At 42.6% G+C, this 234,337-nt stretch overlaps 2 protein-coding genes, 1 long non-coding RNA gene and 2 pseudogenes across 14 annotated transcripts; 3 read left to right on the top strand and 2 right to left on the bottom strand.

The window, feature by feature from the left end:
* Positions 1-5,066: 5,066 nt before the first annotated feature.
* TRIM2 (tripartite motif containing 2) lies at positions 5,067-191,120 on the bottom strand. 11 transcript variants are annotated; one of them, XM_054485298.2, is made up of 12 exons: positions 190,902-191,120; positions 72,443-72,627; positions 66,850-67,087; positions 49,862-50,013; positions 48,500-48,680; positions 46,945-47,668; positions 28,566-28,669; positions 28,155-28,322; positions 21,656-21,824; positions 20,313-20,383; positions 15,792-15,932; positions 5,067-9,596 (listed from the first exon to the last, which is right to left on the bottom strand). In XM_054485298.2, the coding sequence occupies exons 2-12, from the start codon at positions 72,574-72,576 to the stop codon at positions 9,444-9,446; spliced, it is 2,235 nt and encodes a 744-aa protein (XP_054341273.1). In that variant the 5' UTR covers positions 72,577-72,627; positions 190,902-191,120; the 3' UTR covers positions 5,067-9,443. The 11 variants fall into 11 exon arrangements, with proteins under 11 accessions (XP_054341273.1, XP_063520281.1, XP_063520279.1 ...); XM_063664211.1 differs by having other exon boundaries at positions 72,443-72,624; XM_063664209.1 differs by lacking the exon at positions 190,902-191,120 and adding an exon at positions 190,244-190,419.
* On the top strand, positions 34,170-35,239 carry LOC129035140 (annexin A2-like; annotated as a pseudogene).
* Positions 77,212-77,306, top strand: LOC129035936 (U6 spliceosomal RNA; annotated as a pseudogene).
* LOC129035141 (uncharacterized) lies at positions 94,392-115,720 on the top strand. 2 transcript variants are annotated; one of them, XR_008502123.1, is made up of 4 exons: positions 94,396-94,492; positions 95,866-96,100; positions 97,780-98,045; positions 115,178-115,720. It is a non-coding gene; the product is annotated as an uncharacterized LOC129035141 (long non-coding RNA). The 2 variants fall into 2 exon arrangements; XR_008502124.1 differs by lacking the exon at positions 97,780-98,045 and having other exon boundaries at positions 94,392-94,492.
* Positions 189,677-215,948, bottom strand: LOC129034616 (basic proline-rich protein-like; the record flags this gene model as incomplete). The annotated part of the gene is given in 8 exon segments (XM_063664408.1): positions 189,677-189,949; positions 190,143-190,282; positions 190,387-190,667; positions 190,765-191,010; positions 191,195-191,316; positions 206,360-206,464; positions 209,364-209,460; positions 214,081-215,948. Coding segments are annotated over 8 exon segments (3,132 nt in total), but the record flags the coding sequence as incomplete, so codon positions are not given.
* Positions 215,949-234,337: the final 18,389 nt, after the last annotated feature.

Below are 234,337 nucleotides of genomic sequence, written 5' to 3'. Positions count from 1 at the left end.
TATGGCCTAAGTTTGGATGTAAAAAATAGAGGCGTTTAGGCTGTTGAGGAAGGAAACGCTGCCTCCATCCTTCCGGATTTGTCCTGTCTGGGGCGTACTGGATTCCTTTCTCGTCTTCTAATCTGACCCCTCATCTTCTCCCCAGCCGCTACCCACTGCTTTCCAGCTTTTCAAATCCTGTGTATGTCTGTTTGTTTTTCCCTTAGGTTTTAAAAAAGAAGGAAACAACGGAATGAATTTCAAATCAAAATGGTCAAAAATACGCTACTTCATGGCTTGAGAATAGATGCAGATTCATAGCAAAACCTCAGGCCCCTGAAAGTGCTGAAAAAATTTAACTGAGAATTCAGTTATTTTGAAAATTATTATATGGTGTTTTGAACCACTTTTAAGTGTAAGAAGTACGGCCGGGCGCGGTGGCTCGCACCTGTAATCCTAGCAATTTGGGAGGCCGAGGCGGGCAGATCACTTGAGGTAAGGAGTTTGAGACCAGCCTGGCCAACATGGTGAAATCCCATCTCTAATAAAAATACAAAAATTAGCTCTGCCTGTACAATCCCAGCTACTCGGGAGGTTGAGGCAGGAAAATCGCTTGGACCCAGGAGGCAGAGGTTGCAGTGAGCCAAGACCCCACCACTGCACTCCAGCCTGGGCTACAGAGTGAGACCCTGTAACACACACACACACACACACACACACACACACACACACACACACACACAGTATAGTAAGTCGTGTAGATGCTATAAGAGGAGCATCTAAAATCGGAATTTATGTCCCCTGTTGCTTCTGCTGGAGGCAGAGGAAGGGGTACATTGAATTGCAGAGTTCCATTAATTTGGTTTTTCCTGTAAGAGTTATACCATGTAATTGATGGTACAAAAGGTAATTTTAAAATGATAAATGAGTACATTAAGTAACTACAATAGTGGTATATAAATTTGTGCTATTTGGGGAAAGCCTTGTCTTAATTGGCTCTCAGGCTTGTTGCAGTTGAGTGGTGACTATCTGAGGCCAGTGGCGCTGCGGCAAAAAAATTTACCAAGACAGTTGTAAGTAAAGAAAGGCAGAATCATTAGAGAAAGCATGAAAATACGTTGCAAGGGAGCAATGGGCAGAATCAGCAGAAAAGGAGCTGACTGCAAGGAAACAAAGGCTTGCTGGGGATTTTATAGAATAGTGCTTATGCTGTATACAGAAGAGGGCTTTGTGCAGTACTGATGTTACAGTCCCAAGTTTTCCTCCGCCCCTGCCTCTAAAGCGACACAGTGCAAAAGCCTGCCCTGGGACAGTAACAAATTGACCCAAACAGGTCTTCTCTTGGGAAAAATGAGTGCTAAATGGATATTAAAAAGGGTTGGTCACTTAAGCTGCATCTGTATCCTAAGTGTCACTGAGAGCTGCTGTGACAGTTCTCTGAGATTCCTGGTGTGCACTGCAGTCTTGATCAACCAGACCTGGGAATGACCACCACCTAGGAAAGGAGACACATTCTACTGCCTCTGGTTCCTTTGCATTTTCAGTACAAATACCTCAAACTTTAGATAACCTTCTGATGCCCCTTCCTTGACATTCTGAAAAGCATGACCTATAGGAGCAGCTTATTTATTTATTTAGAGTTGGAGTTTTGCTCTTTTGCCCAGCCTGGAGTGAAGTGGCATGATCTTGGCTCACTGCAACCTCCAACCCCCAGGTTCAAGCGATTCTCTTGCCTCAGGCTCCTGAGTAGCTGGGATTATAGGCGCCCGCCACCATGCCTGGCTAATTTTTGTATTTTTAGTAGAGATGGGGTTTTACCATGTTCACCAGGCTAGTCTCAATCTCCCGATCTCAGGCGACCCACCTGCCTTGGCCTCCTAAAGTGCTAGGATTACAGGCATGAGCCACCATGCCTGGCAGGAGGAGCTTATAAAGGAAATAGGGAAACAAAGTCAAGTCACTTGGAAGAGACTGAGGAAAAAGTCTACAATGTAGGAAAAGAAGTAGGAGAATGCAAAACCAAGAGAGGAGAAAATTTTAAAAGAAAAACTTTAGACAAATTAAATGAGTTCCACTCTGCAACTTGGCCAAGGAGGTTTTTTTTTGTTGTTGTTTGTTTTGTTTTTTTTGAGACAGGGTTTCACTCTGTCACCCAGGCTGGAGTGCAGTGGCACAATCATGGTTCACTGCAATCTAGAACTCCAGGGCTCGAGGGATTCTCCTGCCTTGCCCTTCCAAGTAGTTGAGACTACAGATGTGCATAACTATGCCTGGCTAATTTTTTAAAAATTTTCCATAGAGATGGTGTCTCCCTATGTTGCCTAGGCTGCTCTAGAACTCCTGGATTCAAGCAATCTTCCTGCCTTAGCCTCCCAAAGTATTGGGATTACAGGTGTGAGTCATGCCTAGCCAACAGGAAGTTTTTATAGACAGAAAAGGGAAGTGAGTTACAGAAATAGCTTGACTGATTACAGCTCCTTGTTTGAATTATTTGGCTACTGTCAGCAGCCTGTGGGCTGAAGCTCAGCTACTTGTGATTGGCTGAGAATTGGGGATTTGTTATACACCATGCTTGGTTTTCAGTTTGTGTACCACGTTAGGTTGCAGTTCCTTACAATTCCTTAGGTAGGAACTCAAAGCGTGGAGACAGCTTCAAGCCAATGGCCGCCTGCTTATTTAACAAAATTTTAAGGAAGAAATAGTAAACATTATCAACCTGTCAGTCACAATACAGCTTCTGAGTTAGAAATGACAATGCAATCATGTCATTTGTGTAGGGCGTCATTCTCAATGGGATGACATCAAAACGGATTCCCGGGAGACAAAAAGATCTTAGATGGTTTGTGCTCCAGTGGTTTGTGGCTCTCAGTACATAAACAGATGTACAGTATATCTCTGGTATTAAAATTTCATGAGACCGGGGATGGCATTGTGAACAGGGAAAAAACATCTAAAAAGGTTCTTTTTGGGAATGGTAATGAGAAAAAAGGTTGAGACAGACTGGTGTCTAGTGAATATATAATTTATCATCCAAACCGAGACACTTCTGAGAACAGAAGGGAATGCTATTCCTATTTACGCTAGGACACAGGCATAAAGAGGATTGTCCCCATCAACTATGTGATAACTTGGAACTTCCATTACACTTTATTAACCCTTCTCCGTGGCTGTGGAATTTTCCCTGTTTTATAGTTATTCTTTTAATCTTTCCATCTGGAACGTAAACTCCTTAAGAACAGGCACAGTAACATACTCTTTATAACTGTACCTCATCAGTAATTTCTCCTTGTGAAATTCTGTCGTCTTGCCATATCAGACTATTTGTTATTCCCTGAACAACTCATGCTCTGGTGCCCTCTTTTAGCACAAGCCTGGGGGCAGTCTGAGTTCCAGGGTGACTGCAGGTGCCTGTGAGGGTCCACACTCACCCAGCAAGTATCCCTATGGCCAAGAGAGTATAACATTAAGTAGCAAATAAAAAACACTGTGACTGGTGGAGACACCACAGAAGAAAGGAAAATGTGTTTTTCATACTTCTTGAACAAGGGGCCTTGCATTTTCATTTTGCACCAGGCTCTATAAATTATGTAGCTAGCTCTATATGTATTCACTTATTTGTCTCATCCCAGTAAAATAAAAGTCTGTGAGAAGAGGAGCTTTTTTTGTTTACTGCTATTCCCTAGTGAGACTAGCATAGTACCTGAACATTCTATACTCAGTAAATATTTGCTAATGAATAAAGCAGTTTATGGTACTGTAAGTATCTGGTCTGTTTCTCAAAGCAGGCTGTAAGCTCTGTGAGGGTACAGGCTTCAGTATTCATCTTGGTATCCCGTCCACCTAGCCAAAAGGCTGGTGTACCAAAGGTGCTTAGACGTTTGTTTGGTCAGTGACTTTAACAATGAAACACAGACAGAAGAGTGAGTAGAACGTCAAATGTCCACTTGCCCTTCCAGTCTCCTTAGGCAAAACTGAACTCGTTCCCTCCTCTGGAAAGGGATGCATCTGGCTTCATGTGACATGTGCTCCTGGAGGACAATCTCAGATATGCTCAACTAAAACACAGGGAAAGTGGCTTATGGAGGGACCCACCCTCTCTCTGATTCTGAAAACCTTCAAGGAGCCCAGGATGGTGGCCTGCTTGGGTAAAAGAAAAAACAAATGAAGAATGGAAGTAGAATTCAATAATATTAATATTTACAGTTCATCGTCAGCAGTGTCACATTTGGTCTTTTTTTAAAGAGACAGTCTGTTAACTATGTTGCCCAGACTGGTCTTGAACTTCTGGGCTCAAGTGATCCTCCCACCTCAGCCTCCCAAGCAGCTGCGACTCCAGGCGCTGCCGCCATGCCTAGCTCCATGTTAGGTCTTTCTAATTTCTGTTGTTTCATCTCTCCTTCCAAGACTGACTTATGTAACCTCTTTCAGAGTTTCCATCTTTGCTGGATTTTTTTTAACCCTCAAGAAAAACAAATTTTTATTGTGTTCCGTCATTGTTCACAATCACGCCTGTAATCCCAGCGCTTTGGGAAGCCCAGGCGGGGGATTGCTTGAGCCCAGGAGTTCAGACCATCCTGGGCAAAGTAGTGACCGCATCTCTTAGAAAAAAATTAAAAAATTAGCCAGGCACGTTGGTGAGTGCCTGTAGTCCCAGCTACTTGGGAAGCTGAGGTGGAAGGACTGCTTGAGCCAGGGAGGTCGAGGCTGCAGGAAGCCATGATCACACCACTGCACTCTAGCCTGGGCAACAGAGCCAGACCCTGTCTCAAAAAAAAAAAAAAAAAAAAAAAGATAGTAAGGTTGTTCTGCTTCTATAACTTTCTAAATGTACATGTTCTACATATGTATCAGGATTTTCCAAATTCCTACTTAAGATACGTCCTAAATACTAATGGATTATTAATGTCATAGCCAACAAAAATTTTCTTGAGCTTTTCCTCACTAGTATAAATAGTCTGGTTGCAGAATTGCTATCTTCCACAGATTCCAGGACGTTCCTCAATTTCCCTTCAGGTAGAGAATATATTAAATAAATATTCACTCTGCAAATGGAGAAATATTAAATAAATAAATATTCACTCTGCAAATGGAGAAAACAAGCTTTATTATAATGATTTGAGATTTTGTGCATGGTAAAGAGATACACATGAATCCTGTTTCTCCTATGTTTCAAGACAGAATTAATTGAAAGTTTCATTGTAGACTAAAGCATCCAAAATACTGTGGTACGTATGTAGCTACGAACATACAAACACTTTGATGCACAGCGTTCATTCTTTTCTTTAAATAGGCAGTCAACATTTTGATTCATAAAAGAACAAATGACGAGAATATGTCAGTATCAATGTCAGAGAGTGCAAGACTTAGTGTTCTATACATAAAACATATGAAACAGACCTATAAAGATGGAATGTACAAAATCTAAAAAGAAAATAAAGCAAAAAAAAAACCCTTCATATTCATACATAGGCTTGAAAGTCTATAGAATTGAGAATGATATAAAGAATTCTATTACAAGAATACACTCCATTGATGACAGAACATTCCCATGTCATAAAGCAAAAGCATTGAGTTTAAGGCTGTGTTGCTTTCAAAAGTTAATGGAAGTGCTGTACATTCATTGGAACAACATAGCCAATTTATTAATCTATTCTAGAATATTAATAGCTTTCATACATTCTCCACAAACAGACCACACAATCACTGCCACACAATTCATCTTTAGAAAGTTTTTAAGCATCATGATTTGTAGCTTACTGCCATTGAAAACAAAACAAATAATTCTTTATTTATACCAAACAAATCTTTGATGGGCACTTAGTTTCCTTTATGGCGATACTAGATTTCTAGTTATCAAAAATATTAAAGTAATTATAAAGTTTAAAACCCTGCAACATTTACAGAAACCAACAGTATTACCACTTTCACTTTTAAGCTAAATTAGATAATGTTTGCATGAAATAGCTTTCATTTTTTCCTACCTGGAGATGTCTTGTTTTTAAATTATTAAATTATCAAACTAAAAATACTCCTCCCTTTTCAGAAGCTAGTGAATAGAGAGGGTACTATAGAGTCTACAAAAAGATTTTTCCCATTTGAAATAATCTGCAGATTACCTAATGTTTATTTACTACTTCCTCCAATTAACTAAGTAGATATTACCAAAGCATTTCTGTTAACCCTTCAGTGCTAAGGATTCACAGACACTTGCTAGTGTACTGCTATTCCAGTTAACTCCATGTTAGGACATACCCTGTATATTTAGTAGTGGAAGCAAGTGTGTTCTAGTGCATGAATCTGGAGTATTTATTTGCCTCAAATCTAGTCACAGTAAATTAAAATAAGGAAACTTAGGGACTTGTTTACTTCTGGAGACTAAAGTTTGATCAAAATACTAAGTACCAATAAAAAAAAATGGCAAACAGTCATAAAGGACTCGTAGTCATGTATTTCTGGATGGTCAAATGACTCTCTGCCTCCCCATGTCCAGCAAGGGGGGCTGGGGGTCTGTACTGGGAGGAAATGCGTCGTCACTGACCTTGAAATCCCAACCAGCAATATTTTGACTTACATGCCCAGGGGAAATTTGAATGAGTAATTTTTCAGTGCTACTTATCATGAATGTATGACAGGTTCTATACACTTGACAAAGAGAAATCAAACAATAATGGTAGCCCAGAAAAAAGCCACTTATTTTAATATCCTTCTCAGTTTACCAGAAACCATTTTCCATAGAATGTGACAAAATTTCATTTAAATTTTGTCTACTTGTATCATATCAGCAGCACTTTCCCCCAAAAATATGCTTACCAAGAAATACAGTAAATGCACATATGTATCCAAGTGTGAAATGTTATCTATACTTTAACATATATAATCACATAGTTTTTGGAAAAAATATAGTGTTTCCTGGAGTGCCCATAGCATGTGTTTTAGCAACACATAGTGGAGCAGGTCTGAATCAAACTATTCTTTCATTCCAGTTTGTGCCAATATTGACATGTAAAAAAAATTAGCTTTGTATTCAGTCTACTATTGAGATATCTAGCCTGATAGGATATGATATGATGGCTGGTTAGATTGTAAGTTAATTTCTAAGTTCACAAATATAATTTAAATGTTGTGCAAAAAACCTCTTTAAATCAACTAGTTTTAAGATCAACAGCCTGGGACAGAAAGAATCTAAATAGAAAGCCATTTTTACTTGTGAAAATAAACTAAAATTAATGTAACCAATTTAAAAAGTTTCTTTTAAACAATCTAGACAAGAGTCTAGCCTGTCTTTTGTGCAGAGTGTTAGTACATGGCAAAATGAAATTCCCACCCCAGAATGTCAGCTCTGAGGGGGCAGCGATTTTTACCTGTTTTGTCCATCACTGTATTTCCAGTGCCTAAAAGAGTAATTGGTACCTAGTAGGTACTCAGTAAATATGAATGTTTAAATTCAAAGATGTATCTCACTGATGTTAGGAAACAGTGTCTTCATTTAACATCCTAAAAAGTTGTTGAATTTTATAGCTTTATCACAGACAGGCTCAAATATTTTTTAAAACTCTACCTAACTAAAAAAAATATTAAACCTAAATGTAAATCTTCCTGGAAAAACCTTTTTTCAGAGGTTGATTTGGGCATAATAAATTTAATAGACAATTTGAAGTAGCTAGATTTCCCTTCTAAATTTTAAGAAGTCCTATGTAGAGAATGACTGAATTATAAATTAATAAGCAATAAACATCACATTCATATAATTATACATAGGGGAAATGTTTTCTTATAGTACAGTTCTAAGGTGCTTTCAGTGAAGAAGACCCCAAAGTCACTATCGAAAATGTCAAACATGACATCCTATTTGGTAGAACTGAGTAGAAAATTAAACAGTGTAAATAGACCACAGCTTATTTTACAGTACCAATGACAGATGAACGATTGACTAAATTGTTCTTAACATTTCTCAAGATGCATTTATATTTAAATTAAATGTAACTCAAGTTCAACTTTTATTTTGACCTGTTGGGTTTTTGTGTGTGTGTGTGTGTGTGTGTGTGTGTGTGTGTGTGTGTGTGTGTTTTTGAAAGCACAGAAGGCCATTTTCTGACTAAAAGTCAGCCACCACCGTCATTCTTGGAAAATGGCAAAAATTAAATCTGCTTTAGGGCTTGCTCCACTAGGACGGCTTTAAACTGCTTAGTAAAGGAATGTGCTGAAGAATGGCTGGACGAAGCTTCTGTCTTTCAGAGTGCTGCCTATTTCAATACACCAAAGATTCAGCTATATATATGTGTGTGTGTATATATATATATAATACATTCTATCTTACCCTAATCATGTATACATAGTCCCTTGACACCTCTACTATTCATTAAACAATGATAAATAACCATAACATGCCCTTACCTGTAATGCTTTCAAGATAACACAACTTTGGTTAACACTTGCTTTCTAAGGGGAAATCATTAATCAATCACATGCCTTTGGTTGACACCATCAGTCCTCCAAAGGGCTACTTATGGCTCTCTGTCCTAGGATACTGGTGTCCTACTACATGTGCTGACATTTGCAGGAGGTAAAGCTTTCGCTTTCATGAAGTCGAAGAGAAGAGACACGTGTGAAAACATGGTACATAAAACATGACTAACTTTTTCTTGATTACATTCCAGTGCAATGATCTGGAATTAATGGGGCAGTTTGTTTCCCAAAAGGTAGCATTACTTTTGTAATATGCTTTTCAAAGCATTAGAAATTTCAGGTTTCCCTGAAGAAGTACTTTGTTTTCTGATACAAAGTGAGCCAAAGGGGTGGTGAAAAGAACACACAAAAAAGGATCTTTGTCTAACCCAGAAAGGTTGAGAAATTTGCACTGATTCTTAAGTTCTGAACTCCAGAGGCCTGCTAATCAGAGCTGGGATCATTTTGCAAGACAGCCTTACTTTTTCTAAAGTAATTTATATGTAGTTGTTGATAACCAAAAAAAGTCACAAGAGTAATACCTACTGTAAAAGTGAGGTTAGAAGATTCCCTGGGTCTTGTGACCTAGGTTAAATGAAGTATATAACTACAATAGATTTTGTTTTTGTTTTGCTTTTGGAAGTTCTGTGCAAAAGCTACCATTCACAGGATTAACAAATACCTTTACATATGCTAGTTTTTTTAAGTGTCTGTTTGATTTGTAAAATTAGTTTAGCTACATAAATCCTGTCCCTTAAGCCATAGTTCACAGATGTAAAACTGCAGTTTTTATAGATTCAGTAGAAGAGTTTTTTTTTTTTTTTTTTAACCCTAAAGGTGAAATACAGAAATTGGATAAGCAATTTTTAAGGAAATTGTTACATTCAGAAATAACCTTGGAAAGTTCACCAATGATTCCTTCTGGCATAAAAACTCTAGTCATAATCTGGTCCCGCGTTAAGAAATCCATTCCAGTTTATAGTGCAAGACCTTGGAAGCGGGTATCCAGCTGCCCACCATTACTGTAAGTATCGATAGACTTTGAAACAGTGATTTCCAGAGTCTGCAACCACAACATGACCATCTGAAGTTAGGGCCAGGCCTTGGGGGCCATAGAGTGGGTCAGCAGATGTGTTAATGTAGGACAAAAATGATCCACTCCCATCAAAAACCTGTAAACAAATAGGAAGTGAGAATGTCATAGGAGAAGTTATAGTAATATGCTGAACATGAGTTAGAAAACTCTTGATGCTAATGTTTTTCTGTTTCTTTTTCTTTCTTTCTTTCTTTTTGACAGGGTCTCACTCTGTCACCCAGGCTGGCATGCAGTGGTGTGAAGACAGCTTACTGTAACCTCTAATTTGTAGGCTCAAGAGATTCTCCTGATTCAGCCTCCCAAAGTGCTAAGATTATAGCCATGAGCCACCATGCCCAGTATATACGCTTTTATATTTAAAACATTAGCATAAGCCAGGTGCAGTGGCTTATACCTGTAATGCCAGCACTTTGGTAGGTGAAGGTGGGAGGATCCCTTGAGGCCAGGAGTTTAAGAACAGCCTGAGCAAAATAGCGAGACTCTGTCTCTTAAAAAAAAAGCAGAAAAAAAAAAAAAAAGCAAAACAAAAAAGCACTTAGGTAATCATCTATCCATCTGTGGATATGTCTTTGTTTATGTCACTATCATATCTGTAATCCTACTCTCCACTTACCTTGCTTTCTCTCCTCTCCCCATCTATTACCAGTTGGTGGAGTAGAATATGCCATTGGCTGCTAGCTTTCACTTGTATTCCTATAGTGGTCACAACAAATATTGGGTGGGAAGGGCCCTAGATGGTGCTTAGAAAATGAATGAACCTTATTGTTCATGTTAAATCTTCACTTATTCCACTTCCAGCCTCACATCCTTTTCCTACCCCCCCAATTATAAGGGGAAAAATTAGCAACTAGATGATGGAAGAATGTTCCTGAGTCATAATAGCAATGAGACAGTAGATATTATTTTTTCCTTTTTAGAAAAGAGTGGGTTGTAAGAAGTCAATGGTTCAACATGTAAAGCCATCCCCTGGTATCCCAGGAGATTGATACCAAAATCTTCAGATTCTCAAGTCCTTTATATAAAATAGCCTAGTATTTGCACCTAACCTGTGCACATCCCCCCATATATTTTAAATCATCTCTAGATTACTTCTAATACTTAGAGCAATGTAAATGCTATATAATGTAAATAATATTATGTATTTTTATAATTCGTATTATTTTTAATCATTGTATTTAACAAATTATTTTTCCTGAAATTTTCAATCTGTATTTGGTTGAATTCACAAATGTGGGATTTGGGGGTACGGGGGGAGCTGATCATATATTTGGATGTGAAATCACTTTCTTTTGGTCTATCGGTTTCTGCTTTGTTACTTTTGTTAAATTTTTATTTTGAAATAATTATAGATTCATAGGAAGTGGCAAAGATAGTAGAGAAAGGTCCTGTGTACTCTTCACTCAGTTTCCTCCAATGGTCACATCTTCTATAATTATGGTACCACGCAAAACCCAATACATTGACTTTGGGTTGTGTGTGTACAGTTTTATGTCATTTTATCGTGTGTGCAGATTTACCACTGCAACCAACGTACAGAATTATCCCATTAACATAAAGATCTCCCTCTTGCTACATCTTTATGGTCATACTTACTCCCCTTTCCTCACATCGCTAATCCTTGCCAACTACTAATCTGTTTTCCTTCTCTATAATTTTGTTATTTTTTTGAGAATGTTACACAAATAGAATCACATAGTATGTAACCTTCTGAAAATGGCTTTTTTTTTCCACTCCGCATCATGCCCTTGAGATGCATCTGAGTTGTTGAGTGTATCATTAGTCTGTTCCGTTTTAATGCCAAGTCATATTCCTTAGTATAGACATACCAGTTTGTTTAGTCATGAACCTATTGAAAGACATCTGGGTTATTTTCAGTTTTGGGCTATTACAAATAAACCTTCTATGAACAACAATGTACACGTTTTTGTGTGGACGTAAGTTTTCATTTCTCTGGGACAGACACTCAGGAGTATAATTTATGGGTTGTATGGTAAGTATATGTTTAGTTTTTAAAGAAACTGCCAAACTATTTTCAAGGATGACTGTGTAGTTTTGCATTTCTACCATCAATGCATGAGAGACCTGGTTTCTCTACATGCTCTCCAGTGTTTGGCATTATTAATATTTTTAATTTTAGCTATCCTTATAAGTGTGCAGTAATATCTCACCATGGTCTTAATTTGTACTTCCCTAATGTCTAGTGATATTGCACATCTTTTTATGTATACATCCTCTTTGGTAAAATTTCTCTTAATGCCTTTTCCTCATTTTTCTTTTCTTTTTTTTTTTTTTGAGACGAAATTTCACTCTTGTCACCCAGGCTGGAGTGCAATGGCGTGATCATGGCTCACTGCAACCTCCGCCTTCTGGGTTCAAGTGATTCTCCTGCCTCAGCCTCCCAAGTACTTGGTATTACAGGTACACACCACCATACCCAGCTAATTTTTGTATTTTCAGTAGAGATGCAGTTTCGCCATGTTGGCCAGGCTGGTCTCAAACTCCTGACCTCAGGTGATCCACCCACCTTGGCCTCCCAAAGTGCTGGGATTACAGTTGTGAGCCACAGCACCCAGCTGCCTTTTGCTCATTATTCTAATTGGATCGTTAAATTATTTTACTGCTGAGTCTTGAGAATCTTTACATATTCTAGGTATAATTCCTTTGTCAGAAATTCAGTTGGTAAATACTTTCTCTCAGTCTGTTGCCTATCTTTTTATCCCCTTAAAGGGATCTTTCACAGGGCAAAAGCTTTTATTTTTTATGAAATCCAATTTGTTAATTGTTTTTCTTTTATGGATTATAGTTTGGGTATTATATCTAAAAACTCTTCATGGAGCCCTAGGTCCCAAAGATTTTCTCTTAAATTATTCTAAAAGTTTATCTCCTCAAACATTATCTTTTAAAAATGTTATAGTTTTACCTTTTACAGTTAAATCTACAGTCCATTTTGAGCCAACTTTTTGTACAAATTAACATTCATTCTTTTTTTCCTCTGTGGTGGTCTTAGTTGTTCCAGTCCCATTTGTTGAAAAGGCCATCGTTCCTCCATTGAATTGCTTTTGTACCTTTGTCAAAGTGCAATAGGCTGTACAACTGTGGGAGTGATTTCTAGATTCACTATTCTGTCCCACTGAGGTATATGTTTATTCCTCCACCGTATTACATAGACTTGATTATGGTAACTATATAGTAAGTCATATAGCTTACTCTATGGGTTAGTAAGGGTAGAGTGATTCCTCTCAATTTATTCTTCTTTTTCAAAATTGTTTTAGCTATTTCCTTTGCCTTGCCATATAAATTTTAAAATAAGATTTATATCTGCAAAAAATCCTGCTGAGATTTTGTGTTAAACCTGTATATTAATTTGAAGACAACTGACATCATTGTTGAGTCTTGCAGTCCATGAACACAGTTGTTTCTCCACTTACTTAGACCTTCTTTGATTTCTTTTGCCAGCATTTTATAGTTTTCAGCATACAAACATTGAATATATTTTGTTATAATATATATATTATATATATTATAAGTATATATTTTTTCAGTGATTCTAAATGGTATTGTATTTTTAATTTTGGTTTTCACTGTTAGTTGCTAGTTTATAAAAATATAATTTTTTTTTGTTTTTTTCTTAAGAGACAGGGTCTTGCTCTGTCACCCAGGCTGGAGTGCAGTAGCACAATCATAGCTCACTGCAGTCTCCAACTCCCAGACTTAAGGAATCCTTCTGCCTCAGCCTCCTGAGTAGCTGAGCCTGTAGACATGTGCCACCATGTCTGGCTAATCTTTGTATTTTTTTGTAGAGATAGGGTCGTCCTGTGTTGCCCAGGCTAGTCTCAAACTCCTGGCCTCAAGCAGTCTTCCCACCTTGGCCTCCCAAAGTGCTGGCGTTGCATGCATGAGCCACTGTGCCCGACCATAATTGATTTTTGTATGTTGATCTTGTATTCTGCAATCTTGCTGAACTCACCTATTCTAGGAACTGTTTTTGTAGATTCTTTGGGATTTTCTATGTAAACATCATGTTATCTGCAAACAGGGAGAGTGGTTAATTTCTTTCACTCTAATTTGTAAGCTTTTTATTTCCTTTCTACCTTTTGTGCTGGCTAGAACTTCTAGTACTATACTGAACAAGAATGGTGAGACATCCTTGCTCTATAGGGAATGCATTCAGTCTTTTACTATGAAGTATGGTGTTAGCTATAGGTTTTCATAGATGTTGTTTATCAAGTTGAGAGAGTCTTAGTTTTCTGACAGTTTTGTCATGAATGGGTATTAAATTTTGTCAAATGATTTTTCAGTGTCAATTGATATGATCATATAGTTTTTCTTCTTTAGAATTTTAATATGGTGGATTATTACATTGACTGATTTTCTTTATTTTTATTTTTTAAAGGGCAGCCTCCCAAGCCAGAGTAGCTCAGAGACTCCCTGATTTTCTAATACTAAACCAGTCTTGCATTCCTGGAATAAACTCCACTTGGTCATGCAGTGATTTTTACATATTGCTGAATTATATTTGTTAATATATCTTTAAGAATTTTTACACACAGGAGGAATATGGGTCTGTAGCTTTCTTTTTTGTACCACCTTAGCCTGGTTTTGGTAACAGGACTTCAAAAGCTGATTGGAAAATGAGTTGGGAAGTATTCTCTTATCTTCTATTTTCTGGAAGAAATTGTATACAATTGTTACTAAATTCTTTAAACATTTGGAAGAATTCCATGGTGAAATCATCTCCGTCTAGACATTTCTTTTTGGTGTTTTAAAATTATGAATTCAATTTTCTTAATAGTTATAGGGCTATTCAAATTATTTCATACTAGAGTTGTGGAGTTGGTATTTTTTGAGGAGTTGTCTATTTCATCTAAGTTGTCAAACTTATGTATGTAGAGTTGTTCGCAGAATTCCCTTACTATCCTTTTGATGTCTACAGGACATGTATCAATATTAGTATTTTGTGTCTTTTCTCTTATTTCCTTTGTCAGTCTTGCTAGGGTTTTTTGGTTTTATTATCTTTTCAAAGAGCCAATTCGCTATTTCATGGATTTTCCCTACTGCTTTTCTGTTTTGAATTTCATTATTTCTTTTTTTTTTTTTAATTTTTTGAGACAGAGTCTCCTTCCATTGCCCAGGCTGGAGTGCAATGATGCGATCTTGGCTCAATGAAGCCTCTGCCTCCTGGGTTCAAGCGATTCTCCTGCTTCAGCCTCCTGAGTAGCTGGGCTTGCAGGCGCCTGCCACCACATCTGGCAAATTTTTTCTATTTTTAGTAGAGACGGGGTTCCACCATGTTGGCCAGGCTTGTCTTGAACTCCTGATCTCAAGTGATCTGCCTGCCTCGGCCTCCGAAAGTGCTGGGATTAAAGGCGTGAGCCACAGCGCCCGGCCTTCAATTTCAGCCTTGCTTCCTTCTGCTTGTTTGGGGTTTGCTCTTTTCTTTCTAGCTTCTTGAGATGGCAGCTTAGACCATTGATTTAAAATGTTTCCTCTTTTCTAATAGAAGCATTTAGCATATAAATTTCCCTCTCAGCATTGTTTTTCCTAAATTCCACAAATTTTGATATGTTCTATTTGCATTTTCATCCAGTCCAATATATTTTACAATTTTCCTTGAGACTTCCTCTTTGACTCGTGGGTCATTTAGCACAATAGTGTTTTTAAATTCATAAAACAAAACACATGGGATTGTGTTTAATCATATTAAAATATAGCTTTGAAATATTACTAAATTATGATAGAGCAATATGTGTGTGCTTCTAAAAATTAGCACATTAAATAATAAGAAATAGTAATGGGTCTAATAATTACTGTAATTTTGAAGTAGTGATGAGAATAAGTGACAATTCAAGATTTTTGCAACAATATGATATGAAAATTTCTGTGATTTTTCTTGGTGACAAAGTCATAGGCATTACTAAAATTACTATGATTGTTGCTTATATTCATGATTAAGGGAAATGATAATTTTCAGCCAGAGGTTCATGAATATAATAATGTAATATTTTTATTCAATGGCCCCCTTGAATTCTATCTTCAGACCCTTTGCAGGGGTCTGTGGGGTCCATGTTAAAACCCCAATTTAGAGGGTTTCACTCTGGTAACATTTTTTATACACCATTCTTGCTGAGTTTGGTCCTTCTGGTGAGAGTATCTATGGTCCTATGTCCTAACCAATGGAAAACAGAAAACATTCCAGTTTGGGGGACAGCAAATTCTTCACTTTTAACAAATACCAAACACTCTAACCATATACATTAGCACGTTGATCTACCTGGATCCTGCTGTTTCCCCAGTCGGCCACAATGATGTTTCCATTTGAATCCACTGCTACACCTGTTGGAGCATTAAACTGCCCATTTCCTTCTCCATTTGAGCCAAACTTCAACATGAATTCTCCTTCCTGATTAAATACCTGTATGAAATATTTTTAAATTATTTTGTTCACATCAAAATACTTGAACCAACTTTATGGATTTAAAAATATCTATTTGAGCAGGTTATTTATAACAAGACCTATGATTTAAGACATTCTAAAAAAAGAAAATAAAATCTACAAGACAGACTGCATATAATTGTGGTTCCCCAAATTACTGTATAAATCTGATTTATCATTTGTTAAATCATCACTTTTTTTGGCTTATATCTGGTTATTAAATCCTTATGTGAAAGATACCTTTATTATCAATTATAAAATACTATACAAGTTAGTATGAGTAAGAAGTGCTATAATTTTCAATAATATTATTCTTCCCACCTTTAAAGAAATTGCTAAATTTCAAGAATGGGCATTGTATTTATATTTCTAACAGGATGGATGACCATTAAAAGTTGGATCAGAGAGTAGGAGTTTTTTGTTATGCCAGATGCTCAGAATTTATCATTTTACTACATCAACATAACTAGAAAGAGTAGGCTGGACTCCATACTTAACAATGGGAAAAATTCATTGCATGTGTGTGTGCACATGTGTGGTAGCAGCAGGTGAGAAATAAGAAAAGGGCTTTTTTATTCATCCTCAGAAGATATTTTAGTTTGAGAGTTTATATGATCCTAAGGCTTTGATGAATATAAAAGTAGTTTCTATTACTCTATTTTCTATTACTCTTTTATCTCTCAATAGAGAGAAGGGAAGCTGTTAGAAGTAGGGGGCTAAACAGAACTCTTAAGCAAATTCTCTAACATCTGATATGGTCAAGCAGTGGAGTGCTCTGGTTAATTACATATACTTATTAACAGAGTGCTACTAAATATGTATCAATACAGATCACTGATTTTGAAAAAAGTAAATGTTAATGTTTAATGATAACACTAAAGTAAGCATAATTGTATCTTGATGATTCAGATGATACCTAATGGTTTTGAATGTCTCCAGGACATTATTTTTAACTTCCATTGTCATGATACCTAGATGCATAGAAATATTCATTGACAAATCTGAAAGTATTATGTACAAGGCACTTTGAGAGTAAGGTTTCCTCAAATGTAGAACTGAAAGAGCTCACTATATTTGAGTATAGATCTTCATTTGGGGATGATCTCAAGACCTTTTAGAGAGCCACCTGTTGTCATCTCTGATTACAAAAGATCAAAATGACCATTACTTTTAGGTAAGTACCTTGGGAAAGTAGGACACTTCCATCTCTACAGGCTAAACTCACATTACGATAAAAAAGAGTCATGGCTACTTCCTGAATTCATTACATACTTGCCAAGAAAGCAAGCCACCTCTGTGGTTCTTTAGAAAGGACCAAGGCAAGAACAACCAGCTTTTACTAAGATGCCATGTTTAAATTTTTTTTCTGACTCTTTTTTTCTCCTTTTACATAACACATTCTAGTTTTAAAGACCAGTGGGAACATGTTTATGCTGGACACAATTTATTATTCTCTATTTTTTTTCCCTTACTAAGTCCTACAAATAATCTTTTTGTTTATCTTTTTTTTTTTTTTTTTTTGAGATGGAGTCTTATTCTGTCACCCAGGCTGGAATGCAGTGGCGCAATCTTGGCTCACCACAACCTCCACTTCCCGGTTCAAGCAGTTCTCCTGCCTCAACCTCCTGAGTGGCTGGGATTACAGGCGCCCACCACCACTCCTGGCTAATTTTTGTATTTTTATTGGAGATGAGGTTTCGCCCTGTTGGCCAGGCTGGTCTCAAACTCCTGACCTCAGGTGAGCTGTCCGCCTTGGCGTCCCAAAGTGCTGGGATTACAGGTGTGAGCCACTGCACCCAGCCTTGTTTATCTTTCTGAGTCAATATGTTTTCCTGGGCATAATCCAAATGACTCAAGTAGTTTTGCTTCATTTTGTGATAATGAAGGATGCCAAATCTAGTCTTACTTGTTTTGTGATGAAAAGAAAATATATTCTGCAGATAGCTAAGGAGCTAACTAGACCCCTTGTTAGCACTGACCTATAGATATGCATTTTACACTTATCAACAGAGAAGTGACCTGAATTCAGAACTATTGCTAACTGCCCAGCATTACACGGGGAAGAAAAACCCAAGTATTCCATAAAACTTATTTGGCAATAGTTGTCAAAAAGAAGAGAAACAACAACGAAAGGCTATGGTTTTTTAAAACAAGAAGAAAATTGAGTTTAAATAAACAGCTAAAATAATCTACTTCTACCATACTGAAAACTTGAAGAGTTTTCAGAATCTCAAGAATTATAAATGTTTCATATTTTCTATTTTTCCCAACTAAAATGCCATTTAATTACTTAAAAATTATTCACATGAAAACAAATTAAGAGGCAGAAGTATGAGCTTAAATAGTTTTTACAGCTTTGCTTTTTACAATAAATATTTAAAGCAAGTTTTTTTTTTAAAAATCACCTTGATGATAGCCCTTTCCTGATTTCAAAATTCTGCTCATGTCAAATACCATCTCCACTTGGAAGTCTCCCCTGATCATCTTAATTAAGGAAATCTTCTCTTTTCTTTTGGAAAGTTAGGAAACTTTATATGTACCTATTTTATGAAACTATGTAGTGCTACCTGCCTTGCATTTTGGTTACTTACATATGTTTTAATTCTTTCTACAGTGTCAGCCAGGACTGGTAAATAGGAGCCGTCCCACATACCAATGCCAGTTGATTCTTAGAAGTTGCCTGGAGCACTGGACAGGAAAGGCTCTGAGATCACAGTTGCGCTTAGTAGAAAAGAGCAACTTGATTAATTATGACTGTCTTTCAGTTGGGAGTGGGCAGAACCTCTGCAAGCATTTGCTGGCCTTTGTACTATTAGGATCTCATATGGGTTTCCTTCTTGCTGAATGCCCTGTAGTTATACGAATGATTCCTCTACAAAGTGAGTGAGAGTAGGAAGTATGAGAACAACCTGTGTTATCCTTTGACAGTTGTGCTCATTCTCCAGCACTGTTATAACTCCCGGGGAGGCAGTCCGCAGCCCGGTTCCTGCTGCCTCTTTGCTCTCTACTTCTGTCCTTCTTTGGCTACCAACTTTTTCCACTATCCTATTCCTTTTACCAAGACACTTCCCATGGACAGTAGTGTCAGCAGAGAATGCAGATTATCTGCATTTGAGTGTAAGGGGGACCTATGCCACCATGTGAGCATCTCTGGAGAGACAATATGGCAGGGAGCAGTTTCAGAAAAAAGCAATGGCGGGCACCCTGTTCCCTTATCCTGACCCCATTTCCGCAGCCCACTGTGCGCTACTGTCTGCACAGGGACTTGGCATCCCTCAAAAAGATCCAAGCCTTCTCCATTTACTCAGGTTAGAGGCTTTCCAGGATGCGGAAAGGACATCACAGAGAGTACCTTTGGGTGTTAAAAATCCTACCCCTTATCTAGTTATCGCAGTCATTAGCACTGATAAGTCATTATTAATTTTGGTTGCTCAGTCTTGTTTCTAAGTGCAAACTTTACTCATTGGCATACCATCCTCTGCTGTTTCCTTATCATTTTTCCTTTAAAATGACTCACCTTTTAAAATTTAGATTAACGTATTTAAAAGAAAAACTTTATTATGTCTGTTAAGTGCAAAACAGCATCACTTGATGTAAACAAAAGGTAGCCCTAAAATAAATGCATAACTTAAAATAAAAATATCCACCAGTGTACTGCCTATGGCCACTGATCATACCTTCAGTGGAACATGCATCACACCTTGAGAAGCTTGATCTAGGATATTACTAAATATTTTCTCATCATTTCAGTGAGAGTAAGTGAGTAATTTGTTTTGAACCATTTTATTATTTCCTGATTTTCTCATAATAAAGTTCAAATCTCTCTCCCCGGTACCTAGTAAGAAAGATATACTATAGGTCACTGTTTTCTAAAGAACACCAAATGTGTGAAAGCATTCTAAGAAGTATAAAATATACTGTATGAATGTATGCTAGGATTATCCCCCTCCCCATGCTGTCTGTTGTTGTAACAGAGTCGAATATCTAATTTTTTTTTAACAAAAAGATGCGGAAAATTGAAAAAGTGATTTTAATTTATTGACTAGCCACAAAATATTAAGCTTCAGAAAGTTCTGCCTCTAAGTTCAATGAATTGCTTTTTAAAATTTAATTTTCAAGTCCTCTTCATTTGCACCAGTTTCAAATTAAGCAACTTATTGCCACCACATTTTGTTCAATTTCCTGACTTTCCAAGGTCTGTAAGTCCAAGTTAAAACCGGCATCTTTGAGCAGAAGCAAAGTCTACTCTTCTGGTTAACTCCCTTTGGTGCCATATGTAAGTATTGCATTATTTTCTCACAGACCAATTTCTCCATAAAAGCAGTTAAAAGTTAACAACAACCCATGTGCTTGTAGTACCTTGACAGAATGATTATGGAAATCTGTAATAATAATCTCATTATTGCTATTTACAGCTGCAAAATGGGGACCTGCAATAAAGATGGAAAAAAATATGTGATGACAACAACAAAAGTGATTACATATAGCAGTTACTGTAACAAACGAACTTAATATATTAACTTAGTTATTTAAGAAAGTACAAAGAATCATAGACTCAGTCTTTGAAAGATCATTCAGCCAGACCTCCAGTTCCAGATAACATGGATCGTATATTATTCTCTACTTGCGCCAGTCTATTCTGACTCTTTCCCAATCAGGCTGGGAGTTCTAGCAGCCCTAATGAAGTGGGAGGAGCAGTAAGCATCAGAATTCATTCTCTGTGCCACCATCTAAAAGTCACATCTGCCAGCTTCCCTGAGTATCTGTTAGTCATTTTAGAGCCCTCAGCTCCCACTGAGGAAAGACGTGGCAACTCAGCATTGGAAAAGAGACTCCAATATGTAATTTTTAAAAAATTGGTTAGCTGGGCATGGTGGCACACGCCTGTAGTCCCAGCTACTTGGAGGGCTGAGGCAGGAGGATCACTTGAACCCAGGAGGTCGAGGCTGCAGTGAGCTGAGATCACGCCACTGCACTCCAGCCTGGGTGACAGAGCGAGACCCTGTCTCCAAAACAAAACAAAACAAAACAAAATAAAACAAAAGAACAGAAAACCCACACTATAATTCTGGGTGACATTCAGAACCTTGGCAGAACTGGAGACAAAGCACAAACAAATATTATGCAAATTAATACTAAGTGCCAAAAGCATCCTTTCAAAAAGAAAATTAATAAGCTATTTTCAGCCTCTTCTTGCAAATGCAAAAACCTAAATAAGCTTGTGACTGCAAAGTGCTACACCAAAGAGACGTAAAACAGGCTGCCCTCCTTAAACTCAGCAAATATTCTAGACTCCTGTTCTCTTACAATAACCTAGAAAGGTGAAAAAAAATTCTCATTCAGTGGCTTTTTAAGCAAAGCTACAGCTAGGCTGAAACAGTAGTTATTCCTTGTTTTTCAAATATTTTTATTTTAAAATTTATACCTTATTTAATATGAATATTTCAACGCTAGACTTCTGAGTTGTGAACTGCCACCAATAAACACCACACATGGACTGCAGCTCAACTTACTGCCGGGTGGGTGGCGGTGACTAAGACTCAAGCAACGAACCATGCTTTTGCTTAGGTTTCATCCCCAGCATCTTTCCCAAAGCCAGCAAACACACTAGGGATGTGGTGTCTTCAACATGCTCCAACATCATGCAAATGTGAGCAGAAGAAGCATAAAAAAGGGGGTTTACATATTACCATCGAGTGTACCTGCAAACTGCCTGTCCCCATTTCCTCGGCTACCAAACCTGGTGACTATTTTCCCATTTGGCTGGAAGATAAACACGCAGCACGCCTTGTTGTCCACAACAATAATGTGCCCATTGCGGTCCACAGAAACTCCTTTGGGTCCCATCAGCTTTCCTGATCCAATTTTTGTCTGTTTGAAACAAGTACAGAAATACAAGTACAGTATAGAGTCAAAGTTTAAACCACTACAGAACATGAAGATAAACACTGTTTTGGTCAACATTTACCTGAAGGTTCAAACGGGTACACAGCTACTCATATATCACAATGAACTTCTGTCTTGGAAAACTGGCTTTGTCACATTCATTATTTGCTACTGATATCTATATAAATCCTTATTCTTTTATTTATTTATTTTTTTTGAGATGAAGTCTCATTCTGTTGTCCCAGCTGGAGTGCAGTGGTGCAATCTCGGCTCACTGCAACCTCCACCTCCTGGGTTCAAGCAATTCTCCTGCCTCAGCCTCCTGAGTAGCTGGGGCTACAGGTGTGCACCACCATACCTGGCTAATTTTTTTTGTATTTTTAGTAGAGACAGGGTTTCACTTTGTTGGCCAGGCTGGTCTTGAACTCCTGACCTCGTGATCCACCCACCTCAACCTCCCCAAGTGCTGGGATTACAGGCATGAGCCCCCATGCCCAGCCCTTAAAATCCTTATTCTTAAAAGAGATCACCACCAAAAGTAGTCTAGGATCCCCTAAACTGGGGTCACAGTTCCCCGTTGAAGAGGCGGTGTGATCTGGTGAAAGATCACTGGATTATGACTCAGAAGACTGACCTACTTCCATTGCTTGCTTTAAACACACCTGGAATAGCACAGTTGGATTTCATTTCCTTAAACTTCAGATTCCTTATACATAAAAAAATGTCCAAAAAATGACAACTCGACAACTCCCAATGGCATTTTTGGAAGATGTATTAAGTAAAATAAGGTAGGTAAAGGGTTTATGGTAGAGTGTAGCACACAGCAAGCAGTCACTGTAGGGAAGCCATCAGTGTCATTGTTATAGATCATATCAAAATTGCCTGGCATCTAGCATTGAACTTTACGAGAATTAAATTCTCCTTGGGCGGGAGTCACATCTGTTTTATTCACCGTTGTGTACTCAGGGGCAACACACTTCTTGGTGCATAATAAATATTCAATGAATATCTATTGAATACATTAATTTTAAAAGTCTAGCATTATTACAGGGCAATCATAATGATTAAATGGCTCCACTTTTTATCATATTTTAAAATAGGGGAAAAGCATTTGATTTCTATCAATCATATACCATATTTTAAATTTTATTCCTGTTCCTGAGTAGACTGTGGTGTGTATTTAAATGTCTATTTGCCATGAGATACAGGTCTTGTACCTTTACTCTTCTTTCTATAGCTTCATTTTCTAGACTACATATAAAGAAGTGCTTCACTCATTCACTTATTTATTTCCTAATTCTACAAACACTGCCCAAGCACCCACTATGTGCCTGACACGGTATTCTAGGCACGTGGCACACAAACACAAATAAGACGTAGCTCCTGCCCTCAAGTATGTCTCAGTCACATTGCAGGGACAAGCATGTCTACTGTATCTCTTTAAAGAGTCTGGTATTGAGTCTTCATTTTAATACACTTGGGAGAATTCAATTAGGCCATCTCAGAATGCATGTGAAGTGATAACTTGATGACGCCACAGGAGACAAGGAAGGCGAAGGAGCACCCCAGGTGAGGGAACAGCAGGAAGGAATGTATGTTAAGTCAGGGAAACTATAAGAACCACAGTTCTCCCTGGCACCCAGGCTTGACGTGTTGGAGGGAAGCAGATCAATGTGTTTTTATGAAAGAACTCTTCACCGGGCACAGTGGCTCACACCTGTAATCCCAGCACTTTGGGAGGCTGAGGTGGGTGGATAACTTGAGGTCAGGAGTTCAAGACCAGTGTGGCCAAGGTGGTGAAACCCCATCTCTACTAAAAATACAAAAATTAGCTGGGTGTGGTGGTGGGTGCCTGTAATCCCAGCTACTCAGGAGGCTGAGGCAGGAGAATCACTTGAACCCGGGAGATGAAGGTTGCAGTTAGCCGAGGTCGCACCACCTCACTCCAGCCTGGGTGACAGAGCGAGACCGTCTCAAAAACAACAACAACAACAAAAACTCTCGGACATACTATTAAACAAATTAAGGTAAGGAACAATGAGTGTAGTCTGAGTCCACATGTGTTATATGTGTGCATGTATGTACATAGACTTCTGGAAGGAAAAGTGAGAAATCAGCGTCTATATCTTAGAAAACACAAAAAGTTGTATTCTCATAGGTTATGCTTTAGCCTTCTTATTTTATCTCTCTATATTAATGCTGTCTGATAGAAATATAATGTGAACTACATATGTATTTTTAAATTTTCTAGTAGCAGGATGGGACTTTGCATGATGAGGACTTTAGACTTTATATGCTCCTTTTATTCTTCTAAGTTTATAAATGATGAAGATTCAGATTTCATCTCTTTAGAGCAAAGGAACACAATTACTTAGGAAAGAAACAGTGGTTTTCTTGGCAAGAGGAACTGCTGTGTAAATTTGATTCTGATTCTCCAATCTAGCCCAAAGATCAAAGAGGCTATAACACAATGGTGGGTAAAGAAATGGCATTTGTTGTTTCATGTCTAAATAGAGGGTAAGTCAGCAGAGATCAAAAGGGAGAGAAGGCACTTCGATGATTAAAACAAGAATATCATTGCTACCTAACATTATGAACACTTGTAGTTGCTTAGATGACTCAACCAAATAATATCAAATGGATAATTATCTAGAATAAAAAGAGAAAATAAAGGGTTACTTCCATTCTATCATGTAGTGACAACTAGGGCAGATCTAAAAGAATAACTTAAACATTGAACCAAAATTTCTTTCCACTTCCCTTCATCACTCCTAGTTTAGCTGCACTGGATTCAACCAAGTGAAAGGAAAGAATCCCTGCATTTCCCTGATTGTGTCAACCCCATCTTAAACAGAATAGTAAACAAACAAACAAAGAAACAAAAAATATATATATATTTTTTTGAGACAGAGTTTTACTCTTGTTGCCCAGGCTGGAGTGCAATGACGCGATCTCAGCTCATTGCAACCTCTGCCTCCCGGGTTCAAGTGATTCTCCTGCCTCAGCCTCCCAAGTAGCTGGGATTACAGGTGCCCATCACCATGCCCAGCTAATTTTTTGTGTTTTTAGTAGAGATGGGATTTCACCATGTTGGCCAGGCTGGTCTTGAACTCCTGACCTCAGGTGATCTGCCCGCCTCGGCCTCCCAAAGTGCTGGGATTACAGATGTGAGCCACTGTGCCCGGCCCAGCAAAAATATTTTAACCCTGCCTTTGGAATGGTTTAATCAGGGTATTTAACTCAACAAATAGTTCCTTAAATTGAACAGGAAAAAGATGAGATATTTTAGAGTAAGGTGGCCAGAGATGTCTCTATTTGTTTGGATAGAAAAGGTTTCTAGATGGGCTGGAAGATAGGAGGGAGTGGGGAAGATAGAATAAATTTAGAGGAGGCAGAGATAAATAAAAATTAGGGCTAATAAATTGGTGAATAAAAGAAAAGGAGATAAGATGTTACATCTCTGGAACTACTAGGAATAAATACAGAGTCTACACTGGTGTTAAACGTGTGTCTTTCTCAGCACTTGTTTAATTTTACTGAGTCCCACCAAGGAAGAAAAAGAAAATAAGTATCTCTGTCTACACCTGTGGATATTCCACTTGGATGAACTCCTGTGAGGGTCCTAAAGTGTTTTCATGTGCTATCCTTTTACCCTTTGGGTTTTGATCAACACCTATCATAGAAGAGGGTATTGCTGAAACTACACCACCTCCACTCCCCCTATCCTCTAGGGGGCATGAGTGTTCTTTAGAGTTTATTCTCATTATTACCTTTAATATTCCAACTCTAAGAACCCAGTTCTTCTAAGAGTGTCTATTACAGATAGACTATTGAATCACTGAACAAAAAATACTTAGAGAGCCCTTCTTCCTTAGACATAAAACTCTTGTCTCCGTAAGTGAACCTATTTTAGTATTAGCTTCTGAATTTACAAAGACAGATCACGGTTTTGCTAGAGTATCAAACATAAACAAATAGGTTGCCTCTAAACTATATAAATATTTTCAAGATATTCAAGATATAAATATTCACATTAAACTTGTCATATTTGGGTATGTCTTACCACATATACAATTATTAAAATGCAGAAAAGGGGGAAGAAATTAGAGCTACAGAAAGGCAGGAGATTTTTATGTATATGTGGTCATCATACAGAGCCATTAAATTTCTAGTGAAACCAAAAATTCAAGGGTGATTGAAGAATTGCATGCAATGTTGTGGAATAAAAAATGACAGTTTTTCAGTCTCCAAAATTGACAAGATGCTGCCTCACACAAAACAGAGGCTCAAATCTGAGAGTTTCACAATTACGTAACTCATTTCATTAAAACAATGAGGGGACTACAGCAATCTGAAGACTTTAAAAAGGAAAATAGAAATTCTTCCAATAAGAAACCAATGAGTACACTTTGAGTAATCTTTAGAATTCCAGAATGGATTATGAAAAGCAGCATCTCCGAACTCCTAGACAAAGTGATGACCACCAGGTACCTGCGTGAGGACATGAAGCCCAGATCATAGCTGACCAAACAAGACTTCATTTTTTGGACAGGGTTACTAGCGGCATGGAAAAGAACATTCATTTCTTAGATCCTTATTTTGTATGTGGCACATAAAATCTCATTTAGTCTTTGCTTAAATCCTGTGAGACAGGTCTTTTTTTTCTTTTGAGACAGGGTCTTACTCTGTCACCCAGGCTGCAGTGCACAGGTGTAGTCACGGGTGACTGCGGCCTCTAACTTCTGGGCTCAAGCAATCCTCCCACCTCAGCCTCTCAAGTGGCTGGGACTACAGGCCTGTGCAACCACACCTGGCCAATTTTATTTTTTGTAGAGGCAGGGTCTTGCCATGTTTCCCAGGCTGGTCTTGAACTCCTGGGCTCAAGCAATCCTCCTGCTTCAGCTTCCCAAAGTGCTGGGATTGCAGGCATGAGCCACCATGCCTAGGCAAGATAGATCTTTTTTTTTTTTTTTTTTTTTTGAGACAGAGTCTTGCTCTGTCGCCCAGGCTGGAGTGCAGTGGCACGATCTTGGCTCACTGCAAGCTCCGCCTCCCGGGGTTCACGCCATTCTGCTGTCTCAGCCTCCCCAGCAGCTGGGACTACAGGTGCACGCCACCACGGCCGGCTAATTTTTTTGTATTTTTAGTAGAGATGGGGTTTCACCGTGTTAGCCAGGATGGTGTCGATCTCCTGACCTTGTGATCTGCCCGCCTCGGCCTCCCAAAGTGCTGGGATTACAGGCTGAGCCACCACGCCTGGCCAAGATAGATCTTTTTTAAATCAAAATTTTAAAAACGAGGCTATTGAAGCTCAAGGAAGTTACGATTTGCCGATGGCCAAACAGTAATAAGCTGGGATGGCAATGTGTTGATCTGAGTTAAAACTCATGTTGTCAACAGAAATAGAAGCCTCTAGTAGGCTGGACAGGGAAATATACAAGGCATAGTGCAACTGGCCCTTACAAAGATCTTTGATGAGGTGTCTCACAATTTTCTTATGAACAAATGTAGAAAATGGGCGGGCTGATACAATTCTTTGATGACACTTCATAAGAGAGATTTCTGTTATCACCAGAGGGCTCTCTACTCTTTGGCAATTAGGTGAAGACATTGAGTTAAATTTTTATTTGCAAAAAGCTGATGCTGGGAATGACAGCAAATATATCAAACAATGGGATCCCTCAAAGTGTAGTTCCACTTGCATTTTCTCTGGAAATTCAGCCTTTTCTTTTTTTTTCCAAATCCCGTATTATGTACGTATGTTTTCAGATTGTATCAATGTATGACTCATTAGAGACTGACATAAATTGTTTTCTGTCATTTCTTGTGTATGAGTCTTTTTTCCAAAATGGGCCTGTACATTTTTAAAAGGTGGAAACTATTTTTTACAATTCTGTTTCTCCCATATCCTCTGTCACAGGCCTGAGAAAGTAAAAAGTACTTCCTAAGTGACAACATGTAGACTAATTTGAGAAATATATACTGCCTCTTAATAACTCTTTTCAAAACCTTGTTGTTTTTCATTGAATTGAGGTAACAGGACCAGTTTCCCTCTAAATCTATGGTTTTAAAGAAAAAAAGTGACTGAGCAACCTAATTGCTTTAAAGAACAAAGACACATTTAGGATATATACGAATAGATTTATGAAATTATCACTGTTACTCTCACTTCACAAACTTAGATGTCCAGATGTCTTTGTGTATGAAGAATTGTTGAATGTTGCACTGCATCTCAAAAAAGAAATACGCAATTTCATCTTGTATTTCCTATTCCTTCTCTCCATTGTTTAACGAACAATTAGTAGTTAATCTTACCTTAAATTTCCCATCGGAGGAGAAAATGCTGACCCATTTATTATCATAATCGGCAATGATTATGTCCCCACTGGGATGTACAGCCACTCCTGTGGGCCGCTGGAGCTGCCCCGGAGAGCGTCCCCGTATGCCAAAACGACTTTTGAACTGGCCATCATTGGAAAATATCTGTAAGATAAATTACATTCATTGGAATGTGAACTAGTACAGGCATCACTGAGGAAGGCATAGGCAAAAACATCTGCCATACATACAGAGATCAGAACACACAAACTCTGTTTGAAGAAAAGTCTACATAAACATAAGCTTTTTTCCTTACACCATGTATCTTAATTCTAAAGTAGGAATATATGTAACTATATCTATTTTTATTGATATAAGTAGTTAAAGGTATATAATTAGGGGCTATACCTGCACACATTGGTTGTTACTGTCTGCAATTAATATCTTTCCATTTGTAGATGCAGCTACCCCCTGAAGATTTGTAAACTCTCCTTTATTTCTTCCTTTGGTACCTAAAATAAATGATAAAACCATAAAAATTAAGCACTAAAGGATTAGATTTCTCTGTTTCAGCAAGAGAATAATTCAGATTTCCATAGGTACCTGAGAATGCATTGTTTTTAAATATACTTTAAAAAAAGGGCACCCTCCCTCCCCAATGACCTAATCCATATGCTATTAAACCTCTCTTCCTGACCAACAGTCTCTGCAAAATCACTTTTTTAAGTAAATGTCAATCTTCTCTTATTAATTTGTAGCTGCATATTAACATGTTTAAAATATTCTTAGATCCCACAAAGACATCATAATAAAAACTAATATGGCCTGCCTTTGTCTGACATGGCTTTCCCACTTTACCCTATGGCACTGCTATCTGCCAGGTCTGTGCTGCCTTGGGCATGGCAATAAACATTCTCAACCCTGGTCACTCTGCCTCTGTCTTCTATCTTTGTGGACCTGGTTTGCATTTGGGGTGTGTGGGGCATTTGGGATGGTTCAGACTCAGTTTGGGTCCTGCCATTCTGGGTTTTAGTGGGAGAGGGAAACCTGGCAAAGGGGCCCTGCCCTAAGGATATACAACAGGAGAGGGGCCTTATTTTACAGTTTTGCCAAAATTCTACCGTCTCACTCAGCAGCTCTCGGAAGAAATGTAGATGCTTGGCTTTCAGTACATTTGACAAACCGAAGGCCACAGATGTCATAAAAATAGTAGGCGATTTTCATATTATGGATTTACTTATAGATTATTTTCAAAGATTCAATATCTCACAGGCTGGATATTCTTCCTGAAATTATAAAAAGATATTCTCACAGGGTGCTTTGTAGATTAAATAAGAAAGGCAAAAGGAAATTCATTAATCCAAGAAAATATTTCCACCCATACTAGATTCTTTTTTTGATTTGTTTTGTTTTGTTTTGTTTGTTTGAGACAGGGTCTTGCAATATTGCCCAGGCTGGTCTCAAACTCCTGGGCCTAAGCGATTCTCCTTTGTCAGCCTCTCAAGTAGTTGGAACTATAGGTACATACCACAATAATCACCACACCTGGCCATACTAGACTCTCTTTTAAAAGAATAGATGAGGCAGAGAGAAAAACAGCAAATCATCTACAGGTTAACAGACATCTGGTTTTGTTTCAAAAGAAGTTTTTATGATTTATTTCAATAGGATGATGTAAATATTAATGAATGGAAACAATGAATTTTGCTCAAAAATGACCACGAAGAAAGCTAAATTTTTCATAGTTAGAGAGAGAGAACCATTCTTCAGGTTTATAATTTCATTTATATTCAAAAGAGCAATTTGGGCCGGGAACCACTAGTGGCTCATGCCTGTAATCCCAGCACTTTGTGAGGCCGAGATGGACAAATTACCTGAGGTCAGGAGTTCAAGACCAGCCTGGCCAACATGGTGAAACCCCATCTCTACTAAAAATACAAAAATTAACTGGGCATGGCAGTGTCTGCCTGTAATCCCAGCTACTTGGTAGGCTAAGGCAGGAGAATCGCTTAAACATGGGAGGTGGAAGTTGCAGTGAACTGAGATCACACCACTGCACTCTAGCCCAGATGACAGAGCAAGACTCTGTCTCAAAAAAAAAAAAAAGCCATTGCTATTTTGTTTTTCGACATCAATGCAGTGCCTTAGGAAAGGGTAGGCAAGGATGCACTGGTAATGGCTAATGTAAAACACCTGCTTAAGCATTGTTTGGGAATAGACTTGTCTGAAACAGATTTTTGGGTTTAGGAATTGAAATTGGTGATGGATTAAACTTTGAATAAAATCAACGACAAAATTCCTGGGCAGAATCATCATAGACAAGCTGGTTCTCACCAGACCCAGGTGGTGGTCAGTTCATTGAATCATGGACCCTATCAAGTTTACTCACTAACTCTGCATCTCATCTACTCGCACTAGTGTGAAAGAAAAATTTGAGATCCAGATACTGTCATATTTTAATCCAAATGTATCAGAAGAAAGGATCTTTGATACTTGATCCACATAGAATCCCCATAATATGCATGAATATGGAATCAGTGAACACTCGTGAAATGGTGAGTTGTTTCTGGTAGTGGGGAGCAGGAAAGGAGTGGTTGGCCCTTGAAGGATATGTGCCAACATGGTTTGAAGTTAAGGAGAGTTTGAGTCAGTTTCCCACATGTAAGTTAAAACACAAGGTCGGAGGAACATCTGTTTGTCTAACGTTCCTTATATATTTCTGAAAGAAGCTAGATGAAATGGGCACTGCCATTTTTATTTTATATTTGTTTTAAAACAAATATTATTTTTGGTCTTTCTCCTATGTCTGAATAATAGCTAGGTAACAGGTACAGCAAAACAGATGGGCTAGAAACAGAAACAATTCTAAAATGCTCAGCTTAGAAATAATTTTTCAAAGGTGGTATGGACAAGCCAGGGTCTCTTAAGAATAAAAACTTCATTTATCAAAAACATTTTTAAGGCCAGGCATCATAGCTTGCGCATGTAATCACAGCACTTTGGGAGGCTGAGGCAGGAGGATTGCTTGAGGCCAAGAGTTTGAGACAGATTGGGCAACACAGTAAGAACCCATCTCTACAAAAAAAAAAAAATTGATAAACACAAGCATGGAATTAAACAAGATGAGGAAATGAGGACCAATTAACTGAGAATGGACCATAAACCAAAGAAGTGACTCTATAAAACCCAGGCTGTTCTAGATTCTTGCTTATATAAAATTGAAACTGCACCCAGGGCTTAGAGGGCATACAAGTAAGGGAAAGAAATACTGAAAAACAAGAGAGAAGGGGCTAAAAAGCACCTGAACAGAATAGACGAACACTGATTTACTGTCCTTGCCGTCCCGGTAGGGACAAAAACTGCCAGCTGCTCTCCTTCCTCTAACCTTTTGTCTATCCTGCTAGAATGATGCCTATTCTATTCAGAAGACTATGCAGGCAGTAGCAGCTGATAAAAGGAAGAGAAAAAATAAAAACAGAGAAAATAGTGCTTTAGTACAAGTCAAGGAGGTGTCTTAGTCAAAAAGAGTCTGTTTTCCTTTTGAAAATATGGACATGATATTGGAGGAGGGAAAATATGAGGAAAAAATACTAACACTTTTTGTTCTTTACAGAAATAAACGCACATTTTTTCAGTGTGAGTAGAAATGGGCAATAGTTGCATTTTGGGGTACAATTTTAAAACTTGGGAAGATATTTAGTTGGATTCCATAGTAATACACCATTCGGAGCAAGGAGAAGGAAGACTCTATGCTTAGCTTGAAGTGAATGTGAGATGTTCCATACCTGCTAATACTAGGTCACAAGAGCAATGGACTGTGTTGCAAAAGACCACACTGCTGGAAAGAGGTTCCATGACCTCTGCTGAACTCAAGGGCAATGTGTTGGCCCAGCTCTTATTCTTGGTTTGAATTTAAGGAGAGCTCGAGTCTGTTGCCCACATGTAAATTAAATCACAAGGTTGGAGGAGCATCTATTTGTCTAACATTGCTTATATATTTTTGAAAGAAGCTAGACGAAACAGGCACTACCATTTTTATTTTGTAATATGTGTTTTAAAAAAATCTTTTCCTTAAGCTCCATGGCTCAGTTTCTGAATGGCTGGTTGGGATTCCTGGTAACATCTCCTGATTCTTATGGTACTCTTTTGTCATATTGGAGATTATTGATTATTATTATTTTTTAAACTCCATCTGAAAGCACAGCAGAATCAATGTGTTACTCCTGAAGATTAAAAGGACACCACTAGCATATACTTGGGAAGACAATTGATGCCGACTATTTTCACCAACAGTTAAACTAGAAATATCTTGATGGTGATGCAGCACTACAGCAGACTGTCATTATGCTGAAATGTTCAAGTGTTTGTAAAGTGTCTTAAGGCAATTCCAGAAGTTAGAAATAATTTGGGATCATGCCTTACTCTTCAAGCTTTTCAGTAAATTCTATTTCATTTGTAGAAAGTCTCTTCTCTCTCTCTAAAGTATTCTAAATATATAATAAAAACTAGTTCTTTCATAACAACTATAAATAACACAAAACACATATAATACTTATAAAATATTTTTCTATCTACTTTAATGTAAAATATTTCATTTGATGGTTACATATTAGCTAGTAAAATGAATAACAAGAATTTTTAAAGTAATTATAATCAATTTGACAATTATTCTATAATCCCATAATTAAATGATTTTGTTTTTCCAGATGCAAGTCTAGCCTATGAAGCACAAAATGAATTTTTAATTCAACAGCTTCTCACCCATATTCTTCCTGGTCACTTCCACCTACCCCTCCAGGAAGATTACATAAAGTGAACCCTTAGACTGAAATAGTGGATCAATAAATGCAGATTTCCTCTCACCACCCACTCCAACTTAATATGAAATTAATGCTGGCCAGGCACAATGGCTCACACCTGTAATCCCAGCACTTTGGGAGGCCAAGGTGGGTGGATCACTTGAGGTCAGGAATTTGAGACCAGCCTGGCCAACATAATGAAACCCCATCTCTACTACTAAAAATACAAAAAATTAGCTGAGCATGGTGGCGCACGCTTGTAATCCTAGCTACTCAGGAGGCCGAGGCAGGAGAATTGTTTGAACCCAAGAGGAAGTGGTTGCAGTGAGCTGAGATCATGCCACTGCACTTCAGCCTGCAAGACTCCATCTCAAAAAAAAAAAAAAAGGAAGTTGATGCTAAATAAATCTAGATGTTTTGAATGGAATCATGCAACAAGATGAAACTGAGCCAAGTGTAGGATCTAACACAGGATCTTCAATCAAGTAGGTGCTTAACAAATGTTTGCTGGATGAAAAAGTGCATGAATAAGTTATTAATGAGTGAGTAAATTACAACCCCCATTATATCACTGGAAAACAAAATGTTCAATCATATTTATGGCACTTTCATGTACATTTTCTCACATACCACTCCATGAGATAGCAGGACAAACATTATCATCCCCATTTTATAGATGAGAATGTTGAAGCTAGACACATTACAGGGATCGTCAGAGACAGGGGAAAGAATAAAACCTGGTTCTCCTGATCCTTTACATAACCCTTTTTTCCCCAATACACACATGGCTTCTTCTGGGTTTTGGGGGTGAAGATAATTACATTTTGGGCTCACATGAATCATGTTTTCTCTTTAAAATCCTTTACAAAACCCTATCCTTTAACACATGATACTTTATTTAACTGTCTGTATCCTTCACTATACTGTAAGCTGCTTGAGGGCAGGAGCAACATCTGTCCTGTTCACCATTGCACCCTATAACACAGCATAGTGCCTAGCACTTAGTCAATATTAGTTGCATCTTTTTCCACTTGAAATGCAAGAGTTCCCAAGGATGAGATTCTCAAGGATGGGGTGATGGTCCTATAATGACCTAAGATGCCAACTCAGCATGACCTCCCTCCTCATATACTTTAGGGAGGAAAGGCGGTAGTTTGCAGAGGTGAGGCAGGGGAGAGGGGCATAAAATAATACATTTTCAGCTCAGCATCTGGGGATGCTCTCAGCTCTCGGTGCCCAGCCCAGCTTCCTTCAAAATGTCTACTGTTCATGAAATCCTGTACAAGCTCAGCTTGGAGGGTGAACACTCTACACCCCCAAGTGCATATGGGTCAGTCAAAGCCTACACCAACTTTGATGCTGAGCAGGATGCTTTGAACATTGAAATGGCCATCAAGACCAAAGGTGTAGATGAGATCACCACTGTCAACATTTTGACTAACCACAGCAATGCACGGAGACAGGATATTGCCTTCACCTACCAGAGAAGGACCAAAAAGGAACTTGTATCAGCACTGAAGTCAGCCTTATCTGGCCACCTAGATAGTGGCTTTGGGCCTGTTAAAGACACCTGCTCAGTATGATGCTTCCGAGCTAAAAGCTTCCATGAAGGGGCTGGGAACCGATGAGGACTCCCCCATTGAGATCATCTGCTCAAGAACCAACCAGGAGCTGCAGGAAATTAACAGAGTCTACAAGGAAATGTACAAGACTGATCTGGAGAAGGACATTATTTCGGACATATCTGGTGACTTCTGCAAGCTGATGGTTGCCCTGGCAAAGGGTAGAAGAGCAGAGGATGGCTCTGTCATTGATTATGAACTGATTGACCAAGATGCCCAGGATCTCTATGACGTTGGGGTGAAGAGGAAAGGAACTGATGTTCCCACGTGGATCAGCATCATGACCGAGCAGAGCATGTTCCACTTCCAGAAAGTATTTGATAGGTACAAGAGCTACAGTCCTTATGACATGTTGGAGAGCATCAAGAAAGAGGTTAAAGGAGACCTGGAAAATGCTTTCCTGAACCTGGTCCAGTGTATTCAGAACAAGCCCCTGTATTTTGCTGACCGGCTGTACAACTCCATGAAGGGCAAGGGGACTCAAGATAAGGTCCTGATCAGAATCATGGTCTCCCACAATGAAGTGGACATGTTGAAAATTAGGTCTGAATTCAAGAGAAAGTATAGCAAGTCCCTGTACTATTACATCCAGCAAGACACTAAGGGTGCTGTACCTGTGTGGTGGAGATGGCTGAAGCCCGACACAGCATGAGCGTCCAGAAATGGTGCTCCCCATGCTTCCAGCTAACAGGTCTAGAAAACCAGCTTGTGACTAACAGTCCCTGTGGCTGTTCCTGTGAGGATGACGTTAGCCTTGCCACCAACCTCATTTTAGTTGCCTAAGCATTGCCTGGCTTTCCTGTGTAGTCTCTCCTGTAAGCCAAATAAATGAACATTCCAAGGAGTTGAAAGTGAAGTCTATGATGTGAAACACTTTGCTTCCTGTGTACTGTGTCATAAACAGATTAATAAACTGAACTTGTACTTTAGAAACAAGTAAAATATATACATATATATTTTTTCCTATAAAGTCTCTGAATTCATGCTGAGTGATTTTACACATCCATTTTAAATTACACTGTTCTAGAGTAAAATGAGTATTTCATTCAACTTCTCATCGACTCATTAAGGTATGGTGTATAATGAATTAAATAATTTGAGACTATTCACCTGTAATTCTTTCATTCCCTCCCACATCATCTGACTTCCCCTTTGTTCAATTACTCTTTTTAGTATAATAGCTAATAAAACCAGCTCATGGCTTCTAGTCAGCAAACTCTTTAACAGTCAAGGAAATATAATCCCTGTGTTTTAAATCATCATCAACAGATGCTCTAAGCTATTTCTCTAAACTCATTCAGGATTGTTTTCTAATACAATATTAGAGTAATGTAATAACTCACTCACAATGGGCATACAATTAAGTTTTCAAGTATTAGAAGCATCAAATATATCAACTTTGGAAAACCAAATAGTTAAAGGGCATTTTCAATGAAGAGGAATCACTGTGCAATTTAAAAGGCAGGGGCTTCACTTCTCTAAGCTTCCATTTCTTCAACAGTAAGGATAATTATATGTTGTCCTAGTAATTTGGCTCTTGACAGGGTAAGGACTGGGAGCCTGGGAGGCCAGGGGAGCTCTGATTTGTAGCATTTCCCATTTCTATAGTGTAAATGCTTTCATCAAGGCCAATTGCAAGCTACCAACATGAAGTCACTGAATAAGCCAGTATGGCCTGGCTGCAGCATAACAAATATGATACTGTAGGGTTATTGGGAATAGAAAGTATATTATATCCACTAAGAATTGTAAGTAGCAATTCTTGCCTGGCTCAGAGAATGCCTGTTCCTTTCTCCTGCTTCCATTCCCCATCTATTCCTTCTTGAACTACAATGCCTATCTTTGATATTTCACTGAAGCTCATGATTTAAAGTAACTTCTCTATACTTTTTGCTTCCAAATTGATGTCTCTAGCCCTGACTTCTTTGCTAAGCTCCAAACCTATACTGCAAACTGTCTACTATACACTTCAACCTGGAAGATCAAAACTGACACATATCTGCTCTTCATCTTGGCTTCCTTTTCTTGGTTAATAATGATAATGACAATAGTAGTCAATATTTATTGAGTCCTTAGCATGTGCCTGCACTGTTCTAAGCCTTTACATGCATTATTTTAATCCTCACCATATGTGGTATACATTAATATCATTCCCATTTTACAGATAAAGAAACTAAGGCACAGAGAGGTTAAATAATTTCCCCTAAGTCATATGGCTAATAATAGCAGGCTGGGATTCAAACTGAGCAATTAAACTTTTTTTTTTTTTTTTTGAGATGGAGTCTTGCTCTGTCACCCAGGCTGGAGTGCAATGGCATGATCTTGGCTCGCTGCAACCTCTACCTCCCGGGTTCGAGTGATTCTCCAGCCTCCTGAGTAGCTGGGATTACAGGCACCCGTCACCATGCCCGGCTAATTTTTGTGTTTTTAGTAGAGACGGGGTTTCACCATGTTGGTCAGGCTGGTCTCGAACTCCTGACCTTGTGATCTGCCCACCTCAGCCTCCCAAAGTGCTGGGATTACAGGTGTGAGCAATTAAACTTTTGATCTCTGCTATAGTTTGAATGGGTCCCCCCAAAAAGTTACTGTTATTAGAACCTTAATTCCCAATGTGGTAGTGTTGAGAGATGAGGCTTTTAAGGGGTTATTGTGTTGTGAGGGCAGAGCCCTCATGAATAGATCAATACCATTTTGGAGGGGTGAGTTCTCACAAGAATGAGTTGTTTTAAAAGGGAGCTGAGCTTGCTCTTGTGGTCTCTTTTGCATTTGCTCACTTATCCTTCAGCTTTTTCACCATATTATGATGCAGTACAAAAGCCCTAGCCAGAAGCTGCCACCATGCCTCTGGACTTCACAGCCTCCAGAACCATGAGCCAAATACACTTCTTTCCTTTATAAATTACCCAGTCTCAGGTATTCTGTTATAGCAACGGAAAACGGACTGAGACAAGCTCTTTATCTACCATATTTCTATTTATGTTAACTATTAGTTCTAGACTACAACTATGAATATGCTAACTAGTACTACCTACTTTGCCTCTCTAAAATGTGTTGGACACTATTTAATGCCAGGCATTGTTCCAAGCTTTTTTTGGTGTTAATTAATTTAATTCTCAAAACAAAGGAAACTTTGTAAATTTATAAAGGAAACCGAGGCACTGAGAGGCAAAGCAACTTACCAAAAATTGCACAGATAGAAAAGTAGCAGTGTTGGGGCAGTCTAGCTTCAGAGTTCACAGCCTTAACTATCTACTCTACTGCATCACTTCCCTACAGCACTCAAGTCTAACAGCTGGGAGTTTAAATTGTTCACCAAATTTCTCTCTCTCCTTCCAAAGCATTTTATAAACATGCTGTTTTCTCTCTACTCCGTCACATCACTCTTAATCCTGGCCTTTATAATAGCTCATGTGGACTACTGCAAAAGCTTCTTAATCATCTCCCTGCTTCCTAGGAAACATTTCCAATAGATCTCCTATAATGCCTCCAGGTTTGCTGGAAAGTAAATATCTTAGTAAGTCACTACACTACATTACACCATTCAAAGCCTTCTCACCACCTATATAATAACTATGGTTTCCAAACCTTAGTGTGCATAAGTAGCACTGGAGCTTGCAGAATGCAGATCCTTGGTCCATCTCAAGAGATTCTAGTTCTGTAAGTGCAGTTTGGAATTCAGAAATTTTAAATTATACCAGGCACCTCAAGGAATTCTCGTGCATGTGGTTTATGGACCACACTTTGAGGAACACAGGTTCAGAGAATAAAGTCCCAGCTCCTTATCAAGGAAACAACCTCTTCTCTGCTTGTATCTCATTTCATTTGATGCTCCAAGATAATGGAATCATTTACAGTTCCTCAAACTACTCAGTTTCTCACTTTCATGCCTTTGTACCTGCTTTCCCTTCCTCTAAAACACTCTTTTCCTCCTTCCATCTGATAAATTATTTCTCTTTCAAACCCACCTTAAATTTAAATGTCATCTCAGGGGCCAGGCATGGTGGCTCACGCCTGTAATCCCAGCACTTTAGGAGGTCAAGGCGGGCAGATCACTTGAGGCCAGGAGTTCAAGACGAGCCTGGCCAACATGGTGAAACCCCATCTCTACTGAAAATGCAAAAATTAGCCAGGTGTGGTGGTGCATGCCTGTAGCCCCAGCTACTTGGGAGGCTGAGGCAAGAGAATAACTTGAATCCAGGAGGTGGAGATTGAAGTGAGCTGAGATCATGCCACCTGCACTTCAGCCTGGGCAACAGAGTGAGACACTGTCTCAAAAAAAAAAAAAAAAAAAAGAAAAGAAAAGAAAAAAAAAGTCATCTCTAGGAACCTTCCTTAACTTCCTTCCACATGCCAGCCTCCTCCTCCCCCACCATCCTGACTTCTGTGCCTTGATTTATACTGAAGGCACTCCATCTTTTACATGTCTGCCCCCTTCTAAACTGTGGCCTCCTCTAGATCAGAGTAAACATCTCATCGTCTTTCATAAGGATGACCTAGCATAGAAGGTGCTAAAACAGCAGTCACATCCAACTAGAGGGCTGGATAATGAATGGGCAAAGATGAAAATCTGAGTTGAAATTACCCCAAAAAATATAAAGGTATTGCCCAGAAAATTATGAATGTCATGAATCTATAAAATTAATACATGTATTTAGGGTTGTTGTATAAACACCAATACATGTTTTATGAAATGATGTATCTTTAAGCATAAAATTAATGCTATAAAAAGCTTAGTAGGTATGTTATCAGCTGGAAAGCAGAATCACCGTTGCCATCTCACATGCGTATGTGATTGGCTTTGAATGCTTTCTGGATTACACATGGCAGGCTTCAATACATGCACAAAATGATTATTCAATTCATAAATGTTCTGTTATCACATACCTAACAGCACAAAGGCATAATTGTAGAAGAAAGTTGAACTCTTTTTTTTTTTTGAGATGGAGTCTCACTCTGTCACCCAGGCTGGAGTACAGTGGGAAGATCTTGGCTCACTGCAATCTCCGCCTCCTGGGTTCCAGCGATTCTCCTGCCTCAGCCTCCCAGGTAGCTGGGATTACAGGTGCGTGCCACCATGCCTGGCCGATTTTTATATATATTTTTTTTTAGTAGAGACAGGGCTTCACCATGTTGGCCAAGCTGGTCTCAAACTGCTGACCTCAGGTGGTCCGCCCGCCACAGCCTCCCAAAGTGCTAGGATTACAGGTGTGAGCCACTGCGTCCAGCCAAAAGTTGAACTCTTTTAATGATAACATAAACTCTACTGATTTGTAGTCAAAGGTACGGATGTTGAAAAGCCAAGTTCTTAGGCCAGTGCTGTTTGATATTGCCTAGCATAGTCCCATGTGTGTGAATATGAATGATTACCCCTGCAGCTGAATGCACTGTCACCTGAACTGTGTGTTCCTGGGCCTCCAAACTGGAGCGTGACAGTGGTGAGAGGGAAGTTAAATCATGAGGTAGTTCACAACTTATCCTATTCAAATGGGCAAAGTACTTATGCAAAGCATTCTTCTGGGTATGTTTTGGGAATTATAAATGATTAAAGACACCATCCTTGACCTCAAGGAATTTACCATCTTGGGTAATAAGACCCAGGCATAAGTAACAATAATCAAAGTGGATTCTGAAAGAGAAGGTGGTTTTCGAGGGAAGATAAAATTGGGAAAAGAATTCATGGACAAAGGTGTGTGAGAGCACAGAGGGAGTTCAAGTAGCCTCCACTGCTGATTTGTCCAACCTCATTACTTTTAATTCCTTTGACCTTTTCACCCTATATGGGATGTGTCTCCAAAATAACAATCATGTCCTCTCCTCTTCACCTTTCTGTACTTCTTCACACTGGTCCCTTTGCCTGGGACACCAATTCTGCCTGCCAACCTGGGTAAGTCCTACCCATAATTAAAGTCCCGGTTTAAATTCCTTCCCATTTCTACAGCTTACCATCACCTATCTCATGCTGTTAGTTGCTCATACATCTATCATCCCAAACTGTCAGCTGAAGAGGGTGACAGAGATGTCATTTCCTTCATCTCTGTATTCCCATCTCCTAGAATAATGTTGGCAGGCACTAGGTGCCCTAGAAATGTTTTTTGAGGTATATTATTGCATAGTGAGTGTTGTCTTTTGACTAGATACTGGATTTGAATGTAAAGTTAAAGAGGAATGCAAGAAAAAAAAAAGAAACTAACAACAACAACAACAATGTAGGGATGAATTTAACCAAGGAGGTAAAAGATCTGTACATAGAAAACTGTAAGACATTGATGAAAAAAACTAAAGACAATATAAATAAATAAAAAGATGGCTCATGTTCATGGATTGGAAGAATATTAATAAAATGCCCATAACCCCAAGTGATCTAAAATGCAACTGCTATCAAAATATCAATGACGTTTTTCACAGAAATAGAAAAAGCAATCCTAAAATTCATATGGAACCACAAAAACTCCCAAATAGCCAAAGAAATGTTGAGCCAAAAGAACAAAGCTGCAGGCATCACACCATCTTATTTCAAAATTGACTTCAAAGCTATAGTAATCAAAACAGCATGGTACTGGCATAAAAACATAGACCATTGGTACAGAATAGAGAGCTCAGAAATAAATCCATACATTTATAGTTGATTTTCAACAAAGATGCCAACAGCACACAATGAGGAAAGATCAGTCTCTTCAATAAATGGTGCTAGGAAAACTGCACGTCTGCATGCAGAACAGTGAAATCAGACTTTCATCTCACACCATATACAAAAATCAACTCAAACTGGATTAAAGACTTAAACATAACACCTGGAACTGTAAAACCACTAGCAGAAAACATAGGGAAAAAGCTCCATGACACTGTTCTGGACAATGATTTTTTGAATATGAATGCCAAAGCACAGGAAACAAAAGCAAAAATGGATACATGGAATTATATCGAACTAAAGAGCTGTACAGCAAAGGATCACCAGAGTGAAGAGACAACCTACAGAATGAGAGAATATTACATCTTGATAAGGGTTAATATCTAAAATACACAAGGAATTCAAACAACTCAATAGAATGAAAAAAATAGCCTGATTTTAAAATAGGCAAAGGTCAGCTGGGTGTGGTGGTGCATGCCTATAGTTCCAGCTACTCCAGAGGTTGAGATGGGAGAACTGCTTGAGCCTATTGAGCCCAGAGTTTGTATTCAGCCTGGGCAATAAGGTGAGACCCCATGTCTTTTTTTTTTTTTTTTTTTTTTGAGACAGAGTCTCGCTGTGTCACTCAGGCTGGAATGCAATGGCGTGATCTTGGCTCACTGCAGCCTCTGCCTCCTGGGTTCAAGCGATTCTCCTGCCTCAGAAACCCAAGTAGCTGGGACTACAGGCATTTGCCACCACACCTGGCTAATTTTTGTATTTTCAGTAGAGATGAGGTTTCATCATGTTGGCTAGGCTGGTCTCGAACTCCTGACCTCAGGTGATCCACCCACTTGGACCTCCCAAGGTGCTGGGATTACAGGCATCATCCACTATGCCCGGCTCCCATGTCTATTTTTAAAATAAAAATAAAATTTAAAAAAAAACAGGCAAAGAATCTGAATAGACATTTATCAAAAGAAGACACACAAATGGCCAATCAGTATATCAAAAATGTAATCTCAGCACTTTGGGAGGCCGAGGTGGGTGGATCACAAGGTCAAGAGATCAAGAACATCCTGGCCAACATGGTGAAACCCCGTCTCTACTAAAAATACAAAAATTAGCTGGGCGTGCTGGTGCGTGCCTGTAGTCTCAGCTACTTGGGAAGCTGAGGCAGGAGAATCACTTAAACCTGGGAGGTGGAGGTTACAGTAAGCTGAGATCATCCCACTGCACACCAGCCTGGTGACAGAGTGAAAATCTGTCTCAAAAAAAAAAAAAAAAATGTAGAACATCAGTAATCATCACAGATATGCAAATTAAAACCACAATGAGATAATACCTCATACCTGTTAGAATGGCTATTACCAAAAACACAAAAGAAAAAATTAGTCAGGTATGGTGGCACATGCCTGTGGTCCCAGCTACTTGGGAGGCTGAAGTGGGAGGATCTGGAGGTTGAGGCTGTAGTGAGCCATGACCTCGCCATTGTACTCCAGCCTGGGGAAACGAGCCATGATCTTGCCATTGTACTCCAGCCTGGGGAAACAGAGCAAGACTCTGTCTCAAAAAAAAAGACAAAAGATATCAAGTGTTGACAGAGATGTGGAGACAGTGAGCCCTGGCACAGGTTGGTGGGAATGTAAATTAGTATAGCCATTATGGAAAACAGTATAGAAGTTCTTCAAAAAATTAAAAATACAACTATCATATGAACCAGCAATCCCAGTACTGGGTATATATCTGTTAGAAACAAATTTTCCGTGCCACAAAGAAATAGCACTCAAACATAAATTTAATTTTCTCAGCAAGGCAATTTTTACTTCTATAGAAGAGTGCGACTTGCAAATGGAGTAATGGCGAGAGCACACTTGGACAAGGGAGGGGAAGGGGTTCTTATTCCTGACGCAGGTAGCTCCTACTGCTGTGTTGATCGCCTGTTGGCTAGGGTTGGACCACACAGTCTAAGCTAATTCTGATTGGCTATTTTAAAGAGAGTACAGGTATGAGCCAGAGTGGTGGGGTGAGTAGTTTGGTGGGAAGGACGGTTAGGAACAGGTAACTAAAGGTGACTTAGGTCAGAGCAGGTGACCAGGGGTGACTCAGGTCAAAGCAGGTGATCGGGATGAGTCAGGATGGAGCAGGTGACCAGGGGAACAAATGTGAACTACTGATTAAAACTGATAGAAAAAGTTGTTTACTGAAACTACAAGGAAGTTAAACTTTAAAATGGAGGACAAAGAACTGAACATACTGACTTACTGATTCTTTGAAAAGAAATCTAGAACTCACTGTATCTAACATATCTAAAGAAAATGAAGTCAGGATGTCAAAGAGATATCTGCATCCTCATGTTTCACTGCAGCACTGTTCACAATAGCCAAGATATGGAATCAACCTAAGTGTCCATCAATAAATGAATAAAGAAAACGTGGTATATATATATATACACATATATATATACACAATAGAATACTATTCAGCTTCAAAAATTGAGGAAATCCTGTCATTTGTGACAATATGGGTGAACCTGGAGGACATTATGCCAGGCACAGAAAGACAAATAATACATGATCTCACTTATATGAGGAATCTAAAAATGTTGAATTCATAGCAACAGACAGTAAAATGGTGGATACCAAAGGCTGGGGAGGGTGGGGGTAAAAGGACTGGAGAGATGTTGATCAAAAGACAGAAAAATTTAGTTAAATAAGAGGGATAAGTTCAAGAGAACTATTGTAAATCATGGTGACTGTAGTTAATATATTATGGCTAGGCATGGTGGCTCACGCAAGTAATCCCAGCACTTTGGGAGGCTGAAATGGGCAGATTGTTTGAGCCCAGGAGTTTGAGACCAGCCTGGGCAACATGGCGAGACCCAACCCCTAAAAAAAACAAAAACAAAAATTAGCTGGGCTTGGTGACATGCAACTGTGGTCCCTGCTACTTGGGAGGCTGAGGTGGGAGGATCACCTGAGCCCAGGAGGTAGAGGCTACAATGAGCCATGATCACGCTACTGTACTCCAGCCTGGCCAACAAAGCAATGCCCTGTTTCAATAACAAGAAAAAAATATATATTAGATACACTTGAAAGTTGCTGAAAGAGTGGATTGTAAGTCTTCTCACTATAAAAAAAAAGATAAATTGTGAGGTAATGCATATGTTAGCCTGATTTAGCCACTCAATAAGGTATACGTATATCAAAACATCAAGTTGTACACCATGAATATATACACATTTGGAGATTAGGTCTTTGAAGGGGTGATTAAATTAAAATGAGGCTGTTAAAGCAGGGCCCTAATTCAGTATGATTGGTGTTCTTGTAAGAAAAGGAAGAGACAGCAGGGGCTGAGCCACAAAGGGATGACTACGTGAGGACAAAAAGGCAAGAAGGTGGCCATCTGCAAGGACAGAGGCCTCAGAGGAAACCCACCCTCCCAGCACCTGGATTTTGGACTTCTAACTCTAAAACAGTTCCAGTTTTTCAGAACCGTGAGAAAATGAGTGTCCATCATTTAAGTCACTCAGACTGTGGAATTTTGTTATGGTAGCCTTAGCAAACTAAGACAGCATCTTTACTTCATTGATAAACTCAGACATCGTGCTGCATGCCAGGCACTGTTCTAAGTTCTTTACAAATGTTTACACATTTAAACCCCTGTCCAGCAGTGCCAATACAGCACTATGGCTGCATTTCTCAACAGGTAGGAGGGGAGAAGATATACCCCCTTATCCCTGGGGTGGGAGCTGGAGGCTCAAAACCAATAGTTTGAGCACAGGAAACCCCCGAAAGACATGTCTCTTTCCTCAAGTGGGTATCAGAGATGATGATGATGATGAATAACAAGAGTAAAATCTTAGCTACCATTAATTGAGCTCTTGCTGTACACAGGCACATGCCAGGCATATTACAAGAATTCTCTCATTTCACCCCCAACAGCAACCTTAAGATTTAGGTAATATTTCATTCCCTTTGTTTTACAGAGGAGAAAACACTGTTCAAAAAGGGTAAGTAAGCCAGTTGCCCACTGGTGAGAAGAATCAAGATTCCAACCCAGATCTGCCCAATTCCAGTTCTGAGTCTTTGACTGCACATGGCCTAGGGGAGTAGATCGGGGTCACTTGGTGGGAGGTGTGGGGATGGAGGTTTAAATAGGAAAATGAATTTGTTCGTAATGCAAGAGATCAGTGGGGAGCCAGCAAGTTTTTTTGAAAAGAAAAGTTAGTAGGGATCATCTAAAAGCCTTAACAATTATATGTACAAAAACAATAGCTCTCGTTCATTTAGCTCCTCCTACATGTCAGGCATTCAGCTTGGAACTTAGAATAGTTCTGATAAGCAGATATTTTTGCATTTTCATTTCATGGACGTATTAGTTGAAGTACAGGGAAGCTTATAGATTTGCCCAAGGCTCAAGTAAGCGGCTGAACCGGAGTGGCAGACCTGGGCGCCTCCCAGTCCTGCATCCACCCAAGCTCGTCTACTCTGCTCTGGTGGAGAATCAACAACCCCTGCACCCATATCGCACATCTGGCTGTGAATGTATGAGGGCTTCCATGCTCCGAACAGACAAGTTACATATCATATCACGGTCTTTGCGAAGATTCAGCCTGAAGCATTAACATTGAGCAGCTCTGCCCAAGTATGTTCCACAGAGCCTTCATTTCCCAAGATGTTCCATGGAAAAAGTTCTATGGTTGGAAGTTTGGATGTGCTGCCTGTTATCTATCCCTCTCCTGCCTCAGAGACCTACAATGCACATCAGCAGATTCTAAAAGTTTTAAGAAGTTCTGCAATTTAAAAAAGTCCACTTCCTTCATTTAGCCTAAGGTTTCCCCAATGTATTTGAACCACAGAATTGTTTTTCTACATGTGCCAGCTAATATACAGTGCAGCACCCTTTCAGAGATACTGCATTGTTAGATGAAAGAGGGAGGAAGAGAAGTCTGCTGGAGCTACTTTTTGAAGCTAACTAAAATGCAGAATTTTCTCCCCTTAAGAATTATCAAGCCCTTTGCTGTTTACATTTAGTTGCTTTCTACTAAGAACATTGAAAGTTTAAAAAGAGAGAGACCATAAATCAGATGAGGGAAGGGCTATTTGCATTCCTAACTCTCTTGGCTCATCCGACACCTTCTTGCTTCTACCCCAACCCCGCCCCAACCCCATTCTTTCTCCAAGTTTCCACCCCTCCTTCTCTCCTTGGGGCTGCTCTCCAGCTACACACAGCAGGAGGTGGTTGCAACTTGCAATACACACATCCCCTCCCTCCTGCAATGCAGAAGCAGTGACGGGGAGGCATCAGACACTCTGCCAACCGTACAGCCTCAGCTCTGGCACAAGAAGACCCTCCCAGGGAAGAGGGGCGTTGGTGGTGGGGGTTGGGGGTAGGATTGCCAATTTTTCCTTTAAGATTTTCAGATTACGGGTGCTATGATTTTTCTATTTCTCTTTTTGCTTATTTTCAGCTTGTAATTTCCTACAATGAATATGCAGCACTTGTGTCTTAAGGAAGAGGAAGAACAGAAAGGAGGGAGTAGGGAGGAGACTAGAGGCGGAGGAGAAGGAAATATCATCTCTGGAGAAGACTGCATAAGCTCGACTAACAAAATATATCAAATTTTATATCAGTACATCTCCCAACATCTGCAGGTAGAGTTCTGGGCTGCAGTGTTGCTATTTGCAATGACACGTGCCCAGTTACCCCTTAACCAGTGCCAGCTCAGGCGTCGGGCACAGAAGCCCTCTCCTTACCCACTCGAAAGATCAAATCGTCTTCGATGGGATTCTCTTTTCGTTTTCCAGTGCTGTACATGCTTGCGGGTCTTTTCACAGCTTTCTGCTTGACGTGGCCGCTCCCAGGGGACTTAACGCGCCTCTTCACGCCTTCGGTGGTGGGAGACACATCAGCCGATCGTATCACTTTCAGCTTAAACGGGCTGCCTCGGATGTGCTGGTCATAGAGTCTCAGAGACAGGGTAAAGTCCCCTTCCTTCTGGACAGTGTACAAAAACTCATAGGTGCCGTTCTTGTTGTCTAGGATCTCCCCGTCTGCCACGCTCCCGTCGGGGGTGCTCAGTTCGGCGGTGAGGTAGGCGTTGCCGGTTTTGCACAGCTCACCGTCTTTGTCCTTGGTGGTGATGGTGACGGACATGGGCTGCCCGATGATAGTCTGCCGCAGCCCCTCGCCCGTGGCCACCGTCTCTGAGGCAACGGCGTTGGTGGTTAAGATCGTCCCGAGGTTGTGGATGGACTTCTTCAGCCCCTCGGTTTCCACGATGAAATCCAGCTGGTCGTTCTCCCGCGGGTGCAAGGGGAAGTCCTGGTCGGCCAGCTCGTTCAGCTTCTCGCTCATCTGCTTCTTCACCAGTAGGACCTCGGTCTCCGTGCCATGGTTGAGGGCCTGCGCTGTGAAGTTGCTGCAGCTCTTAATGCTCTCCTGCCCCTGGAGCAGAGTATCCAGCTGCGACTGGAGGACCTGCGGGAAAACCGGAGGCCTGGTGAGCTCGTCCCACAGGGCGGGGCCTAGCCCGGGGCAGTGCCCTCCCACGGCGAGGAGGAGACTCTACACCTGCCCACGCAGGTGGCTCTGAGCAAGCGGTGTATGTCAACCCAGGGAACCCAGTGCTAACGCAAAGTCCTAAACCGCATTCCCAGTACCTTCTCGAGGTTTCCCTTCCGCCTCGCCCTCTCTTCCACACATGTATTTCTTGGCTCATGTGTGTTGAAGAGGGGAAAACAGAAAGGTCACTACCAAGAGCATAGCAAACTAATTGCTATGCCTGACATCTGAAATATTCATTATTCAGTATCTTTCCCCATGTCCAAAGCTGCCCCATCACCACCTAAAGGAACAGGAAGTAAACAAATGAAAACTCTCCACACCTGAACATCAGAGGTTTTTCATCCCTGTTTTGTGAACAGACATGCAGAGTTAAACAAAGGCTGCAGTCAGGGTTCATTTTGAAGCTGACTAACAGGTTGGTGTGGGTGAGAGAGCAATTAAGAAACTATTTCATGTTATAATTGAGGAATGAAAACAATCCAGTTTAACTCTAAATCCTAAAAGCATTACATTATATTCAAACTTGCCTCTTGTCAAATTATAAACTAGTACTTAAAGCCACTGAGTCATCAAATTTTGCTGAAAATAGGGAAAAAAAATAGCTGGATATTACATTTAGTGAAAACTACAGTTTACTATACAATGATGACATTTAAGGACCCCTTGTTGCTATTAGGAAACAATAAGCTAGTGCCCTTGGATATCATGTCTCTTCTAGGACATCTGTAATGATTCTGGTCTTACTTTGTGTTTGAGGCCATAGTTCACCTCCAATTCCATAAGCAGCACACTCTTGCGCACATTTAAAGTCTTCTGGAGCTCATCAAAGGTGGAATGAATGTCATCCACTATGCTGGCCTTTTGGTTGGTTAACTGATGAATGATTTCCGAGATGAACTGAAGAGCAGAATCTATTTCTGGGAGCCTGGTGGACAGTTGTTAAAGGTCGTTATTTAACCTCAACCCAGAAATATTCCAAAATCTATCTAAACACTACATTTTGTTTAAAAAAATTCTATGCCTTTCATCATCTTTAAAAAAACAATAACCAGAGAACAGAATAAGATATGACATAATTACTGCCTTAGAGAGAAGAGACCTTGTCTCTTCAGAGACAATCAAAATTGTCAATTTCAATCTACCGTCAATTGTCCAATTTTAATAATTAATTAAGTGTATAAAGACTTGAAGTTCTCTGAAAAGCCATTCTGGCCAGGTTAATTCTTTGTTGCAGGGGCCGTCTGGTGCACTGTAGGATGTTTAACAGCATCCTGTCCTCTACCAGATGCCAATAGCTGTCCCCGCCCTGTCTCCCTCTCCCCAACCCCCTGCCAAAACACACAGTTGTGACACCAAAAATGTCTCCAGGCATTGCCGAATGGCTGAGAACCACTATTCTACATAGCTGTATCTTTTCCCCTAGCCACATAAAACATTTATCCAAACTCAGTTTCTTGAGAACTTCTCGTAAGTTTCCAAGTTCTTTGAATTACTATAGAACAACCACACTTTTCTCACTACAGCTATCAGTGGAGAGATTTATTTTGTCTGCTTTTCTGCTGGCTTCTCATTTCCTCTCTTTGGTCTTTTTCATGCACCAATCAGCTACTCTGTTCCTTCATTTCTGTGCCAAAGAAGGAACTTGGAAGCAGGAAAACAAGGAAAATTAGCAATCACTGTTCAAGACCATTTTGCAGAGCTCAGACAGAAAGGAGCCAATCACAGCCAACAAAATGGCCTGTATGTGTGTCAGGAACAGCAGATAAGGAAGGCTCCTCAGAGAGCCTGGTTTCAGAGATGAATTTCAGAACTCTCCTGAGAGCGGTTTCTTTGAGTGTACTTTAATTCACGTAATCATACTTAGGTACTAAAACAAAAATGCCACTCATAACATAAGGAGGTTGGAGTTCTACCAACAGGCAGAAGACAACCTTCCTCACTCATTAGTTTATGACAACAAATCCATGATAAAAGAACTTATTACCCACAAAGCCTGATATCTCAAGGGAAATAAATATGAACCTACTGTTGTACCTAGACAAGAGGCCATGAGGCCAGGCCTCAAGTACAGGCAGCCAGTTGGGGGTTTGGGGAGGGGTCCCCCACCTTTTGTTGACAGCATCCAGCTGGACCTGGAGCGAGGCCTTGTGCTGTTCCACCACATCCTTGAGTGGAACTGTGGGGTGCTCCGCGTGCTCCCCCTCCGTGCACTCCCGACACATGGCAGTCTCACAGGACTGGCAGTAAAATTCCATTACCTGTGGATGACACAAGAAAAGTTCCTGGTTCTGGGCCATGGGTTGAGGGCTTACTCTACACTAAGCACTTGCCTTGCAGTCTCTCATAATTAAATGAGAGCCACCCCAGAATGTCAGCATTATTAAGTCCAGCTTCACAGGAGAAAAGGAAGGATACATTTTTATGTGACAGGTCTCAGAAATGGAGCTGACTTCTAAGCTGCTTCTATAACCATAAAACCAGCCGTTGGGTATCCACTGCCCTAAGGCAGAACAGTATAGGGCTGTGGTGCTCAAACATTTTTATATCAGGACCCCGTTATAATCTTTAAAAATTATTGAGGACTCCAAAAGAGCTTTTGTGTATGTGGGTTATATTTATAGATATTTCTTATATTAAAAATTGAAACCAGGCTGGGTGCAGTGGCTTATGCCTATAATCCCAGCACTTTGGGAGGCCAAGGCTGGAGGATTACTTGAGACCAGGAGTTTAAGACCAGCCTGGGAAACACAGCGAGACTCTGTCTCTACAAAAAATTTTTAAATTAGTATTTAATCAAATTTTTAAAAATTAGAACTGATAAAAATTTTAAAGTATTTAATTTATTAAAAGCAGTAATAAGTCCATTAAATGTTAATGTGAATAATATAATTTATGAAAGTAAATATATTGTGAAAAACAAAAAACTTTGTGGGAAGAATGGTATTGTTTTCCATTTTTGTAAATATCTGCAGCGTCTGGCTTAACAGAAGATGGCTAGAGACTTGTATCCGCTTCTGCATTGAGTCCATTGTGATAGCATACATCACATAGCCTGTGGAAAATTCCACTGTACACTCTTGAGAGAATGAGAGTGAAAAAAGCAAATCATGTCTTCCTATGATTATGAATATAGTATTGACCTTGAAGACTGCTTGAAAACGTTTTGGGACCCACAATGGTTCCTGGACCACACTTTGAGAACTGCTACTGTTTGGCTAAGAGACTTATCCAAATAAGAAGTCTGCACTGAGCAGTTTGTCTCCTGGCTTCACCACTTATTTAGCTGAATGATCTTGGACAAATTTTCAGCCTCACTGTGTCTCAACTTCTGCCTCTGTCAAATGGAGATAGCAACAGTAACCTACTTCACAGGGCTACTATGAAGAATAAGTAGGTTAGTATGCACGGAGAACTCAGATGGCACCTGGCTCTGGTACATAATAAGTTCTTAATATGTAGTAGCTGCTGTGGGGATAATAATGATGATGATGATGATGACATCATCTGCTTACCTGAAAATAAAAAAACTCACCCTGATAATGACGAACTATCAGTAACAATATAATATAAAGCCAGAAAGTTAGTTTCCTTGTAGAGGTATTACCCTGTTTTCTCAGCTGGAAATAATGTCTTCCAGTTTTCAATTCCCAAAGCACTTTTAGGAGGAACTTTTTCTTGACATATAACACAATACAGAAAAGGGCATAAATCTTGATGCAGCTTGATGGATTTTCACAAAGTGAAGGCAGTCACAAAATCACTTTTATTTATACCCAATTTATGAAATAAAAGATTTTAAATTCCTAAGCCCAGGAACTCTCCCACCCAGAGCCTAGATAATACCATACATTTAGTAGGTATTCAATAACACTACTGAATGAATAAATGAGAGGAGGCTCTTAGCCATGATTCAGGTGGCATGTGTAAGACCAACCAAGGGACACCTCCTTCCTCATTAAGACTCACTATGTTATATAGTGCTTTCTGGAGAAGATTCTCCTAGGAATAAAGCACTCAGCTTGCTCGTACTACATGTGTTTTGGAAAAAATCTTTTCTGGTGAACCAAATTCAGATAAAAGTCATTCAAACCATGTCCAAGATAATTTTAAATTTCAAATTTATCATAGTTTCAAGTAGGTACATAGTAAGTAAGAGGTTTAGAAAGACACTTTTTTTTTTGGTCATATAAAGATGTAATTTCATGTACTTTGCTCCTCTGCAGACCTTTTAGGAATAGGCTTGAAACATCAATTGGAAGTTTCTTTTATGCATTCTCTGCTCAAAAACATTTCTCAGCTGGGTGCAGTGGCTCATGCCTGTAATCCCAGCACTTTGGAAGGCCAAGGTGGGAAGATCACTTCAGGCCAGGGATTTGAGACCAGCCGGGGCACCACAGCAAAGCTCTGTCTCTACAAAAAAATTTAAAAAATTAACTGGACATGGTGGCACATGCCTGTAGTCCCAGCTACTTGGGAGGCTGAGGTGGGAGGATTGTTTGAGCTTGGGGCTTCAAGTTGCAGTGAGCCATGATTGTGCCACTGCACTCCAGCCTGGGTATCGGAGCAAGACCCTATTTCAAAAAGCAAAAAAGTATTCACACTTTTCATTAAAATATGTTTTAATAAACAAACTCAAATGAAAATTCAAATATCCCACAGAAAGACTATAATACTGGTCATTTGCACCTTATTTTGGTATAAGTCTGATACAATCCATCAGAAAGCACAGCTTATAGAAGCTGTTCAAGAATTATTTGCTGAGGGGCCATATGAGCTAAGGGGTACTTCCAAGGGATTTCCCCAGTGAGGGAAGACTATACTTTGGGTTGCATTTGTGTATTTTACCATATTGCTTGCCTTCGTGTGTTCAGGAAATAGAATGATCTAAAACTATATTCAGTATCAGCAAATGCTTGGTAACAATATATAAGCCCCATATCATACATATTTCACTTGTTATTAGAAAAAAATTCTTAATCCAAGAAGTTTCCTGTTTTTCAAAGGGCTGGCAGAAGGCAGGATAAATGGGCATTCCCCACTAAATTCTGAGATTTCCTTTGGAAAAATTTCATCCCCTGGGGTTTGTGAAACATAATTCCTATGAAGGCTGAGCTTCTTTATTACTTCATAGCTTCAGCCAGAGGTGGTTTACTTTTACCAGACATTTTATTTCTAGATTATATATAACTAGATTAGCATTTACTAATATTTCATCTTCATGGTCAGTGCTCAGGAGGTCTCTTTAAAGCAGGTTGTCACTGCCAGTCATATGTACTAGAGGACAGCCCAAAAATAGAATGTGAAAAGACTTCTTCCCTCAGGTTATTTAGGGTGTTGGGGCGAATATAAGTGTGTGGACTGAGAGAATATGCCACATTAACAGTGCTTAGTCAATCCAATGGCACTCTTCCCAAACCAATCTAGCCTGGGACTGAGTTCCCACATCTTCACTGGAAGAAGGGAACATGGCCTCATGTCTAGAATGGGTCTAGACCAAAGGCAAATTTTACTTGGGAATCAGTGTGAACATTGCATTTAGAAGTTGCAAATACTATACCATATTTGTTGCATTTTGTGGTCTGAGTTGAAGTTCCCCAGCAGTGTAAGAAGCGAGATGACAAAGAACACTCATTGGAAGAGAGAAAAGGATGCAAAATAATATAGAGTCACTAAAAATGTAAAAATCCTCAAGACCAGAGTTCATCATGTATGAAAAAAGATCAGCATCCATTACTATTATTATCCTTCTTTTTAATTCATATTTTTAAATGATTGCAGGGAAGTGATGTTACTGAAAACAGCAGCATAAGAAAATCTATATCATGTCACTGGTTGGTAGCTAATCTACTGGAGCAGACTTCATTAGCCACATATGACAAAACATACAAACTTTACAAAATTAGTTCCATTGGATAATAAAAGTGGGGAATGAAAAAATATAAAATAATTAGTTTAGAAAAGTCACCAAACAACAACAGCAAAAAACTGTAATAATCATCAACAAAAAACCCTAGGGAGAGGGGAGACTCTGATTTCCAGAGTTACCACAATATAGTACTTTAAATGTTCAGTTTCCGTTGGAAAAAAGTGAAGCACACAAAAAAGGGCAAAGTTCACAAAGAGGAATAAAAGAAATTAATAGGCACTCTCCCTAAAGAAGCCCAGATTGGACTTACTTGACTTTAACTCTTTCATATATGCTCACAGAGCTAATGGAAACCATATATAAAGAACTATGAGAATTATGTCTCACTAAATGGAGAATATTAAGAGAGATAAGAATTATTTTTTAAAGCCAAATAGAAATATTGTAGGGTTAAAAAATATAACTGCAATGAAAAATTCACTAGAAAAGTTCCACAGAAAATTCAAGCAGGAAGAAGAAGGTTAACTTGAAGATAGGGCTATTGAGATTATACAGTCTGTGAGGCAGAAAAAAAAAAAAAGGAAGAAAAAGTAACAAACCTAAGAGGCCCTGGGACACCATCAAGTGTACCAAATATACCTAATGTGAGCCCCAGAGGAAAGGAAGAGAGAAAGGGAAAGAAACAATATTTGCAAAACTAATGGCTGGAAACTTCCCAAATTTGATAAAAGACAGAAATCTACACATCCAAAAAACTTAATAAACTCCAAAGAGGAAACTCAAAGAGATCCAAACCAAGAAACAGTATAACCAAACCAAAAAAAGACAAAAACAAAGAGAGAATCTTGAAAGCAGCAAGAGAGAGGTGACTCATCTTGTATAAGAAATATTCCATAAGCAGATTTTTTTTTCTTTTTTCTGAGATGAGTCTCACTCTGTCACCCAGGCTGGAGTGCAGTGGCTCAATCTTGGCTCACGGCAACCTCCGGCTCCCAAGTTCAAGTGATTCTCCTGTCTCAGCCTCCTGAGTAGCTGGGATTACAGGTGTGTGCCACCATGCCTGGCTAATTTTTGTATTTTTACTAGAGACGAGGTTTCACCATGTTGGCCAGGCTGGTCTCGAACTCCTGACCTCAGGTGATCCACCTGCTTCAGCCTCCCAAAGTGTTGGGATTACAAGTGTGAGCCACCACGCCTGGCTGCAGATTTTTTAATAGCAGATATCTCATCAGAAACTATAGAGGCCAGAAATCAATGGGGTAACATATTCAAACTGCTGAAAAAAAAATAAACCTGACAACTAATAATTTTTTATCTGGCAAAACTATCCTTCAAACATGAAGGAAAAATTAACATATTACCAGAAATACAAAAACTGAGTGTCTGTTGTTAGTATATCTTCCCTACAAATCATGCCAAAGGGATTCCTGCAAGCTGACCTGATTTGAGACACTACAAAGTAACTTGGGTCCACATGAAAAAATAAGGAAAGCAGGTAAAGGTAACTACATAGATAAATATAAAGGTCAGTATTAATGTGTTTTAGGTTTCTAACTCCTACATGACATAAAATAAAACTGCATAAAACAGCATAATCTATAATTACAAACCTATGTAAATGAGCATACAACATATAAATATAAGCTGAAAGAAGCAAGGATTTTACATACTATTGAAATTATGTTGGTATTAATTTGACAGTTTAGCTTAACATTATAAGCTAAAATGTTAATTATAACCCTCAGGGCAAACAATAAAGAAAAATAAAAATATGTATAGTAAAAGAAATGAGAAGGGAATCAAAATGGTACACTAGAAAATATCTATTAAACATACAAGAAGGCAGTAATGAAGGAATAGAGGAACAAAAAGATATGCCATACAGAAAAAGAATAGTAAATGGCAAAAGGAAAGAAAGCCTTTATTTTCAGTAATTAAGTCAATTAATTTAAATGGATTAAACTCTCCAATCAAAGGGCTGATACTGGCAGATTAGATTGAAAACATAATCCAACTATATGCTCTCTATAAGAGACTAATTTTAGATCCAGAGACTCAAATAGGTTGAAAGTGACAGGATGGGCCAGATGTGGTGGCTCATGCCTGTAATCCTAGAACTTTGGGAGACAGAGGCAGGAGCACTGCTTGAGTCCGGGAGTTCAAGACCAGCTTGAAAAACATAGTGAGAGACCCTGTCTATTAAAAAAAACACAAAAATCAGCTGAGCATAGTGGCGTGTGCCTGTAGTCCTGGCTACTCAGGAGGCTGAGGCAGGAATATCAGTTGAACCCAAGATTATGAGGCTGCAGTGAGCTATGATCATGACACTGTACTCCAGCCTGGGAAACAGAGCAAGACCGTCTCTTAAAAAAAGAGAGAGAGAAAAAGGAAAAGAAAAAAAAAGAAAGTGAAAGAATGAAAAAAATATTTCATGCAAACTGTAACCAAAAGGGAGCTAGAGTGGCTATTCTAATATCAGACAAAAAAGACTTAAGACAAAAGTTGCATAGTATATAATTGACAGAAAGGGTATTATAAAATTGATAAAACTTTAGTTAGACCAACCAGAGAGAGAGAGAGTGAGGTGGCGGCAGGGGGGTGGGGGTGTGGCGGAGGGTGTGGCAGGGGTTGTGTGGGAGAAGAGAGAGAGAAGACTCAAATTACAAAAATCAGGAAGGAAAGTGGCGAGGAAATTACTACTGGCATCATAGAAATAAAAAGGATTATAACAGAATACTATGGATAGCTTTATGCCAACACACTGAATAACTTAAGACGAAATGGACAAATTCCTAAAAACACACAAACTACCAAAACTGACAAGAAGAAATACAAAGTCTGAATAGACCTATAATATGTAAGGAGATTGAATCAATAATCAGGAAACTTCCAACACAGAAAAGCCCAGGACTAGATGGCTTCACTGGTGAATTCGACCAAATATTTTAAGAAGAACTAACACCAATCTTTCTTAAACTCTTTAAAAAAAATAGAAGAGGTTGAGGGGTAATACTTCCTAACTCATTCTATTAGGCCAGTATTTCCCTGATACCAAAGCCAAAGATACCACAACAAAATTACAAACCAATAACCCTTATAAATATGGATGAAAAAATTCATAGTAAAATGCTAGCAAACTGAATCCAGCTGTATATTAAAGAGATTATACATCATGAGCAGGTGGGATTTATCCCAGGAATGCAAGGGTGGTTCACCTAGACAAACTACTGTATGTAATACATCACATTAATAGAATGAAAGAAAAAACTCATTATCATCTGAATTAATGTGGTAAAAGCATTTAACAAAATCCAACATCCTTTCATGCCAAACTAGAAACAGAAGGGAACTTCCTCCTCCTAATAAAGAGCATCTACAAAAAACCCACAGCTAACATCATACTTAATCAAGAACAAGAGGATATTCACTCTTATCACTTCTAGTCAACGGTGTACTGAAGGTGCTGACCAGGGCATTTAGGCAAGAAAAAGAAATAAAATGCATCCAAATTGGGAAGGAAGAATTAAGAATTTCTCTATACAGAGATGACATGATCTTATATACAGAAAATCCTAAAGAACACACACACACACACACACGCGCACAAACATTCACACAGTTAGAGCTAATAAATGAATTCAGCAAAGTTGCAGGATACAAGATTAACAAACAAAAATCAGTTGTATCTCTAAACACTAACAATGAATAATCCAAAAGTGAAATTAAGAAAACAATTCCAAGCTAGGCATGGTGGCTCATGCCTGTAATCCCAGGACTTTGGGAGGCTGAGGCAGGGGGATTGCTTGCCCCAAGACCAGGCTGGCCAAAATAGTGAGACCTATCTCTATTTTTTTAAAAAAATCCATTTACAATATTATCAAAAAGAATATAACATAGTTGGGAATAAATTTAACCAAGGAAGTGCAAGACTTGAATTCTGAAAACTACTAAATAGCCAAAACAATCCTGAAAAAGAACAAAATTGGAGGACTCATAGTTACCAATTTTAAAACTGACTATAATGCTACAGTAATCAAAACAATGTAGTACTGGCATAAGAATAGGCATATAGATCAATGGAATAAAATGGAAAGTACAGAAAAAAGCCCATACATCTATGGTCAATTGATTCTTGACAAGGGTGTCAACACAACTCAACGGGAAAAATAGCCTTTTCAACATATTATGCTGAGGTAACTGGAAATTCACATGTACAAGAATGAAATTAAACTCTTCCTTCAAACCACATACAAAAATTAACTCAAGATACATAAAAGACCTAAATGTAAGCTTAAACTATAAAAATCTTAGAAGGAAACAGGGGTGAATTTTCATGACCTTGAATCAGCAATGGATTCTTAGCCTATGACACCAACAGCACAAGCAATAAAAGAAAAAAATAGAGAAATTAAGCTTCATTAAATTAAAAGTATTTTTGAATCAAAGGACACTAATAAGAAAGTGAAAAGAAACCCCACAAAATGGGAGAAAACATTTGCTAGTCATATATCTGATAAGGGTATAATAATCCAGAACATATTAAAAATTCTACAACTCAACAACAAAAAGATAAACAACCCAATTCAAAAATGGGCAAAGGACTTGAATAGACTTTCTCCAAAGAAGATATACAAATGGTCAATTAGCACATGAAAATATGATCAGCATTGTTAATCATTTGGCAAATGCAAATCAAAACCACAACAAGATACCACTGCATACTCACTAGAATCAAAAGTCAGGATCAAAAAGTCAAATAATAATAAGGGTTAGTAAAGATGCTGAGAAATTAGAACCCTTATGCTTTGCTAGTGGAAATGTAAACTGGTGCAGCCACTATGAAAACAGTTGGTGGTTCCAGGCCAGGCATGGTGGCTCATGCCTGTAATCCCAGCACTTTGGGAGGCCAAGGCCGGCAGATCACTTGAGGCCAGGAATTCGAGACCAGCCTGGCCAACACGGCGGAAACCCCATCTCTACTAAAAATACAAAAAAATTAGCCGGGCATGGTGGTGGGCGCCTGTAATCCCAGCTACTCAGGAGGCTGAGGCAGGAGAATCACTTGAACCCAGTAGGCAGAGGTTGGAGTAAACTGAGATCACGTCACTGCACTCCAGCCTGGGCAACCAAGTGAGACTCTGTCTAAAAACAAAAAACAAAAAACAAAACAAAACAAAAAAACCCAGGCCAGGCGCAATGGCTTACACCTGTAATCCCAGCACTTTGGGAGGCTGAAGTGGGCGGACCACCTGAGGTCAGGAGTTTGAGACCTGCCTGGCCAACATGGTGAAACCCCATCTCTACTAAAAAAAAAAATACAAAAATTAGCTGGGCATGGTGACATGCACCTGTAATCCCAGCTACTCAGGAGGCTGAGGCAGGAGAATTGCTTGAACCCAGGAGGAGAGGCTGCAGTAAGCTGAGATCGCACCACTGCAATCCAGCCTGGGCAGCAGAGCAAGTCTCTCTCAAAAAAAAAAAAAAAAAAAAAAAAAAAATCAAGGCCATCCTGGCCAAGATGATGAAACCCCGTCTCTACTAAAAATACAAAAAATTCACGGGGCATGGTGGCATGCACCTGTAGTCCCAGCTACTTGGGAGGCTGAGGCAAGGGAATTGCTTGAACCTGGGAGGCAGAAGTTGCAGTGAGCCAAGTTTCTGCCACTGCACTTCAGCCTGGCAAAAGAGCAAGACTCTGTCTCAAAAAAAAAAAAAAAAAAACAGAAAAAAAAAACAAAACAAAACAGTTGACAGTTCCTTAAAAAGTTAAACATGGAATTACCATATGGTCCAGCAATTCCACTTTTAGGTACACACCCAGGACAACTGAAAGCATATGTCTACACAAAAACATGTACATAAATGTTCATAGCAGCATTATTCGTAACAGCCAAAAAGTGGAAACAACTCAAATGTCCATCAACTGATGAATGAATCAATAAATTGTGGTATATCTATATAATGGAATATTACTTAGCCATTAAAAAGAGTACTAATATACCATAACATGGATGAACCTTGAAAACATGCTAATTGATAGAAGCCAGACTCTAAAACTCACATATTGTATGATTCCATTTATATCAAATGTCCATAAGTTGCAAATCCAGAGACAGAATGCAGGCTGATGGCTGTCAGGGATTAGTGGGAGGAGGGAGTAGGAGGTGACTGCTTAATGGGCATGGAGTTCCTTTTTGGGGTGATGAATATGCTCTGGAATTTAGACAGTAGTGATGTTTGCACATCTTTGTGACTATACTAAAAACCACATTAGTTGTACTTTTCTAAATGGTTGAGACCTGGTGCAGTGGCTCACTCCTGTAATCCCAGCACTTTGGGAGGTCCAGGCAGGAGGATCCTTTGAGCCTAGGAGTTCGAGACCAGCCTGGGCAACATAGCAAAACCGTATCTCCTAAAAAAAAAATTAGCTAGGTTGGTGGCATGTGCCTATAGTCCCAGTTACTCAGGAGGCTGAAGTGGGAGAATCACTTGAGCCTGGGAGATTGAGGCTGCCATAAGCCATGATCATGCCACTGCACTCCAGCCTGGGTGACAGAGTGAGACTTTTTTGTCTCTAAAAAAAATTAAAAATAAAAAAAAAATCACTGGAAAAAAAAACAAACAGGCCAGGCTCAGTGTCTCACACCTGTAATCCCAGCACTCTGGGAAGCTGAGGCAGGCAGATTGCTTGAGCCCAGGAATTTGAGACCAGCCTGGGTGACAGAGTGAGATTCTGTCTCAACACAAACAAACAAACAAACAAACAAAATTGTTGAAATATTAAATTTTATGTGATGTGAATTTTATTTTTTATCGTGTATTTCTGTATTTATTTACTTTTGTAGAGAAAGGGTCTCACTTTGTTGCCCAGGCATGTCTCAAACTCCCGGCCTTAAGTGATCCTCCCACCTTGGCCTCCCACAGTGAGCCACCAAGCCCAGTCTGAATTTTACTTCAGAAACAAAAAAAAATTGATCACAGCTTTGAAGAGACAGCAGCAGACCTGGGTTATTATTCCTAGTTCAATATTTTAAGTGTGTCTTGGGAAGCCAAGGCCCTGAAATGATTTTGAAGTTATCAATAGTTAGTCATTTTCAAAGGCTTGTGCTTCGGTTCTGACAGCTTTGGTTTAAGCTGAGAGCTAATTGTGTGGGGCGTGTAATTCTGCTGAGCTCATCCATTTCATCCATCTCCAGTGAGATGATGCTGGTGCAGCCCGGGGTGGGTGTGCAGGCCAAAAGCCAGGATGAGCTTGTTGTTGATGGATAGTCACCGTTTACGTTCACCAGAAGAGATTGGCAGGATCCTATGCATTCCTAACATGCAAAAAAGATAGTCAGGGCCTTGCAGCCAACCCTGAGGCTTCTTAAGGGCACTGACAGTTGATCCAGACATGGAAGTGGAAACTTGTTAGTGGCAGGACAGTCTTAATGAGGACCTCTCCTTTACACCTTTGACACCCCTGATAGTCAGGTGCCTAAGCAACCAATAACAGGGTTTAATGATCATTTGTGTTCTGGGGACCATGAGGCATGAGCTCAAGTGTCTGCTTTAAGTGCAAAGAACCTGTTAGATCACTGACCATTATTCTTCTTTTTCTTTTGTATTTGAACAATGCCACCATGGCAGTTTAATTAGAAGACAGATAGTGTCACAGCACTTAAAGTTGATGACAGGCTTTCATCCACACATGCCAATCAGCATCAGACAGTGGGGATGGCAGCACCCTGCTTTATCGTTAATGAATTGATTTTATTAACCTTCAGATGCTTGGATTGTTTTTAAAAATCTACTCACAGCAACTAACTGCAGCAATTTATCTGGAACATTGCATGCATTTGGCTTGAATATGCAATGAAGACTTCTGTTTCAAAACAGCAGCAGTGAACTTCTACAATCTATAATCAAACAATAGAATGATTTAAGGCACATGCTGCTAATTTGCCAAGCATTCTTGCCCCCTAATGTTGCATATTTAGATTATTTCCAATTTTTGATCTTTATCTTCAGCTCTAGCTATTTCCTTAGAAATATTTCCACTGTGGAGTTACTGGATTAAAAGATGAGAGGTTGTGTAAAACACTCATTATATTTTGTCAAATTGACGTAAACTTTCTGAAGAGCAATTTACCCTTCCACCCACAGCATATGAAAATGTCTCACCATACATACCCTCAAGAGCGCTGATTACTACCTTTTAAAAAATTTTTAGTTAATTCGAGAAGAATTGATTATTTGTGAAGCTTGACATTTTTCCATATATGATTTTTAGGCATTTATATATCCTCTGTGGATTTTCTGAGTTATTTGCTCATTTTCTTTTATGATGGTCATATTTTTCTTAATTTGTAAGTGCTTTTACATATTAAGAATTTGCAGGCTGGGTGCGGTGGCTCACACCTGTAATCCCAGCACTTTGGGAGGCTGAGGCGGGCAGATCACGAGGTCAGGAGATCGAGACCATCCTGGCTAACACGGTGAAACCCCATCTCTACTAAAAATACAAAAAATTAGCCGAGTGTGGTGGCAGGCGTCTGTAGTCCCAGCTACTCGGAAGGCTGAGGCAGGAGAATGGCATGAACCTGGGAGGCGGAGCTTGTAGTCAGCCAAGATCGCGCCACTGCACTCCAGCCTGGGCAACAGAGCGAGACTCTGTCTCAAAAAAAAAAAAAAAAAAAAGAATTTGCTAGGGGGCTGGCTGGACATAGTGGCTCATGCCTGTAATCCTAGCACTTTGGGAGGTCCAGGTGGGAGGATCCCTTGAGGCCAGGAGTTTGCAACCAGCCTGGGCAACATAAGACCTTGTCTCAACAAAAACTTAAAGAATTAGCCAGGCACGGTAGCATGCTCCTGTAGTCCCAGCTACTCTGGAGGCTGAGGCAAGGGTATCACCTGAGCCCTGGAGTTGGAGGTTACAGTGAAACATGATAGACAGTGCCACTGCACTCTAGCCTTGGTGACAGAGTGAGACCCAGCAAAAAAAAAAAAAAAAAGGAATTTGCCGGGATATTTTAATTAATAATTTTACAGCCAATGTCATAAATTAAGCTACTAATGATTTTCTTTTTGTTCTATCTTCATTAGGTTTTGGTATCAGGGTTATAAGCGTATCACAAATGAAATGGGAGACCTTTCTAGCTTTTCCTACAATGCAGAAATATATATACTATGTATTTAATAAACATACTATACTATGTATAGATATTTCTGTTCTTTTCTTTCTTTATGTTCCATATGTTTATTTAATTACTCTTTTTCTAACTTGAGTTGAATTATTTTTTTGGTGGGGGGGTAGGGGCAGGGTCTCGCTTTGTCACCCAAGCAGGAGTACTTTGGCACGATCACAGCTCATTGCTGCCTCGACCTTCTGGGCTCAAGCAATCCTCCTGCTCCACCCCCAACCCTTTTTTTTTTTTTTTTGAGACAGAGTCTCACTCTGTTGCCCAAGCTGGAGTGCAGTGGCACGATCTTGGCTCACTGCAATCTCTGCTTCCCAGGTTCAAACAATTCTCCTGCCTCAGCCTCCCAAGTAGCTGTGACTACAGGCATGTGCCACCACACCTGGCTAGTTTTTGTATTTTTAATAGAGATGGAGTTTTACCATGTTGGCCAGGTTGGTCTCGAACTCCTGACCTCAGGTGATCCACCTGTCTTGGCCTCCCAAAGTGCTGAGATTACACGTATGAGCCACCGTGCTCCGCCTCATGTTTTGATTTTTTTGTAGAGATGAGGACTCACTATGTTGCCCAGGCTGGAATTCTTTTTAAATAAAGGAAAATACTTAAACCTATAAAGTTTCCTGGGTAGAGATTTGACCCTACACATTGGATAGAAAAAGTTTCTACTTCCAATATTTTGTAAATAGTCCAATTTTCTATTATTTCTATTATTTCTTTGATTAAATAATTATTAACTTTTAAAGGAGATTTGTTTTTTCCCCATAAACATGTGTTACTAATGTAATTTTAGTGCACTGTAGGGCAGGAACTTGGTTTACACAATGGGAAAATATAGTGGTATTTTCTTTGTGACCTAGCATAAGATTAATTTTAGTTGCTGAAGTTCTCATGATCTAATAGCTTAGCTTAACAGACTTTAGCACATGCCTTTTTATTTGTGGGAGGCAGATTCTTGAGTCAAAGAGTACTCTTTTCTCTGAAATTCACGCTGTCTTCCTCAGGCCCATTGAGGCTATTCTAGTTCCACCCCTTATCTCTCATTTGGACAATTCAGTAGACTCATAATTGGTTTCCCAGCCTTTAGTGTCTGCCACCCCATTCCTCCAAAATGTCAATAAAATACCTATCTCCTGTTTGGAAGGCTTTGATGCTTTTGCAATTTAAGAAATTAACATCAAACATGTTCTTAATGATATTCACAGCTCGTCCCAATCTCTCCCCATCTATCTTTTCAGGCCCACCTGTATCCCACCCTCACCTCTGCTGTCTCCATGTTCTAGCCGCTTCCTTGAGCTATAAGCTGTTGCCTGAATTGCATGACATTCTCACTTTACTTATGGAGGTAACGTTTATTTATTTTTTTCTTAATTTTTTTTTTTGTGAGACAGAGTCTTGCTCTGTCGCCCAGGTTGGAGCGCAGAGGCGCAATCATGGCTCACTGCAGCCTCAGCGTCTGGGCCCACAGGATCCTCCTACCTCAGCCTCTGAGTAGCTGGGACTACAGGTGCACCCCCATCATGCCCAGCTGATTTTTGTATTTTTGGTAGAGGTGGAGTTTTGCCATGTTGCCTAGTCAGGTCTCAAACTCCTGGGCTCAAGCGACTGGCTTGCCTCAGCCTCCCAAAGTGCTGGGATTACAGGCATGAGTCACCATGTCTGGCCCTTAGAAACATGAGGAGACCTACTATAGACACTGGTTCAAATTTGGGATATGAAGGGGCTGTCATGTAGAATGAGAAATAATGACAGTCAGAAATATTAGTTTGGCCGGGCACAGTGGCGCATACCTGTAATTTCAGCACTTGGGGAGGCCAAGGCAGGTGAATCACTTGAGCCCTGGTGTTTGAGACCAGTCTTGGCAACATAGTGAGACCCTGTCTCTACAGAAAATACAAAAATTAGTTGGGCGTGGTAGCATGCACCTGTAGTCCCAGATACTGCGGCAGAGGACGAGACTGAGGTGGAAAGATCACTTAAGCCAGGAGGTCGAGGCTTCAGTGAGCCATGATCGTGCCACTGCACTCCAGCCTAGATGACAGATTGAGGCTCTGTCTCAGAAACAAAAACAAAAACTAAAAAACCCATAAAAAACAAAACAACCTAATGTTTCCAAGACTTGATTCCTCTAGAATAAAGTCACGTCTCCAGACAGCCTCATTTTAAGGGGCACTCTTACACCTGATAGAAATACCTTCCCAGAACTAGTATTTAGAGTGCAAACTCCAGGCAAAGACAGCCTCAGCATTCACTAAGTGCCAGTGTGAGAAGTGGTCATGAGGAAGATACTCAAACTGCTTTCAAAGGCACCATTTAAAAGTTCTTTTTACAAAATTTACATGATCAATTTCCCTTGGCATAAAATGCATGGAAAACTGATAGCTATTAATAGCCTGGTGTGCTTTCAATTAAATTATTACAGATGTGTAAGCCATGGTATCCTTCTCTTGTTTTGGCTACCAGAAAGCTCAGGATGCTATTTCCTCCAGGGCTGGCTTTTACGATGTGCCCAGCAAGCTTTGTGACTTAAACTGTTCCAGCCTCAGTTTCTTCATCTATAAAGTGAAAGTAACCAACAACTACTTTGCAGAGGGGGGTTTAAGGAGCCAAATACAGCGTCTGGCAAATTTGTTCAACAAATAGGTATTGACTTCTATGTATAAGACACTGCCCTCAGTGCTAGGGGTCTAATGACAGGTCCTTGCCCTCCCAGAGCTCACATTCTAGAGGGAAAGCCAGGACTAATAAGTACACAAATACACAGCTGATGGCAAGCAGACCACAGTGAGCATCAGGGAGGAAAGAAAGCGGGGACGTGATGGAGGGTAACCGGCTGTAAGAGGCAACCTGTGTTAGATGGTACAGGTGGAGAAGACTGCTGTGTGCAGGAGAAATTTGCAGTGAGACTTCAAGGAAGAGAATAAGCTCGCCACATAAAGAGGGAACAAAGAGCAACCCAGGCAGAAGGAACAGAACAGCCAGGAACCGAGGAGGGAAACCATTTGGCAGGTTCTAGGAGGCTGGTGAGGCTCCAGTACAGTGTGCAGAGAGAATGCTGGGAAATGAGGTAAACAAACAGTAGTGTGGCTAATAAGAATTGCTTTGCTCTAATGATTGCTTGCTTGTCTTAGTGGTTTTGTTATACCTGGGCCTTTTGTTTTAAGCAGTTTCAAATACTTTTGAAGTGACCAATATACAAATGAGATGAATATAAAGTAATTAATTAAAAAATGTTAAAGCTGGCATTAATCAAGATCCTACATGATTTACATGACTTGAACATTTAATTCTTCCAATATTCTATATGGTAAATACTATTATTACTTTTTTTTAACTGATAAGGAAATGAGACGCAGATAGTTTAATAAACTTGCCAAAGCTGGCACAGGGAATAAGTTTAAGAGCAGGATTTGAATCAGGCAGCCTGACTCCCAAGTCAATGTCCTTAGATGCTACACAATGCTGCCTCTTCAGGTTACATAGCTATTGTGAATCAGTTACTTGATGGTACCCACAGGTCCTCCTGAGCTTCTAACAGTTATTGTACTCACTAGTAGCAAGAAATATGTTTGGAATTCATAATCTATAATCTACTATCGGGGATTCACATAGCTTCAAATTCTATCTATTAATAGGGAATAAGGTCTAATGTAGCATGAGAAAATTTCCCTCCCAAGAAAAATAAAGAACTCTAATTAACATTTTAATAATCATTCTCAACTTACAGAACTTATCCATTGTTAAATCTGTATCCATAATTTATTACAGATGTTTATGTAGGTCAGCTTGCAAATAGCTACTGGTTTGCTCTCCTGGGGTTACCAACAATATGCATGAAGGAGACACAGTGGAGATTGATTTTGTTATTTCAATAGTTCTGGTCAAAGAAAGTGAGCAGGTAAAGTAGTCTGAGGGCTGGTAAAAATCTTTTTTAATTACTCATTTTTCCAGATGGAGTTCTGTTTCAATGTGTAATCTCTGATGTGCCCAAAGCCTCCCCAAGGCCACAGTAGTCATGCTCCCGGGCAGTATCTGCCATCCGAGCCACTTACATTCCCATCGTGGTTTGGGCAAGAGAGAGGCTTTCCCGCAGCCACAGCAGTGACTGTCTCCAGGATGGAAGACTCCTCAACGTTGCTGCCTGGAGTTCGCTGCAGCACGTCCATCAGGTTTGTGATGAAGAAATTGTTCTGGAGCGCGGCCACCCCTTTCTCGGGCAGGATGGAGGTCTGGCGGCACACTGGGCAGGAGAGGGTTAAACTGTGGGCAGGAATGTAGTTCTGCAGGCACCTGTTGCAGAAGCAGAGGTGGAGAGCTTAGCACAGTGCAGAACCTCCACTTCTTGCAGGTACCATACATGTTCTCAGTGACTATACAAGGTATTTGGCAGAAACTCCCATCCCAGTCTCCTTTACTAGGAAAATAATATTTCAGAAACCAACAGGTAAGCTGTACTCACACTAATCAGGCAAATGATTATGCTCAAGGAAATAAAAAATGTCATTGACTTTCGTAGTGTTTTCTAGCGCCTTGGCACACAAAGTGTGGTCCATGGATGAGCAGCGTCAGCCTCCCTGGGGGGTGCATTTGGTAGAAATGCAGAATCTTAGACCATATCCAACACCTGCTGAGTCAGCTCCCCATGTGATTTGCATACATGTTAATGCTTGAGAAGCACTGGCCCACAATATCTAGCAGTGGGCTCACAAATGTGTGGACTTTGAAATTGAAAGAAACACATCAAATATTTTTGTTAGCAATAAAATTCTTCTTACGTACAAAATCATAATGAGATATGAAAAATACATCAAAGTGGAAATGTTTGCTTGAAGCAAGAATGGGACACCCAGAGTCAGAGCCACACCATCTCTTCTCCTTGTCTCTACTCAACAGGTATCAACTTAACTCATTTAAAGAAGTGTGTCACTAATAATGACTCACACATATGCTGCTCATTGAATTCAAAGTACTTCCAATGAGCCTATGAGATAGGTACTGTTATGATTCCTTGAGACACATGATGCAACAGACAGAGACAGGCCAGGGTACTTGTCCAAGATACTTAGCTGGTCAGGGGCAGAGTACAGAGTACAAATTCAAACACAGGCAGTTTGGCACCATAATCTAAACTCTCAATAATTAGACTATACAATTTTTTCCAGTACCTAGCCAAACAATTCAAAACACACCAACCTAGCCCCATTCCTCTTATTTTGCAGATGAATAGACCTGACATCAGAGACATTCATTGATCTTGTCTATGTCACAGAGGTAGCTAGCCCTGAACCAATACCAGACATGAAACAGCTTTTTGCTAAGGTCATTAATGACGTCTGAATCCAGCAGATGTTTTTCAATTTTATCTTACTAGACTTCTGGGAAGTATCATTAAGCTTGACTATTGCCCTGCTCACCTTCCTTTTTATTGAAAAATTTCTCTTCCCTTGACTTTATGACACCACACCCACATGGTTTTCCTGTCTGCTCTATCTTTTCTGAGTCAATACAGTTTTGAGTTAATCAAGGTTCCATTCATCATGAGACTTCTTCTCTTTCTGGAGTATTATATTCACATCCCATGTGTGGCTACAAGCATAAGGCTCCCAAAATTATATTTCTTCCCACAGATATCTCCTTTGAGCCTCATTAACTGACTTCTCGACGTCTTTTCTTAGATGTCTTGCAGGTCCTAAAACTCAACATGAACAAAACCAAACCCATGATCTGCTCCCAGACTGTATCCTCTTCCATTCTTGATGAATAGCAACTCCATCCATTATTTAAACAAACCAGAAACTAGGAATCATTCTTAAAATAGTAACTCCCTTACTGTCTTTCATTTCCCATATCCAACCCATTACCAAAGGCATGTCCAAATGCCTACATATCTTTCTAACCTCTCCGGTTCTCTTCATCCCCTGCTATATTACCATCCTTGTACCCTCTTACAATTCTCCACATTGCAACCAGAGTGACCTTCTCAAAACTCAAAGCTAGCCATTTAAATCTCCCTCCCACACCATCTGAGATGAAAGCCCTGCCATGGTTTCCACTTCCACTGCTCTTACAACAAAGACAAAAATCCATATATGGCAATATGGATTACACATCTCATATGGCCTAGCACCTACATACTTTCTGTCTCTTCCCCTCATTTGCTGCATACCAGCCACAGTGGGCTTATTTAAGTTCTTCCCCAGTGTTGAATAACCCTCTCACTGTAGCACCTCTCACTCACTATAGCAACCTCCCACTATAGCACCTTTGCACATACTTGAAATTCTATTCACTCCCCTTTGTTTAGTTAATTTTTACTCATCATTGGGGTTTCTGCATAATCATCACTTCTACAAGGAAGCCTTCCCTGATTACGGCAAATTCCTCTATTATATTGTTTCCTGTGTACTTCTAGTGTACAGCATTGTCACTGGTTTAATTTCACATTAGTCTGAGCAATTAGGGGGTTAGTGACTGGCTCCTCCACTAGGCTGTGAGTTCCAAGGGGACAGCAGCTGTGTCTGGCTTTGCTCTCCTTCAAGCCCTTCGATGCTGTTTTGGAAGATGTGGGATAAAAGTGACTGTAAGGGCCGGGCGCAGTGGCTCACGCCTGTAATCCCAGCACTCTGAGAGGCCAAGGCGGGTGGATCATGAGGGCAGGAGATCGAGACCATCCTGGCTAACACGGTGAAACCCCATCTCTACTAAAAATACAAAAAAAAAAAAAAAAAAATTAGCCGGGTGTGGTGGCGGGCGCCTGTAGTCCCAGCTCTTCGGGAGGCTGAGGCAGGAGAATGGTGTGAACCCGGAAGGTGGAGCTTGCAGTGAGCCGAGATAGCGCCACAGCAATCCAGCCTGGGCGATAGAGCGAGATTCTGTCTCAAAAAAAAAAAAAAAAAAAAAGGAGTGACTGTAAGGTGCTCACTGAGTATCCAGTATGAATGTCCAGCAGAGGCTGAACATGGGGGTCCTAGAGCTCACTCTCCTGACAGTGAGACAAGCTGTAAAGTTTTGTCTCTGCATAAACAAAAATTTCCCCACGGGGCACAGTGGCTTATGCCTGTAATCCCTGCACTTTGGGAGGCCGACGTGGGCAGATCACGAGGTCAAGAGATTGAGACCATCCTGGCCAACATGGTGAAACCCCGTCTCTACTAAAAATACAAAAATTAGCTGGGCATAGTGGTGCATGCCTGTAGTCCCAGCTACTCAGGAGGCTGAGGCAGGAGAATCACCTAACCCAGGAGGCGGAAGTTGCAGTGAGCCGAGATTGCGCCATTGCACTCCAGCCTGGCAACAGAACAAGACTCTGTCTCAAAAAAATACAAAAATCCCATTTTAAGGAAAGTTGCCAGCACCTTCAACACCTTGAAACAGAAATCTTCTCGGCTGGATGCAGTGGCTCACGCCTGTAAGCCCAACACTTTGGGAGGCCGAGGCAGTTGGATTGCTTGAGCTCAGGAGTTTGAGACCAGCCTGGGCAACATGGAGAAACCCTGTCTCTATAGTCAGGCATGGTGGTGTGCACCTGTGGTCCCAACTACTCAAGAAGTTGAGGTGGGAACATCTCTGGAGCCTGGGAAATTGAGGCTGCAGTGAACTGTGATTGTGCCACTGCACTCTAGACTGGGTGACAGAGTGAGATCCTGCCTCAAAATAAATAAATTAATAAATAATAAATAAAATAAAAAATAAAAGAAGAGGAAATCTGGCCAGGTGCAGTGGCTCACGCCTGTAATCCCAGCACTTTGGGAGGCTGAGGCGGGTGGATCACAAGGTCAGGAGATCAAGACCATCCTGGCTAACACAGTGAAACCTTGTCTCTACTAAAAACACAAAAAATTAGCCAGGCATGGTGGTGGGTGCCTGTAGTCCCAGCTACTCAGGAGGCTGAGGCAGGAGAATGGTGTGAACCCGGGAGGCAGAGCTTGCAGTGAGCTGAGATCGCGCCACTGCACTCCAGCCTGGGTGACACAGTGAGACTCCGTCTCAAAATAAAAAAAAATTAAATTAAATTAAAAAAGAAGAGGAAATCATCTCAACATGCATGAGGCTGGAACAATTTTAACACAGAGCATTGTGTAAGGACTTGCTGTAGCAGGATCTCACAAATCTCCACCACCAGCTATTGAGTGGGGAGTGGAAGTGGGTTGGGCTAGACCCCCAAAGAAGATAGCAGGGGCAGACCTAGGGCAGCCAGAGTGTTGCTTCTCACCTGTCAGAGTGGGGAAGTAGGACCCAAACAATAGATAGGCTGGACACTGAATACTGAGATATGGGGCAATTCTGCCAAGTTCAGACTGAGAGGCTCTGAATGCACTTCTATAGAGAGTGTCTGCCAAGCTATGCTGACTGCTGCACATCAGGTGACAATCTTACCATGCGTGCCCAGGGACACATGGACGATTAGCTGGTATTCATGTTTTAGGTGCACCCATTAAGGGGATGGAGGAATCACACTCTAATTATTTTGTAATATGAATTACCAAGCACTTAAGCCAAAGTATAAAATGAATAAAATAAAAAGTGCCCTATATACCACCACTAAAACAAACCAAAACCCATATACACAAGCACACGCACACATACAAAACCCCACAACAACCCAAAACAAACAAAAAAGCCACAACTACTAATAACAAATCTACCTTCTCCTTCCATCCATCACCACCATGAAGGATATGGTTATTCTTTTGCAATTGAACCTTGCGAAGTAAATCAACGCAAAAAATGGTCAATCAGATAATAAGGACATGTTAAATCAGATATTTGTGTAATCAGCATAGATTTGAAGCCATTTGAAATACTGATTTCCAGTTCTATCATAGGAAGTAAAGCATTTTAAGTATGTATATTAAATAATGATAAAAATGTACTTAACAAAATGCTATAAAACACAATTACCATATTTATTTTTAAGAAAGATACATAACTTTACTAGGGAAATATTTATAAGTAAGATAAACTAATTACTAACAAACTTATGCTTAATTGCTTACATGGTAAGTTAAACAATGGGGTAAAAGTATATTTTGATAACCGATTAATGCCCCTCTCCAAAAACAAATACTCTATCAAGAAGATAAATAAGGAAGTCTGTTTTCACATACAGCAAATTACAGTCAGGTAATTTATTTTATATATATATATTTTTTCTTTATCTAAAACATCATAGCATTCAAATGTGACATTAGTATGTGTCTGAAGAATCTTTGGAAGAGAAGCTATACCCTTTGAAATAACCACTCATGTATGCAGATGTTTTACCTGATTTGTTATAGGGGAGGAAATGACAGATTTTTTTAATTGACTCTCAAAGACCCTCTGTAGGGATCTGCTGTGGACAAAAATTGTTTCACGAAGAACAAAGGGAAGTTTTAAAAGATTTTTCAACTTAACCTTCTTACTTAATGCTCCATCTCTTGTGTAAATGAATCAGTAGTTACTGGATTGCTTTCTCCCGCTTATAATGATTTGAAATAAAGTAAATTATTTGCAACTCATGATTCTGTTTTTCAATGTCTGGCAGAAGCACAAGAGATTAGTTTTCTCTCAAAGGTAACTGTAGAATTCTGGGAAAGAATCCTGCAGTAGGTTGTAGGAGGTCAGCCTGTGAAACTCCCTTCTCCAAGCACAAAGAAGGCTTACCTCTCACAGAAAGTGTGCAGACAGGGGAGAACCTTGGGATTCTTGTACCGTTCCAGGCATATACTGCAAATCAGAAACTGCTTGTCAATCTGGCGCACCACAGGACTTGGGATGTTGGTGCCTTCACTGGCCATCCTAGACCACTGACATGGGGGGCCGGCTGTCTTTGACCCTGCACGCTGCTGCTGTCAGACAGAAAATCAAACAGAAAAACATATAATGATCTGTGGGTACAAGTCAATCACTGGCTCTTTCACCATAAGCATTGTGTTATAAATAAAGGTAGAAGTTGGCCAGGCATGGCGGCTCATGCCTGTAATCCCAGCACTTTGGGAGGCCGAGGTGGGCGGATCACGAGGTCAAGAGATCTAGACCATCCTGGCTAACACAGTGAAACCCCGTCTCTACTAAAAATACAAAAAACTAGCCGGGTATGGTGGCATGTGCCTGTTGTCTCAGCTACTCAGGAGGCTGAGGCAGGAGAATCGCCTGAACCCAGGAGGCGGAGGTTGCAGTGTGCTGAGATCGCACCACTGCACTCCAGCCTGGGTGAGTGCAGTGAGACTCCATCTCAAAAAAATAAAAATAAAAATAAATAAATAAATAAATAAAGGTGGAAGTCATTGTCAGTGACCTCAAAATGACCAATAAGCCAACCCTTATTGCTGTACAAGTACAGTGAGTTCCCTGTTGTTTGTTTTGTAAATGAATAAAATCCTCACATGTTCATCATGCAAACAAAACAAATTAAAGAGGGTATGTTGTACAAAGAGGTATGCTCGCTGGGTTTCAAAGCAGTGGTAACTAAGGGGATAAATACTTTATATAGCTGTTCTGCTTATGCCTTTAGCCATGACTATATTTAAACATATATTTACCTTTTATATTCTTATTGAAATTGAATATGTTTTTCCAACTATTGTAGTTGAAGAGGTTGGACTGTGTCACATCAAAATATGTCACTTTGATATAAGGATTATTTTGAGCTGAAAGCTATATAGAAAGAACAGACAGAAGAGGACCTCTCTGCCCTTCCCCATCTGCCTAAAAGCAGGGCATAAATTTCTCTTTTGTAAAGGAAATTTCCATTTGTAAAGGTGCCTCTCTCTCCCGAGCCAGGAAGAGAAGTCTCTTAAACACTGAAGACTGCATGGAGATGATCTTGCAAAATGATCTTACTAAACAAACCTTATCTACCATACATTTCCTACAATTTACTGCCCCAGGAGTCCAAACCCATCTTTCTGTCTAGGCAGTTCTCCACAATATATTGTCCTTTGTCAAAATGGTATATAAAACCCAAAGAGGAGGTTGTGAAGCCCTTGATAATGTAAAATTAAAAACAGTATTAAAAAAAGTGTATGCCTTTTTCTCCTTTTAATCTGTCTTTTGTCACTTTAATTTATAGACCCTAGGCACATACTCTAGGAGGGCAGAAGAAAAGTTTTTCCTCCCCTACATGCTATTAATATTCATGGGGGTGATAATTAGAATTTTAATTAAAAACTTTGTATACAGTTCAAACTGTTTTCTTCACGACTAAAGGTTTATAGATTTGAAACTAAAATATATTTGCTATGGGGCAGGGACAAAGGCTAGATGTATTTCCTATAATTTAAAAGAAATATCTGTTGTTATTCATGTCTGGGCATTTGAAAGACCTGGTGAAGTGAATAAATTCAGAGAAGGTTTCAAAATGTTAGGGATCATGCCAGGAAAGGAGAATTAGAAGAGGGCAACAGAGAAAGAGAAGACAGCAGAGAGTTTGAGAGCACAAGAGAGGAAAAAGTTACAACACAAAACACAGCTCATTTTACCACCTTAAAGAATTCCTGGCTTCTACACCAAAGGCATAAACCAAGGCTGAGCTAAAATTTACCTCTTCATTTTCTAAATATTTGGTAAGGTGTCCAGAGCCCTCTAATTCCCTATGGAAATACTCTTTATCAAAAAGAAAATAAAAGACAGACAGAAAGTGAAACTGCCTTTGCAAAAACTATAACTGAGAAAATTATGGCAGTGAAAGAGGTCAGACTTAACCGACTCCATCTTGTTTCTAACCTTTAAGCTGTCCTTGTTCATTCCCGGGCACAGGTTAAACTAACCTTGGGAAGGAATTAAGCTTATAGTTTGACTCTGAAACAAAATTGATAATAGCCCTTTTCCAAAAAGACCGCTTCTTGCCTGAGGACCAGTCTGCCTCTGTAGGACTAATAAATTAGCTACAAGATTAGAAATTAAGGTTTAGGGGCCATGCAGCCTCTGGCTGCAAGAGTCTGAACCTCCCTAAATTGCTCTTCGGGATAACAACACTATTGTAAAACCAAAGATCAGTGCTTGAGATGTTTTGCAGAGCCTGCACTCAGTGGATCAGCTGACACCACCCAGACCGGTAATCTGGCTCAACAAGCTCCGTGATCCCACCCAGGAACAGAAGACAGCAAGAAAACCCCACTTTGACTCCTCTATGATTCCATCTCCAACCTGACCAATCAGCACTCCCCATTTCCCCAGCCCCTACCTGCTAAATTATCTTTAAAAACTCCGATCTCGAATGCTCAGAGAGACTGGTTTGAGTAATAATAAAACTCTGGTTTCCTGCACAGCTGGCTCTGAGTGAATTACTCTTTCTCCATTGCAATCCCCTGTCTTGATAAATTGGCTCTATCTAGGCAGCAGGCAAGGTGAACCCGTTGGGTGGTTATGAAAGAAAGAAAGGGAAGAAAGAAAAGAAAGAAAAAAGGAAAGAAAAGAAAAAGAAAGAGAGAGAAGGAAGGAAGGAAGCAAGGAAGGAAGGAAGGAAATAAGCGGTTTAATATTTAATATGACCCTAGGCAGGAGGTCATACTATTATTCTTTATTCTTTATTATTACTATTATTTTTTGAGATGGAGTCTCACTTTGTCATCCAGGCTGGAGTGCAGTGGCGCGATCTCGGCTCACTGCGAGCTCCGCCTCCCGGATTCACGCCATTCTCCTGCCTCAGCCTCCCGAGTAGCTGGGACTACAGGCGCCCGCTACCACGCCCGGCTAATTTTTTGTATTTTTTTAGTAGAGACGGGGTTTCACCGTGTTAGCCAGGATGGTCTCGATCTCCTGACCTCATGATCCACCTGCCTCAGCCTCCCAAAGTGCTGGGATTACAGGCATGAGGGGTCATACTATTATTCTTATTCTACAGATTAGAAGAAACAAAACAGAGGCTCAGTCAAGAAGTTTACCAGAATGCAAACCCAAGGAGTATATGTCTCTAAAACCCATGGCCTTTTCACTACTTAAACCACAACACCGCCCTTGACCTTGTGTTTTAAAAAGGCTGCACTACAGAAGCTCGGTTTACATATGACACTTTAACGTGGCCTGGTGCCTGTTTTTAAAGCTTGGAAATACTCCATATTTACAGAAGCAACACTTCTATACTTTCTAAAGAAAACATTCTTTTCCAAATATAAATAGTTCTCCTTCCTACAAAGTCACCAAATTTTTAAAAAGCATATCAATTTTATTAGGAAACTCTGGCTGCTGGCTGGTCCAAGTGCAGTGGTGTTTAAAGGTAACTGATCACAACCAGTTACAGATTTTGTTGCTCCTTCTCCACTCCCACTGCTTCACTTGACTAGCCAAAAAAAAAAACCCAGAAAATTCTGCTATTTATATGTGAGTATAGTTACAAACATGACACACCTGTTTTCCAATTCTGTACCCTTTAGATAAGTTTATTAAAGATATGATTTTAAAAACAGGCTGGGTGCCATCTCTCACGCCTGTAATCCCAGCACTTTGGGAGTTCGAGTGAACAGATCACCTGAGCCCAGGAGTTCAAGATCAGCCTGGGCAACATGGTGAATCCCCATCTCTACAAAAAAATACAAAAAAACCCACAAAAGGTCGGGCACAGTGGCTCACACCTGTAATCCCAGCACTTTGGGAGGTTGAGGTGGGCAGATCACGAGGTCAAGAGATCCAGACCATCCTGGCCAACATGGTAAAACCCCATCTCTACCAAAATTATAAAAATTAGCTGGGTGTGGTGGTGCGCACCTGTAGTCCCAGCTACTCAGGAGGCTGAGGCAGGAGAATTGCTTGAACCTGGGAGACAGAGGTTGCAGTGAGCCGAGATCGCGCCACTGCACTCCAGCCTGGTGACAGAGCGAGACTCCGTCTCAAAAAAAAAAAAAAAGCCCCAAAATTAGCCAGGCATGGTGGCACACATACATAGTCCCAGCTGCTCAGGCGGCTGAGGTGGGAGGATTGCTTGAGCTTGGGAGTTCAAGGCTCAATGAGCCGTTAGCGTGCCCCTGCACTCCAGCCTGGGTGACAGAGTGAGACTCTGGCTCAAAATAAAATAATAAAATAACATATAGAACCTTGTGAAGCACCTGCTATACAAGAGTGTCACATTCAGACAGAACTCACTGCATAGTTAAACGGTATAGGTATGACATCCAATCAGCCACCATTATCTGCTAGACTTTCCATAGAGTGTCTCTCTAAAGTAGCTCATCTCTCAGGGGCTCAAAATGTGAGAGCCTGTCTGTTCTCTTAACCACATCCCTATGACATCAGACTAGGGGAGGAATGCACTTGTCTGTCTTAATCAAAACCAACGCTGAGGGTTTAAATGACTGGCCCAAGGTCATTCAGTAAAATCAGTGAACCAGAAAGGTCAGATTTCAAGTTTTCTGCCTTATCTGATAAATCGATGATGTAAGTTTAACACTTCACTAGAGTGTGTGTGTGTGTGTGTGTGTAACTTGTAAAAATGATGAGTGCTCACTTTTGCAGCACTAAAATTTGAATGATACAGAAAATATTGCCCCTGAGCAAGAATGGCATGCAAATTTGTGAAGTGTTCCATATTTTCTTTAAAAAAGATGTTAAACTGGCCAGGCACGGTGGCTCACGCTTGTAATCCTAGGACTTTGGGAGGCCGAGGTGGGTGGATCACGAGGTCAGGAGATCGAGACCATCCTGGCTAACACGGTGAAACCCTGTCTCTACTAAAAATACAAAAAATTAGCCAGGCGTGGCGGCAGCTGCTCCTGAGTAGCCCCAGCTACTCAGGAGGCTGAGGCAGGAGATTGGCGTGAACCCAGGAGGCGGAGCTTGCAGTGAGCCAAGACCCACCACTGCACTCTAGCCTGGGTGACAGAGCGAGACTTGGTCTTAAAAAAAAAAAAAAAAAAAAAAAACCTTTTCCATCGAAATCAGTTAAAAATTATTTTATTTGGAATAGCTTTTGAAATTTTTCATAGTACCCTTTGAAATAATCAGAGCCATCCTGGGTATTGAAAAAAGCAGAGAGAAAGCATCATATTGGACTTTATTCCTTTTTTTTTTAACCTTAGAATTTTGGATTTTTGGCAAGAAAAAAATTTGCTTTAATCAAATGATATATGTTGATGAAATGAAATTTCTTGAGCCAATATTTTATGCTCTAAAGCCAAAAATGAAAACACTTCATTCTAACTTTATGATCATTATTGTAGTGGGTGAGAGCAAGTCTCTATATTGTAGTATTGTTAATTTGCATGGTAAATTAATTGTTTACTCATTAACACTAATTTAAAATCATGATAGTATCACAGATCTCTCACAAGTGACCTGTTGAAGGCATCTGGATTTTTAGAACTTCAAGAATCAACACAAAAGGTTTCCAATCCCCAAAGATCCCCATATTTGCCAGGATAATGGTCCTTCCCTGGATACCCACACTAGGAAGAACATTTGACTACTCCTAATGGGACCATGTGCTCAGAAGAACTGAGGCACAGAATGAGCTAATAAGCACCGTGGGAAGTCTGAATAAGTCCGAATATGTCATGAGGAATACACTCAATATACAACAGCCTTCAATCAAAGCGTTGGGGCACTACCACAGTTTCTGGTCTCCTTGATTAAAAAAGCAACAAATGTTTTATATAGATGCTTTGCTGGTCTCCTTTCCCCATTTGTTTTCTAAATTGTCAGAGACCCTTCTTACCCACATAACCAGTGGAAGTCGGTGCACTATAATGAAAGAGATCAGAATATAGAACTGCTCTTCTATATGCTGGAGAGTTGCAAAACTAAGTTCTGAAGGGATCCGTGTGAAAACATGCCTGGGGTGGACTCTGCCTGTAAAGAAGCTTGAATGCTTTTGGATGTACGAACTAACATCAGACACATTGACAAAAAGCCAGTAGAAAGGAAATGGTAGCAAAGGCAGAAAGAACCACTTTAAAATAATACAAATGGTCAACATTAGTTTGATATTGACCTTAGCCAAAGAGAGTTTTCACTTGGAAGACTAGCTGAGGTTCCCTGTCTGTGGAAAACAAACAGCAAGACCTCTTACAAAGAAGCTCACTCCCCTTTGTCCAGCTCAGTGTCACCTGCTCAATCTGACCATTCTGTTCAAAATTGCATATTGCCACCAGTTACCTAGCACTGCTATCCCCAGTCCTTGCTAGGTTTTTCTCTGTAGCACGGGTCACCTCCTGTTATAGACTCCATGTCTGTGTCCCTCCCAAATTCATATGTTGAAGCCCTAACCCCCAATGTGATTTGGGAGGTGATTAGGTCATGAGGGTAGAGCCCTTATGATGGGATTAGTGACCCTGTAAGAGGAGATAAGAGGGAGACTGCTTTCCCACTCTGTCCACTCTCTGCCATGTGGGCCATCTGCCTATAAAGCCAGAAGAGGGCCTCACTAGAACCCACCATGCTGGCACCCTGATCTCAGATTTCCTAATCTCTATAACTGTGAGACGATACATTCTTCTTGTTTAAGTCATCCAATCTACGGCATTTTTGTTATAGCAGCTGGAACTAAGCCTTCCGACATACTACATAATTTATATATTTTGGATATAGTCTCCGCCCTCCCCCTAGAATGTAAGGCCCACAAGGGCACGGATTTGTGTCTGATTATTCACTGCAGTAGTTCCAGCACCTAGAAGTGTCCTGGTACATAGTAGACATTATCTTTTGAATGAATCAAACTAGCGAAATATAACATGGAAACGGACTTATTCACAGCAGCAGCAAAGAGCAGCACTTCCTGAATTCCATGATAAAGAATATGGTTGTTGCCGGTCATCTGAATGTTTGCACTTGACCTTGGACATTACCTGTTTCCCTATGTGATAGTCTTTTTTTTTTTCTTTTTGAGACAGGGTCTTTCTCTGTCACTCATGCTGCAGTGCAGTGACATGCTCACAGCTCACTGCAACCTCCACCCCCGAGGCTCAAGTGAGAGTCCCACCTCAGCCTCCCAAGTAGCTGCGACCACAAGTGGGCACCACCATGCCCAGCTAATTTTTGTATTTTTTCAGAGAAGGGGTCCCACTATGTTGCACAACTGGTTTCGGACTCTTGGGCTCAAGTGATCCTCTCGCTTCAGCCTCCCAAAGTGCTGGGATTACAGGCGTGAACCACCGTGCCCAGCCTCCCATGTGATAGTCTAATGCTTAGCAACATAAGCCATCATCCAAAGGGTAAACATTAGTGACATATTTTAACATGTTCATAGATGCAGAAAAAGAAACAGAACTATTGAGTACGTGAAAGGCCTTCACAAAAATTATGACAGTGAGAAAAATCTGGCATAGAAAAATTATGACAGTGAAAGGAATCTGACATAGGTGACTCCATCTTGCTTCTAACCTCCATGCTGTCCTTGTTTATTCCTAGATGCAGGCCGAACTAACTTTGGGAGCAATTTAGTTTATAGTTTAACTTTAAAACAGGAATGATAACAGCCCTTTCCTGAAACTAGCCCCTCCTTGCTCAGGATCAAAACCACCTTTATAAAACTAACAAATCAGCCACAAGGTTAGAATTATGGTTCCATAAGGAGCCATGTAGCCACAGGTCTCAAGATTCCTGCCCTCCCCAATTGCTCCTACAGATAACATCACTATTGTATTGTGCAGGGTCTGGATTTTATTGAATAAATAAATAAAATAAAAAATAAAAAACATCACTATTGTAAAACTTAAGATTGGTGTTCAAGATATTTTTCATACCCTGTATTCTGATGGACCAGCTGGCACCACCCAAACCAGTAAACTGGCTCCATGACTTTTGTAATTCCATCCAGGAAGTGAAGACAGCCAGAAGACAGCTTCGACCTCCTATGATTTCATCCCTGACCCAAGCAATCAACACTCCCCATTCCCTAGCCCCCTGCCCACCAAACTACCCTTGAAAAACCCTAGCCTTGGAATTTTGGGGGAGTCTGATTTGAGTAATAAAGTCCAGTCTTCCACTTAGCTGGCTCTGCATTTATTAAACTCTTTCTCTATTGCAATACTGTTCTCTTGGTAAATCAGCTGTATCTGTGCACTGGGCAAGAAGAACCACTGGGCAATTACAGACACATATGCATGGAAATAAAAAGCCTAAGAAGGTTGGCACATAAATCCCTTATTAATGGGGGCTTGCCAACTAAACAGAGCTTGTTGTGGGAAAAGCAATTCAATGATCACAAAACAAAATCCTTGGGCATAAAAAAATCCAGCTCCAGCGTTTCTTCCCTCATATCATCTCTGGTGTTTTTCCTGGCTCACTTTCTCAAATCTGCTACAATTTGGTGGAAATTAACCACCAAATGCAAAAGAACTTGATAGGAGAAGCTGAAATGAGAGAAAAATGCCTATGTCCACAATTCTAAGATTTAGACCACATTTCCCACCCCAAATTATACCATTTAGATCAGAAAACTATCCACACTCTTTATTGCGACACCACAGTGAGGAAGAGCAGGAAGAAAGAATGGCAGAGAAAAGCCAAAGTTAAATCGCTCTTCTGGAGAAGGGGAGGGAGCTGGCAAAATCTTGTCTGCCTGTTGTAGGGAATGTGGTGGGGTAACAGAGGCCAAGATTCTACTGAAAAATAAAATTTTAACATGTGATTTGTGGGTAAGAGGTCGCATATTTGATTATACATCATCCTAAAGGTACTCAATTACTTTCCTACAGTCTAATTTTATGGCATTCCTGCATTATTGCTTCTCTTTGGTGCCACTTTAGTTGGACTTAATTATTAAGATGCCTTTTTTTCTCTCTCCCTAAGACAGTCTCCCTCTGTCTCCCAGGCTGGAGTACAGTGGTGTGATCTCGGCTTACCACAACGTCCACCTCCCAGGTTCAAGTAATGCTCCTGCCTCAGCCTCCAGCATAGCTAGGATTACAGGTGTGCCCCACCACACCCGGCTAAATTTTTGTATTTTTAGTAGAGAGAGGGTGTCACCATATTGGCCAGGCTGGTCTCAAACTCCTGGGCTCAAGCAATCCACTGGCCTTGGCCTCTTAAAATCCTGGGATTACAGGCATGAGTCACCGTGCCCGGCCCAGCCCGTTTTTTATTGTTCTCATGCAGACATGCAAACATCTGCTTTCCAAGCAATTACAAATCTTCTGGTATATTTATAGAAAGGAAATCCTGAACCATTTGGATTATCTATAAATCACAGTATGCTACCCTGTACCTGCCAGAACATGTGGTATAAATTAAAACATGATGAAAAGGGTATTTTTAATTTTTAAAATTTGAGCCTATTATAATTTGCCTGCAATTGAATTGCATTGTTACTGAGGTCTCAATTAGAAGAAAAGAGGACAATCTTTAGTGAAATTAAAACAGGGTGACCCATTTCCAGTTAAATCAAGCCTCTATCCCAGACGGGCCATTTTGTAAATCAGAAGGCTAGATGCATTATCTTTCCTGATGATGATGATGATGATGATGATGATGATGATGTGTGTGTGTGTGTGTGTGTGTGCATGGGTGGGTGTGTGTGTTTTGGGGGGAAGGCATTCAGAAGCCATCCCCTTTAACTTTTGTCTTCAGGCAGGGTGTGTCCAAGCTCTCCAAGGTTCTTTTTCTCCTTATTTTCAGAGTCAGATGTATGACAGCTTCCTCAGATGAATCGGTTTTTACCAAATGGAAGCTGATTTTTAAGCTGAGCCCCTGACTTGTCTTTATGATATATCATAAAGACATTTCCCCTATCTCTTTCTTTAGTATATAAAGAAGGCCATTGCCTCACCTTTGGCAGCCAATTGTTAAGATTAGGCTGGGTCTGTGTGGTGGAATGTTAAGTGGTCAGGCTAATAGACATTCATCTCACAGCACTCTGGGACAGTCAAGATGCTTGGGGTCTCCTCTCTCCACATCCATCACTTTGCCAGGTCTCCTCCCTTGCTTTGCTTGGGGACTACACAAAGAGGCTAAGTATTCTGGGACCACAAAAAAGGTAGAGGTCAGCAAGGGGACTAGGTGCTGGTACCAATTCTAGGGGTTGGAAGAAACTAGCAAGAAGGGAAAGGAGAAAATTATTTCACAACAGAACTAAGAGACACAGCTCTACATAATAGGAACCTCCTGTTTGCTCCTGGTATATAGGAAGCACATTATTTAATTCTGTTGTTGATTAGAATAAGTACTTAAATTAATAATGTTTAAAAACAATAATAAAAAGCACTTAATGGAAAAATGGAGGCTGTCGAGAATGTGAAGACCGAAGAGGTAAAGTAGAAGGGAATAGAAAGATTTGCATACTAAAAGCAGAAATCTGTTTCCTGCAGTGATGCTATTTGAATACTTGGCTCATTATTTTCTCACTTTCTGGTCCAATCTAAAGCTCCAATTTCTATGAAGAAATCTAATCCATTGAATTCAGACCATCTGCACAATAAAAATATTCAGAAAACCCTAATAACCAACCCTATAATGGAGCAAATTCTACTCTGAACTAAAGTGTATAAGTAATAAAGGGACAGAGATGGCACCAGAGATTAAAGAAAAAGGCTATCACAGGTATGTGCAAATCATCATTTTGCCATAGTAAAAAGTAATTCAAGTCACATTTTTTGAAGAAAAAACTATGACAGTAAATAATTTGGCAGCAAATTTTTTAAAATTCAAAAGTATTTCTCTTCTACACACTTCAATAATACATAAAATATTTGGGTAGTTTTAGTTTTATAAGAGAAATAATTAAAAGAGACACAAGGGAGGCTTAAAAATTGCTACATATTTGGGATTTTCCCCTACCTAATAAAAAGAGATAAAGGAAAGGCCTAAGTATGGAGAAATTAACACCTAAGGATACTCAGATAAAGAACATTTTCATTTCTTAGTAAGACAAAGAATGAATGTTTTAACTTTATTTCACAAGCAACAAAATCCATGAAGCTTTTGTTATAATAAAAAAAAATTAAGTCATTGCAGGACTATAGTATTACCTATGGAAAAAAATGTGTAAAGATTTTAGTCTCCTTTTTAAAAATGTGTGGGTTATATATGCTGCATTCAGATATCTTGAAACAGCATGTTCTATCAGAGAAAATTTTTACATTCAGCTGTGTTTTAACCTTTCCAATGCAAATCACTTGTGTCTTCCTAGGAGAAAATTGGACAGAAACACTTGAAGGTTTAGGAAGGGTTACTACTCATGTCTCTGCATCCGAAAGCTGCTTTCTCATACCACAGCACACATGAAACTTCTCATTGTGTGCTGCTCGGGAGGGGCGTGCATTATTTAACATTATAGTGGGGTAGGAACAGTGGGGCTCAAGCCTCTGCCTGAAATAATGAAAGACACCAGAAAACAGATTCACACTAGGCAGAACTGAATCCTAACACTTAAGACGTCATTTGAAGAATTCTGCGTGAACAAATGGCTCTCCTTACATATATATTGGAGTTTAAAACCTTCTTTTAAAACAAATTTTCATAAGGAATAAAACTGCTGTAACATGATCTAAGCCAGAGAAACAATCTTTTAAACACCTCATTCTGAAAGCTATTACATTGAAACTATCTTTTCCTTAAGACAAAAATACCATTTTATCTTTTGGTTCAGAAATCCATTTATTAACATTCAATGTTTAATTTAAAACAAACAGCCTTGCTACTTGCTCTCCTATTCCCCCAAAAGAAGGAATAATGACAGGGTGGGGCATACTTGTAGAAAAAGCTCTGACACAAAAATAATCCCCACTGTTTCAGGAAGCAAACCTAAGGACCAACCCAAAACCCAAGGATTTTTTTTTTTTCCTGTGTAATGCTATCATTGAGCTCCACCCAGATTTGACTGTACTTCAAAGGCAGGAAAAAAAAATTGTCAGAAAAAAACAAACTATCTCCTACATGTTTGTTTGCTGGCCCTCAATGGCATTCAGAATTCAGAGGGTCGAGTCATGCATTATGAATGAATGGGTTTCCAATGGTAACTGCCAGCCATGGAACTCAACCCCAGGGTTCTCTAATAGAGGACAGAGTGGGGGGAGGGTCGCACGTTCTCCTCCACCCTGGGGCAGCGAGGAAGGAATCCTGCAAATTAAATATTTCATCTCCATGTTTGCACCCAACAGAGAGATGCAGGGGGCAAAATTCTTCTATTTAAAACAAGCCAAGATACCCACTAAAATAAAGACTGGTAAAAATACAAATCTAGTCAGATCACATTAGAACTTGATAAGAAAATCTTGCATGACTTTCTCCCCATACTTGTTAATTTGGTGCCTTTGTTTAAGCAAAGAATGGGTCTCTATTTTACAGCTACAGAGGATGCAGCATCGCCATGAGAGATGAAGGGAGAAAAAAGAACCGAGAGAGCAGGAGAAATCAGTTCTCCACCTGGCACAATACTAAGCAGTCTGAACATTTAGGACCTACCCATTTCTGAAGACAAACAGACTAACCAACGAGGCAAAGAATTAAATCCTCCCAAGTCTGTCGCTGCAGCTACGCGGCAATCCAAAAGAACAACGCAAGTTTCTGCTAACACCTCAAGTTGGGAAGCACCATGCAAAGAGACTGGTTAAAATTCCCTACCATGCAGTGCAGCCATCATCAGAAGCCCAGCATATCTTCTGCTCTAAGTAGTGATGTGTCAGTTCATGCACAGAACAGAGGAAGAGAAAAATGGAGGAAATGAGAGAAGGCTGGAAGTCGGCAGGAATGTTTCTGGGTCATTAACAAGTGGAAGACCCCCTTCAGTATTCACACCAATCGGTCTTGATCTTACAGGACATCTTTTTCTCACTGAGCGTCTGTTGAAAAGACTGCAGCAAACCAGGCAAGGGATTATGGGATAGGGATGCAGCAGCGAGCTGCAATGAGATTCGTGGGTGGCTTGCTTTCCCTCTGAGTCAGCAGTCAGCTGTTTCCATGCTCTCGTGCTGGGCCGCTGAGCTCCATCACCAGAAAGTGACTGCAGGATTAACCAGGGGAGAGGAGACCAGTGCAGTCTGCGCGCAACGCAGCCGGGGCAGGTACAGGGAGTGCTACAAATCAGACGGAGGGAGTGCTGGGACGCAAACGGTGAACGCAGTGAGAATAGATTCTAGATAGAAAATGGGCATATGGTACCTCAATATGAAAAGTTCACATTTAGAGAAGTGCTTTGCGTGAGTGTGAGAGCACACACTTGCTCGTTAGAAAGAGAGACGATTGATTTCCTTAGATGTCTCAAGTAGCTTGAAACACATAATTTTTTAAATGCAAAAAACAAACAAACAAACAGTCCAGTTCCACAAGCCCCTACTACTTTTCCTCTCTTGGTATTTACCCCAGGGCAGGGTCTATAAAATACGGTTCCACAAAGTCAAATCATACAATGACATTTCTCTGCTTTTTGTGGTTCTAATGATTCAGAGAAAAATCATATGGTACATTTTTTGATTCGGGGATAACCAGACCCTGTTCTTTTTCTGATCATGAAGTTTTCAGTTAAAAGTTGAGAAACTTGACAAATAACATAACTCATAACTTAATTTCCTGCCAAGTCATTAAACTTAGTTTTAAAAGGTATAAATAATGTAAAAATGATCAGCAAGTAGCTATATGATAGTGATTAGGTCTCCATATTACAAATAATAATTTAGAATAAAAAATCTTACATATCAGAGTAGAATTCACAACTGTTCCTTTTTCTACAACAATAAATGCAGGGAACAGTATTGCATCCTATTCTTTGGTTAGTTACTAGTTTCAAAGGGATTGCTAATAATGTTTATTTTAAAAAACTGGGCATCTGCATATTTGATTACATTAATATTTATCACATTCTTTCCATGCAGTCAAGCATTACAGTGAGCCGTCGAAGGGGCCTCAGCTCTGCAGAGCAGGGATGATTACCTTTGGTGGTAGTAGGAGGGGGGGATCACAGAGAATACAGCAAAATTGACAGACCCCAGAAATGCACATACATGCCAACTTTGGTGTGCCATTTTAGGTGATACGTAGTTCTCGAAATCCCAGTTAACACCCTATTTTAGAAGTTTTGTGGATTTTTTTAAAGCTTCATTGAATGGTAATTCACATACCATACAATTCACCCATTTAAAGTGTACAATTTAATGGCTTTTAGTATATTCATAGATGTGGGCAACTATTACCACAGCCAATTTTGGAACATTTTCATCATCTCAGACAAACAAACAAACAAACAAACACCCAACCCATACCGTTTAGCTATCACTCTCTTCCCTCCCACATCACATCCCCACAGTCCTAAGCAATCACTAATCTACTTTCTGTCGCTAAAGGTTTCCCTATTCTGGCCTGGAATCATATAATATGTGGTCTTGTGTGTCTTGCTCTTTTCACTTGGCAGAATGTTTTCCAAGTTCATCCATGTGGTAGCATGTGTCAGTATTTCGTTCCTTTGTATGGCTGAATGATATTCCATTGCGTGAATTTAGCACATTTTGTTCATCTGTTCATCAGTCGATGGACACTGGGTTGTTTCCACTTTTTGGCCATTATGAACAGTGCTGCTATAAACATTTGTCCACAAGGTTTTGTGTGGACATATGTTCTGCTTTAGAAGTTTACAGTTTAATTAGGACCCACTCCTAAAACTGGAAGCAGGCTACCCCCACTGAGTTTTACAATATCTTCTTCCTAAGACAGGCCATCAGACAGGTGTCTGACTTACTACAACAGGAGTCCTTTCTTCTTCTCATAGTGCTACTAAGCCTATCCCAAAGCCAAATTCATCAAATGCTGACCCCACCCCCCAGCACATTCTTTGTCCTGATTTCTCTCATTCTCTTCTTCCAGTCAACCCAGATTCTTGAGACCTATAACTAGACCAGGTCTCTGTTCCCTGAAGGTGGAGAAGTGGGAGAGATCTTTGGTCTTGTTGCTGGGCTTCCAGCCAGAGGATGTTAACTTACTCATTCAATCATTCATTCCAATGAACACTTTTGAGTGTCGTGTGTTCCAAGCACTGAGTAGGCACTGAGGATACACAGAAGAATTTAATATTTCTGAGCCCTCAGGGAGGTCACAGTCTAGTGTGGGAGATGGATTAGTAAGCAGGCAACTGCAATGCAGAGTGGTAAATGCTTGACAGCAAGAGGAAACGAATGCTCTGGGTGCCCATAGAAGGGATACACAGGGCCAGGGAGGCGTGCAGAGCATTTCAAGCACTGAGTGCAGCACAGTCAAAGGCATGAGATGGCTCATGGGACCTGAGAGTAATACCTAAGTATAGCTGAAGCCTGGGGTAAAGGTGGAACAAATGCAGGTGATATCTGTTTCTGATCTTTTACCTGGAATTGGGAATATTTTTTCCCTGGAAATAGCATTACATAGGATAGCTGGGTTTCAAACACCCCTCACCACAATGGCTTAACTACTATATGGGTTAAATGGGTTTTGGGGGCTCAGCTGTGAATCTAACAAACACACATAATATTGCTTATTATAGGAAAATGCAGCCTCATTTTTAGCATATGTCTTGGCAAATGAATCCAATTGTTTATAAGTTGGGGCTTGGGTAACCGTGGGAGGCCCCCAAGGAAGTGCCAAGCATCATCTCCTTGGCACTTCCTGAAAACAGGTAGGTAGATGGTGATAGTGGCTGCTGATTACGCTTCTGAGTTGGAGTTTTCCATATTGTGGCCTCAAGTGGCCGGACTCGGGGGTCTCAAGGGCAGAGAAGAGCCCGAGATTCTTGAGATTACAGCCACTGCACACCTTATTGACTTCTTGGAGCTGTCTTGCCTCTCCCCACTGTTTCCATCCAGCTGAATGGAGATTAGAGCTAAACTGTCATCAGCCAGTCTGACTATGATTTGTGCACTGGAGAAGTATACAGACAGTGCCTATGCATAAGAAGAGGATGTACCCTACTAAATTGGGATTGGCAGGAGCATGAGAGATAGCGATCCAGTATTTACTGACCCCGTATGATGTGCCAAGTTCAATTCAATGCACTTTACATACAGTCTGCCTATCCCGGCTCAAGAAAATTTATCCCAGAAAATAAACATCTTAGGATGGCATACAAAGTAATTTACAATCCGGCATCTGCTTCCTAATTATTTTCCACCTTCTGTCCTCCCTAGTCACACTCTGTTCATAAGACATTCTGTTACTGGAAAGCGGTCCCGATCCAGACCCCAAGAGAGGGTTCTTGGATCTCCTGCAAGAAGGAATTCAGGGCGAATCCACAGTGCAAAGTAAAAGCAAGTTTATAAATAAAGTAAAGGAATAAAAGAATGGCCACTCCATACACAGAGCAGCCCTGAGGGCTGCTGGTTGCCCATTTACATGGTTATTTCTTGATGATATGCTAAACAAGGGGTGGATTATTCATGCCTCCCCTTTCTCCAACATATAGGGTAACTTCCTGACGTTGCCATGGCATTTGTAAACTGTCACGGCGCTGGCGGGAGTGTAACAGTGAGGAGGACCAGACGTCACTCTCGTGGCCATCTTGGTTTTGGTGGGTTTGGGCCGGCTCCTTTACTACCACCTGTTTTATCAGCAAGGTCTGTATGTTGTGCCGACCTCCTATCTCATCCTATGACTTAGAATGCCTTAACCGTCTGGGAATGCAGCCCAGTAGGTTTCAGCCTCATTTTATCTGACTCCTATTCAAGATGGAGTTGCTCTGGTTCAAACACCTCTGACAATTCCACATGTATTTTTTTAGCAGTGGCTGTCAGCCAAGGAATGGTACCAACTCCTCCCATGGGGTAGTAGGGTGTGCATTTGGAAATGTGAAGGGACACTGTGGCTGTCATATCCAGTGTGTGTGGGGGTGGGTAACTACTAACATTTAGTGCCTATGTGTAGGGATGCCAAACCTGCTCCAATGCTTGGGAGAGTACCTTAAAAGTACATCTGTCCCCACAACACTAATGTCAGTAGCATCTCCTTTGAGAAACACTAATCTCTAGGCTCACCTACCACTTGTTCTGCCAGGAACACTCTCAGCCTCTCCTGACTCCTGCCCCTGGTTAACTTCTTGTACTCCTTTAGAACCCAGCAAAGCCACCACTCACTTTAGGAAGGATTCTCTGAGTCTTCCTCTGATGCCCAGATCCTCCCACCCACTGTCTGGATTGAGTACCACTCCTGTGTACTCCACAGCATTCTTGCTGGAAACTGTTGAAGGTTCCATCTTTTACCTTTAACGAACTAATCCTTAGTGCAGTGCCTGTCACATACTAGGTGCCCAATAAGTAGATAGGGAATGATGAAAATCCTATGAATGAACAAATAACATAATATGACATAAAGGTGAAAGTTCATCTCGGAATTGAAAAATTAGTTGGATCAGAGACCATTATGGACAGGCAATTCTTCATATCTAGTAGTTTATGATTTAGAAAGTACCTTCATAGGCCAGGAGTGGTGGCTTACGCCTGTAATCCCAGCACTTTGGGAGGCCGAAGTGGGTGGATCACAAGGTCAGGAGTTCAAGACCAGCCTGGCCAAGATGGTGAAACCCCGTCTCTAATAAAACTACAAAAATTAGCTGGGTGCAGTGGCAGGCGCCTGTAATCCCAGCTACTCAGGAGGCTGAGGCAGGAGAATCACTTGAACCTGGGCAGCAGAGGTTGCAGTGAGCCAAGATCATGCCACTGCACTCCAGCCTGGGTGACAGACTGAGACTCCATCTCAGAAAAAAGAAAGTACCTTCATAGAGTTTCTCTTTGATCCTCAAAACTAACCCAGAAATGGGTAGAGCAGGCATTATTATTTTAGTGGAAATTGAGATTTAGAAAGGTAAAGTGACCAGCCCAGGATGGAGTAGCCACAATGTAATAGAGGTGAACTAGAGTCCAGGTCTTGTGGCTGGCACCGTTCCTCTTTCAGTATGTCACCTACCCCAGGATATGCAAGAACAGGAACAGTAATCAGGCAACTCCAGAGTAGAACAAAGCCAGCTAAGTAGAGAGGTGATGTGTTTCAGTGTGAGATAAATATAACCAACTAGAAGAGGCAAACAAATCAGGAGCTTATAAACGCTGCCTAATGCAATCATTTCATTTTCTGTGTCTCTGATTTCAACAAGCTTTATTGGGGTTGGAGGAGGCACATGGGGGGGATTAGTCAACAGATATAAAGTTACAGTTGAATAAGTTCTGGTGTTCTATTGTACAGTAGAGTGACTACAGTTAACAATAATGCATTGTAGATTTCATTTTTTAATTCGTATTTTTTGAGACAGGGTGTCACTCTGTCGCCCAAGCTGGAGTGTAGTGGCGTGACCGCTGCTCGACCTCCTGGGCTCAAGCAATCCTCCCACCTTAGTCTCCCCAGTAGCTGGGACTACAGGCGTGTACCACCATGCTCAGTTAATTTTTTGTATTTTTTTGTGGAGACAGGGTTTTGCCATGCTGCCCAGGCTGGTCTAGAACTCCTGAGCTCAAGTGATATGCCTTTCTCAGCTTCCCAAAGTGTTGAAATTACAGGCATGAGCCACTGCACCTGGACTGTACATTTCAAAATAGCTAGAAGAGAGAATTTTGAATGTTCTCACTACAAAGAAATAATAAAGGTATGAGGTGATGCATATGCTAAGTATCCTGATTTAATTATTACACAATGTGCATCCATCTTGAAACATCACACCGTACCTCATTAACATGTCAAGTAGAAAAAAATTTTAAAGATATAAAGAAAACAAACAAACATAAACACTTTATGAAAAGTATTACCCAATGGTGTTATGAAAGAAGATGGTAAGAAGTAATTATTTCCAGCCTTCAGTTCAGGCATGAACAACTGGAGAGGAAGTATTGTTATGATGGATTTCACAGGTCAGCACTCCAGGTGTGGCCAAGCTCCTTCTGGACAGTCCAGACTCTCTCTAGTCAGTTTGATTGAGTGGTTTGGTTTGGACCCCAAGAGGCTGAGCCCCTTCCTCTCTACTGGCAGTAGCCCTGGTGAGGCCTCCTATGTTTAGAGGTTGGGATCATTCATTAGCGGCTGTGGGGGAGGTTTTAAGGACAAACAAGACTGTCAGGAAGTAATGGTGAATGAAGCAGAAAAGACTTTCTCTTAAGCATCCTTAAAAGAGAAAAGGTGCAAGTTGGCCTTAACCTATTGGGGTTATGTGAATAGGAGTAGATGAATCAGGAACCATCTGACCCAGTTCCAACCCAAGAATTCACACCAGAACTGGTCTGGGCCTTCAGATGACCCATTAATGTTATACATTAAATGTATACATTTAATGTTATACATTGCACAAATGAGTGTGTGCCAGGTGGTATACAAGGCACTGGTGACACAAAAATAAATGACATGAAGAGAACCTCTCAAAATCACTCCTGGGGACTGAGTTATCTGCCTCCAGCTCAGAGTCATGTTGACTGGGTCTCAAGGATCAGGATAGCCCTTTGCAGCCGGGCTGTATTTGCAGTAAAGGTGACCCAGGTCAAGCACCCCTGACTCCCTGCCCAGTATGTTTCCCACAGGGAGCTGCCCCAAACTGAAGACATATCCAGGTGGGATCTGCCCAGCACAGAGCAAAGCAAGACCATCACTTTGCTTGCTCCAGGCTCTATCCTTCTATTAATTACCTCTGAGGTCTTGGCACTTTTCTCATATTGACTCATATTGAACATAAATTCATGCCCAGCAACCCTATCCAACAAGGAATTTTGGTTGGTCTCTTATCATTTATTCTTATGGAACTCAGGATGCTTTTTTTTCTAGGTACTCACAAACCATCCCATTAATAATCCTTCTCTAGCATTATTCTTGATAGGGAGTTCTGCAGTTTTGTAGAAAAGACTGAAGTAGGCCTAGTGTAGTGGCTCACGCCTGTAATTCCAGCACTTTTGGAGGCCAAGGTGGACAGATCCCTTGAGGTCAGGCACTTGAGACCAGCCTGGTCAACATGGCAAAACCCAGTCACTACTAAAAATACATAAATTAGCAGGGCATGGTGGCGTGTGCCTGTAGTCCCAGCTACTTGGGAGGCTGAGGCAGGAGAATCACTTGAACCCAAGAGGCCGAGGTTGTAGTGAGCTGAGATGGAGTCACTGTACTCCAGTCTGGGTGACAGAGTGAGGCCCTGTCTTTGAAAAAAAAAAAAAAGAAAAGAAAAAAGACAAGCAAAACACAAGGCTCTGCCATGCACTGATTATTAAATGCCCAAGTAATAACATGTCTACCCCTTCATTATTCTTTGTCCTGCTCTGACTATAACAAAAAGCAAAAGCATGCAAACACAAAGCTCTTTTGTTTCGCCCATTGTTTGGCCTGGAGAATTCGAAGTTGACTCTATCTATCTTGAGTATACCTGGAATGTAATCTCCCGGTGCTAACTATGGGTTCCTGATTGCATCCGTGTCCACATCGATGTGCACATCGGTATCAAGTATTGTTTTTCTCTTAAGCGGAGCTCCATTACCACACTTCTCATTTTAACAATTAAATTCAAGGCGGTGCCAAGTTCCTGCTTGCCTCACCAGTTTACCTTGTTTAATTAATGCAGTGGTTTTGACTACAGGGCTGGGATTTAAGAGTCCGGGAGTCTCCGTGGGCGACTGAACTGGTTGAAGCTGAGCAGAGCCCCCCCAGGGCTGGGGCGGGAGCAGGGAGGTGGCCGAGGCGGGAGCAGGGAGGTGGCCGAGGCAGGCGCGCTGCTAATAATGCCTGCCTCTTCCACACATTCTTTCCTCTCGGTCCCAGACAGTGGATTACTTTTAGACCAACATGTAGTTCAGAGAGAACCTCACAAATGTTCCTCTCTGCTGACCAAATCACCTGACCTCTACGATTCCATCCTGCGGTCATAACCACAGATCTGGGGAAATCTCAGACAGCCCCGGCCACGCATGCCAGGCGGAGCCGGAGGGGCTTTCACCCCGCCGGCTCTGCAGGGCGCCCGGGCTCCATGGCAACAGGCCCCGCCCCGAGGCGGGAGCGGAGCTGCGCTCAGGCGGAAGAAAAGAAGGCGGGTCCCCTCCACCCAGATGGCGATTGCTCGCCGGTATTCCGAACCTCTGTCTTTCCCCCCACCCCTTCTAGGTTTCCTTTTCTAACCTGTTTGTCTCACCAGGAAACAGAACCACTTTGTAAAAGAACTGATTCAAGTGGTGGCGATGTGGGGAAGAGGAGGGAGTCAGGCCCGCGGTGACAGCATTAAAAGCTGGAAGCCCCGGGGATCGCCCCCGCCTGGCTTGAACCCCGCTCCAGCAATGCGGGTTCTCCCAACTGTGGCCTTTTCCCGTGTCCGGGGTCGACAGCTCTTTGCCTGCTAACCCTGGAGGGTTCTGAGCCGATGCGTCCATGCTGGGGGTGGGACTTTCTCTGAGTAACATGCCTGGGCTTTCATGCTTTGAAACCTGGAGGTGACACTGAAGTAGGAGTCTGGGCACCTTGGCAGAGGGAGCTAATCCGAGGACAGGGGAATCTGACACCATCCTCAGAAGGCTGCCCCTCCAACATGTTACCAGAAGAGTATTTTCCTAAGCAGCCTGCCTGGCACTACAACTCAGGGTCACTTTCATCCACGATTAGAATCCTATGATGAAAGTCAGAACGCATCTGCGATTAAGGCACGGGCTCTGGAGACATCTGGATTTGCTTTATCTGCAGGTTGCTCCTTGCCTCTCTGTAGCTCGTTTGTAAAATGCTACCTCCCAATGCCATTGTGATGATTAAATGATCCAGTGTTGTCAGTGTCAGCCCCATGCCTAACACACATAAGTCTCAGGAGTGGTAGTGGAGAAGGGGGTGGGCTCCAGAGCCAAGAATGGGTTTGGATCCTGGCTCTGCCACTTACAAGTTGTATAACCCTGGGTAAGTAATTTAACCTGTATTCCTCGATTACCTCAAGTGTACGGGGGATGACAAGGGTACTGACTATAGCGTTGTGAGGAGAAGGAAATGGTTTGTTTAGTCTATGTAAAGAACCTGATCCAGGCCGGGCGTGGTGGCTCACACCTGTAATCTCAGCACTTTGGGAGGCCGAGACAGGTGGATCACCTGAGGTCAGGAGTTCAAGACTAGCCTGGCCAACATGGTGAAACCCTGTCTCTACTAAAAGTACAAAAATTAGCCTGGCATGGTGGCAGGTGCCTGTAATCCCAGCTACTCAGGAGGCTGAAGCACAAGAATTGCTTGAATCCAGGAGGTGGATGCGCCGGTGAGCGGAGACTGTGTCACAGCACTCCAGCCTGGGGGACAGAGCAAGACTCCATCTCAAAAAAAACAAAAAACAAAAAACAACAACACATGATCCAATGCCTGATGCATCATAAGCAGTCAGAACATAAATTATTACTATCATTATTATGGCCACTACTAGATTTATGAGTTCCTTTAGAAATGACTGATAATTCACTTTTTTACTCCTGGAGCTGGGCTCATTTAAGGATTCAGTAAGCATTTGTGGTGTTTTTTTGGACATACGAATAGCTTAATAAAACACTACACCTCATCACCTTTTCATAAGCCAAATAAAATACATCAATAAATGATAGTGAGCAGAATCATGCAAAATCAGAAGAGATATGCCTATACAGTTTTTTTTTTTTTTTTTTTGAGACAGAGTCTCACTCTGTTTCCCAGGCTGGAGTGTGGTGGTGCTGTCTCAGCTCACAGCAACCTCAGCCTCCTGGGTTCAAGCAATTCTCCTGCCTCAGCCTCCCGAGTAGCTGGGATTACAGGCATGTGCCACCATGTCCAGCTAATTTTTTTGTATTTTTAGTAGAGACGGGGTTTTGGCATGTTGGCCAGGCTGATCTCAAACTCCTGACCTCAAATGATCTGCCTGCCTCGGCCTCCCGAAGTGCTGGGATTACAGGCGTGAGCGACCGCACCTGGTGCCTAGACACTTTTATCACACCAGGCTGGACACAGCCTCCCTCTGCATCCTCACCCACTTAGCACTGGTGTCTCCCTGCTGGTTTTGACACGGCTGAGAGGCTGCAGTGCTACTTTGTTACTCTTGCTGAGGTCTCACACTAACTCTAGTCCCAGGCTAGTCCCAGGAAGGAAGAGAGTCTGTTCATGCCTACCTGCCACTGGTTCTCATGAGAAAGAAACCTGGACTTTTGTGCTGGTCAGCGGCCTGTGGAAATGAGTCCTCATTGGCCAGCATCTCTCCCTTAGAGCCAGCAGCCTTCTTAAAAAGATCAGAAGAGAAATGATTCCTTTTGGTCCCCTTCCAGCATCAGTTTTGCCCTTTGACGTAAGTCATCGTCTCTGGACATGAGAACGGGAGGCCTCACTTCCACATCCTCCTCCAAATGAATGCACTCTAAACAAATACTGATGCGCCTCTCAAGGTTGGCATTGCATCTGGACCAGTGCCAGGAAGCCACAAGGCCACCAGAGGCAGAGCGGAAGAGCAAGGGCGGAAGAATAGAAGTCAAGCAGCAGCAGATGGAATGTGTGCACAGTCAGGTGAGGCCTGACCCGAGGGTGTTGTGCCTGGACCTGTGAGCCCTTGGTCAGGGTGAGCCCAGTGCCAAGCAGAGCCATCCATGACCTCAGGGCCAATGCTGGGCACCCTGACTCTTCCTTGATAATGTCTCTCATCCTTCATTCTTCCTCCCCGTTTCTCCCACCCTCTTTCCTACTCCCTATCCACTTCATTCAACAGTAGAAGCTTTTAACTTAGCTTCTACTATGTGCTAGGCACTGTGTTAGGAGCCACAGATAGTCACTATCCTTAAGGAATGTATACATTCTCATAAGAGAGACAGATACTAAATCTCAAATAATAAGCTAAATTAAATTACTTGAAATAAAAGTTAATTAAGCTTCAGACAATTAACAATTTTTATCTGTGGCCTCTACTTCAGACCCACCAAGGAAATACAGGCATGTTGGTGTTCTGTGGTGGATAAGAATCCAGGCTCTGGAATCAGACAAATGTGGGTAAAAATCCCAGCTCTGATACTGCCCAACTGTGTGATTTTGGCCAAATTACACCACCTCTCTTACCCTTCTTTTCTTCATCTGTAAAAAGTAAAAGAGATACTCTTTACTTTTTAAAAGAGATACTTTTTATAGGGTTGTTATGAGGATTAAACAATGCCCAAAAGATGCTTAGCACATTGCCTGGCACACAGGAAGTCTCAAAATATGTGAACTATTGTTGCTGTTTAATTATACAAGCAGAGGTCAGCAAACCTTTTCTGTAAAGGGCCAGTATAGCAAACACTTTATTGACTTGTGAGTCAATACAGTATCCATTGCAACTGCCCAATTTTATTGTAGTGTTAGAGCAGCCAACAGTAGGTAAAGGGGCTGGGTGTGGTGCCTCATGCCTGTAATCCTAGCACTTTCAGAGGCTGAGGCAGGCAGATTGCTTGAGCTCAGAAATTTGAGACCAGCCTGGGCAACATGGCAAAACCCTGTCTCTACAAAAAATACAAAGAAACTAGCCGTGTATGGTGGTGCACACCTGTAGTCCCAAATACTTGGGAGGCTGAGGTGGGAGGATCGCTTGAACCTGGGAGGAGAGGTTGCAGTGAGCTGTGATTGCACCATGCACTGCCATCCTGAGCAACAAAGACAGACCCTGTCTCAAAATAAATAAGTATATAAACAAATAGATAACAGTTGGTAAAGGAATGATTATAACTGTGTTCAATAAAATTGTATTTATAAACACTGAAATTTGAAATAATTTTCTCATGTCACAGAATATTATTTTTCTGTTGTTTTTTTCCAAATTATTTAAACACGTAAAAACCATCGTTAGCTCACTGGTTGTACAAAAACAGGCCTTGGGCCAGATTTGGCTCACAGGCCATAGTTTGCCCACCCCTGCTCAAGCCTAACAAAATGGCTGACACAACTTTTGTAGATTTTGCTTCAGAGGAAAATCCAGTTGGTGGGTCCGTAATACCCTAATTCACTGTCTGGACATTAAGACACAACCTGGTCTGACTAACAACATTATAAACCAACCCAAGGATGGCAAAAACCTCGTAAATGAAAAACAATACCTGCAGTTTACTTGTGCATAAGCCAAGATAAGTAAGTAAACAGAACTTACCATTGGCTTGTGCAGAAGATAAGAAATGGAAAAGACAGTCAGTTCCTTAGACGCATGATCACCCTGTGTTTTGCAGGTGGAGGCAAGCTGCTCCTGACAGGTGCAAGAACTGACTGTGTGTGTACTTTGCTTCTCAGTGCTGTGCACAGACACGTGCAGCAAAAACCATCTCAGAGGGTCACAAGCCCCCTAGATTTTACCCACAGAAGATGGGAGAAAAAAGAACGTGTGATGAATGAAGAAAGCTGGGGAAAATGAGGGAAGGCAGGAGGAACCTGCCAGAAACAGGCCAAGTCCCACCAACATGGAAATCAGATCACAAATGATTTAGCTGTAAAACAGGTATCCCAAGTTATGCCATGTAATTCCCAATTCCATTCTTTCCTTTCCTTCTCCCTTTCCCTCTTAAGTATCTGTGGATAGAAACAGGACATTATGTTTTACTTTCTTCTGCAATGTAGGAAGATGTTTATTCTCTAGTTCATATCAAATTATTTGCAGGCCAAAAATTCTTTCTCTAATAATATTAAAATATGTACATGTTCCAAAGACACTGCAATTAATAAACTTGTTTCCCTTGACCCAGAGGAAATGCAAAGCTTTCTTATAAATCCATTCCAAGAATCAAATTTGTTCTTGTACATCTTCAAAAAACTATGTGTTGCTAGGTGCAGTGGTACACACCTGTAATCTCAGCTACTTTGGAGACTGAGGCTGGAGGATTGCTTGAGCCCCGGAGTTCAAGATCAGCTTGGGGAACATAGTGAGACCTCATCTCTAATTTAAAAATGAAGAAGAAGAAGAAGAAGGAAGAAGAAGAAAAAGAAGGAAGAAGAGGAAGGAGAAGGAGGAGAAGCGGAAGGAGAAGATGAAGGAGAAGGAAAAGGAGAAGAAGAAGAAGACGGCGGCAGCACAGTAGCTCATGCGTGTAATCCCAACACTTTGGGAGGCTGAGGCAAGAGGATTGCTTGAGGCTAGGATTTCCAGACTAGCCTGGGCAACATGGGGAGACCCCATTTCTACAAAAAAATTTAGAAATTAGCAGGAAGTGGTGGCGCATGCCTGTGGTCCCAGCTACTTGGGAGGCTGAGGCAGGAGGGTCACTTAAGCCTGGGAGGTTGAGGCTGCAGCGAGCAGTGATTGTGCCACTGCTCTCTCTCCAGTCTGGGCAACAGAGTGAGAGACCCTGTCTCAAGGGGGAAAAAAAAAGAAGGAGGGGGAGGAGGAAGGAGAATAAGAAACCACATATTATCCATGCCCAGCCATTTTTACTAGATAAAGAATTTGCTTATTTAGCCTGATTGACATGTTGAACCATCCTCAAGGTCAGATGTCACAATAACACCCTCTTACTTAGTAAGGACTCTTCTCTGGGAAGAACATGGCCCAGGTACAGATGTCTCCATCCTTAATAGTTTGAGTCATAGATAACTAGCTGGCTGCCTATCAGGTTGCCACTTGATTTTAACTACTATCTGTTGAAGAAAGAAAGCAAGTCCATTACCTTAGACTTCTGTCAAAACGAAAAAGTGAGGATCTGGGTTCTAGCAAGGATGTAACTGCATCCAGTGCTCCCCTTCCCTACCCATGAAGAAGCAAAGCCCACAGTCAAGGAACCTGGCACTGCTCTTCATCTTTGCCCTGCCACATGGCACAGCACTGGTACTCTCTCAAGGAAAAGAGTCACCCCATCATATGGATCTTCAGTTTTAAACCCAACAACCTGAATCAAGGGCATAAACTCCATCACCTTCTCTATCACTTTCCAATTGTGTGGGGGGCTTCAGTTCAGTTTGGTGGTGCTGATAGGAAGCTTGGGGGCTCCACCCTAGCCTCAGGCCTACCTCCTAGTCCACTTCCCTCCTTGCCTTGGCAGGGCCTCTCCACCAGTAATGAAGCAGGAAGGCACAAGACTGTCATCCTTTCATAGAATCAGAGGCGTGTTTGAAGTTGGAAAGGACCTTGGAGGTGACAGAGTCCTGTGGTTTTAAAGCCATGAAATCCTTTCTCTAGAGAGCTGCCCGGGCCCTGGGGCCCCTGCCAACATGCTCACCTCCCACTCATGCTGCCTCCACCCCCGCCCATCTCTTCAGGACACCTGGTGCTCGGTGGACATATCCAGTTTGATCACCATTGTATAGACAAAGAAACACAGAGCTGGGGAGGTGATTTGATCCCAGCCCCCACCATGCCTTACAATCAGCAAGTGGCAAAGCCATTCACAGATCTGAGGCCTGCTGCTCTCCATCTGCCCCAGCGTCCTCTCTTTACAGGCAGGCCCAGGGAGCTGGAGGTCTGTGCAGGCTGCCTGAGTTTCTTTACAATTTCGGTAGTTCTGTCGAGCCTGTTCCACAACAGACACAACTGGAAATACAAGCAAAGGTCTTGCTAAGTGAGACTAGAAAACAATGCTGAGGAATATAGCAAATAGCTCTCATGCCGCAGCTGGTCTGCTTGAAGAGTTAATGGTTAAGAGTTTATAAATATGCAAACACCATGGTCGAACAGCAGGAGTTCCCAAGATAGCAGAGAAACAGGAACCTACCACAAAGGATTATGGTACTAAAAGGTTAAAAATCCGCCCATCCACATGGCAAAGGGCAGGGAATAAATAAACCACGACATCCTGTTAGAGGGGGATTCACAGAGAAGGCAGACTCCTGGGAATAGGAAAGAAAAAAAAAGATACAAGACAAAATAGACCAAGGCTGAGTACCAACTTTGTGTAGTTAAGAATCCGCATATCCTCGGAGTGACCTTGACAATAAAAATCCAACACTAAAATAAACATGTAAGAGTGGAGTTACATCATTAGCTGTTGTACAGACTGTTATGAAGCCTTTTAATCCAGTCAAATTGGTGAGCAGGGTGAAGTGATAAAAGCACACAGATTTATTCAAAGGACCCACGTGGTTGGCATCAGATGGCCAGCATGTTCCGCCACTTTGCCTGCCCCCTGTTCCATAATGGGCCTCAGTAGAATTCCCATTCTATTTTTAAAAAGCCATTAACACATGTTTGTTTGCCCCCAGAAATGGGAAAACCCAATCTTCATTTAAACTTAGACTATAAAAGTTATTCATTATAAAAACAGGTTTCATTTCTATTTTTCTGTTTACTCTAATGGCCAGTGCTCCCCTAGCAGCATCCTGGGACCTTTATCTGGCATACGTGTGGCCTCTCCTCCATTCTCCCTGTACTGTTTCTGGCTTTTCAAGAATCTGTGCACCCGTTTCCTCAGGTCCAAATTCTGAGATAAGTTCAGAAAAGGAGGCCGCCTTGTTTTAGTTCATGGCTAAATGAATGGATCTTCATGAGCAACGAGGTGCTCTTAATGCAAGGTTCCAGTCCTCCTAGCCCCGCTGTTGCTCCTGCTGCCTGGGTTCTCTGCTCCTGGGTTGTCCACTCAAATGCTCAAATGCTGCCTCCTCTCTGAGGCCTTCCTGACCCTCCTGACTTAAGTGGGTGTGCCCCTTTGTTATGTATCACTCTGCCCCATTTGAATCCTTCATGGCAGTTGTCACAGTTCATAAGGGAATATTTGTTTGTTTAGTTAGAGGTGTCTCGCCCGCAAACCTGTGACCTCCATCGGAGAGGGGGCAGGACCATCCCCCAACGATGGTGCAGCACAGATGCAGTCTTGGCACATGGCTTCCAACAGTGTGCGATGAGGAAGGACTGGGTGTCCAGCCTGCCTAGACATTAGCCAGAGCTGTGTGATCAGTGCTGCTCTGGAGAACACAGCCTCCTAGACCAGGTACTCACGTGAAACACCTCAGAACTACTTATTATGATCAGACATCAGCTAAAGATCCCTTTGAGCTCTTGTAGAAGGGATCTGTTAGGAAAATGGTGTAAGCAAGATCATCAGGACAGTGTAACCTACTTAAGAGTGACACATACTCTACAGGAAAAGGTTTTTTTGTTTGTTTGTTTTTCTGAGAGGGAGTCTCGCTCTGTCACTCAGGCTGGAGTGCAGTGGTGCAATCTCGGCTCAATGCCACCTCGGCCTCCCAGGTTCAAGCGATTCTCCTGCCTCAGCCTCCGGAGTAGCTGGGATTACAGCTGTGCGCCACCACGCCCAGCTAATTTTTGTATTTTTAGTAGACACCATGTTGATCAGGCTGGTCTCGAACTCCTGACCTTGTGATCTGCCCGCTTCGGCCTCCCAAAGTGCTGGGATTACAGGCGTGAGCCACCACGCCTGGCCGGGGAAATGATTTTAATATACTTACTGAAAATATTCTCCTCCAGTCATTGAGGTATGCTTTATAATACATTTATGTGGTTATATGTTTATTGGATACATGCAAATACTGGAAGTAATAAAATTAAAACAGCTGTTTAGATATTCTGTAGTTCGCTCTTGCTTTCTCATGTATTCTGAATTCATGAGCTGTTAAAATCTGGAGAGCCCTAGAAGCCTAGGTAGTAACCTTCTACTGATAATAGAAGCAGTGTAGGAAAAGAAAACCATTTACCCTAAACTAAGTCCTTTCACAGTGGCTGAAGGTAGTCTAATTACTAAACACTATTTGATTTTTGTTTTAAGTAGGAGAAAAATATTTACTGCTTATGCAAATATGTAGTATAAACTACGATACAAAACCTCTTCCTTCCAATTGGGAGTCTGAAAACAATATTGAAAAGAAAACACTACCAAATAAGATATTGTGTCTTACATTTATTGCCTGGCCTCAGGTATTTGCAGTATTATTAAAGGAAAACATTTTCAAACATAGTCTACTAATTCTTATGCACAGTTTGGCATCGATAATCTTTTGTATTTAAACCAAGTAAGGAATTGTGGGTATGAGTATGATATTCAGCCTTTATTAGGGATCCTACTTACTGCTGCGGAAAGTTAGGATGCTGGCCAGGCGTGGTGGCTCATGCCTGTAATCCCAGCATTTTGGGAGGCTGAGACGGGTGGATTGTTTGAGCCCAGGAGTACGAGACCAGCCTGGGCAATATGGTGAAACCCCCTCTCTACTAAAAATAGAAAAATTAGCTGGGCGTGTGGCGCGTGGATGCAGTCCCAACTACTCGGGAGGCTGAGACAGGAGAATTGCTTGAGCCTGCCTGCCTCCCAGGAGGCGGAGGTTGCGGATAACACCACTGCACTCCAGCCTGGGTGACAGAGCGAGACTCCATCTTACCGAAAAAAAAAAAAAAAGAAAGAAAGTTAGGATGCTGTCATGCATAGACACATTTCATATTGCTCGAAAATGTTTCTTATTAAGACAAAGATGAACAAAGGAGACCTGTATATACCTAATAAAAGATGTTATGTGTTGAAGAGAAAGGAGAACAAGAAAGGCAAGAGAGAAGAAGAGAGAGAACGAGAAGAAAACCTGGTACAGGCCACTTACTTCTAACATTCATGCATTCATTCATTTATTCCACTTTCATGCAATGATGATGCAACCGCTTACTAGACACAAGGCACTTTTACACTAAAGGGGATGTGAAGCAGTATCATGGTGATTGCATTCTTTAACACTTACAAATAAAGGATAACTTTCTCTCTTAGTGAGAAAGGAACAGAAAGAAAATAACAGAAAGACAAAGAGAGAGAGAGAGCACTATCTTTACGATAAAATCTCCAAAACAATTGTATCAAAGCCAGAGGTCTTTTTTTTTTTTTTTTTTTTTGAGACGGAGTCTCACTCTGTCTCCCAGGCTGGAGTGCAGTGGCACGATCTTGGCTCACTGCAAGCTCCACCTTCCGCGTTCACGCCATTCTCCTGCCTCAGCCTCCCGAGTAGCTGGGACTACAGGCGCCCGCCACCACGCCCGGCTAATTTTTTGTATTTTTAGTAGAGACGGGGTTTCACCGTGTTAGCCAGGATGGTCTCGATCTTCTGACCTCGTGATCCGCCTGCCTCGGCCTCCCAAAGTGCTGAGATTACAGGCGTGAGCCACGGTGCCCGGCCGCCAGAGTTATTTTCTAACTAAGGAGACTGAGTACTAATCCTGTCAAGAAGGCCTCAGCCACCTCTCATGATCTTATCTAACGCTAATCACCTTCCAAACGCTCCATCTCCAAATACCATCACAGGGGGGTTAAGGCTTCAATATATGATTTTGGGGGGATTCATGAACATTCAGTCCATAATAGAGAGCCCTTAGGTTTCTGTACAAGACAGTCTGTCTCTTCTGTCTCTGTGACCCCATCTCCTGGCATCTTGCAGTGACTTAAAGCATCCAAACCTCTTCAAGTACTGGACATGCTGCAATCCCATGACCCAATCACAGGACATTTAAGCACAGCAGGTCTAGTGCATGCGACGGGAGCTGGAATTGCTACATTTCTTGGCTCCAGGCTTGTTGCCTTCCAACAAGTCTTCTTTAAAAGATTTAAAATGCACTCATTCTATGCCTCCAGAGAATCCTGTGTTATTCCAGTTCTCTCTTTTTCTTAAGCCATTATACCTTTATACATGCTTTTCCTCTCCCTGGAGTCCAGTCCTTTCTTCCCTTGCCAGAGATTCATACGATGCTTCCCAGGGCCAACCTCAAAAGTACTTAGAAGTCAATTTTTGGTCATTGCCAATATATTCTACATGTCTCTCCTGTGTCCAGTAAAGGAATATGTGATTTTTCACAACTGCTAATTCATTACCTTTACCTCCATGAACTTTGCTTGGGTACAAATTGTGAAATGTGTGATGTCATGTGTCATGCTTTATTAATTTGGAGGTTAGTACTTAATGAAACATGTGAACAACTGAGAACTTGCAAATCTGCCCTAAAAATGATGTGTTAATTGGCTTATGGACTGGTTTCTAAGCATTGCTTGGAGGGTGGACTGACACACACAGAAGCCACTGTCACCATCACCTTCAGCTCACCCTTACCCAGGGGTTAGATAGGGAGAGGAGCAGAAGGACAAATAAACAAGAAGGCCCAACTTCCTGGGCCCTTTTTCTTGGAGGTAACAGGTTCAGGTTCGAAGATGAAAGAAACTGAGCTTTGGTTCACCTGGACTCAGAACTGGCTCCTGAGGTCATGCCACTGCCACTCCCCACAATGGCAGGTCACTTACCACACACTCCCACAGAAGCTTTTGAATGACTAGCGAAGGTGTAAGTCACAGAGGGAGGGAGCTGGAGAACATACTACCAATGGACCTTCTGTTTTTTTGAAAAAAAGATACAATTAAGTTTTAATATTTGTATGACCATTCATAGATGTCCTGATACTATGACTTTGATAAAGTAGAAAGTATGTATGTATGTATACAACTACCACTCATCAATGTGTTTATGTATTTACATTTTCACATTTCATGTATTTTGACTCTTTTTTTTTTGAGTCGGAGTCTCGCACTGTCGCCTGGGCTGAAATGCAATGGCGCAATCTCAGCTCACTGCAACTTCCGCCTCCTGAGTTCAAGTGATTCTCCTGCCTCAGCCTCCTGAGTAGTTGGGATTACAGGTGCCTGCCACCACCCTCAGCTAATTTTTTGTATTTTCAGTAGAGATGGGGTTTCACTATGTTGGCCAGGCTGGTCTCAAACTCCTGACCTCATGATCCACCCACCTTGGCCTCCCAAAGTGCTGGGATTATAGGCATGAGCCACCGCGCCTGGCCTCTTGACTCTTTTTTTATTAGTATGCACACTCCTAAGTAACTAAGAGCCATAAACAATAGCATTAAAGGTATATTAGTACTAAAATTAATATTAATAATCAATTAATCAAAAATGCCTACCACAATGTGGTTATAATATGGTACTAATGTTTACATGCCTAATTGCTAAATGTAGTAACTCCAGCTCCAATTGCATGTAGACGAAATATATTTAAGAGTCAAAAGACAAGTTAAACCTTAATTTCCCACACCCCAGCCCCCAAAAGTTAAATTAGCAAGCAGAAAGCACAACCAAATGTAGCTGATTTTCAATTCTATTTGTTTCCTCAAACACTTATGAGAAAAGACAAGCAATGTAACATCCTTGATACTGTAAGTTTACAAAGATGTTTAAGACATAATCCTCTGGCTGTGCGAGGTGGCTCGTGCATATTACATGAACACTTTGGGAGGCCGAGGCAGGAGGATTGCTTAAGCCCAAGAGTTCCAGACCAGGCCTAGGCAACATAGTGAGACCCCCATCTCTACCAAAAAATTTAAAAATTAGCCAGGTATGGTGGTACACACCTATAGTCCCAGCTACTGAGGAGGCTGAGGTGGGAGAATCTCTTGAACTCAGGAGGTCGAGGCTGCAGTGAGCTGTGATTGTACCACTGCACTCCAGCCAAGGTGACAAGAGTGAGACCCTGTCTCAAGAGAAAAGAAAAGAAAGTAAAAAAAGAAAAGAAAAGGAAAGAAAAAGACACAATCCTCAGACTCAAAGAACTTGCCATAAAAAAACAAGTATGTAAAGAAACTGCTATATAAAGGACAATCTTCTACACAAGAAAAATCCATAGTGTGTTGCTGTGGGATGCAAAGCAGAATTGAGGACAACTACTACTGTTTGTTTAAAAAGAGTAGATCAGCAAAGATTCTAGAATTGTCATGTGGTAGCATTTGAGAGGGCTTTAGTGGGTTTGTGGGGCTAAGCAGAAAGAGCCAGCATGAATAGGCATACAAGGAAATGAGGTAACGGGCATAGTGAGGGAGTAAGGAGCCTAGTTTTCCATGGTATGACGTACAAGATGAGGATAAGTAGAAGAAAAGGCTAGAACATGCAATAGAAGCCATGTTGGGGATGGCCTTAACTGTATCCATGCATTCCCATGCTGCTATGAAGAAATACCTGACACTGGGTAATTTATAAAGAAAAAAAGATTTAATTGACTCACAGTTCTGCGGGACTGGGGAGGCCTCAGTAAACTTACAATTATGGCAGAAGGCACCTCTTCACAGGGTGGCAGGAGGGAGAATGAGTGCAAGCAGGAGAAATGCGAGATGCTTATAAAACCATCATATCTCATGAGAACTCTCTCACAATCATGAGTACAGCATGGGGGAAACTGCCCCCATGATTTGATTACCTCCCACCGGATCCCTCCCACGACACATGGGGATTATGGGAACTATTAGGTTGGTGCAAAAGTAATTGCGGTTTCCACCATTACCTCCAGTGGCAAAAACTGCAATTACTTTTGCACAAACCTAACACAATTCAAGATGAGATTTGCGGGGGGACACAGCCAAACCATATCACTAACTGCCAATGTTAGCAGAGTACACTCATCAGAGCATTCTGAGAAGCACAAGCAAGTGACAAAACTCTGCTTTAAGAAGACTAATCTGGCTGCAATTAATAGGATAAATTTCCTGAAAGTGAGAAAGCAGGGTCACCAGGAAGGAAGTCATCACAACCATTTGCTCATTCACTTATTCATGCATGCATTATTTCATCAATATGTCAAGTACCTGCATGACTATATGTCAAGTACCTGCATGTACTGAGGGAGCTTTGGATACAGTGACAAACTGTATGTCACATGGAGCCCTCAGGAGACTTAGAATCTAGGGGGAAAGAAGGTATCATAGTTCAGGTGGCCAAGAATTCTGATGGAGGTGAGCACAGGATGTTGGCAGGGTCCCGGAGGAGGTGACACTTGGGTTGAGGCTTGAGGGAGGAGTAGGGCTTGGTCAAAGGAAGAAGTGTGGAAAAGGTAATCTCATCAGAAGGAATAGCTGGTGCAAAACTGCAAAGCTCTTCAATAACCTGACACATTCAGGCCTGTAAGAAGCTCTAGAAAGAGGTGAATTGGGCCTTCTTTAAAAATGAAAAAGAATCACAGCCATTTATTAACTACTTTGTATGTGCTGGGTACTATTCTATACACACAATAATTCATTTAATTCTCTTAACTTGGCGGGGCACCATGGCTCACACCTGTAATCCCAGCACTTTGGGAGGCTGAGGCAGGTGGATCACTTAAGTTGAGGAGTTTGAGACCAACCTGGGCAACATGGTGAAACCTCATCTCTATGAAAAATACAAAAAAGTAGGCAGGCATGGTTGTGCCTGCCTGTAGTCCCAGCTACTTGGGAGGCTGAAGCAGGAGAATTCCTTGAGCTCGGGAGGTCAAGGCTGTAGTGAGCCGTGATCATGCCACTGCACTCCAACCTGGGCAACAGAGCAAGACCTTGTCTCAAAAAAAAAAAAAATTATCTTAACTCTATGAAGCAGGCACAGCTTTTCCCATTTTACAGAGGCACAAACTGACTTTGAGTGCTTCAGAAATTTGCTTCTCAGAATCACACAGCTGTCACCAATGATTAGTGACTTCAAGCCTACATCTTTCTGACTGGAAAACCAATTTGTATTAAGCCCTGAAGGATGGGAAAGAGTGAGTCATACAACAAAAAAGTGGAACAAGCATTCAAGGCAGAGGAAACCTGAAGATATATGTGTGTTAGTGGAGGAAGACCAACTAGAAGCAGTTTGGAAGCACCACATATGAAGTACACAGCCGGGGGCAGCAGAGGGGTCTGTGTGCTCGAGGGTGGGACAGGGCACTGGGAGGGTTAAGAATTGGAGAGAGAAAGTGGCAATGAATTGAGTTCCATTTTGGACATGCTGAGTTGGAGATGCATGTAGAACAACTGCCTGGAGATGTCAAATAGCTGCTGAGTTATAGTTCTAGGCTCAGAAGAAAGGTCTGGGTATTGAACAAAAATTTGACCTATAGATCTAGGCAGGAAAACAAATCATCATCATAAGCATTGACTGTTTACCAGGCACAGCACCTAATGCTACCTATGCATTTTCTGTTTAACTCTCTCAACAGCCATACACAGTAGGTAACTTATGAGCCTCATTTTACAGACAATGACTCTAAGCCACAAGGACATTCAGTAGCCTGCCTAGGGTCATAAAGGATCTGCATACTTCTACATTCAGTTTCCAAACTTTTGTGACTGAGATCTGCAGCAGAAATGTATTTTACGTTGCGGTCCAGTAATAGATACATATATTTCACTGAAACAAAGATTGCATGAGATCACATTTAGCCCGATGTCCTCTGCTATTTCCTATTCTATTTCATTTTTCAGTAAACTGGCTGCAACTCACTAACTTGATTCACAACCCGCTCATGAAGCCCACAGTTTGGGAATTGCTATCCAACACCTTCTTTCCTCCCACCCCTGAATCACAGTGTGACTGCAAGGATGAGGGAGATGCAAGCAACATCATGGATGTCAAGGAGAAAACTGCACTTCTGTGTGGTTGTGAGTCTTGAGCATAAAATGATGAGAATTCAATCTCTTCTGCCAAATAATGCCCCAAGGACATGTCTGTGGAAGCTAGCTCTTCCGCAGTGACTCATTTACACCTGTCAGGAGTATTTATGGAGATCGAAGCCATTATTGCTGCCAAGCTTTCTCACTGTATGGTGCAGGAAAAGATGCAGATGCACTTAACTTTGAAGAATTTTAAAGTTGTTAGTTCTAAAATTGCTATGGTATTACATTGGAGCAGGATTTGGGCACATATCCCAAAGCAAAGCAGCCCGGTGCCTGTACTCCCCTTGCATGTAATTCCTGCAAACAGTGATTGCAACAGGAAATCATACCTCCGTGGCAGAAATTATGCAATGCAACATTTAACATCTCTCTCAGCAGGAAATGGTTTTGCTGGCAGTAGTTTTGGAATTAACCATAAAAAGATATCATAGACCCTGAATGTATGCATCCATCCTTCCTTCTACTTCATAGGAAGAGAGGAAATGTTCCTTCCCACCAAAATTGAAGCATTCTCAGTGGCCCACCTGCCTCCCCAGCACCTCCACGCCTCACTCCTTCAACCCTTTCCTCTTTAACACCATCATCTTCTCCTTTCCCATGGGCTTCTTCCTTTCTGACTTCAAATACACATTGGTTTCCTCTAAAAAAAACAAAAAAGCACCTCAGCAACAAAGAATTTTGGGGATGATATAATTGGTCCTATCTCAACAGTAGTCATGGTTACAGAACTATATTCATTTGTCAAAATTCACAGAATTGAACACCAGAAAGGGTGAATTTGATTGTAAGTAATCAATATCTCAAAAAGAAAACCCCACAACTTTCCAATAAAAGCCCCCACACCATTTTCTAAATCCTGCCACCCTGTAATTATCATCCAGCTTCCTTCCTTCCTTTCTTTGGCACTTTCTTTTCCCCATGTCCTCATTTTAGCTAAACCAAAGTCTTCTCCCAGTCGTCCCTCTTCTCCTCCCACCTTCTATTGGAAACTCTTTTTCTTTGGCTTTGGAGATAGAGAACTTTACCATTTCTCCTCTACTTTAAATGCTTCTTATCTCATTCTTAGCAATCTTCTAACTCCGGGAATTTGCCAAAACATCAAGCCACTGCTCTTCTCCTACATTCACTCACTCAGAGACCACACCCACTCTCGTGATTAGATGACTGCTGGAATGCATTTGACTTCCAAATCTATGTCTAGAGAGAGGGCAGCTGGCTTAGGTTTCCAGTGGCCCAGGGGACAGCTCCACCCGGCTCTGTCACCACCTCCAATTCAGCACCTGCAGCTCTGAGTCTCATCCTGCTGCCTTTGCCAGCCACTCTCACTGGAGTGGATGACCTCATCACTGGAGGTTCTCCCGGGGCCAGAAACCCTGAAGACACCACTCAGCCCCTAAGTCAGGTACAAAGGAGGCAGGAGACATGGGAATGTTCTGTAAACTGTTATGTTCTAGACTTACGACACATTACCATTGCCACTACTTAAATCTTTTCAACTCTTCCTTTGAAATGTTGATTTCAAAGGAAATCAACATTTTACCTACTTTTCTCCACCCCCGCCCCCACCTATGGCCTCTAGTTCTCTCCCTTCCCTCCAGCATATTCTGCACACTGGGGTCAGTCCACTCTCACTAAAACACCTCTTTCCCTCTCACTGTGCCGCTCACGACTCAATTTTTTTTATTTTTAAAAATTTATTATTTATTTATTGTTTTGAGATGCAGCCTCACTCTGTCACCAGGCTGGAGTGCAGTGGCATGATCTTGGCTCACTGCAACCTCTGCCTCCCAGGTTCAAACGATTCTTCTGCCTCAGCCTGCCGAGTAGCTGGGACTACAGGCGTGCACCACCACGCCCAGCTAATTTTTGTATTTTTAGTAGAGATGGGGTTTCACCACGTTGGCCAGGCTGGTCTCGATCCATCTGCCTGCCTCGGCCTCCAAAAGTGCTGGGATTACAGGAGTGAGCCACCTTGCCTGGCTACTCATGACTCTTTAAAGGTGGTTGTTAGAGTTGAATTGTGTCCCCATCCCTCCAAAAACATATATTGTTGTCTCCCAGTACCTCAGATTGTGACTGTATTTGGAAATACTACAAGTTGAGTATCTTTTATCCAAAATGCTTGGGGCCAGAAGTATTTTTGGATTTTGGATTTTTTTCCATATTTTGGAATATGTGCAGATACTGACTGGTTGAGCATCCCAAATCCAAAAGACTGAAATCCAAAATGCTCCAATGAGCATTTCCTTTGAGCATCATATCAGTATCCAAAATGTTTTGGACTTGGAGCATTTCAGATTTTTGGATTTGGGATGCTCAACCTGTACAGTGTAGGTCTTTAGGGAGGTAATCAAGTTAAAATGAAGTCATTAGAGTGGGCCCTAATCCAATATGACTGATGTCCTTACGAAAAGGGGGAATTTGGACACAGAGACAGGCATGGAGGGACGATTATGTGAAGACACAGAACACTATTTACAAGCCAAGGGAAGCGTGGGACAGCCAGACGCTAGGACAGAGGCATGAAGCAGATTCTCCCTCATGCCGCCACCCTTTAGAGCACCTAAGCATCAAGTCTGTATTTCTCCAATAGGCACTGAAGATCCTCTTTGATTCCACCTCCTTATTTCACCTCAAGGCCCACGACTTCCTTGCCTAGACCTGCTCAGTCCCTCCTCCCATCAGTTATGTCTGGCTCCTAATCCCTGTCTGGAAAACGACTCTCCACCTTTGCTTGGGATGTTCCCAATGCCCATTGTGCCCTTCCCACTTCCCTCTTCCATCTAAATCTTGCACATTCTTTAAGTTCTAACTTTAGTCCCTCTTCCTCAATTATTATATTGTCCTTGATTTGTTACCTTATTGTGTTCTCTCTCTTTTCTGAACCATCATTGTACTTAATGTCTGTATCATATGAGTTGACACTTGATTGTCTTGTTCACAGGATTCCCTAATGGTTTCTTATGTGATATTCTTGGGTCTAGAGTTAAATTTAAAGTAAACAATCTCTGTTGAAAACTACTTTTCCAGACACTTTCCTAGATTTGTTTTCTCAACATAACATCCTTTCTTCTAGAGCTTCCCACAATTCTTGTATCCATTTATCATATGTCAACCAATCAAGTAGACTTGAGCGTGTGTTTTAGTGAGAAAGACATCCTAGGTGTGAGTCCTGACTCCTCCTTTACTGGAAAAGTCACTTGACTTCTTGGAAACTTAGTTTCCTGGCTTCTAAGATGTTACCTCTCAGGGACATTGTAAAGATAAGATGGAATTATTTACGTGAAAGTGATTTTTAAACACTAAAGCCTTGCTCAAATGAGAGGTTAAATCATTATTATGATCTCAGTTCCAAGTGAGCTCAGCTAGTTACCTGCTATGCTGATGAAATTATAGGCTTGAACCAAGTAAGCTGGTTCTTCTAGATTTGTGCCACAGGGGCCAATAAATTTCATAACTAATAAAAATTGATAGGATGGATGGAGAAAACTACAAAGCATATCCTGGTGGGTCAACAGGGTTATCTTCATAAATAAAAGACAGATAGCATACTGTCACCTCAATCTGCCTTAAGGCATGCAGTATCCCAGGTTCTCAGGAGAAACTGGCAGTCCCCATATTTCCAGCTGTGGTACAATAAATCAACAAGGTAATATATTATGCCTAAGACAAGTGTTTGTTTGGTGTGTTTTTTATTTTTGTAACTGAATTCTAATGGTTTTAAGACTGAACATGGGCTGGGTGCAGTGGCTTATGCCTGTAATGCCAGCACTTTGGGGAGGTGGAGGCAGGCAGATTGCTTGAGCCCAGGAGTTGGAGACCAGCCTGGACAACATGTCAAAACCCTGTCCTGCAAAAAATATACAAAAAGTAGCCAGTCATGGTGGCGTGCACCTGCAGTTCCAGTTACTTGGGAGGCTGAGGATGGGAGGATCACTTGAGCCCTGGAGGCAAAGGTTGCAGTGAGCCATGATCATGCCGCTGCAGTGAGCCATGATCATGCCACTGCACTCCAGCCTGGACAGCAGAGCAAGACCTTGTCTCTTAAAAAAAAAATAGTGTGGATGGCAAACGTATTGAGACTGTAAGTACCGTAGCAGCCATCATGTGTAAAATTCAGAAAGCCAGAGCCTAGGCCCCTAGAGACTGAAAGACAGATCTAGGACATGGGCAGGAGGTGTGTGCCTTGCCTTCTTCTCTCGGGTTAGCCTGTGAACTCCTGTCCCCCCTCGGCCCCCATCAACAGATAGTAGCTGAATTAACTGGCTGAATAAGGAAGATTGAAGACTAAACTCCTCGCAAAGGTAGAAAGACCTGGCAGTACTTGGTGAATGCATTTATCCAAGGGATTTGAACGAGAGAAAATGCTTAGAAAAAAAATCTAAGGAAAGAAATGTATTTAGTTCTATTGAGATTTAGTTTTAGCATGGAGTATACTGTGTGCAATAAGCCCCAAAGATGCCAAGAATATTTTGTACCGCATTACAAATGAAAACCAGCTTCCGTGCAGATGGGATTCGGAATTTCATACCCCGGCAAATCTGTCTTCCTTCTATTACAGAAACTACTTCAACTATTCCAAGCAAATGCTTAATAATTATTTCCCCTTCTTGATGTTTAAAGGCTTTTTAACAAGAAAAATGAATTTGATTTCTAATAGATACTGTTTAAAAATTCAGAATCTGGCCAGGTGCGATGGCTCACGCCTGTAATCCCAGCACTTTGGGAGGCCGAGGCAGGCGGATCACCTGAGGTCAGGAGTTTGAGACGAGCCTGGGCAACATGGCAAAATCCTGTCTCTACCAAAAAATACAAAAATTAACCAGGCTTGGGACCTGTAGTCCCAGCTACTTGGAAGGCTGAGGCAGGAGAATGGCTTAAACCCGGGAGGCGGAGGTTGCAGTGAGCAGAGATCGCACCACTGCACTCCAGCCTGAGTGACAGAGTGAGACTCTGTCTCAAACAAAACAAAACAAGACAAAACGAAACAAAAAAATTCAGAATATTTGTTTAAGTGAAACAATGTATGTGGACTACAAGAAAAATACTTATAGAGGAAATCCCTAAGAAATCGAATTTCTTTGTCCTTTAATGAAATTGTGTTAAAAATGAGTAAAATATACTTTCTTCTCCAGGGTCTGTAGCTTAAGCAGAGACTTTAGAGTAAATGTCACAAGAAAAAGCAGCACTTTGCCCAGGGCCCCACGTACCCTCATTCCCACCTCTTCCCTTTCCAGGCTCCCAGATCTTTGCATGTTGTTTTAGTGGGTGGTTTGTGATCTCTGAGTGGATTTTAGCCTTCAGTCATCGGTTGCTTTATACGTGGTTACTAGATTGAGACACCATTTGTGGGGGGAAAAGGATGAAGGATACTCAAAGGCTAATTGCTACTTGAAGGCAGAAAATAGGGAAAAACAGCAAAAAGACTGCAGTTAGCCTCTGCTCATCCTTCCTCTAAATAAATGGTCACTTGATTGTACATGACTATGACTGCCGCGTGACCTGGGGCAAAAGAGAGCATTTATCATTGAAGGCTCATTTGCTCTACAGAGTGTGTGCCACAACAGATGGACAAAGCATTGTTTTTATAAAATGGAAAGCAGCTTTGCAAGAAAGAATTCGGTTTAATGGTGGCAGGAATCTGGAGACCATATTCTGTAACTGTTGAATTGAGTTTTGATTGCTGGCTTCGTTATTGGCTAAGATTGAGAAGCTAAAGATACCCAGTTATTGCCATTTGTTTTCTGCAGCAACCCAGATCCGAACATCCAGAATACCCTCTACGAAACTGTATAGATTAAGTGTCATCTTTTAGCGAGCCACATTTAGTTTTTCTCCCTGGAGTTACTTTTAAAGCTATTCAGGACAGCTCATCTTAGCCATCAGACCCACACATGGGGTAAAGTGGCTGAGGACCCACGGGTATTTCTGTTCTAGAGGTCTCAGGAAGTACTAAGTATATGGCCAGGATTTGGGTGGTGAAGGAAATGGAGTGACAAGGATGATTCATACTTGGAAGGAGAGGAAGGAGAGGGTGTCAGATGAAGCATCCACACAGTTGACAAGGGTGTTTATGGATACAGAGTAGCTGATCCTGTGGCCTTCAGCCCATTTGGGTACCCTTTTATCCACTTTCTGTTGGTGACATCTCATTGGTCACGCTAAATAAGGGGATATCCAAAATGTTTACCTTGCATAAGAGGTTCACTTTTATAATCTCTTTCTTGGACTAACATGGTAATTATTTTGCCTTCCATAAGCAGAATCCAGTGCATTGGAGGGAACCCTGGACATACGCGAACAATAAGGAGAGCCAGCTGCCCGATATCTGCAAGGAGATTGTTCACAGCCAATACTGAGGAGAGTACTAAACACTGAGACAGCTTTTGCTGCTGCTAAGGCAAACTATTATAATCTTGAACTACAAAAAGCAAGGGAGGGTGTGGTCAGACAAGTTCCGGCCCTTCCCCTTCCCCCACCTATGCCTCTAGTTCACAATTTTAATTCCCAGGAGAATCACAACTTAAGCAGACTACCCAGCTGAAAAGAGAGACGTGTACCCTCCATTGTGTCCAATAGCCGAGGACATACAGGCAAGCTAACGAGATGCAAATCCCATTCAGTGTGGCTAATGCCCTTTTTATCCCTAACCAAAGACCTAGAAAACTTACTCAATTTGGTGGTTTTCTAATATAGTTTCCACACCATTGTTGAATGTGTAACACTAATTTGAATAAATTGCATGTAGTCAGCAAAAGAGACAGTTCTGTTTTTGTCTAGTCTGAGAGGCTATTTTGGCGATCAAAGAGACCCAATCTCATCCTCTTAATTAAGGCAAAGCTCAAGCCTATCTACTATTTACCCTCAAGCAGGGTTTCTATGATGGGTTATTTTGGCGCTACCCAGGGCCGCTGGGGAGAGGACATTTTAGGACTAGAACCGTGCACTGAACAAGAGTCTTGGGGTTGCCGGGCGCGGCGTCTCATGCCTGTAATCCCAGCACTTTGGGAGGCTGAGGCAGGCGGATCACAAGGTCAGGAGATCGAGACCATCCCGGCTTCCTGGCTAACACTGTGAAACCCCATCTCTACTAAAAATATAAAAAATTAGCCGGGCGTGGCGGCGTGCCTCTGTAGTCCCAGCTACTCGGGAGGCTGAGGCAGGAGAATGGCGTGAACCCAGGAGGCGGAGCTTGCAGTGAGCCGAGATTGCGCCACTGCGCTCCAGGCTGGGAGAAAGAGCAAGACTCCGTCTCAAAAAATAAATAAACAAATAAATAAATAAAAATAAAAATAAATTTGTCTTGGGGTTAAGTAGCGAATGTCACTTCACCTAGGTCATGCTGAAAGAGCCTTTTACTGACACACCTTTCACGACCAAAGGAAACAAATTTTAGGTTGGGGCCAACTTGATTCTCTCGGAAAGTGTTTGTAGCTGAACCACTGCAGAGGGTTCTACCACAGCCAGAGCTGATTTTCTTACTGAGGAAAGACTTGAGGAGCTCAGTGAACAGGAGGGAGAAGGATGCTCACTAATGCCTAAAGGTATCACCAGGACTTGAAAATTCCTTCAAGACTTGTTCTTTGCCTTTTAGGCTATTGTACTTTCCAGATCATAAGCAGGGGGCTCAGAACATAGTATTTGCTCAATAAATCCTTGTTGGCTAGCAGACTGGGGCATGGGCTTGAAAATTATCTTTCCTTTCTTCTACCTGATTGGGCAGAACATTCTAAAAGGAAACTTGTTCTAATCTTTCACATTTTTGGTCTTAGATCTCTCTTTTCAGGAGTCTTAATCTGAGAAACTTTCCATTTTGTTTGCTTCCTGGTCCTCAAAGTCATCATCCCCGAAGGTCAGCAATGAGAGTACTAAAACGCTAGTCCTCATCCTAATGGGAGATAAGTAGGTCAGCAACTCTGTGCCTCTCTTAATATTTTAGGTTGGACCAATGACTGCATTAAACTAAAAAAGGCATCCCTCAAACAGCAGACATTCTGAAACCTGAAAAACACTTACACTGAAGAGATGTCAGTTTAAAAGGGTATTCATCTCTCAAAACTCCAACTGCCTGCAGCATATTTCTACAAATTGCCCTTGTTCCAGAAGTCAGCATGTCTTAGGTTAGTTCGTTTTACTGCAGTTAAGACAGAAGCAAAACCTGTATCCACAGCTTCTATTTGAGCACTTCTAAACAGTCTTAAATTAATAAAGATGCTGACATATATGGTATTTTTTTTAGACTCAAGAACACATTTTAGTCTCTTGGGCCAGCCCTTCTGCGTAGACAAATTTCATCTATATATACAGTATATTATGAAAAAGGAAAATATTGAAAATTCTAGGGAGAGGATATTTCTGTTCAAGGATTAAGATGAGATTCAAAGGCAGGACATAGGCCAGGCACAGTGGCTCAAGCCTATAATTCCAGCACTTTGGGAGGCCAAAGCAGGAGGACCGCTTGAGGCCAGGAGCTCAAGGCCAGCTTGGGCAACATAGTGAGCCACTATCTCTACAAAAAACTTAAAAATTAGTCGGGTGTGGTGGCACATGCCTGTAGTCCCAGCTACGCGGGAGGCTAAGGTGGGAGAATAGCTTGAGCCCAGGAGTTGGAGGATGCAGTGAACCATGATTGTGCCACTGCACTGAAGTTTGGGTGACAGAGTCTCTAAAAAAATTTAAAAAGTAAAACCAAAAACAACCAAAGGCAGGATATGCAAAAATAATATAGCATTACATAGGAAATAACTATATTAGTAATATAGTTATTAAAAAATATTTGCCAACAAAAGCTCAGTTTCTGAGATTGAATTTCCACTAAACCCTCTAACCAGACATAAAAGCTGAGTGTCTAGTAAATAGTAGCTCAAGGTCATGAAATTCACTCCCCTTAATTTCCTCTCTACCTATTTATCTCAAAGGTTGCACTTGCCAATTCTTTTAACTCTTAAACCAAATACTACCCATTTCAAAAGACCTTTGAAATTTTCTTCCAGAGAAAATAATAAATTAAACTCATAGATGGACTCTTTCAGACATGCCAACTAACAGGTCAGCCTGAAGGTCTAAAATGTAAAAGTATAAGAAATAATGTTGGTGACAAAGTATGCTATTATGCCAGCCTTTGCCTCAAGTCTTTTAAGATAACATTCACAGAACAGCCTCTCAAACAGACATTCTAAGCAGGAAGTCTTTTCTCAAGAAACCAAAAAGGAAAACCATCATTGTTCTTGTCTTCATCATTAGTAGCAGCATCAAAAGCATTTGCCAGGTGCTGACCTGCCAGCATGAACTTTTAGTACCTGTACAAATCAAGCTAACGCTGTCTTTGGGAATTTATAATCTAAGACATATTTGATATAAACCAAGCAGTGTCATTTTTTATGGAGTGGTGAAAGAAGGAGAAAGTTCTGATAATGTTATTGCACCAGGATTTCAGGGCTTCAAGATGTCATTTTCAAAGCTTCCTAGGGCCTTGCTATATTACCCAGTTGGGTTATCATCATTGAATAGGCCAAATTCTTAGCAATCAGCACTAGGAGAGGTAGTGAGTAACTGCTGCTCAGAAAAGGCCAAGTAAACAGATCATTCCTGACACATAAAGTAACTATCCAACCTCTTTCTAGAGTAGTCAATGGTCAGAAATTGAAAGGATAGAATTCAACCCAAGGACAGACCAAAGAAAAGGTCAGAGCATAAGATGTTACTTCTCACTGAGACTATCTAACCCATTTATATTTAGTGTCTTATAACAACTTCCTTCCATTTGTATTTAAATTTGAAGTAGAAATCAGGAAGCCATGCAAGTCAGCATTAAAATGATGATGCAAGAAAAATATTCAAGATGTGGGTGTGATGCTTATTTTTGACAGATACAATGGAATTTCTAGTGGAGGATTTAATCGACATAGAATTTTCCAGGAAAATAAAGGCAGGAATTGGAAAAATGTTCTCAGGGAATACTGATAAGGGACAGTCATCTAAACAAACCTTGTCAGTGACGGTATCCTAGATTCCATGATCCAAAGTAGAGTTATGGTGGGTAGCTAAATGGGATTATACAGAAAAGGGTAGAAAGAAAAGGGAGGCTGCTAGGAAAAGAAAGACTTAAAAGAATGAGTTAATGAGGGCAAATGGGATGTGGTGTTCTGTACCTAGCCCAGAACAGGCCAGATTACCTCACCTAGAAGACATTTCATTAGTGTAGATGGCCCTGCCCAACTCAACCCTAAGGGAATCCATATTTACCCTAAGGGAGAAGGGAGGTGGAGTTCATTTTAATTGATCCTTCATTGTTATATGAACCTAAGTTGGAAAGAGAAGGAAATGCAATGTGTAACATAAAGAATTTAATCAAATACTTTCTATCTCTAGTTAAGGGTGAGGTAGTCAAAGCCTTCTGACTCACCCCTGCTCTTTTGTTTCTTGGAGCTGAAGGCCAGGTACCAGTTCTGCCAAAGATGAAATCAAGTGGAAATTTGAGAGAAAAGGTCACGTGGAGCTGGGAAGCAGTGGACCCAGCACAGTACCTCCTCCCACCCCCTGGGAAAGGAACCCTCAATACAAGTTGTCAGGCAACAACCCTTTACCACATTCTAAAAATATCGATGTAAAATTTAATCTCCATTTTTAGAAGAAAACAATGAAAAAAGGTATAGATGTGCATATTGCCACAAGAACAACCCCTCACACCCTAAGGGGCTAGCCTAATCTTTGGATGACTGGAATTCTAAGTGCTCTAAAATTAACTATTTAAAAGTCTTTGAATCTAAAGCTGTCTTTGTTTCATAAATTAAAGCTGGTGATTTCCCGGGACAGCGAAGGGGCCTGGTGGAAGGCATCAGTTGCTCCATGGGGTTGGATTACAGGTCGGAACGAATTTGGGGTTCACAGAATGCTTTGGATCTGACAGGCATTTAGTGAGACGAACCGTCCTCCACACTCCCAGCCTTTTATCTACTTTGTCAGCGGCATGCAGCTTTCAACGCCGGGCAAGTATTTTCAGAATACATACACCAACCAGAAAGAGCCCTTCAAACCCTCAAAAGTCACCATCTCCCTGCTCTAATAAGCCCGAACTGTAGTACGAGCTGGGGCAGAGGATAAAAGAGGAGGCTAAAGGAAGGAAAGTAGTTTTAGGAAAATGACCAAACATGTTTTTAAAGAAAAAAAGGAAGCCGATCTTTTCAAAATTACTACAGTCCTGCTTTCAGATTGCTCAGTATCTTTTTTTCTCAGTGCCAAAGGACTTTGAAGGCTATCCTGCATGAAGCGGGTGAGTGAGGACGGCAGAGGTCCGCGACTCCCGGGAGAGCTCCGCGGGCAGGGCCTGGGAGCCGCGCCGCGTCCAGGTTCTGCAGCTCAGCGGCCCTGTTGCTGACAGCTCTGCGCCGCGCCGACCCACTGCACCCGCTCCAGGCCGGCTGCCAGCCCCGCAGCGCCCGTCCTGAAATGGACTCTGGGCAGGCTTCCCGCACGCTCCGGCCACCGGACCTTGCCCGGGGGGGAGGGTTCCCAGGGCACAGCCCGAGCCACGACTTACTACGAGACGGCGACTCGCTTCGCGGGAACAGCGCGCGCTCCGGAGTGGCCTGGGCCTCACCCCTCGGGCCTGGGCCTCGCTGCGCCCCCAGCCAGGGCCGAGGTGTCCTAGCTCACGACATCAGGCAGCGGTCGGGCGACCCAGGACTTCGCACCCGCTCCTCTCCGCCTCCTCCTTCCTCCCCCTTAGCCGCCCTTCTGCAGCCTCAGGCGATCTGAAGGTGAAACTGCTTTATCCAAGGCCGTTTTCTGAGCGCGCGGCTCAAGTAGTAAAAACAGACCAGAGGAGGAAAGTCGGCCTCCTGGCTGGACTCTGAATGGCCTTCACCGGGTGTCCTCGGCTCCAAATGGCTCTCTGGTCGGTCATTTCCATTCTGTGCTCAGGTCCAGAGCAGTGAGACATCTGTTTTCCATCAACCGCGAGGCAGAGGCAAATCCTGGATTAGAGGTCGCCCGGCGCTCGCAGCATTTTCAGGCCCGGCACGACAGCTAATCCCCGCACAAAGAGCATGAAAACAAACACGCAAGTTGGTGCCCGGTTCCAGAAAGATTTCCCTGTGCGATGACTAAAGGCTCCTGCAGCCAGCCTCCAGGATGGGCCAATCGCAGCACAGGGGGGCAGGAAAAGGGGGTTGGCTCGGTTTTCAGGTCTCCTGAAAACGCATCCTCCTCCCCAGTCCCGTAAACACAAATGCAAACACTGTCCTTTCAGGGGAAGTGAGTTCAGCTTGACGGGGCTGAGAGAGCTGAAATGGGCCGGCCTCCATCATGACAGTTCATTATAAGCAAGCACAGCTCCTGAATGTGAGCGAAGAAAAAAATCTCTGCGTTTCCTTCAAGTGAATTCTAACAAATGAGTCAAGTATGATACAATCAGTCCTGAAAATGATGAGCCATGACTGTCTCTATAGGTCTTTTTTACTCCGTAAAAGAAGTTAGAGTAGGGACCCTTCCTTCTCTCTTTCCTTCCTTCTTCCCTTCCTTCCTCCCTCCCTCGCTCTTTCCTTTCTTCCTCGCTCTTTCCTTCTTTTCTCCCTCCCTCCCTCCCTCTCTCGCTCCCTCCCTCCATCCTTCCTCCTTCCCTTCCTCCCTCCCTTCCTTCCTTGCTCTTTCGTTCCTTCCTTCCTCCTTCCTTCCTTCCTTCCTCCCTCGCTCCCCCCCTCCTTCCTTCTTTCCTCCCTCCCTTCCTCGCTCTTTCCTTCCTTCCTTCCTTGCTCTTTCCTTCCTTCTTTTCTCCCTCTCTCCCTCCCTCCCTTCCTCCCTTGCTCCCTCCCTCCTTCCTTTCTTCCTCCTTCCGTTCCTTCCTCCCTCCCTTCTTTCCTCGCTCTTTCCTTCCTTCCTTCCTTATTTCCTCCCTCCCTCCCTTCCTTCCTCGCTCTTTCCTTCCTTTTCTTCCTTCCTTCCTTCCTCACTCCCTCCCTCCCTCCTTCCTTCCTTCCTCCTTCCTTACCTTCCTCCCTTCCTTCATCAGTCACAAGGCTGAGAATACAAAGCTGGAAAAAGCATGAGTCTACTTTCAAGGGCCTTATCTTCTTTGGGGGGCAGGGGGGAAGGTGGGGAGGGACGACCTACAATTTCAAAACACTATAAAATGATAGAAATGTATGCCCAGAGGGTTATAGGAACATAGAAGCAGGAAACGAAGAAAGGCCTCCCAGAGAAGGCTGCATTTGTTTGGTTTTTATGTTTGTTTGTTTTGAGACAGGGTCTTGTTCTGTTGTCCAGACTGGAGTGCAGTGTCACGAACATGGCTCACTGCAGCCCTGACTTCCTGGGCTCAAGCGATCTTCACACATCAGACTCCCGAGTAATTGGGATTATAGGCACACTGCCACACTCGGACATTTCATATAAATGAAATCACATAATACGTGTGGGCTTTTGTGTCTGGTTTCTTTCACTCAGCAAAATTTTTTCAGTTTACTTAGGTATCCACGTAGCATGTGTCAGTACTTCATGATTTTTTATTGCCAAAGAATGTTATATTATATAAATACACCACATTTTGCTTATCTGTTCAACATTTGATAGACATTTGGATTGTTTCCACTTGTGGCTAGTATAAATAACGCTGCTATGAACATTTGAATGCAAGTTTTTGAGTGGACATATATTTTCATTTCTCTTGGGTATTTACCTAGGAGTGAAATTGCTGGGTCATACACTAATTCTATGTTTAACATTTTGAGGAACTGCCAGACTGTTTTCCAGAGCAGTTACACCATTTTACACTACCACAAGTAATGTATGAGGGTTTCAATTTCTTGGTGGGTATGAAGTGGTATTTCATTGTGGTTTTGCTTTGCATTTCCCTAATGACAAATAATGTTAGGTATCTTTTCATGTGCTTGTTGACCATTTGGGTATCTTCCTTGTAGAAATGCTTACTGAAATTTTTGCCCATTTTTAAAAATTTATTTTTAAAATTGGGGTTCAATATATATAACAAAATTTACTATTTTGTTATATCAAAATGTATATATACTGTGAACAGTACATATACATTGTTGTACAACCAACACTATTTGCCCATTTTAAATTGTCCTTTTAAACTTGTCTTTTATTGTTGAATTCTCACATTCTGGATGTGAGTTCCTTATCAGATGTATGCTTTGAAAATATTTGTTCTTATTCTATGGGCTGTCCTTTCACTTTCTTGATGGTGTCCTAATAGTCTTTAATAAATTCCTTTTACTTTCAGACTAACTAGAGATAGTCTGTTGTCAGAAGCTAAGAACACTCACAGATGCACTGTGTTCTGTTAAATGCCATCCTTTTCTATAACAACCTGTCTCTCATCATATCTTCTATCCAATATTGTCTTAGAACTTTGATTTTTATTTTTTCCTAAAGCTTTTCTCATTCTATCTGAATCCCACCTATGTCTTATATTTACTGGGCACAGACTCAAAGCATCAGCAGTTACCACCAACATCAGCAGTTACCAGTGGCCTTCCTATTTATTTCCCACTTCTAACCCAATTCTGGCTCAGAACCCTGCAGTCAAGGGCAATGACCTCCCCTTTTCTTGACTCCTTTTACACTGTTCCTCCCTTTCCTCAATTACATTGCCATAGCCACATGGGATCTTATGAGAACGTCGTGTTTAATCTCTGGATCATCCTTAGTGCCCAGAACAAGGCTTTGCAAAATCCTGGAATACAATAAATGTGTATTAAATGGAAATGAATCTTGTGCTCTATTTCCTTCATTTTATTTTATTTTACTCATTTTATTTATTTTTATTTTTTCGAGATAGGGTCTGGATCTGTCACCAAAGCTAGGGTGCAGTGGCACAACCTCGGCTCACTGCAACCTCTTGCCTCCCAAGCTCAAGCCATCCTCCCACCGCAGCCTGCCGAGTAGCTGGGACCAGAGGCATGTGCCACCTCACCTGGCTAATTTTTGTATTTTTCAGGGAGACAGGGTCTTACTTTGTTTCCCAGGCTGGTCTTGAACTACTGAGCTCAAGGGATCCACCCACCTTGGCCTCCTAAAGTGTTGAGTTACAGGCGTAAGCTACCATTCTAGGCCCATTTTTTAAATTCTAAAATAATATTTATGCAATCCTTGATTTTAAACTTTTCTCTCAATGGCCACATGTGGAAGATGAAGGCTTCAAACTGGGTTTCAGGGCAAATCGGTGTTCAATTTAGGAATGAAAGAGTGGAATTCTTTTGGGAAGTAATTTTTAGAAGTTTGTGAGATGGTGAAAGAAGGTAGGGCTTCACAGATAAAGTTCTCAGGACCCATAAAGGCACTAAATAGTATTATTTGGGGCATCAGAAGTCTAAGGTGAATTCATTTTCTGGTAGATTTTTTTCTGGCGGATTGGGCTTTATGACTGCCACTCCTCAACAGTTGGGTCTGCTTCTTGCATGGCACTCTGAAACTTTGGATTCCAGACTAACTGAAATGCACCTCTTTGAAATAGCTGGAAAGAGCCAGTTTCATTCTGTCATAAGATCAACCAATGTTTACTGAGCACACACCTTATGTAAAACACTACCCTGGGCACACAGAGATATGAGATTCATTTCCCATAGTAAGGAGTTGGATGACTAATGGGTGCTATGGTTAAGATAAACACAATTAACTATAATCCAAAGCAGAATGGGGGGTCAGGACAAGGACAATCATCTGTAATCCAAAGCAAAGCAGGGTGTTTTACTCTCCATAATAGAGGCATAAAAGACTGTTTTGAGAATTCAGGGAAGAAGAAATCACCTTTTTTTTTTTTTTTTTCTTTGAGTAGTAGAAAAGGCTTCATGGAGAAGGTAGGGAAGGAGAACTAGTCTTTTGCCTAAAAATTTAGGATTTCTACACCACAATCCTTACTCTTCAGTAACTCCCTTACTAGTTGGGAAGAAAATCATACATACAAGTGGCTACAACTCAAGACCATATATGAAAAGACTCATTTGGAAGGGTCACAGAAAAATGAGAGAGCACTTCTCATACAAAGTCCAGGAAATACTATATAGAAAGGGTAGACTTGTAGACTTGACTTGGACCCTAAAAGATGGAAAGGATTTATTAAAATGCATGTTTTTGATAAAAGGCAATTAAATATTCTAGAAAATTTGGAAAACCCATAAAAGTATAAAGAATAAAATAGGTCGGGCACAGTGACTCACACCTGAATCCCAGCACTTTGGGAGACCAAGGTGGGAGGATCACTTGAGCTCAAGAATTGGAGGCCACCCTGGGCAATGTAGAGAGACCCTGTCTCTACAAAAAGAATAAAATAATTAGCTGAGTGTGGTGGTGCATACCTGTAGTCCCCGCTACTCGGGAGGCTGAGGTGGGTAGATTGCTTGAGCCCAGGAGCAAAAGGCTGCAGTGAGCTGTGATTATACCACTGCACTCCAGCCTGGGTAACACAACAAGACATAAAATAGAAATCATTTACAGATCCACTGCCTACAGATAAATCCATTGCCAGACATACAATACGCTTAATAAATATTTGCAACGGAATAAGTGAATAAATTACATTACCATTTATAGTCTCTATTTTTTCTTGTGCACAACTGCTTTCTACAAAGGTTATACCAATTTACATTCTCATTAGCAATGCATGAAATTAAGAAATTCACCAGCAGTGTTATTTTTAAATATTTGTGAATGATAGGAAGAAAATAATAACTTCCTTCTGAAATTTAGATTTATGGGATCATTGGTGATGTTGAACATTTTACATATGATAATTAACCATTACTATTTCCTTTAAATTGCCTATTCATGATCTTTGTACATTTTTCTTTGGAGAACTTGGAGAAAATCTGAAATTTTCTCAATCTTGGTTCCCCCGTGGCTATGACTGTGTGAGCATCCTGCCATGGCAAGTGTGATTTACTTTCTAAAAATACATTCTTATTCTTATTCTCTGTCTCTCCCTGCTCTCCAACATAGCCTCTAAACATAGCCAACTGCTTCATCTGGTGATCAATCAAAGAAATCATGATTTGTTGCAACACTGGAAGGACATCTTGGTGGTATGAGAATTACTGAGAGGCAGTATGTTCAGATTATCAAGCATCACTGAGTCACCATAACTCTCTTTTTTAAGTGCTGGTTTTAGAACTTAACTTCCTCCTATGCTGTAAAATTAAACTTCACAGCAATTCTCGCACTGACTCCCTCAGTTTCAACTGACCTGCACTTTCTTGCCTTTGAAGTGTCTGTTCCTGCTGAATCTGGGGTGGCCTTTTCTTCATCTTCCCCTGTCCAAATCTTGCCCCTTCCTGATGAAGTTCAACTGGTACCCATGGATGAGAATGACCTCTTCCTCTGAATCCCATATACTTTGTATTTCAGTGACAGCACTTCCAGCCTCCTGGGTACTTGGGTTATCTGTAAATGCATCTCATCTCCTTATTACCCTGTATACTCCTTGGGGAATTTACATCTTCTTTATGTCTAGGGTCCCATAATTCAATGAGCAGAAACCCCAAAACATTTTACAAATTAAAAAATAAAATCATGTCATTTAACAGAAACATGAGCAGAAAAAAAGAGCTACTTTGAAAGGAAACAGCAAAGCTTAATTTTCAGTTGTATTGACTGTGCTCATGGTAAGATTTTGGGGAGAAATAAAAGTTCATCTAAACAAAGTTCATCTAAATCAAAGAACTCACAGAATCTCATTGCTATGGGCTGAATGTGTGCCCCCAACTTCATATGTTGAAACTTCACTGCCAATGTGATAGTATTAAGAGGTTGGTGCCTTTAGGAAGTGTTTAGATCATGAGGGTTCCCCTTTCATGAATGGATTAATGCCTTTATAAAAGGACTTGAGGGAACTAGCAAGCTCTCTTGTCCTTCCATCCCCTTCGCAATGTAAAGATGCTCACAGCACCACCTTGGAATCAGAGAGCAGCCCTCAGCACACACCAAACCTCCTGGTGCCTTGATCTTGAACTTTCCAGCCTCCAGAACTGAAAATAAATTTCTATTGTCTATAAATTCGCCAGCCTCAGGCATTTTGTTATAGTAGCACAAATGGACTTGGACATTCATCTTGAGAACTTCTGGGGATAGAAACTAAGGGAAGAATTGAGAAACATGCCTCCTTTTGTCTTGTCAAAAGAATGTACAAGTTGCCCTCTTATTCTGCAGCCCTTTAAACCCTCTGCAGGAGAGGAACAGAATATCATGAAAGTTGCAACTGGAGTCCAGGGACTAAGAAAGTGAACTGGGACAAACAATTAATTTTAGATTGAACATAGAGTCAGCATAGGAAAGTAAGTACTAAAATAATATTTTAAAATAGCAGGGAAATTGACAAGGAAATTGCTACTGGCTTCCATTAGAGTAAGAGCATACTTTCTTGTAATATTTTCTTGAAATGATGATACATTGATCTTCTTTGACTAATCCATTAGCATAGAAAGATGTTTCTTAGTCTCCAGGAATGCTTACTCAATAGAGGCTTCAGGTCACATTACAGAACTTCATACACTGCTTCAAACATACACTGCTTCAAACCAAATATTAAGAAAGAGCACATGAAAAAGCCAAGACAGAAAGAGAACAACTCTCTTTGGAGTCTTGGTGATTTTTCTCAATTGCTTGCCAAAAATCCCACTCATCATAAATCTGCTTATTTTTAATATGTTTCAGGCTTTTGAAGTTTCCAGCTAAAAACCTCACTTGCATAAAACAACAACAAAAAAATAAAAACAGGCCAAAAAGTTTTTTGAACTGTATTGCTTGGGACTATTGTGACTGAACGTCTGTTTAATTCTCAAATTACAGATGAAAAAACAAATAAAAGGAACCTTGAAAGGGTTTCTTTTGAAATCTTCTATCCAAAGTGTGAAAAAAATATGATAATTGATTTCTTATTCCTTATATTAATCATAGATTTCAATGCCTGTTTTTAATTTCCAAAAGGCTATATTCCATATGGAGGGGTTTTATTTAAGAAACCTTTTTTCTTGCAAACCCCCATACGTTGAAATTTTTAATAAATATAATTTAAAAACAGAGAAGTGCACAAATCCTAAGGCAACAGCTCAATGAAATATCACAAAGGGATCGTAACAGGGTAAAAACACCATCCAGAACAAGAATTGGGATATTTCCAACACTCCAGATGCGCCCCTCCCTAATGTAGTTTTGAGCCTGATATATTTTTTTATAGAAATATTATAAATGGCAGCAAGTGCCCAGATCAGCCCACAAAAACCAGAAAATGTACTTGGACTCTAGCAAAATGGCACCACATCAACATCAATGTTTCCATGGGGAAATGCATTTTCAGCTCTGAACAGTGATCTCACGGGGCATGTCCCAGACTCATGATCCTTGAACCCCAAGGGTTTCCAATGTAGGGATTCTTGGTGGGTGGGCCTATGTGGAGGAGAGGAGGAGCTATGTCTAGATCTCAGTAATCAGTTCCCAGTCTACATCAGCCTCAGGGTCTAAACAAGAGAAAGTGGCACTTTAGCCAGGTATATGCCAGGTATACTGACTTAGGAAAAAGATGCCAATTAGGGGTTCTAGTGAGGCACTGAAGTGTATGTTCGAGTTAGTGTGATTTGCAAGTTGCATCTGCCTGTATAATGGACATTCAAGAGAATTAAGAAATGTACATTTAGGGAACCAGTGGGGTGAAGAATGCTAAGTGAGGCTAGTATATAATTGTTACTTCTGTTGCAATGACTGATCGTTGTAGATTTTCTCTTTAACACCTGATTCCAATTAAAAGCAAGCATTGTAATGTTAATAGCTTAACATGGAAAAAATAACCTATTACAGCAATTTTATTGTGTTTTCTAGTAGTTTCCAAAATCCTCAGAAAATAAAAATCACCTAGTATGCTTGTCAAAACACAGATTTAAGGCTCCAACCCAGACCTCCTAAATCAGAACTTACCTAGGGGAGGTCTGATTATTTATGATGATCTAGCTAACAACACCTCTTGGTATTTCTCATCTTCAGGAAAGTACAAGAAACACTGGCTTGGTCTAAGAAATATGAGAGAGGCATGTGTTCAGTCAAAAGTGCAATATAAACCTTAGTTGCTGTTGTTGTTATTCATAATGATGAAAATGATGTGGAACGCTGAGAGGCTGCTTTGGACAAAAGTTTTCCTTGGGGTAAACAGTTCTGGTTCCAAATTTTCTTTATTGTTTCTTTTGTTCCAAGATTCTGAGTTACAAAAAGCAATTTTACAGACACCTGATACTGTCTTCAGCGCATTAGATAGTTCCTCTTAAATAAAACTTATATTTTAAAATGGACAGAAAAGAGTTTGACCCTCTTCATCTCTTAAATCCAAGCTCTCCTCAACATTATGCAGGTTATTGGAGGCTATGCTGGTCAGGTTTTACTGCCCAGGGACTTAGAGGAGCATCTCCATTTATCAGTGGCTTATCTAACTTTTAGAGTCCTCGATCAATTACACAGTGCTCGTGGAAATGCAAATGAGCATGATCAACCAGTGTTATTGAAAAGCACTTTTGTAAGATGTATCAAAAACCTTTTAAATGTTTATATCTTATGCGCTAGTAATTTCACTTTAAAAATCTTTCTTGAGGCACTATCAGAGGTGTGGTCACAGATATTGTCTAGACACTATCATAAGAGTACCAGCTCCGGGTTTCAATGCCAGCCCATCCACTTTTTTTTTTCTTTTTTCCTCACCATGTCTTACGGTGCTAAGCTGCCACTTTCTAATTGTGCAATCTGGAACAAAATATGTAGCCAACTCTCCTGTGCCTCGTTTCCCTCTTCTGTTAAATGGTAATACTAGTAGGTTTGTTACAAAGATTAAATTCGTTAAATAGTAATAATAGTAGGATTCGCCAGGCATGGTGGTTCACACCTGTAAACCCAGCACTTTGGGAGGCCGAGGCGGGTCACCTGAGGTCAGGAGTTCGAGACCAGCCTGGCTAACATGATGAAACCCGTCTCTACTAAAAATACAAAAATCAGTCAGGCATGGTGGCATGCACCTGTAATCCCAGCTACTTGGGAGGCTGAGGCAGGAGAATTGCTTGAACTCGGGAGGCAGAGGTTGCAGTGAGCCAAAATCGTGCCACTGCACTCTAGCCTGGGTGACAGAGCGAGACTCTGTCTCAAAAAATAAATAAATAAATAAAAAATAATAGTGGGATTGCTACAAAGATTAAATTAATTAAGATGCATAAAGAACTTGAAACAGAGCCCATCACATTGTTAGCAATTCAACAAATGTTAACTATTATTATAAGCTATTATTGCAAAAACATTCATTGCTGTATTATTTATGATAGAAAAAAATTGAAACAAGTTAAATGAACAGAAATAGAAGCATGAAGACATATTTTTGCACATTCATACAAAAGAATATAATGTACCCTGGAGGCATCACATAATGGTTAAAAACACAGGCTCTGGAACCTGAATGCTGGCCAGCCCCTGACCAGCTGTGCAGCTTGGGACAATTTTCTCAACAATCTGAGCCTCAGTTTCCTCACCTGAAAATGGAGAAGAACAGTAATAGCGGGCTGACTGGCTCATACACATAAAGCACTTAGAACAGTTCCTGGCACACAGTCATTGCTTCATCAGTTAGTCTCTCCACTTACAGTTAAGTTGGTAGCCTAGCAGACCGGTGATATCTCATGCACACAAAGCTTCCCAGGCAGTAGCTGTGAAAGTACGTGCCCTTGTAGGAGATGAACTGAACAAAGCGTAAATTTCCCTTTGTATGAATAGACAAAATGACTGATGCAAGCCCAGGCCTGGAGGCTACGTGCACAACCACCATGCAAAGGAACTGGAAAGAGTTGTTTCACTGCAGTACCAGAACAGACTGCTTTCATTAAGAGAAAAAAAAAAAGGGAATAAAGAAGACAGGCCCCCAAACAAAACCACCCACCAAAGCCACAAACAAGACTTGGCAAGAGAAAGGAGCTGAAAAGGCTTTCCTAAATCTCCAGTCTGCATCCACCTCTTTTCTTTTTCTTTCTTTCTTTTTCTTTTTTTCCTAGAGACAGAGTCTTGCTTCGTCGCCCAGGCTGGAGTGCAGTGGTGCGATCACAGCTCACTGCCTCGAACTCTCAGGCTCAAGCAATTATCTCTCCTCAGCCTCCTGAATAGCTGGGACCACAGGCATACACCACCACAAGTGCAGTTTTCTTACATGGAAATATTGCAAAATGGCGAAGTCTGGGCTTTTAGTGTACTCATCATCTGAGTAATGTACATTATACCCAATAGGCAATATTTCATCCTTTATCCCCTTCCATCTTCCCACCTTTTGGAGCTTCCAATGCCTATTATTCCACTCTCTATGTCCACACATACCCACTGTGTACCTCCCACTTATAACTGAGAACATGCAGTTTTTGGCTTTCTGTTTCTGCCTCATTTCACTTAGGATAACGGCCTCCAGGTTCATCCATGCTGCTGCCAAAGGCATGATTTCATTCTTTTTATGGCTGAGTACTATTCCATGGTGTATATGTACCACACTTTAATCATCATCTGTTGACAGACACTTAGCTTGATGACTTTGCTAAAGGACAGCTTTATTTCTCATAAGGGTTGAAGCCTGCAGAGAGGCCATTCTGACAGGCTGGGAAATGTAGCCTACCGCCAGAAGCTAGAAGCAGGCACTTCCTCCTCACTCTGAGTTTTTGAAAGACTAAGGGAAAGAGAATAGAGAAAGGATATTTCCATCTACCAGGGGAAAAGATGTGCAGTAACAAACCATTTTGGGAGACAGCCTTCTCACAGATTTAGAAAAGTATATTTAAATTTTGATGAACCTTTTCAAGTATTAAAGTTTGAGTTACAAGCACAAGAGAGGATAAAACAAATCCAAGCAGAGATTCAAATTGTCATATAAGAATTTGTAGGCTGGGTGAGGTGGTTCATGCCTGTAATCCAGCACTTTGGGAGGCCCAGGTGGGCAGATTATTTGGGCCCAGGAGTTCAGAGACTAGTCCAGGCAACGTGGTAAAATCCCATATCTACAAAAAAATAAAAAATAATTAGCCAGGCATGGTGGTGCATACCTGTAGTCCCAGGTACTTGGGAGGCTAAGGTGGGAGAATCACCTGTCTGGGAGGTGAAGGCTGCAGTGAGCCATGATTGCACCACTGCACTCCAACCTGGGCAACAGTGTGCAACCCTGTCTCAAAAAAGAAAAAAAAAGGAAAAGAAAAAAGCAAGCAGGCAAGCAAAAACAAACCAACAAATGAACTAGGATCTGCTCCCATGTTGCCCCACCTTGCTCCTAAAGGTTGGATGTGGTTTCTTTTATCAAGGAGCAGGTTTACAACCAGCCTTGGAAGCCTGGAAGGTATTGAGATGTTTCTCTGACCCAGTAACCCCAATTCCTAGAAAGGACAGGGATCAGCAGTCACTACACTCTTCTTCCACCCAGCCCTGTCCAGAGCTGACCTCAGGTTACCTCACTGTCAGCAGCACCCCCTTCCCCAAGGACCCTGCCCCCAAAACCACACCTGGAAGCTTGAGACACCACCAGGTCGGTGTGCAGATGGCCGCTATGGATTCCTGGTGAGCATGGCTTATGAGAAAAAAAGGCAGCCTCATATTGGAAGCCTGGGTTTCCTGAATGCCCCTGGACAGTGATGAGGAGGGGTGGGCAGGCTGCCATTGCCCCATCCCCTGTCTCCTCCCAGCCCTCCAGTGACAACTCAGACAATGGTGCCCTGCATGTCTGGGTTTACTGCATGTGTTGAGTGTGGGAAGAGAGCTGCTTTTTTCAGATCTTGTCACTATCTTTCCTTGTCACTGTTCCAACACGACTTCTGGGGCTTCTAGGGTCACTGCTGCCTTATGGGGTCTTTTCATTTTCTTTTTGTAATGGCCAGCATTAATATTTATGCTGTTCCTCCAGTATGTCCAGAACACACAGAGTGTCCAGGAAACACAAGAGCTAGCCTCATTGAAGGTGTATTTAAAGGGGCCACATTTCTAAGAAATCACTGATTGCTGCTATTTCATTAAAAATGCTCTCAAGAAAATAGAATCATCCAGTGAAGAGCACAAATCAAGAATCAAATATTTTGAGAGCTCTAGTTCTTTTCTTTTGGTCCCCAGTGGAATAACCTGCATGTCAGTGAGCTATTAAAAGGATTTGGCTCCATTTGGTATTCCTGGAAATGCAATTATTGCCCAGTTGCCTGTGAAACATTTGAGGACCCATGAAAAAGATGGCCTTGCAGATTTCACAGGACTTTTGCTGCGAAAGAGACTCCTCAGCAACATTTTGCTTGATGTCCCTACATTTAAAATTAAGTCACCCAGGCCAGACACGGTGGATCACGCCTGAAATCCCATTACTTTGGGAGGTCAAGACAGGCAGATCACCTGAGGTCAGGAGTTAGAGACCGGCCTGGCCAACATGGCAAAACCCTGTCTCTACTAAAAATACAAAAATTAGCCAAGCGTGGTGGCAGGTGTCTGTAATCCCAGCTACTTGGGAGGCTGAGTCAGAAGAATCACTTGAACCTGGGAGGTGGAAGTTGCAGTGAGCCGAGATCTCGCCACTGCTCTCCAGCCTGGGCGACAGAGTGAGTGAGACTCCATCTCAAAAAAAAAAAAATTAAATCACCCAATGTGGCAACTAGGAATATCTTGGAAAACTATATGGATTTGAAAGTATCTTGAAAAGCACAAATGCTCTTTGTGGTGCATGATTCTGAGATCAGGTTACAGCTTCAAAGTTCAGTTGAAACTCTATTTTATTCTCCTGCAAAGAGTGAGAGAGGTCATATGGAGGAAAAAACCCATCCTTGGAAGGTCTCTGGTGGGATATACTTAGCTACTTACCATATCAAAGAACACACATTGAAAAGTGCCAGACCAGGTTTAGAGTGAGGCTTTGAGGGTACTACAGATTTAAATGTCTTCCTCCCACACACTAAGGAATAGATCTCATTTTTCAAGTTGGTAACGTTTGTGAAGTCAGACACTGACCCTTTGTCTCCCATGGTTTCTAGAGTCAATAGTTTGAGGAATTTCACTGAAGTTCTATTTGCATAACAGTTGCAAAATGTGAAGTGTACCATTCTCTCAGTTCCAACTTGTTAAGTACAGTACTTGAAGGCACAGGTGGACAGTGGGCAAATACACCTGGTAGTTAAAGACCTACATATCAGGAAATGCTCCCTTAAAAAGCTGAGCAGGACTGGAGGTGTGATAAGGGATCTTGTTCCCAGCAGGTGCCTTGAGGTGAGACTATGCATATCTAAACAACTCCCAGGGCCACTCTAGGGAGTGCAATTCCAGTTGAGTTTTCTGATTCATATTCCATCTTTTATGGGGGTGGGTCCCTTGAACATATCGGAGTGATAAAACAGCATGCTAATAAGTGTGGGAGGTGGTGTGAGTGTCCCTTGTTTGAAAATTTAAGTAGATATAAAAATTCTCAAATGCAAGGGATTATGAATGTAAACCACATTGGTGTTCCGTTACTCTAGTTAGGGAGGCTTTGGGTGCACCAAGGTCACCAGGCTCCCTGCTCCTTACGTGCCTTCAGGGGCCTGTCCACCATTTTTCCTGATTCCATTGTGTTAGATCTTTGGCTGCTGGACCTCAGTTTTCCCAGGGCTTTTCATAAAATGGGCCTGGTGAAGAAATGACTCCAGTCTTGTCAAATCTTAGGAAGAAGGAATTGATGCTGGATCTTCTAAATGAACACACTTCTTTGTGTGTGTGGATATGGTTCTCAGTACCCACCCACTGCTCCAGATGTGCTCCCAGCTCCAGACCTAGCCTTGCAGGCTCACACTTTTGTAATGTATGGAAATTGTAAATGTTCTCTGCTTGGAATCCTCTGGAGCATCATCTAGAAACTTCCATCGGGATGGATGCGGTGTTCCATCTGGGAGGGAAAAGGAACGACCCCATGCCAAGCACTATGGAGGGCAGTCTACATGTTCCAGCTTTCCATTCTCATCATAGCCCGATAAGGCAGACAATATCGTTCCCATTTTCAGGTAAGGAAAACAAGAACTGGAGAGGGTGAGTGACTTGCCCAAGGTCACTAGCAGTCAACCAGCAGACCTGGGACTCAAGTTCAGCTCTGTTTGACCTATGTTCTGGTCTTGACACATCTACGGGATATTATATTTTTCATACAATTTACTATGAAAATTTTAGATAAACACAAATTTTAGATAAATGAGTTTTAGATTTATTTATTTATTTATTAAATAATAAAATTATTATAATTTTAGATAAAGACAAATTTTAGATAAAGACAAATTGTGTAATTTTCTTACACAAAGAAATTACACAAATTTCTTCTTGTGTAAAGTAACCAACTTGAATGTATCATTACCTCCTGTGAAAATAAAAAGTGTACTTTCTTTTTGAGACAAGGTCTTGCCCAGGTTGGAGTGCACTGGCACAATCATAGCTCACTGCAGCTTCTACCTCCCAGGCTCAAGTGATCCTACTGCCTCAGCCTCCTGAGTAGCTGAGACCACAGGTGTGTACCACCATGACTGGCTAATTTTTTATTTTTATTTCTTACAGACAAGGTCTCACTATGTTGCCCAGGCTGGTCTTGAACTTTTGGCCTCAAGCAATCCTTCCACCTTGGCCTCTCAAAGTGCTGACATTACAGGTGTGTACCACTGCACCCGGCCAGATGTGAACTTTTCAAATCACACACAAGACCCATCTATTATTCCTGGATGAGCCTTCAACATGGATAAGCATGATCAGCAAGGAGCTCAAGGGTGATTTCAAACCACGTTTAACTTACGGCTCATGAGTTCCTCCGGGGAGATTTCCGTCAGATCTAAAGTCATAGATAGAAGCTAGAATGGACTTTGAAGATCACGCCTCAGGACAGATAGAAAACTGTGACTCTGAAGGACTCCCTTTTCCAGAGCCACCTGCTGGCCAGTCCCGGATGGAGACCAGAATGCTGATGTCCAGCTCGCCCTTCTTTCCACTGCACTGCATTCTCTTAGCATTTCCTTTCTCCAATGTCACCAGTAAATCAGAGAGACATTTGGTAAACTTAGACGGTATTTAGGACTGTCGTTGGATGCTGGCACCAGTCATGATAAAATAATTAATATTCGTTGAGTATTTCCTGTGCACTGAGTGCTGTATAAGGAACTTTGATGCATGACCACATTTAAACCTCACAATCATCCAGTGAAACAGATTGTCATCCCCATTATTTTGCTGAAGGAATTCAGACTTAGGGAGATTCGGTAACTTGCCCAATAACACACAAGTAAAACAACGAAAGTGAGGCTCGACTCCAGGTTTGTCTGAATCAAAGCTCTTGCTCTTAAACCCATGTTTTTAAACCCGTGTTCTTTGGCTTCTGCCTCTGTGTGTCGTCCGTCCCCCATCAGTCACTGCACCGCATAGGCCTACCAGTGTGGCTGGCTGTTCCTGGGATTTAGCGAATTTTACAGATAAGGGAACTGGGGCACAGAGAGGTTAGGGAACTTGCACAGAGTTACACAGTGAGTAAGTGACCTGAAGTGTGAATCATGAGGAAGGTGTGATATTGTGATTTATAATAAGAAATATATATTTGGTCTTGTCTCTGCTTCCTGGCACATAGTTCTTAAAATCCTTGCAATTGGCTGGGCATGGGGGCATGCACCTGTAATCCTAGCACTTTGGTAGGCTGAGGCGGGAGGGTCTGGAGGATCGCTTGAGCCCAAGGGGTTAAGGCTGCAGTGAGCCGTGATCATGCCACTGCACTCCAGCCTGGGTGACAGAGCAAGACCCTGTCTCAAATTTAAAAAAGAAAGAAAGAAAAACCCTTGGAATGTACAAAGTGATAAAGAGCCTTTTTGTATGCTAATGAGATGATTGACGACTGAGGGCTCCCGGATTGCCTCTGGAGGGGGCTGGTTGCCAGGGGAACCAAGCAAGTGATTAGAGAGTTGGAACTTTCAGCCCCTTTATCCCTACTCCACCCATATACACCCCCTGACCCTGTTTCCAGGGAGCAAAGAGGGGCAGGAGGTTGACTCAATCACCGATGGCCAATGGTTTGATCAATCATGCCTTTGTAATGAGGCCTCCATAAAAACCCGAAGGAGCGGTTCTGGAGGGCTTCTGGATAGCCGAACACGTGGAGATGCTGGGAGAGTGGCGCCCGGAGAGGGCATGAAAGCTCCAAGACCCTCCCTAGCCATCTCTTCACCTGGCTGTATGTATTCATTCATCTGTATCCTTTGTAATACCCTTTATAACAAACTGGTAAATGGAATTAAGTGTCTCCCTGAGTTCCGTGAGCCATGCTAACAAAAGAGTGACCCCAAGAAGTCAATCTCCAACTTATAGCACAAAGTTAGACAAAGTTACACAGCTTGTAATCTACCTGAGAAAGGATCGTGAGAACTTCTCATGGATAGCCAGCTGGTCAGAAGCACAAGTGACAACCTTCAGCCTGCAACAGGCCTCTGTGGTCGGGCAGCCTGGTAGGACTGAGCCCTTAAACCTCAGGGTCTGCACTCACTGCAGTTAGTGTCAGAATTGAGTTAAACTGTGGGACACCTAGTTAGGCGGGAAGGTGAGAATGCATTGACCTGACCAAATGGGATTTGTGAGGCCTGCGGTGGGCCTGGAGGGTGAATGATGCACACCTGTCCTTTCCCTTTGGAGCCTCCACCCCACCTGAGAGAGTCAAAAGTTCACTGGCAGAGTCAGAAGTTCCATTCCTTGTCAGGACCTCCTCGTGGGCGACTCATCCCTCTCCAGGGCTCTAGGACTGCTCCAGGAGACCTTGGCCTCACTTAGAGACTGCCTGTTTTCATACAATGGGTTCAAGCATTCATGTTGCTTGGCGTCAAATTCATTTGAAAAATACCCTTTGTATTCTGACTTAATACCTCCAGGATCCGCAAACAGCATGGTGGCTTTAAACAAGGTGTACCTAGATAATAGATACAAGTTGTGGGAATTTGGATAGGTGGGGAGACTTTCAAAGCATTAAATGTATTAAAGTCCCATGGTTCACCTCTAGCTTTATCTAAAAATTAAACTTCACCTTTTCATTTTATCAGGCTCCTGTCGATAACAAACACAAACCGCAAGTTCACTGACTCCACACCACAGGGCTCACCAGAAACTTACCTGATCAAAGCTGCCGTAGGTGATTCCTTTCTTCAGCAGGAGGAGGAGGAGGACTTTCTAAAGCAATTCCCAGGACTCGAGCTGTTGTAGCCCCCTCCCCACCTTGCAGGTCGTAATGACAGCACAACCCTTTCCTTGCCCTTTGCGCACTCCGTGAGCTACGACAGGTGCCTCACTGAGCACCGAATGGGCCAGCCAAGAGACAAAGCAGGCACCAAAGACCGGTGCCTGAGTGGTTTTCCACCCTCACCCTTTCACACCCCGGAAACCAGCAAGCACCCCGAGGTGTGGCTGGCTGAGCCCACGTCAGAGGTGTGGCTGGCTGAGCCCACGTCAGGCTTCACCCCCGACTCACATGGCGTCCCCAGGCTCTGATGACTTCTCACTTGGGTAGTCAAGGACAAACGCTCTATTCACCTGGGGCTATTCCTTCATTCCACAGCCCCATGGCAGAGGGACATAGTACCCTTTGAGCACTTTTATGGGGCAGTAAAACTTTACAGTCTCCTGTCTGCTCTAAACTGTTCCCACATTTCTGAATAGACCTATTTATAACATGCAAGACTACTACAGTTTGCCCTTTGAAAATACTAGCAGATATTAGGTCCTTTCAAACGGGGTCGACTGAGTTACATCGGCTAGCAGCTGGCTTACAGAAACCCCGGAGAGGCACAGCTAAGCTCCTGACTGTGACTAGCTATGTTAGGAAATAAAACAGCATTTGAGTCTCACAACATCACTGGAACATTCTTGTTGCTTTGGTGTCAAATCCAGCTGTGTCTCTCCCGCGATTTTTTGCTTCCTTACTCTCTTCCTGCCTGGATTGACAGAGCTCACTGTGAGCTTTGTCAGCAAATCCCAGTCTTTTCCTTCCATCTTCAGCAGGCAAAAAATTAAAACCAGGAAAAAGTAGCAACTCAATCACAACTTGTTTCTCCCAGCCCCAGATTAACCAGCTGGCCCAGAAAAAGAATTATCACACATTGAGAAGCGTCCTTACCTGCGTTCCATAACGGCCACTCCTGTGCATCCAAGACCAGAGCCAGCCTCCTCCAATCTGGGGACTCAGCTCCCCGCAGCCCGCAGACAATTGGGCCCATTATAGTCGTCAAGCTGCCGAGTTAAAGGGTGGCCCTTACTAAAATATAAACAGCTAGTCAGCACAAGCCAAAGGGGCGGGGCTGCAGTATCAGGGGACAATGAGAGCCAATGATCAGCCTCTTTGGGCTCTGTTTGCTTAAGATATTGTGTTTCATTCCAAAGTAGGGGAGATGGGAGTGAGAAACACTGAAGAGTAAGGGCTGAGTTCTCATCTTTACAGCCCCCAGTAGGAAAAGCGTCCAAGTTGAAAAGTTTAAATCACTGCACACAGAAGGCCAATTTCAGGAAAGTGTTTGTAGACTGCACACATAATAATATGTATTTTTAAAGCCACAGACATTTATGTTGCATTAGCTATCTGTTATCTTCCGGCGTTAATAAATGTGGTATTCATGAGGTCAACGGGAGTTTTTCAACCAAAGAACAAAGGCCAAGAAAGTTAGTTTGATGACATGCTTATTTTATTGAATATACTATCTGATCAGGAACACTCACCTCATCTACAGAGCAAACGCTTGTTTGATTGGCACATCTTTATTTTTTATATTTATTTATTTATTGAGATGGAGTCTCGCTCTGTTGCCTAGGCTGGAGTACAGTGGCACAATCTCGGCTCACTGCAACCGCAGCCTCCTGGGTTCAAGTGATTCTCCTGCCTCAGCCTCCTGAGTAGCTGGAATTACAGGAATGCACCACCACGCCTGGTGAATTTTTGTATTTTTTAGTAGAGACGGGGTTTCGCCATGTTGGCCAGGCTGGTCTTGAACTCCTGGCCTCAAGTGATCTGCCCGCCTTGGCCTCCCAAAGTGCTGGGATTACAGGAGTGTGCCACTGCACCTGGCCTACTATTTTTTTTTTTTTTTTTTGAGACAGAGTCTTGCTGTGTTGACCAGGCTGGAGTGCAGTGGTGTGATCTCGGCTCACTGCAAGATTGGTACATCTTTAGAACCCAGAGATATGGACTTATTGTATGCCCAAGTCAGCAAAATGGCTCACATTTGATGTGTCTATGTTCTTCTTCGTGTGTGTGTGTGTGTGTGTGTGTGTGTGTGGGTGTGTGTGTAGAGATGGGGGTCTCACTATATCACCCAAGGTGGAGTGCAGTGGCTATTCACAGGCACAATAATTGTGCACTGTAGCCTCAAGCTTAGGTCATCCTCCTGCCTCAGCCTCCCTAGTAGCTGGGATTATAGGCTTGCACCTGTAATCATGCCAGACCATGAGCATTTAATTTGATCAAACATATCAGAAGTTCAGTATATTTGGAAGAAGGCAGGAGAGCCGTGGCTTCTTTCTGTCCCCCAAACTTAACTAAATTCCACTCTTTTTTTTTTTTTTTTTGAGATGGAGGCTCGCTCTGTCGCCAGGCTTGAGTGCAGTGGCACAATCTCGGCTCACTGCAACCTCCACCTCCCAGGTTCAAGTGATTCTTGTGCCTTGGTCTCCTGAGTAGCTGAGACTACAGATTCGCACCACCACGCCAAGCTAATTTTTGTATTTTTAGTAGAGACGAGGTTTCACCATGTTGGCCAGGCTGGTCTCGATCTCTTGACCTTGTGATCCGCCCGCCTCAGCCTCCCAAAGTGCTGGGATTACAGGCGTGAGCCACCATGCCTGGCCTTAAATTCCACTTTTAAAGCTACTACACCAGCTTAACATTCCAATACCCTTTGATAATAACCAAGAACCAGAAAGTAAACTGTAGGGCTTTTATTCCTTATATATATATATATTTTTTTATTTGCAATGGAGTCTCACTCTGTCACCTAGGTTGGAGTGCAATGGCGTGATCTCGGCTCACTGCAAGCTCTGCCTCCCAGGTTCATGCCATTCTCCTGCCTCAGCCTCCCGAGTAGCTGGGACTACAGGCACATGCCGCCATGCCCGGCTAATTTTTTTTTTTTTTTTTTTAGTAGAGATGGGTTTCAGCCAGGATGGTCTCGATCTCCTGATCTTGTGATCCACCCGCCTTGGCCTCCCAAAGTGCTGGGATTACAGGCGTGAGCCACCGCACCTGGCCTCCTTATATAATTTCTAAATAATACACTGAAGTAAAAATAAAGTTAAGAGCTGTTTGGTTGATTGTGTGGCATTGCATAAATTATAGGCATACAAACTGTGAAAAGTACAGTCATTACATTTGGAATAGTTTCATCATTTATAAAGTGATATAGTAGTTATCAAAATGAACACAGTAGTTGTCAAAATGAATTATCAGAGAACAATGTTGAAATGTATTTATTTTCCACAAACTTTTTCTCAAGCCCTTCTGATGTGATTATAAAAATAATAATCCCCAAATCCCATCCTTTCTAATCTATGTTAGTTTGAAAATGTTTATGATTCTGCCACTGGTGTTTAATTTGTATTAAAGTAAAATTCCTCCAGAACCTTTTCTAAGTGATATATGAGGCTCCTTCTGGCCCTTGTATCCTTCTAATTATTTCAAAAGAGCTGTTACATCCATACTTTCACAGTTTTGACTTTAAGGTACAGGTTACCTTCTTGAAAGAATCTAGTTTTCTCCTAAGGTTTGTGAACCCAGAAAATCTAAGACAGCTCTCAATTAACCTAGAAAGTTTATTTTTCCAAGGTTGAGGACACACCCATGACACAGCCTTCACAAGTGCTAGGATCCTGTCATTTTAAAAAGCTTCAGGACACCATGAGCAGCCAAAGGAAAAAATCGATAAATTGGACTTCATTAAAATTTTAAATTTTTTTCTTTCTTTTTTTCTTTCTTTAGAGACAAAGTCCTACTCTGTCACCCAGGCTGGAGTGCAGTGGCCAGATCATAGCGTCATAGCTCACTGCAGCTTTTACCTCCCGTCCTCAAGCTGTCTTCCTGCTTGGGCCTCCCAAAGTGCTCAGAAACCACAGCACAAAGCCAAAATTAAGACCTTTTGTGCTTCAAAGGACATTATCAAGAAAGTGAAAAGACAACCTATAGAATGGGAGAAAGTATTTGCAAATAATAGATCTGATAAGGTTCTAGTATCCAGGATATAGTTTTAAAACTCCTGCAATTCAACAACAAAAAGACAAACAACCCAAACTAAAGATGGGCAAAGGTCTTAAATAGATATTTCTCCAAGAATAATACATAAATGTCCAACAAACACATGAAAAGATGCTCAACATTAGTCATTAGGGAAGTGGAAATCAAAAACACAATGAGGCTGGGCACGGTGGCTCACGCCTGTAATCCCAGCATTTTGGGAGGCCGAGCTGGGTGGATCATCTGAGGTCAGAAGTTCGAGGCCAGCCTGGCCAACATGGCAAAATTCTGTCTGTACTAAAAATACAAAAATTAGCCAGGTGTGGTGGTGCATGCCTGTAATCCCAGCTACTCGGTAGGTTGAGGAAGGAGAATTGCTTGAACCCAGGAGGTGGATGTTGCAGTGAGCTGACATCATGCCACTGCACTCCAGCCTGGGCAACAGAGCAAGATTATGTCTCAGAAAAAAAAAAAAAACAAAACCAAATGAGTCCAGGCGTGGTGGCTCATACCTGTAATCCCAGGAATTTGGGAGGCTAAGGCAGGAGGATCACTTGAGCCCAGGAGTTAGAGATTAGCCTGGGGAACATGGTGAGACCTGGTCTCTATTAAAAAATAATAACAATAATAAGGAAAAAAAAAAAAGAAAAAAAACACAATGAGGTGCCACTTTACACCTACTAGGATAGCCATATATATATATATATATATATATTTTTTTTTTTCTTAATAAAAAGGAAGAAAACAAGTGTTGAGGAGGATGTGGAGAAACAAGAACCCTTGTACATTGCTGGTGTAATGTAAAATGGTTCAGCTGCTGTGGGAAACAGCTCTACAGTTCTTCAAAAAGCTAAACATAGAATTACCATATGAGCAAGCAATTCTACTTCTGGATAGATACCCAAAACAATTGAAAACGGGGGCTCAAACAAATACGCGTACATCCCATATTCATAGCAGCACAATCCACAATAGCTAAAGGATGGAAACAGCCCAAATGTCCATCAAAAGATGAATAGATAAACACATTGTGGTATATATATACAATGGAATATTTTTCAGCCATAAAAAAAAATGAAGTTCTACAGCAAAGATGAATCCCTAAAACATTATGCTAAGTGAAAGAAACCAGACACAAATGGTTGCATATTGTGTGATTATGGGCAACATAGGGAGACTCCCTTTTCTAAAACAATTTTAAAAATTAGCTGGCCGGCTGAGCACAGTGGCTCACGCCTGTAATCCCAGCACTTTGGGAGGCCAATCGTTTGAGGTAAGGAGTTCGAGACCAACCTGGCCAACATGGAGAAACCCGTCTTTACTAAAAATTCAAAAATTAAGTGGGCATGGTGGCGGTGCCTATAATCCCAGCTACTCAGGAGGCTAAGGCAAGAGAATCGCTTGAACCCAGGAGGCGGAGGTTACAGTGAGCCAAGATCATACCACTGCACACCAGCCTGGGTGACAGAGTGAGACTCCATCTCAGAAAACAAACAAACAAAAAAAATTAGCTGGCCATGGTGGTGCCCGCCTGTAGTCCCAGCTACTCCAGAGGCTGAGGCGGGAGGATCACTTGAGAACAGGAATTTTAGGCTTCAATGAGCTATGATGGTACCACTACACTTCAGCCTGGGCAACACAGCAAGTCCCTGCCTCTAAAAAAAACGATAAAAATAAAAAATAAATAAATAAAAAGAGGATTTATTACATGAATTCATCCATTATATTTATGCATCACTCAGCATCTATTAAGCTCCAGGCACTGTGAGGCAGGTGGGTGCCAGTAGACCTGCTTGCACCCTTTCTATGGAAGGTAAGGAAGAATGCTGTTTTCCAATGCAAACGAAAATAATAATAATAATAACTGACTAAGATTTATTAAGAAGCATTTTAAATGTCAAAAAGTGTAAGTGTGGAACAGACACAGGCTGACAGCAAGTCAGAAAGCCACTCTGCAAGCAAACAGATTCGTTATAGTATTAATGGATATCATTCCTACCCTCTGTAAACTCTGAGTGTATAATGACCTGCAGATTATGTTTGACATTCTCAGTGAGTTTCCTACTTCTTTCAGCATATATTTCACTAAAATCAATCAAGAAAAGAGATATTCACAAGTTTTTATCTGGGAAGGACCATATTTGAACTCAGTTCATTTTAACATAGGTAAATGCCTTGGAAGGTTGAAACAGGAAATGAACTGACAACGAGGAGGAAGAGGAGACTTTGAAAACATGGAAAGAAGACTTTGCCAGAAATTTCATCAAGAAAACACAACTCTGTAGAGCTGAAACTGTTTCACATATCCCCGGGGCCTATTTCTTTCCTGATCATCACATCACTTAGCATTGGCCTGTTGCTGTTATTAAAAATAATAAACAAAATGATTACAGAGGCAGATGTGTGTTCTTTTAAAAGATGGAGAGATGACATCACTACTTTCTAAATTTCGAACCATTAGATTATGCAGTTCAGAAAATTGCTACATGCCCTTTGAGAATGCTCATCATCTAATTAAAATTTTACCCTTGCTCCAAAACAGCTACCTCTTAGTCACCCAACTCTTGGCAACCTGAAGCCTCAATTACCCATAAGCAGAGCTTCACCAAACCCTTCTAAAGAGCCGAAGCCCAATTAACTGACTTAGCTCAATATCCAGTACTGCACTCATTATCAAGTCCCTGATTTGCCAACATACAAAACACTTTACCAGGGGAAAACATTAAATTGCTTACTGATTTTTAAAAAAATGATATACACATAAAACTATATTCTCATGTCAAGAGACCATATAAATATGATGAATGGAACTGGGTGAAGTCACAACAGAGGCCCTTTGGATAATACATAGATGAATGCTGTACTAGTCTGTTTTTACACTGCTGATAGAGACATACCCAAGACTGGGAAGAAAAGGAAGTTTAATTTGACTTACAGTTCCACATGGCTGGGGAGGTCTCGTAATCATGGTGGAGGGCGAAAGGCATGTCTTACATGGTGGCAGCAAGAGAGAATGAGGGGGAAGCAAAAGCAGAAACCCCTGATAAACCCATCAGATCTCATGAGACTTATTCACTATCATGAGAATAGCATGGTAAAGACCAACCCCCATGATTCAATTACCTCCCCCTGGGTCCCTCCCACAACATGAGGGAATTCTGGGAGATACAATTCAAGTTGAGATTTGGGTGGGGTCACAGCCAAACCATATCAAATGCTCAGACCTCCTAAGTCTCAGATGATTCTGGAAATCACAAATCTCTAGGCTTAAATTATGTGTTTTAGAATCCTTCAATTTCTTTTTTAAAATAATAAAAAGAATATTGTCTTAGTCTATTTGGGCTGTTATAACAAAATACCATAAGCTGGGTGGCTTATAAACAACCGGAATTTATGTCTTAACAGTTCTGGAGGCTGGAAGTCCAAGATTAAAGTGCTGGCAGATTCCACATTGGTGAGGCCCTGTTGTCTCATTAACAGACAGCTGTCTTTTTGCCGCCCTCACAGGGTAGAAGGGGCAAAAGAGCTCTCGGGTCTCTCATTGATTTATTTTTTTTTTTTGAGACAGAATTTAGCTCTTGTTGCCCAGGCTGGAGTACAGTGGTGCGATCTCGGCTCACTAGAACCTCTGCCTCCTGGGTTCAAGCAATTCTTCTCCCTCAGCCTCCTGAGTATCTGGGATTACAGGTGCCCGTCACCACGCCTGGCTAACTTTTTGTATTTTTAGTAGAGATGGGGTTTCTCCATGTTGGCCAGGCTGGTCTCAAACTCGTGACCTCAGGTAATCTACCCATCTCAGCCTCCCATAGTGCTGGGGTTACAGGCATGAGCCACTCGGTCTCTTTTATAAGAGCACTAATCCCATTAATGAGGGTTCTACACTCATGACCTAATCACCTCCCAGAGGCCCCACCTCCTAAGACCATTACCTTGGAGACCGGGATTTCAGTGATGGATTTAGGGAGGACACAAACATTGAGTCCATAGCAGATGCACAGGCAGCATGGCTTGATAAAGAGGGGAGCCAGAGACTTAGCCTTCAGTGACATTGAAGGGCTTTGTAAATAGAAGGAATAAAAGCTGCAATCTTTCTTAGCTTTGATGAGGCTTTTGATTTTGTTTTGCTTAGCTGTTCCTCAGTGCATTGCAAATTATGGATAAAAAATACTCTTAGGTTAGCTCACAACCCATTAAAGAGGTGAAAAGTTCTAAACTCATTCCATTAAACTTACTATGTGGAAGCTCCATATTTATTATTCTACATAATTTCTTCATATTTCTTTGAGAAAGAAAGTGGTGGCAAGGCCTAAAGTCAGTTTCATACGTAGTCAGGCAGTGAAGAAGATGCTGCTAACCACACATCAACACAGTGTGGACTTCTGTCTTTCCAAACATGTCAATGGGTTTTTTATAAGCCTCCTACAGTTTTTTGCTCAGTCTCCGTATGACCAATGGCCCACGCATGCAAAAGGACACCTAAAGTTAGGCTGAAGCTGTGGAATGAAGAACAGTAAATTGGCTTCGATGGTGGACCAACCAATGGCCTGGGAGCCCTTTGCTCATCTCCAACCCATGGAGGTAAACCATGACTAATTTTAACACCACTAAGGTTTTCCATTTGTTGGGAGAGATCATAAGGGGATTTGCTGAAAACCTAGTTCAGAATTTATCCCAGGACCCATACAAAGACTTTCTCACACCGTCGCCCAAGATCCAAGACTGATGCAACATTTCATCAATAACCCTGATGGAAGAAAATGAACCATTAATTTTGAAGAAGCTACCAGCAGAGCCACCCCTTGGAAAGTGTGAGCAGTACCTAGTAATAATGGTAATGACATGAATACAGCATTTGTTATGTGCTGGGTACTGTTCTAAAGCATTTACATGTATGGACTCATTTAATCCTCACAACTAACCCCAGGCATAGGAACTCACACTCGTTCTGCAGACAAGGAAATGGAAACTTTGTTTACTTTTTTATTTTTATTTTTTTAAGAGACAGGGTCTTGCCCTGTCCCACAGGCTGGAGTACAGTGGTGTGATCATAGCTCACTGCAGCCTTGACCTCCTGGGCTCAAGCAATCCTCCCGCCTCAACTTCCTGAGTACCTGGAACTACAGGCATGCACCACTGCATCAGCTTGTGTGGGGGGGTGTGTGTGTGTGTGTGTGTGGTAGGAATGGGGTCTTGCCATGTTGCCCAAGCTGGTCGCAAACTCCTGGGCTCAAGCCATCCTTCTGCTCAGCCTCCCAAAGTGCTGGGATTACAGGTGTGAGCCACCCCGCCCGGCCAATGTTCATTAAATTCTCAAAGTTTCAGTTTTCTGGTCAGGCGCAGTGGCTCACGCCTGTAATCCCAGCACTTTAAGAGGCTGAGACAGGCGTATCACTTGAGGCCAGGTGTTCAAGACTAGCCTGGCCTACATGGCAAACCTCCGTCTTTACTAAAAATACAAAAATTAGCCAGGCATAGTGGTGCACACCTGTAATCCCAGCTACTTGGGAGATTGAGGCATCAGAATTGCTTGAATCTTGGAGGCGGAGGTTGCAGTGAGCTGAAATTGCGCCACTGCACTCCAGCCTGGGTGACAAAGCAAGACTCCATCTCAAAAAAAAAAAAAAAAAAAAAAAGAAGTTAATGAACATGTTCAGCTAGGTAGAAATGGTCAAATACTAAGAGAATAAAATTCTAACAGGATTAGTTCAGAGAATGAAGAACAAACAGCAGAAACAAAATATAGTGGTAGAACTAAGGACAGTAGCAACAAAAATACCTAGTGGCCCTGTACTGATTTCCTGAGCTGCCATAACATATTACTATGAGCTTAAAACAACATAAATGTAGGGCTCCTGCTGGAGGCTCTGAAGGAGAATCTGCCTCTCTCCTAGCTTTGGTGGCTGCCAGCAATTCTTTCTTTTTTTTTTCTTTTTCTTTTTCTTTTTTTCTTTTGAGACTGGGTTTCACTTTGTCTCCCAGGCTGGAGTGTAGTGGTGCGATCTCAGCTCACTGCAACCTCAACCTCCTATGCTCAGATGATCCTCCCACATCAGCCTCCTGAATAGCTGGGACCACCACAGGCACATGCCACCACACCCAGCTAATAATTGTATTTTTTGTAGAGATAGGGTTTTGCCAGTTTTCCCAGGCTGCTCTCCTGGGCTCAAGCGATCCACCTGCCTCAGCCTCCCAAAGTGCTGGGATTACAGGCCTCAGCCACCACGCCTAGCTGCCAGCAATTCTTAGTGTTCCTTGGCTTGCAGCTGCATCACTCCCGTCTCTGTCTGTCTTCACATGCCTTCCCTCTATGGTGTCTCTCTGTCCTTTTCTATCTCTCATGAGGACAATCACCATTGGATTTAAGGCCCACCCTAATCCAGGATGATTTTTATCTTGACATCCTTACCTTAATTACAATGGCAAAGACCCTTATTCTAAATAAGGTCACATTTTGAGGTTCTACGTAGACATATCTTCTGGGGACCAGAATTCAATCCACTTAGAAGCCCCAAGAAGTTGCTCCAGGGCTGGAGAGGTTTCCTCACACAGGCAAGGGAGACAGAAATAAGTGTAATCAGTCCCTAAAGGGAAAATAAGCTAAGCAGGAGTTTTTAACCACCACCCCTCATCTCCAACTTAAGAAAAAAACCTAGAAGAAAAGAAATTATTTATCAAATCTTAGGAGAAGATGAGAGTTCCCAACTTAAAAACCTTGGGAAAACAGTGTAAATTTGGATGCATTTTGACACTAGTGAACACCTGTGAAACCATTACCACAATGAAGATAGGAATATATTCATCACCCCAAAAACTTCCTTGGACCTCTTTGTAATCCCTCCCTTCCAGTCCTTCCTGCATCCCCCAGCTCCATCCCCAAGCATCCACTGACCTGTTTTCTGTCACTATCAATTGGTTTGCATTGCCTAAAATTTTATGTAAATAGAATCATACAGATTATACTTTTTGTTTGGTTTCTTTCATTCCACTTAATCATTTTGAAGTTGATCCATGTTGTTGCATCAACCGAAATGATTAAGTGGAATGAAAATGATTTCATTTTGATTAAGTGGAATGAAAGAAACCAAAATGTTGTTCATTCTTTTTATTTCTAAGCAGTGTTTCTTTATATGCACATACCACAATTGGTTTATCCACTCACTTCTTAAAGAAGTTTTAATCAATGAATATATTTGATAATCTAAGATTAGGGGAGAGATGAGAGAATATGAATGCAAATTTCTGAGAATCTGTGTTTCCTCTCTCTTTCCCTCTTCACTCTTTCCCCACCTCACTCTTAAATTACATATACTTAGGCTCGTGCCCACACTTGCTTCCCCAACCTTTGTTTTGCGTAAGCCACTGGCTGGATGCTGGCTCATGAATTCCAGGCCGTAGTGAAGGGTCCCTGAGGGCCACCAGTAGAAGCCTCATTCAGTTCATCCAGGCTTCTCAGTCAGTCTCTCCTAGTGCCTGTGCTTCTCTCTGTATATCCTGGGGGCCCCACATCTCTGTTCTCACTTGCACATCCTTCTCTCCATTTCTTTTGCCACTTCTGAGTCTCCCAGTTCGTCTCTCCCACACTTGGATTTGATTCACTGCCTCCTCTGCAGCATCTGTGCTCAATTCACCTTGCCCAGAAAGCTCTCTGTGGCTGGCCCCAGCCCAAATCTGTCCAACTTTGTGTTTCTGCCAACTATATTTCAGTTATTTAATTAATAAAGGCAGCATGGTAGTGTTTGAGAGCAGACTCAGAATAGGCCACACACCCACTGTGATTCATGACTGCACCTATGTTTCCTTATCCACAAAATGAGGAAGATAATAGTCCTATCCCACATGATTGTTGTGAGGATTAAATGAGATACAGTCGTCAATCATTTAGAACAGTGTTTAGTATATAGCAAGCATTATATACATTCTCCATAAAATAAATAAATAAAAATGTTCAAGTGCTCTTCCTCACCACAAAGAATTCTACTTGCATTCATAGATTTCTTCATTTAAAGATTATTCATGGGCCAGGTGCAGTGGCTCACACCTGTAATCCCAGTACTTTGGGAGGCCAAGGCGGGCGGATCACAAGGTCAGGAGATCCAGACCATCCTGGCTAACACAGTGAAACCCCGTCTCTACTAAAAATACAAAAAATTAGCCGGGCGTGGTGGTGGGCACCTGTAGTCCCAGCTACTCGGGAGGCTGAGGCAGGAGAATGTCATGAACCTGGGAGGCGGAGCTTGCAGGGAGCTGACATCACGCCACTTCATTCCAGCCTGGGCGACAGAGTGAGACTCTGTCTCAAAAAAAAGATTATTCACTAAGGGCCCCTCTGTGGTAGGCATGCTCCTAAGAGATGTGGAATAAAGCAGTGAACAAAACATACAGAAGTTACATTCTACTAGGGTAGACAGACAATTACAGATAGACAACTAAAACTATAGACCATGTCCGGTAAGTGCTGCCAGGAAAAATAAAACAGCTTTAAAAGAGGATTGGGAATGACTGATGGTGGACTTGGGTGGGCTGGTCTGAACCAGAAAGCCACAGCTTTAAATAGGATGGTCAAGGAAGGCCTCACTGAGAAACACTTTCTGTGAGAAGATCTGGTTGGGCTCATCAAGTGTGCCATGGGCTGTCTGGGGAAACAGCATCCTTGGTAGTGTTTGGAACAGTGGGTGCAAAGGCCCGGGAACTCCTGGATCTAGTGCTTAGTGGCTGTTTCAGATCTGCTGACTGTGATGGGCACAATATATTGAACTGTCATTAATTCCATTTGTTCTACTTGCTGTTAGAATATCTTAACTTTTTTTTTTTTTTTTTTTTTTGAGATAGGGTCTCACTCTGTCACCCTGGCTGGGGTGAATGGCATGATCATGGCTCACCGTAAACTTGACCTTCCAGGCTCAGGTGGTCCTCTCACCTCAGCCTCCTAAGTAACTGGGACTACTGGCACCCACCACTACACCCAGCTAATTTTTGTATTTTTTGTGGAGATGGGGTTTTGCCATGTTTCCCAGGCTGATCTCAAACTCCTGAGCTCAAGTGATCCACCTGCCTTGGCCTCCCAAAGCATTGGGATTACAGGTGTGAGCCACCACTCCCAGCCTAGATTCTCTTAACCTTGATGTACATTTTCTCCCCCACTGTTTAGAGATTGATGCTTTGATTGTAATGTAAAGACTTGACACTTTTTAGAATACAGATACAATGCCGGTTATAGTGGAATTCAAATGCAACGAGTTGGCCTGTGGCCCTGTGCTTAAACAATCACCGTGGTGCGGGACGCCTGGGGAAGGGTGTGGGGTGAGGAATTGTCTTTGGTGCTCTGGGGTTTCACTAAAAGACTGACCAATTAGATCTGGGCTTGGCAACAAAAAGGGGTACGTGGAGATGACAGAGGAGTTTCACAGAGAGTAACTGAGATAATAAAAGGGCTGGTTGGACAATAAACCCAGAGGGGACATGCTAGGAACTGAGGATGCAACTATGTGGTTTGACGAAGGGAAGCTTCTATGCTCATACCCATTTCTTCTGAGAACAAACTCAAAGAAAACAGGCTTAACTCGCGGCACGATGACTTTAGGGGTGTTTATGAAAAGGAGCTTCTATATGGTATAGAAAGGCTTGTTAAACATTGCAGACTGTGTGACTCCCAGTCTCTGAAATTACTGAAATGAAGAAGCTTATGAAAACAAAAATCGTTTCAACCTTGTCATCAGGCTCACTTATTTTCAGAACTATATCATCATGAAGGAAATCTACTGTTTAAAAAATAAATAAGAATTACCAAACAATAGCTTAGAATGCCTCTCCAGAATTGTGCCTAAGTACAAAAAATCTGGGTACATTTTCTGAAAGCACAGCCTGTCTGATTTCCGGTGAATCCCCATACATCTCAGTTATACAGCTATGCATTTCTCACTTAAATATTTTACATTTAAAGTAAACTGTGTTCCTCATTATTGTATTTTTAAGCATCCACTGGGTGATGGCTGCTCAATTTAAAATGTTATCTCTTTCTCTGGGATTGCCCGGGACACAGGGATGGCCCCCAAGGCCGTGTTTGTGCTATGTGATCTTGCTCATGATTAATCCAAGCTAAGCCAATAATTTTTCTCAGACTGTTTAGCCATAGATGACTGATCTGGAAAAGGGGGGTTGGGGAAAACAAGGGAGGCCCCAACTCAAACTAAGCCCATCATTGGACTTTTCGAACTAAAACTAAGGGAAAAGAAGCAATCCTTCTCTGCTGCTTGACTCCATAAGATATGAAGTCACCAGCTTTAATCATCTGTATTCCTGCCAAGTGAAAAAAGCTAACCTTCAGGAGAAGAGAATAAAGCTAAAAGGCATAGAGAAGCAGAAATAAGAGACAGAGAAAAAGAATAGCATTCCAGGTTGGGCATGGTGGCTCACGCCTGTAATCCCAGCACTTTGGGAAGCTGAGGTGGTGGATCGCTTGAGGTCAGGAGTTCGAGACCAGCCTGGCCAACATGGTAAAACCCTGTCTCTACCAAAATACAAAAATTGGCTGGGCATGATGACGGCTGCTTGTAACCCCAGCTACCTGGGATGTTGAAGCAGGAGAATTGCATGAAACCAGGAGGCGGAGGTTGCAGTGAGCCGAAATCGTGCCACTGCGTTACAGCCTGGGCAACAGAGTGAGACTCCATCTCAAAAAATAAAAAATAAAAAAAAAGAATAGCATTCCAGACCCTGGTTGCAACTGTCCCTAATGTCCAAATGCATCTCTGAGTCTTGCCAGATGCCCTAGTATTCTCCCCAATGACATCCGTCTTTTTTCTGAGTTAGTTTGAGTTTTGTTTCTATTTCTTGTCATGAAAAGATGGTTAAGAGTAGATTCTGGAGTCAGGCCCCATAATTTATATGCTTTGAGATTTTGGGCCACTTTAAAAAAAATCTTGAAGCCTCAATTTCTTCATATGTAAACTGGTAATAATATTAGCATCCTCCCCTAAGTCCTGTGAAGAATACAGAGATAAATCATAAAATGCACTTAACACAGTGCCAGGCACAATATAGGTGCTCAGTAAATGTTACTTACTGTAATGAATGGCACTAAAAATCAAGTCATACCCACCACTATCTGCTATTCTGTTTGTTTCCATCTGGCTATTATTTAAGGTACAGCCTCTCTTTCCTGCTGTCATTCCCACATCTTCTCTTACATGTCTTTGGGTACAGAATTCATCTTCTCTACAGTACTTCCTTTCTAGCAGAAAAACACCCTTCATTCTTGAATCACTAGCTTTCCTGAGAAACTAACTGTAACTCACCAATGTCAACTGTTTTTCCCAACTCCATCTGCAAGCAGAAAGGAATTTGCTGAGCTTTACACTTAGATTTTATTACAGGGTTCTATTATATGCCCATCTGTTATAAACATTTCTCCCCTCCAAGATGGATTAGATTTAAATCAAATCTACATAAATATTAATTTAAATCACTAGTTAAGATAAGTTGAACCCCCACCAAGATATTCATATTGCCTCATACCATCATTCTCTACACCCCACTTCAATTCAAAACTACATTCTTTTGAATCTTGAAATGTCACTTCTAAAGAAATGTCTGTTGTGTTTACTTTAGAGGAACCAATAGAAATGATAAATCTTCAATTTGCATATGCTATTGTTACTGATTCATTAAATAAACCTCAGGTGGCTACAGTGTTCCAGGCATTGTTCTGGGTGCTGGACACACAAGGATTAATCAATGATTAAACAAGACCCAGGGTGAGTGCCGTCACAGGGAGGCATGAGCTTGAGAGTTACAGCAGCACAGAGGAAGCGGCCTCCCTCAGTCGAGTTGGCGTGTAGGGTGGAGTAGTGGACAGGGGATATTAGGCAGGAGAATTTCCCAGACACCATAATCCCCATTCGAGCGCCTCACAGCCACATCACAGACAAGTACACGCCATGATCCAGATGCGACCACAGCAGGTCACCTTCAGCCAGCTCTGTGGTTTCCTAATCAACAAGCCCAGATATCAGTCACCAATTAGAACATGTGAAGACTTTGCTCTCCTAAAATAGGATAGAGACAATTCAATACCTTTTGGCTTTTAAAGACCTACCCCATTTCCTCTCCCTTGAATCTCATCCACCAGGGAAACTAGACTCTGTTTTGAATTAGATTTCCTGCTTGGCAGTGAAACTTTTCCCCTCATCTCTCAATCATTGGTCTCTCAGTCTTCATTTTATTCTTTACCGAAGTACAAGAAGCCAACAGCATTCTAGTTAGAAATGGCCTCTCCAGGCCGGGTGCAGTGACTCATGCCTGTGATTACAGCATTTTGGGAGGCTGAGGTGGGAGAGTTGCTTGAGCCTAGGAGTTCGAGAACAGTCTGGACAACAGACCCCATCTCTATTTAATAAAATTAATTTTTTTTAAAGAAAGAAATGGCCTGTGCAAAGCCATGGAGATGTAAATGATTATCCACAAATGAAGGGAGTATGGGGAGTGGTAAGCAGGGGCCAGGTTATGAAAGACTTTGGATTTTCTGGGTATAAAATGTGCAGTTTGAGAAATAAAATTAAACTTCTGAAGGTAAAGTGTTTTAATGTAAAACAAGGTTCCTTATGTGAACACAGGACAGGACAGAAAATGATTTGGATGACCGTTTCCTCACCCTTCCTTTTTTTTTTTTTTTTTTCAGGAATAGGCTGGTCTCAAACTCCTGGCCTCAAGTGATCCTCTCACCTCAGCCTCCCAAAGCACTGGGATTATAGGCATGAGCCACTGCGCCAGCCCTTCATCCCTTCCAAGGATGGTGAGAGAACCATTCTAACTGCAAAAGAGAGGAGTGAATTCAGAAACGGGTGCCTTGGGGCATGGGTTTATATCCCTCAGGGAACCCCAGGGAAGAACAAGGCTAATAGACTGACTGAGGAGCCACCAGTTTTTTGCTTTTGTTTTTTATGGGGTTGTTGTTGTTTTGAGACAGAGTCTCACTCTGTCACCCAGGCTAAAGTGCAGTGGTATGGTCTCAGCTCACTGCAGCCTCTACCTCTCGAGCTCAGATGATCCTCCCACCTCAGCCTCCTGAGTAGCTGGGACTACAGGTATGCGCCACCATGCCCGGCTAACTTCTGTATTTTTTGTAGAGAAGGGGTTTCACCATGTTGCCCAGGCTGGTCTCAAACTCCAGGGTTCAAGCAATCCACCCACTGAAGACTCCGAAGGTGTTAGGATTACAGGCGTGAGCCACCACTCCTGGCCCTCACTTTTAGGTTTCTACAAGTATGCTGTGCACTTTAAAAATGTTCCTTCCAGTGTTACAATAACAACTCCAACATCTTATGATTTAGAGCTTCTGTGCTTTCGTCCTAGGAACCTGAAGGGCAGATATGGGAAAGCTTGGCTGCTTCTTTCTCTTTCTTCTAGATTCTACTTCCTCCTCCTGCAGCCTGTGAGGTCCTCCCAGAGTTGGCCTATGAAGGGGAGTTAGGAAAAAATAGTCATAGTCTTTGGGTTATATAATAGGACCAGATATAATAGGATGTTGTGCACTCAGGACTTGGTGGACGTCTGAAGCTGGCATTTGTCTCCAGGAAAGCTTGTGTGGGGCCTTGGAGATGGCTCTGCTGTGAATCCCCCATTGAAATACCTATGATGCGGCCGCCATTTTTCTGCCTGTCACTGAACCTCAGCGCCGGATCATCCAGGGGTCTACCTCACACAGACTTTCCCTTTGTCAGGGCCCAATCACTCCTCCATGCAGCCCACCTGGGGGAGGCTCTGTGAAAGGCTCCCCACTGGACCCTCAGGAGAGGTCTGGTTGGCCCACTGAAAAACTGCATTCTTGCCCCAACAGCTGGGGGACAGCAGTGGCTCTCAACACAGCCTTCTTCCTCTCTCTCTGCTCTTACCCAGTCCTGCACTCTTCCAACCTGCGGATGAGCATCAAGCTCTCTCAGTATTCCTCTTGATTTCTCCCTTGTCACTTGGTGAGAAGGAAGCACCTCTTCCCTCTGCCATGGCCCTGGTGGGTCAGAGAAGCTGACACATTGACAACCTTTCCAAAGATCCAGAGTAACCCTCCAGGTGGGTAAATGGGCTTAGGGTTGCAAAACAGCTACCGGCTGGCCCCTTAGTAAGTCCTTCACGGTGGACTTACCTTGCTTTGTAATATGAGAGTAATGGGCATCTACAATTTTTTTTTCATCCTTTAGGGCCCCAGTTTACATTGATAGAAAAAGTGTGCTGTTTTAGCATTCTAATTACACATATATGATTTGTGACTGTAACGAAATTCCTGACACTTCCATGAAAACATTGCCAAACATTCTGAAATTTAAAATTATCATACGTATGACCTGGTGATAGATCTTCATCAGGGTTATCTTTCTGTGGAATTTTCTCTTCATAAAGAGCATGCTTTACAAGCATGATTTGAATTTTTAACATTGGATTTTTAAAATAGTTCATTAAACAGTCTTTACTATTTTGTGGCAAGGGGATTCTATTAGAAGCAATTGCTTTTTCTGGAAAGTCCCAGTACATGTAATAGCATCCCTCTGTCTTGGCAATTCTGACAATCTGTGCTCCCTTTAGGCTGGCTTCCCCACACAGGTAGAGCTTGTTTTTTTTTTTTTTTTCATATTCTCCCTCTGGTCATTTCTTAAGGTCTAGAGGAGCAGGCTTTTTTTGATATGAAGAGAGACAGGTATCAGTTGAGGGTTTGGCTCAAATTCAGCCGGAGGATGCGGAATAATGGTGCAGGCGTGGGAAAGGCTTCCCCTTTCGGGAACTTGGCAGTGGGGACAAGACTTGAAAAGGGGCCCTCAGGTGCCCTTGGCTGGCATCTTAGTCCTGTGTAACTCGAGGAGAAGATTCTGCTCTGGGCTGTCCCTCGAGCCCCAACAAAAATTCTTTCCTTAGAGACAAAGCACCAGAACAAAGTCCTTTCAGCTCCTTTTACAGCTCCTTAAGAGGGTGAAATGGTTCAAAGTTTTAAGTATTTACCTGAGATTAAGCGCTATTTCCTAGAAAGTCTCTTAAATGCCCTCCATATTCCTTCTGATATTTTTAAAGCACGATATTCTAAAGACATTCACATCACTTTAATCTCTAGTTAAAGTTAGCTTCACCGGATCACAGAATGTTAGGGCTGAATGTAACCTAAGAGATCGTTACGTCACAGATAAGTAAACTGAGACCCAAGGAGGAAAAGTGACCCAGTTCCCAGCACTCAGACCATGCCCTGACGCTCCCTCAGGCTGCCATGAGGTTTTTCAGCCTGGATACTGCTGATATTGTGGGACAGATGATTCTTTGTGGTGGGGGTCTGTGCTGTGCATTGCAGGATGTGTACCAGCCTCCCTGGCCTCTACCCACTCGATACCAGTAGCATTTCCCCCACCTTAGCTGTGAGAACCAACAATGTCTCTAGACATTGCCAAATTTTCCCCTGGGGGCAAAATCACCCCTGGTCTAGCAATTTCCTCAGCCCCCTGCCCACAGGAGCGGTCAGCAATAGTTGTCTGGAAAGTGTACTTTACTCTGTTCACGTCTCCTAATCAGCTGCTAATTGAACCCAGTCTTTCTTATCAAACTCCTCCTCAGGGAGAGAGAAGCCCTGGCAGGTTAACTGGCCCCCAGGAATCATGAAACCATCTTCTGGTTTCTCAGTGCTCCTCATGGAACCTCTCATGTGTATGTCCTGTCTCCCCAACTCCTTCCTAAGCTCCCCAGAGGTAGAGGCATCTCCTCCCTGATGGGCATACTTTATCCCAGGGTTCCTACTGCTTACGTGGAGGGACAAAGCAGAAACTCAATAAATGCCACCGGCTACACAGCTCCTCAGTGAGACCTGGCTCTTTTCAAACACAAAGGCACAGCTGCTGAGATCACACATGAAAATATCAGAGTCAACAAAGAAGGAGTATTCCTCAGAAAATGACAGATTGGCAGTTCCTGCTGTGGCTCAAGATCCACTCATCACACCGAGACACTGAGCAGTAGGCTGTGCAGAGTATGATCAAGCCTCTGCTTTATTGAAGTAAGGTTGGAACTGAGTAAACATGGTGTAACAAGGCCAATGCAGTGAAAATCAAAATATTCCTGAGATTTCCAGATTTATGAACTGAGTGAATAGCTCTCTGACAGGGAGCCTGTCATGTAAGAAGCTAACCCTTATTGGGTGATCTACTGGCCAGTAGGGTTTCTTTGTGTGTGTGGAAAGAAAGAATAAACTCTGCTCTTGGGGAACCACAATCACAATGAAAACAACTCATTCATTCATTCATTTGCTCACTCATTTGTTCTGGAATTCATTCAATACATACACAGGAAGAATGCGTTAAAAAGAATACAAAGGGCAAATCACTGTGGAATGATGCTGCTGAAAGAATGTCGAGATTCCTGTCTGGGGAACTTGTCCTAGAAAACGGTATTTGGAAATGGAATAGGACACAATTTGACTCCAAAAAGAAGAAATGGCATTCCCCATAGGGAAAATGTTGTTGTTGTTTTGAGACAGAGTCTCACTCTGTCACCCAGGCTGGAGTGCAGTGATATGGTCTCAGTGGTATGGTCTGTGGCTGCTCCGGATGAAAATGTGTCACCAGGCATGAAGGTGGCAGCAGGGCCTGTGCTTTCCTTCTGATGAGGTTTCTCATATCTGAGAGACCCTACTCCACTTCCCAAAGACAGGATAAAAGCAGCAGTATTGATGGTGATTTCCCAATGAACTCTGAAGACTGAGTTTTCCAATACACACAGTGGAATATCACTTTAAGGACAACTCCAGGTGAGCAAAACTGAATTCATCCATTCTCACACCTGGTATGAAAAGTCAGGCCACACTGGGGAGACTGGACTGGGGCTCTGTTCAGAGTGCTCAGAGGACTTCTTGCCACTTAAGCTACCCTTTACCCTACTTGTTATGAACCGAATGTTTGTGTCAACCCTAAATGCATCCATTGAAACCCTAGCCCCCAGTGTGGCTGTATTTGGATATGAGGCCTCTAAGGAAGTAATTAAATGAGGTCATAAGGCTGGACCCTGGTTCGACAGAATTAGTGTCCTTATAAGAACAGCCATCAGAGCATGTGTTCTCTCTCTCTCCACGTGTGCACATCAAGGAAAGGCCATGTAAGCACATAGTCAGAAGACAGCTGTCTGCAAGCCAGGAAATGAGCCCTCATCAGGAACCAACCACACTGACACCCTGACCTTAGACTTCCAGCCTCCAAAACTGTGAGAAAATAAATTTCTGTTGTTGAAGACACCCAGTCCATGGTATTTTGCTATGGCAGCCCGAGCAGACTAAGACACCCCGTCTCCCCCATGAGCTAGAATCCCTGCCCAAGGTAAAGACCCTTGGTTCACCCATGCCCTTCAGGAAGCTCATCCCCATGCAGCTTAGCCTTCCGCTGCTGCAGACATTACATTCTTGGGTAGTGCTACATGCTTCACCTTTGTCCTCCCATTTAATCCCTATGAGGTAGGCAATATTATCTTAATTTCCCAGAGGAGGAAGCCAAAGCTCAGAAAAGTTAAGACACTTACCCAGTTTAAGACTGACTAAGTAGAGGAGCTAGAACTGGAACACAGGTCTGTAAGGAGATTGTCTTCCTTACACCTACAAGGGATCCTAATCTCTGTTCAGCATGGTCTAGCTTTTCCTTCGGTGGGTCCCCTGGGCTCTTTCTAAACCTTAGCAAAGCCCCTGCACTCCAGGCCTCCTCCTTTGGCCAAACTTCTTACACAGTGGTACAAACTCAGATACACGGATCTGATGTCTTGAGCCCAGCCCGTCCTCTCATATGAGTTTCAGCCTCTGTTCATCCCTGCACAACCATGCCTGGGGATGTTATCTGCTTGCTTCTCAGGTTCAGCTGTGCTCCAGAACCTGGTCCCATAGCACCCTTCCCCCTTTGTCTATGGCCCTCTGGACAATCATGCCCCACTCCTTGGGTGTAGCTCAGGTTCCCACACCTGTGCTCAGAGCTGGAGCCTCAGACATGCTCCACATCACTGCTCCAACCCTTGTCATTCTCTTAAAGCAGCTGTTCTCCACCCCTCAGCAGAGGACTTTTTCTTCTACTTCACAAGACATGCCTTCAAGGAACATTTATCATCCAGCTGGGCACTGGGCCTTATCACAGGGAATGTGAAATAATGCAACTGCCAAATCATCAAGGCAGGTACAGGGAGGAGAAGCAGCCCATGCATCACTGCCCAGTGGTGGTGCAGACCACGACGGCTGTGTGTTCAGAGGAGAGAGGCAGCTCTGCACTGGCAGGACAGGAGAGGCCCTGGAGGAAGTGGACTATGGCAGGGTCAGTCAGTGGATCACAGGCTTTGAGGCTAAACACACCAGCCCCCACTTCCTATTCAGCCACTCACTCATTCATTCATTTATTCATTCTTTCATTCATCAAATCTTTAGTATGTTCCAAGTGCTATGCTAGGTGATACAGCAGTGAACAAGCACCCAGGGGAAATTAGACACTAAACAAATAAGGTCACGGCCTGGGACAGTGGCTCTGAAGGAATAACTGGGGTATTGGGATACAGGGTCCCAGAGAAAAGGCATTTGAGAAGGTGGGTAGAGCATCTTAGACAGGGTAAAGGAACAAGTGCAATAGCCCCCAGGTAGGGAAGCACTTTTAGAGACTAAGGAACAAAAAGGGGGATGATGGGGCTGGGAAAATCTAAGTAACATTTTAAATAATTTAACCCAAGAATTAGGTTATTCTGAAACACCTAACAGATTTTAGGAGAAATCCATAAGATCATAAAATGAACCATTCCATATTTGTGTGCACCTTAAATACTGAAATGAACTCTTGTTTATGGTTCGAATACTGAGTGGTTCCTGCTGCAGGGCAGGCACTGTGCTCACAGCATTTATTTATATGAATCAGCTCACTTAGCCCTAATAACAATCCCATAGGGTGTTTACTATTTATAAATGAGGCAACGGAGTCACGGGCAACATGTTGCCCAAGGTCACAGAGCTGAGAAGTGGGGTCAGTGGGCGTGAGTTGTGCAGGTGGACTCTACGGTGGCATTCAGCCGAGACAACATACACCTCTCAGGACTCTTTTTCCCAAGGTCCCATCTGTGGGCAATTACATCAAGAAGCCTGGTTGGACCCCAGTCTCTTCACTTGCCATTTCCAGGCACTACAATAACAAAAATACCTAGCATCTGCAGATCCAAAGGTATCTGGCTACGGCCTTAGGAGGTGCCCCACCTTGGCACTCTTATCCCTTCTGGCTTCACTTCTGGTTCTGATTCTGAACCAAAGAGCTTCTTCCTCACCTCCCTCTACCACGTCTTATCTCTCTGAGGGCCTCAGTTTCCTCACCTGTAAAATGGGCTGCTTGGGCACTCGGTAGACTGAGATGGGTGGGGAGCCTCATGCACCCTGCTTCCCTTAAAATATGAAGAAAGCATCAGAGTTGAGGGTGGAGTAAAGATGTTCATTAGGACCCAGTCACGTCTTTTTCTAGAACACACCCATTTCTAAAAGCAAACTGCTCCATTGCCAGGCCCTCAAAGTAGGAACCTCTGTATTCTGACTCCTGTGAGGCACCCGCCCCGGCATGCGGCCCCCTCCTGAGTCATCTGGGGAGACGTGAGCTGGGCCAAGAAAGGGGCAAGGCAGGGAACGGGCACCCAATGATCCTGAGTAGAGGGGACGCCCTCCACCTGCCCACCTCCAGTCCAGGTGTACAAGGCTGCTGGGATGAGTCCACACGAGACAAGAAGGGCCCTGGGGACTCATCGCTGCCACATCCCACCTCCTGTGCTCTGAGCGTGTCTAGCCCTATGCCCCATACATACATCTCATCCCTGGTGCATGAGGGAAGGTTGAACGCCAGAGCTGTCTTCAGCCTGGGAGGTGGCAGCATGTGTGGTCATGAGCCTCTCATGGCCTAGAAGGTCTCTGTGTGTCTCCCTGGCCTGTCCCCTGGGGCAAGGAGGGCAAGTGAGCCTTCATTTTGCTCAAATGGTGACTCAGCCTGACACAGAACCTGGCCATCACATGGTCACTGCCTCGTTTATTGGAACCATTCCCCTCTCCTGAAACTGTGACCAGGGCCCACAGGGCCTCCAGAACTGTCTTCGTTTCCTGCCTGCCTTTGAAAGGCTTTCTAGAGAGCAGGAGAGCACAGTTAAATGCTAAATGCCTGCGCTGAATCCCACCTGTTCTGTGAGACCTGGACAAGTCATGGAACTGCTAGGGGCCTCAATTTCGTCAACCGAAAAGATGGATTCAATAATGGTATCCACATCAAAGAGGTGTTGGGAGAATACATAAGTTCGTACTTAGAATCATGTCAGCTCATCCTGTGAGAGTTCGCTCTTTTTATCATTATTATTGGAATTACAAACACCCACCCTGAGGTCCCACTCCTCAGCCCTTCTCACTTTTCTATATGCAAGGTGGGCTCACCAACCCCTGCTGGGGCTCTTTGTGACGCTTGGGACAAGTGTATAGGCAATCTCTTTGAGGGCAGGGGCTTCCCCAGCACTCAGGACAATGACTGGCACAAGCAGGCACTTAATAGATATTTATGGTATGAATGGATGGGTGGATGGAGTGCTCTGTGGGATGGCCACAGAAGTTGGCAGAGGAGTGTTAGTACTTTTCCCAAGGGACTCTTAAAAATATTTCTAGGTGGCCAGGAGCTGTGGCTCAGGCCTGTAATCCCAGAACTTTGGGAGGCTGAGGCGGGCAGATCACTTGAGCTCAGGAGTAAGAGACCAACCTGGCCAACATGGTGAAACACCCTCTCTACCCAAAATACAAAAATTAGCTGAGTGTGGTGGCACACGCCTGTGATCTCAGCTACTTGGAAGGCTGAGGCAGGAGAATCACTTGAACTCGGCAGGTGGAAGTTGCAGTGAGTCAAGATTGCGCAGCTAGACTCCGTCTCAAAAAACAAACAAATAAACAAACAAAAATATTTGTAGGTAAGATGGCAACTAGGAAAACGTGTCTTTCACAGGCTGTGTGCCCTGACAGCTAAGCCTCAGGACCAGCGGGTTCAAGGCTCTGTCTCTGGTAGGTCCCAGTTAGCTGCATGACCCCAGGCTGTCGAGAGCCTTGTTTTTCCTGGCAAAAATACTAACACCTTTATCCTAGGAGTATTGTAAAAATTAATGAGACAGCATGTGAAATGTGCCATGAGCGTCACAAAAGAGAGCCTGACATTACTACACAGCAAAATAATGAAAAATGTACCCAAAATGAGTAGAGTTAATGGGGCTGTTGATTTCTTGAAGACAAATCATTCTGCCCGTTTAGTTAGCATCAGAGGCCAGGCTGCAGTGTTACCACTTGACTCTCCCAAGAGAAAGCAAATACATTTCATTCACTGCAGGTTGCACATGGAAAGTGAAAATATCTGTCCTCGTCTTCTCACCAGCTCACATAAAACAAACTTGAGTACTGAATTCTGAGAATTTGACATGGTTTAGATGAAAACTCCAGGCCTCCAATGTTTGGCCAGTTAACCGTATAGATTTAGCAATAAAAATCTCACCATTAAAGATCGTCCTCCGTCTGGAGGGGCATCCTCGACACAGCGGCTGGATATCTAAACAGAGGCTCCCGTTGTGAGCCTCAGGAGGGCCGTGATGGCCCGAGGGTCACACACACAGTGACTGCAGTCTAGCCTTGCCACAAATAAGGTGCTGATTTTCTAAATACCCCTTAAAAAACTCTCAGGTGTCAATACACCTTCCCTCCTTGAGAGTGCAGCTTCCATTTGCTTTCACATTCAGCCACGTGAAAAAAATCTTGTCATTATGCCTAAACAGTGACTTAAGTGCCCTGTTCTGTGAAATACCCAGAACCCAGAATCTCTGCTCCAGAATAAAGCTAAAGTCTGTGCAGTGCGGGCTTCAAGATCCAAAAGCATGTCTTGGTACAGCATTTTCCAAGGGAGGCTCTGCAGGAGTGAAGCAAGTAGGTGGTAACAGAGGAAAAAAGTTGGGGAAATAAGTCTGGGAGGCTGTGAATTAAATAGACATCTTTTTGCAGTACTTTTCAGAGCTTTTATTTTATTAATAATAAAAATAATATTTAACATTAAATATTAATTTTAATATCAATAAAATAATTTATTAAATAATTATTTAATTAAAATTTAATTTATTTTAACATAAATTTAAAGTATTAATATTAATAATTTTATTATTAAATAAGTATTTACTTAGCATTAATTAAATATTTATTTTAAAAATAAAATTAATTTATTAATATTAAAATTGCTATTAATGTTAATATTTAATTGCTATTAATTAAATATTAATTAATGGCTAGAGTGCAGTGGTGACATCATGGCTCACTGCAGCTTTGACCTTCACCCGCTTCAGTCTCCCAAGTAGCTGGGACCACAGGTAAGTGCCACCATACCCGGACTAATTTTTAAATTTTTTGTAGAGATGAGGTCTCACTGTGTTTGTTGCCCAGGCTAGTCTCAAACTCCTGAGCTCAAGCAATCCTCCTAGCTTGGCCTCCCAAAGTGCTGGAGCTTGAGACCTGACAACTTTCAGAAAACTTCTGGCCGATTCCTTTTACTTGAAGAGAAGTAAATTTTACTCTTGATTAAACTACTGTCATGTGTTTTCCCTTACGGCTGCATTAAGTCTTAATATAATAAATAGCACATAAAATTTTTCTTATTGGGAAATAATTTTAAACTTACAGAAAAGTTGCAGGAACAGAGGGCCTCTCAGAGCCTTTAAAGTATTAATGAGCATTGTGAATCTCTAAGAGAAGGCTATAGGATGCATGAGTCTCAAATTTTTTCGACCAGGAGTCATTCTGTATTATCCCCTGCCTTAAAGCCAACATCTCAAGGAACCAGAAACACTGTTTATTAGCTAGCATAGTGAGCTTTTCAACAAAATAGGCATTTTTACCCTCTCTCAACTGCAAAATAAGTGTTACTTCTGTTTCACTATAAGCACAGGAGGCAGCCAGAAGGCACTAGAGCCTTTATTCTGACTCAAGGTATTCTCTTCAGTTTTGTTTTTTTTTTTAATCGTTTGTTCTCTTAGACAAAAGCCACGTGAGGGATTAATCTTCAAGTACAGTAACTGGTCATCGACGAGTGGATCTCCTACAGTCCACAGAGTTCGGCGTGGGGTTGGGGCGCTGGGGGTGCAAGCTTGAGATGGCAGGGGGTTACGGAACCTACAGCCTGCACATCACCCCCTGTGCTAACCGAACTGCATTACGAGACAGGGCCAGCCTGACCTCTCAGTGGGGCTCTTGGGTCCCAGATTTTATGGAGGCTGCCAGGAGCCAACCTGTCTTCTGAAGAGGACTTGATTTGGTAGAAACTGCTAATCATGGTCAGGTGCGGTGGCTCACAGCTGTAGTCCCAGCACTTTGGGAGGCCGAGGTGTGCAGATTGCTTGAGCCCAGGAGTTTGAGAGTGGTCTGGGCAAACTGGTGAAATCCTATCTCTACAAAAAATACAAAAATTAGCCAGGCTTGGTGGTGTGCACCTGTAGTCCCACCTACTTGTGAGGCTGAGGTGGAAGGATTACTGGAGTCCTGGAGGTGGAGGTTGCAGTGAGCCAAGACCGCCCCACTGCACTTCAGCCTGGGTGACAAGATCGAGACTCCATCAAGGAAGAGAGGAAAGAAAGAAAGAGAAAGAAAGTAGAGGAAGGAAGGAAGGAAGGAGGGAGGGAGGGAGGGAAAGAAGGAAGGAAGGAGGGAGGGAGGGAGGGAGGGAAGGAAGGAAGGAGCGAGCCACCATCCATTCTCCCTTTCTTCCATATTCTAGGACTCCTGATTTTTTTTTTTTTTTTTTTTTTTTTTTTTTTTTTGGAGAAGGAGTCTTGCTCTGTTGCCCAGGCTGGAGTGAAGTGGCATGATCTCAGCTCACTGCAGCCTCTGTCTCCTAGGTTCAAGTGATTCTCCTGCCTCAGCCTCCTGAGTAGCTGGGATTACAGGCATGTGCCACCATGCCTGGCTAATTTTTGTATTTTTAGTAGAGACAGGGTTTCACCGTGTTGGCCAGGCTGGTCTCAAACTCCTGATCCACCCACCTTGGCCTCCCAGAGTGCTGGGATTACAGGCATGAGCCACTGCGCCCAGCCAGACTCCTGTTTTTTAAGTGGACCTAGGAATACCCAGAATAAAGACTTCATTTCCTGGTTGCTGTGCAGCTATCTGTGGTCATGAGACTATATTTTTGCCAATGGGGTGTACATGAAAATACTGAGTGACAACTTTCACCGAACCTCGTCCTATGACAAGAGCCAGCAGGAGCCCTTTTGTTCCCTTCCCCATTTTCTTCAAGCCTTTCCCTTCCTGCCAGCTGGAAGGTAGGAAATGGCTGGTACTTAGCCATGCTAGCTCCTGAGGCGGAAGCCAGTTGCTGGGGATTCTCCAACAACAAAAGAGATGCAGCTGAGACCTGGCAACTTTATGAACTAGACTGCTCATCTGGAAGGTTCCTTCTACTTAAAGAGAAGTAAACCTCACTCTTGATTAAGCTATTTTCATGGGTTTTCTGTCACAGCTGAATTAAGTCTTAACTAATACAATAAATAGCACGTAGGCTAGGTGCGGTGGCTCACGCCTGTAATCACAGCAATTTGGGAAGCCAAGGTGGGTGGATCTCCTGAGGTCAGGAGTTCGAGACCAGCCTGGCCAACATGGCGAAACCCTGTCTCTACTAAAAATTCAAAAATTAGCTGGGTGTGGTGGCACACACCTGTGGTCCCAGCTACTTGGGAGGCTGAGGCTCAAGAATCGCTTGAACCTGGGAGGTGGAGGTTGTGGTGAGCCGAAATTGTGCCACTGCACTCCAGCCTGGGCAACAGAGTGAGACTCTGTCATAAAAATAAAATAAAATAAAAATAAGCAATAAGTAGCACATGAAATTTTTCTTATTGGGAAATAATTTTAAACCTACAGGAAAATTGCAAGAATAATGCAGAGAACTCTGGTATACTCTTGACTTAGATTTAGCTGTTGTTAACATTTTGCCACATTTGCTTTATCATTCCTTTTTTTTTTTTTGAGACAGGATCTCACTCTGTCGCCCAGTCTGGAGTGCAGTAGTTTAACCAGAGCTCACTGCAGCCTCAACATTTTGGACTCAAACAATCCTCCTGCCTCAGCCTCCCTAGTAGCTGGAATACAAGTGCACACCACCGCACTTGGCTAATTTTTTATTTTTTGTAGACATGAGGTCGCACTATGTTGCTCAGGCTGGTCTCAAACTCCTGGGCTTAAGTAACCCACCTGCCCCTGCCTCTTCCTCCCAAAGTGCTAAAATTATAGGCAGAAGCCACTGTGCCTGGCCCTGCTTTATCGTTCTTAATATCTTTCTCTTCACACACACATATAAAAATTTTAACCATCTTAGTGTGAAGTGCATATATCGTGCCCCTTTACTCTTAAAAAAAATTTTTTTTTTTAGAGGTGGAGTCTCACTATGTTGCCCAGGCTGGAGTGCAATGGCTATTCACAGGCACGATCAGGGTGCACTACAGCCTCAAACTCCTGGGCCCCACTGATTCTCTCGCCTCAGCCTCCTAAGTATGGGACTACAGGTGCATACCAGAGCACTCAGCTGCCCCTTTACTCTGAAATACCTTAATGTGTATTTCCTAAGAATTCCCACATAACCAGTTATCAAATTCAGGAATTTTCACAATACAGCACTCTTACCTAATCTATAGTCCATATTCCAACTTCACCAATTATCCCAATAATGTCCTTTCCAGTCCAGGATCCAATCAGGATCACACACTTAATTGTCATGTCTCAGATATCACTTTTTAAAAGAGTATTTTGTAAAAAGAAAGAGGAGAAAACTCCAAATTAAAAAGACATCATGTTGTTTGCATATGTAGCCTATTGCCACTTTGACCTCCTTACTCTTCAAAATTCACCATCCACCTTCCTCCTGCTATTCAACTCCACCCAGGCCCTGTCCATGGAAGCTTCCTGAGTGTGTTTTCCTAGATTGCCATGCACCCCCTCCCCCTGCAGTTTCCCAATCCTGTTCAGAGAGTCCAGTCTCGGTGAAGGTCACTGTCACGGCAGTGTGAGAGTTCTTGCATTGCTCAAGGATAGGGAATATCCGGCTGTGCACATCCCTTCCGATAACTGCCCAAGGAAATCAGTACACTGGAAAAAAAACCGCACCAGTTGGGGCCAGGCGCGGTGGCTCAAGCCTGTAATCCCAGCATGTTGGGAGGCCGTGGCGGGTGGATCACGAGGTCAGCAGTTCGAGACCAGCCTGACCAACATGGTGAAACCCCGTCTGTACTAAAAATACAAAAAAATTAGCTGGGCGTGGTGGCAGGTGCCTGTAATTCCAGCAACTTGGGAGGCTGAGGCAGGAGAATCGCTTGAAACCAGAAGGTGGAGGTTGCAGTGAGCCGAGATTGCTCCACTGCACTCCAGCCTGGGCAATAAGAGCAAAACGTCTCAAAAACAAAACAAAAACAACAACAAAAGAACTGCAGCAGTTGACAAAGAGGTGGGAACTTGGATCATCTAAGCCTCCCGAATGGAAGCAGCCATTAAACGGTTACTTGTGTTCTGTTCACATACAGTGGCAATCACTATCTTGCCATGTATTTGATAAAGATGGCTGAGGAGATATGATTTACTCATCCTTGAGAGTTTATTTTCCTCTTACCTATCTTTATGGCAAGAACTAGGCTTGCTAATGGCCTTTTATTCACATACTGCAGAGCTCTCTCTAGCATCACTGAGCTTATTCTTCAGGCAGTAGTCAATTGCCTGCCTTTATAACAAAGAGAAACATAATTTTTTAAACTAATGAAATTTAGTGAGATGAATAATTGGTGAGTATATTGCTGCTGAAATCACCGCCCTGCTCTCAGGAAACTGTTCTGGAAGAATCCTGGTGCTGGCAGGTTGGCCGCAGCCCTGGGAAAGGGCAGCCTGTCTGATCTGTGGGCGACAAGGCCCTGCTCCTTTGCACACCTGGTGGGGGCAGGGGGCCTGACCAGGAGCCACAGAAGCCCCCACACTAACAGCGGGTACTGGGAGGTCTGGGAGGTGCTTATGTCCTTCTCTCTCTGTTCACCCTAAGTCTCAGGACTGATTCCTGGATCTTATACCAGGAGAAGAAAGAAAGAGGGAAGGGATAGAAAGGTCTGGCTTTCCTGGCAAATGGAATGCATCAGCCACACTTTCAGGGAGGGCCACCGTTCTTACACTTCTGGTGACTCTAAGTCAATGGCACTGCCACATCTTCAAACTGCAGTGCCATTGACTTAGAATCACCAGAAGTGTAAGGAGAAGGAGAAATAAAACCCAAAGGCAATGCGGGGGTTTCCACTGAAAATGGTGCTGTCGTTAAGGTGACAGCCCTTGGATGCTAGACCTCAGACCTTTGCTGCTGGGTGGTGCTCTGCCATCGGGCACTTCAGGCACCCACGAGGGCTACTCCCACCCGGTCACCTGGGGCATCTGCTACTGTCCCTCCTGTGGCCACCTTGAGAATGTGTCGCTTGCATTTCCTTTTGCTTTTATGTATTTATTAATTATTATTATTATATTTTGAGACACAGTCTCACTTTGTCACCCAGGATAGACCGCAGTGGCGCGATCTTGGCTCTGCAACCTCTGCCTCCCAGGTTCAAGCGATTCTTCTGCCTCAGCCTCCTGAGTAGCTGGGACCACAGGCATGTGCCACCACACCCGGCTGATTTTTGTATTTTTAGTAGCGATGGGGTTTCTCCATGTTGGTCCGGCTGGTCTCAAACTCCTGACCTCAGGGATCCACCCGCCTTGGCCTCCCAAAGTGCAGGGATTACAGGTGTGAGCCACCACGCCCGGCCTTATTATTATTATTATTATTATTATTATTTTGAGATGGAGTTTTGCTCTGTCACCCAGGCTGGAGTGCAATGGCGCGATCTGGGATTACAGGTGTGAGCCACCGTGTCTGGTCTATTTTTTAATTTAAGAAAATTTAAATAGAGGTAGGGGCTCACCATGTTGGCCAGGCTGGTCTCAAACTCTTGGCCTCAGGCAATCCTCCAGACCCCAAAGTGATGGGATTACAGGCGTGAGCCACTCCATGCCTGGACTTTCTGGGCTTTGAACCTGATAGTGCAGACACCAGTGCTCTGCCTTCTGGGCCCTTCCAGCACTCCCTCCTCAACCCCTAAGCCTTGAGTGTGCAAAGGCACAACTGCAGGCAAGGATGATGAGAGACACCTAAACCCAGGCCGAAAGGTGTCACTTTGCACTCCAGCCACATCCCCATGCCATTAGCTGGTAAGGAAATTTTTGAAACCTGGTTAAATCAGGGGTGATAACATGACATCAATCATTTTGCACTGTGCCCAAGTTAAAATCCATTCTCTTCCCAAGCCCCTGGGGATGTGGCCCCAAGGATCCCTTCTACCTCCCACATTCATGCACTGTGCTTGTTTCTCTGGCTGTAACTCACTGAGCCCTTTGCTGTCTCTGTCTTGAGCCCTTGTTTCTTCTGCCTGGAACCCTGCTCTCCAGATCTTCATTACTGAGGCCTCAAAATGTTACTGCTTCACTCCTTCTCGAACTACCCCCTCTAAAGCCACCACCTCCCTCCCCTGATCCTGGTTATTCTCTATGTTCCTATCCTGTTTTATGGCCACTCATCACTTTCCAGCAGACAGGGCACTGGGATACCACTGTATCTCCAGCATCGGGCACAGGGCGGGCACACAGTGGGCATTCAGTACACATTTGCGCTGAATGAACAATTATGATCTAACCGAGAATTCCCAAATCTCCTGAAAATTGAGCATCAACTCCCTTCCAGGAAGTGTTTCTAGAGTCAGTTAAAAATCACTGTAATAGGCCGGGCGTGGTGGCTCATGCCTGTAATCCCGGCACTTTGGGAGGTCGAGGCGGGCGGATCACGGGGTCAGGAGATCGAGACCATCCTGGCTAACATGGTGAAACCCCGTCTCTACTAAAAATACAAAAAATTAGCCGGGCGCGGTGGCGGGCGCCTGTAGTCCCAGCTACTCGGGAGGCTGAGGCAGGAGAATGGCGTGAACCCAGGAGGTGGAGCTTGCAGTGAGCCAAGATGGCACCACTGCACTCCGGCCTGGGCGAAAGAGCAAGACTCTGTCTCAAAAAAAAAAAAAAAAAAAATCACTATAATAAACAAATGCCGTGGTTTCCAAAAAAAAAAATTACTATCATAAAAGGGGAGGTGAAACTATGAGAGAAAATACAAGAGACATAACCAAATACAATGTGTACATAATTTCCATTCTGATTCCACAAACTAACTGCAGAAAGACACCTTTGAGGTAATCAATTTGAATATGGGCTAGGTATTACATTATATTTAAAAATTATTGTTAATGTTAGGTATAATAATTCCATGGTGGTTACTTTTTAAAAACCCTTATCTGTTAGTTATCCATAGTGACATGAATCAACGTATCTGAGATTTGCTTTAAAATACATTAGCAAAAAAAAAAAAAGCCCCAAAACCAAAATATGGCAAAAAGCTGGGATGCGGGGAGGGACAAGGTTGGCAAAATGTTGGTAACTGTTGACACTGAATTTGGATTCATGGAGGTTTCATGCTCTTTCTACCTTTGTGTAATTTTCCAATTTTCCAAAGAAACATATTTTAAATGTCACTGAAGCCCTTAAACCAGGACGTACCATCTTTTTTTCCATTAACCAATCCAATTCATATATATATATTGTTTTGTTTTGTTTTGTTTTGTTTTGTGTTTTTGAGATGGAGTCTCACTCTGTTGCCTAGGCTAGAGTGAAATTATGTGATCTCAGCTCACTGCAAACTCTGCCTCCTGGGTTCAAGTGATTCTTCTGCCTCAGCCTCCCAAGTAGCTGGGATTACAGGCACTCGCCACCATGCCTGGCTAATTTTTGTATTTTTAGTGGAGACAGGGTTTCACCATGTTGGTCAGGCTGGTCTGGAACTCCCAACCTCAGGTGATCCACCTGCCTCGCCCTCCCAGATTGCTGGGATTACAGGCGTGAGTCACCATGCCTAGCCCCAATTCATACTGATTGAAACTTTGCTGTGTTAAAGTGTGCTGGTAGGATTTGTGAGAGGTGCAGAGCTACATCAGATATGATCAAATCTCAAATATGTACAGGATAAGTATCTATAGTAGTTTACATTTGGCCACCTGGGCATGGAAAATGCTGACCCTTCCCAGATCCTGGATATGCTGATTCAACAAACTCTTGGGACCTGCTGTCCCACAGCCTCGGTTCTAAGGCTGACAACCCATCCTTACTAAAAAAGGGAAGGTGGGACTATGAAAGCTATCTTGGGAAAGCCACTTACTTTTTCTAGATCTCCATTTCCTCATTTATAAAAAGCAGCTAATGGTAGTTATGAGTGTAAAGTAAGATAATAATAGTCTTAGCCTGGTGCCTGCCAAGTCTATCACTCAGGTGTCAGTGGTTATAGCTAACATCACATCTAGTTGGGCAGCCCACCAGTAGCCCTTTGTGTGATTAGAAAAAGGTGTCCGTTTCTCAGGGCTGGCATAGCCCTCAACAGGGTGAAGGGCTTGATGAGCAAAGGGACAGCTGTTTTTACCCCCTGACTAAGCTGCCTGGCATAGGGTTCAATCTGGACATCATATACAGCACCTCTGAGTAGGTTTCCCAGGCTCACCTCATCCCCACCAAATTTCCCAAGAGGAGTAAAAGCTCCAGGGCTTGCCTACAATTTAGCATGCGGGTGAATGTGCTCAGCATTCAAAAAGCAGTTGTGTGGTACTAACCAGCTTGTGCTTGGGGGTTGCTGTGGCATAACTGCAGGATTTTTTAAAAAAGCAACCATGAGGCAGATGCTTTGCAACTAATCTGCTCCCTGCCGCCACCCCCAATATCACCCCTTTTATAGCCACAATGCCCTGCACCATCAGCCCGAAGCTAACCAGGCTGGGGTCCAGTTAAACATGCCACTCCTAGTGTTCAAGGGATACCAGACAATTATATTGATTAGTTTAAAAACATATTCTAATGAACATATTCATATTCACTGAAAAGTGGTGATAGAGATAGTAACTAATTTATCAATGTAGATTAACTTGTTTGTTACAATCAGAATGAAAGTTACTGTATAACTGAGGTTGATTAAACCTTGTCTTGTCTCTTACCCTTCATTCTCCTTCTCCACCTCCCTTTTCCCCCTCTTCCTCCTCCTTCTCCTTCTTCTTCAGTAAAAAGGCTAACACTGTTATCCTCAACAATCAGGCCATTCACTTCAGCATGTATTTTGCTATGCAGTGGATTGAAATGTACCATCCACATCCCAGCTGCAGGCGCCATTAATACATCCATGGATGGCCACACAAGTGCACATCTGTTTTTTAGATGCAGATGAAGCTAGAATGTGCCTGATTGTGTAGACGGCCATTGTGGAGAGACACGTGCCTCACTCACACAAAGTGCTGTGCTGTAGAGGAAAATGAACGTGGTTCACGTATCCCATATTTAGGCATGGAAAGATGCCACACGTAGACATTTGGAAATCTTGAAAATTCAAATACATTCCAATTATAGACTATGCGCAAGTCTGGAGGAATATTTCACAAGGTTGATTCTTTTGTCAATGTTAGAGTGAAGAATCACAGAGAGCTTTCATCAATATTAAAATCTTTACAAATTCTATGACTTAATTTTTTTTTTAGTAAAACATCATATAAATACATATACATTCATATATACAATATACACACACATACAGTTGTATACATTTACAAAACTTGAAATACGCCAGAAAAATGATAGGTCAAAAAAATGCTACCTCAAATAGGCAAGTGAAATTAAATCAAAAGTCACATACCAAGGTAGATCATAAGAAGAAGAGCATATTACACAGTTTATCTTGGAATAATCTGATAACTAAGCCTGCTGTCTCCCAGGAAACAAATGTAGGGAACTGCTAAATAAAGCAAACTGGATACATTAAATGTGTACATTAAAGCATGGTGTGGGAGTCTACATTTTCCGAGGCAGGTCAGTCACAGCAAAGTTTCTTTCAAGACTCTGCCTGAAATATTGGCCCCAAGTGTGTCATAAGTAACAGCCTCTCCACTCTTCAATATGTATCAAGTTCTTGAAGAGAACAAGATATCTCCACTGTGGAAGCATTTTTTAAATCAAATGAAACTCTTAAAGAATTTTGAATAAGTGCTAGGTTAGAGCTGAGAAGAATCAACACTATGAGAATGTATTTTAAAGACTTTTTTTTTTAGATAAGTCTCGCTCTGTCGTCCAGGTGGGAGTGCAGTGGTACAATCAGCTCACTGCAGCCTCGGCCTCTCAAGCTCAAGTGATCCTCCCACCTCAGCCTCCTGAGTATCTGGGACTACAGGCATGTGCCACCATGCCCAGCTATTGATTGATTGATTGATTGATTGATTAGTAGAGACAGGGTCTTGCTATGTTGCTCAGGCTGGTCTTGAACTCCTAAGCTCAAGTAGTCCCTCCCAAAGTGCTGGGATTACAGGTGAGTGTCAACACACCCAGCCTTAGAGAACTTCTAAAAATGCAATTAAACCAACTGCTATATACAAATATGCTTTCTAATTTAAGAAACACTATTTTATATCTTTATGCCTACTCAACTGATTTTCTTTGATTTTTTTTTTTCAGAAAAACTTCTTTGACACTCCCTTCCCTCCCCGCCCAACTGGTTTTATTTGAGAAAATGAAAAAAATGTTTCGAGTTATTTCCCATAAAGTCTCTACAGTGTTAATCCCAGGCAATCATGATTATCTAATTTGTTGTTATTAAGATCATTTTCATCTAATTCTGTGGTTCCCAGTGCCTGCCTTTGGTCACTGCCTGTCTTTGGTCAATTTTTCTCTAGTTCCAAAGCAATAAATGCTCTTTGCAAAAATTCATATAACATCCTACCACAGAGAAATCATTACTTAACAATTTAGTATCATTCCAGACGGTTTCCTAGGAAAACATATTATCAAAACAGTGCTTATTAAAACAAAACAATTTATGTAATTTATTATTTATTTTGCCTTCTTACCAAGAATATATCATGGATAACTTTCCTTATAGAAATACTTAGTTCTATACGCTCATTTGTGTGTGTGTGGTTGCATAGCATGCTATTTTATGAATGTAGCACAATTGATTTAACCAATTCCCTAATGTAGGTAAATGAATATAAACAAATGCAAAAAAAAAAAAATCCTTGTACACACACCTTTGTAAATTTTTCCTGTTTAAAATGTTTACTTATAAGTAGCTGGCTACATTTTCTCTATTTTTAAAAATCATAAATAAACCAATAATTAATTAATGGCAAAGAAACTGGCAAATGAGCCTCAGAAAGTACATGTTTTTATATTTCACATTATCCAACACTTATGTACTTTACCATTTCCTGTGCTTCCAAGTCAGAAAGTCTGCAGAAGAGAAATTCTGGGCAGAGGGATTCAGGATCACTTTCAGCAACCCCTGGAAGCCTAGGACCCTGGTGGACAGAACCCCATGCCTGTGTCCTTTAAATTAGGCACTGTTTGTGAAGGTTTGACCAAAATCTGCAGCTCTTTTCTCCTGCACTTTTCTCCAGGCAATTGCTCTTCTCCTTCCAGTTACTGTGGCGGGTGTAGGAGTCACTGCACCCCCATAGTTTTATACTTGTCCCAGAGGCAAAGGGAATTAAGAGGTGAGAAAGATACCATGCTATTTCTAAGTATGGTGGTAAACTGAAAATAAATAACTTGGTAAGACTGCGAGAGTAAAGTCAAACATGAAAACTGAGTAAGACTTCAAAATAAACATTGTTTCTTTGCCATTTTGTTGGACAGTTTTTGATCTTTTTGTAATATAAAATGTTCATTCAGGACTTCTTTCCATGTTGCAACTTGCCATTGCGTCATCCTCAAATCATGGTATGTTTTTCAATGGGTTATTTGTTTAGAGACTTTTTTCCTTTTCTTATTGCCAAATTCTGTGAACAATGAATTACTTCAGTGGGAAACACCATACCATCTTCGCGGCAAGATCATGTGTGCAATTGTATTCCTTTGTGCTTTCATTGGTTTGGTTATGTGTTATAAAAGAAAGCATTCTTACAGTACAAAACTGATAGACCGTGATGAAAAGAAATGAAATCCAAATGTGTTCTTTACCTCCCTGGACACTGTGGTATTCACCTTTAGTGTGGAGTCACCAACTGCAGGGCTTAGGGAACTTGACCAAGGTCATGCAACTAGTAACTAGCAGAGCCGGGATTTAAACTCAAACATTCTGGCTGTAGGGTCCATACTCTTGAGATCACCATGTGGCTAATTATACCACACACACCCTGCCAGCCCTGTGGTTAAGTAAAATGCTGAAAAATTAACAGCCTCTACTCAAGAGGAGAAATTTAATCTGAGGTCTCCAGACAGACCCCTGGGAGGTGGAAGCATACCAAACCGAAAGCTGGAGACTAAAGTGAAGTCTGTATACTGAATGGTAGGCGTTTCAGATTCTGTTCCATTTCATGCTCCTAGAATGGTGGAAGTCACTTTTATCTACCCAAAGCAGAAGTATTCTTAGGAGTCTTCTTAGTCTTAGAAGAAACTGAATGGTCCCATTAAAGAAAAATACATCTGGGCATGGTGGCCTAAGCCTCTGTAGTCCCACCTACTAGGGAGGCAGATGCAGGAGGATCACATGAGCCCAGGTTGAGGGTGAGGTTGCAATGAGCTATGATTGTGCCACTGCACTCCAGCCTGGGTGGCGGAGTGAGACCTCATCTCCAAAAAAAAAAAGAAAAAGAGAGAAAGAGAGAGAAAAGGAAGGAAGGAAGGAAGGAAGGAAGGAAGGAAAAGAAAAGAGGGAGGGAGGGAAGGAAGGGAGGGAGGGAGGGAAAAATCCTTCCAGCACTGCCTTTTGGGATCACCCAAAGAAAAACCTAGATTACTGCCAGATCACCCTACAAAGGTCTTGTCCCAGTTACCAAACCCATCAATCACACAAAGACTCCAATCAAGTGTTATAGAACCTCACTCTTAAATACGAATGGACAGTCAGAGATCACTAGACATTTGTGAAAATAAGAAGTCTGAAACAAATAAACAAAAACAAACAAACAGAAAAAAGGAACTCAAAGGACACAGAAACAATACAAGGGGTAGAAGAAAAGTCTTTTAAAATTCACTATATTTAGTATCTTCAGAGCAAAAAAAAAAAGATATTGCATCCATGAAATAAGAACAGGATATTTTTTTAAAAAAGAACAAGGAGTGAGCCCTTGGAAATTGAAAGTTTGAAAAGAAAAGATTTCAATGGCATTAAAGATAAGAAATTAGAGGATCAATCTAAGTGGTGCAGTTTCCAGCCAACTGGAGTTCCAGAAGAGAGAACAGAGAAAAAGGGAGAAGATTAGCAAAGATAAAAATAGAAGACATCTTCCCATAAATGAGAGGCATACATTTCCATATTTACAAGAGCCAAGTGATCAAAATAATTAGTAGAAAAACCCTCAAATCATGGCAAGTCACCATGAAGTATGAGAATACACAGTAAGAAAAAATAGTTCACAAGGAAGGAAAAGGAGAGTGAGGATGGCTATGGAGGACCCAGCATCAATGGTTGAGACTAGAAGGAACACAGGGCATAGAGGAGAGTGGTACAGAATCATGGAATCACCTACAAAATTCTGAAGAGAAACAATTTTTTTACCTGAGGATTCTGTATCTAGCCAAACTAAGAAGCGTCAGGGTAGAATAAATATATTTTGAGACTTTGGGAGGCTTAGATGGGAGGATGCCTTGAGCCTGGGAGTTCGAGACCAGCCTGGGCAACACAGTGAGACTCCATCTCTATAAACAAACAAACAAAAATAGCCAGGCATGGTGGCATGTGTTTGTAGTCCCAGTTACTTGGGAGGCTGAGGCAGGAGGATCACTTGAGCCCAGGAGGTTGAGGCTGCAGTGAGCCATGATCATGCCACTACACTCCAGCCTGGGCAACAGAGTGAGACCCTGTCTCAAAATAAGTAAAAATTTAAAAACTAAAAAGCAAGCGGCTCAAAAATTACCTTCCACGTATCCTTTCTTAAGAAACTACTGGAGGATTTATTTCAGAAAAACAGAATTAAACCAAGCAAGGAAAAGATATGGGGTTCTAGGAAAAGAGAATCTAATATAGAAGAATTACAAAAGCAAGCCCCACACAATAGCATCTTGGAGTGGAAATAAAACCAGTCCAAATTGGGGTGGGATTGAGAACTGAGAGGAAAATCTCAGAGGGAGTGGAGAAGTGGAACCCATAAAGTGTTGGGAATGTTTTGAATGAAACAAAAAACTTTAATAATCATGTGACATATCTGTTGGAGCATTTGAAGAAAACTAACAATAAACCCATAGAAAATCTAGTAGAAAAAAATGAAGTAATAATTAGCTCTGGATAAAACAAAACAAAACAAAAATCCAGCCTATAAAAGGAAACACAACTATAGTAAACTACTTGACTCAGCAGTGACAATATTTACATGGTCCTAGTAATATAAATACAGACGTAATCAAGACTTATACTATAAGTAAGTTATGGGAAAGGAAAGGCAGAAAGTAGAGTGTAGAAGAGAAAGCTAAGTTCTCATCTATTACAACTGAGAGTCAACAGATAATACCAAAAATTTATCAATAATCAGTAGTATATGTATATCCAAGGACATTTCAGGAAGGATATACAGGAGGCTGGTAATACCGGTTGCCTGCCAAGAGAAAATTAGGGAGGCTGGGGACCAGGGTAGGAAAGAGACTTCGATTGTTTTTATCTTTTTTTTTCTTGAATGTTGAACTATGTAAATATATTACTTATTTGAATAAAAGAAGGAAAAATGTAAGAGAAATAGCAGAAAGAAGACAATTTTTAGAAACATGGAAGCAACTAGCAGAAGAATGGCTAAGAATGTTGAAAGGGGCTGTCTTTAGGGAGGAAGCCTCTTTTAGTAAGGAGAAAAGAGACTGCTGTATTTAGATATAAGCTTTTAAAAGTACCATCTTATTTTAAAAAATTAAGTGCATGTGAGCTGGGCATGATGGTATATGCCTGTAAATGTAATCCCAACACTTTGGGAGACTGAGTTGGGAAGACTGCTTGAGGCCAGGAGTCAAAGGTTACAGTGAGCTATGATTGCACAACTGTACTTCAGCTTGGGTGACAGAGGGAGACCCTGTCTCAAAACAAAACAAAACAAAACAATTAAGTGCATGTGTTTATATAAGTAAAAAGTTATTAAAACAAAGTTAGAATATGAGAACTGCTTCTTTTCAGGGAGAAGTTAGCTTAATTGTACAGATAAACTAAATTAGATAAACAAAAACTTGCCATGGTAAGAAATCTGTGCAATCCCAAGCCAACCGAGCAAAATGCTAATACCATTAATAACAGTTTTTTTGTTTTCCCACAACGTTGTCTTAAAAGGTACAGTCTAAAATGGATTTGTATGTGAATAACAAAAATATAGCTTAAATCACAAAGCAGGGATATGTTTCCTAGGCTTCTTTAGTTTGCAGCACATTTTAAGATGTAAATCGGCTGAGCACGGTGGCTCATGCCTGTAATCCCAACACTCTGGGAGGCCGAGGCGGGCAGATCACCTGAGGTCAGGAGTTCGAGACCAGCCTGGCCAACCTGGTGAAACCCCTTCTCTACTAAAAATACAAAAATTAGCCAGGCATGGTGGCACGCACCTATAATCCCAGCTACTCCGGAGGCTGAGGCAGGAAAATTGCTTAAACCTGGGAGGCGGAGGTTGCAGTGAGCTGAGATCATACCATTGCACTCCAGCCTAGGTTACAGAACAAGACTCTGCCTCAAAAAAAAAAAAAAAAAAAAAAGATGTAAATCTAGGTTAGGTGCAGTGGTTCATGCCTATAATTCCAGCACTTTGGGAGGCTGAGGCAGGAAGATAGCTTGAGGCCAGGAGTTCGAGACCAGCCTGGACAACATAGTGAGAACTCATCTCTACAAAAAATAATAAATTAGCCAGGCATGGTGGCTCATGCCTGTAGTTCCAGATACTCAGGAGGCTGAGATGGGAGGATTGCCTGAGCCCAGGAATTGGAGGCTGTAGTGGGCCAAGATTGCGCCCCTGCACTCCAGCCTGGGCAACAGAGCAAGACCGTGTCTCAAAGAAAAAAAATGATGTAAATCTAGAAATGGATCCCATTATAATTTTAGAGAAGCAATAATCTACAAGTTTCAGATATTTACAGTAACCACTGAGTTGCATTAAATCAACTAAACAAAGTAGTCAAATGTGGCTACATATGCTCAGGTAAAGGTTATTTTTTTCCCACAGATTCTTAGAAAAACTAGGGTCTTACATGATAGGATTCCATTTCCAAAAAATCTTACCTCTTCGAAAGACATCCTTTTCACCCTCAGTTCTGGAGAGCATGGTACATGTCCCAACCTGTTTCTTTAATTCACATAATTCAGTGGTAACTGATCACTTGGGCACAAGTGGCCACATGAGAATTCCCCTCAGGTGGCATCTTGGGTTCAAGCCCTATAGTCTGTTGGTGCTGACTCACAGGAAAGAAGAGCTCTTACTATTACTGAGGTGTGGTGTAACTCAAGGCTACAACAGAGGCCAATGCCTGAAGTCCACTTGCTCTGCCACAGTTCAGAAACTACTGTTTCTCATTTACTCATTCACTCATTGTAATGGCTAATTTTATGTGTCTATGTGCCTGAGCCATGCAGTGCCCAGATATTTGGTCAAACATTATTCTGGGTATTTCTATGGGGGTCTTTTTGCCTGAGATTAGCATTTTCATCAGTAAAGCAGATTGCCCTCCATAATGTGGGTGGGTCTTATTTAACTAATGAAGGTGTCACTAGAACAAAAGGATGAATGCTTTCCTGTGTAAGAGAGAACTTTCCAGCAGATGGTCTGTGGACTTCAGCTGAAGCATCAGCTCTTCCTGACTGAAGGCCTTGGAATTGGAACTCTGGCTTTCCTTGGGTCTCTAGCATGCTGCCCCATCCTACAGACTGGACTTGTCTATCTCCATAATCATATGAGCCAATTCCTTATAATAAATCTCTGTATATATCAATATCCATATCATCTATATCTGTATCATCTATATATCTATATGTATATATCTCCCACTGGTTCTGTTTTTCTGGAGAACCCTGACACACTCAATCCAAACCAGTATTTCTTGAAGATGTACTATATGCCAAGCAGTAAGCTAAATGACTAAATGCCAGAATAAAGAGTTAAAACTACAGTCCTTACCCTTGAAAGTTTAGAAATTTGGCAAGAATGCAGACAACAAATAGCTTTTCCTTAAAGTAAGCTGGCCAAATTGGTCCCACGCAGAGAGAATGTACACATGAATTTCATTTAGGAGTTTTATGCTTAATCATAATCAGAGTCTGGCCAAATTTGCTTAAGCACTCATTTTTTTCTAGTGGATGGAAGTTTCCAGTGAAATATTGCAACTTTTTGTTCCCTAATAAGTTAGCCGCAGAGGACAATTGTACATTGATTTGCTCTTGATCCATGGAGCAATCCTTGCTAATGCTTTTGTGTGAGTCTTAGACATAATTGACCACCTTGGAATACTGCCCAATATTCAGTCATCTAGGAAATTTGTTGGACCTGCCTTGTAGCAGTTGGCCTGTGAGAACCAAAGGATACAAAGAAAACTAATAAGTGTACTAGTGTTGTCTGTGAGAGTTCTTTGAACACGAACAACTCACTAAGCAGGGAACTCCAAGGGGAGCAGAATATTCCCAAGGATTCTGCTGTGCATCATGTCATATGCAGAGTATATCAGGAAAAGCAATGGCTTTAAAGTCAGACAGACATGACTCCAACTCCTACACATGCTTTTTAATAGCTAGCGACTTTGCAAAATGTACTCAATCTCTCTAAGTCTCAGTTTTCTCACCTCTAAATGACGACAATAATACCTTTTCATAGGATAACTGTTAAGGCTGAATGGGATCATGCATGCACAGTGACAAGAATGATGCCTACCATATAGCATGTGTGTTCAATTCATGGAGGTTCTTTCTAGCACAAAGCTTTTGTGTATCTTTGATTCATCTCTGTGCTTGTAAAAGCAGTAGGGGCTGGTTATAAACATTTGCTTGCAAAGTGTTTCTGTATAAATACAGTCTCCATCTCAAAATTTAGTATTGCATTTTTAGAACAAACAAGCTATTTTAGTTTAAAGTACAACAAAATCTTTATTCCTTAGAATACTAGAGAATGAGCAGTAAATGGATGTCCGAAGAGGCTGGCCAATGAAGAGTTAACCACATTGGCAAGATGAGCATGCCTAGTCTTCCTCTCCCTCCCAGGGAAACATAAAAATGCAATTGAAAGAACAGAAATTGAAGTCATTATTGTTTGTGAGCCAGAGAGCTAGCTCCCAACCCTCCCCTCCCCTTTTTAAAAATGAAGCCTGGCCAGGCATGGTGGCTCACGCCTGTAACTGCAGCACTTCGGGAGGCTAAAGCAGGAGGATCAGATCACTTGGGCCCAGGAGTTTGAGATCAGCCCCGGGCAACACACAGAGACCCTTGTCTCTATGAAAAAAATAAATTTTAAAAATTAGCCAGGTGTGGTGGTGCATGCCTACAGTCCCAGCTACTTGGGAGGCTGAGGTATAAGGATTGCTTGAGCCTGAGAGGTTGAGGCTGCAGTGAGCCATGATCACACTACTGTACTCCAGCTTGGGCAACAGGGTGGGACCTTGCCTCCAAACAAACAAACAAACAAACATCCCTTGAAGCCTAGATGGCCAGCATGGTGGCTCATGCCTATAATCCCAGCACTTTGGGAGGCTGAAGTGGGAGGATGCCTTGAGGCCAGGAGTTCAAGATCAGCCTGGACAACACAGTGAGTCCCCGTCTCTTTAAAATGAGGCCTGGAAAACTCTAAAAATCCCAGAAGTAGCTCACAAGACTTATTTGTTTCCTTTGGAGAAGCTAATGAGATTGGTGATTTTTGCTAGCCTGTCTCAAAAGCGCTTATTTCTAGAACCTTGAAGCTTTGTTGAATCTCCGATTCATCTTTGTGCTTGTAAAAGCAGTAGAAAAGTGTTAGATAACACAGCTTACTCTACTCAATTATAATGCTTAACAAAGACTAACTCAAGGGAATTAAGGAAAGGGGAGAGGGAAAGCAGGGGAAATTTTCAGAGAAATATTTCACTTAGAAGGTCATAAAAAGATGGTCCAAAACTGCAGTGTAAGGATTGTAACTGACTCATATTCCAAAAATTGCACTAAACAGTTCAGGGAAGTTGTAAAACAGAGATATAACAATGGAAACATTACTCATCACCAAACCAAAAGCATAGCAAAGTTGTAACTCTTACTTAAAATAGCTAAAAATAATGGGTTGTGGGAAAAGAATAATATACTAATGGAAGTAGATGATCCTACGTATTTGATAAATATTTTCAAGTACTGAATTTTTTCAAAGTTTATTTCTCGTGGCATCAAATAGTAGGCATAGCTTATTACATAATTAAACTCAGAGCTACTGTTAGCTCTTCAGAAAGGCTGGAGATAACGCAATGCTGATCATAAACCACATGGTTTACTGACAAACCATCTTGGGAAACAGTCTTCTTACAGATTTAGAAAAGTATATTCAAATTTTCATGAATCTTTTCAAGTATTAAAGTTTGAGTTACAAGCACAGAGAGAAGAAAAAAAAAATCTAAGCAGAGATTCAAATGGTCATATAAGAATGTTTAGGCGGGTGTGGCTCATGCCTGTAATCCTAGCACTTTGGGAGGCTGAGGCTGGAGGATCACTTGAGCCCAGGAGTTCAAGACCAGCATGAACAACATGGCGAGACCCTGTCTCTTCAAAAAATAATTTTAAAAAATTAGCCGAGTGTGGAAGTGCACACTTGTGGTCCCAGCTACTTGGGAGGTTGAGGCAAGAGGACCACTTGAGCCCAGAACCAAGCAGCAGTGACCCATGATCATGTCACTGCACTCCAGCCTCAGCGACAGAGTAAGATACTGTCTCTACAAAAAAAAAAAAAAACCAAAAAAAAAAAAAACAAAGATTTTGTAAAAATTCAATGAACTTCTAATGTAAAGTGGTATAAAAAAGCTTTCACTTCCTAAAGCCACCATAGGGTGGCTTCATATGGTCTTGAGAACAAGTTCAAAGTCCTCGTTCTGATATTGAAGTAAGATAGAGTTCCGTTTTATGTCTTTGTCCTGAAAACAATACTCATCACAGATTAATCATCTGTATGCAATGAACAGTGCTGGACACTTTATATCAATTTTCTTTAATCCTTAGAACAACCTGCAATGGCTCGGTTTTTCATTTACAGATAAGAAAACTGAGACATTGCATCTTAAGCAAATTGCTCAAGGTCACGCACCTTTGAAATACAAACCCCAACCATTGGTCTCCAAGAAGAAAGCCTGTCTTCTTTCTCCCCATATCAAGTGAGTTGCCAAATCCATGCTCATGCAGCCTTTTGAGCCACACTGCTCAAGCTGTTTGCCTTTAGGTGAAAAGTATTTCCACCTTCTCTGCTTACCTTTCCAGTTCTAGATCACCCCTCAAAGACCTAGGGCCAGCACTCATAACCTGATTGTGTCCAAGAATATCAGTTTCCCCTCTCCTAGCCTTGGTGTAGAACAGGCTATCCGCACCACTTGTCCCAGCATTTGATTAGCCAGTCTAGCACTCTACCTGACACTGTCTTTGTTTTATTTTTTATCTGTTTTTTTTTAATTGTACAAATCTTTCTTCTAAACATGATGGCAAAAGCTAATTTTTTAAAATTGTCACATGCTTCCTTTTCTTTTTTCATTCTCAGTAGGAACAAGAGTAATTATTTAACAGATTTAAAGTTTCCCGCATTTTTGTTGCCTATTACGTATCACTATACCTTAGGAGGATAATTTACTTTTTGATTTGTCACTATACAATGATCAAAATAATCTACTTTAAATAAAATTTCCAATGAGATTGTTTTTACAAACCAATTATAGTTCATAGGTTTGCATAATTGAGCTTTACTAATATTCTTATTAATTTAATATAACAAGAATTATTGATCAGGACAGGGATGAATTGAATAGTTGCATTTTAGCCAACAGTATGAAATTTCCCCTTCATTGATTTTTCTGCTACCACCACAACAAGGTTCAAAGCAATAGATTGGGGTTTTACCTTCTCTCTCTGTCCCTGGACACACTTAAGTAGATCTTCTGTTAAGTAGTAAATTTGTCAAAAAGAAAGAGCCAACAGGAAAGCTTTAGAATAGAGAGGCAACCGGGTAAACTACCTCAAGAAAAAACACAAACCGATTATGTAAACCCTGGCTGACAAGCTCATCGGCCAAAATTCTCCATAGAGAACCTGTCATTATCAAGCCAGAAATAGGCAGAGCCTGACATTCCAGGTGCCAGTGCAAAGCAGTGGATGGTATTTAACCACTGCCCTGGACAAGGGGACAGGAATGCTGATCCCCAAGGTTGGTCTCATGCCTGAAAGGAGCATGTAGGAAGAACCTTGTGTGCAGCCCATTTTGGGGCACAGCTGTGAGGCTGCTTAGTGGCTCGAAGCGAGGCACTGTGAGACTGTTAAATGGGCATCAGAGCACCCCACTATTCATCCCCTGCTCCTCGGGGTCTGGTCTAGCTGGGGGCAGAGGGTAATGCAGTGGAATGTGCTAATCTATGATTTCAGGAAAATAATCAACCACGTTTTTCAGGCAGTCACTAAGAGACAGGGAGAGAGATTATGTCAGGGTGGAGCATCTCAGCCTGAGCCTATGGTTTTGGCAACTCAAAATTGGGGCTGATGTGGCTTCTGCTCCTCCAAGAAACATATTTCTGTGTTTGACAACCAGAATCCAACCAAACAGCTGGATCTTACTTCCTTTCCTTTTCCCTGGGCCATTTACACATTCTAACTTCAAAACTCCCCTTCGCTTCTCATTGATAGTGAAATCTTTGGACCACAAGCCAAAGATTTGACTTTGGAGAACCAAGAGGCTGGCAAAAGGACTGGAAACAGCATGGCCATGGCTTTGGGGGTTTCTTTTTTGTGACCTTTGGAGGGGAACCTGACACCTGCTCATAGTCACTCTGGTTTTGCCTGCTTAGCCTGTAGGAACTGAAAACAGGCAGCTGCTTAAGGATGTTGATTTAATTTATATACAGTGCAACCTTGCTAAACAACCCTGTTTTGAACAAAGCTGGCTTCTGTGTATCAGCGCTGGAGTAAGTGCCCATCTCCTCTGCACCACATCTCTGCCACCTTGCACACACAGGTCTCTGTGCCACCCTGGAAGGCTCTCAGTGCCTCATCATTGGGAAGGAAGAGAGGTGTCACCCTGGTCTTAGCACTACAGCAGGGTGGGCAGGCAGGGGCAGGGAATGCTAGAGAGGCAGGTGATCTGCCTTCCTGTTACTTCACCACCTGGCCCCACCATCCAAAGTACAACAGCCCTAACCCACAGGGGAGAGGCAGGGAGAATCCAGTCAACTCTCAGTGCTAGTCCGCCTGGATTTGTTGTACCTCTGGTCAAGATATTCTTGTCTGTGCAGAGAGGTGTCCAGTGCTCCTCTTTGGTGATGGAGACATACTATACTCCATGGCTTGTGTGGCTTAGAGAAGGCTAGAGGGAAATTCAAGAGATGAGTGAACTGGGAATTTTGGAATCTCATTTGTAAGAATCATACTTCAACAATGGTGCTGCTTATAAGCTTATATATATGATCAATCCATACTCCTCCCCTCCCCTGCAAGAGATGGGGCACCAGGAGGCAGCTTCAGGACACGTCCCAGGCCTCCTGAACCCCATTCACCCCATCTCCATCACCAGTGGAGGGAGCAAGGGAGCTGTGAGTGGCGGATGTGGGGGAAGTGGCAGGCGTGGTTAAGAATGGTTAGAATTCTCACTATCTCAGAATCTCCAGGGGGCAGCCTCCTTAATTTACAGCCAGGGGAAGATTAGGGAACTAGAAACGTTCCTTTATTCAAACAATCCAGAGAGATCTATGCAGGGGTAGACACTCGGCCAGGAAGACATGACATGTCTTTAAAAAGACTGAGGCCAAGAGATGTTTCTTCAGGTTAAAAAGAAAGCATCAAATCATAAAACTGAAGCTAGAAGAGGCCCTGGGAGAGCTCCCACTCACACCTGTTACCCACAAAGAAAGCAAAAGTCTGGTTGCGGTTGCCTATCTGGATGGGGGGCCAGCTTCGGCTGGGGTGTTTTGTTCAGCAAGCACGAAACATTTTTAAATGCTTTACCCTTAATTAGTTGCCAACCTCTAAAGATCTGGAGATGTCATATTCATAAACTTAAAAACCAAAAATTCCAGCTTCCCTTGGCAAATCAGAAGATCTGGCAGTCACTGAGCGTGGCTCACAGCTGCCTCCCCAACAAGTGAACCCCAGCAGGTCCTGGCCCTCTTCGGATATCTGTGCTCCCTGCCTGGCCCTGCAGTGGTAGACTTTGTCCTCTTAGGCATGGACCAATGTTTCTCTATCTAGAGTTTTGCCTAGGGAGCTCCTAGAATATATCCATACCTGGGCTCATACCAGTTAAGTCAGAATCTTGGAGTCTGGGGAAGGATCCAGGCTCAGAGGAGTTTTTAAGTCCCCAGGTGATTCTAGCCTGCAGCTAGGGTAAAGAATGGCTGGGCTGGGGCCATGAAAGGCAGATGATAAATTGTTCTCTTCTAGATGCTTCTTGGTGGTTAATTTTACTTTTTCACCATTTTGTAAGTTTTTCATTATATCCAATCAAAATCTGGTTTTCTCTTACTCCATCCTTCTCAGCCCCTCACACATTTGACAGTAACAAAGTCGCCACTCCACCTTCTCTCCCTAAAACAGCCTCGGTTCTTTCAGTTTCTCCTCTTTCTACCTCATTATTTGATTTCCCCATTCTGAACCCCTTCCCTCCAATTTCTGCATATTCTTTTTAAAGTACAGTGGACAAAATTAAGAACAATACCCTAACCATTATTTTATTAGAGTAGAATTCAGTAGAAGTATTTATTTCTAGTTTTGATATGTCATATGTAATATTTCAGAATCACATTTATTTCTTTTAACAACACTTCTACTTAATCATCATCTGGTTTTTATTAACAAGAAACTCCTGTGCAAAAATCTGATAAACCCCCCACTCCGAGATGGAAAACTAAAATTTGGGGCAAATGTTTTCTTTCTTTCTTTGTTTTTTTTTTGAGACGGAGTCTCGCCCTGTTGCCCAGGCTGGAGTGCAATGGTGCGAACTCGGCTCACTGCAACCTCTGCCTCCTGGGTTCAAACAATTCTCCTGCCTCAGCCTCCCTAGTAGCTGGGATTACAGGTGCCCACCATCACGACTGGCTGTTTTTTGTATTTTCAGTAGAGACGGAGTTTCACCATTTTGGCCAGGCTGGTCTTGAACTCCTGACCTCAGGTGATCCGCCTGCCTCAGCCTCCCAAAGTGCTGGGATTACAGGCGTAAGCCACTGTGCCCAGCCAATATGGGGCAAATTTAAGCACCAAATGTCAAGCATTATTTTTGAGGCAGACAGACATCAGTCTTTCCCCAGGGCCATAACCTGATAAATAAAATTAAAGAGACCATATGTGTCCATATGTACACCATATGTATACAAGCAATTGGTTAGTGTATTTTTAGGCAAATTCTAAGCTATACTGATTACTACTTTTCTGAGGATTATTATTTTTTTTTCCACTTTGTAGTCTTTCTGTCTTTTCTACTTGCTCTCATTAAGCCAAACCTCAAATATCAGGTTAAAAGAAAAGCTGCTTGGTGGGAGATGGAATTGGAAGACACGCAGAAATCGTAGCCTATCTCTTAGGCTAGGAGTTAGATATTACTTTGATGGATATCTGATATTATCCTGTTACACCCATTATATAGATGAGGAAACGGAGACCTGGAAAGTTTAAGTAGTTTGTTCACCGTTCAGTGCTCATACTCCCAACACAGGGTCCTGGCTCTGGTAAGCCCCTCTGGGGAAGGTGAGGTCTTCCATTGGCTATCAGCCCCTGACGGTGGAGGCCAGACACCACATCAAGAAACCTGAGCCTCAGAGACTGCAGTAGTTACACTTCAGGTCCCCTAAGAGAAGAGCCTGCCTCTGTATTACATATTTAGGCCTCAGCCAAATCAACACAGAAATGCACTTGAAACATTAAACAGGACGTTCTGAAACCACGTGACTGGAACGCTCCTCGGAACCTTTAGGGAAGGGCCAAGGTTCTTTAAGAAATGTGTAAACCACAGAGACACACACCCTTGCATGATGCCAGCTCTGTAAAATTAAAACCTTGTCTGGAATTAAATATAAAACTGAGTTGAACTTCAAGATTCCTTTTAGCAATCAATAGTAAGGAAAAAAAAAAAACCCACACCCCCCTCACACTCATATTTTGGGGAGAAAGGAGGGAATTGAGGTCTTTTCACTTCATGTCTGCCCTGTTAAACCCCTTGTGCGAAGAGAAGGAAGAAACGAGTTCTGGGCGCGGCGAGAGACTGAGGCCTGCAGGGCTCAGAAATCCCAAAGGCGCTGAGATCTCAAAGGAACCCGGACGCGCCGGCTCCGGTGCCCGGACTCAGCGATGCGCGCTGCTCCCTGAGACGCCGCCACGCCCGTGTCCCTGCAGGACCGGCCACAGCCGCCACTGAGCAGCGCACAAAGGTCCCCACGGGCTGGAACACTGGCCTCATCTCGTTTCGAGCCAACCGTAAAACGCGCCTTCTTTCCATTTTCAAAAGGGGCCGGAAAGATCGGGGGTGGGACGGGGCTGCCTGCCCTGGCTGCCTAGGCCCAAGGTTATTTCCTTTGTGTGTGGATCCCCAAAACACAGGGCCGTTCCAAGCCCGGCGCTGGCAACCCTGCACTCACGCCCCCGTCTGCAGCCTTCCGGGCTGTCGCCTCCTCGCCAGCGCGCACCACCTCCAGACGAGGCGTGGCGACGCGCGTCTCGGGGCCCTCACGCAGCCCCGCCGCACACGAGCCCGCCTCTCCTATCCCTGCCTTTCCGTCCCCGCCACAGGTCTGGAAGCTTTAAGCGCCTAGCCGCCTGCCAGCAGCGCGGGGGCCGCAGATACTCACGTTTCCAATTGTGTCCCGAAGCTCGCACTGCCCCCGCCGCTGTAATTAGAAGGACTGGAAAGCGCTCTGAGAGCTGCCTTTCAGGCAGCGAGAGGTGACAAGCAGGCGACCAGCTGAAAGCCCCTCATTTTCTGCAAGCTCACTCAAAATGCTCCTCAGTGCAGCCAGCGCAGCTGCCAGGTTTAATAACTGTGTCAGACAGCCCGCCCCTCCCCCACAAGGAGCCACAAAGACGACAGGCGGGGAACGAAATCCGCATGCCCAGCCGCAGCCACCCGGCCTCAGCCCCAGCGACGCCGCCGCTGGAGTGATTGTGCAGGGAAAGACCATGAAAAGGTGCAAATGCCAGCCCTGACCTAGGAATTCTCCAGAGACCTCTTTCTTCACTCCGAGCAGAAATCGGATCCTTTTCCCAATAGTATTTCTGAAACAAAACAAGAGGCAGGCGCCTTTCCAGTTAACCTAACATGCATTTCAAATGCAAAAGGCTCTTTCGCAGCAACACTCATCCCTATTTCTACTGGATTTCTGGGTATCGGTGGGATATTCTGCGCACCATGCAAAGCGTAAGGAGCTCATTCAACTGCTCTGCTCCCATTTCAGTCGCGCGCACCAACGCTCCTGTCTGTCCCCAGGACCCTGGCCAACAGAACCTTACTGTCTGAGGGGGCTCCTTGGCAGTTCCTCGTTGATTTGGACCATTTCCAAAGCACGGGCAGCTCCTCGATAGCGACTCAATCTTGTCAAGCAGGAAGGAATCAGTGGTTCTGTTTTGCAAATGGAGTATCAAAGTAAAGTACTCCACCGAAATTAGTTATTTTATAACATATATATATTTATGTATAAAAAGACTGATCCCGAGCGCACGGCAGCCCGGCGACCACGCCCCAGGCCCCGAGTGCCCAGACTCCGCCCAGAGAGCCCTTCCCCGAGAGGCCCAGCCAGCCGCACCTGCCTCTGCGGGGGGTGGTTTCCCTGGAAACTCCGGAGAGCCTGTTCTCCCTCCAGACACGCGGTTCCCTTGACAACTGCGACTTAGCACTAGGCCTTCTAAGAAGAATGTCCATGAATGCCTGTTTTAAATCACAGATTCAAAGAGATTGACGAGGGTGGTTGGGCAGGAATAAGACGGCAGTGATTTGGGGGAATGGAAAAGGGGCCGCGCGAGCCTGAGTGGGGTCAGTGGCTATCGCAGTCGAGGGACTGCGTCGCTCGCCCTTCCCTACCAGTGAGTTAATACCTGGCTTTAGAATGAATTCCATCATTCCCTTCGGCTTATTTCCTTTTCTCTATTTATTTTCCTTAAGATACTATTTAAACAGTTATTTTGCACCGACAGAGCACTAGCTGGCTCCAGGTAGGAGTGAGGAGAAGCCCGTAAAGATGTATGAAACAGAGGTGAGACTTCGTGGGAATAATATTTGGCTATAGATGATCTCGTGCACAGAAATTCAAGAATTGTTTCAAATACAGTCTTGCATCATCAGGCCATGATTCTTATGAAATTTCACTCATGATTTCAGTCGGTTTCTATGGAGAAAAGAGGAAGTGGAGATGAGACTATGCATATTTGTTAAACATTTAAATGTTCACATGCCACCTGGTTCCTTTTGTTTTGGTTTTGTTGTTGTTGTTTTTTGTTTGTTGAGACACAGCTTCACTCTGTTGCCCAGGCTGGAGTGCAGTGGTGCCATCTTTGCTCACTGCAACCTCCGCTTCCTGGGTTCAGGTGATTCTCAAGTCTCAGCTTCCCGAATAGCTGGGAATACAGGCGTGAGCCACCAAGCCCGGCTAATTTTTGTATTTTTAGTAGAGATAGGGTTTCACCATGTTGGCCAGGCTGGTCTTGAACTCCTGGCCTCAAGTGATCCGCCCACCTTGGCCTCCTCAAGTACAGCTATTACAGGTGCGAGCCACCGCCTGACCTCTGTCTTGTTACTTTTGGTTACAGACATATCATACTAATCACACCACAAATAGGTGCTAAAAGGTAAAATGAAACAAGTTAATGAGCTTGCATCTAAGGCATAAGAAGATTGTATATAAAAAAAATTACACATGCCCCATTCTGGTTTCTCCTATGATCAATTATGTATTCCGTATTTGAGCTATTAAAAGTTAAAAATCAGTGGCATGTTTGAATTAATGAGATTTTACTATACACATTATGGTAATATGATTATATTAATCTCTGGGTTGAGACTGAAATATGTACATACAAATGCATCCTTTAAAAAGTCATAAATTCATTTCTGAAAATTTTCACATGCATCCAATTTTCACAAAGCAAGTGATATTTCCATATGCTAGGGAAACAGTTTATGCAAAATAAAACACATAAGAAAATTTCTTCATAAAGCAAAAAAACCTTTTTGTTAAGAAAAATCATGCCTGTAATCCCAGCACTTTGGGAGGCTGAGGCGGGTGGATCATGAGGTCAGGAGATCAAGACCATACTGGCCAACATGGTGAAACCCTGTCTCTACTACAATACAAAAAAAAAAATTAGCCAGGTGTGGTGGTATGCGCATGTAGTCCCAGCTACTCCGGAGGCTGAGGCAAGGGAATCGCTTGAATCTGGGAGTCAGAGATTGCAGTAAGATAAGATCGCACCACAGCACTCCAGCCTGGCGACAGAGCGAGACTCCATCTCAAAAAAAAAGAAAGAGAAAAATCATCTAATTTCTGTTTTTAAATTTTATTTATTTATTTATTATTTTGAGATGGAGTCTCACTCTGTCACCCAGGCTGGAGTGCAGAGGTGTGATTCTGGCTTACTGTAACCTCTGCCTCCCAGGTTCAAGTCATTCTCCTGCCTCAGCTTCTGGAGTAGCTGGGGCTCACCACCAAGCCCGGCTAATTTTTGAATTTTTAGAAGAGTCGGAGTTTCACCATGTTGGCCAGGCCTGTCTCGAACTCCTGACCTCAAGTGATCCACCCATCTCAGCCTCCCAAAATGCTGAGATTACAGGTGTGAGCCTGTGCCTAGCCTAATTTGTTTTGAAAATTCACATGCTGTATCCTGAATCTGCTTTGAAGCACAAATTTTGTAAACATGTGACACACATGTTTATTTGCAAATGGAGATCCCTAAAGCAGAAATATGTATACCCAGCAATAGAATAGACATCCCTACATAGGCATCTCCTAACACATTTCATGTTTGAGAAAACAGAAAATTCTAAACAGATCATCTTCACTTTTAACAAAAATTAACAGTGAATATTGTAGAAGTCAGTTAAAAGATACTAAGAATGCAGTCATTGAAAAATGTCTTTCTAAAGGATAATTAAGAGCAGGATGATTATATTCAGAATATTATATTAACTGATAATATTAAGTGAGATTCAAAACGGTAGATGTGATTCCAATCTTTTTCAAAATTATATGTGTGTATACTTACGACTATGATGATTTGAGGGAATTCTTGGCTTTATACTTGCCAATTTTTTTTTATTTTTCTTTTCATCTTTTTCTTTTTTCTTTTTTTCTTACTGTGCCCGCCAGGTTGCAGTGCAGTGGTACAAACATGGCTGACTGAAGCCTTGATCTCCTGGGCTCAAGTAATCCTTCTGCCTCAGCCTCTCTGAGTAGCTGGGACTACAGGTGTGTACCACCATGCTTGACTAATTAAAAAAAATTTTTTTTTGTAGAGACAGGGTCTTGCCATGTTGCCCAGGTTGGCCTCAAACTCCTGGGCTGAAGTAATCCTCTCGCCTTGGCCTCCCAAAGTGCTGGGATTATAGGCATGAGCCACCACGCCTGGCAATATTTTCTATTTCATTTTATTTTATATTTTATTTATTTAAGAGACAAGGTCTCGCTATGTTGTCCAGGCTGGTCTTGAACTCCTGGCCTCAATCAGTCCTCCTGCCTTGACCCCTATATTTTCCATGACAAACATTTCCATGGATAGCAGTGTGGTAGAGTGGTTAAGTTGGTTGCTTCAAAGTCAGAGGCCAGGTGCAGTGGCTCATGCTTGTAATCCCAGCACTTTGCGGGGCTGAGGTGGGAGGCCAGGAGGCTTGAGGCCAGGAGGCTGAGACCAGCCTGGGCAACATAGGGAGATCCTGTCCTACCAAAAATAAAAAATTAGCTGGGTGTGGTGGTGGGTGCCTGTAGTTCCAGCTACTCAGGAGACTAAGATGGGAGGATCCCTTGAGCCTAAGAGATTGAGGCTGCAATGAGCTTTGACTGCATCATTGCATTCCAGCCTAAGAGGCAGAGTGAGACTCTCTAAAAAACAAACAAATAAACAACCCCCCAAAAGTCGGATAGATCTGGCTTTAAATCTCAGCTGATACCTCCTGTGTGTTCTCATTTGAAAAATGGGAGTAATAATAGCATGTTACTCAGCATGGTTGGAAGGATTAAGTGAGATAATGCCTGAAGAATACTCAGCACAGGACCCGGCACATGGAAGAATGTGCTCATTTTGGCAAATGTGTTTATCCCAATTTGTAGGCTTTTTTTTTTTCCAGCATTTTAGTTCTACATTGGACATTTTTGACCCTTCAATTAGACCTTCTTTTTCTTCTCCTTCTCCTTCGTCTTCGTCTTTCTTCTTCTTCTGACAGGATCTCACTGTGTTACCCAGGCTAGAGTGCAGTGGCGAGATCACAGCTCACAGCAGCCTCCACTTCCGGGGCTCAAGTGATCCTCCCACCTCAGCCTCTTGAGTAGTTGGGACCACAAGCACATGCCCCCAATCCCAGCTAATTTTTTAAATTTTTAATAGAGAAGAGGTCTTGCTATGTTGCCCAGTGGGTCTCAAACTCCTGAGCTCAAGCAATTGTCTCACCTTGGCCTTCCAAAGTGCCCAGCCCATTGTTATTAATATTTTATAAATGCAACATTGCTTATATTTGTCCACAGCTTTTACCGATATTTCTCATCATTTCTTTTTGCTTCTCAGAATGTCCTTCTGGGATCATTCTCCTTTTCCTTAAAGTACATCCCTGGGAAGATTCATAGAGTGTTTTGTTACTGAATTATCTCAGCTTTGGTTTGATAATGTCTTCATTTTGGTTTTGTTCTTGATATACAGTTTCATTTGACATGATTTTGGGGTTCATGGTTATTTCTTCTTTCTTTCTTTTTTTTTTTTTTTGAGACAGAGTCTCACTCATCGCCCAGGCTGGCATGAATGCAATGTTGTGATTATGGCTCACTGAAGCCTTGATCTCTTGGGCTCAAGTGATCCTCCCACCTCAGCCTCCAGAGTAGCTGGGACTATGGGTGCATGCCACATGCCTAATTTTTTGTATTTTTTTTGTAGAAACAGGGTTTCACCATGTTGCCCAGGCTGGTCTCAAACTCCTGGCCTCAAGCAATCCACCTACCTTGGCCTCCTAAAGTGCTGGGATTACGGATGTGAGCCGCCATGCCCAGTGTCATGGTTATTTTCAAGTAATACTTTGAAATATAATTCCGCTGTCTTACAGCTTCACTGTTGCTATTGAGGAATCAGCTGCCATCTAATTTTTGCTTTTTTTCTAGTTAATCTGTCAACTTTAGGTATTTTGCTTCATATTATGCTTGTATTCCATTATATTATTTTTACAAAATGTCAAACACACTTATTTAATATTCCATACCAATCACTCTAGTATTCAGCCTTTGCAGGTTTAACTCAGCAGCTTTTTGTCTCAGCTGACACTTACTCCTGTCTTATTTTCCTGTTTATTTAGTAGTTTTTAATTATGGTGAATTCTTGTACCTGGAAACTTTATCCTGTGGGAACTCTGTGTTAAAGTGCAATGCCCAGGTAGGTGAATTAGGAAGATTGGGACACTTCCCACATGAAACCACTTTAAAATAAATGTTATGTTTAAAGTTTTCAAGCCCAGTAGCAAGTGTAAATTTCAGGCTCACACACTTGTGAGTTGGAGCATATGGTTGGGCAATTCTGAGCATTTCTCCATACTTCACCCAGAGCCAAGCCTGAGATAGGTAACATGGTGTTATGTAGGTACATTTTTCCCTTGTATGATCATTGTGTTCCTTTTCAGGGGTTCTGGCTTCAGATTGGGCATCTGTTATCTGGCCTCCAGCCCTGCTCAAGCCCCAGGCTTTTTATCTCCTTCCCTTGTATGTGGCTCATTCAAATTCAAACCGTAAGCCATGGAGGGTTGGCAGACATTCTCCACCCCCACCCACAAAAAGGCCTGCTCTACCCTGTTTCCCTCGTGCAATGAAACTTTCTTACAGTTCGGCTTTTTTTTTTTTTTGGAGATAGAGTCTCGCTCCATCGACCAGGCTGGAGTGCAGCGGTGTGATCTCAGCTCACTGCAACCTCCGCCTCCCAGGTTCAAGCAATTCTCCTGCCTCAGCCTCTGGAGTAGCTAGGATTACAGGTGCATGCCATCATGCCTGGCTAATTTTTGTATTTTAGTAGAGACGGGGTTTCACTAGGTTGGCCAGGCTGGTCTCAAACTCCTGACCTCAGGTGATCCACCCACCTCAGCTTCCCAAAGTACTGGGATTACAGATGTGAGCCACCGTGACCAGCCAGTTCTGTCTTTTATTAACTTTACCATCAGCCAAGCAGAGCTTTGAAATAATAAGACAAATAATCCAATTTAAAAAGTGGGCTAAAGATTTGAACAGACATTTTACTAAAGAATGAACAGGCATGGTGGCTCATGCCTGTAATCCCAGTGCATTGGGAGGCTAAGTCAGGATGACTGCTTGAGCCCAGGAGTTTGAGACTAGCCTGGGCAACATAGTGAGGCTCCGTCTCTACAAATACAAAAAATAAAATTAGCTGGGCCTTGTGGTGCACGGCTGTAGTCCTAGCTACTAGGCAGGCTGAGATGTGAAGATCTCTTGAGTCGGGGAGTTCAAGGTTACGGTGAGCTATGATCATGCCACTGCACTTCAGCCTGAGCAACAGAGCAAGACTTGTCTAAAAAAAAAAGATATACAAGGATAGCAAATAAGCATATGAAAAGAAGCCTAACACTATTAGTCATTAGGGAAATGCAAATTAAAACCACAATGAAATGCCACTACATGAGAATAGTTAAAAATCAAAAAGACTGACAATATCAAGTATTGTCAAGAATGTGGAACAACTGGAACTCTCCTACATTGCTGGTAGAAGTGTAAAATGGTGTAGCTGCTTTTGGAAACAATTTAGCAGGTTTCTTATGAAGTTAAACATACACATACCATATGTATTAGTTTTCTATCGTTGTAACAAATCATCACAAACAGTGGCTTAAAACTACATTTATTTGTTAGCTCACAGTTCTCATAGTTCTATAGGTCAGCAGGCTTGAACATTGTGGCGGGTTTTCTGCTCATGGTATCACAGGATGAACTCGATGGTGTTGATTGGGCTGAATTCTCTTCTGGAGGCTCTAGGATGAAATCCACCTCCAAGTTCATTCAGGCTGTTGGCAGAATTCAGTTCCTTGAAGTTGCAGAACTGCAGTCACCATTTTCCTCTTTTTTTTTTTGAGATGGAATGTCACTCTCGGCTCACCACAACTTCTGCCTTCCGGGTTCAAGTGATTCTCCTGCCTCAGCCTCCCAAGTAGCTGGGATTACAAACATGTGCCACCATGCCTGGCTAATTTTGTATTTTTAGTAGAGATGGGGTTTCTCCATGTTGGTCAGGCTGGTCTTGAACTCCCGACCTCAGGTGATCAGCCCACCTTGGCCTCCCAAAGTGCTGGGATTACAGACGTGAGCCACCGCACCCGGCCTGCAGTCATCATTTCCTTGCTGGCTGTCAGCTGGGGCCTCTCAGCTGCTGAGGCCACCCACATTTCTTCTTAGGGAAGTCCTTCATCTTCAAGTCAGTATGGACACATTGAATCCCCCTGTGCTTCAGATCTCTCCGACTTTCTTTTTTGCTTGCCAGCATTTAAAGGGCTCACATGATTAGATTAGACCCCCTCAGATAATCTCGCTTTACCCTGTAAGATAATCATGGGAGCGATAGCTTAAGTTTTATAATCATAAATTTTACCCATAATCAAAGGGGTAGTGATTATCAAAGGGCTAGATCACTAGGAGTCATTTTTAGAGCTCTGCTTACCATACCCAGCCATTCAACTCCTAGGTATCTACCTAAGAAAAGTAAAAACGTATGTCTACCCAAAGACTTGTAGGTGAATATTTATATCAACTTTATTCACAATAGCTAAAAACCAGAATGAACTCAAATGTCCATTAATTGGTGAATTAATCAAACAAATCGTGGTATATCGAATCAGTAGAATACTACTTACCAAGAGAAAGACACAGACTTCTGACATGCATCACAAGAAGAAATCTCAGAAGCACCATGTTACATGACAGAAGACTACATATGATTTAATTTATAGGAAATTTTAGAAAAAGCAAAACAGGAAGCAGATCAGCGGATGCCTGGGGTCAGAAGGTAGCGGGAAGGGACTGGCCATAAAGGGGCACAAGGGAACTTCAGGAGTGATGGACGTGTGCTATGTCATGATGTGGTGGCAGTGACAGGACTCTATACATTTGTCAATACTCATTGAATTGTACAGTTAAAATCAGTGAATTTCATTGTATGTAAATTATAACAACAAAATTGGCAAAACAGTCTTTTTAAAATATTTTATTCAGCAGTTTAAGATGCTCTATATTGGGAGTTTCTCTACGCATTTAATTCACAAAATTCATGTGAGACTTTCTTAACATGCCTAAATATGTCTGTGTTTTAACTGATAGCACTTACTGTAGGTGGGCTTGCATAGGTATTTGATGATTACCTAGCTCCCTTGTGCTAGACTGTAAACCCAAGTGGACAGGCCACGCATGTCTGTGCTCACCATTGTACCCTATACCTGGCACTTACTGGGCCTTTAAGAAATATTTGTTGAATAAATGCATAAACCCTCCCCCAGAGCAAATCTGAACACTGGAAAATCTGATTATACATCTTTCCTCCAGCTGATCTCTGATTACCTTCGATTTCATTACTAAAATCTTTTCTGAGCCACAAATGAAAGTGGGAGAGTTAGAAATCTTTCATTTAACCCCATTACGTTATAGAAACCACTTATCCTCGTTGCCTTTATCTGGGCTGCATGCCCGGTGTGCACTTAGAGTGTCACCATATGGGCTGAGAGGGAGGACATTCAGCAGCCAAGGGCTGTGTCTGTGGGCTGCTGTGTCTGACCCCGCTGATCTCCTTCCATTTCCAGTCTTCTTTTGTCACCACAGACTAAGCATCCTATTTCACCTCAAGGCTTAAATCCAAGGTTTTCCTTTTAATGCATACATAATTCATCTAAGCATTAAAAAATAGTATTAGTCAGAGGGCAATGTGATTGGAATCAGGTGAGAAATTAATGGAAGCCAAAGAATGCAGAGGCCTTTGGGCTGGAGCCAACAGCCCCTTTGGAGAGGAATGAGGCCAGGAAGCCACCAGACATTTCTCTGTTTAGGGAATGAATTAGATCATCCACTCATTTGACCTTGGTCTTCAGTTACTTATCTGTGAATGTCACACCCTCCTCCTTTCCAGGTCAGAACCAAGGTGCAAAAATGCCAAGTGCCAAAATCCTTCCTGGTTATTGTGATCCATCAACAGGAAAAAATAAAAAATTAAAAAAAATAACAACAACAAAACACACACACACACACACACAAGAATCAGGCATTTCTCTTGTCTTTGTTCTTAGTAGAGAAATCTGTAAGCACAAATTGTATAAATTTGGTGGCTTCTCTTAAAATGTAATGTAGTACACATTGGCTATTTGATACCCTGCATCTATATTCTCTGCTGACTACAAGAACACAGATTTCCAGAGTGAATTTGGCTTGAGTGGGACTGAACCCTCCCCAAGTGCCTGGAGTGGTTTCTGGCTGGCTTAAACCAATGGGCACACCCACCATGCCCCCAAGCCAAATGGACTGGTTTGGAGACTGGCACTACCAAATCAGAGGCAACAAGCCAGGAGAAGACATTAGCTGGGGCTTTTGGGAAAAATAAATCTATTTTATCATAGCTCTGAAAAAGAGACCATCCCTTTTACCCGAATGGTGAATTTTGGAGCAGCTACAGCCTTTTTCCAGTAATCGAGATCCTGGAGCAGCCTCTGGGGCCACCTTGTGGAATCTGTGGATAAAGCCAACACCATATAAAGTAGATTGAGGACAGAAGGCAGGGTGTTGGTGACATTTTTTGAGCTGCTGGATCAAATGTCACCTGAAATTATTACCTTTAGAGTTTTAGTTACCATTAAGTCAATAAACTATCTTTATCTTATAGGCCAGCCTGGTTTCAATTTCCTTTTGTATTTGGTGCAAATCACTTTCATTTGTAATTTTTTAAAAAATTTTTATTGTATTTATTTATTTATTTATTTATTTATTTTTTGAGACAAGGTCTTGCTCCGTCGCCCAGGCTAGAGTGCAGTGGCAACATCTCAGCTCACTGCAACCTCCGCATCCCAGGTTCAAGCAATTCTCGTGCCTCAGTCACTGAGTAGTGGGGATTACAGGTGTGTGTCAACACACCCGGCTAATTTTTGTGTTTTTAGTAGAGACCGGGTTTCGCCATGTTGCCCAGGCTGGCCTTGAACTCCTGAACTCAAGTGATCTGCCTGCCTTGGCCTCCCAAAGTGCTGGGATTATAGGTGTGAGCCACCGTGGCTGGCCAAGTCTGTTCTTAACCAGTTCTCCATACTCTTCTCAAGTCAAACCTGTCTACCACAGTTGAAATCATTCCAGTATTTCATCCAAACAACAGCCATTCATTACTACCTTACCCTAATCCAACCTGAGATCATGAAAGCTCTTTTCTGTAAATGAACCACCTTCCACCTGCCCTTTAATTCCTGCCACTCTTTGTCTCTGGGGGCTGACACAGAGGAGGAGAGAACTCCTTGCAGAGGTGGGAAAGTTGTGGGTTTGGAGATTCACACTTTGCTTTCCCACCCATCAGTTAAAATCTTAGGCACCCTCAGTCAGAAATCTCCCTTTCGCAGATCAAAGCAGGCAGCTCCTTTGGAGAAGCCTAGAGCCCTTCCACCTCCTCTTCATTTCTGTGGCTGCCTGGCAGCTGCTGGCTGCACACCTGTGCACAGGGCTCCATTGTTTTCCCTGTGCACTTGTCTCATGCTTTCTCTTAAAATGTTGCCTCTTCTCATTCTTGAAGCACAAAAGCACATAGCATGGGTCTAATATATATATTTTTTTGAATAGAAAGAAAGAGGCTGGGCATGGTGGTTCATGCCTGTAATCCCAGCACTTTGGGAGGCCGAGGCGGGTGGATCACCTGAGGTCAGGATTTCGAGACTAGCCTGGCCAACATGGCAAAACCCTGTCTCTGCTAAAAATACATATTAGCCGGGCATGGTGGCACATGCCTGTAATCCCAGCTACTCTGGAGGCTGAGGCAGAAGAATCACTTGAACCCAGGAGGCAGAGGTTTCAGTGAGCTGAGATGCATCACTACACTCCAGTCTGGACTACAGAGCAAGACTCTGTTAAAGCAAAAAAAAAAAAAAAGAAGGAAAGGGAAGGGAAGGGAGGGGAAGGGAAGGGATGGGAGGAAGGAGGGAGGGAAGGTAGGAAGGAAGGAAGGGAGGGAGGGAGGGAGGGAGGAGGGAAGGAAGGAAGGAAAAGAAGAAAGAAAGAAAGAAGAAAAAGAAAGAAAGAAAAGAAAGAAAGAAGGAAAGGAAGAAAAAGAAAGAAAGAAAGAGAAAGAGAGAAAGAAAGAAAGAAAGAAAGAAAGAAGAAAAGAAAGAAAAGTATTTGAACAGCAGTATGGTCTGTCACTGGCTGGCTGGTTCCGCAAGGGGAACTGGGATTTTTGCAAGCACCTACCCAGCTCCTCTATGCATGTCTTTTGTTTCAGCTGCCCCACGCTCTAGTAGGCAGGTATCTTATTCCCATTTTACACATGGGGAGACAGGGGGACTTGCCCAGGGTCACAGAGCAGTGGTGGGGCCACACTTTGAACCAGGCTGTGTGGTTCTGATGCTTAGGCTCTCATACTGCACCACCCAGGGAAAAGCCAGGACTGTGGGCTGGGGGCAGCTGGGCCTTCAGGTTGAGAACGAGAGGCACTGCCGTACCAAAGGCCACCAGGATTGCTAATCAAAGCAGAAATTAAGGCCCCATGTGGCACCTAATAAAAGGCTGAGGAGAGCATAGCCTTAGAGTCAGGAGCAACAGGGAGGCCAGGCACAGTGGTTCATGCCTATAATTCCAGGACTTTGGGAGGCTGAGGTGGGAGGATGGCTTGAGCCCAGGAGTTTGAGACCAGCCTGGGCAACATAGGGAAACCCTGTCTTTAAAAAAAAAAAATTAAAAACTAGCTGGATGTGATGTCATACACCTGTGGTCCCAGCTACTCAGGAGGCTGAGCTGGGAGGATCATCTGGGCCCGGAGGCAGAGGTTGCAGTGAGCCGAGATTGCACCACTGTGCTCCAGCCTGGGTGACCCTATCTCAAAGAAAAGAAAAGAAAAGAAAAAGAACATCAGGGAAGTGGGGAAGGGACAAGGGACAAGGAGTGTGGCAAAGGGCCAGAAGCAAAAACCCAACTTTTGTTCCCTTCATTTTGCCCAAAGTAGCCACAGCTTTAATGGGGAGTGCGGGCAGCAGGGGCCTGGTGAGGGCTGCCGCACCCCGGGGGACTGAGGTCACAGTCTCACTGTTGCTCAGAACTCCACGGTAGCTTCTTTCCACTGAGCAGGGCCTTCCCCTGAATTCCTGTTAAACCTCAATCTTTCCTGGTCATATGAACATTCATTATGTGGTTTTATGACATTTTGTCATCCTCCATTCCCTGTCTCCAACAACTCCAACAAAAACGTGCCTTTCTGGAGATGGATGGTGATGATGGTTGCACAACAGTGTGAATGTATTTAGTGCCATGGAACCGTATGCTTAAGAATGGTGAAGATGGTAAGTGTTATGTATATTTTACCACCATTAAAAACTGTGATTAAAAACGTGCTTATCCAAACTTTTCACTGACTTATACTTAGGTACTGTGACTTTATGGCCACACTGAAACATTCTAGAGGCTTGTACCAAATGTTCCCCGCCCATTCCATCCCCCACTTCAGCCTCACTCACACTTCTACAAGCTGAGGCCAGTCTGGACTGGGCAAGAGGGGTCAGGTGCGTGGGCATGGGGGGAGGGGGTCTGTATTAGTCAGGGTTTTCTAGAGGGACAGAACTAATAGGATAGATGTATATATAAAAGGGAGTTTATTAAGGAGAATTGACTCACACAATCACAAGGTCCCACAATAGGCTATCTGCAAGCTGAGGAGCAAGGAAGCCAGTCCGAGTCCCAAAACCTCAAAAGTAGGAAGGCTGACAGTGCAGCCTTCAGTCTGTGGCCAAAGGCCCAAGAGACCCTGGCAAACCACTGGTGTAAGTTCAAGAGTCCAAAAGAACTTGGAGCCTGATGTTCGAAGGCACGAAGCATCCAGCACGGGAGAAATATGAAGGCTGGAAGACTCAGCCTGTCTATTCCTTCCATGTTTTTCTGCCTGCTTTTATCCTAGACGCGCTGACAGCTGATTAGATGGTGCCCACCCACATTGAGGGTGGGGCTGCCTCTCCCAGTCCACTGACTCAAATGTTAATCTCCTTTGGCAACACCCTCACAGACACACCCAGGATCAATACTTTGCATCCTTCAATCCAATCATATTGACACTCAATATTAACCATCACAAGGTATTTGCCGTCAAAACAGAGCAGTGGTCCCTGCTCCTCTTGGCCTGGTGAAGCTTTGGTGCCAGTGTCTGCAATTTTAGACACAATATAAATCAAAGCATGCATAGAATTCACTGGCCTGAGAAGGCACAGTGCATGCATATGTAGGGCTTTTGGCAGCACTGGCGTTTCTAAGGCAGGTACTGGGCATAAAATCTCCTTTCCTGCAGGTACTAGAAACAAAGTGTATTCTCCAACACATGGTACAGGAGAGGCCCCGGGGTATGGAAACTTCTGGGAGTGGAGCCAGGGACCCCTTTCTGATGTTTTATAGTGTTTAGTTTCTTCCTTGATTTCAGCGAGCATAACAATGTTCTCTGTTCATATTGCCTATATTAGCATTTGCTGGTTTGTAAAATTCAGAAATTGACTCAAAATAGGCAGCGTATTGAAGTGCCACAGGTATGACTCTATGTTATATTACAAAGGAGTGGGGAGAAAATTAGTTATTAAAACATGATAATAACAGCTAACATTACTGAGTTTTATTCTGTACCAGGCACTGGGCTAATTGTTTTTCATGTTGTAGGTTACGTAATCATCCCAGCCCTATGTGGCAGGCTGGTGGCACAGATGAGGAAGTTGTGGCACAAAGCGATAATTTAGCTTACTCCAGATCCCAGGGGACAATAAATGGCAAAGCCATTGCAGGCGGCCTAATATCAGAGCCCCTCATGCTTTCTGTTATATAAAAGCACAGTGGAACCTGCTGTATATGAGGTTATTGATGAATCCTTTTTTAAAAAACAGAAACATTAAGTACTGAAGACAATTGTACCACAAATCTTTCTATTTTGTTTATTCAGATTTTCATTTATCAGATTTTATTTTTATTTTATCTGATTTTAAGTGCAACACACTTTCATATAGTTCACTCAAGATATTTTGAGGCAAATTTAACCTTGCATTGTCAAAGCCATGATCACAATTCAGTAATTGTTATGCCCTGCAGCGATTAAGACAGAAATGAACATTTCTACTACCAATGGCTTTTGTTTAAAAGAAGAAAAGGGGCACTTAACTCTCTAAGGCATAGAAGGCTTCTGTCATTTTAGATAAGCCGCCAGCCACCAACCAGAACCCACAGGCCAGGGGTGGGTGTCCCCATTCAGATAAGGACTGCGTATGACCAAGGCAGGAAATAAAATAAAACCCAAACAGCAGTTGTGAGGGGGGTAAAGATGCCGATGCCAATGAGGTCCTTGGGTGCTTTCTCCTTTTCAACCAATGCCAGCCTGAACTGTCTCCCAGGAATGCCAGACCCCCTGATGTGTGTGGTCAGTGATTCTTGGCTCACACTGGATCGGGGTTGTTCAGGGCTGGTGGAATCCAGTGCCCGACCCCTGGAACCTGAGAAGCAGATTTCTCCCTCGGGAGCCTCTTGGGCTGCTTTGGCTTGAGAAACAGCTGCTAATTCTGGTAATTTCTGGCCTCACTCTCCTTTTTTGGAGTGACAGGGTCTTGCTCTGTCACCCAGGCTGGAGTACAGTGGCACAATCATAGCTCACTGCAGCCTTGAACTCCTGTGCTCAAGGGATCCTCCTTCCTTGGCCTCCCAAGTAGCTGGGACTACAGGTCCCCACCACCATGCCCGTTTTTGTTTTTTTTTTACTTTTGTAGAGATGGGGTCTTGCTGTGTTGCCCAGGCTGGGCTCCAATTTGGGCCTCAAGCGATCCTCCCACCTCTGCCAGTTGAAATGCTGAGATTACAGGTGTGAGCCACTGCACCCAGCCATGCTTTTATTTTTCACCCTCCCACACAGCATCCTCCACCCTTTCTCCTACATGCTCCTTCTCAGTAACTCAGACTGAAGGATCCTTGGTGTTAAACACCTACCATGCATCTATCACTGCCACTGAATAATAATAATAAAAAACCCCACCTCTTTTAGAAAGCTCAATAAAGTAATGGGGGGAACCATCCTCTTGAGACCTTCCCTTCCCTCTTTCTCATATTGAAACATTAAAAAAAATAGAGAGCTCCCCTAAGACATATTAAATACCATTTAATTTGGAAAGATTCCATTTATCAGACGCACAGCAATTCTTTCACTGTAATTTGGCAAGTTCGATGCCAAGTTAACACCGCCCTCCGTCTAGCAGTCTCCTGAAGATTGTGAGTCACCTGCAATTCTGCATCCTCGGCCTGGGGGAGGAGTGAAAAGCATGCCAGGAGAGGCAGTACTTGGAGAGTGTGACTCCTGAACTTCCAGACCTTCATTTATGGTTTTCATATATGGTTTTCCAACTCAATAGAGACGGGTGTTACCTGCTTTTGTTATTCTGCAGTTCCTGACACTGCTCAGATGTAAGGTTATCTGTCCCACCGTAGCTGACATGGGACCAAGCACTGGATGCAGAAGGAGTTGGGTTCCAGGGAACCAGCTCCTCATAGTACTTTAATGGCCACTGCAGATGTATCTTCTGGCACCTGGCTGACAATCTCCCGTGAGTAATCTAATGTCTCTCCCTTTCTTGCACAGCTCAGGCTCTCCTGTTCTGTCTGCAGGAAAAACGCAAGTGGGTTATTTTCTCCAAAACACAACTTTACTTCCGCCTTTGTTAAAATCCCCATGCTCCTCCCAGCCAGGTGTAGCCAGCGGGGCCTGTGGACTTTTCGGGGGAATGACATCAGCTAGTCAGCGCCCGCCATGAAGTGCCAGAGTATTCTCAGCTGCAGCTCTTCATGCGTGGGGCCGTTTCCCGGGTGCCTCTCTATCAGCAAAGATGCTGCCCTGCCTGCAGAAAGTCTCATTTCAATTCTGGAAACACTCACTTGGCATCTCCCTTCTGGAGTATCTGCTTCAAAACCATTCTATCTGGGATTTACACTGCAATCATTGTCCTAGTCAGCTTTTTCTACTTTTCACTTTTGAAAATCATAATGAGGGTGACAATGTGAAATCCCACAGTATTTTACAACTAGTACATATGGCGAGGGAAAGAGCGTGAAAACCCTCACAGGTGTCTACCACAAGGCCAGGAGCTTTGCTTTATCAATCATGTAAAAGCGCATCAAGAAAATAGCTGTGTGTCTATGTATGCAAGTGTATATCCATGTACTTACACATAAAACAATATTATTATTAAAAAGTAGCTACAGACTGGGCGTGGTGGCCCACGCCTGTAATCCCTGCACTTTGGGAGGCCGAGGCAGGCGGATCACGATGTCAGGAGATCGAGACCACCCTGGCTAACATGGTAAAACCCTATCTCTACTAAAAATACAAAAATTAGCCAGGCATGGTGGCACGTGCCTGTAGTCCCAGCTACTCAGGAAGCTGAGGCAGGAGAATTGCTTGAACCCAGGAGGCACAGGCTGCAGTGAGCCGAGATTGTGCCACTGCACTCCAGCCTGAGTGACAGAGTGAGACTCCATCTCAAAAAAAAAAAAGTAACTACAATAAAATAAATTTTGACAAAGAAAAAAATCACCCACTATTCTTTCATTGATGCAACAATGATTTTCCTTTCTTTCTTTCTTTCCTTCTTTCTTCTCTTTCTTTCTTTCCTTCCTTCCTTCTTTCTCTTTCTTTCTTTCCTTCTTTCCTTCCTTTCTTCCTTCCTTCTTTCTCTTTCTCTCTCTTTCTTTCTTTCTTTCCTTCTTTCTTTTCTTTCTTTCTTTCTCTCTCTCTCTCTCTCCCTTCCTTCCTTTCTTCCTTCCTTCCTTCCTTCCTCCCTCCCTCCCTCCCTCCCTCCCTCCCTTCTTTCTTTCTTTCTTTCTTTCTTTCTTTCTTTCTTTCTTTCTTTCTTTCTTTCTTTCTTTCTTTCTTTCTTTCTTTCTTTTTCTTCTTTCTTTCTTACAGGGTCTTACTCTGTTGCCCAGGCTGGAGTGCAGTGGCATGATTATAGCTTACAGCAGCCTCAGACTCCTGGGCTGAAGTGATCCTCTTGCCTCAGCCTCCTGAGTACCCAGGACTACAGGAGCATGCCAGTACACCCAACTAATTTTTAAATTTTTTGTAGAGATGGGGTCTTACCATGTTGTCCAGGCTGGTCTTAAACTCCTGGGCTCAAGCAATGCTCCTGCCTGAGCCTCCCAAAGTGCTGGGATTACAGGAGTAAGTAAAAATTATATTCATAATGGTGTATTCCATTCCCACCTTTGCCAAATACATACATTTTGTATGTTGGATCACAGAACACATGCAGTTTTATTTTCTGATATAGGAATTACAGTTGACAGTTGTGTTTTTCTTTGCATCTGCCCTCACAGCATATCATATAACCTGTATTTCTATTCTAACAATGATTTCCCTGCACCACAATTAATATTTGTGCACCAATCTCCCCTTTTCCTGGAGGAGAGAGAAAGGGTCATATTTATCTTTAGGTTCCTAGTGTGCAGCACAGTGTCTGGTACACAGTAGGCACTTGATAAGTGCCTGTTGAATGAGTGATTACAAGTACAGTGTAATTGGACAAGGTGAGTCTAGCCTGGAATTTTTGCTGTTCAAGGGGCTGTTTGTATGGAGTCCAGAGTCCATGGGAACCTTGACATTTAGCACATGGGATTAGAGGGGAGAGCCTGAAATGTGCAAGAAGCATTCCCGTAGTAACTTCTCAGTAAGATAGAATCTAGCAGCAAGACGCTGGGTAGACATGCAAAGGCACGGGGCGAGAAGAGCCACAGCTTGACGTGGAGCGGCTCAGGCCTTGGGTGGACCTGCTGAGTCACAGGCCTTGAGGATTGCTGTTTGCCTAATGAGATTTCAAAGTACCCAGAGCTCCCATAGCGTTCAGATCTAGTTTGCCAGAGTAATAAAGAACATACACTTTGGCCAGGCACGGTGGCTCACACCTGTAATCCCAACACTTTGGGAGGCCAAGATGGGTGGATCATCTGAGGTCAGGAGTTCGAGACCAGCCTGACCAATATGGTGAAACCCCGTCTCTACTAAAATTGCAAAAATTAGTTGGGCATGGTGGCATGCATCTGTAGTCCCAGCTACTCAGGAAGCTGAGGCAGGAGAATCGCTGAAATCCGGGAGGCAGAGGTTGCAGTGAGCCGAGATTGTGCCACTCCAGCCTGGGCAACAGAGTGAGACTCTGTCTCAAAAAAAAAAAAAGAACATACACTTTTTGAGGTAACTAATGATCCTTGATATGATTAATAACCCCAACCTGAATCTGCATGATTCAAATGGATCAGGTTCAAAGCAAATAGCAAAATGAAAGGCAAATTGAATTTTCATTGTCAAGGAAGTGGTCTGAGAAGGATTCTGGAAAGGCAGCAGTGGTGACAGCGTAGTCTTTTAATCACACCAATTCCCCCACAAAACCAGAAGAGCAACCAAGTAGCAAAACCAAAAACCCACAGAACTTTATAATGAAACTGGAAGTTAGGCTGTCCCCACAAATCCCAAACTACAAGCAACAAAGAGCAAACCACCAACACCTACAAGGCCTGCATGGTAATCAGTATCAGTGCGGAAGAAAGGTGAGGGAGGCAGTGGGGCATCAGCACAGGAGACGCCCGAGGCAGTCATCAGGTGTTCCCTGGAAAGCAAGATGGAGCCATTTGAGAAGAGCAGCCGAAACCAGAAGGGCCTTGCTCAGCCCCATGGTGGGTCACGTGAGAAGTCCCTGGTAGCTCAGAGGAGGCCAGAGCTGTCTAACCCCCGTGAGCTCTCTAACCAGTCCAGCCAGGGCACCCTTCAGGCACAGAACTCCACACTGAGGACAAATTGTGGGAGCACAGTCAAAACAGATCAGGATGTGGACTGCTCAGACAGGAAAACACAAGGTCCAGATAAAAGTGGTGGAGGGGAACAGCATCAGGAAATCTCGGAAAGCAAGTTACACAAACACACACACACACACACATTGAAAAACCAGAGGGTGCTCTGTGAAGACAGAAAATCCATGCTGCCTCCTTCTAAACTTAAGGACAATTGATTTTGCTTATAAATGAATAATACGAAAATAAAACCAAATTCCATAGAAAAGTCTTAAGAAAAAAAAAAGAATAAATGCAGAATAACAATACTACAGACATTGTAAGCACACCAGGAAAAAAAAGTCCACAGAAAAGATCGCAACTATAACTTTCTCTTTGAAAATGAGCTAAGAGACATTAAGAAAATGATATGACTGGACAGACATTTCTCCAAAGAAAACATACAAATGGCCAATAAGCACATAAAAATATATTCACCATCATTAGCCACCAGGGAAATGCATGTCAAAACCACAATGAAAAACCACTTGAGTAGGCCAGGCGCTGTGGCTCATGCCTGTAATCCCAGCACTTTGGGAGGCCGAGGCGGGTGGATCATGAGGTCAGGAGATCGAGACCATCTTGGCCAACATGGTGAAACCCCATCTCTACTAAAAATACAAAAATTAGCAAGATGTGGTGGTGCATGCCTGTAGTCCCAGCTACTCAGGAGGCTGAGGCAGGAGAATCGCTTGAACCCAGGAGGTGGAGGCTGTAGTGAGCCAAGATCATGTCACTGCACTGTACTCCAGCCTGGGTGACAGAGCGAGACTCTGTCTCAAAAAAACAAAAAACAAAAAACAAAAAAAAACCCAATTGAACACTTAGTAGGTTGGCTATAAAAGACAGATAATAACAAGTGTTGACAAGAACGTGGAGGAATAGAAACCTTCATACACTGCTGGTGGGAATTTAAAATGGTTCAGAAACTCTGAAAAACAGCTTGGCAGTACCCCACAAGGTTAAACATAGAGGACCATATGACCCAGCATTTCTACTCCTAGTTTTATACCCAAGAGAACTGAAAACATGCCTACACAAAAACTTGTGCATGAGGCTGGGCATGGTGGCTCATGCCTGTAACCCCAGCACTTCAGGAGGCTGAGCCAGGAGGATCGCTTGAGCCCAGGAGTCTGAGACCAGCCTAGGCAACATGGCAAGACCCCATCCCTAAAAAAATTCAAAAAAATTAGCCAGGCTTGGTGGTGTGCACCTGTAGTCCCAACTACTTGGGAGGCTGAGGTGGGAGGATTGCTTGAGCCTGGGAGGCAGAGGTTGCAGTGAGCCATGATTGTGCCACTGAACTCCAGCCTGGGCAACAGAGGAAGGCTCTGTCTCAAAAAGAAACAAACAAAAAATGTGTACATGAATATTGATAGCAGTGTCATTAATAAAAGCTGAAAAGTGGAAATAATCCTAATGTATATCAACGAATGAATGGGTAGACAAATATTACGTCTATACATGGAATGTTATTTAGCCATAAAAGGTAGTAAAGTATTGTTACATGCCATTACATGGATGAACCTTGAAAACATTGCACTAAAAAGCCAGACACAAAAGACCACATATTGTATGATTTTATGAATATGAAATGTCTGAATAGACAAATCTATAAAGACAGAAAGTAGATTAGTGGTTGCCTTGGGAGCAGGGAAAGACAGAGGTAGTGACTGCTAATTTCTAATTTTTTCTGAGTTCTATCACCGCAGTTTTGAATATGTCTAATTCTGATTTGTGTTATTTTGTCTTTTGTAATTGTCTTCCCTTAAATAAGAGCTTTTTGATAAAAAAAATTTACATAGCATACAGTTCAGCTACTTAAAGTGTATAATTCAATGGTTTTTGGTATATTCATAGAGCTATGTCAAAAGGACTCAGAATCCAATATGAAGAGGTGCCATTGGTCAAATAAGGGACAATTTGAGTATCAAGAAACATAATGAATCCATCGATTGAAATCATGAAATATTTTTTAAATTCATGAGTTTACAAGGATATAAATAAATCTCATTGGTCACCTTTAGAGGGCGATGAGGAACTGTTATCATTAACTATTATGTATAACAAACTCCTCCCAAGACGAAGCAGTGTAAACACCAGTTCTATCATGCATATGGATTCTGTATTTCAGGACTTCAGATAGAGCCTGGTGGACCTGGCTCCGTGACATCTGGGACCTCAGCTGGAAAGACCAAATGGCTGGGACTGGAGCCATCTGGGGGCCACTTCACTTGCACATTTGGGTCTGGGTTGGGATAACTGAAGCCTGTGCTCAGCTGGGCTGCTAACCAGAGTGCCCATATGCGGCCTTTCTGAGGTGGTGTTCTCAGCGGAGCTGGATTTCTCACAGGGCAGCCATGGGCTCCATGAGGAAACAAGGTAGAAGCTGTGTGGCCTTTTATGATGTAGGCATGGAAGTCACAAATTGTCTTTTTTTTTTTTAAAATAGAGTCTTGCTCTGTCACCCAGGCTGGAGTGCAGTGGTGCAATCTTGGCTCACTACAATCTCTGCCTCCTGGGTTCAAGCAATTCTCCTGCCTCAGCCTCCTGAGTAGTTGGGATTACAGGTGTCCACCACCACGCCTGGCTAATTTTTGCATTTTTAGTAAAGACAGGGTTTCACCATGTTGGCCAGGCTGGTCTCAAACTCCTGACCTCAGGCGATCTGCCTGCCTTGGCCTCCCAAAGTGCTGGGATTACAGGCAGGAGCCACTGCACCTGGCACAAATTGTCATTTTTAATGCTCTCCCATGCCCCTCCAGATTCAACAAGCGGGATGTAGACCCCATCTCTTGAAGGCAGAAGTGCTGCAGAATTTGCAGTCAAGTTTTACAACCACCACGGGAACACATTCACTTTCTTGAAAACTGGGTAATTAAAGCAAAGAAAATCAAGTTTTTTTTCTATGTGAACTGTACCACGGAGAAATCAAATACAGCATGAAGGGCAGAAATGCTTACTAAAAGTATTTTAACTAGAGGATGAAAAATAAATGGTGACATTAGAATATCATCATTTTGCAGACCACATAAATCTAGCCACTGAGCTGATGAAAGAACACAGCACTACCTAGAATCTTGCTAAAGAGACAACACGAGTCTAGGGATAGAACAGGAATCTGACGCAGCCTCTGGCCCCAGCTTCCAAGTTGGCAGGAAAGACAGACAGAGGAACATGTTGGTTGAATTGTACCATGAGCCTGCAGTCACCTCAGAGCCAGACTCTGAGATGTTCTACACATCAAATACCCCAGGTTCTTCAGCAGGCAAACTGCAAGGAATGAAGAGAAGCCTATACATTAAAATAAACTTAAAAGACATAAAGTAGAAAAATTGGGGGAGGTGCAGACTAAACTAAAGTGTCTAGTCAGGCACATTTGGATCCTAAAACCAAAAAGAAACAGGAAAGTCATTACAGTAAAAGGACAGTGGTTCCTTTTTGGGGAAGGGAGGGAGTTGAGGCTGGAACAGCACAATGGAGGGTTCTGGGGTGACTGGCTCTTTTGGTTACATGGGCGTTCACCTTATTATGACTCATTAAGATCTACTTTTATTTTGGAAGGTTTCTATATGTTTTATTTTACAATAAAAAGTAAAAGAGGAGCAGAGAAATACAGAAAGAAAGTGATTTTGATGATGGTGGTGGTGATTGAGGCAGTGGTGGTGATGGCGGTGATGGCAGTGGTGATGGTATTGGTGGTGGGGGTGGTGGTGGTGGGGTGGTAATGGTGGTGGTAGTGATATGGTAGTGGTGTGGGTGGTGATGATGGTGATGGTGGTGGTGGTGATGGTGATGGTGGTGATGGTAGTGGTGGTGATGGTGGTGGTGGTGGTAATGGTGGTGGTGGTGATATGGTGGTGATGGTGATGGTGGTGATGGTAGTGGTGGTGATGGTGGTGGTGGTGGTGATGGTGGTGGTGATAGTGGTGGTGATGGCACTGGTGGTAATGGTGGTGGTAGTGATATGGTGGTGGTGGTGATGGTGGTGATGGTGATGGTGGTGGTAATGGTGGTGGTAGTGATATGGTGGTGATGGTGGTGGTGATGGTGATGATGGTGATGGTAGTGGTGGTGCTAATGGTGGTGGTAGTGATATGGTGGTGATGGTGCTGGTGGTGGTGATGGTGGTGGTGGTGGTAGTGATGGTGCTGTTGGTAAGGTGATGGTAGTGATATGGTGGTGATGGTGGTGATGGTAGTGGTGGTGGTAATGGTGGTGGCAATGATATAGTGGTGATGGTGATGGTGGTGATGGTGGTGGTAATGATATGGTGGTTTTGGTGGTGATGGTGGTGGGGGTGGTGATGCTGGTGGTGGTGATGGTGGTAGTGATGGTGCTATTATTGGTAATGGTGATGGTAGTGATGTGGTGATGGTGATGGTGGTGGTGGTGGTGGTAATGGTGGTGGTAATGATGTGGTGATAAGTGATGGAGGTGATGGTGGTGGTGGGGGTGGTGATGGTGATGGTGGTGATAGTGGTGGTGGGGGTGGTGATGGTGGTCATGGTGGTGGTGATGGTGATGGTGGTGATAGTGGTGATGGTGGTGGTGGTGGTGGTGATGGTGATGGTGGTGATAGTGGTGGTGGGGGTGGTGATGGTGGTGGTGGTGGTGATGGTGGTGGTGGGGGTGGTGATGGTGGTGGTGGTGATGGTGGTGGTGGTGGTGGTGATGGTGGTGGTGGTGATAGTGGTGGTGGGGGTGGTGATGGTGGTGATAGTGGTGATGGTGGTGGTGGGGGTGGTGATGGTAGTGGTGGTGGTGGTGATGGTGATGGTGATAGTGGTGATGGTGGTGGTGGTGGTGGTGATGGTGGTGGTGGTGATAGTGGTGGTGGGGGTGGTGATGGTGATAGTGGTGGTGGGGGTGGTGATGGTGGTCATGGTGGTGGTGATGGTGATGGTGGTGATAGTGGTGATGGTGGTGGTGGTGGTGGGGGTGGTGGTGGTGGTGATAGTGGTGGTGGGGGTGGTGATGGTGGTGGTGGGGGTGGTGATGGTGGTCATGGTGGTGGTGATGGTGATGGTGGTGATAGTGGTGATGGTGGTGGTGGTGGTGGGGGTGGTGGTGGTGGTGATAGTGGTGATGGTGGTGGTGGTGGTGGGGGTGGTGATGGTGATGGTGGTGATAGTGGTGGGGGGGGTGGTGATGGTGGTGATGGTGGTGGTGGTGATGGTGATGGTGATGGTGGTGATAGTGGTGGTGGGGGTGGTGATGGTGATGGTGATAGTGGTGATGGTGGTGGTGGTGGTGGTGATGGTGATGGTGGTGATAGTGGTGGTGGTGGTGGTGGTGACGGTGATGGTGGTGATAGTGGTGGTGGGGGTGGTGATGGTGGTGGTGGTGGTGATGGTGGTGGTGGTGGTGGTAATGGTGGTGGTAATGATATGGTGGTGATAAGTGATGGAGGTGATGGTGGTGGTGGGGGTGGTGATGGTAGTGGTGGTGGTGGTGATGGTGATGGTGGTGATAGTGGTGGTGGGGGTGGTGATGGTGGTGGTGGTGGTGGTGATGGTGATGGTGGTGATAGTGGTGATGGTGGTGGTGGTGGTGATGGTGGTGGTGGTGATAGTGGTGGTGGGGGTGGTGATGGTGGTGATAGTGGTGATGGTGGTGGTGGGGGTGGTGATGGTGGTGATAGTGGTGATGGTGGTGGTGGTGATGGTGATGGTGATAGTGGTGATGGTGGTGGTGGTGGTGGTGATGGTGGTGGTGGTGATAGTGGTGGTGGTGGTGGTGGTGACGGTGATGGTGGTGATAGTGGTGGTGGGGGTGGTGATGGTGGTGGTGGTGGTGGTGATGGTGGTGGTGGTGGTGGTGGTAATGGTGGTGGTAATGGTATGGTGGTGATAAGTGATGGAGGTGATGGTGGTGGTGGGGGTGGTGATGGTAGTGGTGGTGGTGGTGATGGTGATGGTGGTGATAGTGGTGGTGGGGGTGGTGATGGTGGTGGTGGTGATGATGGTGATGGTGGTGATAGTGGTGATGGTGGTGGTGGTGGTGGTGATGGTGATGGTGGTGATAGTGGTGGTGGGGGTGGTGATGGTGGTGGTGGTGGTGATGGTGATGGTGGTCATAGTGGTGATGGTGGTGGTGGTGGTGGTGATGGTGATGGTGGTGGTGGTGATGGTGGTGGTGGTGATAGTGGTGGTGGGGGTGGTGATGGTGGTGGTGGTGGTGGTGATGGTGATGATGGTGGTGATGGGGGTGGTGATGGTGGTGGTGGTGATGATGGTGGTGATGGTGGTGGTGGGGGTGGTAATGGTGGTGGTGGTAATGGTGGTGGTGGTGGTGATGGTGATAGTGGTATGGTGATGATGATGGTGGTGATGGTGGTGGTGGTGGTGGTGATGGTGGAGGTAGTGGTATGTTGGTGGTTGTGGTGATGGTGGTGGTGATGGTGTTGGTGGTGATGGCAGTGGTGACAGTAGTGGTGGTGGGGGCAATGGTGGCAGTTGTGGTGATGGTGGTAGTGGTGGTGGTGATGGTGGTGGCTAACATTTATTGAACACTTATTAAATGCAAGGCACTGTGCCCAGCACCTACCACAGGTTAGCTCATTTAATTCCCCCCACTATTATCTCCCTTTTTCATATAGTGAGACTGAGATTTACAAACTTAAAGTAATCTTCCCAAGGTCTTATGTTACTGAGTGATACACCTGAAATTTGCTGATGATCCACAAACTGAATAGTCCCACAAGTGAGGTTAAGGGAATGGCAAGGCCATGAGGATTCTATTCCCCTCTTCTCGGCTGAGTGAAGAAAAAAAGTAAATACAGAGTATTTTGCTCTGTAATCTTCAGTCTGGAGAGACTGAAATAAATGTTTCACTTTTGATAAACAGGACTTTAGGGGAGTAGAGAATATTGCTCTAAGCACTTTGTGATAAATTATTGATTTTATTTGGGATTTACATAGAATAATTTATCTTCATGTAGTGATTTTAAAGATCCAGTTATCTTTACTGAAAACAAATGTCCTACACGCCTTTGCTATTTATCTTGTTTCTACTCTTTTAAAAGGAAGGCTTTGTTTGTTTGTTTTTTAGGGATAGGGTCTCGCTCTGTTGTCCAAGCTGGGGTACAGGGGCGCGATCACAGTGCCCTGCAGCCTGGAACTCCCAGGCTCAAGGGACTCTCCCACTTCAGCCTCCTGAGTAGCTGGGACTAGAGAAATGGCCGCCACGTCTGGCTAATTTTTGTATTTTTTGTAGACAGGGTCTCTCTATGTTACCCAGGCTGGTCTGGAACTCTTGGGCTCAAGCGATCCTTCTGCCTCAGCCTCCCAAAGTGCTTGGATTACAGGTGAGAGCCATTGCGCAAGGCCAGGAAGCTGTTTAAATCATATAAATTCAAAAATAATTCAAATAGAGAAAGAAAATAAATCGTTAGATTTTTAAAATGAAATTTTGGCTATAAAAGATAGTCATACCTTTTTAAGAAACACGATTAAAAGAATAGATTCTCTGGCCTCTCCAAATCACACTGAAAATCCCAAAGCAAGCTGTTTAATCTTCTAACATAAAAGCAGGCCCTTTGAATGCAGGGAACATGTCATAATTTCTTTTGTGTTCTCTACCAAGAACATTCAAATTCAGGGCCCGCTTGATAACCAGACCAATGCTTTACAGAATTTGCAATTAGTGGATTGTCCAGAAGAGGGCGCGCGTTGCCCATGTTACTCAAAGGCGCCGCCAGACCCGGCCGAAGCTGAGTAGCTAAGAACAAAAGATGCACCTTCCTCTCCGAGGACAGAACAAAAGGGTGGATTTTAAAAAGCAAAAGAAACGCAACATTTAACGCTGCCTCCCATAATCTCCACGAACAGCCTACAACTCAGCCACAACTGGTCACAGGCAGGCTGAATATTACATTGTAAAAAACAAACTGGAAAGCAGCTGTTTTTAAAACAGATACCGTTTGCTTGGTGTAATTCCATCCGGGCAATGCCTATTTATTCAACAGTCAATTCTGCCTGAGTTGTGTTTTCCCGTTATGAGATGCAGGTGGGCATCGCTGACTCCAAAACCAGTACATAGTAGAGACAAAAGTATAGATGCTCCATTTTGTAAGATCGTGGTGGGACACTGCATTCCCCCAAATAATGCCTCGTATTCTCACCCCTCACTTCGTTTGCTCTCATTACCAGTGAAAAACGCATCTCATCCACATGAATAGCTCCACTCAAATGATAATGCTTTTTTTTTTTTTTTTTTTCAGAGACAGAGTCTTACTCCGTAGCCCAGGCTGGAGTACAGTGGCGCAATCTCGGCTCACTGCAACCTCCGTCTCCCGGGTTCAGGCGATTCTCCTGCCTCAGCCTCCCGAGTAGCTGAGATTACAAGCGCGCACCACCACGCCCAGCTAAGTTTTCGGATTTTTAGTAGAGACGGGGTTGCTCCATGTTGGCCAGGATGGTCTCGAACTCCTGACCTCAAGTGATCTGCCCACCTCAGCCTCCCAAAGTGCTGGGATTACAGGCGTGAGCCATGGCGCCCGGCCTGATAATGCTTTTTAAAACTTAGTTACAGCCACTTTCATGGTCAGCTTTTAAGAAAGCAGTAAATATTCCTCAGCAAAGGCAAAGATAGCAATATCTCAGAGCAGGCAACTCAAAGCAAACACACAAAAGGAAAACCCAGCCCCCTTGTTTACTTACGGGTCTTCAAGCTCCTAATATTGACATGAGTTTCTGAGGTCTCCTGTGCATTTTCTTTTCTACAGCAAACAACAGGGCTTTTAACCTATAAAGAGGTAGATCTGGCTGCCCCAGAAAGGTGAGTTAACTGTCCCCCAACAGACTAAAGGAGAGTGAACAGTGCTGAAGAGCAACAGGCAAGAAGTGTTAGGAAAATAAGTTCCTCTGCATGAGCTATAGTGAGGCATTAGCGAATTTGAGGCAAAGACCCAGAACAGGAAACAGCCATCAGACTTGCGTTTGAGAAGTATTCAGCTACAGCTTTTTCTTAGGGTCTGTTTGAAAGTTACGTTTAACTTCAGCATGCCTTTCCAAAAGGTATATTTAGAAGCAATTAGGTTAAAAGCTTTGAGCTCCTTGGAGTTTTATCTGTACAGATATCTATTGGCCTAGGGGACCTTAAGGTATTGAATTAAATGAGTCTCCCCAGCCTTTTTGTTGAGACAGGGTCTAGCTCTGTCACCCAGGCTGGAGTGCAGTGATGCATGATGATGGTTTACTGCAGCTTTGAATTTCTGGGCTCAAGTGATCCTCCTACTTCAGCCTCCCAATAGCTGGGACTACAAATGCGAGCCACCATGCCCAGCTAATTTTTAAATTTTTTGTAGATATGGGGGTTTTGCCATGTTGCTCGGACTGCTGTCAAACTCCTGGGCTCAAGTGAACTTCCCACCTCGGCCTCCCAAAGCGTTGGGATTACAAGTGTGAGTCACCGCTCCTGGCCAAGTCTCCTTTTAAGATGCAAGAGCCTCCATATATAAAGAAAGCAGCTAGACTTGGAGCACGCAAGCTTTAAGCCATTTGGAAAAGATCAGGTGCACCTCGGTATGAGGGCTACTAAGGAGGTGAGAGCTGTTGCTCTCTGCAGTCATTTTCCCTATGGGGCAGATTGCTCAGGTAAGAACCCTGTGAAGGTGTGAGACAGGACTCAGGTGTGAGACAGGACTCAGCTGTATCTCTGCCTGCCCACACCCAGGAGGGTCTCCACGAGCAGAATCAGGGGACGGGCAAATGAGAGAGCCCTCCCCAGCATGCCTTCCCCACACCTGCTGCCTGGCTCACTGAGCTGTCTTGACTGCCTACTTTTGGCTTAGGAAACCAGGCTGAGGCCTAGGCAGCCTGCAGACCCTCTGCAGACCTAAGCCCTATTCAGCCCAAGCTCACCCTTCCCTCTGATCACAACTTCCCTTGGTGCCATTTTTAACTTCAACTCCAGTTACTTCCTGCTCATTTTCTAGTGTGGGAGTTTTGATCCTGGGGCCTTAACGATGGACCCTTAAGGGGCTGAAATGCTCTAAAGTCATGTGCAAAATGTGTGGTTATAAATATGTTTCCTCTTTCCTGAGAGGTGACCCTTTGCTTTCACCAGATTCTCAAAGGAATTTACAGCCACCAAAAGGCCATAAAAACCAATCCAGGGGGATTGTGAATGAACCGAGGTTGGAGACACTGCAATGGGTCAGTGATAAGCCACAGCTGTCAAGTCGTGACAGGCAGAAGAGTCTAAGGAGCTCACTGGGCCAGGCGCGGTGGTTCACGCCTCTAATCCCAGCACTTTGGGAGGCTGAGGTGGGCAGATCACCTGAGGCCAGGAGTTCGAGACCAGCCTGGCCAACATGGTAGAAACCCTGTCTCTACTAAACTACTAAAACTACAAAAATTAGTTGAGTGTGGTGGCGGGCGCCTGTAATCCCAGCTGCTCGGGAGGCTGAGGTGGGAGGATTGCTTGAGCCCAGGAGGTGGAGGCTGCAGTGAGTCAAGATCGCCTCACTGCACTCCAGCCTGGGTGACAGAGTAAGACTCCATCTCAAGAAAAAAAAAAAAAAAAGAAAGAGCTTGCCAAATCCTTCCCTAGCATTTAGATGACATATAGGGACCTTGGAGATCACCTAGTCCAACCCCTTTATTGTATAAATAAGGAAACTGAGTCTCAAAGTCACACAGGGCAGGCGTCAGGCCCAGCATCTGAATCTCCTCTCAACCCTGCTTCCTGTAATATCACTCATGAGGGTCAAGTTCTTCTAGTTCTGATCCTGGAAACGGTGGGAAGATGTTGCAGGAGAGAGATGAGTCGCATATCTTCAGAGATGTTGTAGAGTAGACTTTATAGAGTTCATAGAAGCAGCATATCGTTAGGAGTGTGGAGTCTGGAACCTGAGTTTGCATGTTGACTCTGCCTCTTACTACGTGACCTTAGGGAAGCCATCTCGTCCTATGCACCCAATTTCCTTAGTGTAGAGAGGGATTGAGAGTAGCAGGCACCCCGCAAGACTGCTGTGAGGATTACGTGTGTGCACTCACAGTCACTCAATACATACAGAGCTGAGAATAAGGTCTGACATATATTAAGCACTCATCCTTCTCCTCCTCAGCCTCATCTACTGGTATATTTCAACAAGCATTTATCAAGCACTTGCTGTATTCAAAGCATTGTGCCAAACACCAAGGATATAAAGATAAAAGATTCAGTTTAGTCCCTCCAGTCAGGAGCAGACGGTAGGGAGCCACAGTTAATCAAAATATACTGTGACATGAGCCTCGAGAGTGGTCAGCCCCATGCCCTTGGTAACTGGAGAGGCACTGATTAACACCCAGTCTCTTAAATTTTCCCTGAGACTCAAAATGCAAACCTACACAGATAAAACATAGTATGCTCTCCAGACCTACCTACCAAGGCACTCTGGAGCGACTTGAGGGTATCTGATGTGCCAGCACACAGATATTAGTTATCTGGCAACCCCAAGGACAGGGCTGACAGGTGTTGCCAAGTGACAGATTGGGATTGGAGATAAGAGGGAAGTTAAGGCTAAAGGTATGGGGCTGGGAGGTGGCTGCCTGAGGACTAAATATAGCAAAAGTGGCCAGGAGAGCCTGGGATCTAATTATGCTCAGAGTTTGTGGGCCCACAGGAGCAAAGACACAGAGAAGCAGAGACGGATTAAGAGATGAGTCACCTGGGCTTATTTACTCCATACTGGCTGTGTGTTCTGTGTCCCTTTTTGGAAGCACGCGGGTAGGGCCCCAAGCTGACCAACCCTAAGGGTTAAATGCAAAGCTCTCTGTATTAGTCAAGGGTCTCCAGAGAAACAGAACCAATCGAATGCATACATAGATATATAAAGAGAGATTCATTTTAAGGAATTGGTGCATGCTGTTGTGGGGGCTGGAAAACCTGAAATTTGTAGGGCAGGCCAGCAGGCCAGCAGGCCAGCAGGCCAGAAGCTCAGACAGGACCTGATGTTGCAGTCCTGCGTCCAGAGGCTAGAAAGTCGGGCAGAATTTCCATGTTACCATATTAGGAACGATGCCTTCCTCATTAGGGGAGCCTGTCTTCAACATGTTCAGTGTGTAATGGGTGAGACCGCTACGTCCATTACATCCACCTTATGGTATGGAGTGACGTGCTTTACTCAAAGTCTGCTGGTTTAAATGTTAATCACGTCTAAACACTACCTTCACAGCAACAGTGAGACTGGTGTTTGACCAAACAACTGGGCTGGCCTAGCCAAGTTGACACATAAAATTCACCATCTGACCCCATCATGGACCAAAGACTGTGACTGTGTAAGGGCACATTAAGTCAGGAGGGAAGGCAGAGGCTTTTGCATTTAAAACCGTAGCATATCTGAAGCTTTTCTTCCGAACTCTCGGTTCACCTGTCACCTCCCCTAGAAGGTGCCCTCTGATCACTGCTGTGAGTGACACGCCCCTCTTCTGTGAACCTGTCTGCCCACTGCCTGCCTCTGTGACCCTGTTAGTGCTGTGTTGTAACTGTGTGTTCGTTCTTCCACCTCTGTCTTTTATGCTTGTAATCCAGGCCTAGCTTTCATTGTACCTACTGTGCACAGTTAGTACTTAGGATATGTGTATTTGGTGATGAAATTTCTGCTTTTGGAATTCCACCTGAGCCTCTATTCCAATAAAAAAAGGAATTCAAGTTGCCTGACAAACCTTGATGCCAAGAGAGCCCAGCATCTGAGGTGGCAGACGGCCTGTATATTTGTGTTAACATTGAACTTATGGAAACACATGGCCCAGAAATGAGTACTACTCTTCTATGTAATGTGCTCATAGAAACCTGTATTTTTCTCACTCACCATCACATAGCAGGCATGAGTCACTTTCTCAGGAGTGGGGGTTCAAATTAAGGATCTCGATAAGGAACGTTCTAGACCCAGTCCTCTTGGTGTATTTTGCCTTTCTTCCCTCACCGATAAGTATTGATTAGGGGCTGACCATGTGCTAGGGTCATGGTCCCAGCACTCACGGAATTCATGGCCTAGGGCTCAAGATTTCACTTATATCTTGATTTAAAAAGGCCAGATTCATTTGATATTTTGCAATAAGGAAAGGTAGTAGATCTTAGGTTAAAAATTTAAATCTTATTTTTAAATCTTATTTTTAAATCTGACAGCAAGTCAAAGCTTTGGGCTCTGTGAGGCTCTGGGTCACTTCAAATTTTGTTCCATTTTTTTTTTCTCTAGCAGAATATGATATATAAGGCTGTAAATTCTGTAAATTCTGTAAATTCTGACCCTGTAACTACTGCAAACTTAGAAAAACCAAAGGCAGCTGAAAAAAAAATGTTCTTTACTCCCTCTTTCTCTGGCCCAAACTTCAAAACTGAACTTGGAAAACCAGAGGGGAAATAAAGGCTTCCTCTGTAATTATCACAAAATTAGCATACTGTATAATTTTTAAATTTTAATTTAATTTAATTTTATGAGACTGGTTCTTACTGTTGCCCAGGCTGGAGTACAGTGGGGCAACTGTGGCTCACTGCAGCCTCAGCCTCCCAAAGTGTTGGGATTACAAGTGTGAACCACCGTGCCCAGCCTTATTTTCTTTTCTTAGAGGCAGGGTCTCTCTCTTTTGCCCAAGCTGGAATGCAGTGGTGCAATCATAGGTCACCACAGCCTCAAACTCCTGGGCTCAAGAGATCCTCTCACCTCAGCCTCTTGAGTAACTGTGACTACAGGTGTATGCCACCATGCCCAGCTAATTTTTATTTTTATTCTTTGTAGAAATGGGGTCCTCTATGTTGCCCAGGCTGGTCTTGAACTCCTGGGCTTAAGTGATCCTACCACCTCAGCCTTCTGAGTAGCTGGGACTATAGACATAAGCCACTGCATCTGGCTAATTATTTTTATTTAGAGATGGGGTCTCGCTATGTTGCCCAGGCTTGGTCTCCAACTCCTGGCCTCCAGTGACCCTCCTGCCTCAGCTTCCAAAAGTGCTGGGATTACAGGCATGAACCACCACACCTAGCCAACATATTGTGTTATTTTAGATTACAAACTAGAAAAGAAATTTGTCCAGAGTGATGCTTATAAAACCGAATACACTTCAAGGTACAAAAAGTCAGCCAGTAGCATTTTGTGTTAATAAGCCCATCTGTGCAAAGACCCCTCTGAGCAGCCCTCTTCCCCTGGCCAGGTGCCAAAGAAGCGTTGGAAGCGATTGTTTCTTGATATTGGCTTTATTCCATATGGTGAAATGAAGACATTAACCAGGAGGTTTCCACCTCCATTCTGCTGTTTTCATTTCTATGTATGGCTCAGGAAAACACAGCCCACATGCTGCATACAATATGCACTATAAAGGAAAGAAACTAGATGACAGACAGATTTTCTTAAGTAAGGTACAATATGAAAATATCTAGATATTTCAAGAGATTCTAGCTGTAGGTATTAGATTTATCTGAACTTTTTTTTTTTTTTTTTTGAGACAGAGTCTCACTCTGTCGCCCAGGCTGGAGTGCAGTGGCGCGATCTCAGCTCACTGCAAGCTCCGCCTCCCAGGTTCACGCCATTCTCCTGCCTCAGCCTCCCAAGCAGCCGGGACTACAGGCGCCCGCCACCACGCCCGGCTAATTTTTTTTTTTGTATTTTTAGTAGAGACGGGGTTTCACCGTGTTAGCCAGGATGGTCTTGATCTCCTGACCTCGTGATCCGCCCGCCTCGACCTCCCAAAGTGCTGGGATTACAGGCGTGAGCCACCGCGCTCGGCCTGTCTGAACTTTTAAGTCAACAGAATTTGGAAAGCAGTGTTGACAACACGGCAGACTGAGCTAAGATGACCACTTCCCAGTGGTGTGCTGGTAAATGTTTAACAACCAGCTCTTCCAAAATAATGCCATATATTTGTGTGTGTGTGTGTGTGTGTGTGTGTGTGTGTATCATACATTTTATTGATATAAAGTATGTATATAACATACAATTTACAAATAATAATTAAATACATAATCTTTTTTATTGTAAATTCTGTACAGCCAATTGATTCTCACAGAATATTTTTGTTGAGTTTTGCAGAACATTTACTGTAGCCAACCTATGGTTGCAATTTAACCATAATTTGACAAATAGAGCTGCATTGTAATCTGTTAACTCTCTTCCCAATAAGTTTATTGTTATAAAATCTGATATGTAATCTACTGTTAAACTATTTCTTATGCTTATGTAAATTATATTCATTAAGCTGAAACATCTTTAAGCTTCGGCACTAGATATGACCTACTTTTAACTTTAATCTGAATTATTAACATTTTCTCATCACTTTCTTAATTCTAGACCAGGGTTGACAAACTATGGCCAGTGGGCCAAATCAGGCTCACAGACTGTTTTGCAAATAAAGTTTTATTGGCAAACAGCTGCACCCATTTATCTACCAATGGTTTGTGGCGGCTTTTGCACTACAAGGGCAGAGTTGAGTAGTTATAACAGAAACTGTATGGACCACAAAGCCTAAAATATTTACTATCTGGCCCTTTACAGAATAAATTTGTCGACCCTTAATCTGGTTGATCAGCAAAACAATAAATCAAGCCCTGATCCACTGTGTTAGTAGGAAATACTCTCATCATGGCCAATTTCAAGTTACCGGTGTGAACTCCAGTCAGGGAGAGGTGTTCAGTAGAACACCATTATACACACAGATACAGAACATGCTAATAACCTTCAGAGCAGAGAGAACAGAAAAATGTGGTACAAAAATCTGGAGTGATAAGTTTTGAGTTCTTTTTACCTTTGTTATTATGACAATTTATTGATTTTTGAGTTTATACAATTTAATTTTTAATAATGGCTATGTTCAGCAACTGCCTCCTTGTGGGGACAAAAGTGACTCCATCTTGGATGCTAATGTGCCATCTTGACTTCTGATTAGCCCCAGTCCTGTGAATGACTCCTGATTCCTACCTTATTTACCGTCCTTAGCATAGGAACATGCAACCTTGATGTTATCACACAAATTGTAGGCTGTGATGCGCATAGCATTCTTGTCTGGTCCGAAGGGTTGCCTTTAATTGTCTCACTGGAGCACGCATACCCTTTCCCTATAGTACATAAGCCCTCAGTCTGGGGAGGAACAGTGTGGAAATCCACCTGTCTTGCGGCCACCCAAGCCCACGCTTCTGTCTGTAAGTTCCCCAATAAAACAAACTGAATTTGTCTGCCTTGTTCTTTGGTTTCTTGGCTCCGCCAGCATTTGAGGACTACTTTGCAAATGCAGCCCTTTCATCAAACACTCACAACATTCCTAAATATTTAACAGTTGATTCCTGTGAACTGATACTGGCCAATCCCAGTACACCACCGCTACCTCCCAGATAAAAAATCCACGGCAATGCTGGTTAAACGATAACATGAATTTATAACATTCATATCTGAGCTTGAAGGAAATAAGATGTGTGACACTGTGATATAATAACAAACACATATTTTGTCTTTGTAATATGGTTCCTGGCCCAGAGCCCCTAAAACCCCTATAATTCCCTGAGCATTAGTGGTGACAGCAGTTTGTTTTGTCACTTATAATAAGCCCCCTTTCAACCACACCTTGCTATGCTGATAAGGTGACACTCAGTGGGGCCCTAGATGGCTTCTGGATGGGGGCTGGTGTCAGAGGAACCAACCATAGGATTAGAAGGTTGAAACTTCCAGCTGGACCAGAGGGGAGAGGGACTGAAGATTGAGTCCATCACCAATGGCCGATGATTTAATCAATCATGCCTATGTAATAAATAGAACCTCCAATAAAAACCTCTACATAGAGGGGTTCAGAGAGTTTCTGGGTTGGTCAATACATGCACATGCCAGGAGAGTGATGCACCCCAACTCCACGGGCGAAGTTACAGACCGGGAGAAGATATTTGCAATTTGTGTAATTAGTGAAACATTTGACTGCAGAAAAATTTTAAATCCTGCAATTCAATAAAAAAAGAACAAAGAAATTAATGATTAACAGAAGAGAAAATGTGTATGGCTATTAAAAAATGAAAAATAGGCGGGGTGCGGTAGCTCACACCTATAATCCCAGCACTTTTGAAGACCGAGCCAGGCAGATTGTTTGAGCCTAGGAGTTTGCAACCAGCCTAGGCAACATAGTGAGACCCTCTTCTTTAAAAAAAATACAAAAAATAGCCAGATGCGGTAGCAGGTGCCTGTAATCTCAGCTGCCCAGGAGGCTGAGGTGAGAGAGTTACAGGAAAGGGGTCCTGATCCAGACCCCAAGTGAGGGTTCCTGGATGTCATGCAAGAAAGAATTCAGGGTGAGTCTATAGAGTAAAGTGAAAGCAAGTTTATTAGTAAAGTAAAGGAATCAAAGAATGGCTACTCCATAGACAGAACAGCCCTGAGGGCTGCTGGTCGCCCATTTTATGATTATTTCTTGATGATATGCTAAACAAGGAGTGGATTATTCATACCTCCCCTTTTTAGCCATATAGGGTAAGTTCCTGACGTTGCCATGGCGTTTGTAAACTGTCATGGCGCTGGTGAATGTGTAGCAGTGAAGACGACTAGAGGTCACTCTCGTGGCCATCTTAGTTTTGGTGGGTTTTAGGCGGCTTCTTTACTGCGAACTTTTATCAGCAAGGTCTTTATGACCTGTATCTTGTGCCGACCTCCCATCTCATTCTGTGACTAAGAATGCCTTAACCCTCTGGGAATGCAGCCCAGTAGGTCTCAGCCTCATTTCACCCAGCTCCTATTCAAGACGGAGTTGCTCTGGTTCAAACGCCTCTGACAGGAGGATCGCCTGAGCTTGGGGAGTCGAGGCTGCAGTGATCCGGGATCACACTACTGCATTTTAGCCAGGGGGGACAGAGTGAGACCCTGTTTCAAATTAAAAAAAAAAAGGAAAAAATGAAAAATATGTTCTACCTCATTAGTAATCAAAGAAACGCAAATCAGCATAACCATGAGATGGCATTTCATCCCTATCGAACTGGCAAAAATGTTAAAAACCTAAAACCAAGCACAGTATTGGCAAGGATGTGGGTAGATGTGGGTAAATGTGGAGCCTCATTCAGCTCTGGTGGGAATATAAATGGCACCATCACGTGGGAGAGCAATTTGTCATCTAAACAGCAAACATGGAAAATGGAAAGTGCTAATCAGTAGGAAACTGGTTAAATAAATCGTGATGATATTCATATATTGGAATGTCATACAAATGAACAAAGTAGATGTACATGTATCAATATAGATAGATTTGAAAATACTGCAAAATAGGTATAAAAGGCACATGATGGATATATATAAACTATATATGTGTTTATAAAAACACTGAACAACAGTATATATTTTGAAATTATAAAACCATTGGTAAAAGGCACATACCAGTTTCAGGATCATCACTTCTGGAGAGAAAGGAAGGGAAGGAGATAAATGGGTTGGAAGTGAGGACTTCAACTGTATCTATATTTAGATTGATTGAAAAATGTTAAAATGTGTTCAGTGTTGGAGGTTGAAACATGGGCATCTGTGTTTTGTTTTTGTTTTTGTTTTTTAGTGCTTTTTTTTGTGTGTTTGAAGTCTTTTTTTTTTTTTTAAGAGTGTCTAGGAAGTGGTCAGGGCTAATTCCAACCACTTCATAAATTGTAGGAAATTGGAAGTAGAAGACCCTTCAACTCCAGCTATGCAGCTCCCTTATCTTAGAAGACAGAAAACAGTAGGGCTAATGTTTATATTTATCTATCATCTATCTATCTATCTATCTATCTATCTATCTATCTATCTATCTATCTATCTATCTATCTATCATCTATCTATCTATCTTCTATCTATCATCTATCTATCTATCTATCTATCTATCTATCTATCTATCTATCTATCTACCTATCTATCTATCTATCATCTAATGCAATTTATAGATGGAAAATTTCCTGGCATACATTTTGCACATAGTAGGCAGTCATTCAAATACTTGTGAAATGGAGGCTGGGCGGGGTGGCTCAAGCCTGTAATCCTAGCACTTTCGGAGGCCAAGAGAGGCAGATAACGTGAGTCCAGGAGTTTAAGACCAGCCTGGGCAACATAGCGAGACCTTGTCTATATAAAAAATACAAAAATTAGCCAGGTGTGGTGGCATGCACTTGTGGTCCCAGCTACTCAGGAGGCTAAGGTGGGAGGATTGCTTGAGTCTGGGAGGTGGAGGTTGCAGTGAGCTGAGATCCTGCCACTGCATTCCATCCTGGGTGACACAATGAAACCCTTTCTCAAAAAAACAAAAACAAACTTGTGTAATGGATAAGCACCCCCAAAAGTGTCCACGTGCTGCCTATTGCATTCATTTGCTCATCACTTACCTTGCAGGTGCATAGACTGAGGCCTGTGGCTTCAAATCATGTCACTGCTCTGATGCCTATGTCTACTCTGAACTAGTGGTTTTTAAATTAGATTGTCATCTGGAAACTTAATAAAACTGCAATTTCCTTGGTTCTAATGCCAAAGACACTGATTTGGTGGATGGAGGTGGGGTGGAGGGAAGTAGGGGAGGTGGGCTGATTTGGGAGGTGGTGATGGAGTTATTTTAATGTGCACTTCAGATGTCGCTAATGTGCTGGCCTGCAGACTGCACTCTGAGAGCAACAGCTCCAGCGTCTTGGCCACCTTCACTAAATACTTGCCTTGGTTTCCTCTTCTTTAAAAAAAAAAAGAAAAGAAAAGAAACCAGGGGAAAAAGGAGGCCTGGCTTACTGCTGGTGAACATGAAACCTCAGAAACCAGGGCAAGGCTCATCACCCAGCTTCATGGAAAAAAATACCAGCCTAGTCGCCAAAATGAAAGTAGATTACCTCTGTGTCTAAAAACGGAAGCGGCAAGTTTCCACTGCAAGTGCCAGGGGTGGTGGAGAAATGGTAAGGTAGTGCTTAAGAAAAAGGAGTCCAGTCCTTCTCCCCACTACCACCCCACCTCCCATCTTGATGGGCAGAGGGAGAAAACCAGGAGGAATCCAGCTGAGAAAGTCCCTGATTTATTAACAACTGCGTACTGATGACTAATCACTTACTAATGTTTGCAAAGTGCTTGGAGCCTTTCTATAAAAAGGGGACAAAATGTGGGCAACATATTCATAGTTACGGCATCAAAGAAGAGGCCCAGCAGGAACATGAAGATGGCCGCTGACATGCCACATGCAGAACTTGCTAGCAGGACAGACAGACAGGACAGACTGGTGGCCAGAACTTTGGAATGGCATAATTAAACATTGTGCCACCCTGCCTCCCTCCCCTGCTCCATCCATGTTCCCTTCCCAAAGCCCCAGAGTCTGTAACAGCCAACAGGTCCAGTGTTGTCTTGCTGAACAGCAATGAGACCTGCGGACCCTCAGGATGAGCGCCATGGGCGGCCGTCATCTCTGCAGCCATCCAGAGTGACACTTGATAAGTCTTAGGGGTGCAGTCAAAGTGGCCCATTGCCTTTCCGCCTCCTGGGAAGCCAGGGCACAGGCACCGACCCTAGTGAAGCAGAGTCAGGGATGAGAGGAGGAGGCTGTTTTTCAGGCAGTGACAATGATGGCAGCAGGCAGTGACGACGTCCAGAGTCTGGTGTGCACAGGTTCTAGGGTATGGTTTTGGTTGAGGCTGACCTCAGGGCTCCCTTTAGTCCCACAGTTTTTCAGTCTTCCCAGTGGCCCTGTGAGCTACCCAGTACTCTTTCAGTCCATTTTTTCTACTAGTATCAGCCAGAGCTTGGTGTCCATTGCTTATATCTACGAGCCCCAGCTGACTCACCAACGCCTCAGAGGAGGGAAGAGTTCCAGGCAAAGCAAACTACCCACTTAAAAAAAATCCTCACAGTTTCAGACATGATAACGTCAGGAGCTTCAAAGCCTCGTGTGTTATCGTGGTGAATGGGCATCAGAGCTCTCTATACTTTTAAGAAGTGGCACACGCCTTTTGGCACAGCATTTCCCGGTCTATGACTTTATCTCCAGAGACACTCCCACACGGACTATGCTAGCTGTTGGGCATGACTGCAAGTGAGATGGCAGCACCATTTTCTGAGGACTGATGGAGGGAACCAGTTGGGTGGTGGGGAGGGGGTGGGGGAGATCAAGGGTGACATTTAGGAAATGTTAAATTTCAGATGCCCCTGAAATACCTAAAGAAGTCACCAAGGAAGGATATGGAGGGCTTAAGAGTCTAAATTCAAATGAAAAAATAAATTTGGAATTCATCAGCAAATGGATGGTGTTTAAAGCTATGAATGAAAAATGCATTGACAGAGAAGAATGAGAGGTCGTATCTAGAGGTCAGGGACAGGGGGACCTAGTGAGGAAGGTTGATTAGAAGTGTCTGGTGGGATAAGAGAAAAATCTATTTGCTGTATCATGGGCAATGAGAGAGGAGAGGGGTCTAAGAAGAGGGGTTGGGCAGCTGTGTTTCACCTTGCAGCCTTCTTCTCTGTCAATTTCTTTCTTCTAGGTGTTTTTATAATAGACAAAGTTGGGTTTGACAGCATGGAGCTTATTGATGCCCTTGACATAGAGGTCACTGATGCCCTTGACAAAAGGAGTTTCAGGGGAGTGGAGAAGCCAGAAGCCAGACTGGAGGAGACTGAAGAGTAGGTGAAGAAGCAGAAACAAGGATGGGTGAAGCCGAGATGTTAGTGTGCAGACCGCTTGTGGGAGAAGTTTTGCTATGAAGCAAGATGGGGAATGGGAGGGAACACTGAGAGTCTGTTGAGCCACAGAAAGACTTTTCTTCTAATGATGAGAGATTCCAGCACATCTTTGTGTGTGAGTGGAAATGATTCTGTGGAGAGGAGATCGAGGGTGCAGGAGGAGATAACTGGAGGAAGGAAGTCCTCCTTCATTCAACCAACACCAAGAGCTTCCCATGCCAGGCATTGTTTGGGTGTGAGCCACAGAGCACCAAGTGTCCTGGGCAAGGCTGCCTCTCTCAAGAGCGCCTGTGCTGGAGTGAGTTCAGGTCGGGGAGCAGGGTGCTTGGGGTGTGACAAGGCAGATGTAGCTGTGAGTCTACCTGTGCATTTGGAGATGAGAAGAGAATTGCGCTCCCCTCTGATATGTGTATATACTCAGCTCCATGTGGGGCAGGTCATGCATTCACCATGGGAGATGTGAAGAGAGAGACACTGCTGGGGAAAGTCAACTCACAATGGAAATGGACAGGGTAGCTAAGCAGTGCCCGTTAGAGGTTTGTGGCCATGAACTTAAAGTGAAACCAGTCAGCTCGATGGTGTGACTTTTCCTATTGTGGTCAGCTGTGCATCCAGGTCAATACTAGAATCAGCCAAGGTTGAGGTTTTGCAGGATAAGTATGACTTAGAGAAGAGAGAAGCAAGGGGTTGAGGAATTCTGCCAGGGAGAGGTTGTAATGAGGCATCTTGCAGTCTGAGCTGAGTAAGGAGGGCAGCAATGAGGGAAGGAGTGACAGAAAAGGCACAGGCAGGGACATCAGTGAATGAGAGCCCTTGGGCTAGAGTCCTAGAGCACAAGAGAGCTGGGAGGATGTCTGAGGTCGATAATTTAAAGGTGGCTGAGATGCTTGTTATGACAAGGTCTACGGTGTGACCATGAGACTAGAGTGGCTCAGGTGGGAAACAGGATAAGGCACTAAGTTCAGTTGAATGGTGGGCTCCAAAAAGATATGTCAGTGTCCTGGAACTTGCGATCCTGTGACTATAACCTTATTTGGAAAAAGAGTCTTGGCAGATATAATTCAGTCAAAGATCAATGGATGAGATCATCCTGGATTAGCCATGTGGGCCCTAAATCCAGTAAGTGTCCTTGTAATAGAAAGAAGGGGAGACAGACACACAGACACAGGAGAAGACCAAGTGAAGAGATTGGAGTTACACAATCACAGGCCAAGGAACCACCAGAAGCTGGAAGAGGCCAGGAAGGGTTCGCCCAAAGCCTCCAGAGGCACTGTGGCCCTGTCCATGCCTTGATTTTGGATTTCCAGCCTCTAGATCTGTGAGAGAATCAATTTCTGTTATGCTAAGCCACCGATTTGAAGCAATTTGTTTCAGCGGCCCTAGGGAATTGCTACTGGGACTTAGAAGCTCTAGTGTTGGTCGGCTCCTCCACACGGATGTAAAAATCAGGGGAAATGTGGAGGAGAAGGTAGTGAGGCAGAACTAGAGTTTTTAATGAATGGGATAATCAGAGGTTGGTAAGGACCGTGATGAGGAAAGGCAGGATGTGGTGGTGCTGAATGGCACAGCTTCACATAAGCTGTGGGTTCTAGAGAAAAAAGAAAGAGATGTAATTTGGAAATGGCAGTAGGGGTGGGGGCTCCAAGGTGAGCAGAGTCCCAGGGGACAGTTGGCCTTCAGTCCACACAGACACTAGGGCCATGCAAGGAAGGGGCTGAAGATGTGGGAGCGTGCGGACCACAGCAGGGCTGGTGTGGTGAGAAGGGGCTGGGTGTATGGAGAGAGCAGAGCGGAGCAGGGTGTGGGGACAGCTGGCCGGAAGCTATAGGACCTCTCCTGGGACCCCACCAGTAGGCGCGTGAGGCCTGCTGCACCCAGTTCTTCTGTCCTGAGAGGGCTGCGGGCCATATGCAGGGGCTGTGCTTCCTGGCACTAAGCTTGATTGTTGGCCTTTGAAGGCTGCTCCCTCTGACAGCTGATGACGCCTTTGGGGCCACCACAGGCTTTCCTGGCACACCTGCATGCGGGTGCCTCGGGACTGCTCCAGCTCACAGCTGTCTTTACAGCTTCTGATACTGCCCTAGGGCAGAGCTAAACTAAAGCTTTGCAGCTTGTTTGTCTAGATTGATATCCAGATTATATCTCAGGATTTATATTAATGCATGTCTAACAATAAGCAATCTGTTAAATAAATTACGATACATTCATATGATGGAAGGCTATGCGACCATTACAAATTATGCGGTTGAAAAACACGGGAAAATGCTCACAACAGATAGTGTCTTGGTTTGTTTGGGTGGCTGCCATGACACCATGCCATAAACAAGGGGGCTGATAAACAACAGAAATTTATTTTTCACAGTTTTGGAAGGGGTGGGAGCCAAGATCAAGGTGTCAGCTGCTTCAGTGTCTAGTGAGGACCCTTTTCCTGGTTCACAGGTAACACCTTCTCCCTGTGTCCTCACCTGGTAGAAGGGGCCAGGGGCTCTCCAGGGACACTAAACCCATGCTTGAGAGCTCTGCCCTCATGACCTAATCACCACCCAGTAGCACCCGCTCCTAATACCACCACCTTGGGGGTTAGGTTTCAACATATGAATGTGGCGGGGACGCAAACATTCTGACTATAGCAGGTAGTTAAGTGCAAAAATCCTACCAGACCATCCCAACCCAGCTAACTAATGAACAAACATTTATCCACAGGCATACATACACCTGGAAATAGACTATACATGAAAAGAACAACAGTCCTGTGTGGATACGAGTAAGGGAAATCTGTATGTTCTTCCTACTTTACTGTATTTTCCAAAAGGATGATGAACGTCTGTCACTTTTATGATCTGAAGAAAAAAAGGAAGAAAATTGGTCCTAACATGCTTCTCAAATACTTGTTTCCCCTTTCTCTGATAGGAGTATTTGGAGAGATTCTCATGGTTGCCTCTGGCTCCCAGTAGGTGTGAGACCCCATTCCCCTCCAGCTCAGCCTTCTCATCTCCCAGCTCCCTTCCCACCACTGCGCTCTGCCCTGCTCAAGGCAGGTGCTTCTC

Source organism: Pongo pygmaeus, chromosome 3 (assembly GCF_028885625.2).
Source record: "Pongo pygmaeus isolate AG05252 chromosome 3, NHGRI_mPonPyg2-v2.0_pri, whole genome shotgun sequence".
NCBI classification, from domain to species: Eukaryota; Metazoa; Chordata; class Mammalia; order Primates; family Hominidae; genus Pongo; species Pongo pygmaeus.
This window is presented reverse-complemented; position numbering and strand designations above follow the sequence as displayed.

Excerpts from the sequence above, each read along its gene's own strand:
- TRIM2 (XM_063664207.1), bottom strand. The coding sequence starts at position 139,065 with ATGCACAGGAGTGGCCGTTATGGAACGCAG. Across the intron at positions 48,681-49,861 it reads CTGGATGCTGTCAACAAAAG|GCTCCCAGAAATAGATTCTG; the intron begins GTGGGGGACCCC and ends ACTGTCCACCAG. Across the intron at positions 15,933-20,312 it reads TCCATAATCATTCTGTCAAG|GTATTTAATCAGGAAGGAGA; the intron begins GTACTACAAGCA and ends TATTTCATACAG.